Source organism: Protomyctophum bolini (genome assembly GCF_963924005.1).
Source record: "Protomyctophum bolini genome assembly, chromosome: 9".
NCBI lineage: Eukaryota > Metazoa > Chordata > Actinopteri > Myctophiformes > Myctophidae > Protomyctophum > Protomyctophum bolini.
This window is the reverse complement of record NC_137870.1, coordinates 30,609,786-30,898,143: the sequence shown is the minus strand read 5'-3', so window position 1 is coordinate 30,898,143 and position 288,358 is coordinate 30,609,786. Positions and strand designations below refer to the sequence as shown.

At 41.0% G+C, this 288,358-nt stretch overlaps 16 protein-coding genes across 21 annotated transcripts in view; 12 read left to right on the top strand and 4 right to left on the bottom strand.

Moving 5' to 3' along the window:
- Positions 1 to 30: 30 nt before the first annotated feature.
- LOC308321824 (olfactory receptor 52N4-like) lies at positions 31 to 966 on the bottom strand (the record flags this gene model as incomplete). The annotated part of the gene is made up of 1 exon (XM_080772915.1): positions 31 to 966. The coding sequence occupies one exon, from the start codon at positions 964 to 966 to the stop codon at positions 31 to 33; it is 936 nt and encodes a 311-aa protein (XP_080629041.1).
- A 3,481-nt stretch (positions 967 to 4,447) lies between these two features.
- LOC308321823 (olfactory receptor 52B2-like) lies at positions 4,448 to 5,383 on the top strand (the record flags this gene model as incomplete). Its single annotated transcript, XM_080772914.1, has 1 exon — positions 4,448 to 5,383. One exon carries the CDS (start codon positions 4,448 to 4,450, stop codon positions 5,381 to 5,383), a length of 936 nt encoding a protein of 311 aa, XP_080629040.1.
- A 3,786-nt stretch (positions 5,384 to 9,169) lies between these two features.
- Positions 9,170 to 10,126, top strand: LOC308321821 (olfactory receptor 52B2-like; the record flags this gene model as incomplete). Its single annotated transcript, XM_080772912.1, has 1 exon — positions 9,170 to 10,126. One exon carries the CDS (start codon positions 9,170 to 9,172, stop codon positions 10,124 to 10,126), a length of 957 nt encoding a protein of 318 aa, XP_080629038.1.
- A 3,820-nt stretch (positions 10,127 to 13,946) lies between these two features.
- Positions 13,947 to 14,888, top strand: LOC308321820 (olfactory receptor 52B2-like; the record flags this gene model as incomplete). Its single annotated transcript, XM_080772911.1, has 1 exon — positions 13,947 to 14,888. One exon carries the CDS (start codon positions 13,947 to 13,949, stop codon positions 14,886 to 14,888), a length of 942 nt encoding a protein of 313 aa, XP_080629037.1.
- A 7,311-nt stretch (positions 14,889 to 22,199) lies between these two features.
- On the bottom strand, positions 22,200 to 24,884 carry LOC308321819 (protocadherin Fat 4-like; the record flags this gene model as incomplete). The annotated part of the gene is made up of 2 exons (XM_080772910.1): positions 22,200 to 22,244; positions 23,895 to 24,884. 2 exons carry the CDS (start codon positions 24,882 to 24,884, stop codon positions 22,200 to 22,202), a joined length of 1,035 nt encoding a protein of 344 aa, XP_080629036.1.
- Positions 24,885 to 35,290: 10,406 nt separating this feature from the next.
- On the bottom strand, positions 35,291 to 38,046 carry hmgb1b (high mobility group box 1b). 2 transcript variants are annotated; one of them, XM_080771499.1, is made up of 5 exons: positions 37,925 to 38,046; positions 36,491 to 36,652; positions 36,261 to 36,406; positions 35,992 to 36,166; positions 35,291 to 35,841 (listed from the first exon to the last, which is right to left on the bottom strand). In XM_080771499.1, the coding sequence occupies exons 2-5, from the start codon at positions 36,641 to 36,643 to the stop codon at positions 35,713 to 35,715; spliced, it is 603 nt and encodes a 200-aa protein (XP_080627625.1). In that variant the 5' UTR covers positions 36,644 to 36,652; positions 37,925 to 38,046; the 3' UTR covers positions 35,291 to 35,712. The 2 variants fall into 2 exon arrangements, with proteins under 2 accessions (XP_080627625.1, XP_080627626.1); XM_080771500.1 differs by having other exon boundaries at positions 37,936 to 38,007.
- Positions 38,047 to 39,908: 1,862 nt separating this feature from the next.
- On the top strand, positions 39,909 to 42,472 carry tex26 (testis expressed 26; the record flags this gene model as incomplete). Its single annotated transcript, XM_080772909.1, has 6 exons — positions 39,909 to 39,921; positions 40,003 to 40,084; positions 40,336 to 40,498; positions 40,734 to 40,878; positions 41,338 to 41,491; positions 42,418 to 42,472. The coding sequence occupies 6 exons, from the start codon at positions 39,909 to 39,911 to the stop codon at positions 42,470 to 42,472; spliced, it is 612 nt and encodes a 203-aa protein (XP_080629035.1).
- A 1,266-nt stretch (positions 42,473 to 43,738) lies between these two features.
- On the top strand, positions 43,739 to 59,527 carry wdr95 (WD40 repeat domain 95; the record flags this gene model as incomplete). Its single annotated transcript, XM_080772908.1, has 31 exons — positions 43,739 to 43,806; positions 45,281 to 45,539; positions 46,919 to 46,942; positions 47,041 to 47,094; positions 47,189 to 47,272; positions 47,409 to 47,474; positions 47,893 to 48,123; positions 48,812 to 48,897; positions 49,014 to 49,106; positions 49,183 to 49,228; positions 49,341 to 49,387; positions 50,378 to 50,495; positions 50,632 to 50,701; positions 51,904 to 52,144; positions 52,231 to 52,336; positions 52,434 to 52,585; positions 52,844 to 52,946; positions 53,240 to 53,346; positions 53,433 to 53,512; positions 53,605 to 53,659; positions 53,744 to 53,789; positions 54,136 to 54,195; positions 55,640 to 55,802; positions 56,181 to 56,261; positions 56,346 to 56,404; positions 57,252 to 57,390; positions 57,520 to 57,556; positions 58,120 to 58,208; positions 58,730 to 58,884; positions 59,027 to 59,127; positions 59,338 to 59,527. The coding sequence occupies 31 exons, from the start codon at positions 43,739 to 43,741 to the stop codon at positions 59,525 to 59,527; spliced, it is 3,210 nt and encodes a 1,069-aa protein (XP_080629034.1).
- Positions 59,528 to 63,811: 4,284 nt separating this feature from the next.
- b3glcta (beta 3-glucosyltransferase a) lies at positions 63,812 to 131,543 on the top strand. 2 transcript variants are annotated; one of them, XM_080772196.1, is made up of 16 exons: positions 63,812 to 63,981; positions 69,704 to 69,747; positions 84,832 to 84,871; positions 96,051 to 96,160; positions 114,483 to 114,559; positions 116,855 to 116,966; positions 119,451 to 119,587; positions 119,744 to 119,807; positions 121,951 to 122,082; positions 122,755 to 122,824; positions 124,373 to 124,486; positions 128,185 to 128,284; positions 128,716 to 128,835; positions 130,067 to 130,211; positions 130,717 to 130,888; positions 131,242 to 131,543. In XM_080772196.1, the coding sequence occupies exons 1-15, from the start codon at positions 63,918 to 63,920 to the stop codon at positions 130,882 to 130,884; spliced, it is 1,497 nt and encodes a 498-aa protein (XP_080628322.1). In that variant the 5' UTR covers positions 63,812 to 63,917; the 3' UTR covers positions 130,885 to 130,888; positions 131,242 to 131,543. The 2 variants fall into 2 exon arrangements, with proteins under 2 accessions (XP_080628322.1, XP_080628321.1); XM_080772195.1 differs by having other exon boundaries at positions 130,717 to 131,543.
- A 15,957-nt stretch (positions 131,544 to 147,500) lies between these two features.
- Positions 147,501 to 216,081, top strand: frya (furry homolog a). Of its 4 annotated transcripts, none has more exons than XM_080772776.1 (61): positions 147,501 to 147,801; positions 159,594 to 159,793; positions 163,449 to 163,502; positions 164,582 to 164,721; positions 164,924 to 165,014; positions 165,429 to 165,508; positions 165,611 to 165,691; positions 167,607 to 167,775; positions 168,820 to 168,912; positions 169,035 to 169,133; positions 170,687 to 170,788; positions 171,818 to 171,921; positions 172,637 to 172,745; positions 172,906 to 172,992; positions 173,128 to 173,299; positions 173,628 to 173,760; positions 173,925 to 174,032; positions 176,790 to 177,045; positions 177,165 to 177,350; positions 177,483 to 177,569; positions 177,685 to 177,944; positions 178,457 to 178,646; positions 178,928 to 179,052; positions 179,924 to 179,981; positions 180,141 to 180,232; positions 180,541 to 180,713; positions 182,474 to 182,634; positions 183,100 to 183,210; positions 183,839 to 183,993; positions 184,400 to 184,499; positions 184,780 to 184,951; positions 185,489 to 185,754; positions 185,923 to 186,069; positions 186,194 to 186,365; positions 187,188 to 187,284; positions 187,372 to 187,454; positions 189,644 to 189,794; positions 190,424 to 190,527; positions 190,818 to 191,000; positions 192,012 to 192,213; positions 192,678 to 192,799; positions 192,985 to 193,172; positions 193,598 to 193,692; positions 194,038 to 194,630; positions 194,736 to 194,833; positions 194,933 to 195,103; positions 195,212 to 195,352; positions 196,132 to 196,311; positions 197,201 to 197,365; positions 197,652 to 197,726; positions 197,842 to 198,012; positions 200,333 to 200,533; positions 200,789 to 200,932; positions 201,734 to 201,912; positions 202,297 to 202,504; positions 210,252 to 210,401; positions 210,490 to 210,588; positions 210,749 to 210,832; positions 212,621 to 212,728; positions 213,138 to 213,343; positions 213,916 to 216,081. In XM_080772776.1, exons 1-61 carry the CDS (start codon positions 147,585 to 147,587, stop codon positions 214,172 to 214,174), a joined length of 9,207 nt encoding a protein of 3,068 aa, XP_080628902.1. In that variant the 5' UTR covers positions 147,501 to 147,584; the 3' UTR covers positions 214,175 to 216,081. The 4 variants fall into 4 exon arrangements, with proteins under 4 accessions (XP_080628902.1, XP_080628901.1, XP_080628903.1 ...); XM_080772775.1 differs by having other exon boundaries at positions 212,618 to 212,728; XM_080772777.1 differs by lacking the exon at positions 147,501 to 147,801 and adding an exon at positions 152,034 to 152,231 and having other exon boundaries at positions 212,618 to 212,728.
- A 2,470-nt stretch (positions 216,082 to 218,551) lies between these two features.
- On the top strand, positions 218,552 to 226,371 carry LOC308321816 (uncharacterized protein; the record flags this gene model as incomplete). Its single annotated transcript, XM_080772907.1, has 10 exons — positions 218,552 to 218,648; positions 218,864 to 218,918; positions 219,592 to 219,658; positions 219,795 to 219,906; positions 220,018 to 220,067; positions 220,669 to 220,750; positions 222,064 to 222,684; positions 222,847 to 224,052; positions 225,373 to 226,311; positions 226,361 to 226,371. 10 exons carry the CDS (start codon positions 218,552 to 218,554, stop codon positions 226,369 to 226,371), a joined length of 3,240 nt encoding a protein of 1,079 aa, XP_080629033.1.
- Positions 226,267 to 234,150, top strand: brca2 (BRCA2 DNA repair associated). Its single transcript, XM_080771827.1, has 17 exons — positions 226,267 to 227,613; positions 227,744 to 227,839; positions 228,184 to 228,250; positions 228,347 to 228,831; positions 228,938 to 229,128; positions 229,433 to 229,620; positions 229,759 to 229,929; positions 230,223 to 230,595; positions 230,686 to 230,841; positions 231,094 to 231,241; positions 231,319 to 231,437; positions 231,521 to 231,722; positions 231,990 to 232,156; positions 232,235 to 232,373; positions 232,464 to 232,720; positions 233,170 to 233,313; positions 233,720 to 234,150. Exons 1-17 carry the CDS (start codon positions 226,380 to 226,382, stop codon positions 234,077 to 234,079), a joined length of 4,497 nt encoding a protein of 1,498 aa, XP_080627953.1. The 5' UTR covers positions 226,267 to 226,379; the 3' UTR covers positions 234,080 to 234,150.
- A 949-nt stretch (positions 234,151 to 235,099) lies between these two features.
- On the top strand, positions 235,100 to 240,274 carry n4bp2l2 (NEDD4 binding protein 2-like 2). Its single transcript, XM_080771456.1, has 6 exons — positions 235,100 to 235,219; positions 235,397 to 236,464; positions 236,835 to 236,959; positions 238,267 to 238,355; positions 238,446 to 238,522; positions 238,641 to 240,274. Exons 2-6 carry the CDS (start codon positions 235,407 to 235,409, stop codon positions 238,813 to 238,815), a joined length of 1,524 nt encoding a protein of 507 aa, XP_080627582.1. The 5' UTR covers positions 235,100 to 235,219; positions 235,397 to 235,406; the 3' UTR covers positions 238,816 to 240,274.
- Positions 240,275 to 241,013: 739 nt separating this feature from the next.
- Positions 241,014 to 249,292, top strand: trmt9b (tRNA methyltransferase 9B). The gene is made up of 4 exons (XM_080772748.1): positions 241,014 to 241,272; positions 244,227 to 244,399; positions 245,820 to 245,993; positions 246,445 to 249,292. Exons 2-4 carry the CDS (start codon positions 244,237 to 244,239, stop codon positions 247,407 to 247,409), a joined length of 1,302 nt encoding a protein of 433 aa, XP_080628874.1. The 5' UTR covers positions 241,014 to 241,272; positions 244,227 to 244,236; the 3' UTR covers positions 247,410 to 249,292.
- A 2,115-nt stretch (positions 249,293 to 251,407) lies between these two features.
- On the bottom strand, positions 251,408 to 254,704 carry hdac12 (histone deacetylase 12). The gene is given in 9 exon segments (XM_080772021.1): positions 251,408 to 251,659; positions 251,791 to 251,933; positions 252,030 to 252,083; positions 252,086 to 252,133; positions 252,250 to 252,400; positions 252,801 to 252,997; positions 253,117 to 253,276; positions 253,334 to 253,477; positions 254,574 to 254,704. Coding segments are annotated over 9 exon segments (1,038 nt in total). The 5' UTR covers positions 254,691 to 254,704; the 3' UTR covers positions 251,408 to 251,635.
- Positions 254,705 to 270,303: 15,599 nt separating this feature from the next.
- stard13b (StAR related lipid transfer domain containing 13b) overlaps positions 270,304 to 288,358 on the top strand; it is a 61,509-nt gene continuing 43,454 nt past the window's right edge. Inside the window, exons 1-4 of the mRNA XM_080772610.1 lie at positions 270,304 to 270,654; positions 277,960 to 278,103; positions 279,400 to 279,552; positions 283,349 to 283,379. Of these exons, the coding sequence (XP_080628736.1) occupies positions 270,550 to 270,654; positions 277,960 to 278,103; positions 279,400 to 279,552; positions 283,349 to 283,379 (433 nt within the window). The 5' untranslated portion in view covers positions 270,304 to 270,549. The remainder of the gene's footprint in view (positions 270,655 to 277,959; positions 278,104 to 279,399; positions 279,553 to 283,348; positions 283,380 to 288,358) is intronic.

Genomic DNA, 288,358 nt, shown 5'->3' with positions numbered 1-288,358 from the left:
AATCACCTTACCTTCACACCTTGATTTAGATTAGTATTGAGTGACTTTTCTGTTTAGAATTTGCATGATTTTATCTCGTAATGTCTTTGTTTGCATTCCATAGATAACTGGATTTAAATTAGCAGGAACAACATGAAACAAAATATATGCAATTTTCCTTAGATCTGGATAATTTGGGAAGCGATGTAGAATGATTGTTAAAAACCCCGTCCACAACATAATAAGATAAAGGACAAGATGACTGGCACAAGTTTGCAATGCTTTGCTATTCAAGTCTTTGTTTTTCTTAGTCCAGCAGATGACAGCAATCCTAAAATAGGTGACAGCTATGCTTCCCATTGAAGAACCAAACAACATTACAGTAAAAATCAGACCATATACATTGTTGATAGACACGTCCTCACAAGACAGCTTGAACAACGATGCATTGTCACAGTATGCATTTTGTATAACAGACCTACAGCGGGACAACCTGACAGTGAGCCCTATCAGAATAGATACTAACATTACTGAAGCTGCCCATGCAGATGTTGACAGTGCAATCACAGCTCTATTAGTCATAATTGACCCGTACCTCAGTGGGTGAACTATTGCCACATATCTATCAACAGCCATAATGATCAGTATCATATGTGAGGCTGAGCCAAATGTGTGACTATAAAATGCTTGAGCGACGCATTGGTTGTACGTGATGAACCTCTCTGTTGATACGATGTCGGACATGAGTCGTGGCAATAAGACTGTGTTGCCTATTAGATCATTGATAGACAGGTTACAAAAAAGGAGGTACATTGGTTGGTGCAAACTCCTCTCAGTAATAATGAGAATGAGCACTGCAATGTTGGAGACAAGGAGACAAAAATAAACAAACATCAGTAAGAAAAACAATGGGTATGTGAACTCTGGAGAAATGTTAAAGCCCTGGATTTCCAAGATACCACTTGGAAATGTATTGTTGCCGTCCATTCTGTTTAATGCTGAATATAAACCTGTAAAACAAAGTTATTGTTATATGGTTGAGGCAGGTATTAGAAGATGATTAGATATTTTAAAAAAACGACAACAAAAATAAAATCTTTACCATTATAGTGCTATAAGTGCTGATGTATGCTTTAAACTTGAAATAAATTATTATTATTTTACCATGACAATTTGTTGTTGAATTATTGTTGTATTATCATGTATCATGCAACAAATACAATACTCTAAACCTAAAATGTAAATAATGAAAAATAGCCATGTGGATGCATTACCTTGTGTTTGAAGGCAAGAGTTCAGACTCAGGAGCAGATCAGATTTATTTTATCCTGGACTAATACTTTTCCATCATCAAACAATTATCAAAAATAAACCCTGAGGTCAGAACATGTGACATGAGCTCATGTCGCACGCACACACGCACACACGCACACACGCACGCAGACACATTTTGCCTGCCAGTATAAAGTAGAAAACCATACACATGGGAGGGGGGTCTATAGGCCAAATAAACCTCATGCACGCACTTGAGCACACATAAATGCACACACACATGAGGTGTGAAGGGTTTTTATTTCCCCATGTTTTTAGATTGTATCAAAGCTAGGGTTAAATTATGATATCTTGGTTAATATCTTGGCTCTGCGGCTGCGCATTTCTTAGAAATGTGGTGCATGAGAGATCCTTGACCAGGAGGTTAAAATAGAATCACTGTTGCAACGTCACAATGTTTGAGGGCATGCACAGGATAATTACTGTAAATGAAAGGGCTTATTGGTCTAAAAAGCCCTAAAATAACAAATAACAACAGTCAAGAGTCTATGTAAGGCTATAATGATAAAGTCTCTTTCCTGAATCTTTTTTCCTCAGATTCACATATGAAAATATTTACAGAATAAAATCAATGAACTCCGGGTCTATTGTGTCCATTTCTCTGTGGAGAGATGATTAGTCTGTCCTGACTGCCCTTTTTAGTTCACTTGGTTTGTTCAGAATGCCCTGATGTGACCATTTAAGTCACATGTTTAGTTTGGCCTTTCTGCTTTAGTTCTCTTGGGATACAATTATGAAAATTGATACATTTGGCTGTGTAGAGTATTTTTGTGATTGAAAAACATTCAAATGTTATTTATAATAACATGATGACGATGAAAATTATTATTATTATTATTAGGGGTGTCCCGATTCCGTTTTTTCCCTAACCCTCTATATTTTTATAGAACACTTATATGCCATATCACAATAGTACAATATCCAGTCTAATATCATGATATGGATATAATATTGATACTAGGGATGTCCCGATCAATTTTCTTTGCTCCAGATCCGATTCCGATCATTTAAAAATGACGTGATCGGCCCCGATTTCCGATCACGTGATCGGGACAACCCTAATTATTATTATTATTATTACCCTTATTATTATTATTATGTCACTGTTTATGGACCTGCAGTATATGGACAACATGCCAATTTTTTAATGCTTGTGCTCGTGTACGCTAAAATTAAAAACATTAATAGGCCATTCACACTGAGCACTATAACTATAAAAATATAGTTTTAAAAATCAATCAAGTGGATGGCAAAGTTCACACCAACTATAAAAATAATAGCCTACAATGGCAAATGATATAGTTATATTATAGTCCTTAAGACGGTTGTTTTGAACTGCAATACTATTTAATTGTAATGACCTCATATTGAATGGTAGTCTCCCATGAGTTATGAGATACAAAAGCACCCTCCATTAGCAAACAACAAGCAATGTCATCGTCAACAAGAGGCCACCAAATTATCAAGGGATTAATTACAAAGTGAGACAGTTAATAACACATCATTTAATCATATCTCAAAGGGGATCATTAATAAATGTGTGTATTTACAGAATAATGATACACTCTCTGCTAGCTGATGAAATCATGTTAATGACATAATCATATTCATCTCCACCAGACGAAAAGGCCCGGTGCATGGTGGAGTTTTGAAATACAGTCTCTAGCCATAGAAAAGTATGTCTTTTGTCTTACTTTATTATTTCTAGACTAGACCTGTACGTGCCCATCACAGTCGGCCACCGGCCTACTTGGGAACGATGCAACTTGGAAACCTAATGATAGACGTTGTCATAGCACCCGTTTTAACTGGCAGACGGTGTCCCACATGGAGATCTGTGTATGTGCCTGTGTGTGAAGACTGCAAACTCAAAAGTGTACTTGGCAATCAATTCGTCCCACTGGCAGAGCCTGATTGATTGAGCCTCAATTGGCTGAGGCAGAGGCTGGAAATTGCACAGGTGAAAGGAGTTGGCCTCATTAGGCCCACTGCCAGAGCCTGACCAGAGCCTTTTGTGGTGGTTCTGGAGAACCGTGGGTCCGACCGACTCAATACCTGGCACTGCACTCCCTGTGGGGGTGTGGACCCTGTGTGTCGAATGTGAAGTCGGTGGGGCAAACGGTTGTCGAGTTCCGTGCATTACAACCGTACACACACGTAGGCGCTAATTTATTTAAAAAGTTCTTATCACCTTACAGGGGTGGTTTCCCCGGTAGGACGTAGCGTGTGGAAGGAACATGTTATTCCAACCAGTTCCTTTCCCCTCCATCAGGCAGTTACTGAGGGTTACTGTATGTTTTTGGTGAGGGTACTTATCCCTAGGGGCTAGGGGACACAGAGAGAACATGCAAACTCCACACAGAAAGGCCCTTTTGCCAACCCCACCTGTGGATGTGGAAGCTCATGACGTGGAGGAGAGAACACGGCCCCCAGCCCAAGCCAGGCAGCACAGCGTCTCTGGTGGGAAACAAACCCCGGGACCTTCTAGCTGTGAGCCGACTGGCGACTGTGCCCCACTCCACCCGCTTATGACATGTGTCAGAGCACCATGCAGTTGAACCGTTTGTCTGTATGCATCCCAGGGCAGGAGTTCTTTATTCATTTGTTGTCAACAGAGGGTCTTTATCCTACGCACATACCAAACACTCAGACGTGCAAAAACATCACATTTTATTAACGCGCAATTGTTTTCGTGGCTTTTCAAGTGGGCTGATGCTATGTGCAGTACAGCATAGAAATTGTCAAAACACTTTCAAAACTACTAATCTTTTAAACATAACCTATTTCAATATCGATACTTACTACTTATTTGTAATTTATTTTTATCACTGATAATCTGAAAGCAGTGTCAGCTGTTATGTCTTTAAACTTTGCTGAAGGAAATTAGGGTGATCAAACTACGTATATGATCTCAAGGGATTCAGAGTAAGTAGTGAAGTAAACAAGCCTGGTGGTGATATTTAAGACAGCTAGGTGACCAGTTCTCAACATCAGAAGTTGCAGCACTTAATTTGCGACAAGTCATGTTTTAACTGGAAGATGCAGCTCAGCCTATACTTTGTAAATGCTTGGTTTAGTGTATTTCGATTTCACGACAATTTTTCCTTGTAAAGGTTTAAAGGAACACAGCTAAGATATGGAAAACAGATCCTTCTGGTTCAGTACTGAGCTAAGTCTGGACCCATTCTTTATTCCGCACAGAGGAAAGTATGCCATATTTTTTCTAGGCCTCACAATCTATTTCATTGGCATTTTCTGCAACCTCACCTTGTTGGCATTAATTATCTTGCAAAGGAACCTTCACAAACCCATGTATTTCATTCTCTTTAGCCTTCCACTCAATGATCTGATAGGCATCACTGCAATGCTTCCAAAGGTACTTTCTGACATAGTGATGGGGACAAACAAGGTTTCGTATCCTCTCTGCGTCTTACAGGCATTCTTGCTCCATATGTATGGAGGTGGAGTTCTGTTCATTCTGGCAGCAATGGCCTTTGACCGTTATGTTGCCATCTGCATGCCACTACGATACAGCTCTCTTATGACACCGAGAGTTGTCATTTTTATCATCTCTCTTGTTTGGGGTCTTGACTTTGTTTTGATCGTATCAATTTTCTCTTTACAGACAAGGCTTCCCAGGTGCAAATTTACAATTTTGAACGTATTCTGTGATAACCCGTCTCTTCTAAAGCTCACTTGCGGTGGCAACACCACAATCAACAATGTCATGGGTTTATTTAACACAGCTGCCATGCAACTTATCAGTGTAACTGTTCAGGTATATTCTTACGTGAAGATTCTTATTGCTTGTTTGGTTACAAGGAAATCTGAGGCAAAGACTAAAGCTATTTACACATGTGTAGCACAGTTGGTTATATTCTTCATATTTGAAATTGTGGGGACTTTCACTATTTTATCACACAGATTCAAAAATGTCTCAGCTGACTTGCAAAAGACAATGGGAATGCTCATATTTATTGTGCCTCCACTGCTGAATCCAATTGTATACGGGCTTAACTCAAGTGAAATACGAAACACACTTCTTAGAGTCTATAAAAATGTGTCAGCCTAAATCATTTGTATACAGTAGTTTCTAAATTAATAATTTAAAATCTTGGAGCATTGTTATAAATAATAACACCAAATGTTTACTTTACCATTGTTTATTTTGGTAATGCTCTTCTGAGCAAAGACACAACAATGTCTAAAGAAATATCTCAGTCTTTCAAAAGTAAACAGAATGAGAATTTCTTTTGGGCTAGGGTTAGGGTTAGGGTGAAATGCAATGTGTCATTGTGTTATTTGGCAATAAAGGTTTTATTTATATATTATTATTTTTACTTATTATTGTAATGGAAGTAATGAATAATCATTATCCTTCAAACAACCTCTGAAGTTTACTTTCCTGCTCTGTTGAATTCTGTTGATTCTAGTATACACAGCCTGTATCCAATACACAACACAAAAGTAAAAAATTAAGAAGCCCTGCTTACCATGGCTGCTGTACGGCTTGATAGTAGGCCTACTGTATATGAGCATTTGTGCATTTTTATGCTAAATAAGGATTTGTCTTGCATTTAGTAATTGACATATTACTTTAATTAATACCATTGAAATAATACATGTGTGTAGTGTTGTCTATGCTTTTTGTAAAATGGGAAAATGAGTATGGTCATGGTCACTTCATTAGCTGAGATTAAAACATTATTGTGATCAGAATAAGATGCTTCTATTTGCATGTCAATGCTCATCTTTGATGAAGATAGGCAAAACAGTTTCACTTGTTGCAGGCGTTTTTTTACTTGGGAAATTAAATGTTTTTATTGGTTGGAGGATTTTGTTCCTTCATTTGGACAGGAAACGGAGAGAGAGAGAGACTGGGAGTGATACAAAGCAAAACAGTCTAGCCTGGGAACAGGAATCAAACCCATGACTCACTGACAGGCTGTACTACATGTGGTAATATGTGCCTTAACCACAAGGCCAACAGCACCCCTTGTTTTGGTTGATTTTTATTTCTATTTCAAGTGTTGAGTTGAATGGCCTTGAGTACTCTGTAAGAATTTCCAGCTACTATTACTTTGTTTTTTTTAAAGGGTGGTGTGTGTTCCATCCTAACTATAATCTTTCTTAATATTTCATTGTGTTTATACATGTATTTTGTTATTGGTACAGGTGGGGAGACTTGGCACGTGTCTTCACACTGCCATGGTCATTTAAAGCTGCTTGCTCAGACAGTGAAAATTTGTATAATATCTGTATAATAATAATATAATAATAATAGCCAATTAAGGTGGTGTCACACTAATATATGTAGTGTACATGTACCAACTATACTGTACTACAAAACAGAGATATGGCTGCGACATGTTATTCTGACAAGGAACTGATGAAGGAATTTGCTTCATTACACTGTATTCTTGTAAACTGTAAAATAAAAACATTGCTTCACCAGCCAATTGGGTTTCCAAATTAATATGGTTTTTCATATCTCAGAATGGCATCGTATTGGAAATCCCATGCTACTGTATCTTGCCAGAAATAGAAAGAATGTGCACTTATTTGAACAACTAATAAATCTGAGGCAAAAAAAATATGATGCAGTATTCTAGATCAGGCCTTATTCAACACCAATAGGCCCATCAATGCTGTATCAGATGAGTCAGTAAGCACCATATTAGTGTAAAGTTAAGACAAGAGTGTGTATAGCCCATGGTTCTCAAATGGTCTCATGTCAAGCACCACCAAATTAAAATACCCCATACAAGATTTGTTAAAATATATTCAAGATATTTAGCATATACCCGATCTACAAGCTCCCAACGTCTGGGCAACAGCCGATGTACAGTATAGTGTTAACTGGACAAACTGATTTTGATGCTATATTAAGTTAACACACCTCAAATACCCTCAAGGACCCCCAGGGGTCCCCATATCCCACTGTGAGAACGACTGGTGTACACTACCTGGAACATGCATGTCATTTGGTGGGATGATCTGGAGGAAATTAACTCATGTGAAAAGACACCTCACAGGAAGGCCCCAATCGGCCCCCCCAGTGGGATTCAAACCGAGGGAGTGCTAAGTTGCTAACCACCAAACCACTTAATGTTTTGTGTAAACCACTTTGAATTGCCTTGTTGTTGAATGTTATACAAATTAATACAATGCAACATATTGTAAAAGGGAAAGCTTTAAAGACATGTTGGACCCGGGTTTGTGTTATTCCGTTGTATTGTTCCGCATGTTTTCACACTATACTGTCCATGACTAACAGAAACAAACTTTTCAGTATTACCCGTATTGCTTCCAAGATCAGTGGACTTCCTGCACCCACATACTCTCTGATATGCCATCACACAGTTAGCACTTTGGATATCAAATAACACTGATCACGCCATGCCATCTGGACAGAGATACAGAACCTTAGCGTGGAAAAAGGACAGCTTTAGTAAAGGTGGTGAGGTGACCACTGAACTACAACATGACGTCACAAGCCGCGGTGAAGAGCAAACCACCACCACCACTCCAGCCCTTCTCTCTGTATTTACTCACCACCGCTCAACGTTATTTCAGCTCCTGTGGTCAGCTCACCACCGAAAATCCTCTTCACCGCGGCTCGTGACGTCATGTTGTAGTTCGGTGGTCACCTAAACCACCGAAAATCCAGACTTTGAATAGGCCTTTAAGAGTTTTGTCCCCTCAGCCATCGCGGCATTAAACAAACTTTCCCACCGATAGGATGGTTCGGTGAGGGTGCACTGCAGACTTCATGTATTGTCTTGGTGAAAGGTTTTCCGTGCTATATAATCAACTGGTGTGCTAAAGTAGAACCCAAATGCAGTACTTTGCAAGAGTTTAATAACGACCAAACAAAAGGGAAAAGCTTACAACGTGAAGCAGGCAGAGGTCAAAACCAAGAAGGCAGTCCAAAATAAGGCAAACACGTCAAAAAGGAGCAAGCAGTAACAAAGACCAAAAACAAGCAAAAGGAATCATCAAGATACTCAAAGAGACTCCAGTTTTATAGTGGCTTGATTGGGGAAGTTGCCACAGGTGAGTAATGAGAAGGAAACTGTTGGGCTGATGAGGCAGTTGGAGACAGGTGTGTAATTACTGCGAGAGTTCCTCCAGGGTGGTGGAAAGCCTGGTGAGGCGAGGTTACTGTGAGAGTGAGGCCTAGCTGCCAACACCAAATTAACTTGCGATTCCTGGATCGCTGCCCTCGACAATTTCCTATCTAACATCAGGTTCTTGAGCTCTGTAGTGTTGTTACTGTAGCTAAGCTGTTACTGTAGCTAAGCTGTCGCGCCGCAGTACGTCTACGTAGGTGGTACGATTCTTTCCCCTCCTAGCTTTACCCTGGGTTGGCTCCCATATAGTTAATTTACTTGCCTCAAATTCTGGGTGCCTGACGCAGTGCCCCAGTGCCCTCATCCTCTCTCTGACTTCTGTGACCTGTGGTAGGTCCCCATAGAGGTCCACAGGTGTGTAAATTGGGCTGTAGTGTGGTGGAATTGAATGTGGGAGTGGCCAGCATGGAGACACAGTGGAGAGCCAGAACGTGACAGTAACTAAGTATATTGTATAGAATAATAAAGTATGAGACCTGCACTCTTGGGCAATCTAATGGGTTGTCCTTCTAAATCCCAATAAAATAGCATGTGCTACTCTAAAATCTCCACTGTGGTGGAGGAATAGGTAGGATAACGTATCGTGATCATTCATTATAAGATAATGGTCTGTATTTGTTAATGATAATATTGATTTAGTCAGAAGTTGTCTCTTCCTTGAAAGCAGGTGCTTAAATTCACTACTTTGTTTTTCTTTTCTTTTACATTAACAGCATGATATAATCATGGTGACTAACACCTCGCTTAATGGAACATTACTGACCATGATGCCATTAGACCTATCTCCTGCAATGGTTTATCCAGCATTCATTTTTGGGACTCTTACATATTTGTTCATTCTCTTTTGTAATTTGCTGTTATTAACAACTATTGCCATGAAAAGAACACTGCATAAGCCAATGTTTATCCTGCTCTTCAACTTGCCTATATGTGACATTATGGGTGCTACAGCTTTTTTCCCTCAACTTGTGCTCAGCATCATATTACAGAACAGATCTATTACTTATCCGGCATGCTTTACCCAGGCTTTGCTCCTTCATCTTTACGGTACAGGAAATGTACTGTTCTTGACTGCCATGGCATACGATCGCTATGTTGCTATATGCTGGCCCCTGAGATATAACTCTGTCATGACTCAAAACAACTTGGTAAGAATTATTGTAATTGTATGGCTCATAGATTTCACCTTGATATTATTGCTGCTTGGTCTGGCCACACGGTTAAAAGTCTGCAGGAGGAACATTGTGGATATGTACTGCAATAATCCATCTTTGGTGAAACTCCTCTGTGGAGACACTTCTGTGAATAACTACTATGGGTTGTTCATTACAGCTCTTATCCAAGGGGGATCATTGCTAGTGATCACTTTCACGTACATCCAGATTTTGATTACCTGCATAAAGAATAGCCAGTCAGATGCAAGGGTGAAAGCCATCCACACATGTGGTACACATCTGGTAGTGTTCTTATTGCTAGAATTAAACACTGCCTGTACTCTGATTGCTCATCGTTTTGAAGATTCGTCCCCTTATCTGAGAAGGGCTCTAGGTGTGTCCATTTTGGTTTTCCCCCCTATTGTGAATCCTCTTGTATATGGACTACGAACAAAAGAAATTAAGCAAAACATAATGACCATGTTAAAAGATAAATCAAAATGTATTTATAAAGGGAAATCCACCTGACAGTAATCAGAAACACAGACCTGGATGTTGGCTTTAATAATAATAATCATAATAATAATAATCTTTATTGTCCCGAAGGATATTCGTCTTCACAGTCTGTTCAACACCCACATCACAAACAACACAGAGCATATAACACCAAGGCAATACAAAAACATGAGGTCCCCCCAGTATACAGAACCAAATTGCATATTGTGTCACGCTGTATCTTCAAAATGAAGTGATCAAGCTCTTATATGCATGCATCTATAGTATCATGTTATTAGCTTAACCAGTACAAAATAAACTTACTGCAGCCACTAAATGGCGCTATTGGCTCAGGTTTTCAGCCTGCACGGCTCCTTTAAGAAGCGAGACCGACAAAATTGACGCACTTCCGGATCGATGTTTTGTATGATCAACTCAATCTGAGCTCAATTCCAATGCAACAAGGTTTTTCGATCGGTCGGGACCTGGATGGAATATAACCGGTGCGTTCACATACGCTGAAACTGTATAAAAGCCTACCGGTATCTCGTCCAATGTCGTCCATGGCGGTCTGTGATCATTAAAGTCGTCCAATGTTGTCCTTGGCAGAGAAGGAGAGAACGTTTTGTCAGTCACTTCTTTATGCCTGATAAGCGTAATCTTGAAACATATTTATTCTGCCTTGCTTATTACAATAATTAATTTGACAGATATTCTGTGGGCATTTTTCAGTTCTTTCTTAGTTTTCTGTTAATTTGATTTGTTTCGTTATGCTATCCTTTTTTATTTTGATGATCTTTCTTTTGTTGTGTAAAGCACTTTGAGTTGCATTCTATATATGAAAGGTGCTATATAAATAAAGATCATTAGATTATTATTATGTCCGTAGTCACCTCATTATAATGTGTTATGTAGACATAGGTAGCTTTATAGTTTTAACACCGATGGCAACCATAGATAAATGGCTGAAGGCCTGTGATCTAATTCAGCATTGTAGTCAAAAGCACTGTATAAGTAAGCTTGGTCTTAGTTCTCCTAACTGTAATAAATGTGACACAGAAGTTAGTTGGATACGTATATGCACATACTGTATGTTTTGGAATAAGGTGAAAAATTAGCTGGATACCTTAATTGCATATATAATTTGGACTTGTCACCTCTCCAGAGTCCAGTGTGTATTACTAGCTACACGAACGAACTAGCAGCTGCTAAGGTATCCAGTGCAAGGAACAGACACAACGCTAAGTTAATCTGAATACTATTGTACATACAAGACCATACTCAAGCTTTCCATTCATAGGGACACTCGTATCTCGAAACTGACTCATATCCTTCGTGATAACATGGAAGGGTTCACAAGGGTATGGCAGCCAGTCTTAGATGCAGTGGACCCATTTAGACTGAGCTAAATGTACCTTATTGAACATTATGTGGAAAAAAAGACTATGGTAACCTGAAATCATAGTCATATCAAAACAGATGGTGTACTTGTATGTCTTGCTTCCTTTTTCTTTAGTATTGTTTGTATATTGTGGGACCTGCTATTTTTCTGAGTTATGTTACAGTGGTTCTATACATACTGTATAGAATCAAATGTGAACATCAATAAAAAATACATTGGGGGAAAAAGCACTGTATATAAATGTGTTAATTAATTAAACTTTAGACCTTGGCATTATACGGCCTGGGGGGCTGACTCTGACTGACTCTTGAAAGGTTACTTGGAAATTTGACCTTGTGCATTGCTTTTATTTTGAAGTCTGTTTATTCCCATACACGCAATCTGTTTCTTGCCATGAATTGTCATTGACAACCTGTTACCTTCCTTGTCACCCCTCAAAAATGTCCACTCAAAAAAAGCTTTATGGAATACTAAGTATTTATTTACTGAAGTCAGAGGTAATAATAATAATATAGACTCTTACTAGCTTGTCAAAACAATGCCATTGACAGCTTTATGCCAACATGACCATTGGCTTTGTGAGGGTTAATGTTTTGGAAAGCAAAAACACAAAACTAAAAGTCAAGTCCATTTAAAAGCAAATGTTGACCAGAGAATGTCAACAATGAAAACAAATTCCACAGAGTGCACATCTCCACTAACCGGTTGAACTATACCCAGGACTGTGTAAGTTGTGTTGTATTGTTGTCTCCACCAGGCAGAAGGCATGGGGAGAGAGTATGTTTTGCACTCCGTCTTGCACTCTGCACTCCGGACGGTCGCACGCACACACACACGGACGGACGTCCCTGTGTGTGCGTGCGTCCATCCGTCCGTAGCTGTATGCAATCTGCATTCAGCTAATCTCCGGCACCGCTGGCCTGGTCAATGTCAAACTGTGCACTCCCTGGATGCCAACGACGAACCTCTGCCCCAATTTTTCCACAATGGCCTTTTATTGCGCCACCATGAGCCAATTTCAACAAAACACATTTCTTTATATTACTCATACAGATTTTATCCATACATCACGCATATTGCTATAGGCCTACACTATCTCTACAGTCATGTCCGCTTCCTCATATTCCATCCCCAATCGCTAAGAATGCCTTCCAAAGTTTGCAGGATTTGTCCATTTCCATCAAAATGCAAACCAAATCATTAACACAGCGTGGGAAGGGCACAGTTCAGTTCTGGGTCCTGGGTTCGATTCCCGCTCGGGACGCTGTGGGTGCTGGCGGCCTGTTTCCTCCTCCTCGTTATCAGTGCCCATACCCGAGGCGGGGTTGGCGAAAGGGCCTTTCTGTGTGGAGTTTTCATGTTCTCCCCGTGTCCCCTAGGGTAGGTACCCTCACAAAAACATGCAGTAATCCTGGTCTCTAAACGGCCTCTCCCTGGGAAAGGAACTGGTTGGAATAACGTGTTGTTCCTTCAACGTGCTACGTCCAACCAGGGAAACTCCCCCCTCTGTGTAAAGTTTAAACTTGGACACTCATAGGCATGAAGGAAGCATGAGTTCAAGTCCGTTGCTCTCCCCATGTCCCCCATATATGGGGACTATAGGTTGTATAAAAACCCACGCACATTACTGTAAGTGTCAGGGTAGAACCAAGCTTAACTTGAAGAGAGGAGAAGCAAGCACTCGGACTCAGTTGAGTAGTTCACAGTAAGAGAATATCGGGTGCACGGTTCTGGTAGAGATAGTCTATAGAAAGGAATGCCACTGCCAGCCCCACAGCAGCAGCAACAACATTGTTGCTGATCCTAAATCCTAAATGGATAAAAAGTGAGTGCTGGTATTCTTTTCTATAGAACTAAGGTTACTCATACTCATATGTCACTTAATATTGTTTTTTTTCTCCATATAAACAAATACTATATAAAGTGCAAGTGGACTATAGTTACTACCTTCTCATTTTCAAACCATGGTGACAAACTTGATTCATATTCTTTAGACAATAGTCTCTATAGATCCACCTCATTGTTCCCAGGAGAGCTTTATGTAGTATAAAGCCCTGAAGTACAGAACTGCTGGAGGAGACAGAATACAGACATTTACATGTTTGTCTTCAACACAGTTAACGTTGCTTTAACGTTTTGGTGTACTGTAACACTGTTATTTCCATAAATGATCGTTTAGGAACATACTGTCATGTCGAAGTAAATTGAAATGATAATGTTGTAAAGTGGAGACAGTGAGAGAAGTGAAGAAATCTCACTTACCTTATTCTGGAAATCATTTGGTGAGTTTTTTTTCTAACAAGAATATGCGCATGGACAATGTACTGTATGGGTTCTCAATGTAATCATCATGTTTTATATTTAACGGCATCAATCATTCCACATCTATTTCCTAAGATTGTGATAACATGTCGTGATAATATCCTATGTGTTTTATTTTAGGCTGGAATAATGGTGGACTACTATTACAACAACACATCATTTTCTTTGACACTGCAAGGCTTCGATCTCCCCCCTGAAAGTGTATTTCCTGCATTTCTTTTTGCAACTCTAAGTTACATGGTTATACTTTTCTGTAACCTTGTTCTGATCCTGACCATTGTCCTTAACAAGAGCCTTCACCAGCCCATGTATCTTCTATTGCTCAATCTTCCCATCAATGATCTCATAGGCTCAACAGCCCTCTTTCCTCAGGTCCTCAAAGAAATACTACTGGACACCAAGACCATGCATTTCTCTGCCTGTGTGGCCCAAGCTTTCTTCATTCACATATATGGGGTAGGTGCTGTGTTCATTTTGACTGCTATGGCCTATGATAGATATATTGCCATATGTTTGCCATTGAAATACACCACTATTATGACAAACTCCTACATGATGAAAATAATAACCATAGTGTGGCTTCTGAATTTGCTTTTGATGGGCGTACTCTTTATTCTTCTGTTACGATTACCTCGCTGTAGATCTGTGATGACACACGTCTACTGTGACAACCCATCCTTGTTGACTCTTGTATGTGCAAACACAACCATCAATAACATTTATGGTCTTTTTACAGTTGCTAGTACACAGGTGATAAGCCTTGGGACAATTCTGTATACATATCTCCAGATCCTTATTGCATGTTTTAGAAGCAAACGGTCTGATACAAGGGCCAAAGCGCTGCAGACCTGCGCGACACATTTAATTGTCTTCCTTCTCTTGGAGTGTTTGGGCCTTTTTACAATTATATCATACAGACTGAAGAATATTTCACCACATTTGAGGAGGTTCATAGGGGTCTCAACATTAATTTTCCCCCCAACATTGAATCCAATCATTTATGGTCTGAAAACAAAAGATATCAGAAATAAAGTAATCAATTTTTTTAGCAAATCCATATTTCCTCTCTAGTGTATAGAGTACATTCATATTTTTGAATTTTACACTGCCTGAAGGAACAGCTAGGCATTAGTGGCAGAAAGCTGAATGTGTATACTGTATGTAGGGATACCTTACTGTGTTCTTATTATTCCTTAATAGCCAATTCTGAGCTTACACTTGTTGACTTGAGATGTGTTACCGCAAATCAAATTCATATACAGCATGCATATTGTATTTGTCATTAGAAATAGTGAACAAGCTGACAGTTGTCACTAGTTTATTTTTCCCTCTCTTTTATTTTCTTGACTACCCAATTTTGTATTTGTTTGTGCTCTTCCATTGTATTCTGATATCATATTGATTACTTACCGGTACTAGTTTACAGCAATACACAATTTAATTACTTGAGCTTTCTATGAGGCTGTGATGAGTTAAAATGAATTGTTAAAAAATTTAAATCGCACCCGTGTGAGGGGCGCTCTTATCATCATACATCATCATGACATAACATAACATATGACGTAAATTCTCCATTCATTGTCAATGGGAATTGAATGTTTGTGTAAGACGAAAATCTACACTATGAATAAGTGAATATAGGATGGGGCTAGCGTCCCTCAAAAATACGGTACTTTATTGTTCATTGTCTGATGAACTACTTAGAAATAAATGCATTATGGAGTGCTGCACACAGAGTGGTGTTTCAAGCATAATGTTATACTTAAGATATTGAAAAATAGAAGATCTACAAGCTTGTAGGTCTGCTATTTTTTGATAAATCATGAAAATGTGGTGCATATCTTTGAATATATATATATATTCTTTCAGAGCGAACATTTTAATTTAACTCAAATATTTTCTTCCTGGTACAACATATTTTCAGATGGGGGGGTCGGCGGCCAATTACATATAATCTTGGGGGTCCTTGACATGAAAATGTTTGAGAACGACTGACATAGAAAATAGAGTTTTTCAGAAAACTACATTTTGTAGAATCGTTCCCAGGTCAAAATGGGTTAAGGTCTGTTGCCATATTTTATTTTAATTTAATTCCATTATTGTTATTATTGTTATTAATTTAGTTATTTGTTTGCTTGTTGTTTTGTTGTTTGTTTTAGGATGTCTTCTCCCACTGTAATGCTTAAAAGTGCCCAAAACAGATTGAGCTTGTTGTATGATCCTCTGAAAAGATGAGAATATAGTGACACTCAAAGAACAAGCAAAACAACACCCATGAAGCACATTTAGCTTTCATCTTATCATCTCAGAGGTCTTCTTTTCCTTCCATGATAAAATAAAACAAAAGTATTGGTGTCAAAATGTTCTGGTTTGGAAATAAAATAAATAACCATGTCATACAGTGTTGTTTATTGTCAGTCATTTTGAAAGGGAAATAAAGGGATGGCAGAGGATTCAACTTATTGAAGTCAGAAGATCAGTGCGAGGATATAGTTCACTGAATTTAATACAGTAACATGCCAGGGCAATGACATCCACCCTGCTATATCAGCCATTATACAACAGGTCGTTTCAAGGAAGCAATCTGATTGGTTGAAACAGCCATCTATAGCCGACATGCTTCGAGCATGATGGAACGCCTATCAGCTGCTAGCTGTTCTCCCAGGCCAGGAGGCTCCACTTCCTCTTTACATTTTACTCATGATAGCTTTTCCATTGCTCCAGACTGTATATGGAGCTGACCTGTTCTGACATTCCATATGTTGATCTGATTCTGACCTCATCAAACCCTGTACACTCAAGATACGCTCCATACGGCCAGTGCTTGCGACCTCGCCCTTTAAGGCAAGTCAATAGAAAAACTGCTACTTTGTGGACAATCCAGGATAAAGCATTGGAAATCATCATATAAATAAAGTAACAAAGGGAAAAAACATGTACAGTATATAGAAAGGGGTGGGGGAGCTCAGCCAGGGGCCAGATTCGAATTGCAGATATCCGTAGGTGGGTTGAGGTGTTTCGGGGAGTGAGGCCAAGTAGTAGCTTGACCAGTTTGATTTGGGAAGTCTGAAGCCTTGCCTTGTTTTAAGGGCCTTTGAGGTTCTGTGGTACCGAGGTGCATGCATATAGTCGAAGAAACCTTGTACAAGGGCTCCTTGTAGGGTTTTCAAGGTGTTTTTGTTGACCAGTGCAGAGATCCTGTACAGGAATCTTGTTCTTTGTTTGACTTTTCTGATTACGTTGGTGGCCATTTTATCACCGTAAAGATTTGCCTCCAGGATGGAACCTAGATCATTTAAGCCGTCTCCCTCCCTCTCTTTCTCCTCTCTCTTTCCCTCGACACAGTCCAGGCTGGCATATGGCTTATTGGCTGCCCAACCTTACTATAGAGCCTGGTAGCCTACTTCCTGATGTTTCTTCCAGTTAGGGGTAGTTTTTCATTGTCACTGTTGCAAAATTGCAAAAAAGCTGGACTCAGTGTGAGACAATGTCAGGTCTCTGCTCTATACTGTATGACCTACACACAGTGATTCTTGTCACCATGTGCACATATGGTGACATCTGGCATAGCACGCCACTTAAAATCCCTTTGTGACATCTGCTCATTATTAATTGATTCTAGTCTGTTCGTTGGCAAATGTTAGTGTTTTAGGCAAAACAATGGACAATGCAGTAAACAAGAGTGTGTGACAAAGATGTAAAAACTGACAAGTGAGAAGTGACAACACAGTGCACATAATTTGATGTGGTTTGGAAAGTCTCCCTGACATTTTTTAGATAATGTTATACTACCATCTGGTGGGTGAATCAAAACGAACAGGAAAAAGCGGGCTGTGCTCCGTGAGGGCGGTTTGATTGATTGATTGAAATATTTATTAACAGTTTGTAGAATTACAGTACATTTTAAGCACAAACTCAATACAGAGACTGTTAACTGTGAGTGGACGACCCAATTAAGCATTACACTTGTTTACAACAGGGTCCACATTGTTCAATTCATCAAAACATTTAGAGACATACAAATAGACACTTCTATGTAGTTAAAGAACAGAACAGGAATTCATCATGTAGGAAGCAAAAAGGGAAAGGATACGTGAGGGGAAAAGGGGGGGGGCGGTGGGGGGGATTCAGATTTTACAGAGGCCAGTTTCGAATTGCAGCCATCCGTAGGTGCCAGTTTTGAAGGAGTCAAGGGATGTATAGTCAAGGGGTGCTAGTGTGTGAGGGACCGGAAACTTAACTTTGGTCCATTATTTCTCCACTTTAATAATACCAATTGGTATTGTGTTTTATTGTGTTTTCAAATATGCACACTTACCAACTAATAAGCTTTCAATGAAACTATTACCTACAACAAACTACATCAAACTTTTCCTAACCGAGCACGTAATTATGATTAAGCACAGCTGGTACTATACACCCCTTGACTATACATCCCTTGACTCCTTCAAAACCGCTCTCAAAGGGCAGCTACGGATGGCTGCAATTCGAAACTGGCCCCCGTGAAATCTGAATCCCTCCCATCGCCCCCCCCCCCTTTCCCGCTCACTATTATGTTTCTTTTCCCTTTTTGCTTCCTTTATGATGAATTCCTGTTCTGTTCTTTAACTATATAGAAGTGTATTTGTACGTCTCTAAATGTTTTGATGAATTGAACATGGTGGACCCTGTTGTAAACAAGTGTAATGCTTAATTGGGTCGTCCACTCACAGTTAACAGTCTTTGTATTGAGTTTGTGCTTGAAATGTACTGTAATTCTGCAAACTGTTAATAAATATTTTTATAGTCCACTAGACGGAGCCAAATCATTACTGGAAATGTCAGGTAAGCCTATGAATGAATGCAAGACTACCCCCAATCAGTTCTGATCTGTGGGTAATAGGATTGCAATCTTCAACATCAGGGATGTATTCTTTATATAAGAAAACACAATCTCACATTTTTTCTTCTTTTTGAGGGCCTATACACAGGTTTAATGTTTGTCTTTAGTTCAATCTTTGTTTTGTAAACACATTGACAATGAAAGGACATTTTATGTCATAATGTGTCATTTACGTCATATTGTCTCTTTATTGTTAATGGCGTTTGTGTTTGCACCGTTTGTTTTATATCACCTAATCAACATGAGTTAAGACTTTAATATATTAGCGCTCCTCACTTCACATGGGTGTGATTCTAACACCAATTCACTGTATACTACAAGTTCATGTGAAAAGCAGGCTGTTTCATATAGCTGGGACATGTCTTATATATACAGTAGATGATCCAATGGAAGCCTATGGGTGCATGGAATATGATGAAGTAATAGTTGAGTCAAATATACAGATTTGATATCCCAGGAAAAGATAGTCCTACGTGGATGAACATAGTTTATTTATTTATTTATTTCCGTGTACAGTTGTTGTACAAGTACATCACTCCCCTATTGAACAAAAATACTAATGAATGAAGACAGAATGACTGATGAATACTTTTTCAGTCACTACAGTAATTCATCTTTAACCATAGAAGAAAGGTATGCAGCAAACAGGGATGTGAATATATCGGCTAGCTTATTGTATTTTTTGGAAAGAAAATCTTAATCTTAATATTGACATATAGTGTATTTATCATGTTGTGCCTCCTCAGATTGAATGGACAGAGATCACTTCTAAGCTATCGAGCAATCAAAACTCCTAAAATAATGGTGGCAAACACTGACACATTCAGCACATACCCACATCTGATCGTTATCCTTTGGAACTATAATTAAAATGTACAGCAATTTCCTTTTTCAAATTCCGTAGAAAAAGTCTCACCTACAGGGACAGGCGATCCTCCACACCTTTTCAAATTCCACCTGTCATTACAGAGATTAGTCATTAGTGCTATAAGTGGACTAATAATGATACAAGTCTAACCAAAAAATCTGATTCAACTTGAGATATTGTGATTGACATGATGTTCTAATGAGGCATATAAAGCAATGATAATTACAGCATAACTTTGCATAGGCCTTTCTCTCACATATTATAGACAAAGACAACTGTAACTAGCAAATTATTTCTTCTAAGTCACTCTGCACATCACATTTATGACTGGCTTCTATTGGCAGACAAGCAATATCCTCAAACACTTCTGCAAAGGTGCTAAATCTTAGCTGTAGATTCAGCATTTTTTCCCATCGCTCAATTGCCCCAGAAGACATGTACTGAGCTTCAGTGTACTGGCAGTTGTCTTTGAAAGCTGCAGGGACAGAGAAGATATTTCGTCCAAAGCTGAATGCAGACAGTGATGACTTGTTATGAGTAAATTCCTTGTCTCTGATAACAGACAATTGTCCACACTCATACTCTGAGCTGGTGAATCTGCTGTCTGTTTCACTATCAGAGGAGAGGTCGCTCATTGTGATGGAATTCACTGGCCAAGGCCTCGGTGTCGCTTGAGATGAGTGATACTTGCAGGAGTCAATTGGTTCTAGAGGAGAGTTTAACTGACGGATCTCATCAAAAGAGAGGCACTGTACAGGCTCCAGGAGCTCTGGGGTTGGAGACCTTCTCATAAAACGTTGTGACTCCTTAACCTGTCGCACTTCAGGTTCTAACTTCATTGACGCCTGCCTATTTGGAAGAGAAAGGGTGTTGAGATTCATAGGATGCCATTTCTTCGTATCTAGTCTTGAGGGGCCTTTCTGTGGATCTCCTAATAACATCTGACCATCTCCACACCCTTTAGGATCAGGTTCTGCACAATTTGTACTGTACTGTACATGCTCATGCCAACTGAGCCTCAGGGAGGTAAGGTCTGAATGAGTTGCACTACAGAAACTGCCAATTTCATAGTATTCCAGTTCACTGTTTTGGACAACGGGCTGAGCTCTGGACGCATTGGTTCCATAGTAAAATTCCATATTTGACAACTGTCTTTCGGGACAAATAATGTCAGGTGGCTTGTCTCCCTCTGCATATAAGGTCCCTGTCATTCTGTTTTCATCTAAGTGAAATGCTTCATTGTCTTGCCCATGTTGTGTTCTCTGTGCTGAGCGATGACACTCATCAGCATTAGTCTTTTCACTCCGTTTCTTCAGGGCAATAAGCAGCGTTATTAAAAACATGATAACAGGAACGGGAATGATCACAGCTATAAGCCACAGAGGTAAGCTGTCCTGTGACTGTGGATCAGTGCATCTACTGTGAGGTTCATTTATGGAATTGCAGATGTCACATGCCTGGTCAGTGAAATTATGTACACAGACGCAGGAGCCATTAAGCAAGTCAGGTCCACACCTCCATTCATTTTGACAATGTGACGAGAGGCAAGGCATCATGGTTGTGTTATCTTCAGAACAAGGTGATGGGATGCAGAAACCTGCAGAGCCACAACTTGACTCGATCAGAGCCAAGCTAGGCCATACCTCCACCTCTTCACTATATCCACTGACAGGCAGATTGTAACCTGTCATCTTGATATAAGCCACACATCCAGAGAGCCCTGTCATTTAGAGAGAGAAAACATGTTATGCATTAGTATTCATTGATGATGGAATAATGCAAAATGTTGGAACCAGTCAAATAATTCATCGACTGTGAAGCAAAACACAAAAAAACAACTGTAACAGACACAGGTTCAGGTTTATATCATACCTGAAAGTTGTAGCTTTGAAACCCCTGGTGGGCCTCCCCCAAGAACAATTTTATCCACATTGACAGGTGTAAAATCAAGAGTTCCATTTGTGGTGTTCATGACTTGTTGTCCATCTAGAAGCAGAAGAGTGTGCTGTCCATTATTGACCAGAGAGATAAGGTGCCAGAGACCGTCTGCTACTGGTGTGTTCACAGTCAATTGTGACATGTGTCTTGACGTGGTGTCTTTGGACACGTACATGGGTTTTCCATCCTTTATCTGGATGGTGGAGAGAAGATAAGGGCCCCGTGTTTCAGATCACAACCATAAATGATACTGAGATAAATACACTGCCACAATAAGTATATTTTTCAGTGTGCATGCCCACCCGAATGATGGAATATCCTTTGCTGCTGTCAATAAACAAAAGCACTCCATTATCACGAGTCTTGAACTTGACGTCAATATCTATTAAATATTTGGCATTTGAATCTTTACTAATTTGGCCTTTCATCAGGTAGTCTCTCTTGAATCTCTCCTTAATGACATACTGAATGTTACCATTCCCACTGAGTCGCAATGCAGACTCCTCTGGAATTTCTGTTTAAAAACAAACATAGATATTCATTTTGAATTATTAAAACATACTCATGGGGGGAATCTATATCAATCAACCTCAATGATGACTTTATCTTACCTGTGGCACAGTTGCTACCACTGTACCGACTCCTGCAATTGCAAACATAGTGAGACCAACGGTCATGGCACACACCACCGTTCTTACATGGATTGCTGTGACAGGGTGGAACTACTGCACGAGAGCACCTGGGAGAAAAACAGGGATACGGGGAAAACAACTAAATAGATCTCCTTATCATAGTGATTGATATCTTTGTATGTATAGTATACACAATGTTATATAACGTTACCTATCGTATTTGTACTGTACCTCTCAAAGATGTTGAATGTTGCCAAGGCCATGGAAGGCCTCAAGGTCACACCATTCACATTTAGATTTCTAACACACCCAACAAAGTCATGGGTTTTTATCTGAGCTGGATGCAGTAATATAGATTCAATTGACCTTATTCCTCCGAATGTCATATTGGTACTTCCAACATCTAATCTCCTAAATGAAATGACAGCCAGAAAAAGAGAAGCAATAATATTGTGAACAATGCAAAATCATATGTTGAATAATGCAACATTAATGACTCATTTCCACCTTTTTGAGTTAATTCCGTCACTTTGAGAGAAACAAAAATTGTTATTGTCCACATCTGCACAATTGTCCACAAGTAGAGAGCCAATCTGTTAAATTGAAAACAAACAAAAAGAAAAAAAGGAAAGAAACATGAAAATTCCATATTCAAAATATGTAAATTACATTAAAACACATTAAGAAGTGCTGTTAACCACTTAAAAACCATAACATCCTGAGATTTGGTGTAGAGGGAATGAACCAACTACAGAGCCAACTCAGTTCAAGTTTAGTAGATGGTTGTGTGTGTGTGTGTGTGTGTGTGTGTGTGTGTGTGTGTGTGTGTGTGTGTGTGTGTGTGTGTGTGTGTGTGTGTGTGTGTGTGTGTGTGTGTGTGTGTGCGCGCGCGTTTTTTTTAGAACTCACGTTGCCAATCCTTCTGGTAGTGATACTATGAAAATGGCCATCTGCCACTTGCTTTTCTGTGTCCAGCCTGACGGGTCCTGAGCCCAGGTCATATGAAACGACTGCTTTTCCCTCCAGTATTTCTATTGCAAAAAATTCCTGGCTAGATACTGCTCCTGGATTGTAGAGGAGCAGGCAATTTTGTTGCACTGTTGCAAGTTCCATAGAGATTATGTTGCTTCTAGGATGTAGTGGGGGGAACTCCATAAAAGACAACTCCTCAAACCCATAACTGTGCTCCTCACAGTGGATGCCGCTAAGTCCTAAAGATGAACCAAGCAGTATGATGTTTTAATGAGATAATTAATTAAAATCAATTAACTTGATCATTATAAATCAAAAAATATTATTCTTACCAAAAGGACAATGGCAAGAGAATCCTGTTAAAGAATTAATGCATCTTCCATGGACACAGGGGGATGATGTACAGTGGTCTATCAAATGCTCACACATTTTCCCTAAAAGTAGAAAGTTCAGAATGATGATACTTGTTATGTTTTAAATTATGCATAATAGGATTGTTGATCATGTCAAGGTCTACCTTTATATCCAGGACCACAATGACACTGAAAACCTTCTGGCATGTTTACACAAGTCCCTCCATTTTGGCATTTCACCTGCAGGCATTCAACTACATCAGCAGAGCAGAAAGGACCCGAGAAGCCTCCCTGGCACTGGCAAAAGAATCCTCCTGGATTATTGACACATCTGCCTTTATTTTCACATGGATTTCCTTCACATTCATTGATGTCTGCTTCACATAGTCTTCCGGTAAAACCAGCAGAACAGGAGCAATTGAAGATCTCCACCTGTGGTGACACAAAGATGACCGCAAAGCTTTCCAGAACAGCACCGTGCTGGCCTATGTGAATGTTTTTATTGCATGTTGCCCCATTTTGACAAGGACTGACAAAACATGGGTCGCTGGTTATACGAGATATTGTCACATTGCTTTGACTCTCAAGTGATTTCTTGTGGACTGCAGATATATCAGTAGCAACCTCTTTACTGAGATATTGCCCGTTGTATCTTTTGACAGCAGCCAGCAAAAGTATTTCAGTGCCAGTAACTTTCATTCCAAATACATGAGTTTTAGAGGCCTGCAAGTTAAAAAGACTATCCAGAGCTTTCGTGAATCGCAAATACTTGTGAGATAAGAAGTCTTCCACTGAGGAAGAAGACACATAGAAGAGTATACAGCTGTCCATAGAAGCATTGGTGAAGCCTTTGTAGTGTACATGGACACTGTTGTTGACTGGGAAGTGAAGCTGGTCTGTTGCTTCAATTGTAATGTTGTATTTAGCCTCTCCTTGAAAAGGAAATGACCATAACTCACATGTGCTGTAAGGAATCGTGAACATATTCAAATTCCCACTTATGATGCTGCAGTTAAATGTGTCAGATTCATCCTGATCTTCGGGACGGACGTTACCAAGCATGCCTCCTTGAAAAGAATTGCCATAATATTTCACCTCTATGTAGATGTTTCTCTGAACTGGAGGGTTATCGTTTTCATCCAGAACACTTATGTGGAACGTTGTTGTGGAAGATAATGCAGGGATCCCTGCATCCCTAACAGCAATGAGGACTTCATATAACGTTTTTTTTTCCCGATCAAGAGCCCTTGTTGTAAACAAAATGCCATCCGCCGTCAATGAAAAAGTATTCTCCAGTGTAGGCATCACAAGCCAGTAAGTAAAAGGACCCTGGTTTGAAGGCAAATCAGAATCGGATGCATTTAACTTGGCCACAATGGTACCTTGGGGCTGATTTTCCTTTACATTAGCCTCAGTCAGCATCAATCTGGGAGCATTGTCATTAATATCCCCAATTGTCACAACTACATTGGTGGTCCCAGTGGCAGGTGGAGAGCCATTATCAGTGGCTGTAATGGTCAGATTGTAAATAGGGCACAGCTCTCTGTCTAGTGGAGAGTTGACTGAAATTGTCCCAGTAAATGGATCAATAGCAAAAGAGGAGTTACTGTTTCCACTCGCTATACTAAAGGTGAACTGATTCCAGTCCATGATGGTGTCCTGGTCCAAAGCATTCACTGTTATTACAGATGCACCCACACTACTGTCTTCACTCAGATTAGTTAAATAGAGAGCAGAGGTGAACTTGGGGGCATCATTTGTCTCTATAACAATGATCTGAACAGAGGCTTCATCTACATTTTTACCTGTGATAACACCCCGGTTTTTCACCAGAATCTTTAAGACTGTATGACTATTGCCTTTATTTCTCAAACTGCTAGTCGTGTATATTTCTCCAGAATGTCCATCAATTTCATAGCCTATGTTTTTGTTTGGGCCAAATAGTAAATAAAACACTTGTCCGTCTTTGCCGTAGTCAAAATCTGTAGCTGTTACTTTTCCAATTCTAGTGTCAATAGGCACATTTGCGAATACTGAAAAATTGTATTCTTTTGACTTGAATGTAGGGATGAACTCATTGACACCTAAGATTTGGATAATTACATTTGCCAAAGAAAATAATGGGTGTCCCATGTTGGATGCTTTGATTGTTATATCAAAGTTCTTCTTCTCTTGTTCAAAATCAAAAATATCCGTAGTGGTGATTGTGCCATTTCTTGGGTCAATTGCAAACTTTGCAACATAACCTGCCACTAAAGAATAGGTTATATGTGCGTTTGCACCAGAATCTGCATCAGTGGCCTTCACTTGGAGGACAGTTGTTCCAATTCTGGAGTTTTCTGGCACTGAAGCGATGTACTTCAAAGCTGGAAACATTGGTGGATTGTCATTCACATCCATAACATTCACTGTAATATTTAATGTTGCTGTTTTAGATAGCCAACCTGCATCCATAGCACTGACTTGAAGATGATATTTGACTTCTTTTTCAAAGTCAAGTTCTCCTATTAGTGTGAGCAACCCAGAATCCTCCCCTATGGAGAACGCTAAGTTCTTATTTTCTGTTGTCATGGAATATGTTAGGACACCATTGGCACCATAATCTTCATCTTCTGCTTGAACTCTTCCAATAACTGAACCTACTGGCAAGTCCTCCAGTACAGAAAAAAATGCATCTGGCTCTCTAAAGTGTGGGGGAAATTGATTTGTCTCCGTAATCTCAAACGTAACGGTAGTCTGTGATGTCAGTGGGGGAAATCCCTGATCCTTTGCCATAACTGTTAATGTTAAAAATCCATTGATTCTTTCACTCAAGCTTTGATTCAACATTAGTTTTCCATTGTCGGCCTGGATCCAAAATAAATCGGAAGCATTTCCTCCATTCAAAACATACTCGACATCAGCAGTGCTTTGATTAAAATCCGAGTCGATTGCTGAAAACTGGACCACCTCACTTCCTAAATCCATGTCATAGGGGATGGCCAAAAGAGCCTGGAAGGGCAAAAACGTTGGTGGATAGTAATTAAATGGAACTAATTTCACAGTGACAGTCGTGTTGTCATACAAGGGATCCGTGCCACAGTCAAATGCAAAAACTGCAAAGCTAAAGGTTTCAGAGTTCGAATTATGCAAAGTCATCGGCTGCTTGGTGTAGATATCACCAGAGGATGTATTCACCCAAAATGCTTCATGTTGGGGTTCAATAAAATATAGAATGTGACTGTTTGGTCCCATATCTGCATCTGTAGCTAGAACTCGCATAACAAACACATTTTGCGCTTGGCTTTCAGGGAAGTCAGTAGTATAGAAGTGATTGAAGAATATTGGTCCGTTATCATTGATGTCAGTAATAACTATGGTGACATCTGTGCTAATGCTCCATGCTGAATCATTTGCATTTACTTTCACCACATAATGGTCCTGTGTCTCTCTGTCCAGAGGTCTTACAACAGTTATATAACCACTGTAACTATCAATATTGAATGGCAGATTCTCCGTTTGGTCAATTATTGAATAGGCAATCTCAGCATTGGCATCAGTGTCATCATCATTTGAAATTATTTGTATGACGGTGTGCCCAATAGCTACATCTTCTGGTATCTCTTTGAAAAAAATGTGCAGAAAATGAGGTGCGTGGTCATTTCTGTCTAAAACAACTATAATGACAGTAGCTCTGTCTATATGGAGAGGGTTATCTTGTTCTGCTGATTCAATTGTTAAATTGTATTCTGGTATATACTCTCTGTCTAAACTTATAGTTGTGCTCAATATGCCATTTTCAGAGTCAATGTTAAAAACACCATCAACATCTCCCTCTATAATGCTGTATTGCACCGTGCCATAACTTCCAAAATCTGCATCGATGGCAAGAACATCACAAAGCCACATTGGTGCAGAATTTTCAAACACTTCACACCTGTACTCTTTTTGAGTGAACTGAGGATAATTATCATTTATATCAGTGATGTTTATATGAACTTCAGCAAACGATGAGAAAGGTGGAGCACCAGCATCTCTGGCTTCTATCAATAAAAGAAAGTCCTTGTTGTTCTCATAATCCATAGGATTCTCAATTGTCAGCTCGCCACTCGATTGATCCATTTGAAAAATGCCATCAAAGTCTCGAGAGATCAGATAAAAAGAAACCGGTTCACTTCTGGTAGATTCTGCCGAAACCACTGCCACCAATGTTCCCACCGGCTCATCCTCGGAGAGTGAATAATTAAGAACATCCACATGTATCACCGGGAATTCTGAGGCATTTTGAAACCTGATGCTAATTGTTGTCATGTCAAATTTAGGATTTTCTCCACCATCTTCCACATGTACATTGATTGTAACATCTTCTGTCCCCCTGAGACCATGTGAAGTAAACAAAGTGCCACTGTGTGGATTTATGGAAAACATCTCTTCAATTTGTCCATATAATGAAAAATGTAGTTCTGCATTCATGTCAGTATCTCCATCCGTGGCTCTGACGGCACAAACAACCGAGTCTGCAAAAGATACCAGAGTAAACAAATTTGTAAAGTGTCACTAACCTACAAATCGACTACAACTGTTAAAAGTGAATACCCTCACCTGGAGCCACTTCTGTGGGCACATAGGCCACATACGGGCTGTTTAGAAACTGGGGCCAGTGGTCATTGACATCTCCAATGAGCACAGTAACAAGCACTGAGCTTGATAGAGGATGTGTAGGATGCTTATCACTGCCAAAGACTGTCAGTCTATAAAAGGCTATTGTCTCCCTGTCCAGAGTATCAGTTGTAAACAGCTCTCCAGATGATTCTTCAATGGAAAAGGGTGCATCAGTGTTCTCCATGTAATACCTTAAGTACAATCAAATACACTTTATTCACACACAATGAATAAGTAAGTATCCTTGAAAATGCATTGCTCAGTGGCAGTGTTTTTCGATTTCTCCTTATACTTTAACTAATGATCCATTCTAATGTGTACTAGTCAAGTTAACTATCCTCCTTTTCTTGTCCACTGGCATTTGTACTAGGCTATAACACACATTGCAGGCACTAGAGATTTGCATAAAATGCTCTGTTTAGTTACTTTAGGACATGACAGTACAGTACCTACCTAATTTCTCCACTTACGCCATCATCAATGTCAGATGCTGCTATCATAGCAAAAACTGTTCCTACAGGGCTGTCCTCTGATACTATAGTGTTATAGACATCCTCAGAAAAGTCTGGTGTGTTGTCATTCACATCATCCACAATGACATGTATCACTGCAGTTCCTGTTAGACGTGGCAATCCTTAAGATGACAAAATAAGATTGTGAAAAGGCGTTTATGTTACAATAAACTACTTGGGGTTTATTTTATCTGCAATGGTCCCTTAATAGTAAGAAATACTACATTATTATATAAATTATAATTACCTGAATCAACAGCATTAATATGTATGATGTACAATGATTCCTTCTCCCTGTCAAGATTGTGTACAATTTGAAATGTGCCATTTGGAGAGATGGAGAAAAAACCCATATCATTTCCTTTGTGTATGGAATAGGTTAGCTGAGCATTGACACCTAAATCTTCATCCACCGCTGAAATCTTATCAAAGAAGACAAACACAATCACAAAAAAGAAAGAAATGCAAATATACCTGCAATGTTGCCACTGCTATATACTGTAGTGCATATGACAAATAAATGAACATACATTAAAGGGATATTTCATTTAAAAATGCTTGCCAGGGCAAAATCCACAGTGAGAGAGTGCAAAAGTGCTGGGGGTCAGATGGCATATACGGTACCCCCATAAAGCTGCCTAAGCTGGAGACCTCTCAAAGCCAGACAACTACAGAGGCATCAGCCTCAGTATCACTGGCTGCAAAGGTTTACAATCGAATGATACTAAACAGGATATGCATGCCATCAAATGGCATTCGAGAGGGGGGAACTACCATAGCACAGAGAGGGGGGAACTACCGTAGCACAGACCTTGGCACTAAGGAGAATGAACGAGGAGGTCAAAAAGGATAACCTGACTGCTGTACTCTGCTTCATCGACTTCAAAATGGCATTTTTTCACCACCTTCCTCTTCATCATAGTCCTGGATTATGCGCTCATGAGGTATTGTGCTGAAGGAAGTCAAGGACTTCCAAGTAGCTGGTCTCATCACAGTCAACTCAACCGAGCAAGATCTGAAAGTGAGGAAGGCAATTGCATGGAGGGCCCTGAACAGTGAACAGTGAACCAGTGTATGGAACTCCAACATCCCCCGTCAAATCAAACTCATCTTCTTCTATGCAACGGTGGAGTCTGTTCTTCTATACGGCAGTGAATGCTGGACCCTGAAGCCAACCCTGCAGAAGTCTCTACACGGGTGCTACACCAGAATGTTGTGTGCCGTACTTAACATCAGCGAGAGCGTACATGTTGCATCATGTACGCTCTTTGGAAGGACACTGCCAAAGACAATTGGTGGTATTAAGCAAGTTGCTCTATTCAGTATTTAGATATTTGATATAATTTGTATCCGTTTACGGATGGATGAAGCCTGCACAACATAAAGACAATTACCATAAAGATTACTTTTTTAATTTATTTTCTTATTGTATTTAACTTTCTTCATTTACCCCAAAAAATATTAAACATAGCCTAAATGAAAAAAGTAATTGAAAAAGCACAGCCCCCTCATGTATTAGGAGGACAGTATGAGTCACCAGAACCAAGGGTGTGTGTTTTTGATTAATGCATCATTGTAAAGAATTTAGTTTGAAGTTAATAGAATGGGTTTGTATAGGAAGGGAGCATGTCTGATCAAATTAATATCAAATATCTAATTACTGAATTTACTTAAAAACTATCCAGGGTGCTCCCAAATGCCTGAGTAGACGATAAAAAGACCCCAATGTTTTTTTTAAGTGAAATATCCCTTTAAATATAATAAAATACATATGAATAATAAAATATAATTTGACCAAATTCAGTTAGACTGTAATACCTGATGTGTCTCCTGAGAGAGGTCCTCTTCATTCTCTCGCACATGCATTACCAGCATTGCCGGAGAAAAGAGAGGCGTGAAGTCATTCACATCCAAGACAGTGACACTGACAACAGCAGTGGCAGATCTGGGTATGCTTCCCTGGTCTACAGCCACTATAATGAATGTGTAGTTAGCATTCTTCTCCCTATCCAGTTTATCCATGACTCTGACCTCACCTCGGATAGCATCCACCACAAACGGAGTCATCAAAGACAACTCGTACCGCAGCTGTCCATTAGGTCCGATGTCTAAATCATGCGCTTCAGCCTGAAATAGACTAGCCCCTCTAGGAACATCCTCTCGTACTGTCAGGTTGAAGACACCCTGAGAAAATTCAGGGTCGTGATCATTTGCATCATCAACATACACTGTGAGATTCATAGAGGATGCCATCTGGGGTGATCCGTTATCCATGGCAGCTACGGTGATGGTCAGCATGTCAATCCTTTCCCTGTCTAATGGCTCCCGAAGATATAGATTTCCACTGGTGTTATCTATACTAAATCCACCAACTGATGTGTCCTTTAAATAATATAAAACTTTTCCATTGGAACCAAGGTCTGCATCCTCAGCATGTACAGTCATTATGACAGAATGAATAAACGTGTCCTCTGGTATAGTGATACTCCTGGCTGACACAAAGGATGGAACATTGTCGTTGACGTCAACAACCAAAATCATTACACGTGTTGTGCTTGTGAGCTGCATAGAATTTGGCTGGGCACAGTCATTAGCTGTAACAGTCAGATTGTATGATGATCTTCTCTCTCTGTCTAACTCTGTAATCAGGCATAAAACACCAATATGGTTCATGAAGAACATGTTCTCCTCATCTCCACTGATCACGCTCAGGTCCAAATCACCATTTTCACCTAACAGAAAGGAAGAGAAAATGCTATGATACATTGATACTGCAGGGGCAAAATCTCTTCTAGATCTGCTATTTTCGAGGGAAAGAAATGATAATGTGTGCAAATCTTTTAATATATATAACGTTTTTAACTGAAATATTTGCTTCTGGGGGGTCCCTGACTCCCTGGAACAACATATTTCAGATGGGGGTCTGGCGGCCAAATACATACTGACATAGAAACACATTAAACTGTTAGGATTTAGAAGACATTTGTAGAATCAGATCCTCAGCGCTTGTATTTCTTACCTCAATGTCCTTAATAGTGAACAGTGAAATAGCTTCTACAGTGCTTTTTATTTTTAACCCACTGAACAAAATGTGCAATAAAAACATTTGTTTTGATGCTATATTAACCCCTGGAACCCTCTCAAGGACCCCTGGGGATCTGCTTTGAGAACCACTGCCCTAGAAGTTGGTTATTGTTCAAAGTTAAAACAAATGTAGTTTTTCTATAGAAATTTCGATTGTTTTTTTCCTATCGAAACAGCATCGAAACGTACGTGATACGAATATATAAAACCGAACCATGAATTTTGTGAACCGTTGTACCCCTATTATATATATATACTGTATACATACTAATAGTATGTATTTTATTTGTTATTTTCTTTAAATATTTATCACATGACAGTTCCCGGTATTCTAATACAGTATGAAAAGTTGAATACTGTAGGTGTTTCACTTACCATCATCTTTATCTGACACATTAAGGGAGAGGAAACAAGTGTCAGTAACTGTGTCTTCCAGTAGTGACACAGAATAGGTGTCCTGACTGAAAACTGGTGGATTGTCATTAATGTCCAACACATTGAAGTAAACTCTGACACTTGATACCGCCAAATCCCCCAGTTGCACCACCACTGTGAGAATGTAGAATCTTTGTGTTTCAAAATCCAGAGTGCGGGATAATAGGAACTCCCCAGAGTGTGGACTGAGTAAGAACAGGTTTTCTCCATCATCCTCCTGCACCAAGTATGTGATAGGCGTGAGACCCTCGTACATGGCCTCCACCTTTCCCACGGCTGTTCCTGTTCCATATTCCAGAGAAAAATGCATTAATTCTGTTACGATTCATAGTAGCATAATTATGTTGTTTAAAAAGTTAAATGAAACAACACAAGGCAAAAGGATATTCTGAATAATGGGAGAGTGAAGAATATTTCCATGACTTGATGAACTTTGATTGATTGATTGATTGATTGATTGATTGAATAGTTTATTAGACAGAAAAAACAGAAACAGAGTACAGTCAATAGGCTACACTTGGTTTATATGCATTCAATTCATAAACATGACATGAAATATAACAACAAATTTCACTTATCATAAATAATCATAATCAATCATATAATATTGTTGTCTAAGAATCTTTAATTAATTATTCAAATTAATGGTTAGCATCTGCAATTGTGATTGAGATAGTAATCTAAGGCCTAAATTGCATTAAGGTCACATAGTTGACGTCACTGTGGCTTACCTGGAACTGTGTCTTCTTTCACTTCAAATGAATAGACAGATTCGGTGAAAGACAGCAGGTTGAGTTGTCTGTCATGAGGGTGCACACTGGCTGTGCCATACTCCACGGCATCACTAGATGTAGCATACCAAGTGGAAAGTGCATTCAGCCCCTGGATGGTATCAGGATACTGTTTGTTGTAGTTTGCATTTACAACATTTGTAGATCCAGTTCCCATAGAATATATAGTGTTTAGCACCTGTTGAAGTACACCACAATAAATTAATGTTATAGGAAGAAGAAAATAATCATAAACAAACAAACAAACAAACCTTAGCATAAAGATTGTGCAGTTAACTTAAGTTGTTCTCACTTGTCTCTGAGATTCTAAGCTTAAAATACATGCCAACATACTGCCATGCAATGATTGCAATCAATGAGATTACAATAGATGCAAGATAGGGAACGATTGGCAAACTCAAAGATAGATTTTGTTCCATAAAATCCCACATATAACCTAATTGCCGCTGAAAACACACTTGAATATACCCATCAACTTACCAGAAGATGAAATAACATTTCTCTGTATTTTTTCCATTGTCCAGAAATGTCCATCATCATGTTTATTTAGCAGATACACTTTCTACTTGGTCAAATCTAAACATTCATATTTATATATTCACATTTGAGAATGAAATCCTCTGCATAATATAGTAAAACAAGACAAAAATGAGAAGTCCGAGGGACACCAGTATCAGTATCCATGCAAGACCGGTGAAGGCAAAACTATAAAAGCTGTATCCATAGCAATTACTCAATGCCGTTGCCTGTAATCCTGAGTGGCACGCCCCTTTGACATCACCCGACACAGATCCTGTGTCACAAAACATCCCTTCGGTAGCCCAATGAAGCAGTTGACTTGAAGAACATTCATTTGTCACCATTCTAGACTCATTCATCTTGCTTACCATCAAACTGGCAAACACACATTTGCTGTTAAGAATATAAATCAGCACAAATCTATCTGCTTATCAAAATGAAAAGAATGATGTTGGTTGAAAACAATAAAGTGTTTCCCTCCCTGGATTTTGCAACTTCAGCAAATTGGTGTCCTAACATATGAATTAAACATTTTTAAAAGTGAGATAGCCATGGGTGATCTTTTCTTGCTGCATGTGAGGCAGGAGGTTCATTCATTCAGACAGAGCTTGCAAGGCATTCATTCAGTTGGTCAAAGGAGAGAGTAGACAAAGAAAACAACTGGCACACAGAAACATTGATTTCAGAAGGGAACAGACAGAAAAAACATATTGCTCTGAGCAATAATCAACACATGGTTTTAATAAGTAGTTATCTTCTTGTAGCACATAATTAAAAATGTATTAAAACATAATAAAATGAAAAACAGTATTTATAAGAACATGCAGCTGGCAACCATGATTAGTACACCCCTTTGTCTTAAATGTTTATGAAGTTTGAGTTCATGAAAATTATACACTCAAGCATATTTATCAGCTGAGAAGCTTTATTGTTCAGTCATATTTGCAAACACCTTTAGAAGTATACGGGATGTCTTTGTATAGCAAAGGGCAACGCTGCTGGGGGAAGATCTGATCAATGAATAGCCTATGTGAACACCCTTTATGTGATTGTGTGAGACTACTCTGTGAGAATATTCAGTTACAGGGAGAAGAAACTCTATCCCACCAGTAGCTAAATAAAAGCACTCTACTCAGCAGGCTTAGAGAAAAATGCTTCTCTCAACACTTTGGCAACATTAAATTGTTTGTTTGGTAAATGTCAGTAAGCGCCACCATGCCTTAATCACTTAACCTTTTTTTTATTAAGCATAAATGAAGTGTCTTCTAATAGTTATCTTCAATTATGGCGCCACCTTCTGGATTTCAATTTATCATGCACCAATAAACAAAGGGGCACGGTCAGTCTCCAACAGGCCTAAGAGGAGCCATCCACATTTTGGCAATGTAGTTATTTTTACAGTATGTAACAGCATAAGATAGACAGCAATGAGGAGATAATACTTTTAAAGTTGGGGTGAGAAAACCTGCAATTCCATTACATACAGGAACTCTTGCTCAGCACAAATGAAGTCGACTACTATAGTGGGTTCTTTGTAATTTGACCATTAACCCTGAACCGGTAAATACAATGCATTTGTGTTCAATATTTCTGATTAATACAATAAGGGTACCACCTGTAAAATAGTTCATGAGCCAGTGTGCGATTGCGCATCTATTGCATACATTTCTCAAAGAGATTATACACATAGCTAGAGAGCAAAGAGCTCTGATTGAAAATTAAGTGGAAAAATATCCACTGGTGCAGACCACACAGCATCTCATGGATTATATGCCAACAGCAGGGCTGGTTGGTATATATTTTTTTTCTATTCAATGATGAAACACTGGAGTCAGACAAATCAAACTTAAGTTTCTTAATAAAGAAAAAAAATCTTTATTGAAGCTGCATCCGATATTAGAGTGGTATTCAAAGAACAATAATACATAAACACATGAAAAAATATTCTTTAAAACAAAGAAAAATACACTACCAACTCTCATGTTCGAGTTGTACACCCTAAAGTCTAGTTACTTCCATACTGATATTATAATCCTCCCAAATTGTTTAAGAGTATGGCAGGAATACAGAACTACCACTAGAAAAAATTCTTAACTTAAGATATGTAGTGTTAACTTTACAAAAAAGGAGGGTAACACTGTACATCTTAAAAACATTAAATATACACATGTTCTTGTTCAATCTGACTTGTTTCAAGAAAACTGCTGAATTGGATATAATAGGGTTATATGGCATAAACAAGAAACCAGACCATGGCACCTCCGCAATCTACTCATCATCCTCTTCATCATCATCATCTTCATCGTCCTCTTCATCATCATCATCGTCCTCTGCAGCAGCAGCAGCAGCTGCTGGTGGTGGTGGAGCAGCACCCTTTGTACGGTAGGCAATGATATCCTGTTGAAGGTGAGAGAAATTTGTATTAATTTGTACAGGCCAATTGGGGTGTGAGATATGGCAACCCTAGGCATTCATCAAACTGGCCATAACAAGTACATTAGTATTAATCGCATCTACAAAAACTTTCAATATTACCCTGCATCCTACCTTATCATATTTCTCCTTCAACTTAGCAGCATTTTTCTCATATGGCTTCTTTTCTTCAGCAGCCGACCTGTTCCACATCTCCCCCAACTTCTTTGCTGTGTCTCCAATGGACAGCCCAGGAGTCTCACCCTTCACCTTGGAACGGAAGTCCGCACAGAACAAGAAGAAAGCTGACCTGTAAAACAAACGGTATACTTTGCTCATACTTTTGACAATAGTGGGCAGCAGTAAGAGGATAATTATGAGGATGGTTTGATTTTGTCACATACGGTGGTCTCTTGGGGGCATTAGGGTCCTTGAAACGCTTCTTCTTTTGGCCTTTGGGAGGAATATAATGTGTCATTTCCCTCTCATAGCGGACCTTGTCTAGTTTTGCCATGTCTTCAAACTTTCCTTTCTCTTTAGGTGACATTGTCTGGAAATAAGAAACAAATTTAGCTAAAAAAAAAAAAAAAAAAAAGCAAACACAACATCTCAGTAAACATGAATATGAACCTACCCTCCATCGCTCAGAGCATTTCTTGGAGAACGCTGCAAAGTTGACACTTTCTTCGGGATGTTTCTTCTTGTGCTCCTCCCGGCATGTTTGCACAAAGTAGGCATAGGAGGACATTTTTCCCCTCGGTTTCCTCGGATCTTTATCTTTCCCCATCTTGAATTACTACATGGAAGGGGGGGGGGAATATTTGAGTGAAACATTTCCAAGTCTATTACTCAACAGCAATGGCTATGTCTAAATATCCCTCTGCCCAATTGTCTTGATCTGCTTTGTCAGTTCCATCTATTGTCTAGGCCGGTGGGAAGGAGCAGTTGGGAGGAGGGGGAAGAGGAGGAGGAGGGAGGGGGTTGACTGATGAGCCATTGTATTAAGAGACCGTCATTGTGCGTAAATTCCCTAAAATAGTGTACTTTGCTCTCTAACAGGCTAGAATTTTTTCCAGGTGCAACATCTGTGCTGCACAGCGCTTAAATGCTGGTTAGAAAAGACATGCATTCACACCAGTTTTGCTGCATCCATTAACATGCACCGTAAAAGCATCCAGACAGCGTTGTGGATGCACAAGATTTCACGTTAGCATTAGCTACAACCTGCCATCTTTGCTGGCTAGCCATCGTTAGCCATTATGGCTTCTTGCTTTGTGTCTTCACTTACGCCGCTAGTCACGATTGCATTTAATAGGGCTCTAGCTAACTGGCTAATGTTAGCACGCCTGCACGGCACGTATTACGATGGGGCGGTGGGGGACTAGACAACACTGCGTGTGGCTGGCTACTGGGAACACTGACTGGTATAACATTATCGTCGTTATGGTTAAGACTGGGATAGCTAAAATCATACTGGTTAACGTTCCATTGGCCATTAAGGGTTACATTACGATTAGTTCATTTATACCAAAGTATGGGGCGGCCCCTTTGCAATGTGTCAACTAAAAAAATATAACATTTTCAGTTAAACACGTAAATGTTCTTGTCAGACACGGCCGTTCGTCTCTTGGTATAAAAATGAGCCGTGGGTGGAATTTTGGAAAGATGCTGCAGCCTGCATCATTTAATTCGTCGTTACCTTGCAGGCGGTAGGTAGCTGTTGTCTTTATTTATTTGCCATTAATGGCCAATTAAACGTACAATGACACTTTGATGCGCGTTACGCAAGGGCCACACGTTCTAAAGTGGTGTTTGGAAGTGATGTTCAGCAGCACTGCCGTCCCGTTACTATAGCCCAGTCGTAAGCTAACCAGCTAGCTGGCATCACAGGGACGCTGTTTAACCTTAACGTATAGCGCTTCACACAACGACCAAAAGCATCATTTTGCTCACACGTTCAAAAATGCACACTACCGAAAATCACACAATTATGCATTTCAACAGCGTATTTCATTCATACATTTTGCGCAATATTGATTTAATTCGCTGTCAAACATTTTATGCTCACCCCCAACGCACCAGGCCAGTTCAGTCTGAAACAATGGGATGAAAACCTAAACCTCCCTCTCAATGCGCGCTCTTTTGGCTGTGTGTGTGAAAAGCTCGTGCTGTGTATTTTGGGCTCCAGCTACCAAGGATTCATCAGTGACGTCACCTCAAAGCGTCACTTAGCGGAAGTAGTTCAGATTAATGGCTGGCTATGAATCGCCTGGTTTGCGTTAGTCATGCCGTCACTATATTATCCTTGATTACTGGTATCTTTAGATAACAGACGTTATAATTATGTTTGATACGTAACTCTGTCTCTGTCTCTCTGCGGCCAGCTCCTTGGAGTACGTGCACTTCATGCGCTCCAAGTTCAGGTTCAGCATGTTTTGATTGGATGTCGAATGAAAACACGATGGCGTGCGTTGATGATGGCGGCACAAAATGATATACTGTTTTACTTTTACGGACTCCTTTGAGGCTTTGACACCTAATTTTAAGAAATGTTTTGCTTTTGTATAGCAATAGCGTTGTTGTTGCACTTATTTGCACGAAAAGATGAAATTACCAACCTATAGGTTTCATCCTGTAGCCAGGGTAATCTTTCCGGTGATAAAATGGCCACCAACGTAATCAAAAAAGTCAACCAAAGAACAAGATTCCTTTACAGGATCTCACTGGTCAGTGGTCAACAAAAACACCTTGAAGACCCTAACAGGAGCAAGCTAGGTTTCTTTGACTATGCATGCACCTCAAAGGCCCTTAAAAAGGCCCTTAAAAGGCTCCAGACACAAACTGGTCACTCTCCCTTTGGCCTCACCCCCGCGAGCCCAACTCACCCCTGCCCACTTTGACAGGCTGGAATGGCTTAGGGTCGATGACAGAGTACAGCATCTTGCAATGGGTCTGGTCCACAAGATTCGATACACCACCAAGATACCCATGTTTCGACGAAGTCCACACCCACAACACCAGAGGGAGTGCAACAAACCATGTGCAACCCAGATTCGGCAAAACAAGGGACTAAATTATTTTCGCTCCTATGCCACCAAAATGTGGTTACCACTGCCAGTCATTAAGACATGTGAATCCCTTGACTCCTTCAAAACTGCTCTCAAAGGGCACCTACGGACGGCTGCAATTCGAAACTGGTCCCTTTTTTACCTCCTTTATGATGAATTCCTGTTCTGTTCTTTTTGGCTATATAGAAGTGTCTATTTGTACGTCTCTAAATGTTTTGATGATTTGAACAAGGTGGACCCTCTTGTAAACAAGTGTAATGCTTTATTGGGTCGTCCACTCAGTTAACAGTCTTTGTATTGAGTTGAGTTGTTCTTGAAATGTACTCTAATTCTGCAAACTGTTAATACATATTTCAATCAATGCAGCCGTCAGTGATTATTATTATAGGCCATTGTCCCATATGTGACTTCAGTCCCTATAGCTCATTCTGTAGTGTAGATCCTACCTACTGTAGATGATCATCTCAGAGATACAGAATGAGCATAGGCAGGGACCGAAGTCAAATCCATATGGGGCTATGGCAGACATTGCATCTATTCTTTCACACTAAAAGTTGCACAATTTATTTTTATTTTAGTGCATTAGAAACTGATTCGATTAGAAACATTGCATGTAACTTTCTAAGTGTGTAGCAGCCACGTACCGGTATGTGCTATCACTTAATTTTGCATGTAAACCCCCCTGCAGAGTGTTCACGTGATGTGGAACTGTTGTAAGTTTCCATAACAACGTGTGGCCTATTGCCCATATAATCTCACCATTCATTTCTGCTTCTGCATGTGGTGTATATGTTGTGCTTTATGCTCAGTAAAAGACAAATTCACTAGTCGTATGGACTGTCACAGCTGTCAATTTCAGTTCTTGTGTTTTATGCACTGTAGAGTGTAGACTTATTGTTAGGCAATCTCGTTGGGATCTTTTTTGTGAACAAAACACAAATTGGAATGGTTTCAGTTAAATCTGTTGCAAGTAATTGAAGCTCCATGGCAGCCAGAGGTAATGTTAAAACGCCATGCCACATAGCACTCAATTTTAACTCGTCCATTTGTAAGAAGAAAGTAATTGTTTCTTTTGTAGATGAGAAACCGTGGGACCCATATGAAACATCTCAGAAGAGGGACTTCATCTACCGGCCAAACTCAACAACAGAGGGTCTACGGTTTGTAAATACTACTGCAATAGAATATAGGGTGTTTCTGACTGAGTTTAGAACTCATCATCTAAAATCTGTGTGTGTGTGTGTGTGTGTGTGTGTGTGTGTGTGTGTGTGTGTGTGTGTGTGTGTGTGCGTGTGTGTGTGTGTGTGTGTGTGTGTACGCGCGTGCGTGTGTGGGTGGGTGGGTGTGTGGCTGCGTGCGTGGCTGTGTGCGTGCGCGCACGCATGTGTGTGTGTGTGTGTGTGTGTGTTAGACATGCAACATCACAGGCATATAGAAACTCTTATTCACTATCTGGACCTGTGGGTTCAACTGCATACAATGAGGATTTTTGCTGGAAGCTGACTTCTAAACCTGAATGCATTCGAACAGGATCAGCTTCAGGACAAAGGAGAAACAACCCACATCCAAGTGAGGTTGGTATTTATTTATTATTTGTATTATTGTCATTATTATTTTATATATATATTTGTGGTTTTCAAAGTGGGGTCCAGGGACCCTCAGGATTCTTTGGGGGAGTTCTCGATGGACCTTTACCTCTGGTTGGAGTTACATTGGGGTCATTGAAATTAAGAAGTTCAGGAACCTGTGTGATTTAACATTCACAGTATAGCAAATGACCAAGTCACGATTCAGCCTATTTTTCTTAAGTCTTTCATAGTGTGGAGATTGCCTAGGAGCTCCATAAGAAGCAATGCAGATAGAAGGGCTCTACCAATTGAGGAGGAGATCCAAAAGGCTCTGACAGCACAGTACTGCTCCACCTACAAGACAGACTTCCTGGGAATACCCCAAGGTAAGAAGAAATCTGTTGAATTATGTGCCAGACTCAAAGGAAATGTGTCAAATCTCTGGTATGGCACCTCTTTATAACCATGGCGGCTGGCTGACATCCTAATTTTTGGCAATTCTGAAATATTTTGTGGTTAAGTGGTAATGTCGTTAAGTAATGACATTCACAACTTTGTTTTGGAATATGTTTTACAGGGTTTTATCACATTCACAATACCGAAGGACGGCTTGCACCTTCACATAGCCGGCATCAAGGGCCTCAAATGTTCACAGACACAGAGATGAGACACAGTTACCGCCAACCGGAGAAAATACCTGAAATGCAAGGCAACAAGACCCGATATGGGTCTAATTGCAACCCATGTGGTACTGTAAAGTGAAAACTATAAAAGCATTGTATGTGAACCATAAAACTCATTACATTTCATGAATACTGAATTTATTTCCTCTATTTCCTCTACAGTACCCAGTGGTCTTCAAAGTAACATTTGCAATCAGCGTGTCAAAAGGTTGGACATGACTACTACCTATGACATGTTCTTTGGAAAGAAAACCTCAGATGTAAATCATGTCACATCTGTGCTTGAGTCTCTGCAGCCCCAGAGCCTGCAGCAATTGTGCAGAACTTTACCTGAAAAGGGTCAGTATCTAATACTTTGAACTGGTGAACACTGACCGCTTTATGATGTTTGTTTACTAACTGTTGATTCCTGTTGGACCTTTTTAATGGCGTGCTTATTGATGTGTTTGACTTTGCAGGCAAAGAGCTTGTACACGCACATTTGAGCAGAGCTGCTCATGTAAACGATGGGGAGAAATTAAAGACTCTTCCTCCTATACCCCATACCTACCATAGTAGATATCAAGTCCTCAATGAGCAGTCAATGTAGCATCGCATCAGAAACCCTTTTTGTGTGTCATTAGATGAGGGGAGCCATGTGAACTGAAGCTACTGATATGCTGTCTACCTAACCTGGCTGTGTATATCACACTGTTTGCATTTTTGCCCACCAGATGGTGCTAAATGTATCATGCAAAATTAGTTTAATTTCTGCTCCCACTTTATACAGTGAACACTATCCACCTCTATTTGAGTGGTGCAACCACTCCTATAGACAGTTATGTGTGTCCCTGTCTGGGTCCCTGGGTCCGGCTGTCCCTGAAAATAGCTTTTGGCTGGATTTCACAACCAAGTGACTGTTGCGCAGTCTAACACACACACACACACACACACACACACACACACACACACACACACACACACACACACACACACACACACACAGTATAGTATAGTAGAGGGACCCCCTGGGGACCCCCACACGGTAACTCTGTCATATCTCAACCATTTCAGACGCAGGGCGGCCCCCTGGGCGCGTTCCTAGGGGTCTGGATTTTCCGGGGACCCCCACACGGAGTTGCACCACTCACTTCACACAGGTGTGATTTTATTTCTGAATAGAGAAGTTACAGGAGTGATACTAGTAGTGCCTAGCCTCGCATAGCCAGTCTTCATCTGCCTTTGCAATGTATATTGCCCCAGGCGATTCATTGATATTAGTGCCGGTGTAGCCGAGTGGCTCACAGCCTCTGCCTGATGGCCTCAAAAGTCTAATATCTCCCCCAGTCCATAGGGATATCCCTTTGGTCTAGTCAAGTGGTTAAGATGTTGGACTTTCACGTGGGAGACCCGAGTTCGAATCCCGGGTGTTACATTGGTGCCGTGACCCGGATCGGGTTTCCCCGTGGGAGGAGGTCAAAAGGGGGGTAAGTGTAGCAGAGTGGCTCACAGCCTCTGCCTGATGGCCTCAAAAGTCTAATATCTCCCCCAGTCCATATCCCTTTGGTCTAGTGGTTAAGATGTTGGACTTTCACGCAGGAATTGATTGATTTTCCTGGGTGTTACACCGGCGTCCGCTACGCGAGGCTAAGTAGGGCTAGCTATCCCTCAAACCACCGGTGCTCATGAAAGGGAATAATATTCAAGAGAAAGGAAACATTTTGATTAAAAGGGCACAACACATTCAGATACTCAAGGTAGGTTTGATAAGTAAAAGACGTTTAATTTAATGTGCTTGAAACATTAAAATACACTGTGTGTCAGCCTGTCAGTCAGCTTGTGCCTTCTTCAGGTTGTAATGAAACAATAGAAAGAGTAACCTATAATTCATTGTTTCACTATAGCCTGAAGAAGGCAAGCCGTTAAAACTCAAAGTGTTAATCATAAAAAAAGAATGCAAAGCCAACCTGTGTTGGTATTTTATGTATTTTATATTTTATGTTTCATTTTTGTCTATCGTTGAAACATTTTGTCAACATTTGTGTAACATATTACATTATGCATAATCGCTTTACTCAAGTGTGAAACAAATGAAAATAAACAATGCATGACTATCCAGCATTATCTTTTAAAAATATGATACGGTTACTGTACAAACTATATAAAATCTAGTCTAGTCTATTACTAATAATTTTTTTTTTTTTGTATTTTCTTTTTTTTCTCCCTTTTTTGGTGGGTGGGGGAAGACTGTGTGTGTGTGTGTGTGTGTGTGTGTGTGTGTGTGTGTGTGTGTGTGGGTGTGTGTGTGTGTGTGTGTGTGTGCGCGCGCGCGTGCGTGCATACTTTTTTCTTTCTTTTTTTTCTTTCTTTTTTAATTTGAAATTCAAAAATCTCTCTTTGTTTTATAGATTGAGCTGTTGTACATGTGTCTCTTAGTTACCAGAGAGCCACCCTTCTTGCCCAGGTGTAACATTAGTATCAGTGTCAGGTAGCCTAATATCACTCCTGACAGGTCAAGGTCTGAGGAGTTGCTCTTAGCTTCATCTCATCTGTGTAGGTAGAAGCACACAGAAAATGAACAGAGATGTCATTGGGGGACAAAGTTCGCCCTTCCTCAGCCTCAGGGAAAATAGAAACTCTTCATGTTCCCAGGTACGCTGCTGCTTTACTTTACACCTATACCCAACAACTGTAGATTAAATTTTTTGCTTTTCAGAGTTGAAGTTGAATCTCCTTTTTAATATATATATTTATTTATTTAAGTGAATTTACAGACTAGTAACTTTAATCTTCTATACAGGGTGTGATGTCAAGCTGATTTAGTTTGAGATGTTTGTTTTTGTGTACAGTATCTGCCATAAGTCTATCCACAAGAGAACATCCTTATCACTCAGAGAATGTTTACTGTTGCCAAGGCAATGTTGAGTTGCCTTCAGTGGCAACACTGACTAGTTAGTTGCTATGCAACATTGGAAGTCTGGTTATATGTAACTCAATATAATCATGATAATCACATAGCAAAGTATTGTATTTTGATTGATTGATTGATTGATTGATTGATTGGGGGATTCAGATTTTACGGCGGCCAGTTTCAAATTGCAGCCGTCCGTAGGTGCCCTTTGAGAGCAGTTTTGAAGGAGTCAAGGGATTCGCATGTCTTAATGACTGTTGGTAGGGCGTTCCACATTTTGGTGGCATAGGAGCGAAATTAATTTAGTCCCTTGTTTGTGCCGAATCTGGGTTGAACATGGTTTGTTGCACTCCCTCTGGTGTTGTGGGTGTGGTACCAGGAGGTGTAAGCGTAGTCGAAGAAACCTTGTACGAGGGCTCCTGTTAGGGTCTTCAAGGTGTTTTTGTTGACCAGTGGGGAGATCCTGTATAGCAATCTTGCTCTTTGGTTGACCTTTTTGATTACGTTGGTGGCCATTTTATCACCGGAAAGATTTGCCTCCAGGATGGAACCTAGCTAGGTAGGTAATTTCATCTTTTCATGTGATAATATTGTCACCCACTCTAACCAAGAAGCCATCTGCCTTGCTGAGATTACTATTTGATCCAAATAGAATGGATTCAGTTTTTCCCAGGTGTAAAGATAGTTTCAGCGAGCCAGGTGCAGATTCTACAAAGTTCAGAGCTGAGGGCCTTTTCAACCTTTTTCCTGTCCAAGACCAGCAGTGCTGAGTCATCTGCGAACAGGAACAAATTGCAGTCACAAGATGATGTCATGTCGTTTACATACAGTATATTAGGAACAGTAAAGGTCCTAGACTCCTAGTATGCTTCCTTGTGGAATGCCACAGCTCACTGGGAGTGTCAGTGGGAGACAGTGTTCCATTCATCCACCATCTGTTCTCTCCCCTCCAGGTAGGATTGCATCCAGCTCACTGATGTGCTATCAAAACCAATTGCTTTTAGCTTGTTAACCAGTATGGAGTGGTTCACGGTGTCAAAAGGACACACTTTCTCGAATGAGATTACATAGATCCAAATGCTATTTGTCTATGTAAAAATAGGACTGTTTTATTATAGACCATAATCTAAATGCAACAATAATAACTATTTCATTTGAACCCAGTGTAGACAGCATGATTTGTCTAAATGAGTAAGACATTTTCTAATTCCATAGCATCCTGTCTGAGCTGCGGACTCGGAGCAAGGGTGAGAGGAGTGGAAGTGCTTCTGGTCCTGAGTGTTGGGGGGAGATAGTCAGCAATGAGTTCCTGGCAGCAAGCAACTCTGAAGCTGGCAAACATCCACCTGAATGGTTGGAGCGAGAATTGTTGAACCTGGACAGACAACGACATTCTGTCACTCTTGGTGATAAAGCTCATAATACAAGACGACACCACAGTGCTAATCCATCTCCCAACCTACGCAACCTTAAGGTACCGTTGGAAAGAAATCTGCCCCTGTAAGAAAGCATAATGTCAATTCAACCTGTTTCAATTTCAACTAACACATCTCCTTAGTGATTAGTATTCTGCATGCCATCTCTTTGTATTGTGTATGTAGTAGTAGCCTAATGTCATGTTTAATGTAATGTTTATTGTGAATGTATTGCCTTGTAACTTTTGTTTAACTGCTTGTTTTCACCTCAAGGTGTCACTAGAGTCACGTGTTACATGTAGTCTGACCTTGTTAGACAATAGGCATACCATTTTATTGACTCAGATCATCATTTACACTACAATTGACACTCATCTCAAGCAGAGCCATAGTGAAATCAAGCAAAAATATTCAATTTACTCTTTACCTGGCTGGTGCACTAAACATCCAGACAGGCCAGGCCATATGTTTCATTTAAAATGAAAACAATTACTGTGCCATCTCCTTACAGTTACAAATTACAGCTTTTAAATAGACAGGAATGACACAGGAGGGTAGTGCACATAATGTATGTTGAACTTTAGGCATTTGGTTGCAACTGTCAATGTTAATCATTACCTTGGTTAATCAATTTAGACATTTTCTGCAATGGATTAGGCACACAATAAAATCGTGGCAGCGGTGGCCAAACAGTTTGCGGAGCAGTCTTGATATCGGAAGGTTGCTAGTTCGTATCCCCGGACTGGCATGTTAAAATTACCACCGCTGAAGTGCCCTTGGACAAGGCATTGAACCTCTACCATGAAATGTCTATGAGCAGGGCCTGGCTGTAAACAAGTTATTGAGCTTAGTCCAGTTACCCTGGGTAAACATAGTACCTTTCCTTTCCTTTTTCGTCATTGTTAATCTGATTCTAAGCATAAAAAAGGACCTATAAATAAATGTAAATGGGTCCTTAATGGTAAAGTCTTAAACTCAGAGTAAAATGAACACTGAGGGTTTAAAGAGGATTTGGAAGCTTGGGGTTATATTACCACTTTCAGGTTATTAACACGTACACTGATTAAGCAATTATCTCAACAATGCATGAGATATCAAGGGAAAACCATGACTCCAGTTGCATCCTGGAAGGATTAGGCTGTTTATCCCTGCTATTTATTAGTGAGAGATCAAAGCGTCTTCATGGATGAAAAGGCTGTTGCTAGGAAACTATGTCAAGTTGAAGAGAGACCATTAACAGATAGAGCATGGCATGTTGTCTGCCCTTGTGTGCACTTCTCATGGACACTTCCATGGGGGTCCTTTCATCCTCACAGCTATTGGCTATCAAATCAGATTTTTTTTTCAATGGTTGGTTAGGTGGCATACAGCCATGTGGAGGGCATTGTTGGAGTCCATTCTTAATCACCTCTCTCTAACCTTGTGTTGTATTTCTTAGCATTCAGAATGTATTAACTGGCTGGTAAGTGAACTTGTAATGGACTGCAAAAATAGGAGCAATTTTGTCTATCAAGCTCGTCATTCTCACGCAGTGTGTATTCATCCTCTCCCCCCATTAAGATCGACCAGAGGGTATCCCTGGACAACCTACAGAAAATGAAATTGGCATTTGAGGTACATAATATACAGTTTCAAATATTTGACACAATATACTGTATGTATTTCATGGAGTATACGCTGCTAAGTTATTGTGTTTCCCTTCACGGAGGAATTTGAAAAGGGTGGCTTGAAAACCCTTGATGAGACACATTTTGGACTAATAGTGAAGAAGTGTTTGGGGTTGCAAAATTTGGTAAGAAGGAATTAATATATATGAACCCCTGCCTTGCTCTCTTTTTGTCTCTCTTTCACTCACTTGTGTATCTTTACAAAATTTCAGTTTGAATAATAATCATCTTATTTAAAGTGTTCATTTTTGGATTTCACAGAGCAATGCACATATTCAAGAGTTATTCATGAAGATTGATTATTCAAGCCAGGGAATGATTGCATGGGTGAGATGAAATTCATTAATATCTTCTGTATGACATATAGATTACTTTCATTTGGCAGTTTCCAAATTACTTGTAATTGCAGATTCTACAAGTGAAAATGAAGAATCCTAATAAAATGAAAGTGGATTACTTGAACTAATTCAGTTTTAAGGTTGTGCCCGGGCCCGGTACCGATCAAGGTCAAGTTAAACAAGCTAAATTACTTTTACTTTCAGTGCACAGGGAGTTTTGTGGAAGTGTCATCCTTTTCTATTTCTTTATTCTTTGCTCCCAACTTACTCTTTTTGTATTTATTTACCGTAGCTCATGACATAATTTGTGGATACATTTTATATCCTCAAAACAATGGCTGGATTGGCTGCATTATAATGCAGGGGTTTGGAGCTTGAATTTAAATTTCTTCTTCGTTATGATGTAGGATGAGTTCTGCACATACATGCAGCTGGAGTACACAGAAAAGGAAGAGTCTGTCATACGCAGTAAGCAGGTGGCATTATCTCTGCCAGCCACCATTAAGACCATGTGTCATGGAGATCCAATTGTAAGAATACACTCCACTCCGGATGGCACCATCATAACGGTACGAGAGGGTGGGACAGTCTGCTACTGGAACCCTGAACTTCAAGTAAAGAGGACCAAAAGCGTGTTTGTATGTTTCATCTTGTGTATATCTACGTACTTTGGTAGACATGCTGCATGCATGCCCAATGTTTTGTTCTATATTCATGATGCTCTTTATTTCTTCGTGCAATGATGCAAGGAAATTGTGAAAAATGGCAGGATAGATAAATGTGCATTATTTCTGCTATTCAGTCAAAACAACAGGTAATTATTTAAAATTGACCTGTTTAATCCTTAATCCTAATCTAATACATCTAATACAGCTTTTAGTTTGACTTGCACTAGTTTAGTATTCATTTTGTATACTTCTATAGTTGAAGGAGAAAATACATTTCAAATAAAGTAGATTTGACAAAATAAAGGTTGGTGGAAAATACATCGCCTGGATGCAACTGGGACGTATCCTCAGTGATGTATCCCAAGGTCATCGGGGTTTCGGGTCTCTCGAACATCATACCCCTCACTCGGGTGACCCAGCCGGGGTGATCAAGTCCCGACTTACGTCCCAGTACCTTTCGTTCAGACCCACTAGGGAAAGACAGGGCCGCACAATCCGTTGGAACCACTCCGGAACTACTGTGCCGGGACTGAGAGGTACAATTCTGGTATGTGGAGGGACTAGGCTCTGTGGGTTGCCTCCTGTCCGGGCCCCTCCTACGTCTCACCAGGTCCACTCCTGCTCTCACCCACTGTAACTTTTTATTATTTTATCACAGCATGAAAGACCTCTAAACCGGAAGCCAAAGTGGGCAACTGATTTTATTCCAATGATGCATTACAACAAGCTAATTATTGGAACAGGGTAATACATAAAGAAATTCTGACCAAATTTGATCATGCAAACCACATTATTGAATCAATACATTCACCATAATTATAGACAGCGGTTTGTTTATAGCTATGATCCTCTCTTTGCAGGGAGAGAGAAATTCAACTTTATGAGCTTTCCTCTCTGGAGGCTTACTGCCAGATTAGTGCCCTAGACACGGTGCCTCTGACATTAGACTACTGGTAAGTATTGCACCGACAGTGTACTGTAGGTTAATATCTGCCTCCATACAAATCTGATGCTATCCTGTTTCTACAGTTACACTGGCCCTGATGAATGTTGCATTCTCTATGGTGATGCCCAGGTACAATGTTCCTCTTGTTGACCACATTCATAATTCAGCAGACAGATCACAATTAATGATTACATCCATCTCATTGTGTTATGTGAGATAAATGTTTCTGTTTCTGATCCAGGGCTGCATAAATGTGATATTAATTTCCTGCGTTGGAGAAACATTGAGGTAATTTATTATTACTTGTCTCTTATTTGTGCAGTATGAGGCATCAAAAGTGTATTAAAAGGTAACAAGCATTCCATCGCTGTCAGGCAGAAACCAGCTAACTAAAATGTTCTGGTCATTGCCTCCCCGCATAAATCAATGCTATTGAACACCCTTTACGTATGTTGGTTAGAACATATTAAACCAATAAAAAGTATTAAAAGGTGATTCTGACAAAACCAGCTAACTCCATTGGACCCTCAAACTGTATGCTAAAGTCAAATAGTGATTATTACCGCACATTTCCCCAGAAAGTATCCAATCTCTAAATTGTTTCCCAAATTGTTTGTGTTTTTAGCATGCAGTTGAGTAGCCTATCGTATGATTATAAAATCATGTTCATCATAATGAAGAAGACTGGAAGCTCCCCCAGAGTTAGTGTTGAAGTGTCCTTGAGCAAGAAACTGAACCCCTAATTGCCCCCGATGTGCTGGTTGGTGCCTTGCATGGTTTCCGCTGCCATCGGTGTATGAATGTGTGTCATGGGAGAATGTAATGCACAATCTATGTAAAGCGCCTTGGATAAAGGCACTATATAAATGCACCATTTACCATGAGAGGAACTACAACAAAGGAAAAATATTAAAAAGGCAACTGGGCAATGGGTGTGGGTTTCAAGCATAACCGCCTTACTTGAGCAGCCTTTATGAATCCTAGTTTCCTTAGACTTTTCATGATGGACACCATCAGAATAATTAAGAAACAGGTGGTTAATTTTATGCAGCGCCCATAACCAAAGACATCGCTGCCAATTTCTGATCAGTCTGCAGTCAGTGTCACTGCATGCATTACCAAAGTTAAGCTTTTTGGGAGAGATATTGATGAATGCATCATGTCCTTGTCTCACTGTGAAGATATTTTTCATCCACAATGTACAATAGTGGTTGATACAAACTCTAGAACTGCATTCCTCTTGCATACATGATAATATTTCAACAATTTTTTTTTTAGAATATGGAAGAAATTACCAAAGATTGAAAATGTGCCCAACATAGCAATAGACAACGCAGTGCTTTCTCCAAATGTGAGTTATACCCGATGGAAGGTTCATGGAGACTGGGTGACTAAGGTGAGATTTTACATTTCCAAGCAATCCAAGTCCGACCACCGTTTCCTCAAGTTGTGCTGGCAGTAACCTTAAAATGAGCGTGAATATATAAAAAAATAAAAGGCAATGCAATATTTCTATTCTACTTTGATTTTAGGTGAAGTATTTCCAAAACATTCGTGCCATTGTTTCTACCTCAAATCATGAAGCGACTGCTCTCGTCATAGGTAATTATTGGTCCTGCTCATTCTTTTAGTCTTGGTTTGTGTTTTTATTATCAAAAATGTAAATATAGATCCAAATGCTCTTTAAAAAAAATCACATACATACACACTACATGTCCCATTTTCTGGAAGGTGCAGTAATGCTGCTGATCTGTGTTGATCTGAGGTGCATAGAAGGAGACTCAAACCTTATTTGTACATGTTTGTGTCTCTTAATGAAAATAGCAGATCTACAAGCTCTCAAAGCATCAAGCTGTGATGCGTTTTGATTTTATAGCTCGGCTATTGTCGTTGCGTGACAACAGTGTGCAACTACGTATAAATAAGCACCATTATGACTCATCCATCATGAGTCATCCATAATGTTATGATGAAGTTCTCCAGTGACTCTGGTGACGTTCAGGACTAGGCCAGCTGATCACAGCCCATATGGGGATGATCTTTATGTCATTTCCAGGACGTCTTCACCAGATTAAATAATATTGCTTATTTTGGGCCAGATCTGACTAGTTATGATATGACTTAAATTGATCTGGCCTCGATCGGACACTCTCTGATTCATCCAGGGACGTTCGTCTCATGGATACATTTTAAGTTGGTTGAAATCAGGTGATATTCTGGGTCAGATCTGACCAATCTTGGTTTCACTTGATCTGGCCACAATCGAGACGTCACTAATTCGTCAAGGTCCTGACCGTGCTTGTTGGGTAATCTAAAGTCTACCAATGTGTGTGTGTGTGTGTACAGACTCTTGTCTGTACTCAACTGCAGCAAACAGTGGGTTCTATTGAGAATACGTAGGTTCAATAGACCCCCTAGCCACCCTTCGCCCTCCATTCTGCCACACCATGCAATACAATATCACTGTATGTCTGTGGAACCACTTGCTAATGGATCTGACCTCCACATCCGGCCGAGGTACAGTAGGATATAATATGACGAGATGGATGGAAGTGGCACACACGCACATATACACACACACACACACACACACACACACACACACACACACACACACACACACACACACACACACACACACACACACACACAGCGTGCGTGCGTGCGTGTGTTGATATGCATTCAGGCATTTGCTTATGATTAATTAATATAACAAATGGAAATGCTGGCTTCAAAATGAAAAACATTTCCCTTGCCAGGTAGTGTCCTACCTTCAACTAACATTAAAACATTTCCCTTGCCAGGTAGTGTCCTACCTTCAACTAACATTGAGAAGGAAATGAAAGAGATCAAAGAAGTCTACCATGATGGCAAGTCCAAGAAGCTCCAATCGGACTGGACTCCACAACCGCGGGCATCATGTGACCAGACGGTCTTCTCCATCTACAAAGGTGTGAAGACGTTTGACCTTTGCAAGAAACACAACTTGTTGGTGACTGGAGGCATGGACAGACTCATACGCTTGTGGAACCCTTATGTTCCTGGGTGAGAAATTCTTAGATATAGTCTTCTTACAGTAGTTTAAATATTGGGCTGTCTGATTTCACATTGTTGTTGTTGGGTTTCCATAGGAAACCAACTGGCTTCTTGGAGGGCCACTCTGCCCCCATATTCTACCTCTGTATTTCCTCAGAGGACAATCAGATCTTTTCTATCTCCATGGACAACATTGTTAAAGTGGGTCAGGTGTCATTCATCACTCATTAATTGCATCCTGTATGAAATACATTCGTATTACTGTAATTTGTAGCCATTTTATTGAATCTTCTTTCAGATATGGCATATTCAAGATCAGTGTTGCTTGATTACAGCACACCCGGAAGCCAGCCTGATTCGAGGTGACATATCTGCATCCTTCTATGCTCACTCAATGAAAGCCCTTTACATTGCAGCAGACTCAATGGCTTTGCTCTCTCTTAAGACAAGGTTAGTTTTTAGTCTTATGGGCCATAGCATTAGTTAATAGTTAATTAACATTTCAGAGAATGTAAATACCTTTACATTTCAGATACTGTAAATACTTTTGAAATATGTAAGGCTATGTAATCTGACACAAACTCTTGAAAAGCAATTGAGTGCACTGTAATTAATCAAAAACAATTCCAGATTCATATAAATTAGTTAAAATTACAGTATGTTCAAGTGGATCCTGTTATTGACTTTATCTTATCTCTTCGATTTAAGGCCACGGGCCCATGGCCGTGTGATTGTTTCACACAATGAGCCCGTCATGTGTTGTGGCTTTAGCAAAGCCTTTCGTCAAGTCGTCAGTTGCTCTGAAGGATCTGTGAGTAAAACAAATGTATCATGCAATTTACTTTTATAACCAACAAGATCTTTAAAAAAAACATTTCTACCCTATTCTGTCTCTATTCTGGGAGGAACATTCTGTGAGCTTATGGCTACAGTATTTTCAGAGAAGAGCTTTGGTGTCAACGATATAGGCTTTAAGTTATTTTAAAAGAAAGAATGTAGTCTATGTTAAAAGAATACCTAAAATTGATAACTCAGCTACTACATTATGTCTGCAACAGTAATATCATTGTGCACTACTATATTCTAAACAGTGTTTGGCCTTAGGTGGTAAAGGTCTGGGATTTCAATACCGGGCATCAGGTTTTCGAGTTTGGTGGTGCACACGGCCGGTCTGCCATTACATGCATGACATTTGACTTCAAAGGAACGAGGTATTGTACATGGGATGTGTAGGTTATCAACTGTGTATGCATTCTATTTAGCCTCTACATTATGATGATGCTGTCTCCTTTTACAGACTTTTCACTGGAGGAAGAGATGGCTGTCTGAAGGTTTGGAACTTCAACAATGGACAGTGCCTAAAGATACTAAAGAAAGGTAGATATTTGAATGTCTTTATCTCAATACAGCAAGTAATGGAAATCCTGCATATCCCCCATTTCTATTATAACTTGCAATATTTCTTGTAGATGGTAAATGTCATGAGGTGTGTGACTGCGTCTATCTGACAGTCCACAGGAATGCGTAAGTAATGATGGGGTATCTGTCAGTTACTGACTCATTAGAAACTGTCACTCTTATTAATTGTGTTCCTGTCGTCTTTTGAAGCTATGTGATATCTGTTGGCTGGGATCAGATGATTGACATTTACACTGTAAGTACATAATAAAAGATTTGTGGACCATGCAGAACATATTTTACTGTACATAATGTGAGGACATCTTCAGTTCTATTCCATATATTTTTCAATTAGACCGCCTCCCACTCTCCATGCATTATCATTAGCACAATGTAGGCCTACCCTTTAGCAAAACGTTTTAGGTATGTAGTTAAGCAGTGGAAATCCTTGAATTCTATGAGTTATAGTTTGATTAAGATCTTCATCGTTTATTATCACGTTTGAAATCATATTGTCAAACAAGCAAATGAAAAGGTTTATACGAAAATAAACAATTGATGTCTATTGTTTGTTGACTTGGACTTTGCTCTAACTTTGTTAGGACACACCAGAGGTACCCCATCATGTCCAGAGGCCGCAGCCTGCATGGCAGGATAATCAGGTAGTCACTGAGTACCAATTACCATAATGTTTATGGAAGGAATTTCATGACTAACAATAGGAATTGATTTTGAAATATTATCTTCTCATCTTTTGAAGTGTGATGTATTCAGTCATTATCTCTGCTCTTTCTCACATACTGTATGGCTGCCTGTGGTGAGAATACATTATAGATCATTACAGCCATGGAAATCGTTTGTGAATTGACTGTGTGGTCAAATAACAAACACATACAGGTAATTTAGTAGGTGAGAATATCTATCTGGAGTTTCCAAATATTCTCTCTGAATAGGTACCGCTAGCTACCTCTGATGTGTATAGTATCTCAATTGTGGTACCTCCATCCCTGTCACTGTTATAAAACAGGTCTGGAACTATCCTCGACAAATACAGTTTCAATTAGAAAATTACTTATTTGGTTGTATGCTATTCAGCTTCAGTCGATCAATTCCCACTACAGACCATACAAATTAAAGCTCTCTCATGTTCTTGATCTACTATAGAAAGGGCCACGCTACCGCTTGCATTGATCCATCTCATAATGTTGACAGATAAGCCCACCTCTAAGTAGCCCTTCAAGAGAGCAGAAAATTACATTAGAGTGGACTAGATGGAAACGCGATCACTTCTGATTAGTAACAATAGCACTTCTTTAATTTGTTTCTCACTAATGGGTTTCAGCACGATTCTTGGCCTATGTGTACCGATAACCTTAGGAATTAGCTTTTGCTCATCTGTACAGCGCGCTTTGTTTAGCCGCAGAATACAGCATGAACTGTTTATTGATAGATTCCTGTAACCTTTGGCAAAATGTCACCAAATTTGCCTGCTCTGTTTACTGTGGAGAATGGGATCTTTCAGTGGAGGAACTTCATGCTACTACTACGCACAAGCAATTGTGTTTCATTCACAATCATTAACATTATGCAATAGTGGCACTAGAATTGTTTGTTTATTTATTTATTTTGCTTGCTCGCTTCACACTGAAGGTCTTTTCCTCCATCATCAGTTACAGTAGATATGAATTGTGTATATAATAAAACCAAAGATTTTGCCAATTAAGAGACCAATGTGTATTGCTTTCCTTTTCTTCTATTTGTGCAAAATATTAGTGTCAGATAAGGTTTTGTCTGATTTATGTATTTGATGACATTAAGATTAACACATTTCATTATGATTAATATGACTGAACACAGGTTGGCACCAGATGTACATACTGTACAAGTGTACATACTGTATACACTTGCCAGGGTAGAAATTACAATTTTAGGTCTAGCTAAAATCACACAAAAGGACTCTGACGCAAAGACTGACTACCAGAATATGATTATGATTATGATTGTGAGTCTTGGTGGGGCAGGTGCACTACCAAATGATTGTGTTAGATAACCTGTTAATAACCTTTTATTCTCCAGCTACTCAGTGCAATCAATTTTTGTTTCCAGAAAAAAGGCCATAAGGACGACATCCTGTGCATAGCCCAATGCCCTCCATCTCTTCTAGCCACCAGCAGCTATGATGGTGAGATCATCGTTTGGAACGTGGTATCTGGACATATACTGTGTCGATTTATGAGCCCCATTCCACCTGAATACCAACATGTTCAAGGTGAGTGCATATTTCAACAACACATTATACTGACCCACTGCATGAGCATTTTTCAGGCTATCAATGGCCGTCTAGAAATGGGTTATATAACTGGTCTAGAAAGTAACATTTTTGCGGTCTATAGGCTTAGGTTAGATGTTGAAACAACGTCGTTTCAACAGCTATAGACATTTTAAAAACGTTTTAGACCAGTTATAGCCCGGTTTTAGATGGACGTCTAATGTCCGACCATTGCTCAGTGGGGATATACATAAAATGACTGGTGAAACTATATGGTTTAATTCACAGCATATCTCCACAACTGGTAATAAGCTACTCTATCAAAATTCATACACATTTGCAACAACAGTTACTATGATGTTTGCCTCTGATATTCAGGACTCAATACAAGTGTTCCCAGCATCATCTTCCTGAAGAATCTTACATCACACACGGGCCTGCTGACTTCGGGAATCAACGGTAAGGGCTAGTAATAACCTATGCATCAATTACAGCATGCATGCTTCTGATAGAGGGATAATTATGACTTTTCTTTTGTTAAAGGTTACATCAATTTCTGGAATGTGCTCGGTGGAGGAAAATTTGTCAGCAGTTTTGAAGCAGTAAGATATCTCAGCTATTTAAATTAAGGGATTGAACACTTTTTTACATTCATCACAGCAGTCAAAAGATATTGCAGATTGCTCTCCTAATTTATTTACGGTGCTGGCTGGGTAACAATTAACTTTCTTGCAGACACACACGGAGATAACATATACTGTACATCAGTGTTTCCCAAACAGTGGGTCGGGACCCATTTGTGGTTCGCTTCGCCCCACGTTGTGAGCTTGTAGATCTGCTATTTTCACTAGTTTGGGTACTGGGCAAACATCTCATTTCTCTTTTGGCTCAAGAGCTAAAACGTTTGGAAACCACTATATCTTCATAGTGTACAGTATATCTTCATACTACACAGTATATCTTCATAGTTCAGTGGGTAATGAATGCAGCTTACTCTAAGGTTAGGTCTTTGATTCCTGCTGGCCGGGCTTTGAATGCTAATGAAGTAAAATGTTAGAGTAAAAAAGAACGTACAACTGTCTGCTCCTGCTACTTGAGGTTAAATAATTATAATAGTCCTGTTACATAACATTTCGTTTCTGGTGTATTCACATCAAGATAAAGGGTGGGGTGAGACGAAGCCTATGACCCAGAAATACCCAATTCATTCAGAGATGTTATAAAGTAGTCTTGTGTTGTATTTCCAAATGAATGTAACCTCAACTTTGTTTATTTGCAATCATTAAATAATAATTCCTTCTTCAGTTTTTATTTGAGATATATGTATCTTTAGGACATAGCATGCAAGGTTTATTTGCAGAGGATGTGCTAGGTTGCAGAGCTTCAGTAAGTATAACCGAAATGGATTAAAAAAGCAAGAAATAATTATTGTTTTTATTTATTTTCCAGTCTAGATTCCAACAACAGATAACAAAACTGGCAACAACAAAGGCCAACACATTACTATATGCAGCTGACCATGTTGGGTACATCTATATTTATGACATGGTGGCATTTGTTCTTGGTACAGAACTAAGGCCACAAAGAGGTAGGTTCCACAGTATCTTCCCATAACCAGTACTGTGATAAGATATGAACCAAAAGCAAGCTCTTCTTTGACATTGTTCACTGTTCCACATCAATGAAACACATCTTTCTTTTTTCAATTATTCTGCAGAAAACTATTGGCGAGCCCACACCAGCAGAATCACTGGGTATGTGTAGTAGTGGCCAAACTGGCCATGGTTCACAACTTCACATGACGCTCGTACAACAGTCATGTTTCAGGGCTAGTGAAGAAATTATTCTGCACTGTTTATTTACACTGTAAAATGTCATAGGCAAAACCAACGTCCATCATACATTTTGCCATTTGCTTTTGCTGTATTAATTTTTGGTTGACTGTGTTGCTAGTTGCTACATTATAGAATAATGCCTTATAAGCATACATTATATTCCACCATGCAGGGAGCAGTTGGCTCCAAACTCCTGATGGATACATATATACTGAGTGGAATCAAATCCGTCTGAGGCTGGTATAGTAGCAGGGCACAGTGTCACTTGCAGCTGCGAGGGCAGTAGCCAAATAAAACACACTATAGTACAGGATGTGTAGGATGATCTGAAATATAGAGGGGTCAAATCAGTACAGGTGAGATGCTGACTGAGGTGCATCTGCCAGTGAGTCAGGGAGCCCTACACCATGGGTGAGTTCGGATGACTTGACATACTGTAAATGGATTTTCCCATATGTCTTTTTATTTTTATTTTGGTGCAGTCTGCAGATTGTTGACAATGATGAAGTGGTGCTCACCTCATCCACTGACTGCACTGTACGCCTCTGGAGTGCCTCTGGAGAGTTCATAGGTGTGTAAATATTTTCTGGTCATTACTTCGGCTGTTAACATTATTAATAGGTCAACAAAACCATTATAGGTGATGGAGTCTCTGTAGCTGATGGGTGCAGATTCTTGAAGATGAATGGAAAAAGGGGAATATCCGCACTCTCTTAATAAAGTTTGAGTTTCTTTATTTCATGAAATCACATCCAACTTCATACACAAGGGATGGCAAACCATTCTCCTTCAGGGTGAATATGGGCACTGGCCAATGCATATAAAATTAATCTTAAGAATAGATTACCCGCCCCTGTTAAGTGTGGACTTGATGTCATATGTAGTCCATCTGAAGAAAGAGAGGATTATACAGAGACATTGGAGATGGAGCCACTTGGAGGGGGGATGAGGGGTGAAAAGAAAATCCTGGGAATTGCACTTGTGTCCTATGTATACATAGCTGTCTATACTGTGCTGTTTTTTCCACAAAACAAAAATAAATAAATAATAATAATAGATTACCCACACATGCTGTCCTGTCTCCATCCACAGGCACATTTGGCCAATCTGAGGACTGGAGCGTCCATGTCTGTTCTTCCTGGAAGCATCCTGCTGTTCCATATGAGATTTTGATTGATCCTCTCAGTATGCCGGTTCATGACGTTCTGAATGGAGAAACAAGTTACTCTGAGGCTGAACAAGAGGTGGTGTGACGTGTTGACGTTTTAAGTAGTTTTTTGTTGTTTCTTCACAAATCACAATAGATTGTCATTGTGCAGGGAATATTCCCCTTTCCCTGCTTTGCATGTTAAACTTGACTGGGTTGTTCCTCTCTTGGCATGATTGCAGTCAGATTCACATAGCAAGCTCAGATTTCATCCATCATCCATCACCGATACTGACATTGAGGAAGAGATCAAAAATGTTTTTCACCCAGAACATGGAAAACGGTGAGTCAACCACTCAAGATATACAAGCTCTCAACACGTTTGGGGGGGGGGTCAGGATTTAGAAAAATGTTTCTATCAATTAAATGCTCAAAATAGGTATTCCAGGTTGAAAGGTATTACTGTAAAATGTGATTCATCAGACTCAGCCATGAGAGCCTGAGGAGATTAATATCTGACTATAAAGAGACTATGGCCTCTGTTGCATTTCAGATTACGTCACGAAATATTCAAGCACAGCAACAAGACGCCAAATCATGGAGGTCCAAAGGCTTATCACAGTCTGAAGTATTTTGATATCGTTGATGCACCGACTACCTGTACAAGACCCGATCTCTCCCTGGCTGGGATCGATCCCTTCATATCTAGTGTTGTACAACTCGAATCTGATGAATACAATTAAGCACTGACATAATGGCATTGTATTGTACCTTATTGCATGTACCTTAGTTTTCAGCTTGTCCGAAGGCAACAGAGTTCTTCTGACTCAAGACAACATGATCTAAAATGCTTACAGGAGTGCAGCCAAAACCATGATTGCCAAAACCATAATTGATTTGGGCTGCTTCCTGTTGCAATTTGAAGTACTAGCCCTTACCCGTTGTGAAATACTTGCGGGTGGTACTGCGCCCTGGGTGCGTTTTCACACCTCCATATTATTATGGTCAATGCCTGTGTGAAAAGTGGGACTGATTGGTGCAGGCAGTGAGGAGCTACGGCAGTCACAGTGACACACAGACATTCAGACATTGTCAGAATTATAGTATAATTATAGTATAATATATATATATAGTATATAGTATGATTATAGTATGATTATAGTATGATGTATCTGTAGTGTACATGTTTGTCAGTTGGCAGAAAACATGACACAAAAAAGAGGTTGAATATTTGTTAAAATATTAGGGTTAGGGTTGTAAAATACAGGGACTAATTTTATACAAAAATATAATAATCATTTGTTAAATAATATCACCATTTAAAACAAGATAGCCTTTCCTGATACATTAGCAAGTATGCGCTGGATTCAGAAAATCTGCAAATAAGAACTTGTGTTGTAAACCATGAGGGGGTGATCATTAGTTTGTGCAAATCATTTATTTATGCATATATATTAGTGATGAGCAGGAGTGGGCATTGAACCCCAGTCTTCCACTCGCCAGACACACAACCTGTAGTGCCAATAGGGCTAGGTCTTGGCTCAGTTGGCTGGGTGCTACACATGTTAATATTTTGGTGACCTTTTATTTATGGTACACTGTAAAAAAGTGTAAATTTAACACGCACGCGCACACACGCACCACCATAATTGAAAACCGCAAAACAAATTGTAAACAAATATGGTATCATATATTTTGTCACATAAACAAATAAATAATGTTCTATGGTCATGATTCACCAGTATCCTGGGTGGCTTGATTGACTAGGCTTAAAATAATTGATATCCGTATTTTCGATCGAACCAGAAACGATCGAACCAGAAAAGATGCATTCCAACCATCCTCTGTACTATTAGGCAATATACCTGTGTGAATCTAGCCAGAGGGATGCTGTTAAATACTTATTTCTTGATAAATATCGACATAGGACTTGGCTATAGTCCATAGCTCAATTATCCACAATAACTCAACACAGTGCTGCATGCTCAAGGCACTGGCTATATAAATTATTAACCAAACTCTGGAGAATAAGCCTATACGTGCCCTTAGCAAAATCATGCTTCTTTGATTAAAACTATGCCAAATGTTTGCCTCAGAATATGGAAAACTGAGCTTGTGGACTATCTCTTGGTAAACGGATCATTATCTGGCATGCAGCAGGAACCACCGTTCTTCGTTCTCAATGAAATAATTAGCAATTTAATTAATCAATTAAAAGACTAACCAAATCCCTTTGTGACATTCTGTTCATGTGCATTCTGTGCACAAACCTGATAGTCCAGGTGGCACCTGAATAGCCAAGATAATGGATATTCTCAAAAATATGGAAAAGGTGTGTGTGTTTGTTTTTCATATACTTACAGACTACAGAGACAACATCAGTCACATCACATCACACTGATGGCCTGGGGCTGCTATCCAGAAATGTGCATGGCAACAAACTCTCATCTCCAGAGCTTTGACCTCAAAATACTTTACCCAGAAAACTTTATTATCTGACATCCTATTTGTGGCATGGAAATTACAGCCTGCCTATATGTCTCAACACTCAACACTGCAGTTACGCCCTGGGCTGGCTCTGGGCTTTGCGACCGTAGGTTGCATATTGCTATAAAAACCTGTCAGTCCGTCCGTCCATCGTCAGTCACACCACCATGGCCGTCCCCGTCAGTCCCTCATGCCTCATGAGTCATGACACATCACACCACCATATAAGGCCGTCAGTCCCTCACACCTTGTGACACGCTCCATATATTGCCGTCTCCATATGAAGATCTTGATGGTGACCTCACCAAACCCTGGATAGCCATACGTGGAGAAGACTGGATCATCACCTATAGATCTGCATTTATGGAGCTGCCCAGCAAATCTACATCTGGCCTCAAACCCTCTCTTAGATATATGGAGCTGACCTGTTCTGAGATTCCATATGTTGACCTTCCCCACCCGTCCTTCCTCTTCGATGTCTCCCTTTTGACTGATACCTTCATTCAAACTCTAGACGCCCCAAAGTTATTGCAGCCACGCCCGGGCAGCCGGTGAAAGCTAGAGTTCTCAACAGGCCCGAAAATGAAGGCCATCAAACCCTGTACACTCAAGACACTGCCCTTGCTGCCACCCTTAGAGCTGACCTGTTCTGACATTCCATATGTTGATCTGACCTCATCAAACCCTGTATACTCAAGACACACTCCATATATGGCCAGACCTCATCAAACCCTGTACACTCAAGACACTGCCCCCCTGGAACCCTTAGATCTCCATTTTCTTTTATATTTTTTATCCCACGATTTTGTAACATATTTTTCACGCCTGTGTCAATTATCTAATGTGATCCCGGGCTCTACACACCCTCCGCCAACCTTGTCCCCATATAGGGGACATGGGGAGAGCAACGGACTTGAACTCATGCTTCCTTCATGCATGAGTGTCCAAGTTGCTCCTTTACACCTGACAGGGGGGAGTTTCCCTGGTTGGACGTAGCGTGGAAGGAACACGTTATTCCAACCAGTTCCTTTCCCCTCCATCAGGCTCCCCGGCTGGCCAGGGGGAGGAAGTTTAGAAACCAGGATTACGGCACCTCACATTCCATCATGTTGATCTGACCTCATCAAACCCTGTACACTCAAGACACGCTCCATATGGCCAGTACAGAATTCACTCCATATGTTGATCTGACCCCCCATGCCAAAGCGCCAGCAATCTCCCAGCAGTCTGCCGTCACCCAGGTGGATGCGTGCACGCGACCTCGCCCTTAGGTCGTCTTACTGGTATATAGGCTGTTATTTATTTCGTTAGCACTTTATTTTATGATGTATTTTTACTTGACATATTTGCATTTCAATGTTTTGCCTTCCATTGTTTTGTGTTTGTTTCTTGCCCTTGTTTTAACATTGTTGACCACTGTACAGCACTTTGTAACATTGTTTCGAAAGGTGCTCTATAAATAATATGTACTTACTTACTTAGCCTACTTATTAATATATTATTAATTTATTTGGGATCTATAATATTACTGAACATGATTCACTTTCTAACACAACCACCGTTTAGTGTTTAACTAGCAATGTTAGTTTTTGTTGGGAAACTTTGGGGAGTTTGGGCTCAAGTCAACTTCAAGTGAGATATGCCTAGCTGTTATTTTAGAATAATATATCCAGTTGTGAAACATCCTCATTATGAAACCATTCTTATTTATATATTATTTTCCTTGGGAAAAAGTTGCAGCAACGTAAGTTGCAGCAAATATATGGATAAAAATTCAAAACGGTCCACTGCACTCCAGCTATTTGTAATTTGCACAATGATGGGTGCACACTTCCTTGGTTATTGTCTCCACCATGCCAAAGGCATGGGGAGAGAGTATGTTTTGCACTCTGTCCGTGTGTGTGTGTCCCCGTCCATCCGTCCGTCCGTTACCAGCTAATCTCCGGCACCGTTGGCCCGATCCATGCCAAACTTTGCACACACAGTCCCTGGATGCCAACGACAAACCTCTGCCCCAAATATTCCACAACGCCAACAACGGCCTGTTATAGTGCCACCATGAGGTGGAATTATACATGCACATTTTCACTAGGCCAGGACGACACTCTTTAACAGGGCAATTCCTGTTTGTTTTGGCATCCATCTGTGTACAACTTTGTTCCAAAGTTGGCCCATTTTGTAAAAATGTTGCAAATGTCCTGCTCATCCAGAATTCTATCCTCAGAGATGCTATGAGTGATCTGCCTCTGCATTTACTCAACAAAATGAAGAAAATGTATGCAAAAAAACAAACAAAAAAACTCCAAAATGTTTACTCCTAAACATTTTGCCAAACAACACACACACTCCTATCCTCCTGGTGGAGACCTGTGCCCAGAAGGGCACTTTTCTAGTTACTTTCTAAATTGACACTTTTTCCTCCGAGGTGGAAAGCCTGGTGAAGCGAGGTTACGCTGTACTGTATATTCAGCCAGCAGAGGGCGCGCCTACGCCTTGTACAAACCAGAACACACTCCCTAGTTGTCCGTGAAATTGTGAGACAGAAAAGCTTTTTCCAACACTGTCAAAAAGGCTGAACGCGCTGCAAGGCTGCAAGCAAGCCTCCTTCCTTTATATCCGTACAGGACCGGCCGGGACTCTTTAAGGATGCTGTGGAACAGTGTTGTCACCGGGCACAAATTGGCACGGTGTATGATTATCCTGTCATTTTGTGAGTATTCAATTACGTTACCCTCATATGTAAGCAGGTCTAGGACAGTCAACACTGAACACCTACAACAAAATTGGACTGTCTTTTAGATATATCATGGGACGAGTAGTGTTTAGAGATTGAACTGTGGGTGACAATGTTTGGGTTGGGCTTAAGAAGAGGCAGCGCTGCGCGGTTTCTTAACTGTTGAGAAGTGGAGCCATGATTCTTTTTAACTTCCTGATGAGTTGAAAGGCGAAGCCCAGTGGAACTGTGGAACAGCACGAATCTTATTCTTTACCCGTTTCATTTTACGGAAACGAAAGCTTGCAGGTTATTTTGACCGCCAACAAAAAGTGACTAATGAAATCGAAGTGTATGTCATTTGATAATAGTACACACATGTTTTGAGTTTTGACGTGTATTCTAATACCAAACACGCATTACACATTCTTCACGGACACACAGTGGACACATGCTATTTGCTACTTTGCAGTTTGCACCGTATTTCAGCTGTGATTTATTTTATTCGCACATTTTACTCGCTCGGAATAGCCCTGGAAAACGAGGTACACTCTGTTCAAAATATGTTTTTGAAATATGAATGACTAACTCTGCGAGTTCAAGAATCGTATTTCAGCTGTGATTTAATTGAATTATTTTGTTCACACATTTACTCGCTCGGAATAGCCCTGGAAAACGACGTACACACTGTTCAAAATACTGCGAGTTCAGGAATCGCGAATAATGAAACAACTGAGATTAGTGATTCAATGTGTTGCACAATATTGACACACGTGGCTGGCAATGCAAAACAACGGTATCAATAGACATGTTCAAGGCAGTTTCGTCACACATTTACAGTTTACGTGAAATTATTAATACAACGATGTTTCTACTGTACTAGTGTATAGCGGAACAGCCTGGGAAGTATAGTGACCAACCGCAGGAAACTAGTAGTGAATATAAAAAATATTCATTAATCAACGTCATTATGGAAAAAGGGGAATTGCACTCAATGCAGACATTAACGACGACGGCGATGCACATTGCACTTTTATAGTGCCGAAATTGAGGTACCCCCCGACCCCCCCCAACATCAAACCATTTCATCTCTATATGCATCGAAACTCACATAAATGTTATTTGCAGGCCATGTAGCATAATTTCCCATCACAGTCATCTCATTTCTTTTTTTACTTGCATGATCTGATTACAAATGTAATAGTTTGTAAGAATAAGCTTGCAGTATCCACATTAAGTCATTTTGGAGCCACAAGAAAGAAACCATGCAGGACATATGGTGCATGCACCTGCATGGTTTCTTCCAAATGGAAACAAAATATAAAATCCTGCCAATGGGGAATCCCCCCTGGCTACTCTGATTACATTCACCTCCCTGACATTCCACCACTGGGGAAACCTATCCAAGACATCCCCCCATAACCATCTGGATTCAAATCTGTGTTTTGTGTGTGGGATCAGTGGGAACCTACTCTATGGTGGGAACTCATTCAAAAGGAAAACCGCCTCGTCCAAGGGAGATATTGGGTTGAGCAGGCCTACTGCTATATTTGTGTGTCGGCTAAATGTCAAAAATGTAAATGTATAAAGCCACATTAAAATCCCCTTCTCATTAACAATATCCAAGAAAACACAAAGGTGAATTGAATTGAATTAGAGCCAAGCAGAGCCACATTATTTATTAGGAAATGAAAAATCTATCCAAAATGATAAAACACTACACATTTAGCTGTCTCTGCTGTCAATGGAGTGCTGTCAAGTGAATGAACAACATGGTAATGTGTAGTTTAACAGTAACAAACAAGGACAGTGAATAATTAAGTTACAGTATGTACCCCACATTTTTGATATAAGATGCTTGTCTGTACTACGACGCAATCTGGATAAAGAGCATGATTTTCCCTGGCTGGACAGGTACAAATTGGACAAACTGATAGCTGGAAATACAGGATTACACACACACACACACACACACGCACACACACACACACACACACGCACGCACGCACGCACGCACACACACACACTCAGACCTTTCGCAGATAACATTTCTGGATAATTTCAATAAGTACCGGTATTATTGTACACTGCTAATTAATCACAACACTACTGAATTTGTAGTGCATGCAATGCAAAATAGGTCAATATTGTTTGAGTTAATAAATTAGTCTAACACAAGATTTTGCACTCCTCTAGTCTATTAAATATATCAAATTAGTCTGCTATAATTAGATGAACTAACTAACTTCTGTGAACAAAATTATAATGGATAATTAGGGTAAATAATAATAATGCAAGAAAGTATGTAGAAGTTCTTTCCCACTGTGCCATTAGGTTTGCTACAACCGACTGTAACAGACACATCACAAGCAATCTGTACTCCTCTGTAAACTTGCCATCTATTTCTAATCATTGTAGACACAATCCTGCCATGTCTCACTCCTCCCTAAACAATTTTCATTTTCATCTACATACACAGTGAAATATGCAGTACCTCTGAGAGTTCTAATGTATCAGAGTGCAATACACCTCCCAGCCGATAGAGTTGTGTTGTTAATGTTACTTAGCATATGGATCAGTTAAAATGCTTTTTATTGAACATTACGGAAAATACGGGCCCATACAGAATTGTAACATCCGTGGCCATGGGGTAAGCAAGCACCTTGATGTAGATGTAGCCCAAACATTTAGATTTCGTTTTTTTTCGATTCTGACGAATCTCTCTACGAGAGTCTAAAGGATTTACCCCCAAATATGGTCGCGAAGAGCAACGTTTGAGCCTCAAAATCACTCTTACCTTGTACAAATGCAAAATCTAAGCTGCTTTTTCTTTTGCCCCACTTGTTTGTGGGGTGTTCGTCACCATATTAAACGCGTACGCGGCTTATTTTTCAATAAAAAAGGTATTTTAATCCACTCTGTTTCGGAATCCTCCATTGTAAATGCGCAACAGAACATTGCCTGCGCCCCTAGCGGCCAGGGTTCTCTTGCGCATTTACAATGGAGAGAAAACCAAGATGGCCGCCAGATTCCGAGACAGAGTGGATTAAAATACCTTTTTTATTGAAAAATAAGCTGCGTACGCGTTTAATATGGTGACGAACACCCCACAAACAAGTGGGGCAAAAGAAAAAGCAGCTTAGATTTAGCATTTGTACAAGGTAAGAGTGATTTTGAGGCTCAAACGTTGCTCTTCGCGACCATATTTGGGGGTAAATCTTTTAGACTCTCGTAGAGAGATTCGTCAGAATCTAAATGTTTGGGCTAATGTAGATGTAGCCTACTACGTAGGGGTGGGTTCAATTAATCGATATGGCGATACGGCAGGAAATGCTGTGTGTTACGCTTAAAAAAACATCAGTTTCTGATATATGTTACGATATATATGATTACATCTTTTGCATTCATCCATCAAAACATGCATTTCTTTTTTAAATGTTATGTTTCAAATTCATTTGGAAACAACATTTTCTGACTATATTCTGCAATCGGTGGTCTAGGACTCTGTAAAATTAATTTAGTTGACACATGGTCATTATTTAAAATCAACTTGTATGGTAATACATATCGAATCGTGGCCTGTGTATCGATTGTGAGGTTGTCGGATGTACGGGGCAAATATGAAGAACGTGCAAAAACCAGGTTGAAGTTCATCCATGAAGCTCGTGACAAACTTGTGTGATCCATGGCTAATATCTTTCCAGCCGAGTCCTCATTCCAGTATGCAGCTAGTTAGTGGAATGAGCTACAAAGGTTCTGCTGGTTAACTAACCTCATCCTCTATCAAGGACTCTTCCTCCTCCCAATATACAGTAGTACCACCTTAATTGCCTCAGTCTGTGCCAGTTATAATAAGTGTGTTTTCAACCATGTTTACAACACATTTATTTTCTTCTGTTTTCTGCCAAACCGGTGAACCCGAAATGGATGAGAAGCATACCAACAGAACCAACTGCCAACAAATGTGCTGGGACAGACTCTGTGCATCCCCAATGCCTCTTGTCAGGCCGTTATTGCAAATAAGAAATTGTTGTGTTAATTAGCAATTAGCAAATCCAAAAAGGGCCATTAGTACCCCCTTTCCACAAAGTGCTGCTCCTCGCACAAAATGACTAACACGTGAGTTCACACTAAGGCAAATCACTTGTTCCTGCGTTATTGTGAAAACATTTATTTTTTAAATTTTGTGCTAAAATCAAAGCAGCTGATTTGTCCTCAGGGTCTTTAATGAACAGAGTACAGACTAGAAGTTTGTGACACTGACAGATTGTGTTGTGACTTGTGAACGTGCTTGTATTCCTGCAGGAAGCTTTGTTTCAAGCTAAATGTTGCATTTTTAATCTTTCCTGACGGAAGCTGTGAGACTTCAAACCTGACGAGACCACACTACATGCTCTGAAAAGCAATTCAGCACATTTCAGCTTCTGATCTTAAGCCTCTATGGAAGATGATGAAACATTTTTTAAATCCTATTAATGTCATATTGTACTTCTCATTTGCCAATATGCACTATATTACTGAAATTATTCTGTGCTGTTGGAGCCATATACTGCTGTACTCTGAGACACTGAGTCCTGTTTTTAGTTTAAGATGGTTAATTAGAAACATGTATGGGACCGTCCGACCGTAAGAATTTCTCATATGCCTAAATGCTTTAATTGGATACTCTGAGTCTGCATACATCAAACCTATTCATTACAGTACTTTGGTCTGACAGCTATGGATTACATTAGCTTTGGAATGGAAGGGACAGTGGGAAAATAATGTCTACAACCTAGTTTCTCTGTTGTCTTGCTGGTATTTTACTTACAAACAGTCCCCAAAGTACTTTCATTATATTATTCAAATTAAGTTTACAGTGTTCTGCAGATTGAGTCATAATGGGAAAGGTTGATTATCAGGATTGTACTGTATGTAGAATGTAGATCTAAAATATACAATTATCTTAAATAAGATCATACCATTTGTGTCTTAGGTAATGGAGATTTTCAACCATAAGCAGAAAATATGACTTTGCACTGTGATATTGTAGTATAGTATAGTCTAGTACAATACAGTATGAGTAGTACAGTATGAGGAGTACAGTACAGTGCGAGTAGTACAGTACAGTACGAGTAGTACAGTATAGTACAGAGTACTGTACCCGTGCAGTACCAGTACAGTACAGATTACAGTTTTTTTGCGTGGTGCTAGCCACTCCAAGGAACAGCAATGTGGGTCCCTCCCTATGTATGTTTCCATGTCCGCTTGATTACAGAAATACTGCACAGTGACCTAAGGTGTCACTGTTGAGTCGCCTAACTCCCCCCCCCCCTTTAAACGCTGCCATTTTGATGTATTGATTTTAAACCCTGGGAGTCCTTGTGTGAAGATTTTCAATAGCAATATAATTGGATAGAGGCTCTCTAGGCTCCAATTACAAATATGCTAATATATGACTGATGGTGCCAAGTTTTCTCACAAACCTAACCTGGACACAGACAGAGGGAATGTGGCGCTTGAGGCATTTTGTACATCTTTTTCCTAAAATAAAAGACATTTGATACAATGAAAGGTAGTTTTCCCCCCCAACCTCTCCTTGCAATGGCCCTATTTAGGACAAGCATGACTGAACTAGCCTAAGGCTGTATGTATTTCACCTCTCTATAGAGCAATATAGCTATATTTGTATCATTGACTAAAATAACATGTTTTCTTCTGCCCCATTTTCTTTCTACAGTTCACATCAACATAGGCAATGTCAACACAGGACAAGGCTCACAGGTAAGATTAGCTTTAATTAAATTTCTAGGTTAATTTGGTGGAATTGTGGAATACAGTAAATGTGGAGGATTCTTTTTTATGAAAATGGAATAAATATGAAAGGAATAAATATGATCTCCCAAATTAAGATTAGAAATATATTAATTTGTATTAAATATGCACGCAATTAGGAAATTAACAAACTTACTGGGAGCAGGTCACATTCCAGTGTGTGGGCGTTTCTTCTTTTTACCTGCTATTTTACTATATTTCTAGTGAATGTGTAAGCTCATTTTTATGCTACAGTAGCTCACACTGCAGCCTTTGTAGATTAGCTGTGTTAGAGGTCCAACTTTGGGGGTCTGTGTAAACAAAAACATTGAAGACAAAAGTGTGTAAACACAAACATTGAAGACAAAAGTGAAGACGCAAATTGTGATTGGCCAGAATGAGATGATGTATGATAAGAGCGGCCCTCGGTTAACATGGGTGTGATTTTTGACATCAAGTTATCTCAAGACACTTTACAAACCAACAAAGATCCATCCAGAGCAAGCAATATTGCGACAATGGTAACGAAGAAAGAATAGCAGAGAGATAGACTGGGAAAGAGATACAGGCAAATGGTTTTTGTCCAGACAGATAGACTTTCTATCCCCTAACCCCAGAGGGTCTTTGGGGCACCACAAATGAACAGTTGACCAGCTCTCTCCATCCCCCTCTGTCCTCTGCAGCTCATTGCCTCGCTGCGTTTCAAATGAGTCCATTCACTGATGTTTTCCTGTCCTTGTGTGTGTGTTGGCTCACCCATTTGATTATGTTAATGAAATGCCGCCTGGTTTGGGTGGCATTCCTTCCCAACCCGCAAATATGACGTGAGAGCAAAATGGCCGCTGTGTGAATATAGTCAATACCATTCCAAAAGTTGTGGAAGAGTTGTGTCTGACTTGAGAGACTAATGATATGCCCAGAATAGGGATGCCACTTTGTCTTCCAGTTTCCATGGTTTTAGATTGGCAGAGGGACCTGAGGGAGGGAACATGGTTTTAGATTGGCAGAGGGACCTGAGGGAGGGAACTTTCAAAGGATATGCATCCTTTGAAAGTCAGGCAGGTTGTTAAAGGTAGGCTAGTACGTATTTCATGGTTCAAGATGAGAGACTATTGAAAATTGGCAAGAAAATGTGAGACATTGCCTTAAGCAGAATTTGGACTCAGACCTGGACTCTTGGGGCGGACTCACAGTCTCACACATGGGATGATAAGACAACGAAGGAACAACGACGGATCCATTTACTGTGTTGCCTTGCAGAGCACTGGTTTCCGGTGTGTGTGTTGTTTGTTTGACTTGTGTTAACGACTGTCTGCTCACTGAAAGAAAACTACTGCACGAGCCAAAATGACGGCAAAGGAAGTTGAACCATCACTTCATGTGCTGCTGTGCCTACAACAGCATGCTGCCATGGGATGGGATGCTCTGCCCCGTTTCCCCCATAGAAAGTAGTTGGATGAAATCCTACCTTGACGTAATAATAATAATAATACCTTGAGGTAGTGGACATCAGCCATGTCCTCATCCCTCCCAGTGCCCCAAGGAAGCATTCTTGGTCGGTTATGAATGAATGAATGAATAGTTTTCGATCTTTCAGAGAGACATTACACATATTTTTTTAAGGTGATCGAAAAGGCATAGGCAGAAGCTTATAGCTTATTAGTGCCTATCCTTATCCCAATGTATTCCAAAATACTAATGTCGATATGCATAACAAACAACATATAAACAAAACAAACAAATGACATTATTACTGTTTACGGTTACTGTTTCTGCATTACATTAACGACATGGATGCTGCCTGTAACTGCAAATTGTTCTCGATGCAAGTTGAGGAGGCTCTCAGTTCCGAACTTAAATCTGTACTTGGCTTACCGATAACAAACTTTCACTACACCTTGGTAAAACATAATCTATTCTTTTCGGATCCAAACATTCCCTCAGCAAGGTCGATGTAAATTATTTCAAGGTGAAAGTTGATGACATAGTAATCTCCAGCTTTAATTTATAGGTTAATTTGGTGGAATTGTGGAATACAGTAAATGTGGAGGATTCTTTTTTATGAAAAAGGAATAAATATGAAAGGAATAAATAATAAATATCTCCCAAATAAAGATTAGAAATAGATTAATTTGTATTAAATATGCACGCAATTAGGAAATTAACAAACTTACTGGGAGCAGGTCACATTCCAGTGTGTGGGCGTTTCTTCTTTTTACCTGCTATTTTACTATATTTCTAGTGAATGTGTAAGCTCATTTTTATGCTACAGTAGCTCACACTGCATGCAGCCTTTGTAACTTTGTAGATTAGCTGTGTTAGAGGTCCAACTTTGAGGGTCTGTGTAAACAAAAACATTGAAGACAAAAGTGAAGACGCAAATTGTGATTGGCCAGAATTAGATGATGTATCATAAGAGCGGCCCTCGGACAATGGTAACGAAGAAAGAATAGAAGAGAGATAGACAGGGAAAGAGATACAGGCAAATGGTTTTTGTCCAGACAGATAGACTTTCTATCCCCTAACCCCAGAGGGTCTTTGGGGCACCACAAATGAACAGTTGACCAGCTCTCTCCATCCCCCTCTGTCCTCTGCAGCTCATTGCCTCGCTGCGTTTCAAATGAGCCCATATTTGGGCTGTGTTCTTGACAACAAGCTGACAGGCGAAAGCATGGCAACAAAGGTGATCAAAAAAGTAAGTCAAAGAACAACATTCCTAGGCAGAAGCTCCAAACCTCCCAAAACAAACTAATTCGACTACTTCCCGGCCTGGGGCCCATGACCCATCCTTTTGCAACCTATTTTGATAGTATAGGTTGGCTCCGGGTAGAAGACACTAAGACAGAGTGAAGCAATTGAAATTGGGATTTCATTGGGAAATTGTAAATGCAGCTTTGCCCTCAATGCCCTCAGTACCCGCATACTTGACTAACTACCTCAATAAAGTGAGCGACGACCACAGCCACAATACTAGAGGGGGCAAGAACAACGATCTGGTACCACTCACTTTTAAAACCAACATAGATTCTCCTTCTACAGCACTGCCACCCAAGCGTGGAATGCCCTGACCCCGTCCCTCAAAAAATGCAAATCACTGGCGTCCTTTAAAACAGGCCACCTTTCAGCAGGCCAAAGGGAGAGGAAATGACCCCTCCTCCCATAGTCAAGTGACTACCACCCACCTCTTTATGAACCCCTTCCTTTTGTCCCCAACCTGTACATGCCTTTATTATTTTTTTAATGATTTGAATTTTGCTGATATTTTTCATGTCATGATTATGAATTGAATACCCAGGACCTGAATGGAAACAAGACCGCAAGGGCTTTTTTTCAGTGATATCATTTTAGACTAAGGGCTCCATTTTTCGTCACCGCTAAATCCCTTATCCCTAAACTTCTTTGCCTTTTTTACTATTTTGAAAAGCTTTTTTGAATAGTTTCAACTAGCCAATCTACATTGACACGTTGTGAGCTTGTAGACTGGCCATTTTAACTATTCAAAAATGTTTTTCAAAATAGTAAAAAAGGCAAAGAAGTTTAGGGATAAGGGGTTTAGTGGTGACGAAAATGGTAAATGGTAAATGGTGCATTTATATAGCGCCTTTATCCAAGGCGCTTTACATAGATTGTGCATTACATTCACCCATTCATACACCGATGGCAGCGGAAACCATGCAAGGCACCAACTAGCACATCAGGAGCAATTAGGGGTTCAGTGTCTTGCTCAAGGACACTGTAACTCTGGGGGAGCTCGGGTTCGAACTGGCAACCTTGCGGTTCCCATCCAGGCACTCTACCCCTGAGCCACCGCCGCCCCCTAAAATGGAGCCCTAATAAAGTATCAAAGGAAGTGGATAGGGATGCTGCACGCGGTCGCACTTGGGAGTCTGCCCCAGCGCATTTGGTTGCAGTTTGTATTGGCCTGGCTTCAGGGGCGGCCTTAAGGATCGGGAGGCCCCGTTCATGACGTCATAATTTTAATAATGATTTAATAATATTTGTGTTTATTATCGGACTTCAAAGCATGAACAGCATACACAGCCAATACACAAAAGCAGCTTGCTTGATTAAACAATGTTTTACTTTAAGGTATAACTTAGCCTGGGTAAACCCCTCCCCCCTCGCCAGATTTGCATTCTGCCTGAGGGGAGAGTCTGGCATAATCGCCTGTGTGGCTGTTTAACCGTGGGGCGGGAGAGTAGCGTTGACGGACAACCCCTTCAGCCAATCAGCGTATATCAAAAAAGTGGCAAACGTGTTCCGTTCCTACTTCCTCATTCCTCCTGTCCTCCTGTACATACTCTCTATGCACACAGCAGCATCAGCAGCGAAATCTTCTTGCCACACTAGCAGTCTCAGTTTATTTTGAAATTTGTTATGGCTGAATCGAATGTAAACGATTTTTGCCGTCTCTGCAAAGATAATTGTCGAAATGCCGGCCGTTTATCTAACGCCAGGAAGATAAATCGTTCCTGATTGGCCAACGTGCGCTGTCAATCACAGAGCCCTGAGCTCGGTCACGGATTGGCTCGTACCAAAGCTGATACAATCCTAAGGATTTTGTATTCTCATTTAGCCAGACTCACCCCTCCTGGCAGAATGAAATGTTGTCCAGCAGGGGGAGTGTGTTTACCCAGGCAATCGCAACTGTCAGCGCTGCTAGTGCAGTGAGTGCACACTGGGAAGTGGGAACAATTTCAACCAAACAACACACTATACTACTACTACTATTTATTTTTTCCCCAAAAAATAAATAATCACACTGCGTCTGGCCACTGCAAGGCTAAGTTTGTATGATTCTCATCCATTTTCTAGTTGCTATTAAGGCCTTTATTACCTGCACAAGCCAAGTGAAGCTCTGTCCTTTTTTAATAGATGGATTAACGTTTCAATGGGTTCCAGATCAAAAGGCTTGTTTGCTCTGCAATATAAATCCCTGGTGCTCAAGTAGCGGATGGTCCTTTAGCTGGTAACTGGTATTCCATCAATAATTAACGTTTGTGGTTGCTCTACTTATTGGTGTGAGAAAACTTTGACAGTAAAGCTTTTGACAGAGGTGCTTAGTGTTACTGTAATGAGAAATTACTTTCCCCTGTCAGCTGTTTCTGTCATCTCAATGGGGGGTTCACACCTTCTATTGACACTTTTTCATCTTCCACATATCAGAGAAAAATGCTGTTAGGCACGCACGCACGCACACACGCACGCTCTTCCAGTATTGAATCTAAAAGAGAGGCGAAACACCTGCACTCACTCTCACTTTGCACTGAAAAGGTTCAGAGGTTTCTAATGATATAGATGTGTTGTAGATGTATTTCTAAAGCAAAATCACTTTCTGATGTCCTTCAGAAATGTCTTTACTAGAAGGCATGTCTTTCCACATGGCAATGGACACAGTCTTAAGAGGTTCTTTTTTCACACAACTAAATAGTTCAGACAACATAGTTAATTATTTTTATGCCCCGGAATGTTTCAAAATAAAGGCCCAGCAGATGAAGCCGATTTTACTCTGAAAAGCCCCGCATTCCATTTCCCCCCCAAAACCGAGAGCCGGGAGGTATAATGGAATACCAGAGAACTCGCCAGTTTACCAAGTCGCCGCGGTAAAAAATATTCATCAATGTCTTCATGGTTATGCTAACATTCTGTCTTCATCAGTGTAGTACAGTATGTCAAACTCACAGATGTTGTAGTTATCCAGCACCTGGCCTACTTAGGGTTTGGATGTGCATATGAATATTCCATAAGCATTACTACATAGATCAGACATTTGAAACTTTTAATGAGGGAAACTGTCCTGACATGAAAAACTTGGAGCAGTTCAATGGCAAACGTTTTGCCATTGAACAAACTGAACAAATAAGACATTTTCCTTGCAGATTGTTTCAACGCTACCATAGCTGTTTAATAATTTGGGGCATATGATTTTAATATTTCTCAATGGTGGCCGTACATATTTTCATACTATATTTTACAAAAATAACCTGCAATTGAGCAGAATAATAAGAAAACCGTAAGACATGAGTTGGAGACGTACTGCTGACTTAAGCCAGAGACATACTATTAGCCCAATTTCAGAGCCGACTTGGCCCTCCTGACTCCTGAGTGTTGTATTTTGTTTAGATCAGGGCCGGGGCTGAGTGCATTGACGCAGCAGATTTCGGGGCAGAGTTAGCCCTAGCATTCATGGTCAGCATAATGTGAAAGTGTGACAGCTAGGGTTAAGGACTGCCTCTTGAATGGTGATCTACCTGCACCAATTAGGTCCTCCACAACTTTGGAATGAACTGCAGTAAGCTAAGCAGAGGTAGGGTGAAAGTTTGCCATGAGGCAGAGAGAGGCGAGGCGGGTATATGCCTGGAGACTGACAGACTAGCCTGTGTTTGTTTGTGAAGCAGTAGCCTGTCTGACCTTTAAAAAGTGTAAGTGGTACCTAGGTTCAGCATATACGATTAAAAACCATAATACGAATAAAAACCTAAATAAATGTATCCTATCCTATGTTTTTTCTGGGGAAGAACTGGGCCATTAGTGGTGCAGGAGGTAGAGCCGTCTGGGAGCATGAAGGTTCCATCCCTATAGCTCCTCTTGGCTGTGTGTCTTTATGCGTGCACAGTAACACAATGTGTTCTGCTCCTCTTGGCTGTGTGTCTTTATGCGTGCACAGTAACAAAATGTGTTCTGCTCCTCTTGGCTGTGTGTCTTTATGCGTGCACAGTAACACAATGTGTTCTGCTCCTCTTGGCTGTGTGTCTTTATGCGTGCACAGTAACATAATGTGTTCTGCTCCTCTTGGCTGTGTGTCTTTATGCGTGCACAGTAACACAATGTGTCCTGCTCCTCTTGGCTGTGTGTCTTTATGCGTGCACAGTAACACAATGTGTTCTGCTCCTCTTGGCTGTGTGTCTTTATGCGTGCACAGTAACACAATGTGTTCTGCTCCTCTTGGCTGTGTGTCTTTATGCGTGCACAGTAACATAATGTGTTCTGCTCCTCTTGGCTGTGTGTCTTTATGCGTGCACAGTAACACAATGTGTTCTGCTCCTCTTGGCTGTGTGTCTTTATGCGTGCACAGTAACAAAATGTGTTCTGCCCCTCTTGGCTGTGTGTCTTTATGCGTGCACAGTAACACAATGTGTTCTGCTCCTCTTGGCTGTGTGTCTTTATGCGTGCACAGTAACATAATGTGTTCTGCTCCTCTTGGCTGTGTGTCTTTATGCGTGCACAGTAACACAATGTGTCCTGCTCCTCTTGGCTGTGTGTCTTTATGCGTGCACAGTAACACAATGTGTTCTGCTCCTCTTGGCTGTGTGTCTTTATGCGTGCACAGTAACACAATGTGTTCTGCTCCTCTTGGCTGTGTGTCTTTATGCGTGCACAGTAACATAATGTGTTCTGCTCTTCTTGGCTGTGTGTCTTTATGCGTGCACAGTAACACAATGTGTTCTGCTCCTCTTGGCTGTGTGTCTTTATGCGTGCACAGTAACACAATGTGTTCTGCTCCTCTTGACTGTGTGTCTTTATGCGTGCACAGTAACACAATGTGTTCTGCTGTTGTGGCTTGGGTGAATGTGAAGGAGATTTTTTTGAGTGGTGCAACCACTCCTACAACCAGCAATGTCCGTGTTCACCCGCCTATGTGTATCTGAGCACCAGTATATGACTATTAGTACCAGTAGGGGCGCTGTGCCAGAAACAGAGAGAGAGATAGTGCTGCTCTGTTGCCTGCAAATGAGAGAGAGAGACGAGAGAGAGAGAGAGAGAGAGAGGGGGGAGTTGCACCACTCGGTTCACATGGGTGTGATTTTTATTGAGGATTCCACTTTTACAAATTGTATATTCCAACCTAAGCCTATTCTTGATTTTACATCTCCTACCTTACCTAATCAACACGAAATTAAATTGCAGCAAAAACTGTTTCAAACTAATTCTAACATGGAACATAAACCTAACCTGACTCACACAACAAGAGTGAATGTTATAATCCTACTATAATTCAGTCAATGTCTGTCTGTCTGTCTGTCTGTCTGTCAGAAACACCGCCGTATCTCCTCATTGCCTGCACCAATCACTCCCACTTTCACACAGGCATTGACCATATGAATATGGAGGTCTTAACGAAGCCCTTTTTTTGATTTGACACATTAATGATTAATAATGAATTTATTAGTGAATTAACCTCGCACCCTCACACACCTCCGCCCCTTAGCGACACCTGCATCACAGGCCACCGTTCTCACCGTTACCCCACTGGCATGCTTCCTCTAGCTACTGCCGCAACACAACAAAGAGTGCCCTATACAATTTGGCGCCGCGTGTGTGTGTGTTGCATCCTTTGGCCGTCTTCTCCTACTAAACCACACCGTTTGCACACATCTCACCATGCACAACACCAACAGCTAGCCTGTCCACACCTCAACCACTACTTTGCATTCATATTCATGTCATATTTACAGTACAATACCCATTTATATGAAATAATAATCCAACCGCACCCAGGGCGCAGTACCCCCCGCAGTACCCCCCGCGGTACTGAACAACTCATCTCCCCGCAAATCACGTGTCACCAGTGAAATGCATGTTGGGACGGACACAGATTAATACTGGGACACAGTTTCCGGCGCAACATTCCCCTTGCATTCTCCAACGCACTTCCCCTTTTTCACACCGCCCCCAGGCAGGCATCAGACCTATGCATCAGACCCACACGAGGAAAACAACTCGGACCCATAGTACAGCTACTCTTGTGTCAGTCGACATAACTTCTTCTTTGGGGAAGCATCGCGGCCGGGTTGCGTGGCACAGGCACCTGAAAGCTCCGACAGTTGGACGGAGGCATGTTAACGTGAACACACACACTGTTTCGAGACCACACTGTCCGCCCCCTCCTCAACCACCTCCTTCGCTGTGCCATACACATGGGCTACATGCACGCTGAAAGCCTGGACACTGACAACGACAGGTTACAGCCCTGCGCACACCCAGCGTGGCTGCGTGACACACTGAACAGCACGATCACAACGGAATTCGTAGGGTCGATTCATACTCCTATTTTAGAGCCGAATAAAAGTCGGTTCGGCGCTGTAGAGCCTACAATTTGACGTCATTTGAGGTTCGGGGGGGCGGGTACCGTCCTAAAGTCGGCTCTTCGGTGCTACTGAAATTTTCTGACGAGCCGAAATCATTTCGGCACTACAGCGCCGAAACAGGAGTATGAATCGGCCCTTATCTGTCGGGGTCTCGGGGTGGCCAAATGGAGACTTGGGGAAGACAGATCCCGTGCCGTCGGAACAACACAATGACAAAATACATACAGACAGATGCAATGACAACGACACGTTCCTAAATCACACAAAACATCAAATTCTTATCCTGATTATATAAAGAACAAACTACAACTTGCTTTGAAGCCCAAAAAGCCAACCTCCGCGTTCACCGTTTAATAGCTTATATCTCCATGGGCAGCAGACAGTGAGCGGTTAGGGACCGTCTACAAAGTGCAACACCGAACTTGAAAATATTCAATAACTTCCATTTATAGGCAGAATATCACCACCATATTTACATCACACATCAATGATTGTACTACAGCATTTAATTAGCCTATACTTTTGTGCCCAACCCAACTTCCCAAGACCAATTGTAAACAATTCCCCCCCTATCAGTAATGTGATCTATTACATCGCACACTGAACATGATTTGCTGTTCATATATTCAGAACGGGTAAGAACTAGTAGTGAATAACAGAACACGACGAGATTATGGGCAACCAGAAAAGTGCTGCTGGGTGCAGCTCTTAAGTAGATGCATCTTGACTCTGATTGGTCAATCGGCCCTGGAAGCAATAAACCAATCCACAACAGCACTCTGCACAGAGTCTGCAGCATATGAAAATGGGCAGCCAGAGAACAATAAAACAGAGTAACAGACCCATACAATAATAAAACGGAAAGCGCATTTGAGTGGTCTACGAAGACTAGACAAAGCAGAAGGCTATAAATGCAGTTAATTTACCATTTAACTGTCACATAGGTGCTGAAAGCCTTCGATGTAAGGACACCAGTTTAGGACAATGAAATAACCGCTAGGGAAGAACTTGCCCAGGCTGATACCACAGTCTGACCTCAGGCTGTAATAGCAGCTACAATGGGCCCTGTGAGAAATCATGCAGGAGCAGGCTATGGCCATGCAGGGCAATAGTGAGGAGATACTGCAAGTGCAAGTCTAATGCAATGTGTTTTCTTAGTTATATGAATAGGAATTATTGTTATACGTCAAACCAGTAAAATGTTTCACAAAATATTTCTTAAAATCTGTGTTAGGCCTAACCGGGCCTCACAGTGCATGTTAAGTTATCAGCATTAGTTATTGTATGAATATGCTTGGCTCCAAATTACTTCAGGGAATGGTGGGTTAAATGGTAGAGGCTTGGAGTTCTCTATTCACCTTAATATGCAGTAGGCAGGTGTTGAAAATTAACACTCGGAGTCGTAGCACAAACACACACACATACACACAGTTTTATTCGCCATGCACATTCTTAATGGAGTGAACTACTAACTACAGTAATTGGCAATTACAGTCAAAGTTTCAGAGATGTATAGAGATGCAAAAAGATTTGAAATTGAACCCGACTAGTAGCTGGTAGCATAATGTAGGTTAACTATGCCAGCGCCTAGCTGTGTCCACTTTAAGAGTCTCTGAGTCGGTTTCCTCCCCGCTGTAGCCCCATGCACACACTCACTGTGACCATTGGGCTAGCTATCATTAGCATTAGCGCACACGGTTTACCTGTCGCCAGAAACATTTACATGTCGGGAGCGATGCGAGACAGTCACAAATGTCATCCGAACTTTGGATGGCTGACGATCACCAAGGACAGCGCTCGTAGATTCTGAGTTATGGTGGTTTGACGTAAATGGTAAATGGAGAGGAGTTGTAACATCCCATAGCTGGTGGTGACATAGGCATTGAATAGCAACTGGATCAATGTTAAAAGCTGCTCTGGGGCCCCCATGACGATTATAAAAACATTTAGTCTCTGGCCTGAATGATGGAGTTGTATATTAACCCATTTTGGGCGGGAACACTTTTGGTGTTTTAAACATTATGTTATAATTTAGCTATTGAAAAATAGCAGATATACAAGCTCATAGCTTGTAGGTCTGCTATTTTTGAAAAAATCGTGAAAATGTGGCGCAATTTAGAAGACTTTTTATAAATTTCGATGGCAGGCTTGAATGGATTAAATGTACATAATACATTATGTAAGTGCATTCAAGGTGGAGAAATAAGCCTAGGTCAGAACCAGAGCACTGATCAATATTATGTGGCCAGTTTGGAGGCAAGTGGAGTGGTCATGTGCTGGGCAATCACTGACAAACAGTACAGCGTGGACATTCCAATTATAATAGTAGGATAATAAAAATTTCGGGAGTCTGACAATTTGAACGTATCATTCAACTAAACTCATCCCACACAGCCATCAGTTTTTACTGAACCTTACAGTGGACTGGACTACTGAATCAAACTACCGGTGATTACTTACTGAAACAAATCTCGGAATGCAGCGAAGCAGGCTGGAACCCTGCAGGCTAATAATGAATGCCCTTACTGAAAGGAAAGGTACCGTGGCATGATGATGTGGTCACAGATATCAATACTAGAGCATCAGGGGCTTCATGGAGCGAAAGATGTAGCATAGGGCAGCAAGCCATCTTTATAACTTACAAGTCAAAGGCAGGGGTCTAATTGTTGCCTCCACAGGTGTCCTCACTTGCATACCATCATTATAGACTCAGCATTGTTACTGATGAGTGTACTGTACACTGTAGAGTACACACAATCAAATAACTCACCATGGTGCAGACCATGTTGCGATGTTCCATGAGAGAGCTGTCAAACGTATTAAGACTGTCTGTCTCTCTGTCTGTATATCATTAGTGTCTGTCTGTCTGTATATCATTAGTGTCTGTCTCTCTGTCTGTATATCATTAGTGCGGTGTCTCTTTCCTGCTCAGATCTAAATCAGTCAATGAGGAGAGTAAGACTAAAGCTCAATATGGACAGAATAGAGGCTGCACTCAGTGTAATTTATTTTTTAACACCAGTGCGCTTGTACTAGACCTCACTGCAAATGGCTGACAGCTTGCTGTCAAATGGGATTAGGGAGAGTCCTGCATGGAAGCACTACATGGGTACAGAGGTGTATGTAGGGCAACGGGAACAATTCATCTCTCACTAATGGTGAAAATGATGCCCAACTTGTACTGTCTGCCATTGACCATGAAATAATTTACAGAGAAAAGATTTATAGACTAACGCCTTGTCAAGTGTGTGTGTGTGTGTGTGTGTGTGTGTGTGTGTGTGTGTGTGTGTGTGTGTGTGTGTGTGTGTGTCTGTGTGTCTGTGTGTCTGTGTGTCTGTGTGTGTGTGTGTGTGTGTGTGTGTGTGTGTGTGTGTGTGTGTGTGTGTGTGTGTGTGTGTGTGCGCGCGTGTGTGTGACTGTGTGTGTGCATACGTGTGAATTCTATGCTAGCAATACAGATGGCCAAAGTGAGTATGAGACTGAGCGCCCTGAAAATCAGTTTAATTGGCTACGGTTTCAAACCCATTCAATACATTACTGTAGCCAGCCACCTTGATTCATTCTGTTGGACAGCACATTTTGACAGTGTGAAGGACTGCTGTGATCTCCTCTGAAGACTGCTGATCCAATCCTGTTCCTGCCTCTCTTCCTGTCACAGTTGCTGTCTTTATCTGTAGATAAATGGCTAAACTTAGTATCTACCGATCACCTCAGTATACTGTAGTTTGGTAGTAAATTAATGCATTCTGTTGTCACTAAATATTCTGTTAAATTAACCCTATGCATTATAGTGTCCAAATAGCTGACATGCAATTTGCCTTTTGGTGCAATCATTTTTTTTCATGATAAAAAGTGTGGTTTCAAACTTTCAAAGGAATTGATTATGAAAAGGAATTAACAAATGTATGCTCTCTCATGCTCTGTCCAATTACAGTGGGTTTGATAGTAATTAGTTGCTGCGAGAGTGAGGTCTAGCCAACACCGACTTGGGATTCCTGGATCGCTGCCCTCCACAAATTCCTATCCAACATCAGGTTCTTGAGCTCTGCAGTGTTGTTAGCCAAGCTGTCGCGCCGCAGCACATCTACATAGGTGGTACGCTCCTTTCCCCTCCTGGCTTTGCCCTGGGTCATAGGGTCACTAACTATGAGACCTAGCAGATCATGTCTGTCTGTGTGTCTGTCTCTCTGTCCCGCTGTTACACCACCTGCCCGACACCAGAGGGCGCAGCTGTATCACACACAAAAAAAAAAAACACACACACACACACACACTTAACTTAAAAAAAAAGAACTTAAAAAAAAAATCTTAAAAAACCCCAAATATGTACGAGCTGCGTTCGCTTCCCGCGTTTGCGCGTCTTACTTGTAATACTACTCAGTGACCATGTTGACCCTGACAAAGGCAGCTTTATATCTGCTACAACCTTTTAAAAGACTACTTCACCACTTTTCAACCTACCTTCATATAATTGGTCCTCACCAGTAACATCATCGATGGGGAATCCAAGCTAATAGAAACTGCAGGCTTTCTATTCCTGAAAGGTTGAAATGCGATAATGGAAGCTGTGTTTCTCCCGATAATACAAATCTAAAAAAATTATAAAATTATAATAATCTTCCTAACGATGATGTCACTGGTGGACAGGTTTCTGAACTGCCCACAGCCCTCCTATGAGACACAGACTGAGTAGATTTTCTTTTGTATTTTATTATTTTAACATTAGTGAAGACCAATTATATGAAGATACGTTGAAAAGTGATCCTTTAAAATAAGGGCTTAAACTGTCTGAGTTGCTCCAGTGCCTCCCTTTCTCCTAATAGAAATTGGCAGAATTGATGTGGCTTTTTTTTTCATATTGGCTGACCTTAGTTAGATACTGTAGTGTTACTAGTGTACTGTAGATTGATCAATTTGATGACCACCGTCCACCACCAATGTCCTGTGATGCTGTTGCAAATACTCGTGTCCCAAACCTGACTCAGTTTGAATTTATGGCTTAGTTAACTTCTCTCTAAAGCTCTCTGAAGCTTTGGTGTGGAATGGTTGTTAGTCTAGAGAAAGTCATAAATCAAAACATGTTTCAGTTTGTCATTATCTATTAATACTCTGCAGTTGTGGAGTTCTGGAAACTGTAGGAACTGGCATGCTTTCCCTCTTTGCAAAGACTGAGAGACTTCCTCTGTAAGATTGAGGTGAAAAGACAATGCTTCAAAGTTGCTTGGGTTGTGATTGATTTACTCATCCCTCTATGGTCTGCTGCCTGCACTGACGGTGACAGCTGTGGAGGTGGAACTGTGCTCAATGCTTTAATTGAGCCGAGTGCTGCCTCAGAGCTTAAATGCTGCAGGCACAAAACCAAAACCCACACAATTAGGACCGGCTAATGAAATGGAGTATTAATTGTTCTTTTTCCAAATAAACCAGTGGGGTTTAGTCCCACAAAAGACTAAATGAGTGACAAAATGGGCCTAGATTTTCTATTTTATGATGTCTCATCCAAATCCATTTCAAACCATTTGCACGCCAGCTTTTAATACCAAGAGGTGGATGTAGCGACTATGAAGGCCAGGGGTGTCCACTCTTTTTTGACATGAGAGCTACTTTCAAAATGACCAGCTCAACAAGATCTACTCACTGAAAACATTATAATACCCATTGCTGAAAATGGCTTTGGAATAGCGCGGCACTGGCATTACATTTAAGACAAATGCACTTGGAATGGGAAAGGGGAGAAATGGAATAGGTAGAGTTTTTTTGCATTTCATTTGTAATATACCGACATTTGTGCGCAGCAACACTCTTGAAAACAAAGTATTGCATTATGGGTTTGAGCTGACAGGCACTTTTTTATGTCATCTACCTTTTGGTCACCCCTGATGTAGGCCATTCTGTGAGTGTGAACATGTCTGATACTTATTTTGTTACTTTAACTGATACAGAATTATTCTGTCTGGCTTTTCAGAATCAAGACGATATGCATGCCATCTATGACAGTCAACTGGGTAAGTCTATTTTTGTGTTAATTTGTTAATGTAGACTAGAGTAAGGTTTGACATAAACACATTGCTTATGATTGATTGACATTAAGCTCAGCCCTTAGATATAATTTATTTTAATGAAAACATTAAATTATGTGGGTGTCATTTTTGTTATCTATTACAGTACTATGTTTAATATTCATTCACATGCACGAGAGCAATGAGTCTGCTTGTGGATAGAAATAAAAGCTCTACATCATGGCATGACTTGTTATGAACAAGTTTGTAAACATCAAACATGCCTACCAGCATGTTCATTCATCAAGCATCATTATGGTATATATTTAGACAACTATATGGCTCAAACAATTGTTGCAGAATTTCAATTCTGTTAAGCCCAATACATACATATATGATTATGATGATCGTCATACATTAAGCTTACTGAGAAGAGCCTTTAGCATTGTAAAAGTAGTGTTATCCTAAATTTAGCTCTAGCCAATGCCAATCCATAGCCAATTCTGCCCTGCATTGGCTATGTTACTTTCGCTTTTAACTCTCGCATAGAACTCAGACCAGCCTCTCCTCTTTAGCGTTTTGCTACTAACCAAAACAAAGGCGGGTTGTGTCATTAGAAAGCCGACTTTCCTTAGTGGACGCACTCTGAGTCCCCCACCACACGTATAAACGGTACTTTTTGGCCAAAAAGGGATTTAGTTTTCCACCGGAAAAAAATACTTTTAGTTACTCCAATGCGCCCTCTACCGATATTACCCAGAGAACTGCCTCATAGAGAATATTTTTCCTCCAGTGAAAAAAAATCCCTTTCTGGCCAAAAAGTTCAGTTTATACGTGTGGTGGAGGGCTCAGAGTGTGTCCACTAAGGAAAGTAGTTATTTTTAAATACGCTAAAGAGGAGAGGCTAGCAGGTCTGAGTTCCATGTGATTTAAAAGCGTAGCCAAGTAGCATAGCCAATGCAGGGCAGAATCATAGAAGCAATGGCTATGGACCAGAGCTATCCTAAATTATGATAATTATTATTATTAGGGCCCGAGCACTGTGCACAGTTGTGCGAAGCCCTATTGAAAAGGCAAAGATTGTTCTTTGGACAAATTAAACGTTTATTTGAGGCGCTAAATGTACTCCAAAATTGGTAGACACCTGTATAATTTTCCCGACTTACAAAAAGGTCTCTTGGCGCCATGACCTAAAGTCCTAAACCAAAAAGGAAGTCAGCCATTTTGAATGTATTGTGGCATTTTGCCAAAATGCCATTTTCACGGGTCTCAAACACCATTGTTTCAGTCTGTCCATGTGGCGAGGGTATTAGAGCTGTACTGTACTGTACTGTACTGTACTGTACTGTACTGTACTGTACTGTACTGTACTGTACTGTACTGTACTGTACTGTACTGTACTGTACTGTACTTTGTTGTGCTGTACTGTACTGTTCTTCATAGTACTGTACTTCGTAGTACTGTACTGTACTTCATAGTACTGTGCTGTACTGTACTTCGTAGTACTGTACTGTACTGTACTGTACTGTACTGTACTGTACTGCTTGAATTTGGGAAAAGTGTAAAGTAAGTTGTAAATGTACAACTTCAGATCAATTGCTGACCCACAGAGGAGAGAAAGGGCTTTAGATAGGACAGTTTCTTGGTATATTGTACAGATGTCACCCTTCAGCAGCAGTTCTTTTGAATGAATATAAAGCTAAACACCCACTATTTTGTGTTTATCGGACATTTTTTAAATCAGATACAAAACAATGAAATGTGCTTTGAAAAAATCCCCAGGGCCCTTTCTCCAATAATTGGTATAAACCTCTCCCAAGGACTCTGCAAAGCATTTCACACAATGGGCTCCATCTTTCGCCAGCCCCTTATCCCTAAACTTATTTACCATTTTTTACTATTTTCAAAAACCTTTAAAAAATAGTTAATTCGATGTAAAACTAGCCGATCTACATCGACACTTGAACGACATTTGAACTATTTAAAAATATTTTTCAAAATAGTAAAAAATTAGTTTAGGGATAAGGGGTCATATTGCTCAATATGTGTTAAATATATTGTGCTATATATTTAACACATAATGCGTATGTCAAATTTGAAGTCGGTGGAGCAAACGGTTCTCAAGTTACCTGCATTACAACCGCACTGACAGACAGAGAGAGAGAGAGAGAGAGAGAGAAAGAGAGAGAGACATGGTGCATTTATAGTTAGATAGTTTCCCAGGAAATTAATTAGTGTTTTTTTAAGATAATTGCCTTCGTTGGAGCTACACACTGTGTAGGAGCAGAGCAGACGCATCAGGGCTTATCACGTCCAATTCTCTGATCAGGAAATACACTTAGGTTTGTGGATATAGAATTATCCCCATAGACTTTATCTGTACTGAGATCTAATTATATTTGAAACACTCTTGATATGAACACAACTGAAAAATAAAACCAATAGATAATGATGGCATTAAATGTAAATCAGAGGTTATTCATAATTGTTTATGGAAATGAGATTAATACTAAAACCTTGGAATATAAAAAGAACACTACTGTAGTTAGGTTAGATAGTCTTCTTCTTTACATACTGTAAAATATATAGGAAAACCCCCAAATCCTGGAAGCTGGGCTCCTTGCCAATCCCTGCTTTTCAAAGATAAGCATTTAGATGAGGCCGCCTTAATTAGGATCAAGCTGGCTATTCACCCAGGCGACAAAATCTGTAATGTAATGTAATTGCCACTGAAGAGCATGATTGTAAAATGAGATATCGTCACCTTCTCTAACAAAATGAAAGGCATTACATTACACTGACTTTATTACTGGCAAAATCAATAGAACTGTCACGGTGCGAATGTCATCAGACTCGGACAAGTTCTTGCTTTGCACTTAAAATCTTTTTTATTTCCTATTATGTTTAACAATACTAAAAATAGGGGAAAGGGAGGTGGAACAATAGGTTTGCATCAAGTTATGTTCAAACAAACCTGCCTAATTAGCACAGGTAGTGATGACGCTGACTAGTGTGACAATATTGTCCTATTGTCTTAAAGTGCAGTTTTTATCGTCAACAAGAACACTTGTGTAGTTACCTTGACATGATGACATGAATTAGTCCAATTGGCGAGACTTTGTTGTACAATAGATTAGAAAATGTATTGTTTTTAAGAATCAGCTTTGTTTGCGTTCTTTTATGTGCTAAAAGAGTGACTTTGAGTTTGAGAGTAGTTTCATCGTACAATGGAAGTCAATGATATGCTATTTTGTATTATTAATTTCTAATCAACTGCATCAATTTGACTACTACAAGGTAACTACTACACAACCCAAACCTCTACTAAAGTGTCTTATTGCTTTAAAGGCCTAGGATATATATATATATCAAAAAAGAGAGAAAAACCTTCCAAGGAAGGGACTGCACACTCCAGGGAACAGAGACGGACAACTTACTGCATCAAACTTGTCTATGCCTGCTAACTAGACTTGCACCTCCTATGGGTCTTTTTGGATGTGCAGGAGTCCCTTTATTGTCTCATATAATATATATATATATATATATATATATATATATATATATATCTCAAGCTCAGGCAGTGAGGAAATCTTGTCGGGGTCAGCTAACAAGGACATTATAATTTACAATTCAGGCATTTAGCAGATTTACATTAAGAACAAAAACATGGTAATACATACATCATGTCATCATGAATCATACATAAGCTAAGAACCTTACCTAACAGTGGAATATCTATATAATGGAACTATGCATATATATTATATAGTGCTATATATGTCTATACATAAAATGCTATGTAAGTTAGGTAAGTTGAGCATTTGCATACGCCTGTAAGGTCGTCGGGGCTAGGGCAAGTGCTATGGGCTAAGATGGAGTCTGAACAGGTGGGTTTTCAGGCTACGGCGGAAGATTGGGAGTGAGTCTGCAGTTCTGATTGCAGTGGGAAGTGCATTCCATAGTTTTGGAGCCAGAAGGGAGAAGAGTTTGGGACGTGTGGAGCCATGTCCCGGTGTTTTTAGTGAAGGTACAGTACTACCGGCTTCCCTGCTTTGGCTGATCTGAGCGAGCGGGAGGGTTTGTAGGGTTCGATCAGACTTACAAGATATAGGGGTGCCATTGACCAGGACACAGTGGTCTCGAGTGGTCCGTGTATCTGCGGCGTGGATGTACAGGTTGGCTGGGAAGGAAGGATGCCAGCGGTGGTGTTGTTGACTGTTGCCATTGTTGTTGTTGTGTCGACTCCATTGTTCTCCGTTACCTGTCCACACAGGAGTAGCCTTCCTTGCCTGAAGTCGTGTCATCACGGGGCCAGGGTTAAGCTGGATATCGCCAGCCAGTTGTAATATTATAAGACAGAAAGATCTCACGTTTTTTCTAAGCTGGAGTCTGTTTCTTCGGGCTAGCAATGAGTCAAATGCTCCAATGCCATGCCCAGGATGCTTTCTGTTGGTGAAGTTTTTGTTGTTGCCGCCACTGAGGTAGAAATCACTATGCGAATCCTGTTGTAATTCCTTTTTTACCAGTTCATTTCTCTCAATTTCAACTCGATGTAATCCCTTGTGTGCATTAAGGTAGGAATCCGTACACCATAGGAGGAAAAAGAGAAAATTCTGTGTCTTTGAGTCAGTTGACAGGCCAGAGCGAAGAAAAACAAATCTGGTCATGATGAAAGCGGAAGTTGCATGACCAAGCGACCAAGTGAGCTGTGGCATTTTGGATTAATTGGAGAGTTAATGTGCGCATGCCGGTAGCCCAGTAAGGAGGGAGTTACAATAGTCAAGTTTTAACATGACTGATGTCTGGATAAGGAGCTGGGCTGACTCCTGGGTGAGGAGTCTAATTTGTCGGATGTTATAGATGTATATATATTATAGTCTAAAACTACAGGATCGAGTGACGGCTGTAATGCATGCTTTGAACGAGAGGTGACTGTCCAGGACAACACCAAGGTTCCTGGCTGTTGGGACAGAGGTTACCAACGCGTTGTCTATGGAAATAATTAGCCCCCCCATGGGGCAGGACTTAGCTGGGAAGAAGAGAAGCTCAGTCTTGTCTGGGTTCAGCTTGAGGTGGTTAGAAGACATCCACTGTGAGATGTCAGCCAGGCATGCAGTGATGTGCTCTTCCACCTGAGTAGCAGAGGGGAGATGGATAGAAACGGTTGAGTGGCATCGGCAATGATAAAATAGATTGTGAGTAGAGATGACAGTGCCAAGAGATTTAGTTTAGTCCCAGACAGTTGGAGGGTTGGTGGGAGGATGATGGCAAACCTTTCCAAGAAAGGTTCGGTAGGAGGAGAACCACTTTAGTGCCATCCCTGCCACATTTGTGACAACACAACAAGCATGTAACCGTCCACAACAGAATGCATGTTCTCAGTCTCATATATTGTGGCACTATCTTTCCTCACCTGAAGCTGACTTGGAACTATTTAGTTTGAAGGTCATTTTTAGACAAACAACATTACATCAATAAGTCACTTTAAAAATGGTCTGAAAAGGTGTAGGCTGAAGCTAATAAAAGCTTTTTTGCCTAATTGTGCCTATCCCATTTAGATCCAAAATCAAATGTCAAAACGGATCAATGAACATAGTTTCATAATTTGATTTAAAAGCTGAAAAACAATTTATAAATATATTTGCTAATCAAAGTAAGGAATCACTGACATCTTTCAAAAACACATTTTGGAAATAAAGAGTGACAGGATATTATTATATAGTTCCATTAATGAATTGGTCATTGCAGATGTGTCAAGTTGGAAGGCAGTAGACAGTAGAGCATTGTTTTGGTGCTGGTGTCCTGCGAGCGCTGAGGATCATGCCAATGAGTCCACATGCTTTGCAGGGGCATGCATTTGTAGTCAAGCAATGGGAGTAAGCATTTGGAATCTGTTAAAACTTGATTACCTCTGGGCCCTGAATTATTGATGCAAAGCCGGGGTTTAAGGCTGCCTTCAACTCTCATTAGTCTTAACCAGAGTTGTCCACGGAGTCATGAACTCCAGCCTCTATAATGAGTGTCATTAAACTATTGCAGACATTCTTTCTGAACTTCAGGTAGTGTGTGTGTGTGTGTGTGTGTGTGTGTGTGTGTGTGTGTGTGTGTGTGTGTGTGTGCGTGTGCGTGTGCGTGTGCGTGTGCGTGTGCGTGTGCGTGTGCGTGTGCGTGTGCGTGCGTGTGTGTGTGTGTGTGTGTGTGTGTGTGTGTGTCCGCGCAGTTTGTGTGTGTGTGTGGGGGGGATCGAGGGCTTACTTGGAATAGAATTGTGATGAGGTAATTTTTACCATCTCTGATGGCCTTCACTACCTCGCCCATTCTCTGTCTTCCTTTGGCTCTCTTGTGCCCTCGCCCCTGAGTCTCTCTATACATTCTCCATTCTGAGTACATCTCTCTGACTCTCTCCTCTTAATTTACCTCCTCGCTACGCTCCCATATATCTGTTCTGTTCCTCTGCTAGTTCCTTTTGTCATGTTACTGAGATTAATTTATGATTCTGAACCTTTCCATCAATGACCTGCAAGTTAAACACACCATGCTTTTCTATTGATCCTCATGAGGGTAATTAAAATGCTGTACACTGTACAATCCTGAGTGTCAGTTTAACTCTTATGTGTACCCTTAAAGGTCCAATTCCTACTCTCAGAGCTAAATGAACACAAATTTTACAGTGTATTCTTATGAAAAGGAAGCTGATAGGAAATATTTCCACTTGCTGTACCACAGGAGATTGCCTACAGAGAATATACCTAATTTCCATTTCACTATATAAAAATCTGTACAGCCCTAAAAGTTGGTTACATTCAACTTGTGCTTTCAGATGGAATATCATCTTCATTTCTGCACATTCTGTTATTGAATTCTGCCGCTGTCTGGTGTGACGGTCATGGTTATTTTCTCAGGACACTGCATCCCAATTCTCTCCACCTCTCAGATACAATGTTTTGGACGTGGATGGGAGAGATGGAGTGGGTTTTTATGGAAAAGGGATGATTGTAGGCCAGCTTGTCTGCAGGGGCCCGTTGAAATTGAGTCATCGAAGCGTCACAGGTTTTACACCAACGCAATCAGCTGCGAGACAAGGATGCAGGTCCGTTGCCAATGGAAATGGGCCATTTACTGTAATGCTGCCGTCTCTTCCTGATGAAAAGCTCCGGATCTGTCATGACAGTTTCTTTGTTCCCCCCAACAATTTGTGGGTGCCTCTTGTGGAGTTGCACATTATTATAATTTTTTTATCAAACTAGAGCAGTGCCCGTGGGGGCCTCTACAGCGGTGCCTGTTGGGCATTGGCCTACTTGGAACGATGCAAGTTGGAAATGCATGCCCCACCCAGATATTATGCGTTGGAGCCTCTACAGCGATGCCCGTTGGGCACTGGCCTACTTGGAACGATGCAAGTTGGAAATGGATATGTTATGCAAAACTTGTCCAATCAGTTCAGCTTTGGGGTTAGCCAATCAGGGGCTTTTACTGGCATATGCTGCATTCACACTGGCAGATGCTAAGATGCTTTTAATGTTGTGTTTGTTTGTTTTATATCACCATTACATCACCTAATCAACATGAGTTAGACTGTAATATATTAGCGCCCCTCACTTCTATTTTTGTTTTGCTTTTGCAGCAGCTCCAAACGTTGGGTGTATCTTTGTATCTTCATGTCGCTGACTTCTATTGAAAATGAATGGTAGACTGTAGCTTTGCATCTGCCCATGTGAACGCAGCATTAGTGGCACAAACGTGTCATGACAGTCTGCCAATCCATGAAGTCAAACAAAAAAGTAAATGGCACAACAAAAATATAAACGTACATATTGAGGAGAAATGTTTTGAACAAAGCAAGAACGTGATGCTCATGCTACTATATAGGTTAGTAATGTTAAATAAGAAGTACAAATGAAAATGAATACATGACAATATTATGAATGCCTATCATCTAGTTACCCACTATTCAATTTAGAGCTGCAGATTTTTTGAACATCTGAATATGTTGCCTGTAATGTGCCTCAGAATTCTCCACCAGACTCAACCTGCCTCTCACCCAGGGAGCTGTGACCTTTTTTTATTTCAATTATTTTCAGCCCACTTGTGTTACTATATATACAGTATGTCTGTTTATCTAAATAGTGGTGGGATATAAATTCCCCAGGCTGAAATGAAAAATGCTGTGACCGTAGCGAATAGCGAATCCACACACCTGCTCTGGCGACACTAATGGAGATGACGGAGCTGCAGGTGTGCCCATAGGTCAGTGGGCCTTTCTGCCGTCTGCAACCCTTTAAGGAACTGTCATCATTGATTTGTGTCAGTTAGGTGACGGCACTGCAGGGTCAGGCCAACTCATTCACTCACAAAAATGGTACCACATCCATGTGGAATATCTATTCCACATGCATTACTGTACAGCATGCATTACTGCTTGCTTTTTAAATTGTATTTATCAAGGGTAGATTTGCTGAGCACGAATGCTCTTTTTTCAGCAACGCCCTGCTTCACAATCATATGGGAACTACCCCACAGTCTACTGAGTTGGATTCTGAGCATCTTCACTAGAGCAGTTGGGGGTTTAGTGCCAGAAATAGGGCACTTCAGCAAGATTTATTCTGCTGGTCTGGGGAATCGAACCGGGAACCTTTCAGCCACAAGCATGTTCCTCTAACCTTTCATATTGTTCCTTCCCGTCTCTCTAGAGTCAGAGACATGTATCCACATAGATTCAAACCCATGATTTCTACATGGGAGCCAAAACATCTGCCGCTTAGCTAAAGGGCTTCATGCGCTGAGAAAACATCAGAGAAAGACAAAAATTCTCCAGTGTCTCATTTTATCCAATATATTTCAAGGCTGATGCAGTCCTTTTTATCTATGGAGTGGCTCCGGTTGAATACAGAATGTGTGAGAGGAGATAAACGACCACTAGGCTCATGCTTTGTAGCTCCATGATCAGACAACAGGCCAGCAAAATAAATCATGTATTGCTGGGTTGACCAGAACCAGGCCCCTGGGATTATCTCTCCAAAGCCACCTTTCATTTCTTTCACTCTGCTTATAGGCGTCTCAGCCAAGAGACGTCATGGGGCTAATCTCCATTTGTCATTGAAAGGTGCTTTGCAGCATTTTTGGCACCAGAGGTGCTGTTTCAATTCTTTGCTCTATAATTCAATAGATGTATTGATTTCATTCTTTCGATGGGAGGGCCAGCACTGAGTGGTGATGCAATGTACAAAAGTGATTGTGACTGGGAAGGAGATAGGGCACAGGAATGATGGAGATGAGAGAACACAGACTGTAACAGGATTCCTCCGTTTCCTCTCTTTCCATCGTCTGATGATTAATCGAAACCCATTAATGGGATCCGAGGCCAGTGAATTCAGTCTTAATTAGTTTCTTTTTTTACCACTCGCTCTGGTTTGCTTTGACAGAGGTATGCATTATCTACACAATGAGGGATTGGCAAACCGCTTATCTGATTCTTCCGCTGGTCCGAAGCGCTTGTTATTATTATTGCTGCACTTTGCAGGATCAGGAGGCTTGAACCTCACCTGGGACTTGAAAACACACTGCTTTATGTCAGACAAAATGCACACTCACGTATACGTTCACTCCCAAGCACATTCAGCAGATTCAGCAGCAGGACATTTAGAGGTGATATAGGGGTGTGAGAGACATACCTTCTGGTTCTTCTCAAAGCTCTATTTTCAGTTGAGGTTAATCTGATGGGAGACGTATATATGTTGGGGTTTAGTGAGTAAATCCCAGGCATCAGGATCAGGGGAGCTTTATAATGTGGGGAGCAAGGCAGAGAAATATACCAACACTACATAAAAATGATATGACACTGATGCAGTGTTTACCCCTGACCTCAGTGCTAATAATTCAACTGGGGGGGAGATGAGGTCAAGTAGTGTAATGGAAGAGCGGGCGATGCATGATTCGTGCCATTGTCAGCATTCCCCTTTCGTCTCCTTGTACAGTATTGGTTTAGCACACCTATTCCAAAGGGAACATTATAGACCTGTCAGCAGGGGCCGGTTTATATTTATATTTTTTGAAATACTGAGAAAAAAATATCTTAGTCAGCACAATTTTAAAAGCTCCCAAAAAAAATAAAAAACCCCAAAAAACAGCACTGTCTATATTATGGTCATCATAATTTATGACAAGCATTATATTCTTTATGACTACATTCTGTGCAAATACTTAAGCAGGCTAATTAAAATGTCTGGAGCTTGTGAGAATGTGAGAATGGCTTGGCACCATGCCCTTGTGTTTGTTTGAGCCCAGATTAATGGGGGAGTATATACAAGACGAAGACGGCTTGCACAACTCATTAGAGGGAGTGTTTTAGTCACTTATCATAGCAGGGAAACTTTTAATTTGGCTTCACTCCACTTAATCCTCAACTTACTTCAAACATGACCACCTTCTTGCTTCAAAGTCTTGCCTAAAAACTTAATTTGCTGTCACAATCATCCCAGCTACAGTAACCTTAGCTACGGTAGACTTTATTTTAGTGTGTGGACTCAAAGCTTTTGAAGATGTTGTGATATCTCAAACTTCATTTGACCCTTAGGTATGCCAACATTGCTATTATGTACAGTATTTCCCAAGAACTGCATTATCGAAGCCTGTAATATGGTCTATAAAGATGATTTAAGAATTGTATGTAAACATGTTGGTGACACTTTGGCAGCTTCACGGTGAAATGGACACTTAAACTGACAGTGTTGAGCTAATGTACTTCACCACACGAGCAAGTGGCTTACTGGCTTCCTGTTAACCTTAGTCTCCATATGTAGTAAGGGTACTCAGTCATATTTACAACGCAATACTGTTGCTGAGCCAGAAGTGGACAGCTGGGCTATTTGCTACGTAAGCATTTCGATGGTGTTCGATTTCCACTGTATACCCGACTATAATCATTTAATTAAGTAACACAGTCTGGCATGTGACATTTACACACCCTGTCCCAATACCAATTAAGTTCTCTATGTGCTAGCAATTATCACCAAACCAGTGACTGAGATCAGAAGAATAATCTGTACAGATGTGACTTCATTCTTATACAGACTGTCCCTCTTATCTAGTCTTGTTCAGAGAAGGGCATCGATTGCCATGATCCTTTGTCACACTACTGTGTGTGTGTGAGTGTGGCCTCTGATCTCTGTCCTTTGTGTTCTGTCAGACCTGCGGGAGATAGTGTTTGTCATCCAGAGCCAAAGCAACTCCTTCCATACGACACAGGCAGAAAGGCGCAGAGCAGAACTACTCAAGCAGGCAGAGAGTCTTACAAAGGTACGTAGCTAATACACACACATGTGCATGGCTGCATGCGGGTAAACACACACACACACACACGCACGTGCACGTGCACGCACACACGCACGCACACACACACACACACACACACACACACACACACACACACACACACACACACACACCCCTTTATCAGGCATAGATAATTGACCTGTGTGTGCAGTAACAGTTTATAGTATGGAGCCCCTGAATGGCCATGCATTCAAAATATATTTGATCTCGTCCGTACAAGATAATATCAAAATATTATGAAACGAAACAAGTATCTGGGTATTGAAAACCTCAAGGGATGCGACCGTGACGTATAGGGGTTATATATTGAGGTGGCAGGTAGGCCTATGTGACATTAAAAAGGACAAATCAAACATATGGGACACTTTATTAGAACACAAAAAAATTGCTACAGCCTCAGTAATAAACCAGTGAAATGACAGTATTTTATGATAACTCTCATAGGGATTGCAATGACAGCTGCAGTACACCGTTTTAATCTAGCGGACCAGAAGTGGGGCCGCTGTCTCATTTGGGTGGCGTGAATTTGACAACAGAGTTGCACATTTGTCATTTGTGAATAGAATAGCATAGAATAGTCCCCACTCCTTGGGGTGTTTTTTGTCACATTATGTGATTTGATTTGTAAAGAAAAACACTTGTTTCTCTGCAATAAGGTACTTTTATTTGACTAATAACACATGAGAATGAGATATATAACAATATAAACTTTGGGTTTTATGCCCTAACATCATTCTCAGATGTTTCTTTAAAGGTATATTCAGTGATTTCACTTAATTCAAATATAACTTATTTTTTTGTTTTGTTGTGATAATCCTCTCTACTATAGAGTGTGCTGACCATATAAGGAGTTCCTCCCTGTCCCCAGTTAACCCCTGGGGGTCAAAAAACCTTAGGTTTCGTTTTTGGCTCTCTATCCTGATTGGATGAAAGGCTTAGGTCCCAGCCAAAAACGTAACCTAAGGTTTTTTGAGTGAAATCACTGAATATACCTTTAAGATGATGAGATGGCAACATTATTGTTAAGCTCTACTCTAAGTAACTAAATAAAATAAAAGTAAGTAAATAATTACTTTATTAGGGTGGAACATTAGAAAACAACTATTTAGCTTCAGAGGACATAACATCCATAACAGATTTACCAATACCAACATTTTGTAACTCCTACTTGGAGTCTTGGACTCGGGACTAACATTATAGCCCCACATGATGGAACCTCTCACTCCCATAGAGTTATAAAGGAGCTCACTCTTCTATAATGTAGCATCCTTCCATGGGGCTGGACTGCGTCAGCATGTCTCGCACCGAACACAGCTTTGTTCGCACTGCCTTGATATTATGCTCGTCTCGATGCGAGACACACTGAATCAGCCATAGCGTGTAAACCAGCGTAGACTCCAGGCAGCCCCATATGGAACCTGTCACTCCGCTATTGTACACAACTATATGCTTTTATCTACGCTTTTCTGTTTTTAAATCTAAATGTCCCATCCACGGGGCAAAAGCGATATAAACGGCTTCTTCATTGAGTAAATTTGTTGTTGTCTGCTCTCTGCTGACTGACTGCACGCAATGAGCTACAGCAGGCTGCTTGGTGCATCGTTGTATCCGGTCCGACTGGCTGAAACACGTCCCGTGAGAAACGTTCCAGGGTGAAAAAACTGACGGACGTGCGCATGTAATGAAATATCGTGAGTCGGCTCGTGATCTCGGATGTCAATTTCGATTTGATTTTGATACGTATCGAGAATCGTGACAGCATTAGTGTGTGTATATACTGTATATATATATACCGTACATATGTAGGTGAAATTCGTCCTTTGCATTTGCCCATCCTATAATAACTAGGAGCACTGAGCAGCCATTGGATTCCACGACATTCTGGGAACAATTCGTCTCTAAGAGTCTTCCTCAGGGACATCGACATTGCTGTCCTGGCCTGGAATGGTACCTGGGACAACCAGGGGCTCTGGCTCCCCATAGCCTGGGCACCATTTCATTTCAGGTATATGATCCGGTCGGGAGCTGATGATATCGTTACGTCATGTTGTAGTATTGTATTGTAGTCGACAGACAGGAACAATCAAACGGAACTTCCTTTTCCCTCAAACCGATTTTTCTCAATAAAAGCTGCAGGCTACGAGAGCTTTTATTGTTATTCTTCCGGTTTGAGGGAAAAGGCGATTCCGTTTGAATGTTCCTGCCTGTTGACTACAAAACAATACTACAACAAACATGACGTAACGATATCATCCACTTCAGACCGGTTCACACGGCACTTTTGGAACAGAGACCAGGCTTTCCTCTGAGGTGGAAAGCCTGGTGAGGCGAGGTTAGGCTCCCCACATTATACCAGCCACATTATACAAGAACATTGGTCTTCACCACTTTGACAAACTGGCTTCTTGTGGGCATGTCAACTAATATTGTGAAGGGGTCTCCTTTGGCCAAATAGAAATGTTAATCATTATAATTACTTCACAAAGTACAAACATGCATAGATTATCAATTACTTTCACCTACTATAGTATAGGTGTCATGTCATCTTGCACAATCAACTTTTGAGGGGGAAGGCATACTTATGGTATGAGAAATGTGTTTATTAATACATGACTGCATTATTTCCAGTGCAAAGCAATTATTTCAAGTGCAAGGCAATAATGAGATATATAACAGGGCAGTAGCAAGTAGCAGCAATAGCATATGGCTGTTCGGCCTCGTGGTATGAAATATCTTCAAAAGTAAATGACATCCCCATTACATAAACGACCCAGCCAACACAACCCAGATATATATAGCCTATTATAATTTCTGATTTAAGGGCTGAGCGACTCTTCAGATCAATGTGCAATCAAGTTGTCATCCAGATATAGCAGACTATCTTCGAGGTTGGGGTATTTGGCAAATATTTTTGCACATATTTCTCTTCCTGCTTGGAGGCCCAGTCCAATCTGCCCATGTTGCCCAAGTTTTCTTTTTTGTTCTCAGTGGTTCAGCAGAGGTCATCAATCATGTCAAAGCCTTCATCCTGTAAAACCCCAAATATGGAATGAAAAGTTTTAAGCAGGAAACAAAATTCTACGCTGGTGGGCAGTGTGATGTATCCAATAGCCAACAAGTACTGTGAGTTTCTTCATCTAAATTGGCATGTTGATCTGAATTGTACTCAAAAGACCTGGCATAATCAATATTCGGTTATTTTTGTTTTTGCTTCTATTTTCGGTTTATCTGAAAACCATTATTGGTCATTACATAAACTCTTGTATAAAGTCCCATTCAATGAAACAAATGATTAGGCTTACTATTGTCATCAACATTGTTCTTGTCATTAGGACCACACACCCCTCAGTTCCTCTGTCATCAACATTGTTCTTGTCATTAGGACCACACACCCCTCAGTTCCTCTGTCATCAACATTGTTCTTGTCATTAGGACCACTCACCCCTCAGTTCCTCTGTCATCAACATTGTTCTTGTCATTAGGACCACACACCCCTCAGTTCCTCTGTCATCAACATTGTTCTTGTCATTAGGACCACACACCCCTCAGTTCCTCTGTCATCAACATTGTTCTTGTCATTAGGACCACACACCCCTCAGTTCCTCTGCCTTCTTTAAGAGATGAAGTGCCGGGTGTGCTGGGTGCACTTGAAGCAGTCTGCTGGTATGTCATCCAGTATGTCGTACTGTAGCTTGGTGCATTTGGCCTATCAGATAAAACAGGATGCCAAGCCACTGTGGTGGGAAGAAGATATTTTGCAGTCTTTAATCTTGGCAGTTCTCTGTGACATGACAAGATTGTGCTTGCGCACGTGTGTGCATGCGTGCGAAGCCTCTCCTAAAAATCAAAGGACATCATGGCTATCATTTGCATCCTCATATTTTAAAAGTCAGAGTGGTGAGTGGTGCAACAGCGCCCCCTGTTTGTACCCTAAACGGACGGACATAGGGACAGACAGACGGACGGACAAAACTGGACCTTGAGAGTGGCTGCACCCTATGGTTGCACCACTCAAAAATGTATAATGTAGTGCAGCACATTCGTACATTTGGGGTAATATTGCTTGATTTTATATTGATGAGTGTCGCCTCGTCCTTCATTATCATTTATCATCCATTATTGTGTCTTTGACCGTTTTGGTTTGGTGCATCAACTGTCACCAACAAGGTGAGCATGTAAGTTATTGTAATTTGCTGATAAAAACAGCAAATAGTGGTTTAACTGGTGGGTGGAGTGATGTAAGCCAATAGCCATCAGCACTGTGAAGAGTTTCCTCTTAGTGCAGATGGCATCATGGCTGCCGAATGAAGATGGCCACAACTGACTTTGTTGTTGTTGCCAGAGTGCGACTGTCCTGGCACGGCTGCATTGTAAAATTGTCAACTGTTTGATTTATTTTATTTCTCTCTTTTGATGGTGCTGGACTGATTTGGACTAACTTGCCAAGTAGCCCCGATGCCACTGTTTAATAGCTTCTTTCCATTAGGCAATAGTGCACGAACAATAGTGTTGTTGTACAACAGAGACTCACTGCAGTATATTACAGCCTCTGGCTTTTGGCACTTCCTGTCATCCATGGGTAATTGGGTATCACTGGTAATTGCTCTCCTGGAAATGCTTTTCAAAACCTTTACCCCTTTATACGAAACAAGACTCTCCCATGCTCTGTAGCATTAATCTTATCATTCTTTAAAGGACAACTTGAGTTTTCAAGGTTCCAAGGTTTATGTTTTAGGTTTATTAGAGAAAGTAAAAGATGAGTGTTTTTACTATCTTCCTAATAAACCCCAGGAAATGACATACATCTGGCCACAGAAGATCGCAGGATCTACTGAATGTGAAGGAGGCCTACTGGGGGGCTGCCATACTGTGTCATTATGTCATAGGCTCAATATGTCAGTTTTACACATTCAGTAGATCTTGTGATCTTTTGTGGCCTGATGTATTTTCCTGGGATCTAGTAGGACTATATAGTAAATAATAAAACAAGAAATCAAATGAAAAATGAAATAACACTCATCCTTTACTTTCTCTAATAACAACCTAAAACAAGGAACCTTGGTTGAAAAAAACGAAAGTTGTCCTTTAGAGGTGAAATTAGAGGCACTCCGATCGATCGGCCACCAATCGGTGATCGACAATTTTCCCGATCTGGATAAAACCTGGATTAAAAGGTTAAACCGATCTTTTAATTTATATACCATTTAAGTCGTATAAAAGTCTCCCCTTCTTCTCCACACAAACAGCAACAGTTTTGACGAGGGTTTTGACATACAATAATATTTGACTACTAGAATATTTTTGGAAGTGGAAATAGCGTTTGCTCAGAAAAACAGTGGTTAAATTGTGATTGTGGTAAATCACCTTTTTAGGCTGTCAGTGGGTTCATATTTTGTAAGTTCATGTGACATCCTACGTTCTATGTAATTTACTGTTGCTATGTATATTTATTGGACTATTCATATTTATTCATGTCTTTTATTAAGTTATATTGTGATTACTTCTATTTATTTTACCCAAATCAAAGAAATTGGAGTTACTAGTAGTCCTGCGTAGCCATGCAGATAACTATTCTACAATCTCCGAATGCTGCAGTATGTATAGAGTCTGGAACTACACAGAAATCCCAGGCGGTCATCTATTCGTCATTTCTGTTCACGAAAATATATCTTAAAATATCTTTAGATTACATTTTAATTTCTGCTATAGCCTCTGGCTTTCTGGCACTTCCTGTCATCCATGGGTAATTGGGTATCTAGCTAAGTAGCTAGCTATACATGCCAAGCTGGAGGAACTGTGGTCGAGCAGAGCATGTGAGCGGCGTGGAGCGCGAGCGACGGGAGGAGTGGAGCAGGTGGATTTTGAATCGAGCGCTGAGCGGGTTTTAAAATGGGTCAGAGCGGCTTCAGGAGCGAGAATTGTCCTCCGCTCCGAGCCGCTCCGAGCTGCTCAGTGCACACGGCACACGTGTTTAGAACCTTACACGCATGGATTTAGTGTGTGCAGAGTGCATTTACGAAAGTGTGCTGAAAAATTGGAACATTCATCAACGTGTGATTCGTGTGGCGACCGACAGTGCCAGCAACATGATCAAGGCATTTAACCTCCTCCCTGACGTTGAAGAAGAGGAGAAAGATGATGATGCTGAAGTGGTGGTGGAGGAAGAGGGGGAAATTGCGGAGGAACCTGCGCTCTCGCAAAACCAAGTGGACGCGGTTACTAATATTGTAGACTAGAGACTAGAGTAGCCTGTACTTAACCATGTCAAGTTTACATCTGCGATGCCCAATTCATCTGCTGCAGTTAGCTATCAAAGTTAATGATCATGATATCAATCGCCTGTTAGTTAAAGTGGGAAAGCTAGTGAACGTGTCATTGTTTAGATTATAAACAGAAGAACATGTTTAACACTTTTTAAAAGCATAAATGTTTATGCTCCGAAGGCGTGTGTTTAATTAGCCAATTTCAGGAAAACAGCATTTTTTTTGTCGTTTTTTGCTGCTGAGCGGCCAGATCTGAGCGGATCGCGGCTCGCCCGATACGCAAATGAAGGTGAGCACTGAGCGAGCGGTGTGTGTGACTGTGAGCAGCTAATATCTCGCACCGTTGGACCGATCAGCCAAGGAAGAACCTCCATCCCAAATCTTTCAAATTTGCCTCATGGTGGCACTATAACAGCCCACTTTACATTTTGGTCTATAACTCTTGAATCGTAGGATGTGCAATCATAAATCTTTTTTTCCCATGGATTCCTTGTATCATGATGCAACTCCACACATAGGCCCCGGCCATTGTGCCAGACTCGATTTTGTCCAAAACTCACACAAATCGGTAAACATTATCTCTGGGGTAATTTGATCGCGTGGGACAACCATGACATTGATGCATAATGATGTAATGTAATGACAACTAATAACAGATTAATGAAAAAGAAAATCACTTTTGTCCACAACAAAGTAGCAAGTAGCAATATGTCTCCACTATGCTATGAGTGCTGCTGGGGTCATTTGGGGACACTGGGTGACAGGGGCAATTCTGAAAAAAATAAACCCCATTGCAAGTCATTTGGTATCAATATAAGTATTAAATGGAAGTATAAAACTGTCAAAACAACCCATAGGCTGCTAAGTCATCATCAATCATTTGTCAAGAGTGCCGTTAAGTACTTAAATGAGTGAACATGATTGGATATAAACACAACAGTGTAGCTCGATGATAGAAAGGGGGGAACGCAGAACAAGGAATATCTACAGTGCAAGTCAGACATGTATTTTGTTCTTTACTTTCTGTTGTTTCTGTCTCCCCTTAAGTCACCGTCACATCCCCTAGCAGCACTCGTTTATCTAAATAATAACTAATCAGAAACTATCTGAGCATCACAAGGGGACAGAATTTACAGAGTGGATTGACTTATGGTATCAATTGAAAAATGACTGGGTGAAGAAGTTGGTCATACGCCCGGTACATATGGGGCACGTACTCCATGCTTTGTGTATGACTTTGCAGAGCACAAGGCTCGCCAAATGCATTTCAAATAGTAGTGGTGAGTACTTGATGAACTGACAGGCCGCTGTGCCAATTTTTCTATTTATATTCCTAGGTATTGCTCATTAGTCAAAGGCAAGCGGGTTCCGAAATGACATTATCGCTGCAGTGTTGTTGAACTCTGCATGCTGTTTGTGCTGTGCAGGCAGGCATGCCCTCATTGCCCTGTTACTGTATGTTTCTCATGTTTCTGTTGTAACTAATCAATCATCAACAACATTAAGTAACTATTAAGCAAAGTTAATAAATCATTAGTTAAGGGCCAAATTTGGTGGTTTGTAGATCTGCTTTTTTGGTGGCCTTTATGCCCAGGGTGAGTGCTTATATGCGGGTACGAGACAGTAGCGAGGAGAGGTACAGTAGTTGTTCCAAAGGTTCCATGATGTGGTGCAGTTCTGTGTTGGGCTGACGGGCGTTCCCAAGTTGGACCACCAGGTGGGTCATGGCATGGGTTGGGTTTCATCATGAAATAATCATTACGGACGTCTGACCTCTTCACCACTTTTAACCTTATCTTCATATAATTGGTCCTCACTAATGTTCATGATAAAATAGCACCATTTTGTTCTACTCAGTCTGTGTCTTATAGGAGGGCTGTGGGCAGTTCAGAAACCCGTCTAAACTGCAGGCTTTCTATTCCTGAAAAGTTATACCATGATAGAATATAGAAACCATTGTTCTCGCGATAATACAAATCTAAAAAAAAAGCCTGACAAAGATGTCACTGGAAGACTCACCAGACCTAGATTCTGTTTAGCTTTTTTTACGCTTGCGTTGTTGCACCCCTCTTGAGCAGACCTGGAGGAGACCTGTGTTGATCCAGGCAACAACGCCTGCGTTCCTCGCTTCCTGTTTGCATGGCCCTTTAGTCTGGCTGTATAGCGTCAACAGCTCATTATGGGGCTTGTGAGTGCTACAACGATGCTGTTTGCATAATTATATGCAACTTGCAACCTTTGCATACTAGATCTTATTTATAACGTGACCACCGGTGAGCATAAATACTCACCAACCCCTTTTGCACCTTGAACAGTAGTATCTCATATCTACCATCAATGACACTGTCGACCTTGACAAATGGTGATCTTGAATTATGTCCAACCCGAGGAGCTTGCAGCGAGGACACACGAAGGAATCTATTTTCCATCTCTCTAGTATCTTTGACTTGTTTGTCTGTCGCTCTAATTTAGCTATGGGTCGACGGTGCTATTATTCGATGTTAAAAAAAAAGCCGGGTGGTCTGATCTCCGCCTCAATCCCCTCACGTCAAAACAGTTCTCAATGGTTACAACTTGACTTGATGAGAAGACATGCGGACATCCTTATGGAACCAGAGAGAGAGGTAAAATCACACCTGTGTGAACTGAGTGGTGCAACTATACATGTATATTGTTATAGTTACTGTACTCTACTGTATTGTAGTGTACTGTACCAGACCACCAGGAACCAGAGACGGACATATGGACATACATACATACGGATGGACATAGCTCCATAATGGAGCTCAAAAACACCACAAGAGTGAATTGACGATTGATCAGGCAAACGTTGACTGTTTAAATAATTAAATAAACGCTGTATGGCTTAGGTCTCAGCTGACAAAATAACATTCCCAAACACATGTAGGCTCTCTGCATGTGCTCAAACAAGCATGACTGCACAATCAAGCCCGTAGACCCCTAACCCCTTAATGTTTTAATACAGATTACGCCATTTTTTGCAGTTTTGGCAGTTCTGTATACGAAATTTCGTGGAAAACGCACCCCCTGGTGGTCACTACCCACCACAGTTTGGGAAAGCCTGTGGTTCCAAGAGTGGGAATCACTCAAGAACTGAAGCTCACTGTCATTCGTCAAAGGACCTCTGACATTTAGGATGGTCGATTGTATGATTTGCTCGATCCACTTTTAACAACCTCAAGAAAGCGACGTCAAAGAATTTCGTAGCCTGGTTAACCACTCCTCCTTGAAATCGCATTTACTTTAATTTGTGTGGAGTCTGGTCCCTGTTAAGTACAGCGTTGACGGACAACCTTCAGCCAATCAGTGTAAAAAAAGAATCTTCCCCAGTCTCCAATCAGTGAACAACACGTCACTAGCCCGGAACACAGAACCTGATTGGGTCCAAAATCTGGACCCTGCTAATGCATGGTTGATTCGAGGAGGTAACGAAAAAAGTGACGTCATCTCCAGTCTCCAACCTAATCGTTAATAGGGAAGAGTATATGAGAGTATAAGAGTATATCACTCCTCTCTATATAACATTACTTGTTAGACATATTGCAGTCACTGTAGTATTTTGCTACTAATTAGAAGACATACATTGCGTATTGTCTATTGCTTTATTACTTTAATGGCCTGATTCTGTCTTATTGCTGCTTACAGCTATATTTATTATTAGTATGTTTGAAGGAGAGTGATTATACACACATCACATTAAAGGACTATAAATAAAACTAGTTCAAAATATGTATTTGACCGCTTGTATTAACTGATGAAAATTGAGATGCATCATATAATCTAATCGTTAACAGTTGAATCGTAAATGGGTTAAATCGTGAGGCCAACGCTCTGCATGTTCTGAGCCTTTTCCAGCTGCAATGATAAATGACCTGTTCTGGCTGCTGGGGGAGCTGTTGAGGGAATTTTCAATGAAGGCACCTGTTGTGTTGTGGCAACTCCGGTCATTGGCTACGTTTACATGGACAGTTAAATCCCATTAAAAGTTGTCATGTAAACACCATAAAAACTTAAATCGGAATGAAAATGGCCAATCTGATTTAAACTTAAAACTGATTCCATTTATTTTCCATTATTGAAACAATTTTGTACTCGTGTAAACACTCATTCGGAATGACCATTTCCCATGTAAACACGCAGCAAAAAACATTACTTCTGAATTAATTAATTCTGAAGTTTTCATTCTGTATGAAAAAGCCCTCATGTAACCGCAGCCAGTGTCTGGAGTTCATACGTGGAATAGTGGATATACCGGTACGTTTTTCTTGATCTCGGCTTGTTCAAATTCCAGCCTTTAAATTCACTTGCTTCAATATTTTAGATGGCTTTGGACTATTCGCTATTGCACAAAATAATTGGTATGGCATCTGTAAAGAATACAAGGTAGCTCGGATACTCCTGGAAAACTAGAAATTATGGAGGTTTTACTAAAACAAACTTCTCCCACTGTACACTGGTAAACCTGCAGATTCTGACTTGCATCGTTTCAAAATTCCACTGCTAAACAAAATATTTATATAAAGAAATAGTCAGTGCCTAAGCAAGCACCACGGTCCGCAGGGATAATTCAAGGTAACAGTCAAGGACATAGTGACTAAGCACACATTTTAGCTAAGATAGTGTATGAATGGAATTATACTGCATGAGTAGTGGCACTGGCAAGTAAGGTGATGAGGCTAAGCTGTGGTAACAGTAGTTGGTAAAATAATTTATGACCAGGAATTTGTACCATTAGGCGTAATAGTACCAAGTCCAGCAGCAGGAAGTAAGGAATGGTAAGAGAAGAACCGTGTTCACATAAGCACATACTTTATATGGCCATCGTAAGCTGATCTTATAGGCTATTGATTAATGCAGCACATCCCTGCGTGTATATGCATATACTATGTATGCATGATATAAACAAACTGTACGTCTGGGGAAATAACAAGGCATCCAAATATGGTAAATACATAATTCAGTGTTAATCAATAGACATGTAGAAGAGTGTGTTAGACCAAGAGGGGGATGTTGACAATGAGCGTGGGGGAACGGGGGTCACATTGGTTATCAACCCCAATGTGAGCTTTTTTGTTTTGCTGCTGTGCGACTGGTCTGAGCGACCGGTGCACAAATCAAGGTGAGCGGGGGAGTGGTGGGGAGCGGGGCGGATCAATGTGAGCGGATAGCGAGCATGACAACAGCCCCCCTGGAGCAAGGAGCGGCATATACCCCCGCTCCACTCTGCACACACTAGTGTTATTACTAGGCATGTAACGATATATCGTATATCGATATTATATCCCGACGATATGTATCGATTTATTAAAAATGAAAATCGATTCAAAAAGAAAAACAAAATATATTTTTAGGGGGGCTAGTGTGTGATGTGTGTGAAATGTGAGCTGTAATCATATTCCATCATATTCACGTGCTTTTGGAGAGAAATGAGACATACTCCATGCAGTCACTTTCAGTAGTAGAGGCCTGCAGAGGGGAGCTGTATGTGTCTGTGACTGCCCAGGTGATGGTCGTTATTGATACATCAAGGAAGGCAATTATGTTTCTGCACTGTCAAGTTGAGTTGAGTGAGTTGAGTGTATCGTTACATGCTCTGTTATTACCGGTAACTGCGTTAACCCATTTTGGGGCGGAAAAACATTAAACATTGTTATAATTTAGCTATTGAAAAATAGCAGATCTGCAAGCTCATAGCGTGCCACCTAGTCGCGCTACGAGCTTGTAGATCTGCTATTTTTGAAAAATCGTTAAAATGTGCCTCAAATCTTTCCGAAAATTGTCATGATTTAGAAAACTTTTTTTTTTTAATTTCTACGTCATGCCTGAATGGGTTAAGGATGGATATGTCAGTCCTTCCACCACTATTCAAAAACATGATTACATGAAAACTACTGGCTGGATTGAACCACCCTACTGATTTTGGATGAACCACCCTACTGATTTTGATGACCCTATAATGGCCTTTCCTCAAGTGCCACCCTTGGACTAAAAGGTCCACTTATATCTCAGAATCTAACACTTTCATGCTCCCTGGAGAATGAACCATGTAATGAACTACTTAATATTCACCAAAACCAGACCAGGACTCCCACCATGGAACTCGGGCAATCAATTCATACTTTTGCAATGACTATAAATGGCAAGTATTTCCTATACAGCAAGTATTTCCTACAGCTTTAAGTCCAAAAATCTGAACTAACCCTTTAACTCAAGGTTATTTTCAAGCAAGTACTGTCTCTTTGAATGAAGCTTTCACTAATCACATAAAAGATAATGGCAGATCTGTGGAAACAACTGCTAATATATGATATGTCTGTTAGCATAGCTAGAATGAACATGAATGGACATGTTGGCTTCACTACAGTATGAATTGCACAACCCTTAAAAAGAGTGAGTATAAGGTTCCAACAGAGAGAGATACTGCTGCAAGCATCAATTGGGCCTGGCCTTGTATTGACTTTTCTTTTTCTCTCCGGCTCATTATTTGAGTGGTTTTGACAGTTTGTTGTTGGATCTACAGTACCAGTTTTGATGATGAAACACAATGTCTTTCCATTTTAATAGAGTCTCTGTGACCGCAGTCTTCTCTTGAGTCATTGTGCAATCAAGTGTCCCCATTTGTTGCTACTGTATCCACCGAAGAACAGCCTGTTTTTCTTTAGATCAGGAGTAGACAGTGAAAACCTCATGAATGTACCCAGTGCATATGACATTAATTATGTATGAACAATTGGTACTGATATATATTAGTTTTGGCTATATTGCTGCCTTTTTCCAACTAAACTACCAGGCGTCTCTCATTAACTGCTCTATTGTTAGCACATCAGAGACAGGTATAGAATGTTAAACGGGGGCGAAGTACCCGTTTAAAATGCCGTTTTATGCTGCAGCATCGCTGGCACCCAAGCTCTGGTGTTCGCCATCTTTCGTGGCTGGCTCTGAGGTTAAGATAATTCAGGGTTTTCTTAACTACGGTAGGTATAGCGGTCTCAAACAGTCCGGTGAGATCGACCGGCTGCCTTCAATACTCTTCCCAACCATGACGTTATAGTCAGGCAGGCAGCCCAGGTAGCCTGAAAAATGTTCCCCATGTGTTAGCGCCCTCGGTTTATGAATGAAATAGAACTTGAATGGTCTCAACGGGTGTTGTTTATTCTTCAGGTACAGTTGAAGGTTGTTGAACACCGTGAAAACTATAAAACAGAATAAATACTTTAAGAGTCATATAGAACATTTCATAGCTTTCAATAAAATCAGTGCATTTGGGTTAATCACTTTTGTACAAGTCAACAATAAAAATACTTAATTTATAGTTGATCCTAATCAGTGATTCAATAAACAACCAAGCAGAACATGACGCAAAGGCACCACAAACAAAATAAACCAAACAAACAAATCAAAAGGTAAGTCTGTACCTCACTCCGCTAACTGAGGGGCTAAGGGTTGAATCGAATGCCACCTTGAACTTCATAACAATCTTGGGATAATACTTGGCACAGGACACAGCAAAGGCAGGCACTGTAAACAATATAAACGGCTTTACATTAATACTGAATCTACAAAACTATATACTGAATCTACAAACCATGTCAACAATGTCAGATCAACTGGGTTAAACATGAGGTTGCAAACAAACAAGTCTCCTACCATGTGGCTCTGCTGCTTCCACATGCTGTGTCTCACTCTGACTGAGTGTCTCTGAGGTGAGTGAAGCCAGCATGCTTCAGATATATATATATACACCAACAAGAAGTTTCACAATAAAAGTACCTAGGGTCTACAGGAAGTGTCAAAATAAGACAACACAAGTAAACAAAGAAAAATAACAAACTTCAAAGTAAAGACATTACTGAAGTTAAATGAACCAACTGACACCGGCAGTTACACTCCCACCAATCAGGTTATACCAAAACAAACATAACATGATTTAAAAACCATAGTTCCCCAGAGTCAAAAGGTGAGGAAGGATCTTACATTAATAAACAATATTATAATCTTGTCAGTCTTTCAGGTGGGTGGTTTTCTTCTTGCCAAGGAGCCAAAGTTAATGCTGTAGTTAGCCGAAATATGTCTGTAATGGCAGGGACTGGACTTAAGGGTTTGTTGCTCATAGACAGTTGGGTTTTCCTGGGATTGGGGAGGACCGGGGCATGTGGCTTCAAACGGAACAGGAGGGATAATGGTGAGGCTCTTCATCTTAGCCGGTGGGAGAGCAGGATGGCTCCCCTCATCAATGGCTCCCGATCTCCAAGGCTCTCTGGCCGATTCAGTTTATTTTCTCACTGGTTTCTTCTTATGCTCTAGTTTATGTTTAACAATGAGGGCAGCTCTACCCACAAAACTACTGCTCATGGCCAACTCCTCAGGGGTGCCCAAGTCACTCTCCTGCTCTTTTGACTGCTGTGAGCTGTCCTTTAACTTCTCTACATTCAATGTCTGCCTGTCGCTGAGAAGCTGCACAGAGTTAACATCCTGCGATACATAGCAGTTTTCATGTCTCCCTTCACCAATGTCTGGTTCCAACACCATCACCACATTGGCAGATGGAGTTGGCATTTCTCTTACTGGGATTTGGTTTACCCACCTTCGGTTCTCCTGATCAGTAGGGTTATCTGTGGGAGTTGACTCTGCTGCCATTTCTCCCACTGTCACAATTTCTCCCACAATCTCCTGACCTTTTGGGTTTGAATTAGGGTGGGGGCGTAATGTGGTGTTAGTAGGAGCAGAGGGTGGGTTGTTGCAGTGCTCGGAAGCACCTTCGAAATGTTTGTAAACTCGAAGCCGTGCTGCTGCCATTTTGATGTCTTTTTGCGCTTTAAGTTGCTGTAGTTTTGTCTCTACCTCTTGGATCTCCTGTAGTGCCATGGCCGCTTCCTGTGTGGCGGCGAGATCCGCTTCTGCGTCTGCTCTTTTGGATGAAGTGTTGGATTGATGGCTGGAGATGGAGTTCGAGTTGTCGCTGCTTAATATGGAAGGGGTCTTGGGATGGGTTCCACGGGACTGCACACGGTATTTGTCTGCTGTGTCAGAGGCAACAGTTTCTGTGTTCGTGTGTCCGAAAATTGAGCCATGATCTTCTTTATTCAAGGTCATCCTGACTGTGAATTTAGCGACCGGTTCGTTGAAAGGTTGATCAATGGGTTTTAAATGTTTCTCCACAATTTCGGATATGTCTGAGGTAATAGTACCACAGACGTCCATTTTCGTCACAATATCAGGAGTGGGGGTGCCGTTGCGTTGAATTGATTTATAGCATTCATAAATTGCAGTGTGTTGGGTTTGAATAGTCTTTTTTATCTCCCCGAGATCCTCCCCTGAACAAAATGTTTTTAACTCTGTTCGAATGGTTTTGGCAGATTGCGCCCAGGTTTTATATGCTTTGGTAAATGCCTGTTCGTATTTCCTTATATTTTCATCATGCATTATTTTACCCTTTTCTGTAAATGTTTTTTGTCGAGTGCTTGATTTTGCCAGTGGTGCACTTTCCTCTCCAGGTTCATGCGTGGAAGTGGACTCCTCTGCCACCGTCTCAATTTCTCCCACTGGTCTCCTTCCAACCGTGGTTACCAGGCATTTGTCCACCAACTCACACCACTCTGTGGTCAGGATGATAGAGGCTTCCATTTTCTTAAAAATTATTTCAGGAGTAGCAGTGCAGTTACGTTGAATGGATTCATAAATCTCACTTGTTGCATTATGTTTGTTCAGAATATCATGTTTCATCTTATAAAGTTCCTCTTCTGAGCAAAGTGTCCTTAAGGCTCTTTTAACTTCTATTGCTGTTTGCGTCCAGGTTCTATAGGCCTTAGTGAATGCCTTTTCAAGTGTTTTTACTTCCTTCTGTATTTTAGCTGCGGTCTCTTCAGAACTCATCAGCTGCTGCATATTGGCTGCCATCTTATCTGGGCTTGACATTTGTTTGGTTATATGGCGTTTGCTCACTTATACTTTGGGTTTTAGTCTGGGTTTTTCAATAACTTTACGAAGCCCCACAGACTACCACTTAAACCCCCAAAGTAATTTTATCAAACGAAGAACTAACCGAACAAATAATTGTAAGTTATAGAAATGTCCACTTTAAGTTTCACTTAAATATCTAAATGCAGCATGAATAATTCTGAGTTTGACATTAAGTATGTTAGACCTGTGCAACACAGCCTTCAAATCGCTTCATATCAGAAAATGCTTCTTTTGTCCCTTTTTTTGTTTCCTTTATCCATTTTATAATTTTTTGTTTCCTTTTTTTAATTTTATAATTTTTGTTTCCTTTTTTAATTTTATAATTTTTTGTTTCCTTTGCCGGGTTTGCAACTTAATGTCCTTTCTTCAGTCCAAGAGGAGAAGGAGGCTACCTGTTAGAAGTCCTCTCTCACTGCATAGGTTACTGTGGTGTGACAATGACAAACTTGTGGCTGTAGGCTGGTGACTTGAAGAAGCACTGGGTGGCTGTAGGTGAGATGGGTCGACGTTGAGTTGCTTCAGGGTTGAGTTTTCACTGTTAGCGCCCTCGGTTTATGAATGAAATAGAACTTGAATGGTCTCAACGGGTGTTGTTTATTCTTCAGGTACAGTTGAAGGTTGTTGAACACCGTGAAAACTATAAAACAGAATAAATACTTTAAGAGTCATATAGAACATTTCATAGCTTTCAATAAAATCAGTGCATTTGGGTTAATCACTTTTGTACAAGTCAACAATAAAAATACTTAATTTATAGTTGATCCTAATCAGTGATTCAATAAACAACCAAGCAGAACATGACGCAAAGGCACCACAAACAAAATAAACCAAACAAACAAATCAAAAGGTAAGTCTGTACCTCACTCCGCTAACTGAGGGGCTAAGGGTTGAATCGAATGCCACCTTGAACTTCATAACAATCTTGGGATAATACTTGGCACAGGACACAGCAAAGGCAGGCACTGTAAACAATATAAACGGCTTTACATTAATACTGAATCTACAAACCATGTCAACAATGTCAGATCAACTGGGTTAAACATGAGGTTGCAAACAAACAAGTCTCCTACCATGTGGCTCTGCTGCTTCCACATGCTGTGTCTCACTCTGACTGAGTGTCTCTGAGGTGAGTGAAGCCAGCATGCTTCAGATATATATATATACACCAACAAGAAGTTTCACAATAAAAGTACCTAGGGTCTACAGGAAGTGTCAAAATAAGACAACACAAGTAAACAAAGAAAAATAACAAACTTCAAAGTAAAGACATTACTGAAGTTAAATGAACCAACTGACACCGGCAGTTACACCATGGCTTCCTGCATGATGAGTGAATCATGTAATAATGAACCACATGGTTTTGCACTCATGCTTTGTTTTCATCACAGTGTGAAACATCCGCATTTCACTGAAACCCCTCACATGCCTTCTGAAGGGGTGCAGACGTTGGTCCGACGTGCAACAGTCCGACACATGCGTGGCTGGTTAAGACTCACCCGTGGCTCCCGACATGCGTTGCTCGTTAAAAACTCACCCGTGGCTTCCCTGTTAGGTTAGGCCTCACTCACACCTTTCGATCTAGCATACAACATTGATGCATGCTAGATGTAAACAAAGGGTAAGTGTCATGGCCGCCCCAATGCATTTCCAATGGAAGTCACATGGTTTGACAACATTTTTATTGTACGGCTTTCGGCTGTGTTTCGACTGCCCCCCTCCCCCTCATACAACAAAAATGTTGTGTCAAACCATGTGACTCCCATTGGAAATGCATTGCGAGCTTGCATCAGTAAACAAGTCTCATGCATCAGCTATACATCAATCTGTTGTGAAGGTGTGAGTCAGGCCTTAGTGTGTCGGAAAACAAACGTATGCTGCACCCCCTTCTGCATTCTTCACTGCGTAAGGAAATTGGAATTAAGATATACGTTTTGACAGTTGTTAACTTCTGTGTACCGGATTAATTATTGGTCTCAAGAATCTCAACCTGGTTACAGAAGTTTGAAGAAGAATGTTGGAATGTTTTCTCTTGTCTCTTTCAGAATCCACCTCTGGTATTGCTTCTTCACAGTCTGTCAAATAATGAGGGAGACTGGAGTATTCTTCCTCTGCTACCATAGTAAGTGCTCCAAAATGTGTGAATGAGTTCATATTAGGGCCGATTCATTTTAGAACCGAATAAAAGTCGGTTCGGCTCTGTAGAGCCTACAATGTGACGTCATTTGAGGTTCGGGGGGGGGCGGGTACCGTCCTAAAGTCGTCTCTTCGGTGCTACTGAAAATTTCTGACGAGCCGAAATCATTTCGGCACTACAGCGCAGAAACAATTCCAACAATTCCAACAATGTAGGGTGTTGGGTTTCTTTTATCAGTGACGGGTCCATTGAACAATACTCAGTCACTAGAATAGATCATCATTACTAACAATGTAAATCCTTCTTCCCATGATGCATGACTGTCCTGTTGTGAGAGTGAGCCTATTGGTTAAGATGACCCACTTTGTCTCCCAGTAATCCAAGCATATACATTATGTTGATTATAGGCCTTATAAATAAACATGTCCATATCCAATTCATAATTTTGATCTTATTCCAAAGTGGCGTCTGGAACTGTTTTCCATCACACAAGTGATTAAAACACACACTCTGAGCCTATACTGTACATACATAGGCTTTGAACTACTGTAATGGATCATTTATTTATTGTTCATCTAATATTTGTTAACTGACTGTTGTTAGATTTATCGCAGAAAAGACTGCAGAACACAGTCACACACTTTGATGTACTGTACATTGGATATTGATTTTCATATTTGATACTTATATTTTATTTATTATTTATTTTGATCTTCACCAGACCAAAACCAAAGCGAAAACCAATCAATCATGTTTTTGCTCCTGTCTGTGTGTGTTTGTCTGACCGCAGCTAGTCTCGCAAACTACTATACTGGTCAGCACCACATGGTGCATGACGCCAGTAGTCTAAGGAACTTAAAGGGCCTTATAGGAATTCAAAGAAGTTCATAGTTTGATAGCAGGTGTATGTGTTATGGAGACAGTCAGTAAGTACCAAGGTCAACACACTACAGAAATTCGGAATCACAGCCTGCCTGTTTCAGATACCACACGTTAAAATATATTAATTCATTTTGTTTGTCTATTTATTAACAGCTAATGTAGTCTTACCGTGCAGTGCATGAAAAACCCTGTCCGGACTGGTGATAAATGATAATGATGTTAAAGTTAAATTAGTTAGATACTGTTTCTCCCTCTAACATTTCCCTATATTTTAGTTTATTGAAATAATGCCTATGCTTCCTAGCCTACTGCCTACTGAAATTTTTGCTCCTGAAACGATCGATTATTTGCATTGAGAAAACCCGTAATTGACATGCCTCTCAACAGGTGACAAGCACAGCTTGCCAGTCCTTGGTCTGGCAGCGTGGAGTGGGTGGGGCTTAGCGAAGGGTCCATTTCAAACTCAATTTTAACCATAACCATAAATAACCATTTTAACTCATTGAAAACACACATATTGTCCTTCTAATGTGTAATTGTTTTAATTTCTTTTGTTTTATTTGTTTATAGAGGGTATGCGTGTGACATCATCATACCCGGAAGTTATGCGGGAATGCCTACTGAGTGGAAAATAACTATTTTCTGGCCTTGACAGCCCATACATCCAAACAGAAAGGTCCTATTTTATTGCATTAGACGATATTAAGCGACATTAAACTCACTTTTCCACTCACTTTGCCACTCGATTTGCCACTCGATTTCCCGTTCACTTTATGCATGCTCATACCCTCTATTTAAAATGTTGAGGTCAAGGCTATTAACAAGTGCGGCAAGAGCTTTGGGGAGGCTGAAGTGACACTCGAGGTTCTGAAGTACGTGTCCATAGACAAGGATTGATTTTATCAATCAAGCATAGACGTCTGGAGAGATGCCAGAGCTGTGGCCTACAATGATCATCGTTCCAATACCAAAGACAGACCAAAACGGACAACTACCCTGGCATCAGCCTATACGTTTTCCAAATCAGTGTTGTCAGTACTGCTGTATAGGGCTGAAACATGGACACTCATAAAAGGGCCCTGGATGGTGTCTGTCTACACAAAAATGCTACGAATGTCACTTGGTGTCACTGTGGACCACATCAGAAACGTGGACCTCCAGGGTCATAGACCCTGTGAGAAGGATGAGTCTACGTACCTACACTGCACTCTCATAGTGTAACTTTTAAGGGCAGCTTTCACAAAATAATCTCACCCACTCCTTTATGGTGTAAACTTCTGATGTGACGATGAAATTGAAGTTTATCGTCTATAATAATACAACAGACTTCTGTTCGTTCATCTATGTTTTATTAGAGAGTAATTGATATTTGTTGTTACCTTTGTTTGTTCCACCCAGCTTTTCTAAATCATTCGGGCAAAACTCCTCCTGGATAATTTTTCTTGAGGAAGAAACCAATGTGAAGTTGTCCAAACTGGTTGAGGTCCTCACAAAGTTTGACTGGAGAAAAGTGAGTATGCTCTCCACTACCTTGCATCTCTCTCTCTCTCTCTCTCTCTCTCTCTCTCTCTCTCTCTCTCTCTCTCTCTCTCTCCAAAATGAAGTAGAAAGTAATTGGCCCTATTTGTAGTATAATTTTGGCTTCAAGTTTCAGAACCTCTTCTGACTTTCACAGCTCATTCAATTAATTGAGGAAAAAATCACCATTCTATCATCTCAGAAAATCTTGACATCTGAAAACAATTATAAATGTGAATTTAAGCACATGCAAATTTAGCTGATTTTACTTCAGACCTTCTTAATCAGAACTCCTCAAAGGGGGTGTGGGAGGCAGTGCTCTCAGCATGCTCCCAGTATTTCATTCAGCACTCATCTCAATTAAGGGATGTCCCCGTTGTCATGAGGACAATAAAAATTGCACCTGTGCAAACTGAGCGGTGGAACTATACTTGTATTGTTATACTGTAGTTACTGTGTGTTATACTAGTTACATAGTGACTGTGTGTTATAATTGTGTGTGTGTGTGTGTGTGTGTGTGTGTGTGTGTGTGTGTGTGTGTGTGTGTGTGTGTGTGTGTGTGTGTGTGTGTGTGTGTGTGTGTGTGTGTGTGTGTGTGTGTGTGTGTGTGTGTGTGTGTGTGTGTGTGTGTGTGTGTGTGTGGTGCCTTGGAATGCTTTGGAGCCAAGCACAATTGTTAACTTAACAGATTAGTTAGTTCAGATTTTTTTTACCGTAAGCTGTATGAAATACTTTCCATTAATATAGTGGTTGCAACTGTATTAATTGATTGCCCGAGTCTCATGATGGGAGTTCTTCTCGGGTTTTGGTCAATATTAAGTAGTTTCGGTCATTTTGTGGGGGGCACTGGGGCCAGGCAGTAAAAGTAGTCCATGTGATAGAGGTGATGTCAAAGTTGAACGAAAGTTGCGCTAATATTTTAGAAATAGGTCAACAATACAAATTACGTTAGTTTTGTGAATTAATTTACTTTTACTGCATGGCCCCCTGTGCCCCCCACAAAATGACCGGAACTACTTAATATTTCACCAAAACCAGAGCAGAACTCCCACCACGGAACTCGGGCAATCAATTAATACAATTGCAACCACTATATTAATGGCAAGTATTTCATACAGCTTAAGTTAAAAAATCTGAACTATCCCTTTAAGCAGCTGCAGGGTCAATAGGTCCTACTCAGACAGGGCACACACACACACACACACACACACACACACACAGGCACACACACACACACACACACACACACACACACACACACACAGTCACACAGTCACACACACAGCTGTTCATTGGAGACGGTGTGCCACTGCTCAAAAATAGCAACTGAGATACAAATATCTGGGACAATTCTGGGACAGTAGAAACTTATCAGAGATTAATTATATTAGGTTTATGAGTCATGAAATAAATGCAATTTTAAGAAAGAAATTAGATTACATTAGAAATATGTGAGGTGGCAAAGGCCCCTTGCTCTACTGTATGTCGCGTGAGTACTCCAAATGTGTGTATCCGACACACAAAGACAGAAATATGCAGACGCATTTTTCTTCTTAAAAAAACAAAAACAATGTTACTGACACCACCTGCACAGACCCAAAAACTGCATAGTTCGCCATGAATGGATATAAATAACCCATAAACATAATTACTGGAGTGTTGTGACTCAGCTCCAGTAATTAAACCTGTCAATGAGAAGTTTGAGAACAGTAACGAAGTGCAATATCATATTTCACTGATTGTGTTGCTCTGGATTCTTTGTCTGAACTTAATCTCTGAGTGAACAACACAGCCAACGTTTTCCTGCATATGGATGTTGCATGACTCCAGTCAACCCCAGTCAGTGCAGGGCCTCGGTTGGCGAAACATTCTCTGTGACATAATTGACTGGCCTTTGGTGGACAATTCAATAAGTCAATTTAAATAAGTGCTAATTGAATCAAATCAGACAAATTTGATCATCAGCTCATAATCAAGTCACCATCTGATTTGGTCTATACTTCGGTCTATACTTCCCTATTAAATAAAGCATACATACAGTCATACATACATAAATAATAAATAATCACAGTTGAGAAAATACAATATAAAAACATTCCACAAGTTATAATATAGTAATAACCGTGGTTCTCAAAGTATTGACCATTTAAAAATAGCTGATCTACAAGCACGTGTGTGTGTGTGTGTGTGTGTGTGTGTGTGTGTGTGTGTGTGTGTGTGTGTGTGTGTGTGTGTGTGTGTGTGTGTGTGTGTGTGTGTGTGTGTGTGTGTGTGTGTGTGTGTGTGTGTGTGTGTGTGTGTGTGTGTGTGTGTGTGTGTGTGTGTGTGTGTTTTTTTTAAAACATTTTAGCAACACAAATCTTGAACGAGGGGGTACAACTCATGTTGAGATGGAGGTTCCAGCCCAGGCCAAATACTGTACATAATCATTTGGGAGACTTTGATGTGAAAAAGTTGCACTATTTCCATTTATCAGGAGTTGTTTCTTGGTAAGCCCCTCCATGATGAGGAATCAACAATCATCCATCACTATGCCTTTGCAGAGAATCCCTCTGTCTTCAAATACCCTGATTTTGCTGCTGGTTGGGCCTTAAGTATCCGCCTTGTTCAACGGTGAGTACATATATAATGTCTCTGATTTCCATATTTTGTTTGGTGTTTAGTTTTGTTCATCTTCTAACGCTCATGGTTTTCTTTAGATTTGCAGTACATACTACATATGCACAATGTTATCAGGAATGGGTGCCAATCAGTGATTTGTTATTCCAGGCTTGCAACCAAAGTGCGTGATGAGCCACTTAAATCTGACTTTACCATTGACCTGAAACATGAGGTAAGATTGTGTGCGTGTGTGATGATTACATCTAGGCCCTGTCTTGTTTTTAACATCTTGATATAGCTTCAAGCTCTTCAATCAATTGCTCAAGCTATTTTCCCATTTGTCACATTTAAGCCAACACCAGTCTAATTTATTCGTTCATCAACAAGAGTATCATATTCATCCAACCTTGAAGTAAAATCTCATTACTTCCTGCAATGGTCGTGTTGCAGCGTACATCGTAATATGTTTTCATTTCTTAAAGGGGAACACCACTAATATGGGGTTTTACATAAAGTCAACAGACTTCAGATTCCCAGAGGAAGAGGATTACTGAAGAAAAGGCAGCGATCCGAGCACTCAAAAAGGTCAAAAAATTAGGAGAGGGTGGATAAAAATCAAGGTACTTAGTTTCAAAAGCCAACATGTTTCGACTCACAAAGGAGTCTTCATCAGGGCATGCCCTGATCATCAAGGACACTTATACCTGCCCTGATGAAGACAGCTCCTTTTAGTCGAAACATGTTGGCTTTTGAAACTTTTTCTAATAAAGTACCTTGGTTTTTATCCACCCTCACACCCTCACTTACGGAGCTATGTGTGTGGGTGGCTGGCTGGCTGGGTGGGTGGGTGGGTGCGTCTGAGCACGAAAACAGCATGGCTGTTTTTCACCACCCGTGCGCAACCTAACACACACAAACACACACGCACATATTAACTGTATATACTGTATGGTGATTTTGGGTGTGCCAGTACAGTACAGTACAGTATAGGGTACAGTAGAGCAGTGTTTCTCAACCTATGTACCGCAGCACTTTACTGTGCCGTTTGATATGTCCAGGTGTGCCGCTTGATTTTACAGAATGTAACACAAAGTTAGTGTTACTTTCTGTCAAATCAGGCGGCACATTAACCCTCCCCCGAAAGCAATATTATAGCTACTGGGCTGCAGGCTTCCTATTGTTGCGTCGTTGTTGTGTCACGTCTAACCATTAGACGTGCGATAAAAAACAACACGGAACAATAGACTCTAATGACCCTCGGCCATTGAAATGTTAATGCTAAAGAGATGCATCCAGAAGACGCTATACATTTCGCTGAGTTCGCTCCCTCAAGAAATACTGGAGCGCGCAGAGCGCATATGCACGTAGAGCAGACACATACAGTCCTACATGTCCTGACCCAAACACTATAGGAGGTAAAGTAAACGTGACGTTGTTGTGGTTAAACATAATGTGCCACGAAAACTAGCTGTCCAAAAATAGCTGCCCATAGTTGTCCAACCATATGATCGTCTCGTTCGGCCAACAACATACAGTATATATCCCTCCCTCCATGAAGCGCAGTGATGCCTGATTTACACGTGTTATGCTTGCATGCTGAAAATGGCTGATCTACAAGCTCACAACGCGTTGCGGACGCAATGCGTTGTGAGCTTGTCGATCAGCTATTTTCATGCAGGCTGTGAGAACTGAGACCCTTCACAATAAAAGCATGCAGCTTTTACAAGTTGGCAATAAAGACAAGCAAAAGGATTAAGAATTAGTTGGCATTTCACATTGCATATGAGCATTTTTTTCTCCCAAATGTATTTAAAAAAATATATAATAAGGAATTCATTTGGATAATGGTAATGGAGATATTTTAAAAGTTGTCACTTTATTAATCCCAACACTGTATGTACCGGTATGTATATAGATAGGCCTATACACACTGTATATCTAGGTGTGCCCCGAGATTTTTAGGCTATGAAAAGTGTTCCCTGGGACAAAAAAGGTTGGGAAACACTGCAGTAGAGGGACCCCCACACGCCACACGGTAACTCTGTCATTTCTCAACCGTTTCGGACGAGGGGCGGCTCGCCGGAATCGGGCCGGCACCCTGGGTGCGTTCCCCCACCCCCCTTCCCGGGTACCCCCGCACGGAGTTGCACCACTCACTTCACACGGGTGTGACTTTTTTGATTGCTCGAATCGCCGCCTTTTCTTCAGTATTCCTGTCCCACTGATCTTTGAAGCACCTGTTTTGTTGTGCACCTCCATCGAGCACCTGGTTGATTTTCTCTTTGGAAGAGGATTACTGTTATATTTACAATGACGACAAAGACGTGCATGTCCAGCTGAGCTTGTTATCATGGCAACAATTTCCATCCCTACAGGTTGCATTGTATATATGGGACAATGGGAAAGGGCCACATCTTACTGCTGTCCCTGAACTGTGCACTGACCAAGAGGACTCTTCTAAAGCCCAGCACTGTGCTACAACTCTCAGCAGCCTTCCTCCACTGTGTGTGGGTACCACAATGCTTTTTGAGCTGTCAATGGAAGAATAATAACATTTGAATAGTGGGCTTAATCGAATGTAAACACAGTGGTATTCAGTGGTATTTACAAGAACATATCATTTACATAAACAAGCAGAAAACATTATTAATGTAGTGTATATTAATGCTCTGCCTTATGCCCAGTGAAAGAGACACAGTCTTAACACTTACATGCGTATCTGCAAAATGTCCGGTAATATCTTTAGCTACAGAGACATACACAGCATAGCACAATGACTCAATGCACTCACGGCATCACGGTAGGCTATTTGAGAATATTTATCAGGAATAGCGCCCAGTGAACGATAGGGCCATAGGTCTAAAACATATTTCTCCCTCTATTTCTATACATACCTACCATATCATTTTACTCCTTTTCAATGTTTTTTCTATTTTTGGGATTGTCATAGGTGTAATTTTCCCAAAATGTCTAAAACAAGCTATTTATAAGCAATTTTAACAACTTGTTAAAATAGCTTATAGAATTGCTATTTTAGAAAATCATATAGTATTTAGAGCTTATAAGTGGAAAGGTTTCGACAGCACCTGTTTCATAACCTGTTTCTTCTCACATTTTGGGTGCAGTGTTTTCATCTTGTTTTTTATTATATTTTAATCTCCCTCTGCTTTTTCATGAAGGGAGCCCCTGTTAATAAAGAAGATATTTTTGTGGCTGTGAAAACATGCAAGAAATTTCACAGTGAGAGAGGTGAGTTATAGACAAAACTTTGACCAGTGAAAAAACATTTGATTCCCACATAGTGTTTGTTATTGTACAGATCCATTTGGGTAATTAATTAATTGTTAAAGTATAACACTGAGGATTCTATTGTACATTAAGCAAATATTGATATTGATTTAAACTAGCAGTTGTGAAATTAATCCAGATTGGGCAACTTCGTGGCCTATTTCTTGCCTAGCATTAATAAATCATACAAAGAAGCTGCCAGAGACGGGCAGTGTGTGAGCTCCCCAGTCACGCACATCTGCTCCCTTTGACCCCGGAGCTCTCGGCAGAGAACAATGCGCTTATTTACGAGGGTGTCACTCATAAGTCATAACCTCAGACACTTGTGAATTTGCTTGATACTGCTGGTGTGAATACAGCATTACAGCTGCATCGTGCTATATTTTTGATAATGAAGAGTCCTGAAAATAATATGTGATGGCGTTAAGGTTTCTGACTCCAACCACTACTGTTACTACTTTTATTCACTCTAAATGATACTGCTCATTCGTTCTTTTTGATTATTTTGCAAGGGGAAAAATGCTTTATTATTCTCTTTATTATAATATGACAAAATATTATATAAGAGAAGCAATATTTTCAGTAATTCACTATTGCGAGCAAAGCAGTCAAAAACATTTGAATTCCTGCTGTTTTATTTTACTCTTCCTTGTTACTAAAATGAAACACAGTCTCGTGAATTCACGTTATCATCTGCAGACCAGTCTGGCCCCAATCGATGGGTGGGCGTTTTGCAGTAACCAAAAAGTGGAAGAACCAGTCAGCATGCGAGAATCGCCCACGCATCACTTGGGGCCAGACCGGTCTACAGAAGACACATGATAATGTGAATTCACACGACCCAGAAGGTTCACCAGGCTATGAAAACATAGGGGTAGCTGTCATTTACATTCCTGCCCTCATTTACAGTATGTTCCAAGTCTGGCCCAGTACAAACATAATTGATACAGTACATTGCCGATGCATTCTTTATCATAGCCTTTCCCCACAACATTAAAACATTGACTCATCACATACACCACACAGACACAACGATGGAGGGAGAATTGTGCTCCATTGAGCACCTCTTTTGTGTTTTGTTTTTGTTAATCTGATCAATGACAAGTAAATGAGAGGAATCATTATGCAAATATAATTAACACTATTCTTCAAATATCAAAGCATTATTGCATTATTTATAATTTGGTATCTCTGGGTAATACATTTCCGCTAAATGAGAAAAGATATTGCAGGCTCAGAGGAATGTGAAAATGATCACCAAATGCAAATGTAATGTTGTTTATAACTAATGGCAATGATTATCTGGTATCTAGATTTGAATCTAGAACTGTCATCTTGAACATTCATTGGTGATTTGGTGGGGTGGCATTAATCAAGTAGTCAAGCATTCCAACTAATTTATGTGCATTAATGACCCTTTATGTACTCACTGATTAATATCTAGTTTGCGCTTACTCCTTGGTTTGTCTGTTGTGCAAGTTTTGCCTTTACTTTGTTGCTGTGCTGTAGTCCCAGTGGTGAAGAAGACCTGGGAGAATGAGGCCACTTTTTTGGAGTACTACAGTGACCACGCTGATTCCTCTATACCAACCATAGACTTGGGAATACCTAATACAGAAAGAGGTAATTGATCTCGTTGTTGTCTCACCTACCCATTAGTGTTGCACATGTCATGTTCCTGGTCATTATTAACCCCATTTTGGGCATAGGTTTCTTGGTTTACATTTGAAACTTAACCGTGCTTTTGAGTTCAATTTGGATTAAAAAAAAAATCCAATAGTCACTTACTATCATCAATTCTTTTTGAGACATAGGCCTACAAGCATGAATCATGAGGGTATTGCTGTCATGATATTCTCAGTCTACACACGAAAGAAATATGTATCTTAATCATATTTGGTAAAACAATTGTAATTTTTAGCTCATATATTCAACTATCAATTGTCCGGCAGTGGCTCAGTTGGGAGAGCAGCTGTCTGGGAATCAGATTGTCCCCCGTTTGTTGCTCGGCTCAAATAAAGGATAAAATGATTGCTTCAAGTGACTTGAAAAATGTTTTGGGCAGAAAAAGAGGAAGGTTCTGAAAGAGAAAATGGAGGCGCAGTAAAATGTTAATTTTAATTGTTTTCGACCCACAAGAGAAAGGGGTAAATTGTTCCATCTTTTAAGATCAATTTTCATCCTGTCAATTAGTTTACCATTGTTCTCAATGTATTGAGCTAGAAGCAACGCCTAGGTTTTTGAAACCGTTTTGAGAAAGGTGGAATGGGAGCACACCAGTGGGGATGGATTTAGTCAGGTTGTTGATAGGGTAACATACGCTCTTTGGAATATTCAGTTTATAACCCGAGAAAACCTTTGGAGAATTCTCTGGAGATATCTCAGGCATCTGAGGTAGAGTGAGACAGAACAACACACTGCATGGCATCTGTCAGCAGGGAGTGTTGGGCGGAAGGAGTAGGACAAAGGCTCCAACAGTTACCTTAAATAATTACATGCATTTGTTAGTAAGCTAGATTTAACAATAGCGCCGTAATTCATATCAGAGGCTTGGGTGGATGGATGAATATGGATAGAAGTTTAGTGGTGAGACGGGATAATAAAATGAATAAGCAAAACCTCACTAGAATAAACTAGACAGTTGAAAGGGTGATGCAAAAACTGGAAATGAGATGTCAGCAGGTGTTTTATAATGTACTGTTAAATTACGGTATACAGTATAGTATGAATACATAGACTTTTGGAACCTGGCCATAAAAGTGACCCTAACTGCCATTCTGGAGAAATTCAATGAGCTCTGTTGACTGAGTGGTGTAAATGTACAGTAATCTTATCAAGGCTTGTAATGTTTTGTTCTCTTAAATGAAAATATTTTCAGCAAGTCACTAATTCTGGCTCAAATATCTCATAAGATGCCCTTTGTATGTGATAAACTGTTAATACTTTTGCCTCGATTACCATGATCTACAAGCTCACAACGAATCACATCATGACAATAGATAGATTTATCTATTAGTTGCTTTTGAAAGACCTATTTGAATTTGTTCATATCGATTTGTTGATATATAAGACATAAATACGGTAAATTGGTTAACCTTCACCTTCAGCAAGATTACCGGTTATTGGTTGCAAAATATAGTTTTTAATAGGCCTATATTTTTGGTTAATTGCCCACCCCTAGAATAGAAATTTTGAATTTTATACATTACTTATCATGCATGAGTCACTTATATCTGTCATAATGTGGAAGGTCCCAAGACCCCTCATTTAGTCAAAAGTTTCCCCAGCCAAAAGCTTTCAGCTTTCAGAGGTTAAGAGATTCCGTTTTTGAGTTGTCTGGTCTCACTCGTCCCATCCTATTATCATTCCCCAGTAACCTACAATATTGCAATTCAAAATGAGTGTGCAGAACTAGTCTGATGTGCCTCTAAAAGTATGTTTATTTTTTTATTCCTGTCAGCATTTCAAGGTGTCCAATGCTAACTTATTTTGTATTCACATTCTGAGAAAAACACCTTGAGGTGCCTTATAAATAAAACAGTAAGCCTCAGCATTCTTTGTGATGGTTGCCACCAGGGATTTCCATGTCTTGGCTCCTAGCTGAGTGTCTAGATATTTGGATTCTGATGGGTACCTTTCTCTCTGTTCCTTGTACTTGTTGAGTAGTTTCCACCCTACTGCTGTTCATTTCAGGCTGGTGGCGGAACATTTTGTTCCGTCTGGCCCAGCATGCCACACATACTTTAATAGCTCTTTGCTCTTCCCGGGCCCAGCATGCCGTACATACCTTATTAGTTCTTCAAGATGTCATATCAAGGGTGGTGCCTAGTGGCTCAGCCAGTTAGTGCACTTACTATATAACATGGTCATAGTGACTACTGAGCAAGAGGACCCAGGTTCAAATCCGACCCCGATCTAGTCTCCAATGTATCTCCTCTCCGCCTGTTTCTCTGTACTCCCCTGACTGAAGTAAAGCATAAAAAATATGTCATACAGCAGCCATTCCACATGCCAACACAGATTTGTCTTTTCTCTCTTTACTTTACTTTCCTCTCTTGTCTTGATGTTGGTTTAAATGAAAACACATCACAGACACAACATGCATCTCAAAGGAAATAACTAACATTAACATGTCATTTCTAGCCTAGCGCCCCTCAAAATAACTAAGAACAAGCATTTTACACAAAATGTTTACAGCATAAATAAAATAAATTATACATTTACCATGTACCATGGTACTTTTTACAACATTTCTACACACATTCTAAAAGCCAGGAATTGACCAAATTTATAAAGATGTTTAGTATTACTCTTAATCATCAGGGGTAAAGTTTTCTAGTATGCTTCTCCTTCATATCCTCATCATTTTTTGGTAAAGGCCACTAGGCCTTTGTTTTGAGGTTACTTGAGGGTACAAAGACTAAATGCAAGGCCATAAAATATTTAATACATATTCCAGTTGAATAAACAAACAAATGGATAAATAAATAAATAATAGGCCTAGCTTATTTCACAAAATAGGGCTAATACATTACTATTTACAATTTACCAAAGAGTTAGTGTACTCGTTTGAAGATGGGGATGGGGAGTCTAGTCAGGGCCAGGGGTATTTAAGATTTCAGAATCTCAACAAATGACAATGTGGAGGGAAATGGGGCAATGCAGGGGGATCCACTGTGGCCTTATAGTGCATATTGTTTTGAGGGGGCACGTTGGCCATGACATTTGTCAGCCTGGCTAATACGCCAGACTAATATCGCACGGGCAGGCTTTTTTTTGTTTTGCCAACGGCTGATTTGTGTCTGGCTTATTAGCCAGGCTAGACATTTATGGCCTCCATGAAATTCCTGTCCTGACATATCTGTGGTAAAACACAGATACTCTGCTATTTAGCCATAATAGCTTCTCTAATTTTCTCAATGAAGCTATTACAGCAGCTCATATATCAGCAACGTCCTTGATTCATTTGAACTTGGTTCAGTGCAGGATTAAAATGTACAGTAATTGATTAGTAAATTGCTTGTTTCCCCGTTTCGAAACCGAAATGCGGACAGTACAGTTAAATTAGATTATTTAGATTATTTAGCCTTGTACTAGTTCTGGTGTTGACTCTGAGCCATTATAAATGCCTTTACGTTATTTGACTTATTGATATTAGTGTTACAGTTTTTGCTTGGGCAGAGTGTGTGAGATTTTATATATCAAGACTTTGTGCAAGGTCTGCTAGTATTTTACTTGCAGGATAATTTATCTTCTTGATTTGGTCAATATCTGTTTCATTCCAAAAAGGCATTCTGTTGCGATCATATCTCCTTTTGCAGGACACTGTGGGAAAACCTTTGCCATTCTAAAGCGATATGTTACCGATGCTGTCCCAAAGACCAGCTGGCTTCTTATTGTGGATGATGACACACTCATCAGGTATCTTACATGCCATAAAATATTATGGCAATTTTTAGTAACTATCCTTCATTTTCCATAATTGTTTTTGTTTTCCGGCTAAAAGAAATAAGTTTAAAGTCAAACAAAGAACAATTTAGACAAAAGATATTTTAGAAAAATGTCACCATTCTGTAAAATATGTGAAATCCTAGGGATATAGATTTATTGGATGTTTCACATATCTAACATTTCACTTTATCTCTAGCAGATTGCTTTTCTATGTGACAGTGGATTTGCAATACTGTCAGAGAGAGGTGTGTGTGTGTGTGTGTGTGTGTGTGTGTGTGTGTGTGTGTGTGTGTGTGTGTGTGTGTGTGTGTGTGTTTGCGCGCGTCCGTGTGTGCCTCTGTGTCTGTACAGGCATCACTGAATGATGAGTTTATGATGAGTTTGATCTGTGCTTCTTGCAGCCTTCCCAGACTACGGGTCCTGCTAAGCTGTTATGAACCCTCAGAGCCTGTGTGTCTAGGGGAAAAATACGGCTATGGGTTGAGCCAGGGGGGCTACAGTTACATCACAGGAGGTGGAGGGTGAGTTACATGGCTCAGACACTCTGGGATTATCTCAATGAAAGAGGCAGATCCTCAGCAGAGGGACTTGTAATGAAATGCCCCGTGAATGAAAGTTAATTAATAATTGCCAGTACTAGATTAAGATATGCACTCTGAAAGGTGTAATTTAAATGTAAATGTCAGAATGTAAATGTCAAAGCAATACTGGAGAAGGCTTCCAGACAGGAAGTATTGCTGAATGTCTGCTTTCCTTTTATGTGCGTCTGTAGGCTGCAGATTCTTTTTTTGAATACCTTTGAGAGTAACATCAATAACTCTTGACATTTTACACCACTCCAGGTTTCCATTTTTATTAAAGCATTCTATTGTGGAAAAAGGATATCCTTTCACTTTGAGTGACATACGTACAGTATTTTCTGCCATCCCAAAGATTGCCTCCTCTAGCGCAATTACCTCACTTCGAGATGCATCAACATTCATCCGGGTGCGAAACTGCACAGTATTATTAGACTGAAACGACGCTTACTTCTCAGCTTGACTTCTATCATTTCACTCCTTATTTTCTTTCCTCCGCAGGGGTTTCCTGAAAATCAATAGACAATAAAAAATATTAATATAGAAGAATATCTACAGCAAAATGCATGCAGTATGACAGTGGTTCTCTTTGTGCCAAAGGGTGCCACAGGTTGAAAGTGATTTAAAAAAAATGTTTTGAGTTTTAGAATTAGCCTCTGCTCTGTATTGGAAATGAGTGTGCACAATCAATGTAGTCAAATTGTAAAAAAACAAAACACGCAACACAGGGCAGCAGTAGCTCAGGAGGTACAGCAGCTGTCTGGGAGCTGGAAAGTTCCTGGTTCAATCCCTGCCTCCACCTGACCAAGTCTCCAAGTGCCCTTGATCAATACACCGATCTTGCCTTGCATTTTGTGATCCACCAAGAGTTTGTAAATGTGTACTGCATGAGTAATATCATTTATAATGATGCATCTCTCTGCCTTTGCAGCGTGTGAGAATGAATGTGTGAAGTGCCTTGAATGGTGGGAAAAGAAAGACAGCCACTATATAAATTCAGTCGGAGACAATAAAGTGCATTCCCCAAAAATCAATATAAAAAGAGCTGACTTAAAGAAGATATTGTTGGGGTCACTATGAAGCCTGCTCCCAAGATGACAATGAGAAGTAAATCCCCTGACCGTAACTTTTAATCTACTGTATATTTAAATATAATAACCCTGTATTCTTGCAGCATGGTGTTCAGCAGGGAGGCGGCGGTCCGACTACTAAATAGTGGCTGTAAGTGCTATAGCAATGATGCTCCTGATGACATGGTGTTGGGAATGTGCCTCAATGCCCTTGGACTTCCTGTCACACACAGCCCCCTCTTTCACCAGGTTATTACACTGTCTGTCTTCAGATCTACACTCCGTCAGTGTCTATCTCTGTGGCATGCATGTCTGTTTCATCCCTGTCAGTGTCTATCTCTGTGGCATGCATGTCTGTTTCATCCCTGTCAGTGTCTATCTCTGTGGCATGCATGTCTGTTTCATCCCTGTCCAATTGACAAGATTAGAGTTGGCAGTGTTCAGCTTAAAACAATTTGACCTGAGATCAGATTCTAAAAATGTCTTTTACATCCTGACAGTTTTCTGAAAAAGCTGTTTCTATGTCAGTGGTTCTTTGATTTTTCAATAATAGATCTGCTATTTTTCAATAGGTAAAGCATAACATAATGCTAACACCAAAAGGGGTTCCCGCCCAAAATAGGTTAAAACAATTTGTGTAAATATAGCATATATAATATGATATTCCTGTAGTGTATCTTCATGTAGCTCTGTCTCACTGTGCAACACACCTGTTTGTGATTGATTGACATTAAAAAGTGTTTTTACATTCCAGGCACGACCAGATGATTATGCCAGAGACTTCTTGGCTCACCAGGTGCCAATCTCCTTCCATAAGCACTGGAATATTGACCCTATTGCTGTTTTTAACAAATGGCTAAAGAACGACTTGGAAGCAACAGGTTCTGATGGACCTGATAAGAGCACCAAGACAGAGTTATAATCATGTAAGCACACAACTTGTGTGTGTGTGTGTGTGTGTGTGTGTGTGTGTGTGTGTGTGTGTGTGTGTGTGTGTGTGTGTGTGTGCGCGTGCGTGCGTAGTCATGGATGGACAATGTTGTAAGGATGTATTCTACATTGATGATTGTGTTTGTTTGTTTTGTGAATCTTCAAGAATGATAAAATAAGGACTGTGTGTGTCCATGACTTGATATTTGAGTACATTCATGACTGCGAGATTTCATTCAGTTGCATGTTGAGGTTATTGGTATGTTTGGAAATATGAATCTCATATATTATATGGGCATATTTATATCAAAATGTTTGTCTACAGTAATGCTTTTTGTGTTGAATTTAGGAGATCCTCTTCTGAAGGATGTAACAACAGTTACTAATGATGTATATTGTGCTATACTGTAAGTATTTTGACATAAAATGATCCATATTTGGGGATGTGTTGTCTCATGGAGTGTAATATATGAGTCCTATGTTAGATTTTGTTTTGTTCACTAGCCATAAAAAGCTAAGAACAAGTTGTCAGACACACTAAGGTTTACTTTGGTATTGTCCATTCTAATTCAAATGAATGTGTTGGTGAAAAAGTCTCATGTTATATATATTTCGCTCGGCAAGAATTTTGTATTTGCAACTGAAGAAAGTGTTTACATGAGTCATCAGATAAGGCTTTAACCATCGTTTTATTTTTGATAGTTGCTTACAAATTGCAATCTATTGTAGGATGATCAAAAACATCCTTTGAATTTGCCTCTGGGGGCACCGTGGGCTTCCACTTGTAGAGACCGGATGTCGCCCGTTCACTCTCTTTTAGCGCTCCATTTCTGGCCGCACGTGTCTCTGTTTACATTCTTAACTTCATGTTGTAACAGGTGTTAACGCTCTGAATCTGTCTTGAGAGATTACTACAATACTAATAATGTTAGAGATCCATGACCGATTTATATATTGGCACAGACGTAATTGTTGTCAATGATGCCAGTTCCCACCCATTCACCCGTTGTCAGAATACCAGTGCAGTGCCCACCACCATTATGACAATGGACCAATTATGGAGATTCAAGGACCTCTGACACTGAAAAACTGCTGATGTCGTGTTGATGACATACAAGGGCATAAATCGGAGACAGACCGACCTGAGTTTGAAAGTACACGTTACCACTTATATGCAACGGCACAAACATGATGCAAAGATCAACCAATCAAATCGATAATTAACGTGGGGAGAAGCTCTTTAAATCATTACATCATAGTATTTTTGAGTGGTGCTAGTCACTCTTATGTACAGTTGTGTCACGTGTCTGTCCCTGTCAAATCATCACATTTAGAATCTGAACAAGTAAAATGTTATGCAAGTTAAGAATCTAGATATCAGTAAACATACTGTATATGATAACAGGTGCAGACACAGAGTTCTATGGGGGCGCCAGCTGGCCTTCAGTGGCCTACTGGTCTATATGCTACATATAGGCTCTGGCCTGACAGTACGTCACGTGTTCGAGTCCCGTTCATGACGACCTTAGCTGCACCCCTTCTCTCTCTCTCCCTCTTTCCTTCACTATAAAGGTTCTATGGGATGAGGTGTGAAAAGATGAGTTTCCTGATCCAGGTGCGCCAGAAGGGCATTTTTTGTTAAAAAAGAGGGACACCACAGTTAGTGTAGTTGACTTTGAATTCAATTCTAAAATTGTGGTATAATCGAAGAAATATGAAACAATCAGACTTGGTGACTTTGGTTCATCAACAGACCATTTTTTTTTTATTGGATGTGAGCAGCAACGTGTAACGAGTGGAGTGAGCAGAGATATGTTAACATTTAGGGACGCTGAAGACCAGCCACGGCCACGCTGTGCCATTCTGGATCAGTTGTAGAGGTTTTAGAGAGTAGTAGTCCGATTGACGATTGAAACTTTAGGAGCTGTCGGAAAGGTCTGATCCCACTGATGTTATAAAATACAAACCTACAGGAGCAAGTGATCGCTGAAATGTGGGCCTTGAAGGACATCTGACTCCAGGATCACTCCCAGACAGGTTCAGGCAGTTTGAGGAAGAGGGTGTTGATGGAAGTGAAAGGATCCTACAGGGGGGCAAGAAGAGAGGCTCTGTTCTGTCTATTGAGCTTGAGGGGGTGGGAACTGGGAAGGCATTCACTGTGAGATGTCATTCTGACATGCAGTGATAAGAGTAGAGTTGACAGAACCAAGGGATCCAATGTGAAAAGGAGAGGATAATGCAGTGGTTGGTTACTAATTTATATCTTACTGCGAAAATGTATAGTAGAAGACAGTGCTGTCTGGGGCGCCCGCCGCCCGCTGGCCAAGTGGTCCAGATGCATGCCACATAATAGGCTTTGGCCTGACGGCACGCTGCATGTTGGAGTCCCGTTCATGACGACCTTTGCTGCGTCTCTCCCCTTCTCTCTCTGACTCCCTCTTTCCTGTCCATCTTCACTTGAGCCTTTAAAAAAAAAGAAAGAAGACAGTGCTGTCTCAGTCTCAATGGGGCTATTAAGGGCATATTTGACTAGGAACATTAGTAGTTTCCTACCTGACACACACACCCGTGTGAAGTGAGGGGCGCTCTTATCATCGTACAGCATCCAATAAAATAATGCCCCAATAAATAAATTTGCTCAGACACATACAGTATGATCTAAATTCTCCTTTCATTGTCAATGGCACGTTTGTCTTAGCACAAAAAGCTGATTTGCACATATGATGTAGATTCTGCCCTTCAACCCTTCAAAGCCCGGATATATTTCTACTTGCAAAAAAGAGATTTCAACCTTACTACTACTTTCTACTACTAGTACTTCGCAGAGGAAAATATGTGAATGTGTGTGTGTGTGTGTGTGTGTGTGTGTGTGTGTGTGTGTGTGTGTGTGTGTGTGTGTGTGTGTTTGCGTGCGTGTGCGTGTGCGTGTGTGTGTGTGTGTGTGTGTGAAAGTTTCATGGTAATCGAACACTGCATTCATGATTTGTTGCATTTTGTGCAAAAGTGGCCACACTTTAGATTAGCTGCTCACATAATCATGGCTGGATGGACACTGGACAGACAGCCTCACTGTCCTTCGGTCATCCGGCATAGTGGAGACTGTCCGTGACACACTGCATCTGTATTGAAAGTATACATTCATCATTTACTGTAAAGAACCATATTATGATTCACTTTGAGGATTTCCATATTGCACTTTAACATTCAAGATTGAATAATGTATTACCATTTCTATGAGTAATTGATTTAAATTTGTTTTACATGTGTGCTCAGTATAATGAGACTCGAAGGAGCCTACTGTAACTGAAAGGATATACTGTTATGGAATATTAATTCAAGATTGTGCTTATATTTTATTCATCAAGGCACAATTAGGACGTCCAAAACTTGTTATTGCTACATCTGTGTTTCAACAAGTGCAATAATTCATATTTATCTAACCATGATCCCAGATCAGCTCACATATTGTATAGTTTAATTATTTTATCCTTTCTCTACCTTTATATATTTGATAACTTTATCTGTATACATTTCTTTAATATTGTTGTAATTCATCGTAATGCACCAAGATTTTCTCATATTTCTCAATTTCCTCATATTAACCTAACCACTCTGGCAATACAAATATCTTTGTGGGTGGTTTTAAAAAAACCTGAAAATCAGCAGTAATTTAAGGTATATTCAGTGATTTAACTTAATTCAAATATCACTTATTTTTGTTTTGTCGTGATAATCCCCCCTACTATAGAGTGTGCTGAGCATATAAGGAGTTCCTCCCTGTCGTAAAAAATGTAGGTTTCGTTTTTTGGCTAGGTGGCCCAGCCGTCATCCAATCAGGACAGAGAGGGGCCTTCCGCCAATCATGATCGAGCGGGGGCGGGCCTTGGTGTGTGTCTGTGATGTTGGCCTGTGTGGCATCACACTGTAGTGTGTGCATGTGCACATCTTGTTACAGGGGCGGACCGTTTTTTTTCACCCAAATCACTGAATGCTCCAGGACCATGATCTGTAAATGAGCTTCATACACTGTACATACACATACTGTACGAATTGGCATATACAAACAAAGAACCTTCTACTTTCTTGTTACACTTTTCCCACCTATCGTGTGTCTTCTACCTGGAGAAAAGACTGTTTAAATCTTTCTTCCTGGCCCTGTCATAACTGTTATATTGCCTTTTACTGTATCAGGTCAGTGGAAATTGGTTTCAACCATCTCTCATGAACTCTTTGAAGTTGTAAATAGAAATTGTTTATTTATTAATCTTTTTGGCTTTTCGACTTTATTGATAGATGTATAGTAGATTGACAGGAAACGGGGAGAGTGGTGGGGGGGAACGGGGAAGACACACAGCACAAGTCGTCGGGGATCGATTGGGACTCGAACCAGTGTGGATTATCAGCCTAGGTGCCTGGACCGCTAGGCCGGCCTGGGCACTGCACTGGTCTACGTTGGGAGTTAAATGAATTGTCTGATTATGTTGGTTCAGTTCCGAGTGCGCACTGTTCACCAAATGTCTATTATTACCATGCTCTCCGTTTGGAGGCCAGACTGATGATTATTGCAGTGCTGAATCTTTCAACATGTCAGCACAAAATGTGGAAGGAGGTAATCAAGCATGATAGTTGAATAAAGCTTCATTGTTCTATCTTTGTACAGAGACTTTGATGGTAGTGAGATCCAGGCTGCCTCCACTTTTGATGTGGTTGGTTATGTCATATGGCTGAATAGAATATGCACTTGTAATGCTCAGCAATTTAACTGCATGAACTTACTGTTGAATTTGCTCATTTATTTCTACCAGCTGTTCAGACCAAGTACAATGAAAAAACGGTTTTCTTACATTACAGGAGTTTAATTTCATGATATCACATCTTCTATATTGCTTGTGTTAACCTTCCCACCTAAACATGATTGCTCTTGCAATGCTGTAATGAGTTTTCATTGTATTGCAGACAGTTATATCTAAAGAAATTGCTTGTTTAATGATGACTCATCAATGTCATCCCCAGTTAGTGTATCCAAGGTGCAAAGCAAGGGTCACATATTTAATTAGCAATTAATATTATACTGTTAATGGAACAGAACATGGGTTTGTTAATGTTTATGAGACAACAGATTTCACATTGGTGCGAGTGTTTTGCACACCTACAGTACAAAGACGAGAGGAGTAGACCAGACAAGGACCCCCACATACTAAAAGAAAAACCTTTAACAAATACGTTTAATGGGAATAACAACTTCCGTCATCATCAAATGATGAAGGTATAATACTAGACTTAAACTTTGTTATTAAAATTAAACTTTTTCTTGCATTTTGAAGACTGTGTGGGAGTTATTTATTTTGGTACATTGGTGCAGATAAAGTACTTTTCGTGCTGGATATACTCTAATGGAATTTTACACCATTTTGACAGTACTGGCTCAGAATATACTGTACTACCAATATTGCTTTTTGCAGAACCATATGGCGTAGCTCAATCTCTTCATTCATTTTGTTACAGCTTTTATTGAATTTCCTATCCATACGAGATTTAATGTAACTGATAACATCTTTGATTGAACTTGACAAATATAGAACTATGTGAGGAACATTTGTGTAGAAGACAAAGAGCCAATATCCCCATGGTAAGTGGTTTAATTTCAATGTCCTCCATCCTTGTTTCTTCAGATCACAGCATGTCAATCAAATTAAAAGGCTGCCAGAAGAGATTTTCCATTCCTTCCATATATTGAGAGAGCTGACCAGCTTTAGACCGCAGTTTACAATCACAAAGACTTACTGATGATTACTGAAAAAGTAAATTGTGTTAAAATGTCTCGTTTAAGTAATCTACTAGTCAGTGAAATCACTATACTTCTGTTGATGTCCTCATGATGCACAATTATATTGATTTCTTTTTTTCTCACTTCACATCATACAGGGAGGTGGTAATTTAAATTAAACCAAGCCCATTGGATCACCTACCCTACAGCTTCAATCTGAGTAGATCAGAAGTCTCCATTATAATTATAGTGCATGCCCAACCATAGCGCTCATGCACAGTACCTTTGATTGGCCCATCTGTCGCCGCTGTTTGCATTTGCAATTTTAAGAGGTATTCTTTACACAAGCCTTGTGACATGAATTATAGTGTTGTCCTGTGGTGGTGTGTTACTATTTCTGGGGGAAACAGATTGCTGATAAAGGCTATAAGGCAAACAAACAGCCATCTTGCACGCATCTGTGCCAAGTCCAGCTTTCTAGCCCTCTGAGGGGAGATTAGAAGGTAAGAGAGATTGAAACAAGACAGAGGGAATGATGAATTGGTGCATCAGCTCCAAGATAATGATACGCAGTGCTTAATGTTGGTTTCCCTATAGGGTCCTGGGACTGAGGCTACAGATATTGTGCAGATGTTCCAGACACATTCTGGCGGTCATATCCTTGTCCCCCCATTCGGTTCTCTGCACTTGTATACTTGTATACTCCATAGCCTACTGCATATTTTCTAATAATTGTTCCTCAAGGATAACAGCAGGTTACAATGTAACCCAGGTTCTCTGAGTGATCTCTCCACCATATGGTTTATGTAGGGTGAACTGGAGAGATAGTCTTGACATGATAGAGAACAATCGGATGTGGTGTAAATTGTAATTAAAAAAAAAAAGGGGGAATTAGTTCATCTACAAACTCACCACACGTCACAATGTGAGCTTGTAGATCGGCTATTTTCACCATGCAACACTGAAGTATAAATAGGGTTTAAAGTTGTTACGGTAAAAGCTATGCTGCAAAAAGAGATCAAGAACAAGACAAGAATCGTACTGTAAATAGTCTCTAGACTCTACTGAGATAGAGATGTCCTTATTGTATCATGGATTTTATTTTTGGCAACTTACTGTAACAGTTGCAGAAAGTGACATGCAAACAATAGCTCAATCTCCTTGAGGAGGGATTGCAAAGGCAGTCCAGCATACAGAATGCATTCCTGCTGAAAATGTGCACTGAGCCATAATACCCACCCTACTGACATTACTAGCAACTTTGACAAGCCTTCCCAGGCTTCTTGTTAAAGATTCCCAAATCCATCCACCAAAAACTTTCAAGTAACATATTAAATTATATTCATTGTATAACAGAGTCAGCAATTGATTTACACACGAGAGGAATTAATCATCATCTTTAGGACTAACCTTGCGTTACTCCCTTTTGCATATGGCATCAATGTTGGCAGAAAACAGATTATTATGAGTGACAGTAACTGATTCAACCTCCTCCTCTGAATGATTATCTTACCCGCTGATGAAATCATGCACCATATGCTCATGGTCTTCTCCAGTCCCCACTTTAATGCCAACAATAGCAGTGTCATCATAACAGCTACGTCAACATCCGCTGTTATGATATTCCAATTTGCATAATTTTAAAGATGGTTTGCTCGCAAGATATAGAGAAGAGCAGAAATATCATCTCTATACACCCAATGTGGCGTTGTATCCAAATTATAAAAGATGATCCATATACTTCCAGCAGTTGCATCAACCATTGTTTGCTTGAGATAAACCATCCAGAATAACTTCTGTTGCCACACAATTCTTTATAATGTCATTCCAACCGGCTTCTTATTTTTTTTACCAAAGTCAATATAACTGCTCATACATTAACTGACATAGATGCAGTATTTCTTATATTTTGTAATATTTCTTCCTTCATTTCTAGGTCCCCCTCACAGCAATAATAATACCATCACCTCCTAATCCTTTTACACTGCAGGGTTTTTACATTTTATGTGGATGCATCATTAGATTGTTGGTAGGATCTAGTTATACAATGTGCCGGAATATCATTCATATTTGACAGTTTCTTCCCTTAACTTAGATGGTCTTTTTTTTCCTTGAGTGATATGAAAGAAATGATGGATCCTAACACTAAAGGAGCCCAAATATATTATTCATATTAAGATTATACTCATAAAGCATAATGATTTGAGACTCCATCTCATTCTATAATTTTGTATCCAACGCAATGTCTGTTGTCGAACCAAAACATCAAAGATTTGACCTTGGTCGAATGCTAATTGGGCCCACAGCACAGTTTCTGTGTTCTACATCTGCGGTTCATCAATACTATATGGAGGACTCCTGAAACAAAACTAGATGTGTTTAGTCGAAGCAACCCTACAAGACATTGAGAACAACTATTGATGTGGTCTCTGACCCCGGCCCCTGCTTTGCATGCTGCTGCATCAGTGGGTGGCTGATGCTGTTGGTCAAGTTACCAGAACGGAGCTGTAAGCTCCTTCAGTGGGTATAGATTCTGGGTCCTATCTTGAATCATGTCTTGAACTACATGCGTTACACATTGAGGGAAACTGTGTTATAATTAGCCTGATTGATTGATTGATTGATTGATTGATTGATTGATTGATTGATTGATTGATTGATTGATTGATTGATTGATTGATTGATTGATTGATCGGTTTATTTGCTGTGGGGATCCATGTCTCTATTTTTGATATCCCATCTCCGGTCATTCATTTTGATCACAGGTGCAGATAATATTTTAATTCTACTTCTGGTCAGGCTGAATTCTTTGTGAATTAAGTACATTGCCATTTCTTTTTGGGAAAGAGACTGACTGTCTCTCTGAGTTTTTGATGGTATCACAATGTAGCAGTTTATATATATGTATTGTTTTTGTACAAAGAAGTAGCTAGGGCTTAAGTGAGAAGAAAATGTCACTTAATTTTTGCTGCTGTGCATGGCAGCCCCTGACCATACCTCCATACCTGTCTGTTTGGACCATGGCACTCAAAACCTGCTTTGAGAATCTCTTTAATAGATATATAATATTACATTTAATCCAAGCTGAAAACCACATATGCTATCTGAATCGAGCACTAAATTGACATGCATGAGTGGCATAGCCATTTTATATATAGAACTTCTATTCCATATCTATTCTATTCTGTATTCTGTGAACCAGATGGGTAAAGGAAATGTCCTTAAATCTCAAGCTGTTTCATCTGAACAGTAAAGATATTTCACCCACATGCCTGAATGTTTATTTTTAGGCATTTAAAATGTGTGATGTGTTGTTAATTCTGTTTTATAATTATCTCTTTACTGCACCTGGTAGTCTATAAATTGCCACTGCGGTACAGCTCTATACTGTCACTGTGAAGAGCCTTGGTGTGCAAGTGCAGTTGACAAAGCCATTTGCTAGAGCAAGCAAGCATCTTGAAAGAGTACTATGTCATCCTGAGTGGTAAATTTTTGTCTGATAGGTTGATGGCTGGCTATTGAACACTGTCAACCCGGGTCAAGATATCCATGCTCCTGCCAACATTAGCTGCGTCTCTGTACTGTCTAGGTGGGAAATGCAAGCCGTCTGTATTTTTAAGTGATATTTCCAACACTGTTTCCCCATAGGAGGCACATGATAGGTAGGTAGGCCTACAGTAGTATTGAATACTTTATGATTGAAATTATGTCTGCTTCAAGTTGAAGCCATATTTCACATAGTAATTATACTTTACTCCATGCTGTAAAAGTGTGAATGACAATAATTACAGGACTACAACATCCTGAAATTCCAATCCAATGAATAATTGAAAAGAATAGCCTTTCCCCCCTGCACCTCATTCATTGTGCTGTCTGCATGATTACCAGTCTTCACAGCTGTACACAAAATGTTACTTTCATCAGCCATTCCTTTCTAATAATAATTCTCTGATGCCCTCTGCTGGATCCCCATATTCTTGATCAAATTATTTTCTCTGGAAGTCTGAATTATGCCACTCTCAATATGGTCAAATGAGTGTTTGAATTTGTTTGTTTGTTTGTTTGTTTGTTTGTTTGTGTGTGTGTAGCCTACTCAATAATTTGAAGATACAAAATGAATGTATGCTGTAGGACATGGTGGCTTAGCAAACAGAAGCCAAGTGCAAGTGGTAGGTAGGCGTGAGGTGTAGCCTATATGGATCACACTTGTTTTGCATTTGCCTATACAATAAACAGTACCAATTTAAAAAAATATGTACGATTTTTATCTCTTCATCTCCCCCCTCCCACGCGCGCGCGCGCACGCACACACACACACACACACACACACACACACACACACACACACACGTGAATATGATTGGGACTTGTCTTGGCCTGGCTGGGACATACTGTATGGTTTGGTACGATGGGCCCGCCACCAGGCTGAAGAAATGCAATGCCTTCCATGCGTTTCATTATTCAACGGTGCAGGCTCGGTCTTGTTGCTAGGGGAGGAGTTTGTATCATGGCAGGAGAGTTGATGGAGAGACGATATTGAGCAGAAGTGTGTTCCTGACCTGAACAAGTGCAATTTCAGGGTCCACTCAGGCAAAACCTTCGACGCCACACTTCAGGAGATGGAATACAATAACTGAAGTTAGCGTCCTCAGCCGTCCTGAGGTATTTATCATTCTTTTGAATGTTTGTATGGCACATGCAGGCACCTTCACATTCTCTAATCTCTACAAATGTACGTTGTTATCGGTGCGAGCGCAACAGCAGCAGTAGGAACTCAACTGTTTTTAATTGGAATCATTCCAGAGCCAGGCGATTCCTGTTTCCTGGCCGTGACCTTAAGCCATTGACTGTATCATTAACTCTACCCTCAACATCAAAAGAGGTGAACATTCCTAACTTATAATACCCTTACATTTTGTGAACTGCATAATTACAACCCCATGCTTTTTCAAGGTTTATAGCAAGCCAGAAAGTTAACCTTCATATGCTTTATGGAGATATTGTGGCAAGACTTGAATACATTAAGTAGCCTGTTATATTGTTATTGTTGCAACACGATGTGGTGGCCAGGGAATTGAGGGAAAGACAGTAGCCTATTTTAATAATTATTACAATCCAAGCTAATTATTTATTTGAAACCACATATTTTTACTTGCATGCATTTTGTTCCTTGGCTATTTCTAAAGGAAATTATTTTCATATTAACTAATTACCAGATAACTTTCCATTTGTCTGAAATTTCCCTTATTTAACTAGTTATGTATAGGCTATACTGTTAATTTATAGGCATTACTAGGCCTATTATGCTATACTGTTCATCTGTCTTTCAACAAGTGCCCAATTTGTTCTGTTACATTTTGAGAAAAATGTGAAAAATATGCTTTATTGTTGAGAAAATATCATAGCAAACATTCTCATATGCAAATATGATATCTCAATATATCATGTCTTTTCAAACAAGCTGAACTTGATTTTAGTGGGTGTTCTTTTAAGGCAGATACCAAATGACATTGAAATTGCAAATAAGTACATTTATTTTGAAACAGGCACAACAAAATAAGGAAAAAGCTTTTTAAGTCACAGCTGTGTGGATACTGAAAGGTGGCCAGGTGTAACGGGTGTCAGGCATGGTTGACCTACAGTATCTGTAATAGTCCTATACTGTCTGAAATATAGACAAATGTGATGTGTCTTGCTTTGCATTTGAATGAATATGACCTTTGTTAAATGAGAAAAAGAGCAATGGCTTTCAGTGGAGTGACAAACCCAAATCAAGTATACATCAAAAAATAGGAATTAAAAATTCCAAAAAGGTAGCACATCCAAAAATTAAAAAAGCGGGGGACAAGGTACTCACATTTCCATTTATTTTATTGGCACACACCAAAAAGGAACGCTAACGCGTTTCGGCTATGCAGCCTTCTGCATGCTCTGATGAAGGCTGCATAGCCGAAACGCGTTGGCGTTCCTTTTTCATATATTTCATATATCAAATATATATATTCTGTTCTTATAATCTTGCAGATCTCCAAGCTCACAACACGTAGCGATGTGCATGTTCATGTTGTGAGCTTGTAGATCAACTATTTTCAGAAAATGTTTGAAAAGAAAGATTTTTTAAAGTAGTGCGCAAGTGGTTAATATATAGTTATTAATGATTTCTCAACATAGCTTGGCAAGAGTAGTTCAAAGGTTCTTTGCATAAAAAAGAAAACAAAAATGAGAGAACTTAATATAGACTTGGTTTTCAGTACGCCTACTACAGTACCATATCAGTTACTTACATTAACTCATGGGCTATCGGCCCAGTAAAATATATACCTAATGTCCTTCAACTTAATAGCTACCTCATAATGTGCTACACAGAAATCATCTTTTGACAGGAGATGGTTTTTCATAATGGATGGATGCAATGAAATGTTAATTTGATTGATGCGTAGTGAAAATGAACATAATCACCTTACTGTAACTCGATATATGCATGGTGTTCACCTCAGATTAGAAGACAATAACACATGGATGAGACATGCCAAGTCTCCCATTTTCCATACCCAAATAGGCACAAACTTCAGTTTGAAGCCCCTCCTCCAGGGAAATAATATGGCAGGTAGTGGAGGGAACAGGTGCAATTTGTGGACTTGTTCACAGGCAGTGAATGGTCCTATTGTGTGTGTGTTAACCCTGTGACAAACAATGGAGTGAATACATGACCCGTTGAATAATTTCTCACCATTAATTCCGCCTTTTGTACGGAACTTCACTTCATCTGATGCAGCTGGTGGTGGAGTCAGTAAGCATTTTAATGATTTATTAAAACATGGACATTGATCCTTGTCTTTTTAATCCCAAACGGCATATGGTTTGAGGAGTTTGTGGCATGCACCCTGTAAAGGAGGGGTGAGAAGACACCTTTGATCTTTTGTGGTATTAGGTTGTCATCATGGAATGCCATTCCACTCTGCATTCCAGGGATTCGTAAAGAGTTTATATGGCAGATTTATGTATTTGTTGTATGACCGTGACGCTCGGCAAAAATGACTGATTTTCAAATTCAAATCATGAGGTGATTTGCTACATATACTGTAGTATGGTGAGCTTTTAGTATGACTCTAATTTGTGTGCTAAATTAAATTCATGGGCCAAGGTTGAATAGAGTTCATGTTGTAGAAACAATGGTTCACAACTCTTAAAACTTTAACAAACAATTTAATGCCAATGTTGAATACTCTTCTTAGTCCTGACTGGGAGGATTACTGTGTGTCTGTGTGGAGTGTCACTTATCTGAATTCCACTGGTTACAGTTACAGTGTATCCATTGGCACAGCTGGAATAAACCCTAAGAGCATGTACTAACATTAGCCATTCATAGCTGTTAATTATTCATCAGGTTCTGCTCTGTGCGTTCAGATCCAAATGCTACTTCTTACCATGGTAACAGCATGTAGTAGTGTCTGCCGGAGGGTGTTGGTTTCTCTGGCCCTGTTGACCAGGCTGACCTGCTCCCAGTGGTGGAAGAAGTACTCAGATTTTTTTTTACTTAAGTAAAAGTACCAATTCTGTATTGTAGAAATACTCACTTAGTCCGGATTTTAAAATGTGTGTAAAAGTACAAAAGTATTGGTATCAAAATATACTTAAAGTACCAAAAGTAAATGTAGGCTACTTGTTGTCTCGTTTCAAACACACGTTCAAAATGCATAAAAAATAATTTGAAAATAGCTGATCTACAAATTTACATTTGAATATAGCAATCACAATATTTTCAAATGGCTGAAATATATATATACCTGTATATGCTGAAGTGGTTAGTGTGTTTTGTAAAAAATAAATAAACAAAATCTACAAAGCAACTATAGTAACTAAAGTTTTCAAATAATTGTAGTGGAGTAAAAGTACAAAATGTGCCTAGTGCAGGGGTGCATGGGTTGAGTGTGTGTGTGTGTGTGTGTGTGCGCCGGGGGCACTGGCAAGCAAGTCCAGGTGAGGTGAATCAGGTATTGGGGGGGTTTGTGTTTGTTATGGAGCCTAATGGCAGAGGGGATGAAACTGGCACTGCCCTTGACTTCTTGAATCTAGATGCAGTGTATCTCCTACCCGAGGGCAGGGCCTTGAAGCAGGTGCTGAGGTTATGAGTTGGGTCTCTCGCGATCTTTGCTGCTTTCTTCACTGTCCTCTGGTCGTAGAGATGCTGAAGGGCAGAGCACTGCATCCCCAGAGTTTAGACCCCGCGTGGGTTACCCTCCGCAGCTTAGCCTTGTTGGACTCTGAGAGCCCTCCATACCAAGCCAGGAAAGAAAAGGTTAGGATGCTCTCTATATGACAGATGTAAAAGCTGCTGCGGAGGATGGGGGGAGGGGGGGGCAACATCCATGTATCTCAGCCTCTGTAGGAGGTAGGTCCGCTGCTGGCAGTCTCCACCACCTGCCCACCCAGCTGCGGAATAGGGTCGAGCCCTCGAGGCCTCCGAGGGCTTATGAGGAGCTCCTTGGTATTCTTCACATTCAGCTGAAGGTAGTGCTCCTCACACCACTGGTGAAGCTTCTTTGCTTCCTCCTCATAGTGAGCAGGGCTGTTTGAGGTGTTGACCAGAGCAGTATCGCCATGCTCACACTGTCCGAGCCCCTCTGGTTGTTGGTATAGAGCGAGAACAGGGCTGGGGAAATCACTGTCCCCTGCCGGGGGGCAGTACTCTATACCTTTAATTTAAGTTATTTGAAAATTAAATGAGTGGTGCAGTCTACTTATCCGTAAGATAAAATACACGCCCCCTTCTTCTCTTGTTGTAGTATTAATAGAAGAAAAGAAATCATCTTGGCTGTTATTACTTTTCAGAACATTTGTATACCAGTAGAGGGTGCACTAGCACCACATCAGTATCAATGGGCTCATGTCATTTAATGGAATTATACTTCTATGCTTTTTTAATTCATAATTGTCTTTCTGTATAAGGTACAGGTTCTGTACGTTGCCTAGGTTCAGTTAGGATGTTTACAGTGTTGATTTTTATTTTGAACATACAATCATGGTCAGTGGCAGAAATAAAAACAATGTTGGAGAAAAAAAAGTTGAAAATTAAAGTTTTAAGTTTAAATGGTTACAAATGGTAGTTTTTTACAAGACATAAAACCATGGAGGCATTGATCAATTCTGAATTTGCAGGACTATGATAATTACTGTAACGTGCATTTATTTGTGTGCTCATGGAACACTGAGATTTTTCCTTTGATTTGTCTCATAGGATGAAATCAAACCTACGGAGCTGAAAGAGAGACATCGAGAGATCCTCCCTAAAGGGTGCTGTTGTAAAGGGTGCTTTGTCTGTCATCGCTCTCTTCATTCAGTGTGATCATAATGAGAATCCCTGTCCTTAAGGCAGACCTTAACTAGGTCAGAAGGAGCCTAAAAGGTTTTCGCTATTCCAACAGTTACACTATTGGTAGGAGCAAGAGGCAGAGACTAGTTGAACCTCTTGTCTTTAAGGTGTACTCTATTAGGAATTCCTGTAAAATATTTCTCTTGAGGCTACTGTTTTTTACTGTTTTTGACAGGTTCTTGACAAGTCAAATTACCACTGTACTGAATATAGTGCATGACAGGCTGTTGCCAGAGGCTTCCATAATAAATGTGTTGTGGCCTCTATAATGAAGTATTTTATGGCATATTTAGGCGACTTTAAAAGCAGTATAAGTTATCTGTGATTATTGATTGTCATTTTCCCATATTTTATAACTAATGCTGGGAAGACTTTATTGATAGAGAGGACAAGCGAGTATTGACTGGTTCTTGTTTCTTCCTAAAACACTATAATGCCTTCTAGTACATACACACTGGGGTGTTTGTATTGCTGATGTAGGTCAGCCTAGGAAAAACTGGTTCATGTAGTAGGTAGGTGTTTAGAACAAGAATGAATTGGTACGGGGTAGACTACTAGCATTGTGAATGTTTTGGCTCCCCCCAGTCTGCTGTTGATTCTTTATGGCTTTGTGGTCATTTCTTGGGTGACAACAACCATAATGGTCAGGAAACTTTAGCGGACTCCAACACAGAGGACTAGATGTGTTTGCTGTACAGGTTGTGCGCAGAAGATTCCATGCAAGCAAAAACAACTTCTTAAGTTCATGGAGCAGGCAATATTTTTGTCAAACAAAACACGACACATCATTTATGTACCGGTAACTTATTTTGTTTCGTTTTTAGTTTCTTCTTGCTTCCTGGAAATATATTTGCCTGAATTATGTTTAATACTGCTGGATATTCACTCATTATCATTAATGGATCTTATCAGGAAATAAGAGCTGCCTCTCAGGATGTCTATTAGTTTTAGACATATAGCCTATTAGAAAAACAGAGGATATGTCTTTTAGGAATGTCCTTATGGACATACAGCAAGCAAGTTATGTTATAGGAAACAGAAGCACAGCTCCAGTCGACCCTGCGGCCTCTGCCTCTCTCTCTCTCTCTCTCTCTCTCTCTCTCTCTCTCTCTCTCTCTCTCTCTCTCTCTCTTGCGCTTTGCCCCTCTCCTCTTTTTTGCAGAAATGAGGAGGGGCTGCCTTAGTAATCCTACACCTGCCCAATTCACCAATGTTACTGTAACTCGCTAAACTGCCCTGACAAGTGCAGGGTGTTAAAGCACACTGGAGACAGACTGAAGCTGGCAGTCCTGCATGCATCACACACGTACACACACACACACACACACACACACACACACACACACACACACAAACACACACATGCACGCACGCACACACACACACACACACACACACACACACACACACACACACACACACACACACACACACACACACACACCCTGACGGAGATAAAGACTTGGTTTTTGGGAGAAGGAAAAGGAAGAGAGAAATTAGATGACGGGCTGAAACACTCGACACCACTTTAAATGTGTCCCCATTGGAACGAATGGTTGAACTTGCCGTGGGCACCCTGCCATCCGACATGTCTTTGGAAGAGAGTACAGTGAGAGACGCAGTGGACAGTGAGACGGATTGCTCTGAGGGACTTGATGAGGTTGTCCTGGGGCACATTGCCAGCTTACCTCTGGATGTGTTCCCACCCCGGGATTTCAGAGGGAAGTTTAAAATGATGCGTGCTAAGAAGAGGCCAACCATTCTTGAAAGTAGGTAATAGCAACTGGCAACTTTGTAGAACTGCAGTGGTCACTTCAAAGATTATTTGTTTATTTATTTTGCGAGAAATGCGTCATGGTAAGATGTTTATTCTTGGAACCTGTGTAGAGCTATTACTAGCGGTTTATTATTGGACACATACTACTACTGACATCCCTTTGTGAAATACTTCACCTCCTGGTTGTATTTGACATTGTTAGTTACCCAGGAATCCTTTAGCTGGTCGATAAAGTACTCTCAATACGTTTGTGAAAGATCATGTTAAGCTGAAATTTGTAGGGTACATTTTATGTCCTACCTGAGATTCAAACCTTGGTCTCCCGCGTGGGAGAGCAAACATTTGAGGTTTTAGATTGTTCTTTTATTTATTTTTTCATAAATCAATGCTATTGAACACCCTTTACGTCTGTGTGTTGGTTAAAAAAATATTGAACCAATGAAAAGTATTTAAAAGCACTTTGGACAAAACCTCTCCAAAAACTCCATTGGACCCTCAAACTGTCTGCTAAAGTGGCTAACTCAACCACCTCTCCCCGTCACAATACCATCTTTGATGAGGCAGTAAGAGGCTTTATGTAATTTCATTGGCATGTTGGTCTGAGTCATTGGCTTGAGTTGTTGATTTCACACTTAACTCATTGTGAGCGAGGGGGGGGGGGGGTGTTTTATACTGTGAGATAAGCAGGAACTGTATAATAAGCATAAACAAGTGATTTGTTATGATTAAGCACAGAATGTGTGGGCCAGAATTGAGAGGCGCCAGGAGCAGGGAGACTAAGGGGGAGTTAAGGATTGAAGCTGATACCATGAGGATGGCTGAACTGACCAGACATGCCTCGCATTCCTCACCTTCATTTGAGCTTGAAAATGCTTTTAATAAGTGCTTAATGTGAACGGTCCCGCACCCACCTAAAGCCTGATCAGAGGTAAAGTTTACCTCATTCTTTTAGTTGGCAATGAATGCCTGATAACGTTGTAGCATGACTATTTCATTTTCAGTAAATGTTCCCATTTCCTACGGCATATCTTTGATTGATTTATTGATTAAATACTGTGTATTCGTCGGAAAAGTAAACAGCACGTGCTACAGCAAAACATTCAGTGATATCATGTGTTGACAACATGTCATCAGAGTTTGCCTAGCCCTAGGGTGACAGTGGAGCTGGTGTTACACTTTTGCAGCATATGCAGCACAGCCTCTCAGAACAGGAGATGCATTCTTGTAAACTTATGTTTGCTGATGAGAGCATTTTTGCAACTGTTTTTACACATCTGAAACAGCGAGCTACTGTATGATGATATCAGTGGTTTCAATGTAATGAAATGTAGTTTAGGGCGGCATGCATGGCTACTTTTATCCTCCCTACTTTTAACCTCCCTAATGTGAGTGATAAATGGATGCTACAAGGATGCTTGGATATTTATGGTATTTATGAATAGCATAAGCATGTGCTTGTGAATTTATCTCTGGATTTATTTCAGCCCTGCTAGTGATGGGGCTCTAAGCATGGCTATATCCGGCTGTCCGTCGGGCCACTTTGGTCCAAACATGAACATGCAGTATTACCATGGATTTTTGTGCACATTCATGATCCAATTCCCAATAAACTCAGATCCAAATTTCTATGAAACTTGCTGAGTACATTCATGCTCACTGGAAGATGAACACTAACTAAATTGAATGAACCTATGACCATCTAGTCACTAGATATTTATTCTAGATTTTAGTGCAACATTCAGGCTAAACTATTCACTAAAGATATCTCTTAATCTAAGGAACAGATTCCAGATGAACCCTACTGATTTTCGTGTCTCAATGGATTTTCCTGTAGTGCTACCCATCAGGCAATTTCTGTTTGTATGAGCAGCATGGACTATGGGCAATGAACTATGGGATTTTAGACTCATTCGTGTATTGGTTAGTATAGTATCATGGTTTATCTCATATCACATACAGTAATTGCAGAGCTATACAAGTATTAGTGTCTCCATCCGTCCTCCTCCCCACTTAAACGTTTTCCTGTTTAAACGTTTTCAGGCCTTGGCGAAAAAATTATTCAGCAAGGGAATTACATAACAGTTTTACCCCATTTCAAACCAACCATATTAGAACATGGAGAGAAATTAACTGTTCCCCTCCTAATGATGTTAAATGTTTTGTTTAGGGACAATATTGCTTTTAGGTTTTTTTTCTATAGCTCAAATACCGGTAGATACATTCACACAGCTCTGCAGGAATTTAAGGGAGTTTGCTTGAAATGAGTCAAAGAATTAATGGAATACCGTGTGCCCTTAATTCTTTTGAGCAGTTATAGACGGGAATAATACGGCAAGTTGGAATGCGTGTGTTGATTTTGAAGTCGGTGAGGTGAATGGTTCTCGAGTTACGTGGATTACAGACGTACAAACGTAGTTATTAGATGTTGTGTCTGACATTCGTGCATATTGATCTCCGTATATGTGCATTTCATTCCATATAGCATTTGACAGGGTTTGCGTTGATCCACCGACTCACCAACAGCACCACCCATTAGGCAATTTTAATATAGCCTAGGATACAGTATTATATAAAATACATGTATTGGTTGTTAATAATATGTATTATTGTCTTGGAAGACTAGCGGTCGTTTAGATGTCAGTTAATGGGGATCCTTTTTAATGAACAAATAAACAATAGAGACATCTCCTCAATATCATTCAAAGTGAAAGAAAAAAACTAAGATATTTTTCGGATGCACCACGGTGAATTTGAACCCACAACCTCCATGGTGGTGATTGGATTAGTTAGTATACTGAATATCAATTCATTGTTTATCGATACCAGTCAATTTTCCATCTTTCTTTTTTTCTTCTTTTTTCTATAGACATTGAAATCTATCTAAGCTGTCTCGTTGGCTTTGGGAGTAATTTTGAAAGTTGAATTCACAAAACTATTTCTTGCATGGTATTGCCATTATTTTGACATTTATACACAGCAGCATAACTTGGAGACTACAAGCAGTCACCCTGTTTAGCATGCACTTAAATATAAAAGCTGCTATATTTCTCCTGTGTACAAATCTGTTATGGCCTGATAAATGTGTGAGTGCATTATGCAATGAAGGTCAAGTCCGTTGATGGACAGACAGAGTTCTTATGGGATTAGGGTGATAGCAGCAGTGAGGACAGGTTGCAAAAAGGCTGTGGAAGATGTATTTCATATTCCACATGGTTGATGTTCATCTGCCACCATTTAATCAGCATAAATATTAAACAGTTGTAGAAAAGTTTGATCCTATTTGGAAATGGAATATAGCTAGGGGCCTTTGTAGTTGCTTAGCCAATATTACAGCAAACATTATTCAATATGGGAACATAATCTTTAATGCTATAGTTGCATACTTATAGACCAATATGTTCATTGGAACGTTATGACATCAGATTAGCAACACTTTCCTTCTCTCTGCCTCTTGTGACCCACTTCTTAATTGATTTATTGCGTTCTCTTAAGTGAACAGCGGGTGCTATAGAGCCACATTTGGCTACATCGTGTAATACCACAGCAGGGATTGCACTTTGAATAACATACGGAATTGCCATGCATCTGTGTCTATTTACAAGTGTCCAAAGAAGGAAAGGGGTTAAACATTCAGTCAGTCATGCCTCCCAGATCCCTCGTGTCTGTGTCATGGAAAGCTCTTTAATCCTGGTGGCGTGCTCATCCTTCCAGTTTCCTTGTCTATCCTTTGGTCTCCCAGCTGTGCCTGTGTCATGTACGGTCCGGACAGCTTCCTGTGTCTTCCCTCTCCAATCTCAGTGACGGCCACCGCTCAGATGCTTCCAGTCATGCTGAAAGATGCACGAGCCTCTGCACTTATTATCATTACTGTCAGCCCTGCGCACAAGACAAACAGTAGTTATTATTAACTGCGCTTTGCTAAGAGGATTGCTTCCTGCGCTCCCAGCCTCCATGCAGTTATTTAAAGGGAGCTTGCACTACCGCCCACTGCCTGCCAGAGAATTAGAGAGACACAGTGTGAGATAGATACAGAGAGAGATACAGAGAGAGGGAGGGAGGGAGAGAGAGAGAGAGAGAGAGAGAGAGAGTGTTGGGGTAGAGAGAGACGAAGAGATAGTGACAGCCAAGGACACACAAGGAGGAGGGGTAGAGCAGTGGTAGCATGCTCCCTCTCACTCTTGTCAGAGCCACAGCTCTGTGTGCATCATAGAGAGGTGACAGCAGGCTGTACCTGCTGCTTCCCCTTCTGACTGCTGTTGCTGCTCCTGGGAAACCACACACACACACACACACACACACACACACACACACACACACAAACAGAGGGGAAGTGCTCACTCTGAGCTGCGGCCATGGCCAGCCAACAGGACTCTGGCTTCTTTGAGATCAGCATCAAATCTCTGCTGAAGTCCTGGAGTGGCTGTGAGTAGTAGTCTACTTTGTTGATGTTTTTGTTGTTGTCTTTTGGGGCAGACGTGGCAGCAATAATAATTGCTGCCACGTTGTGGTTATCTGTTATTGTCTCGTGGGGGTTAAACAAGGTTGCTTTTCTGCTGTCTGTAGAACCGTACGTTTCGCTTGTGATCAGTCGGTAGAGGGATAACATGCTGAGATGCTCAGTGTGTTTTTATTGCTCAGTGCATGAAGTTCCGAAAGTTTGAAAGGTTTCACTTCCAGCTAAGACCACCAAAAGTAGCCTCGTCACTAATGGCAGAGGGCCCATAACTAAGGTTTTACCACCAAATTGTGTTTTGCTGCTAGCTATAAAATAAACAAACATAGGATCAGGAGGAGTATCAGTTCCCTGTGCATTGCCAAATTACTACTGATGGTGGTTCCATATCTCACTTCTGTTGCCTTGTCTCAGCCTCCAGCTTTCCTTTCCCTTAGATGGGTCTTCTACAGTGTCTAAATAGCTCCTATTATGTACTGGGCCACTCTAATAGGATTAGTGGAGGTTCAGCTTGGTCGCATGTCTTGAACGGAGCTCACAACTCCACTGTGGTCCATGACCACATGTAAGATGGGAATCATTATGATTAGATGCCAGATCTTTGTGTCCGATGTTGATCCTAATTTTAGAGAGTCCAAAAAATCTAAAATATACGATATACAAGCTCACAATGCATATCATCGTAATCCGTTGTGAGTTTGTAGATTACATTTTCACCTTTAATGACATGCCCACAATATTGGGACACCAGGATAAAAGAGGTTACAAATTGAGACACATATTTAGTGTGTTTGCTCGGTTATCACTGTGTTAAGTTTACACATGTGGGTGTCTCCACTGTCAACAAACTGCAAAATGCCACCTGGCACTCAGACCGAATGGTAATGATGCTTAAAAGATAGAAGCATCCGGACCTGCACCACCTGCATAGTATCTATTGAATGAATCTGAATGGAAACTAAAGGACATACCGTCCCACTCTACACTGAGAAATGTTGTGCCATCTCCTGATGATGTTGCATAATCCTTAGAGTAGGTAATTTTGCTGATAAATACATAGTCAGACATTGTATCACCCCAGAGGTCTGCTTCTGTGCTTTTAACGTTATCATTAATTATGTTATCTCTCAATCTCTCTCTCTCTCTGCAAAACATCCAATAAACACTGGCCATTATGCACTGAATCACAAGGTGCTAATGAAGACATTTCTTTTTTTACCAAGGCTCTGCTTCCAGTGCTCTTTTCTGTGGATTGGCAGAATGCCTATACAGAAGTTGCTGAATTAGTTGTCAAGGGTAGCACAGTGTCTCGTTCATGGTGGCAAGGATGCCATTGATGGATTGTGCATGGACAGGTGTATGGAATATTAAGTAGCACTTGTATCTGTTCTTTTTCAATTGTTGTTTTTGTTGTGACTGTAACGTAAGCAAAGTAAGAATAAGTAAATAGTAACCTTAAGGGGTCATTTCCTTTTTGCCAGTGTACCAGTTCTTAGGCAAGACTGCAGGCTAACAGCACAGAGCTAGCATTGTATGGCAGATGCATCAGGTCTTGTTTAGATTTTTTTTGTTTTTGTTTTGTTCTCTCCTCCTCTAACGCCTCTCTCCACAACTCTTGCTCTCTAAGCATGGTCCATTGTCAGCCAATCAGAGCAGGAGGGGAGGTGCGATGAAAAAGGCACAGTCGTGGTGATCTCTGATGATTGACTAAACAAAGCGTCTATGTGAGGAGACGAGCTGAAACAATCATGGTTTCATTGTGTTGTGCAGACTATGTCCTTGAAGAGTTGAACATAGGATTTAATTTCTACACTGCCTTGCATTGTGGAAGGTAGAGATGAATAATGTTCATCTTCCATCCACTGTGAGAGACACACTTGCATTTCAGCAGGTTCTTATATAACATAAATGGCCTCAAATGCACCCTTACAACATGCGGTAGTTTCCAGCATGATGTCAGCTTGCTAAAACATGGCCGATGGTCAGTTGTTGTAGTTACCGTTTTTGTCTAAACGTTTTGTATGCCTCTGAACAGGAGAATGTATTTGTTCATTGGCTCCAAATATTTGCTTCCTCCACTGACATGTCAGCAAGGTAATTGTGTCATATACCACATTTGGTGAATTGTAACTAAACATTTCTCCTTGCTGAAATGAGTTTTACTCATTTTGAGTAAATATATTTGTGAGTATTTTGCTGTGCAGTACTGTTGGAGTACAATTCTACTAATCAAATTTTCTGTTAATCTCCCCCTGATAAAATCACAAACCTTTTTTTATAAACTCTTAACTGCCATCAATACAGAACCTAAGCACAATATAATTTTATTCCCAGCTCAAGAGGAAGGTTAATTAAATGTTAATGTTATTCCTATGCCCTCATGACATGAAATCGGACAGATCCGTCTTGATCACATATAGAGATAATGTGTACCGATTTGTATTAGTATTATCAAAACATTTATTCAGCAAAAATCGACCTTTTGTTGGCGCTATAACAGGACAAATGCGCAAGTCTTCCTCGGCCTAGCGTGAATGTGCGTGCAAAGTGTCACGGCAATCGGACGCTCTGTTTATCATTTGAGGCATTTTGTTAAACATAACTCCTGCTAACTTGACATGCCAATCGTAGCCAATCCAAGGATGGATTATTATTATTCTACTAATCTAATTTTCTGTTAATCTCCACCTGATAAAATCACACAAAACCTTTTTATAAACAGCCAATAATTCAGAACCGAAGCACAATATAGATACAGTAGATAGAGTAGATACCTTTTATAGATGGATAATATCCTTTTATTCCCAGCTCAAGAGGAAGATTAATACAATCATTAAGCAATATACTTTTATTCCCAGCTCAAGAGGAAGGTTAACACAATAATTAAATGTTAATATTATTCCTATGCCCTCTACCCATTCATAGGAATGGGTTCTAACAGCAGCTGGCTAAAGTGCTCTCAAAAGTCTCTGTTGATACTGGAACGTTGGGTCCAGCTAGGAGGTCAACAATGGCATTTACATATACACCCACTCTTTTCACAAAATATTTCTAAATTGATCTCAATGGGATATGGAGAGTCTCCATATGAGTATATTTGCGCGCATGTGTGTGTGTGTGTGTGTGTGTGTGTGTGTGCGTGTGCACATGCATGCGCACAGTTGTATGTGTACCATGTAGTATTAGTATCATTGTGGGGTCCACAATTATCACAGGGATAGTAATACCACCAGTCAAAATGGACCTTATGGGGACATATTTTCTAGTCCCTTGAGGGAATGGTATTTTTAAGTGGTGCAACCACTTCCTTAAGTGACTACTGTATGTGTGTGGGTGTTTATACTGGTGGCTGGTCATGATTGTGTAGTAGCCCGCCACACAATAATGCAAAGGGGAAACACTGGGTTAGGAAGAAGCGTTTATGGGTTAGGGTGAGGGATTAAGGTTAGAGTTAGTTCTTATTTTTTAGGTTAATTGGTCAGCAAGTTAATTAGAATAGTTATGTTTAATGGAAATTTTTAAACATGGACCTAGGATTCCACAGGGGAACAGCATGGCTCCATGGCTGTATTGAATGTAGGGTGTCATTTCATCCTTGGCTTAAATGTGCGTGCAAAGTTTCATTGCACACTGTGTTCATGATTTGTTCCAAACGGACCACTCCTACAAACTTTGGCAGGCAATCTTAGCCAATCAGTATGGAATATGAAAAATCTGAAAGACCTGTTTGGTTTAATGACGATAATCCGTACCGATTTGTGTGATGTTTGTAGGAGTAATAAAGAGTAATAAAGTAAAAATATATAACTAGGCCTATAACAGTGAACGATTTCGGGCATGCTCTGGCATGCATGGAGTGTGCACAGTTTCAGTGTGATTGGGCCAACGGTGCCGGAGATAAGCTGCTCATAGATGGACATGGACGGACAGGGTTGTCTTGGCCATGCCTTCATCCTGGCAGAGACAATAATAGTGAGGTACTTCTGTGGCCTACTGCTAGTGCATACAAAGTTTGCCACTGATTGGTCCAACGACCATTTGTGAAATTAGCTCCAGACACACATGTGCGCGCGAACGCACGCACACACACACACACACACACACACACACACACACACACACGCACACACACACACACACACACACACACACACACACACACACACACACACATGCGTGGTAAAAAAGAGAGGTTTTGTATGTTTGTATTGTCCTCTAGGGAGCACCACCATGCTCAGGGAGTTTTCAGCATGGCGATGATGTAATAGCCACTGCCCAAGCTCCTTGTTTGCCGAGTCACATGTAGTGTTGCAGGCTTAATACAGCTCCCTATTCCCAGACTGGTGCCACACTGGTTGCTTTCTTTACCTCCCGTCTCCAACTGAAGTCATGCAACATGAGACTGCTTCATTCAAATGAGATAAATGTGAAGACAATGTCAACTTCCTTATGTTCCAGTTAATGTGATTTATTTCGTGTTTTAAAATAGGGCTCCGTTCGACTCTGAGCACTATTGATAATGAGTATCGGGTTGCAGGGCAGTTAACTTACTGTATATTATGTTATGTTGTTGTTGTTGTTGTTGTTAAGACATTTCCCTTAATACTGTTAATTCCTTTTGCTGTATGTGCAAAGATTCCTGCCAACAAAAATCCTCTGATTCAGATTCTATTGTCTATATTATTATTATTATTTAATTTTTTAAGTACTATTCTGCCTCACTTCACTGTAAGAGACCTACAGTGTTACAGAGAGTGGTGTTTATGCTGGTGGTCTGTGCAGCATGTGTTGCATGGTGGGGGAATAGGGAGGGCGGGCTGATCTGTCAGTATAGTGTGTACCCCAGGATAAATATAGTCACACAACTATGCCACCATAGCATGTTAGACCTCACCACTGTGCTGTGCCTCAGCTAAAAATTCCTGCCTGACCTTCACTCTTGGAAGACACTGCTTGGTCACAAGGCGAGAGTGAGCCATAGCAGAAGGCAGCATAGAGAGAGAGCGAGATTGAGAAATCGTGTTGTCTAAAGTAGCAACCCGTACTATCACTTTTAAAACCTAACCCATGTTCAACATGGAAGCTATGCCCAGCAGGGGAACAGAGCCATCGGACACGCAAGACATGGGCTTTGCTGGAGTACACTAGGGTGCATTTGCCTTGCCTCGGCACAACACTTGGATACTATATCTTCCTTACCCAACTATGGACGGGACGGCTGTATGCTGGTGTAAAGCCAGCGTCATCAACTTCATCAAGGGTCTGGGTAGGTGCTGAGCCGAGCTGGAAGCCATGCCAGACACACATACATGCTGGGCATTCATCACGTCACAGGACATATCAAAATGCTCCACGAGGACTGCCAAAGAACTCTCTACCCATGCCAGTGCCCCCCGCCCTCACCCCGCTGCAACTTAGAGAGGACTGAGTAATACTTTGAGGCCTTTGTTCACTAAATATCATGACCTTTATTAATTTATATATTTGATTGTTTTTTATTCTGATCATAGCTTAGTTAGGCCTGTAGTGACCTGTACTGCTGTATATCTACAGCTGGATTGTACAGTTTTTTGGCTGCTTGCATTTTCATGGAAAGCCTTCAACAGTTAAAAGTAAACAGCCTGAGAATAGAGCTGCTTAAGCAATTCACTAATGTAATAGTTTTATGTTTCTTTGACCTGAGGGCAATTGATTTAGCTGCTATTGGTCATTAAATTGAAATAGCACTCCTAATTATTCTGTTCAATACATGCAGTTCAATTCGTTGTTGTACTGTGACAGCACCGCTTGAGACTGCACTTCCTGATTACTGCAGTGTATGACAGCTGATTATCCCCTACATCAAGAAATAGACATTACCACTTTAATTCTGATACTTTCAGATACACTGCATACATATTAATCACTAGAGGCCTTATTCATTAAATATAACTATAATATAATTGTTTCTGTCTGCAAAAACATCCCTAAAAGATGAGTAACAAAGTAAATAACCAGCACTATATAACGGCATGAAGAATGTCATAGCTTGGATAAAGCTAGCCAGCCAGCATAGGCAGGGTCAGTGATAACATTTCATTGTTTTGTATTATATCAAATATATATAGGAACAGTATCTGTTCAGAATCAGATAGATTGTTGTCTTGGACTAGTGGTACTCTGCTTCAGTTATTCAACAGGTATTAGAGAGAGACAACTCTCTATAGTACAGTTCTACTGTACTGATCTGGACAGGTATGCAAATGTTTCATTACATGACATGGTATATTTTTGCATTATTATAATCTTATCATTAAGCCGTATATATAGAGTTCATTGTCTTCAGTATAACATTATGGTTTGGATTCTCCCTAAGTCCACAGTGAAGTTTTGTGGAAATAGCCCACCTCTGATGTTTTGCATTTGACTGTTTATTACAGTAAATGCATCTATCCAATGTACTGTACTAATGCTTTGTCTCTGATAACCACCTTGCTGTTCAGTCTCATACTACTATGCATACCCAGCACACAGAGAGTACTGTCAGCTGAATTAAATGAGTTTGTCATTTTGAGGTAATGACTGTCAGTACTTTATGCTACTGCTGTATTGTTGCTCATGACTGAGTTAGAAGTGCAGTTATGTAATGTGTTACAGTGATTTGGCTAAGTGCACATTTTAAACATCTAATTAGGGCTTTGTACACTACTCGCTGAGATTTCTTTGTGCTTTTAGTTTTGAGGCATAGGACTGTAACACTGGGTTATTTTATTTTAATGTTTTTTGGTGGCTTTCGCCTTATTTTATATATATTTTTATAGAGGAATGGGGAGAGAGATGGGGGGGGGTGACATGCAGTAAAGGCCGTCAGGATTGGGAGTCGAACCCCAGACTTGGACTACCGGCCAAGGTGCCTGGACCGCTGAGCCACGGCCCAGGCCACACTGGGTTACATTTTAACAGTAACTAGTTGCTTAGCTTGTGGACTCTGTGGCCTAAAGCTGTGTGTAATTAAACAACGAGCCACATCAGAGAATTACTGTAGCTGAAGGATGGCAAAGACATCTTCAGTGCAAAATGAAAACAGCAGCTGCCAGACACAGCTATGGTGTTTCAAGTTCTCGCATTAGAAATAAAGAACAGTCTTGGGGCAAGCTGTTGCCCTTTGGACAATCTCCTTCAGGGATGTTCAACATGTTGGGAAGTTTATAATGTCCATGTATGGAAACGTAGAAACATAGATATAAGCCTCGATCTGTGACTGAGTCCCTCTTGCCAGAATTGTGCTTAAGTGTCGACTTTAATGAAATGGATTTCCAAACCTTGACTATCTTCCATTGTTGTTTCCACAGCCTCGCCTGTGGGGAACGGATACAGCAAACCACCCATCCCTCCAGTCTGCTTTCCTCAGGGAGAGAGTGGCCCCCCAGCCATGATGCCCATAAGCATTGATCCAGAGAGCAAGCCGGGCGAATATGTCCTCAAGAGCATGTTCGCCAACTTCACCACACTGTCTGAGCGCAAGATCCGCATCATCATGGCCGAGCCACTGGTGAGTCAATTGAGTGTGTGAAGGTTAATAATGTAAGACCCCGAAAATAATTGATATTCAACTGACAATTTGGTGAGTGAGTTGACAGTCTATTATTTTTGGTGAGCTGCTAAATAGAAATTAGGCTCCAGTCCAGTGTCTCGGGATGATGGGCTCTTTATGTTGCCTGCTGGTCTTGTGTTGTCTGCATCGTACCACTGTTTGTCATACCAGTAAGAAGCCTGGGGGTGAGAAGCGACCAACGTGCAGTCGTGCGCTGGCCATATATGGAGCATATCTTGATTGTACATGCAGGGTGTCAGATCAAGATATGGAATGTCAGAACAGGTCAGCTCCATATATGGAGATCTAAGGGTGGCAGCGGGGACAGTGTATTGAATGTACAGGGTTTGATGAGGGCCCAGGTAGGGGCCGGGACTTAACTGGCGTTCCCTGGCCAGACGACAGCGCCGCTCGTCGGCAGTCTCCTCTGTGAGAGTGTGGAGGTTGTATCAGTGTGTGCACGCATCCGCCTGGGTGACGTCAGACTGCTGGGCGAGTGCGGTCAATTTGGCATGGGATGAATTTTGACCAAGAAATGCACAATGAAAAACAGGTATGGCCAAGGATTCATGGCCATGGCCAGGGTTCATGTCATATACTGTATAGCGTGTCTTAATTCAATTGGAGACGTGACTAGACGTGATGTCACAATCAGGGTTCATGGTCACATACTGTATAGTGTGTCTTTCTTGGAGACGTGATATCACAACGCGTGACCATATATGGGGACAATCCCGTAAATGGGGATTGGAGAGTGACCAGTGAGTTAGGTGTCGTGACAGAGTGATGTTGTGACAAAAACGCATGGTTTCATAGTTTGGAGAAGTATGGAGAAACACACTTTGTGTTTTTCCGTTTACGTCATCCGAACGCGTTACCTATCCCACTCCCTATATATGGAAAAGTCTTAAAACTTCAAAAAAAATGGCCTGGCCCGGCTTAGCAGTCCAGGCACCTTGGCTAGTAATCCAGCATGACAGTGTGTCATGGGTTGAAGTCCCGATCCCGACGAACTTTGCTGTGTGTCTTCCTCCATCTTTCTCCCTACTGTTCAACTATCAATAGGGCATAAAATACCCAAAAATATCAATGAAAACATAACTCGTGATTGGAAGGGAAGCTGTTCTTTATCAATTAACTGACATTAGGGTAGGTACCCTCACAAAAAACATGCAGTAATCCTGGTCTCTAGCCGAGGTGCCTGATGGAGGGGAAAGGAACTGGTCGGAATAACGTGTTCCTTCCACTCACTACTTCCGGACGGGGAAACTATCCCCTGTCAGGTGAAAAGGAGCAGCTTGGACTCCTCATGCATAGAAGGAAGCATGAGGTCAGTCCACTGCCCCCCAGGTTGACAGAGGAAGTGTAGTGCCCAGGATTACATTAGATAATTGACACTGGGAGAAAAAATAAGTTGCAAAATCGTGGGATAAAAAATATATATAAAATGATTAAATGTAAATAATCAAACTATATACCAGTAAGACGCCTGAGGGCGAGAAGCGACCTAAAGGGTGAGGTCACGTGCATGCATCCACCTGGGTGACAGCAGACTGCTGGGCGAGCGCTGGCGCCTTGGAATGGTGGGTCAGATCAACATAACTTCCTGGGTGACTGTAGACTTCCGGAGCGAGCACTGGCGCTTTGGCATGGGGGTAAGATCTTCATTTTCAGGCCTGTTAAGAACTCTAGTTTTCGCCGGCTGCCTGGCACGGCTGCACTAATAACTTTGGGGCAGGCCCGTCTAGAGGAAGGATGGATGGGAAAGGATCAACATTATGGAATGTCAGAACAGGTCAGCTCCTATATACAGTATGGAGATCTAAGGGTTTAAGGTTTGAGGTCAGATGTAAAGTTGCTGGCCAATATTGATTACATCAGGGATCTCTATATATGGGCTTAATATTGATGACAAGGGATCTTCATCCCTGATGATGTCACGTGATGTCACTTGCTCCATCCCTGATGATGTCATGTGATGTCACGTGCTCTCTCACCCCGACCAACCAACACACACACTGACGGGAAATGCACGATTCCATAGTTAAATGCGAACTTCGGTCGCAATAAGCAAATGTTAATATAGAAATGGTTAATGGTGCATTTATATAGCGCCTTTATCCAAGGCTCTTTACATAGGTTGTGCATTATATTCACCCATTCACACACACATGCATACACCGGTGGCAGCGGAAACCATGCAAGGCACCGACTAGCTCAAGGACACTTTGACACTAACTCTGGGGGAGCCCGGTTTTGAACTGGCAACCTTGCGGTTACCATACGGTCACTCTACCCCTGAGCCACCATTGTCAGAGAAGAAGAGGTGGAAGATAAGAGGATATCACGCTATGACAGACTACTCATTAGTTTGGATCCTGTGGCCAATGCCATGTGGTCCAATTCTAGGGAATGTGATTGTTAGGAAGCTGTTAGTTCTGGCTCTCGTTCCACAGGGAAGTGTTAATTACCACAGGCAGTGTGTCTGTCCCCTCACTGCAGCATGCCCCTCTACAGGTTTGGATGTTTGTTTTTGCTATCCAAGACTGGCGGTGTAATTTTGTTTGAGACCAATGTTGAACAAAACAATTAAATCAGAGGGGTCTGATTTAACTCTCTGACAGAGAGTTAAATCAGAGGGGTCTGATTTAACTCTCTGACAGAGAGTTAAATCAGAGGGGTCTGATTTAACTCTCTGACAGAGAGTTAAATCAGAGGGGTCTGATTTAACTCTCTGACAGAGAGTTAAATCAGAGGGGTCTGATTTAACTCTCTGACAGAGAGTATAGAGCTTTGGAGGACAACTACGTACGTACTGTAGTGGTTTAAGCCGCTATATGAGTGTCACAAAAGCTGTATTGTACTCTGCCTCGCAGGGTACATATTAAATACTCTACAAGGCACAAAGTAAATGGACTGCATTTATATAGCACTTTTATCCAAAGCGCTTTACAGTTCAATGTACTTCACTTTCACCCATCGATGGCGGGGGGAACCATGAAAGGCACCAACCAGTGCTCATCGGGAGCAGTTAGGGGTTCAGCATCTTGCTCAGGGACACTTCGACACTTAGCCAGGAGGAGCCGGGGCGAATCGAACCTGGAACATACAGATTCCAACAACGGTCGCTCTACCTCCTGAGTGTTTTACGCAGACTAGTTTTTATACAATTCTGTCTCGCTGTCCAGGTTAGCAGATCTCAAGACCTCTTCACAAACAGCTTTCATGTACTGTACTTGGAAATCGGATGCAATATAATATTGATCTCCATCCCTGATGATGTCACGTGCTCTCTCACCCCGACTATCCAACACACACACTGACGGGAGTCCAGCAGAGACCCTACTTTATATAGGCACTATCTCTGATGAGTGAAGACTACGGTAATGGAACTCATCACTCAAATTCCATCTCTAATGTGTGACATAGACATAGTAGCTCCAGCCTGGATTCAGATGGATGACAGTCACATTGATTAAAGAGAGACTATACCCTACTTTTCAGAAATCCTCATCAGACAGTCCCTATAGCAGATGGATATATAACTATAAGCTAAACTTAGAGTACCACCACCACTTGATCAATAATCATTTACCTTTTTTTATGTTTTCAGGAAAAACCATTAACAAAATCTCTTCAGAGGGGGGAAGATCCTCAGTTTGACCAAGTAAGTACTGTGACAGGAAATAGATAAAGGTTCTGAGCAAATTGTGACATATTGAGTTGATTATCACAGTGGTTCTCAAAGTGGGGTCTAGGGACCCCCAAGGGTCATTGAGGGGGTTCCAGGGGGTCCCCAGCAAAATGTGTTAATATAGCATCACAATCATTTTAACTGCTTTAACCTTATTTTATGCTGTACTAGAATTGTCGATGTACAAGCTCACAGTGAGCTTAAAATATTGTTATTTTAATTGAAAAATCTTCAAAAATGTTAATACATTGGATTATCCGCATTCACTGTTTATTTCATCATGAGATGCAGTAAATACATCAGGTACCATTTGATGGAGCTGCAGATGAAGTCTGCAACTCTGCATACATGTGCATTGCCTATACGTTTAAAAGTAAACAAATCAGTGTTACATTCGGCTCTAGTGCGAATCTACATCGACATGAAAAGGGTAGATGTCTGAAAGCCCCGCTAACATCTCAAAAGGTCTTTCAGAGCCAGTCAAGGGCAGGGAGTGTTTACCTAGAGTGCTGGCACTGGTTGTGCAATAGGTGTGTCCCATAGGTCGGTGTGGCTGTGCAGAGAGGGCCCTTTCACAGCCACAGGGGTGTGTTTGTGCTGCTGCTTGGGGCCATTCAGCCATCGCACAGAGCCAGGATTCTTCTCCCCCTCTGCGTTGAATGAAGGGCGCAGTGTTCCCCGGGCTGACCAGACTCTCCTCCCTTCCTGTGTGCTCGGAGTTGGACCCGACCTGTCCCGCCTTTCCTTCCTTCACTCTCCCCTCCCCGAGGGTGAGAGGCCACCTCGTGGGCACCTTGTCCCTTTGCACAGTCCCCACAGGCCTGTGGCTCTCAAAATGTTTCATTTAAATGACCCCTATAACTCTGTGAGTGTACAAATGGAACCAAATGGTCCAACTTGGTACCGTTTATTTAGTACCTGTTACATAGGCCTATACCTGTCAACCCTGGACTCAACTTTGACAACCACTGCCATAATAGATGAGTATGATATGGTGTGCTACTGTAGAGTAGCTGACAAGCATGAACACATTTGCTTCAATGTTCCTTCAGTTAATAAGCTCCATGAGTTCTTTGGCTGAGTACTGCCTCCCCTCCATCCTACGCACCCTGTTCGACTGGTACAAGAGACAGAACGGACTAGAGGAAGAGATCCACGAGTACAGACCAAGAGCAAATACCAAATCCAAAAGGTGAGTTACATTTACTACGAGTATACAGTATGATAGTGTGTCATGACTCATGATCTACCGTTGTATGTGTATACATGTATATTTTCACATTAAATTAACAAAGGATTTTACTGTGAAAGCCTTAACTTTTTTCAAATATCGTTATAACTGCTAATTATGAATGTTCAAATCCCCATATATCTATTGTCTCCACTCTCAACAGCGATGAGCAGCAGAGAGATTATCTACTTGAAAGGAGGGATTTGGCTATTGACTTTATCTTCTCGCTTGTCCTCATAGAAGTTTTAAAACAGGTGACTAGATTGCGCTCCATGTATGCCCCACACATTATTTATATTACACATTATTTATTCAGGGCAAGTTGCGGCTGTGAACAACACATTCTTGTAGAAATGCAGGAGGTTTACCATGTAACATATTATAAACCCATTTTGGGCGGGAACCCCTTTTGGTGTTATGTTATGCTTTAGCGATTGAAAAATAGCAGATCTACAAGCTCATAGCGCGCCACCGAGTGGCGCGCTACGAGCTTGTAGGTCTGCTATTTATGAAAAATCGAAGAACGACTGACATAGAAACATAGCTTTTTCAGAAAAGTGTCAGGATGTAGAAGACATTTTTAGAATCTGATGTCAGGTCAAAATGGGTTATAAACAGAACATAAGATGGAATAGATAACAGTTCTCTCTCTCTCTCTCCATAACCAGATGCCGCTCCACCCTGTCCTCGACAGTTTGGTCAATGATGTCATTAACTTAGCCTTCAAGCACTTTAGATATAAAGAGGGGTAAGCTTTTTGTTTCTTTACAACTATTTCATTTATTTTAGGTTTGGTTTTCTGCTCTTACTGTTGGGTTTTTTTCTTTAACTTATACAATGTATCTCACAGGTACCATGGTCCTAACACTGGCAACATGCACACTGTAGCAGATCTCTATGCCGAAGTAATAGGAGTATTAGCCCAGTCCAAGTAAGTGAGGGCCACCCTTATCATCATACATCATCATACATCACATTCCGTGCTCAATCAATCAAATCATCACATTCTGTGCTACAAACACGGCTCGTACACACAAACACAAAGTTAAAGGAGAATTCCATACTAAAAGGCTTTCTTACCTTTCTTTGTAGTTGTTACGTCCCGGAGTCCAGGTGGTCCAGGTGTTATTTTGTGCAAAAGCTCCTTATTGGCTATTTCCCCTACCATAAGCCCTAAATGAATTGCATTGAATTGAATGGGATGTATGGGGTGTTGTGCTAATTCGCTTATTTCCATCGCTCAAAATTAGATTTTTGTTGTATATATCCTCTCTTCATAATGTAAATAATAACCCAAGCGGCACACTTTACTACTTATTTCGATGGAAATAAGCGAATTAGCACAACACCCCATACATCCCATTCAATTCAATGGCATTCATTTAGGGCAAATTTAGGGCATTTAGGGGAAATAGCCAATAAGGAGCTTTTGCACAAAATAGCACCTGGACCTCTTTGATGGGGACGTAACAACTACAAAGAAAGGTAAGAAAGCATTTTAGTATGGAATTCTCCTTTAAGCCTGGGAGGGGCAACCTTGTTGACATTATTGTACAAAAAATACACATGTATTTTCAAATCATATTCTTTCCATTCATTTGACAACTTCAACCTTAACATCCCTATTCTGCCATAATAGGCGAACATTTTACGAAAATAGGCGAACGTTCAGTGATAATACCTGATCTACAAGCTCACAACATGTCGCAAAGCCATGTGCTATTTTTGACAAAGGTACCTGTATTTGGTGTAGACTAGAGGAGACAAAGCAGGGGGTAAATTATAGACAAATGCAGGATACTGTTTAACGAGTATATGGTTTAAGTGCTTAAATATCTAGTTCAGTGAGCTTTATGCACTTGTCTGTTGTGGTCTGGTGTCATGCCACTTGATGATAGCATGGCTGAATTCCACATGCCTCTGTGTAAGACATTGCCTGTTTCAAGAGACAAGCACATGACAGACTTTTGGACAAGTACCCCTCACACCAAACTAGGACTGGAAATTGGTGTCTGTTTATTTGAAGTTTTTAAACCACTGCAGTAAGAAGCAAACTCTCAAAATAGAGGTACTGTATGAGCTGGTGAGCAGATTGCATAAGACCTCTTCAAAGTTCTCTCTGTTTAATTTCATATGGGAAATGCTTTACTGAAAGGCTTTTCCAGAGGACTTCATGGGACATTGCTTAGATTTGGGAGGCCTCCATTTTCAACCTTAAAAAATTAAGCCAACAACGCAACGCATTGCTTTTTTGAAAATCAGTTATTTCAACAATCTATGCCATCCTGCAACAGAATATAAATTAGGCTTAAAAGTGGTACCTTAATCCAATTGGCTAAAAATGACTTGAGAAATGGTTGCTATTTCCTTTTAAGTCAAACAAATTCAAGGAAATAAGTTATCTCAACTAGTGTTTTCCACATGACTAAGAGCAACTCATCCAATATACAGTAGCAGCTGTGTTCAGTTTCTTACAGGTAGAGTATGAGCCACTATGGAAGAGATTAGTCGATGGCCACATGAGCTCCCGTGATGAATAACCCTCTAAATTTAGACTAACAGAAGAATCCCATCTCTGATTCAATTTGGCAAGAGGATCAGGTGCTAGACGAGGAGTTTATCTTTGGGCGCAGAGACTTGTGGTCTACAGACAGAGAGGGTCAGATGGGGATATTTTGGGGATCTGGTGCTGGTTTTTCCACCCCATATCACAGCCTTCACAGAGACTGAGAGACATCTGTACTTTACATTTGTAATGGATGAATGGAAGCAGTCTTGATGTGCAGTTTGACAAGGGTTGTGCAGGCACCTCGTTATTTAACGTTTCTTTAAACATTTTACGTAAGGTTTCCTGCTGTGAAAAAGAAGTTCATGACTGAGCTAAAGGAGCTCCGGCAGAAAGAGCAGAGTCCTAATGTAATCCAGAGTACCATCAGTCTCATCATGGGTGTGAAGTTCTTCCGTATTAAAATGTATCCAGTGGAAGAGTTTGAAGCCTCCTTTCAGTTCATGCAGGTACAAAGCACTTTCAATTTCAAATTGGCTTTTTTGGGCATGTCATTATAGGCAAACATTAAAGTTCAGAGTTCTAGATTTGTCCAAATACTTTTGGAAATAGCAGACATACAAGCTCACATTGGCTATGTTTGTACTGTTGCACCATTGTATGATGAAGTTTAAATCAGGCTTACATAGGGGGCACGGTGGCACAGTCGGTAGTGCTGTCGCCTCACAGCTAGAATGTCCTGCGTTCGATTCCCGCTCGGGATGCTGTGGGCGCTGGCGGCGTGTCCTCACCTCTGTGTTATCAGTGCCCATACCCGTGGCGGGTATGGGCACCCTTGGCGGGTACCTACCCGTGTCCCCTAGGGTAGGTACCCTCACAAAAAACATGCAGTAATCCTGGTCTCTAAACTGCATCTCCCTGGCCAGCCGGGGTGCCTGATGGAGGGGAAAGGAACTGGTTAGAATAACGTGTTCCTTCCACGCGCTACGTCCAACCAGGGAAACTCCCCCCTGTCAGGTGTAAAGGAGCAACTTGGACACTCAAGCATGAGTTCAAGTCCGTTGCTCTCCCCAGGTTGGCGGAGGGTGTGTAGAGCCCAGGATCACATTAGATCATTCACACAGGGGTGAAAAATGGGTTACAAAATCGTGGGATAAAAAATATTAAAAAAATATCAGGCTTACGTAACTGAATGACATTCCAATTGTGTGAATGTGTACCAAATAATTACTGAAGATAAATTCATACTTTTCTATAATTATCATATACACTATAGTATAGTATAGTATAGTATAGTATAGTGCCATGCAATTTGAGTGCATACAATTGCTGCAGTTCTTCATGCAATGCACAATTAAAGGTCGTCCTGTCTTATAGCCTTTGTTGGCTTTTAGACGGATTCTAAATTACCATTATGACCTACAGTATTTTCATTGTCAATCGAGATGAGATTTATTGTGAAATAATAAACCAACTGAGTCAATGAGGTCACCCTGCACATTTACAGTTTGGATGCAATTACCCTGTGTGAACCAAGGATCTCTCTTTTGCAGGAATGTGCCCAGTATTTCTTGGAAGTCAAGGACAAAGATATTAAGCATGCCTTGGCTGGACTTTTTGTAGAAATTTTAGTTCCTGTTGCTGCGGTAAGTCTCCCTCTGATACAGATAATCACAGTTGTTTTATTTGGGAAATGATTATCACTGTTGAGGATGAGGTGCAGTCTGTCTTGTCATTATAATAAATGTGATATTGTACTCCATTGTAGGCTGTGAAAAATGAGGTGAACGTGCCCTGCCTGAGGAACTTTGTAGAGAGCTTGTATGTCACAACCCTGGAGCTGTCGTCCAGAAAGAAGCACTCACTGGTTAGTCACCCTGCCGGAGGATGGAAATGACACGGAATGTTTGGGCTGTTTGTTTCCCTACACCGCTGCAGACACTGTGACAGTCTCCACTACAAAAATACTGTCCATTGCTGGCATGCCTTTGGTCCCTGTGAATCCTCAAGAATTTCAAGGTCACTCTATATGTAATATCAACATCCAACAGCACCAGCCGTTTACAAGAAAAGACAGACAAAGTCTGTAAGGCAGAGACACTACATAAAAAAATAACAAGTGTATAGTCATATTTTAGACATTGGTTAATGCGTTAAATGCGTAAATACTGTAACTAATATCACACATGGACATTTTGAGGCACACACCTCTAAAAGTGACCTTGGTTTCTTAGACAGTATAAAATATCACTCACTTGTATATGAAAGTAACATTATTCAGTAATGATACTGAATTAACTGTGGCGTTCCACAAGGTAGCTGCCTAGGACCTTTGTTATACTCTATTTTCACAAACGATTTACCATTGGCTATACATTTTTTTAATACAATTATGTATGCTGATGACACAACAATCAGTTAAAACTGTTGGCACAACACAAATTGAACAGGTGAACACTATAAAACTTCTGGGAGTAACTATAGATAGCTCTTTATCTTGGTCCAAACATATTTAATATTGTCATCAAAATGGGAAGAGGAATCAGTATGACTAGTAGGAAGTGTTCTGCTTTCATCACTCACTCTATAATGAAATCTGTTATTCATTCTTTGGTTTTTGTCTCATTTAGAATACTGCCCTGTTATCTGGCCATCAGCTACAAAATCTGATTTGAAAAAGTTGCAGATTGCTCAGAATAAAGCGGCTCGTCTGGCACTAGGCTGGTCATACCGTGTACAAGTATTAGTTATATGCACGAACATCTGGCATGGCTAATGGTTGAAAATAAATTAGCAGTGAGTCTTTTAATGCTACTGCAGAACATTATTTCCACTGGTAAGCCTGGCTCACCAGTTAAAGAAATGACTTCTGAACATGGTTACAACACCAGAGGAGCAGCTTCTGGTAACATAAGAATAAAAACAACACCAAAATCAAACTGTCTTAAACACACTGGTATAGGTCAATAACTCTCTGGAATGCACTGTCCAAAAACATCTTATCTACAATACATAACTAAATTACTTTAAAAAAGAATATCAAGATATACCTTGCCAATTTGCCAAGTACATAACTGTGATTTTTTATTTATTTATAATGTGAATTTGTTCTTTGTATTTGTTTTTATTTAGTTCTGTTTTTTATTTTAAATTGTATTTTTTGTTGTACATTTGAATAGTATTTGTTTTATTCAGGACCCCAGGAAGACTAGAGGCTCAGTCATGTGTCTCTAATGGGGATCCTTCAATAAACATAAACTGTTCAAAAGAAAACATTAAACATAAGTCAAAGTAATATGGCTGTACTTTGCACCTACCTATGGTGTAATAAGTGTACGATATTGTTCAGTTTACTCAGGTGACACAGTTGTGTGATGAAGCATAATTTATTGTCATTGACATTCATTGTCTTCTTCACAGGCTCTTTACCCACTGGTGACGTGTCTGCTGTGTGTTAGCCATAAGGACTTCTTTCTCAACAGATGGCATGTTTTCCTCAACAACTGCCTCTCTAACCTCAAGGTAAGTTAACTTGTAAATTAACCGCTGTATTAGTGATGTAACACTGTAAGTTGTGCATATAAAGAAACTTATTATGTAATTACAAGTAAGACGCGTGAACGCGGGAAGCGAACACAGCTGTTGTGGCAGTTTTCTACTGTGTGTGTATGTGTGTATGTGTGTGTGTGTGTGTGTGTGTGTGTGTGTGTGTGTGTGTGTGTGTGTGTGTGTGTGTGTGTGTGTGTGTGTGTGTGTGCGTGCGAGTGTGCGTGCGATACAGCTGCGCCCTCTGGTGGTGGGCGGGTGGTGTTACAGCGGGACAGACAGACAGACACACAGACAGACAGACATGATCTGCAGGGTCTCATAGTTAGTGCTCACTGCGTTCGCAATCACTGCGTTCGCAATTACATACATGCTTCTGTACAGTAATTTGCTGTGTTGTTTGCATGGCTACTTTAATGATTGTTATAACAAGAGTACTGTGAGGACTTTAAGACCTGTCCTGAACACACCAAGGTGTTGTCGGACAATCTGGCTGCCGGGAAGCATCTGTTGTATCTTGTGTGGCGTGTCCCGCACCATTGGTGGTACACAAGTATCAGATAATCTCATTGAGACCTGAGGTCTCATTCCCCAGAGAGACCTGGTTCGCCCATAACGATCTCGGTCAAATGTTATGCACCATAAACTAAAACTGAAATACATACTGTACTTGTCTGTGTTTTCCAAGGGTTATGTCCTCTCTCGCAGACACAGCACAGAGACAGCCGCTGACCATCAGCTGTAGTCTGTGCAGTGTTTGGTTCAACATTTACTTGTGAAATGTCACTCAATGTCAACCAATCTGATCTCCCGACATAGTCACAGTTATACAGGGAAAGGCATCTTGGTCTGTTCAGATATTTTGACCATTTATCATAGCTGCTCTTGTCAGACGCAGTATGGCTTTTTTCCTTCTTTTTTGCTTAAGCATTAATTGTACCTTTACTGCCAAGGGCCTTTTTGTTGACTGTTGATCATTGATTTGTATAACTGAATTCATTACAGAGTAAAGACCCCAAAATGGCCCGTGTTGCACTGGAGTCCCTGTATCGCCTGTTGTGGGTGTACATGATCCGAATCAAGTGTGAGAGCAACACCGCAACACAGGGGTAAATAGCCATACTCTTAACATCGCTTAGTTGCTATGTGCCCATTCCTAAAAGAATTTGAAGCCAAACCACAATAGAACCAAAACCCAGCAAGAAAGGCATAAGCAATGCCAAGTTAAAGAAAGTAATTTTGAGGTTGGGAGAGCTAAAACATTGTGCGTGTGAACGTTTTGTCCCCATTTGACTTAATTCCTAACTGGAATATTGGTTTGGTTCCCGTTTGTTGTTTACAGCATGCTGCAAACAAACAAACTACACAATCAGAGTAGATCAAAAGCTCTTCGTACATCATTGACCATAGACACATATGTATCATAGTAAGTAAGTCTAAAATGGAAATAGTTTGGCCCCTAATACGGATATCTTTTAATGAAGAGTAACGCGAACATTGTGTTGTTGTACAAACACTCAACAGGCATGGGCACACCAGATTAAGTGTGCTGGTGGCCTTGAGGTTTACCAGCAGGTCACATACATGATTACCAGCCCTGAGCCCACACAGGGAGATGCAAAGAGGTCAAGTCAGACTTTCACACGTGAATTAAGCCTGAAATAAACAATTCTTAAAATAAACCACATCACGGTTGTCTGCGTAAAACAGGCCAAATTCGTGTTCTGTGTCAGTTTGAAATCCAAACACAGTCTCAGATGTTTGCATGGGTCTTGGATGATACAAAGCATGCTTCTCAATTTGTAATTTTCTCTTTATCTGCAGGCGTCTCAATACCATTGTTACAAACTTGTTCCCCAAAGGATCACGCAGTGTGCTACCAAGAGATATGCCCCTCAATATCTTTGTCAAAATCATCCAATTTATTGCACAGGTAATCAGGAAGATGTGTTTTTTACTTTTTTTTGTCAATGAAGGTCATAATAAAAACATTTAAATCTCTATGTCAATGTACAAGAGATTATCATAAAACAACCATACTGCCACAATAAACATGCTGATCTAACCTCTGTCTCTCTCTTTGCTCCTAACAGGAAAGACTTGATTATGCCATGAAAGAAATCATCTTTGATCTACTTTGTGTTGGGAAACCAGCAAAAGCCTTTAGTCTTAATCCAGAGGTACAGTGTTTACATTCATCAGCCATCACATTTTCATTAAACTATTGTACAGACCACACACAGGCTGTAGTGGAATATTTTTCTTGTGCACTTCATAAATGTATAAAAATGACAAAAACCTTGTATGTACTTCAGAGAATGAACATCGGCCTGAGGGCATTCCTGGTCATAGCAGATAAACTGCAGCAGAAGGACGGTGAGCCCCCGATGCCTAACACTGGCTGCAACCCGCCCTCTGGGAACACACTCAGGGTGAAGAAGACCTACCTCAGCAAGACGCTGACGGATGATGATGCCAAAGTCATTGGTGAGACATTCATTGTATTGTCACAGTGGTTCCCAAACAGTGTTAATATTGTTAACTATTAAAAAAAAGTTATTATTATGTTTTTTTTATTTACTGTATCAATACTGTCCCTATTTTGGGCTTGGGTGAAAATAATAAAGTTTATTATTTTAAAAATTGTAACAGATATTCACAAATTTTCCCAAAACGACCTACAAGCTCACAATGAGTCGCAGTACTACATGCGTGCGTGTAGAAAGATCAGCTATTTTTTCAAATGAGTATTATAGATGTGGATCCATTGGATTAATCCGTTTGATGTTCTCATCTGTCATCACCTCCGGTCCAGGAATGTCCATGTATTACGTTCCAGTCCGCAAAGCTATTGACAACATGCTGAGACACCTGGATAAGGAGGTGGGGCGTTGTATGATGATGACTAATGTTCAGATGTTGAACAAGGAGCCTGAGGACATGATCACGTAAGTGTGGTACTCATCACAGCCATCTAGCTGCTGGCTCCTTATTGACTCACAGGACCATATACAGTAGTTTCTAATTTCACAACCTGTGCGATTTCAAACTAAATCAACTGAAACATTTGCAGTTGATGACATTATAATTTGACCATGGGTTTGACTTTCAGAGGTGAAAGGAAGCCAAAGATTGACTTGTTCAGGACCTGTGTTGCTGCCATCCCTCGTGTGCTTCCAGACGGCATGAACAAGCCAGAACTCATAGACCTGCTTTCACGGTGAGAATCCAAATCTATACCACTGCTCAGTTTGACACTATGTAAGAGCTGGTCACACAATCACTGACAGTTAAAGTGGCCTTTCACTAGCCGATAATCGGGCATTTATGATGCTCGGGGGGGTGCCTGACTCAATCGATCTGCTCGGGGCCGTTCAAAGCGCGATCGGGATCGGCCCGATCAACATCAAGAATGTTTGATATTTGCTCTTCCCCGCTCCGATTATCCTGTAGTGTGTGGTGCTATCAGATTTCAGATTGAAAAAAATCGGCTAGTGTAAGGCGGCACCTTTAGGGTGACCCAGTCAAAACAGTTCAATAGCAATCTGTGCTACAGTAAACCTGCAAACTCTGTTTGTGTTCACTTTGCAATAACTTTCCTCGTTGGGCGTGGTATAACTTGTAAGCAGCAAATACAGGGACAGATTGTTGACCCACAGCCCTGTGATGACAGCCTTCCCCTTCCTTCTGCACAGCCATTGGATGAGAGCCAGATTTGAGTAAATTGTTTGTCCTGCAGTGGTTTCAGTTTTGAAACTAAAGCCAATCAAAATGCGTAACATTGTGTCAATATGTGGGACGCAGGACAAAGGATAAAAATGCTCTGCATCCGGCAAAAAGTGTGACACCTGGTCACCCTACTGTCAGTAAGACGAGCTAGCCGAATGTTCTTTATTATGGATATGAACTAATCATATACGTTTTTGAGTGCTTAAATTAAAATCTTTGATTATGTTGTTTACACTAACCTGCTAACCCGGTCCCTGGGTCAGAATGGCTGCCACTTTTTATTATTATAACAACAATGTCCTGAATATGTTATTAGGGCCTGAGCACTGCACAGTAGTGCGAACTGCGAAGCCCTATTGAAATTGCAATGATTCTTATTCTTATTTTATCCACAATGAATCACTTTTTTGAGGCGCCAAACGTCCTCGAAAAGTTGCAAAACTTCGCACACACATCAAAAGTATTTTAATTGTCTCAAAAAGGGTCATGGCCTAATTGCTCAATAGCTCCCCCTACAAAACTTTGTACTTGAAGCGCCACAATACGGTTTCACCTACATGTATACAAATTGGTACACACCTGTATCATGTCCCGACTTGCAAAAAAGTCTCTTCATGGCGCCATGACCTAAACCTAACAGGAAGTCAGCCATTTGCAGTGTTTTCACGTTTCGCACTTTAACAAATTCCTCCTGGCAGGATGGTCAGTTCCAAATCAAACTCACTTAGCGTACACTACAGACCTTAACGATGAAAATCTTGAGTTTTCGTAAAATGGCTGGACCGTGGTGAAGCCTCAAACTTCAATGCCAAACAGGAAGTGAAAATAGCAAGTCTTTCTTTGTAAATATTAAACTGATTGTCGTACTTGGGTGTGGTGTCATGTGCACATTTGTCGCATCAATCTCTTCTGGGTTTTTAAACAGCTGGTGGATAGAAATGACACTCGCGTAACTTGTAGCGTCGGCAAAAACACGGAAACGCTTTGCCGAAACTACAAGGGACGCTTGGTCTTGGCGCGTTCTTGCCGTCTCTTGATGTGCCCACGCCCTATGTCATACAGACTTGTGGGTGGTGTCATTGAACTTGGTTCAGAGTCCTTGTCCATGATTGGAGTCAATTATGCCTTCCCCCTCTTCTTATTGGTCGATATGTCATAATTTCTATCATTTGCCATAACTTTTGGACAGTTTGTTGTAGAGAGTCATGAGTCGCCTCACTGGACTCGGTTAAAAATCCTTGTCCTTGTCCATATTTTCCCCTAAAGTGCACAGACGTGCGAGGGCCCAGTCATCGCTGCCCGGTCATCGCAACCCATTTAATACTATTCTATTCATAACCAGAAAATAGACATAATGTCATATTCAATATCCTCAATATTACTGTGCGTAAAAATCCAGTATGTTGCCTACAGGGTTGGCTAGGGAGTCCTCATTCACTTATCAAAGTGTCCCTTTAATAAGTGAACATAATTAGAGGGTCACATTTTGTGGATTTAGTCACCAAAAGTCACCACACCCGAAAGAGAGTTTCCACACATCCTTTATAGATGTGTGTTTGCATGAGTACAAGTTGTGTGGACGATTTCTATAGTCACCATTTACCAGAACTTTAGTAATGCGGGAAATGGATTGTTTGGTATTTTGGGCATTCTGAAAGAGTGTCTAGTGTTCTCTCTTATCTCTTTCAAATGTGCAAGTATTTTTCAGGAGGGTGAATTGCAGAGTGTGTTATACACAAGCCCCAAAGTCACTTTTATTGACATTCAGTCTGAATTATCAACATGCTACTTTGGGGTAGAGAATCACTCAAGCTCAAGGGGTGGATCTTCATGTGGTTCTCACATCTGTGCCACAGCTGTGAATAGTATTGTTTTTCAACTGTGGAAATGAAGTGAACTTAAGGTCAATTTATCTAACATGAAATCTATTTACATATGACTACTAGTACCGGTAGTTACATTTCCTATGCTTGTAGCAGAAATTATATTTCTCTGTTTCACACTCTGAAACTCCAAATATCCTCATTGCGTGGGGTTGTTTATCTTCCCTATTTTATACTTTCAAAAATAGAGATCATGTTGTTTATTGTGTGAACATTTTTAAATACTTTTGAGAAAGTTTGCCTATAATAATATGTCCAAAATAGGGACCCAGGGTTAAAGTGGTCGGTTAATATATATATTATTGTAGGCTTATCTTTATCATGAACTGCATCATCACTTTTCCTTTCGTCTGTGCTCTTTGCAGCTTGACGATACACATGGACGATGAGCTGCGACTTATAGCCCAGAACTCCCTGCAGAGCCTATTGGTGGACTTCCCTGACTGGCGTGACGATGTGCTGTTTGGCTACACTAACTTCCTGTTGCGTGAGGTTCAGGATACTCACCAAGGCATGCTGGATACCTCTCTCAAACTCCTGCTGCAGCTTCTCACCCAGTGGAAACTGGCCCTACTCAGTCCAGGGAAGAGCCACGACATGGCTAAGATACACATCGTAGAGGTACATCCTTAAATCAGTGTCAAGTCTAAATAAACTCTTGAACTATAGTAATCCCACTAAAATTATCTGTGTTTGATCAAAGTCAGCAATCATTTGACAATTGTATACCTATGTTACAGTTGCTGCAGACAAGTTCAAGTCCCAAGATCCCTGCAGCAGAGCGAGGCCCACACTCAGCTGTGTTGCATGCTGTAGAGGGACTGGCACTCGTATTGCTCTGTTCCTGCCAGCTTAGCACTCGCAAACTTGCTATTTCCATCCTTAAAGAGATACGCTGTCTATTCATGGTCATTGGACAGTCTGAGGTAAAAAATGACTGAAGGCAGAGACTCTGCAAGAACAATAAACGTTAGAAAGAGGAGAATTTGACATTTAATGTCCCTCACAGTACAGTTTATAGTGACCATGTTATGTATTTTATCATTTGCATTCTGCAGGACGATGATAAACCCATGATTGAGATTATGGACCAGCTCAGCCCTGCAGTCCTGGAAAGTTTTGTCAATGTGGCTGTATCTGACACAGTAAGATGTACATTCTCACACATACACATAATACTTTGCTAAGAATAAATTGCCGTAAGAATGCAGAAATGTCCCCTGGCCCATTATGTTCTTTTGTTCATTATGTTCTTCCCAGGCGACCATACCGCTAGGCCACAACATGGACCTTCAGTGGCTAGTGGAATGGAATGCACTATTGGTAAACAGTCACTATGACATTAGGAGCCCCTCTCATGTGTGGATCTTTGCCCAGTCTGTGAAGGACCCCTGGGTGCTGTGTCTTTACAGCCTCCTCCGGCAGGACAACCTGCCCAAGCACTGCCCTACAGCACTGAGCTACGCCTGGCCCTATGCCTTCACTCGAATGCAGCTCCTTATGCCCCTAGTAGACCCAAAGTAAGTTATTCACTCTGCACCAGAGCAAGTGAGCGGCGCGGAGCGGCCGAGAAATCCGCTCTTCGCTCTCGACGGCTTTTGTCCCACTTGTCATACTTTTGGTAAATGCGCTCTGCAGTCTGGACACACTAAATACAAGCATTTAGGTTCTAAACACTTATTTGTAACACTTTTTAAAACGTGTGCCGTGTGCACTGAGCGGCTCGGAGCGGAGGACAGTTCTCGCTCCGGAAGCCGTTCTGACCCATTTTAAAACGCGCTCAGCGCTCAATTCAAAATGCAGCCGCTCCGCGGCGCTCACATGCTCTGCTCTGCACCACACCAAATTCAAGACTAGACATGCTAATCTTACACTTGTTGAAGTAACGCTCTAGATGTTACTGAGCATTCCTTATTTAGGCTGCTTCCGATCATCACATTATTGCGGCGATATAGCTAGCTTCACATATAGCTTAATCAACCTTTGATTTTCTTCATTTCTTTTAATTAAAAACATTTTCCTCCCTAACCAGTAATCCAGTGTACGCTAAGAAGACCAGCACCTCTGGTAGTGGGGACAATTATGTAACCCTGTGGAGGAACTATCTGATCCTCTGTTTTGGGGTGGCTAAGCCCAGTATCATGAGCCCTGGCCATCTGAGAGTGTCGACACCTGAGATCATGGCCACCACACCTGACAGTGGTGTCACCTACGATAACAAGGTAGCTGCCTCCCTGCCCTCCGGTCTTATTAATTTCCCAGGTGCTTTGTCTCCCTAGGATCAGGTGTTCATACACAGCTTGTTGACATTTAAGCTCAAAGTGTCAAATTACAACAACAGCTTCATTATATGAAAGGAACGGAATATGAAACTTGTATATTCAAATGTATGGATATTAAGTGTTCACATTTCACACAACTATTGTCTTTGGTGTTTGTAAAGGATTTGATGCACTTTTGAAGAGCATTAGTAATGTTGTGTAATGTTTATATGTTTTTGCAGGTGATCGGGAGTCCATCTGTGGCGTGGCTCCTGAAGCAGTTAGTCCCACTAATGAGGGCGGAGAGCATTGAGCTCACAGAATCTCTCGTACTGGGCTTTGGTCGCACTAACTCCCTTGTATTCAGGTATGTCTGAAAGCACCCTCATAGATTTATCACCAAATAGAATTGCCAAAGACATTCAGCAAACTGCACTTTATCAGTGTAGGAGAACAGAACTTTCACTTTCTCACTGTTTACAGTATGTGATATACTATTACACCCCCCTTTTGTTTTTTAGCTTTTGTTCTCTGCACATGCTTGATGGGACAGGACAAGTGTCCCACCCATAGTGCATGGGTGCAAACTATTGAAATCACATATCCAACCCAATTTAAGCAATATTACAGTAAAACGTTTCCATTAATAGGACAATAATTATGACACATGTAAAAACAGCAGCAACAGTATAGTGTTAGTATGTGTATAATTGGCAAGTCAGTGAAAACAAAGTGTTAGATTGGTGAGTAGTGAAGGAGAGGGGTCGTGAGCCCTGGACTTTTTTTGGGGGGTACCAACAATAATAATAGCCACAGTGTGATGACAGCAACAGCAACACAAACAACTATAATAGTAAACTCTCAACCCGTAGCTGGGGCGTCCACAATACACCATCCACATTTAGTGTGAGGCACCCAAACAACCACTGAAGGTCCGTTTATGGAATGAAAGTTATTACCAAAAGCATTATTTTGGTGATTAAAGTCTATTTTGGTGTGGATTTGTGTGGATTTAAAGGAGAGATGAGTGCGGGATTAGATTTGCAGGCCATTTATAGTTTGAACACATCCCATCTCATTTTATCCTCAAAATTAGATTTGAACCCAAGTGTTTGGGCATGCTAGATTTATTGTGGATTTGCACAGCAACTGTGTTTCCTTCAGTAACCTCAAAAAGCAATTTTGGTTTACTTTGCACATCATGATTGCCAAGTCATATTTCCCCTGTACTTGCACAGGGAACTCGTGGAGGAGCTACATCCACTCATGAAAGAAGCTTTGGAAAGAAGACCTGAGGTCGGTTCTTTATCTTTACAACAGAATGCATTAAATACAGAAAGTGCACTACACGCAGATTGAGCTCTCTCTCTATCTCAGATACACACAATAGGGGTTATAATGCTGGGAGCTTGCAGTTGTGAGATGACTGCACTTTCCCTTTTTTGATTGTCACAGAACAAGAAGCGACGTGAGCGGAGAGATCTTCTGAGGCTGCAGCTGCTGCGAATCTTTGAGCTACTGGCTGATTCAGGTGTCATCAGTGACAGGTCAGTGAGGTGTCACACCTTACATTACACACTGTAACCGCAGACGGTGGAGTGCTAGTCTGTCATGCACACCCTTTGGGATTCACAATAACCCAAGAGATGAAACTGGAGTGACATCTTGTAACAGTGGCTCACTACATTATTGTTATATTTACATTTTACATATTATTGCTGTTTGGGTTGCTGTTTTGTGTTGAGTTACATATGAAGATTTTTGCTTTCCTGTTCCGTATTGTCTGTGTTCCTGTCATTGCATGCACTCTCATACATATGTCTCTGTGTTCCTGGACTCCTGTCATTTCCCACAGCACAAATGGAGCTCTGGAACGTGACACCCTGGCCCTGGGCGCTCTCTTCCTGGAGTATGTGGATCTTACCCGGATGCTTCTGGAAGCTGAGAATGACAAAGATGCAGAGATCCTCAAGGACATCCGAGCTCACTTCAGTGCCATGGTGGCGAACCTCATCCAGTGTGTTCCAGGTAACCCGGATCAGATTCAGATCCTCCTCATACCAGTAGACCCAAATTGTATGTATGTATGTATGTATGTATGTATGTATGTTAGTTAGTTAGTTCAGTCAGACAGTAATATATATATTTATTGAATATAAGATAATCAATGCAATATATTTATTATGGTTTGGTGATGTATTGGATCTGCTTTTTAGGTACTCAGGTCAAGCGCATCAGTCCCGAACATAGGGACTCCGAATCCCCCGTATACCTAAAACAGTAGATCCAAAACGACAGGTGGTAGCTGGGGTGGAGGTGGGTGAGCACTTTGTATACAGCAGCGCATAGTATACAATAAAGCAGCAGCAAGCAAGCAAGCAGGAGGATGAATGCAAAACCTTCGGTTAAAGTAGCCGGTATGAGATTGGGTGAGCGTGTGATTGGCTGGGTGAATCATGTGGATGAGAGCCTGATGCTGCGGTGGCCCAATTAACGGCCGGCGTGCTGACTGAGGTTCCCTGACTGAACTTGCTCTGCGCATGTCTACGACAGGCGCAAATGCTCATTTAGTTAGTTTCATTTATTGTCTACAATATGGAAATTTGTCTTCGGTCTCATAAACAACAGTGACAACAAACAACAACAGCAACAACACTTACACACAATTATCTTCATGGCAAAAATGCAGGACAACAGTGGCACATCTAGCAAGACATTTAGTGCCTAATGTTTTTAAAGATATTACGGTTAGCTTTTGGTACTTTGTACCGTCTACCTCCACCACAGTGATTGACCTGAATTAGGCTACGGCGCCCCATTTAATGGCAATCTCTGGGACCCCCAATTTATATTGTTTATTTAACTCTCAGAGTTACAGACCCACAAGGTTCCATTTGGTTCCTAACTATCATTTAGCTGGGGACCCCCTGGAACTTCTTCAAGTACCCCTAGGGGTCCCCGGACCCCACTTTGGGAACCACTGCAAGGGTTAAGTTATACATATGACTGTGACATAATTATGTCAAAGATGATGTATTTTTTACTTAAATATAGTCAACTGAAGATCACAGTCGTGCAAGGAATTATAAATGAAGACAAAACCTACTGTATAGGGACCATTACTTATTTATTTTTTGGTCCCCAGGGGAGGGGACATTTATTTGACTGATTCACCCAGCAGATGGCTGCTCAGGTGGCCCTGTGCGCTCATCTGAGTGCACGGGGGGAGCTGTTATGGGACATTTGACACTCAGATACAGCAACCCATAGTACATATAACAATCTTACAGGCCAGTCACTGAACAACAAAAGAAAACAAGCTAGGAATCTCCAAAAATATTGTGCCATGTATTACTTTTCTGTAATCCATCAGAATGTCCAATTGTATGCAGTTGGGAAATGTGATTTATAAATCAGGATTCCATTTAACCAGGGTTGGCAGAGCACAAGAAGCACGGTCCACTTGGAATTGATCTTGATTTGAACGCATCTCAAGGGAAGTTGCCAAAAATAGAGCAGCTTAGGTAGGGAAAAAGGACAGGTGATGACTCATGGGTTGCCAGGCGCCAGGGTTTCTGTAGTCCCTGATGAATGGCAGATGACCTGTCAAGGTGGAACAAGTCCTTATTAGCACTCTCTCTCTCTCTCTCTCTCTCTCTCTCTTTCTCTCTCTCTCTCTCTAAAGAAAAGTACTTTACTAATTTGCCTGGAATTGATTTTCCTGAGTGATTGTGCTGCCTCTTCCTCCACCTCCTCCCGATAAAGACATCTTTATGTCCCTTCCACAGTGCACCACAGACGCTTCCTGTTCCCTCAGCAGAGCCTACGTCATCACCTCTTCATCCTGTTCAGCCAATGGGCTGGCCCATTCAGCATTATGTTCACCCCTCTGGACCGCTATAGTGACAGAAATCACCAGATCACTAGATATCAATATTGGGCCCTCAAGGTACAGTAAGCATAGTTTGTTTTCATGTTCACCGTCAATTTACGTAGCTTTTAATACCAAATAGATGGTTACACACAAATGCAGAGAAAGTTAAACATTCTTGAAGTGAAAGTGAAAATGTAAATAACTATAATGTCTGCATTATAATGCATGATTCGTCATATTGGTATCATCCTGACTCAGTTAGCAACATCAAACATGGCTCCAACAACTCCATGTCCATCATGGAAACATAAATCACTTAAACCTTATTCTAAAAACTGAAAATAGCACATTATACGTATCTATCTTGAAGCTCACACCAGGTTGTAAGTGGTTAAATGAGTGTCTGAATATGACGTGTGTGTGTGTGTGTGTGTGTGTGTGTGTGTGTGTGTGTGTGTGTGTGTGTGTGTGTGTGTGTGTGTGTGTGTGTGTGCGCGTGCGTGCGTGCGTGTGTGTGCGTCATGCTGTTTGTTCTTCCAGGCTATGTCTGCGGTGCTGTGTTGTGGGCCTGTGTTTGATAATGTTGGCCTCTCTCCGGACGGATACCTCTATAAGTGGCTGGATAATATACTAGCTTGCCAGGATCAGCGGGTATGTGGATAACAATTCATTACACAGTTGTATATTTAAACAAAGACCTGACCTCAAAAGCCTGTCTGATACTTTGCTTTGACTTCTCTGTTAAAACAAAAAAGAAAAGAGAAGAAAAACATTCATTATGTTCCTGCCAAATGCCTGCTTTTGTCTTTCTGCCGGGTGTTGGCGAACAGGGAAGCGTGGCATTTGGTTCTGAATAAATTAGCTTGTTTTCAAATTACTGCTATAATATGTCAAGATGAATCACCTTGCCTTTGCACATGCATGTTTATTTTACTTATTCTTTTCCCAGTTGCCAAGTTGACTTTGCAGTTGCATTCATTCGTTTACATTATAATAGCTACAGAATGAGTAATATTGACTGGGAAGGCTGCCCATAAAATGTAATTCATCATCTTCTTGCTATGTCAAGGCTAAGACATCTGCAATCCATCCAAGCTATCCTTCCTCAAGCCTTTTAGAAAGCAGGACACAATTAAGTCCCAGAGACATTTATCTTTCTAAATGGATATAGCCTCAGAAAATCTTTAGCTTGAATTACTGGGTAATGGGGAGCGTTCTATCTGAAGCAGCCCCAGGAGAGACCTGTTCTGTCTGTGTGTTTTCTCTTCCCGTGGCTCAGGTCCACCAGCTTGGCTGTGAAGTTGTCATCCTCCTCCTTGAACTCAATGCTGACCAGGTCAACCTATTCAACTGGGCTGTAGACCGCTGCTACACAGGCTCCTACCAGCTCGCCTCTGGCTGTTTCAAGGCTATTGCTACTGTCTGTGGCAGCAGGTAGGCCTATAAACCCTTACAGTGTCTCTCCGTTAACTTGTCCTGTTTATGTTTCATCTGCCTTTGGCATTATGTCGAATCACATCCACGTGTTTCACAGTGAAATAATTGTTTTCTTTGTCACACTTTGTTTGTGGGTCGCCTATGTGAGATGCAGCAAAATAATGTTGTGGCTAATTAAATTAGGAAATGCTCCAAATCTTCATATTTTTCTCCTCCAAGCAATGAAAACACAGCCACCAGCTGATCCTATTAAAGATCTCACTACTCATCTGGGATTGTGCTTTGTTTCATGTTTTTACAATTAGTGCCCTCTAGAGCACTGTATAATAAGACATCTTTACAAGGATTTTAATAATGAACCGTTACTTCATGCTAATTTCTACTCTTTTTTTCATGAATGCAGAAACTACCCATGTGACATTGTAACACTCCTCAATCTGGTGCTCTTCAAGGCATCAGACACCAACAGAGAAATCTATGAGATTTCTATGCAGCTGATGCAGGTGAGCTATCATTCTTCTTTTAATCTTTTTTTCTTCTTAATTGACAATGCAAAATAATAATACATATTAATTCTTATACCTGTACCTATAACTTTAGAGATTCTGTCATCGGAATTTTCTGTCATTACTGCACATCTGAGCCTGAAGTAACTGCACCTAGGCATTGACCATTATGCACCCCACTTTTTGACTTTGTATTGGAGCTTATGAGTGTGCAGGTTCAATTATTTTTCTCTTAATTGTTAATGCAAATGACATGTTTGTTCTCTGGTTTGAACAGATTCTTGAAGCTAAGCTCTCTGTGTATTCTAAGAGGATTGCGGATCAGAAGCCAGGCAATATCCTCTATGGCACCCATGGTCCACTGCCACCACTTTATAGCAGCTCTCTTCCCCAGCTCTCCAGCCAGCTGGCTAGGATGTACCCTGAGCTCACTCTGCCTCTGTTCTCAGGTAGCTGTGTGTGCGTGTGTGTGTGTGTGTGTGTGTGTGTGTGTGTGTGTGTGTGTGTGTGTGTGTGTGTGTGTGTGTGTGTGTGTGTGTGTGTGTGTGTGTGTGTGTGTGTGTGTGTGTGTGTGTGTGTGTGTGTGTGTGTGTGTGTGTGTACACACGTGAGCGTGCGTGATTGTGCATGAGCGTGCGTGAGTGTGTGTGACTGTGTGTGCACCTACATCTGTGTGCACATGCATACAGTACATGTTACCGGTAGTGTTTGCGTTTATTTGTATTTATGTTTGTGTATAAGTGCATTTGTATGTGGGTGTGTATAAGAATGCGTTTACAAGTCCTGAGTAGAATTCTCTTCATCCCATCCCACTAGATCTTGTTTTATCACTTGTAGTTCCACTCTGAAATCACTAACTGTATCTCTCGCTAGCTGTCCAAAGCACTGCCCCATTTTCAGTTGAACTCATACAAAAGGACGTGTGGCGTAAACAGACTGCCGTACCCACTGATGAGTCATGACGCTCTAATCTCTGTCCCTTTCAGAGGTTAGCCAGAGATTCCCCACCACTCATCCCAATGGGAGGCAGATCATGCTCACCTACCTCCTCCCCTGGCTCAGTAACATAGAACTGGTGCATGATGTCAGCCTCCCGCCCCCTATCTTCAGTCTCAGCACCCCAGAATATGAGACCGGCACCGCTGGTCATACTGACAGCATGAGACAGTCCCACCCACTCAAGGGCACTGGCTGGGGCTCCCTCCAAGCCACATCTATGGTGCTCAACAACCTGATGTTCATGACTGTCAAGGTACAGTATGTCAATATGTCAAGTTGAGGGGAAACTAAATCAACCAATTGCAGAATCTTGTCTGGTACCTTTGATGCTTATGTGTTGGAGAGTGGGAGTGTGGAAATTCACCATTCAAGTCTTACAGATAATGTCATGATATCGGCTTATGCCCTTTGCCTTTGTCAGTATGGGGATGATGTACCTGGACCAGAAATGGAAAATGCCTGGAATGCATTGGTCAGCAATGAAAAGTGGACCAACAACCTGAGAATAACTCTTCAGTTTCTCATGAGCTTGTGTGGTGTCAGCAGTGACACGACACTGTTACCCTACGTAAGTTAAAATGCCCTAAGCGGGAGGAGGAGGAGGATGATTTATTTTGTCAGGGAGGCTGCTTCCAGCTAATTATCATGACAATGTTTCCCCTCCGGTGTTCCACGGATATTTGTTTTTGTAGATCAAGAGGGTGGTGATCTACTTGTGTCGGAACAACACCACCCAAACCATGGAGGAGCTGATATTTGAGCTGCAGCAGACCGACCCAGTCAATCCCGTGGTGCAGCACTGTGACAGCCCCCCATTCTATCGCCTGACCGCCACCAACCTCAAGGCCTCTGCAGCAGCTTCCGGTACTATACAGCTCTCTCTACATACATGGTTTACTTTAAGGTCCATCCATACCAAACACTATGGCTCATCATTATAGTTGCACTTGAGTTAGAATGTTTTTTGTTTTGTTTTGTTTTTGGCCATAGCCACTTGCCCAAATGTCCCCAAAATGTGCTGACCTCATCACATTTGTGATGACGGCTATGGCCGTTTCTAGCCCAAGGAGTGTTTTTTGTGCAAAACTAATGCTTGGAATGGATTCAGAATCATGAAAACCCCCGAGTTTGACACGTCAAAAGAATAATGAAAAAAAAATGCGGCACTATTGTAACTTTTTCTTAAATTAATAAATGTGATTGTGTCCAATCTGTATGGTAGAGTATGTTAATACAATATAACGTATACAATTGGGGTGCTTGTATTTTGTCTCCCTGCTCTTCTATTGAGACATTTTTATTAACGGTCATGTCTCACCTAGACACAGGATCTGACACACATTTTTCTGATTTAATTTATCTTCTGAGGAAGCAGGCAGGCTCTAGTAAAAATGTCAGCACTGTGTTGCGCAGGAAGCCGAGTTAAAATCTGGGGTATAAGAGGAAAGTTACAGAGGGACAGTTTTAAGTTACAGTATGAGTGATACAGTGCAAATGAGGGCGCAGGGGTGCGCATTGTAAGTAATGAACACTGTAAGTAAGTAATGAGCACTCTTTTTTACTGTGTAGAAGAAGCCATACATTATTTCCTTCGGCCAAGTTGGTCTTTGCCTGAGCAGTCAATGTTTGGTTTCCCATTCGGGAGACCCTGTTTCAAACCAGTACATTTTTCCTTGCTCTTTGTAGGTACCACATCCAGCAGCAATACTGTTGTTGCTGGGCACGGGCAGGAGAGTTTTCCTGATACGGATGACAGCAAAGCTATAAAGGACAATGAGGAGAGGTAGGCTATGAGGCCTCGACATTGACAAATCTCATTCCATTTCCTAAGAGGCAGCATTATGATGATCTCTTGTAATTTTAACCTCAGGCTCAGCCACATAATGCGAGCCCACAACCGCCTGGAGTCTCGCTACAGCAACAGCTCTGGAGGATCCTATGATGAGGAGAAGAGTGAGTATCTCTTAAATTCATACTTGTTAACTTATAAAAAGTCATAACTTATAAAAAGTTATTTTTGATATAATATTTGACTTGTATATTCCTCAAAAACCTTGCTGAAGACTACACATCTAAATATTGGTGTGTACTGTGTAGGGATGTGCTGATGAGACATTTTGGCCGATATCGATATCCGATATAATTCATTGCTGTTATGGCCGATAACCGATATTGCCAATGTCGATATGATCTCATTCTGTATCGAAAAAGTTTAATAGTTTTGTCCATTCTGAAAAATACATGTAACAGGGTGTCTGCACTGCAGGCTTAGGAAAGTCAGATTTAACTTAAATACCTTTATATTTATATTGATCTTGTAGATCTGTTCAAGCTGTTATTAATCGGACCGATTAATTAATCGGTCTGATTGATCAATCGAACTGATGCCGATTAATCTAAAAACAACTAAAATCGGCCGATACCGATGTGTTTGCCGATTAATCTCCCATCACTAGTGTGTACCCTTAAAATTGATATGCTACTTTTTTACATCGTGGCTACTGCATCACGGCTTGTTTCTTTTAAACTGTGTGGGCAAAATTAGACAGGAGAAGAAAACTAAATAAATATAGAATAATTTTAACATACAAAATTATATATATTACGAATTTTATTTCAAATTCACCTTTAGTTCACTTTAAACATGGTGTGCTTCATTTAGTCATGTCTGCATTTAAAAAAATAAAGTTCAATAATTACAAAGAATTGCTGAGCTCAAGAGGCTATGGCTATGCAACCAGAGGATATGGCTATTTGGGGGTCATGGAGAGGTTTTGGAACCTCTGTCTCAATAAAAGAATCACTCTAAATGTGTCTGTTATGGCCTCACTAATGTGGGATAACGCGTCAGTCTGAATCACATGGACCATGACATGAGGGTAAGGGTGGTGCCATTGATAATGCATGAGCTGCACCGAGGGGCCCCTGGAGGGGCCCCCGGAGCTCTCTGAGCATTCTGTGAGAACTGGCACTGTGAGAACAGTGCCACTCTGAAACTGAAACAGTGCCACTCTGAAACTGAAGCAGGCAAAGGCGAAGGCTCTCAGCTGCTGCCAGTGGCCTGAAAGCAGGTCTGTTTCACTCAATTGGGTTTGAATCAGTACCGCAGTCCAAGGTGAGCGACGAACTGAAAGTCTAAGTGTGCCTTGGTATTTTGTAACCACACATTATGATTGCAATATACAGAATGCAACTACAGTATATTGTTTTATTTACTATAGCAGTACTTTCCCCCCAATACGGAGGTGTATATACTATACTGGTATGAAAAACTCAGCTCCACTGGTTTATTGATTCAACGTTTCGATCATCATTCCTGAAGAAGATCCCGGTGATCGAAACGTTGAATCAATAAATCAGTGGAGCTGAGTTTTTCCTACCGGTGTTGCGGACTCTATTTCTTCCTCTTGTACTGCCATTTGTCCAGCACAGAGTGGAGGTGCATGCTCTATAGAGCGCCGCAGTCCCTCCCCCTTTCAGAAAAACGAGTGGCCCAGGAAATGAAAGCCCCATACATTCTCCCATCGGCACTTCTAATATAATTTATTTAAAGACGGTTACGCCGCGGACAAAGCCAACTCGGATCGTGACAAATCATGACAATGTTTTGGGCCGATCAAATCATTAGAAAGAAGAAAAGAAAGTCAGGAGACAACACTATTTGTTTTGTTTTTCGTCTTATAAATTATTTGATCGGCCCAAAACATTGTGTTCATTGTCATGATTTGTCTTTGCCTTTACTACACTAACACTTTTGTGTCTTTATAGGCAACAATACAATTTTTCAATTTCTATGTAAATTTCAGTTTTTCAAAATATTTGTTGTTTTTACAAATGTTCGAAAATAGCAATTGGCCAATCTACAACCTCAAAGTGTTGCATTGCAATGCTTGTAGATCTCCTATTTTTGCTATACATACGAGTGTGCCTTCAGATTTTGACTTTGTGCGTTGGGCACAACGTTTTAAAAACACTGCTTTAGGGTATTCCTAATGTGTGACACAACTTCAAAGCGAAGATGAGGTCTTTGAATTGTAAACAATGTATGGACATGGGATGGTTCTTAGCTACTGTATGTCACTGAAACGTTTGTATTGAATTGATGTGGAAGTTATCAACAGTATAATGTCTCTGGGCTTTAGGTGAACCTCTGCCACCGTATGCTGGCTGGCTGATCACTGTTGTGGAGACCAAACAGGCTCATCCTTTGCCCATGCCCTTGAATGGAGGATGTTGGGCTCCACTGGTAGACTTCTTGCCAGAGACCATCACCCCAAAGGGGCCACTTCATAGGTTAGTCTGTTGAACTCTAGTTAACAGCTCATCTCCAGCACAGCTGGACCGATCGGCATGAAACTGGCGGCCAGAGCAGAACCAGTTGCTAAAATATTTCACACCGATTTTAGCAAAATAATTTTTTGACTACCGGTATATTACTCCTAGTAGATTTTGTCCAAACATCACGCAAATCGGTACACATTATCTCTATAGTCATGTGATCAAGACGGATCTGTCCGATTCTTTATATTCCATCGTGATTGGCTAAGATTGCCTTCCAAAGTTTACAGGAGGGGCCCGTTTTCAATAAAATGCCTCAAATCATGAACGCGGCATTTAATTGGCGTGAAACTTTGCATGCACATTCCCACTAGGCAGAGGAAGAAATCATAAAATAATAGTAAACAATAAATAATATAATACTTTGTATAAAATATATACTGTATAGCAACAGCTCAGGCCGTCATTAATTACCACTTATATATTGCAGATTGACAGCAGCAAATAAGATTTTACAAAATTAACAATGCAGCAAGTTATAATTGTGAATATCCAACAAGCTTTTCAACTATGTTTGTTTCACCACATTACCTTTAAGATAAGATGCTTTCCATGCAGTAAGTAATTGGTTCTGTTTTTGTCAGATGTAACGTTGCAGTCATCTTCATGACAGAGTTGGTAGTGGACCACAGTGTAAGGGAGGACTGGGCTCTGCATCTACCTTTACTGCTACATGCCATGTTTTTGGGTGAGTCCAGATGCACGTCAAATCTCTTGACCTTCTAACTGGCTATAAGGCAACATAGCACATACCTGTAGTTAAGTATGTGTCTATTCTCAACAACATGCTGGCAGAATGTGCCAAATTGAATAACAAAACCTAGTTTTATATATTTCTTTACCTGCATGCGTGACTGACAAATAAACTCTCTTACAGTATCTCTCTTCCAAACTGATATAAATGTGCTTTATAAACAATAGTATAGGAAATATTTATATTTTTAAAAGACAGATTAAGTTTGTGTTTCTCTTCTGCAGGCATGGATCACTACCGCCCAGAGGTGTTTGAGCACAGTAAACGTCTTCTCCTCCATCTGCTCATCACGTTATCGTGTAACAACAACTTTCAGGTCATCGCCTCCGTTCTGCTGCAGACGCGCGACATAAGCTGCAGCAAGACACAGACCATCAAGCCAAGCTTTCAACCAGATACTACTGCAGGTACAAAACAAATCCTGAGACTGTGTTTTATTGTTGCCTTTGGGTAAGTTTATTTCTCACTTAAAAGCTTGTTTATGTTCACCTCTCATGCGGGGCTGTGTACACTGTAAATAATTGAGTGCCTGAAATGTTGAAGTGGATACTGCATCCAGGGCTGGGTTCACATGGCAGCTTGACATTCAGCACGTTGCTCCTCTCTGTTGCTAATCTAAACTAGTAGTAGCAGGAGGGAATGACTTCCATTCCTTCTACAGAAGAGGTAAGTCCCTTATCTGTGGAGAAAAGATTTGGACGTCACGCCAAAAACAACATTATATAGTATGTGCAGGGCACATCAAAGGTCTTGATTAATGCATTCCACTGCACTCATTTGAGGCTATTTATATCCTTTTGTGTTAAATGGGACCATAAGCTGGGATGCTGGGATAGACTAGGTTTGTTGTTGTCGTTTTTGGAACTGTCTAGCCATATTACATTTATTTGAATGTGTGCCAGAAATTGTAACTTTAATGATATTACTACAGTGATAATATTGTAATTTCTTCACATATTACATATTTCCTCACATTAGTTGTTGCACAAACAAATCCCTGCAAGTTGGTAAGGCAGGTCGCTTAGTTATTGAAAGTACCAACCTTCAAAGGGAACACTTAAAATATTACAATATCGTATCGACATGCAACTTTCTAGCTGTCCCAGCGAGAATGATGATGTGATGATGTGAATAAACAATGGGAATATTATGTGTCCCAGCAGGGCTAGACACAATTTAATCTGTCTTACATTACAGTCTTATCTTAAACATGTAGTGCCATGGGTAGACAAGACTAATTGCATTCAAATTCCAGAGATGCCAAAACATAGCTCATGCTGTTCATTATGTTCTCTCTCTGTATTGCTTCTGACATTGCTGCTGTGGAGTATTCACAACATGGTAGCAAGGATGGTGTACTCAAATATGAAACCCCTGTAATCTTTGAGGACACTCCCTTGTCCCCCTGTTATGTCTAGGAGGAGTATTCGACTTCCTGCGGGAGTACCAGGCGTCTCCTGTGCCAGATTCAGGTCTGAGTTCATCCTCCACGTCGTCCAGCCTCAGCCTAGGAGGGAGCAACAGCAACCTGCCCGAGATCACCCAGGAAGTGGAAGAGCTGGTCACCTCCAATGGATTGGACCAAAAGACACACAAACTGATAGAATTCTTGACCACCAGGTACTGAAGTTCATGTCAAGGATGCAAAGATGAATTATGCATTTGGCCTCCGACCTCATCTGAAAATCACTCAAACTGCTCCCCTCCTGTTGACTCAGCACTTAGTAGTCTTAGCTTCAGTATGCACATTATAATGATTTATTAGGGCCAGGTATTTGGTGCTAAAACACTTTTAACCACATTGTCCTCGTTTTTGCTTGATTTAAAGTGCCACCTAGTGGTTTGGAATGCATATTGTAACGGATTTCCAATCACTGTGCAACAGTTATTTTTATTTAAAATGTTATCTTTCTTCTTCTTCTTTTTCTATTTTCCCAAGAACTAAGCAGTCACATGTATATGTGCTTAGCGATTGGAAGAATGCATGCTTATGGTCAATGAATCAAAGGCTAGACAGGCTTTGATTGTGATCAATTAAATTCTTCATGTCAGTTGATAGTGGGTGCTGTGCGGTTGTTTTTCAGAGCATATGGACCCCTGTGGTGCCATGAAGACATCTCTCCAAAGAACCAGTATTCAAAAAGCACTGAGCAGTTAACCAACTTTCTGCGACATGTGGTTTCTGTGTTCAAAGAGTCTAAGTCAGGTATTATGTGTTAACACTGCACAAATTATTCTTTTGATTGACTCCCGGTCATTCATTTTTATTTATCCCTGCTTCTGATATGTTTTTTATATTTACTGTATTGTTTGATAATAATACAGTTAAATAATTTAATAAAATATATGTATGTAAACCACATGAACTCTTACATGTCTATCCATTATCAGATTTCCACCTGGAGCAGCAGCTCAGTGATGCGGCCCTACAGACAGCCTTGTGCAGCTCCTCGCGGCATTACGCTGGCCGCTCCTTCCAGGTCTTCCGAGCCTTGCGGCAGCCTCTCTCTGCCCACGCTGTGTCTGACCTGCTCTCTAGGCTGGTGGAAGTCGTGGGAGAGCATGGAGAAGAAGTGCAGGTTGGTATTCTGTGTCTGTGACACAGGGAACTATATGAGTACAATACAGCATTATACTGTATTCCTGTGCATTCAACCGACAACCAATCTTGGGATTGTCCCTATGTCCCTATGCAGTATGTAATTTCTAATAAACTGGTGATGCTGACTCTGAGCTTTGGCACCGAAATCACTATAATTGCTACAACCAGGCATCTATTGTAGCAACAGATTACATTACTGTAGGTAGGCTTTGTAAACAAATGGACCTTGAAAACTCCTGAATTTGAACAAATGAACATAATTAGATTGCTGGCTGTAGTTTATAGTTTATATAGTTTATTTTTGTCATTTTTGCATTTACTAACATTGCTGATTTCACAGAAATAATGAAAACACCATGCAGATGTCATCATTAATGGAAATTACCTTACTCTCTCTCTCAGGGCTATGTAATGGAGGTGTTGCTTACGCTAGAATCTGTGGCGGATAACTTGGCTGAATGTCTAAAGAACAATGATCTGATGGCTATCTTGACAAGGTCTGTACCTCCTCCATACTGTTTCTCCTTCATGAAAGCATGGGTGGGGGCATGTTGGCACAGTTGGTAGTGCTGTCGCCTCACAGCTAGAAGGTCCTGGGTTCGATTCCCGCTGGGGATGCGTGTTCTCTCCTCTGCGTCATCAGTGCCCATACCCGAGGCTTGTATGGGCCGCTGCCCCCCCATGTTGGCAGAGGAAGTGTAGCGCCCAGGATTACATTAGAATCAGATAATTGACACTGTTTAAAAAAATGGGTTGTAAATGTAAATGAAAGCATGGATGGTCAACTGGCCATGTCACCAAGAGAGGCAGTATGCCTCATGTGCTGTTTGTGTGCATTCCAGGGCATCGTCGCCAGATTTCCTCACCAATGGGAAGTTGATGTCTAACAGGAAGAGCACAGGGCAGCTCAACCTTAGCCACGGCATTAGGAGAGCTGACCGCAGCCGACACCAGAGGAGCTCCTCTGTACCAAAGAAGTTTGACCAGACCGACAGGTGCTCTGACCCCCCTCGCAGCGCAACAATGGACCGTATCCAGGCCTGCGTTCAGCAGGGCGTTTTGACAAGAGCCCACAGCCAGTCATCTTCAAAAGACAACGTCACGGACCCAAATAATGTCAATCACCCTAGTAACCTGCTGATCACCATCTTCTGGGTGGCCGTGTCTTTGATGGAGTCGGACTTTGAGTTTGAGTATCAGATGTCTCTGAAGCTGTTGAATAAGCTGCTGGCCCATGTGTCATTAGACAAGCAGGAGAACAGGGAGAAGCTGGAGAAGCTGCAAAGCCAGCTCAAATGGAGCAGCTTCTCCGGGCTCCAACAGCTGCTGCTAAAGGGCTTCACCTCTGTCTCCACCACTGACCTCACCCTTCAGCTCTTCAGTCAGCTCACACCTGTCTCACGAGTGCCTGTGGTAGACACTTCACAAGCCATAGGTATGTTGAAAATAACTGCAGTTTTCAATACATAAATTGCTGATGGATTTGAACATCAATATTTTCAAAGTGAAGGAAACGAGTCTGTCTATTTTCCCCTCCCAGGTTTCCCCTTGAATGTTCTCTGTCTGCTCCCTCATCTTGTACAGAACTTCGATTGCCCCACTCAGTTCTGTAAAGATGTTGCTGAGAGGATAGCTCTGGTCAGTCTCTACGTCCCACGCATTTTCATAATTACAAGTTACAACCATGTTCTCAGACTTTATTTTTATTTACAATGTTATTTCCTCCATTTCCTCCAGGTATGCCTTGAGGAGAAGAATGCCAAACTCTCCAACCTCGCTCATGTCATGACCCTGTATAAAACACACTCCTACACACGAGGCTGCTTCTCCTGGGTCAACGTTGTGTGTCGATATCTTCACGAAGCCTTCTCTGACATAACCATCAGCATGGTTACATACATGGCAGAGGTTTGCACAGCTGTTATACATTTTATTCTGAAAAGGGGTAATGTGAATTGTTGGCAATGGGTGATTGAACATATCAAATGAGTTGTTATTTACCTTCTGCCTCAACAGCTGCTAGAGAAAGGTCTCCCCAGCATGCAGCAGACCTTGTTACAGATCATCTACAGCCTCCTGAGTCACATGGAACTCAGTGGGATTCAGGCCAAACCCTTCAATGTGGAAGTACTCAAGACCATTGAGAAATTTGTTCAGGTGAGTTTGATTAAAGCATGTGAGAAATGAACACTTCATAAGATAATGTCCTTGAAAAAAAAGACTCCCATAAGCAACCTTAGGCACCAGTGCCAACATTGCCACAAGGGAGGGTGATCACTGGCACACTGGCATAAGTGTGAGAGAGGATTTGTGGTTTAAAATAAACAATTTAAAATAATGAAGTCCCTCACATTCATTAAAACTGACTGGGGTCAGTCTCAGAGATAGGTCCAATCATTAGGCAAAAGGTTATATTCGTAGACATTTGTTTTATGTGGTGTCATTAAAATGAATGTTGACATGGCAAAATAAAAACATGGCACTTCATTTCAAAACGGTTGCAGACCACTGGCATAAACTGTGCCATATAACTTTGAATACTTGTGCCAACATTTAGACATGTTAATGATGTGATTAGTATAACTGGGGCCTGTTGTATTTCCTGTTAGGTCTCTAGCTGTTTGGTGGGGTGTGTTTGCGTGCGTGCGTGCGTGTGGCGGTGCAGTACATTTGAAGGCACACCCTCTAAACAAACTGTTTCTATAAATAGTCTGCCCAGCTGCTAATGAAGTCTACTTACTTTCATGTCGCCATTTGTTTCCTTGATAGTTATTTTGCTTTATACACGACTGCAGTATACTAGATCTATACAGACTTGTAGTGTTTGTTGGTGTGCCTTTACTCTCTACTCTACTACTAATACTAATACTACTACTACTACTACTACTACTTCTACTAATAATAATACTAATAATGTATTTATAAATTGACCATAGACTGTCCATTGGAGGGAAGCCCATAATATTCTGAAGCTGGTGGTCTCTCGCTCTGCAAGTCTGGTCCAGCCGTCATCGCCACAAAGTGACGTCTGCTACGAGGATGTCAGTCGTGTCTGGGACAGGTCATCTAAGGCCTTGCCTGGGAAAACATTGGACTTCCACTTTGACATATCTGAGGTTAGAGACACCAGATGAGTCCTTTGTTTGACATAATTAACTTAACAGCAATGCACCCAAAACCATTTGGATCCCTTCCTACACTCTTTCAATACTAGTTTTTGTGTTCCTGTTGTGTTTTTCCTCCTGTAGTTTCCAGGGTGTGGTGCACAATGAGATTGGGTGGTCAATTCATCTTTTTTATTTTTATTGTTTTTGGGCAAGGAAGCAATTCTTCTTCTGTACAGCTGTACAGCATTTCATTTTTGACAAAACCCCATGAGATTAGCTTGAAAGCTTTAAAGGTAAACACAATTAACCAAGTTGTGCAGAGTGATGGCAAAGATATGGGGTGGCGTAGTGTATGTGTGGGAACTGAACAGGGAGCTATTTGTGTGGTGTAGTATGAATGGCAGGAAATGATGTCAGTTCTCGCTGCCGTCCTTTGTATGTGAATCAGTAAGACTCAAAACTGCTGGAGAGCTTACAAGCAGTGCATTGAAGCTTGAGATGCATCAACCAATGTTTGTTTTTGGTATTTTTAGAGTTAACTACAAATAGCTTTGCTTCTGAAAGTAAAACATATTTATTTTAATCATTCCTCCTTTGCGTTATTGTTTTGGAACGAAATAATTAGAAAGTTCAGGCTTTAGAAGAGCAAAGGATTACAAACCGTGCCCACAGTGATACAGTGAACTAGCTGTTGTATTAAATTGATAAGCTACTTACCAATCATACTGGAGCTACTGTATATAATGATGTGACCTCACGGAAGAGGCAGGAGCTACAGTGCCATGGAGCCTGAGCCACAGATCTGCTGCACAGAGATGACCCTATATGCTTCTTCAAACCTCGTCTGACTTACTGTGACTCCTCCTCTCCATCTGTGTCCGTGTGTCCTTGCTCATAGACACCTGTGATAGGTCGGCGGTATGATGAGCTGCAGGGCTCTCCGGGGACGGATGGGAAGAACGGCGCCATAGCGGTGACCCGCAGCACCTCCTCGACCTCCTCTGGATCCACCACCAACAACGTTCTGGTTCCGGTCAGCTGGAAGAGGCCTCAGTCGTCACAGGTGAGCAACCATTTACTGGTACAGGGTTTTGAAAATCAAAATGTCTGTTTATAAGACATTTTCATGGAGTTATAATGGAGCTTTCATGTTTCAGATAAGTAATACAATAGATATTTCCCATAGTAAACAGTAGAATGTTAAAGTTGAAGTAGCTATACTTCTGTTTAGCGTTTAACTGCGACGAGGTTCATGTAAGAGCACATTCTTCACATTTGGCTATGATCTCATTTTAGCCCACAGTGACATTTCCTTTTTTATGAGTCTAATTTCCTCTTCCCTTCTACAGAAAAGAACCAGGGAGAAGTTGGTGAATGTATTATCGTTGTGTGGACAAGAAGTTGGACTGACGAAGAATCCCTCTGTAAGACACATGCGTGACGTGCTTAGTACTAAACAAGAATAGAAATAATAAGAGGTTCTGTGATTTTGGTATTCTGTTATTGAAGTCTGAAATGTACTTTCTTCTCCCCCTGTAGGTGATTTTCTCCAGTTGTGGGGAGCTGGATCTAATGGAGCACCAGCCTAGCCTGGTTTCCTCTGATGACGGCACCCGTGACCTGGACAACATGGATGACACCACCTCGGAGCAGCAGTTCAGAGTCTTCAGGGACTTTGACTTCCTTGATGTGGAGCTGGAAGATGGAGAGGTGAGACCCCCGTGCACAAACCTGTAGGTTTCAAAAGGCATTGAAAATACAAATCATTAGTCCTCCTCATTGGTTCTTGTCTCACATTGGACAGAGATGTATTTTGGAGAATAAAATGGTCAGTATTCTAACACAAAAATTACGACAAGGATACAGGATAATACATATCTTAAGGTGGCGATAATTGGGCATTTTTGATCGGCCCCGATCAACATCAAGAATGTTTGATATTTGCTCTGCCCCGCTCCGATTATCCTGTAGTGTGTGGTGCGATCAGATTTCAGATTGAAAAAAATCGGCTAGTGTAAGGCCACCTTAAGCGTAATATTATTCACAGATCACAGATTGAGCTTGCCTGTTCAAGAATGCATTCCTCAGAAATGTAATTTGTGTAATGGGCTTTCTTTTTCTGCTTTTTTTCTTTGCCATCTAGGAGCTACAGGTAAGTTCAGTCCTGTTGTAGTGTTCTTAGATGAATGTGGGATTACCACTATTACACAGTGGATTGTCATTGTGATGTCGGAGTATGATGCTGTGCATGTCATGCGGTATACAGTAATAATGTGCATGTTTGGATGTATCATAAGATGGTAGAGATATTCACTCAATGTTATGTTTTAAATATGCTATTCATGGTATTCCAGCCACAGCCACAAGGTAGCATAATAACGAATTAAATAAGATTTCATTTTATGTAAGCATCATTTATTATTTATGTTGGTGGATTTTTATTTTTAAAGCATACAATACATTATCAGTTTATCACATAATGCACATTTCGTCCTTGAGTGGGGGATGCTTACTTATTGCCTTTAAAGGCAATTAAAAATTTATATTATCTACCGGTATTTCAATTTGGCTTAATTTTGTAATATACAAATATATTAAAAAGGAAACCTATTAAAAAACATATGCCATAAGTATGGCATATACCGTATTATGTAGTATGTAGTATTTTAATGTTTCAGAAAAGAACAAAAAAAGAATTGCTGTCACCAATCCAAAGAATGCGAATTGATCAATATGGAAATACTATATAGAGAATAACTGGAAACAGCTGTAGTTGTGGATTAAACATCTCAGATGTGCAATGAGCTCCACCCAGTGGCACAACAGAATCAGTTATTACAATGTCCATTACCAAATCTTTAACATACAGTATTTAATTTAATGTGTGTAAATAGCTTTAAATGTCATATTGTAGGGATGCCCGCTGGCCAAGTGGTCCAGGGCAGGCGCATGCCACATAATAGGCTTTGGCCTGACAGCGCGCCGCGTGTTTGAGTCCCGTTCATGACGACCTTCGCTGCATGTGTCTCCCCTTCTCTCTCCCTCTTTCCTGTCAATCTTCACTTGTTACTATCAATAAAGATAGAAAAGCCAAAAACATTACTACTCATCATTCAGTTATAATCAGTTAATCAGTTATCATTACTACTAAGATATACAGTTATAACAAATCTCACAGTGGTTACATGGTAATGACACTGTTTTTTAATACAAAAACAAATATACTCACACATGGCCATGGTATAATATTTATTTTATATATATAGGGATGTCAAAAGGGAAAAATAGCTTACCAGGCTATTTTCTTTATCTCAGTATATTGAAAAATGCTTACAGTGTATACTGCTACATAAACTGGGACAGGCTGATTGCTCTTCCCATCTTTCTAACACAAAGACAATCCTTGGATCCTGGAACATGATGTCAGCTCTTCTCTTAGAGCCAGCTAAAAATGTCAGATTATCTGGAAATTGCTAGAATCAGCAAGAATACTATACTTTACATTCATCTTTAGACTTTTGTCACACCAAGTTTTAATGGTATGATCGGAACTGTTTTCTAAACTTTTGGCCTCAAATATAGTATGCTTTGCTTTTCCTTAAATGTAACTTGAGGAAAATAAAGTACGGTAGTTAACCCTGTTGTATGCAGTACTTTAACTAAACTTTTGGCCACAAATCTAGTATGGTTTTCCTTAGATTTAGCTTAAAGGAAGTATTTAAAAATGCAATCCCCCTTCACAATTTCAGCTGGTCACCAGCACCACCACAGGAAGTATCTATTGTTGTATTTGTCGCATTAAAGCTTTGTGGAATGTGGAACTTAGCTAACATCTCCAGAATCGTGTCCTGATGAAAAGTCAAGGTCCACAAAACCCTCCATGCTTGGTTGGAGTGGGCAATAATAACTCACCCAAGGATTGTCCCCTCCCTTGACATGTACAGCATGACTGTGTGTGCAGTTGTATGTGCGCATGTGTGTTTGAGATTATTACTTGCACATGGTCACTCAAGGCTATGCTTTGTTGTAGGGAGAGACTATGGACAACTTCAACTGGGGTGTGCGGAGACGCTCCATGGACAGTCTGGACCAGAGTGACCCGTTGCCCCTGGATGAAAGCCAGCTGTCCATCAGCATGCCCAGCCTCAACAAGATCACCCTCGAAGACTCTGATGAGTCATCTGAGGAGGATTCTCTCATCGCTAGCCAGATCCTCTCACACTCACAGCTCGTAAGTTCACAGCTGGGGAAATATCATTAATGGTATTTAATATACTTCACAACTTAATATTGATTTTAAAACATGGTGAAATTCATTTTTCTTTAGTGAGGCTCTTAAGTTTGATTTTGTCTTTGTATCATTCCAGGACATTAATGTATGGTGGTGTAAATGTAATAACATAACAAATAACATTTCATTGTTCGCCCTCTGTTGCTTTCTTTGCTTTCAGTCGATGACAACATGTTTGACTTTGTATCTTTTCAGACTCTCAGCATTTCTCCAACGGCAGATATCAATGTCATGGACTCTCTGTCTGCCTCCTTTGATACATCTTCAGCTGACCCATCTGCTCTGAACACCACAAATCCTAGTTTCGAGGTCCAAGTGCCAGAGGACTCGAAGCACCGGGTGAATAAGGGATTCAGAGTGTCTGAGATATTGGGGCCTACTCACTCCTATTCCTATCGCAGTTCTATACTAGAGTTCTTTACTAATGCTGCCAAATAGAACTATTCTGTCGTAACCTTTCTGGAAATTATGTAGATGTTGCATGTGATACATGTTGTGGTCTCTCTTGGTTATACATCTTATTTTGTGGCTCTTTGACTTTTGTCTGTTTCACCTCAGAAACGTGCATGGCCCAGTCTTTGCTAGATCTTTTACTAGTTGCATGTCATAAGAAAACGGAACTAAAACCTGGAAATGGGCATTGCATAATGCTTAGGGGTCTGGGGTGGTTTCTGCAATACTTTAATGGTGGCACGTGTTTTCTATTGGCATCTGTGGGGTTCTTCTTGACAGCAATAGTCTCACTCTCTGTCTATTTAAGGCAATGTGTATACCTATTGCTTATGTGTTGGAGGAGGCTGAAAGCAACAACTAAAATAACTTGGCATGTGGGAGGCTGAGAAAGGTTTACACATTGCCCGTCCCAAAACATGAGTGTGCGGAGACCATGGTACTGGTCCTCTGCAACAAACTCATTCAGCATTCAATTGACACGGTTTCTGCTCAATAATTTACCAAATTAAACGAAGTACCTCAAGGAGTGTCCATAGTGTCCCGTGGAAAGGTTAGTGTATACATTTTACCCCCAATCATGTACTGTAATACATAAGAAGGTACATATTTTGCATGATGCCTGTGCATTGTTTTGTTTTCTTTCCTGCACACTGACAAAGCATATCTGTCCTTGTTCCTCCATCACAGGCTCACATCTCAGTGTCAACAGAGGATGAGGACACCAATGGCAATGAGGATGACCTCTCTATGACCTCTCTCTCAATTAGTGAACTTCCGCCTGAATTTCATTGCCATGACAGTTTCACTCTGGACATGTCTCATGGTGATGACAGAGGAGAACTAGACTTTGATGGCTGTTTACCCAGGTGTGTGCAGTTATAATCGTATTAGTTGAGCTGTGCCTCATTGCAATTTGCAGACAGTCACAGTGACATGCTATTACACACATACTACAGGTATGTATGTATGTATTCTAATTTAGATTAAATCGATTATTCTGATTAAATACTTAAGCCATATTTTATACATTGTTGTACTGCGTTGTTGCGCAATAGCTGATGTAGTCGAACAATATTGTGTGTGTGTGTGTGTGTAACACGCTACCAGAAACCCAAAAAGAAAGGCGACGAGCCACATGGCTCAGCTATGCACAGCCATACTTACATGAAGTGAATTGGAAAGCACAGTGCCATGGATGTCAATGCATTAGCTGTTTTCCCTAATGTCATGTCTCTCTATGTTGCTCTCAGCCTGGCCGAGGAGGAGAGAGATGACATGATGGAGTGCTGTTCTACCCCTCCACCGTCACCGTTCTTCTCTGCCATCCTCGCAGCTTTCCAGCCAGCCGTGTGTGACGACGCAGAGGAAGCGTGGCGGAGTCACATCAACCAGCTAGTGTCAGACTCAGATGGATCCTGTGCAGTCTACACGTTCCATGTGTTCTCCTCACTGTTCCAGGTACACAGCAAAAGCCTTAGTGCTCATTTAAATCAGAGAGTGTAGTACAAATGACATATATTTTTAATCCTGCATATACTATAGCCATTTATTTGACAGTGGGCCTTGTAAAAATAAATGTAATTGTCCATGAAAAAGGGTAAGTGATATTTTATGGTTAAAACTAAATGGTTTTTTGAAAAGGTCCAAGCTATATATATTTTAAATAGTTAACATTGCTATACGGTGTTTGTTTAGTGACAGGGCTCTCCCTGTCTCTTCCGCTCATTAAAGAAAATGCATTTTTGGGTGGGTTCAGGTTGCAAATTTCATTCATCAGGAGAGTACCAATTAATTGGGTTCAATTTCAGTGTTTCAGTTAAAATGTTGTTTGCTCATTTCATTGTGTCATCAGTTCCAATTTCACTTATTTATTCTGTATTCTGTATGAGTTCTCTTTCATGATTGGATAAAATTGGTTGTTACTGAACACTCTGTAGCAATGACTACCATCAGAATATCAGCTTTAAAACTTATTTTAACAACAAAATATTACTTACCCTACACCTTTAAGAACATTAGTTGATACTATTTTTCTTAATCTTTTAATGGTATTAGCCTTTCAGAAGAGGTCAAAAGTAGGAAAATGGTGTTCTTTAGTTAAGTTGTACTTACTCAGACATTCATTAACTACATTATTCACTTCACTGACCAAAGCTGACAGGGGAATGCTTCACAATAAACCTGAAATAATTATTAAGACTGATTCGCGCCGTTTGTATTACTTTTGCTAGCGCTTTTTGCTTCTCACAGTGAGAAAGAAATCCACTAAACGTAGTGAATTAGTCTGGATCCCAGGCTAATAGAACATAGCTAGCCTATGTGGCCCCTAGGAATTACATTAACTCTGAAACACTACCACAGACATTCAATCCCACTGTTTTGTGCTAAACAACAGTAACAGTAAGAGGACAGCAGAGGGCGCTTTGAGGCTTTGTTACATGTGGTCTCTGGCACACGTTAAACAGGAAGTAGTATTCAGATCAGATCAGCGCAGTACAGACTGAGTGACACTGAATGTAAACTGATGTGTGATCTAAATCTGTTTCACAGGTAAGAGTTGATATAAGGAGCAAAGAGTACATCCCCAAGTGTTTTGCATGTGTATGAATAGGGATCAGATGGGGCTAAGATGAGTGTGTTATGATGAGTGTGTTATGATGAATTCCTGAAAACTAAAATAAATGTGTTGCACCTGAGTGAGGATCCTTCTTCATTACATATGTGTAACATATTTGGCGAACCAGCCCAAGACGAGACACCAGAGGTCTCAATAAATAACCGAGCCTTCATCAACCTTCTGTAAGATGGATAACAGCCAGCTCCTGCGTGATCAAGTGAGTGCAGCCCTATGGCAGCTGAAGGAGGAGTTTCTCCTGGATGTCTGCAGGTACATGAAGTGTGATGGCCTGGACAGTGGAGACCACCACAGCAGGACCAGACGGGCACTCATCAAGAAGGCAGAGAGCGTGATGGACCAGATTGAGAAAGATGAAGAGGATGCAGAGGTTTGTCAGTATTTGACTATAGTACTAAATCAAATTGAGGAAAAAAAAGAAGGCCTTAATCCAGAAAAAGGGCAAAGCTCAGAGGAGCCCGCTCCAATGAAAGGGTTAGAGGATAAAGACTTATTGCTAAACAAACCTTTCCAGAAGATCACAGCCTCCCCACTTAGGAGCCGACCAGAGCCAACATATACGCTGCCTGAAGTAACATTGAGGAGGGAGTTTAAAATATGTGGGCAAATTGGAGAAAGTGGGCAGAAGGAGAAATTATCCTATCTCAGCTTAGTCCGTCAGATTGAGATGGGGACCGAAAAAGGACACACAGAGACTGAGATTGTGGAAGCCGTGATCAGGGCTGTCAGTCCAGGGCTTCCCTTGAGAGACATGTTGGAGATAAAGCGTGGGCTGACCCTCACATCACTACTCACCATCCTGAAGGGTCACTACAAGGTTGACAGCTCCACTGACCTCTACCACCAGCTTATAAACATCTCCCAGGATCCTAGAGAGACCCCCCTGAACTTTGTATTCCGGGCAATTGAGCTGAAAGAGAAGCTGTTGTGGAAAACAGAAAATGAGGAAAATGATGAGCAGTACAGCAGAATCACCGTTCAGCGCAAGTTCCTCCGCTCAATTGAAACTGGGCTGTTGAATGACTCTGTGAAATTCCATATTCTTCCCCAACTCAGAGATGTGAGCACCACGGATGAAGAACTAATTCAGAGAGTAAATGAAGCAGCCAAGGTTGAAAATGAGAGGCAGGAGAAACGGAAACGGGTCAATGCTTTTAAGAATCCTAAAGTGCAGGAAGTACAGTCCGAAATCCAGACGAACTCCACACCAGCCCAAAACCCCCCTACACCAAAGGAGTCCAGTATAGCAGTGGCGGTCAAAACAGTGAAAGGAAAAGAGACTAAAACTGACAGCATTAATGCACAGCAGATCATGGAAGAACTTCGCGCAGAAATGAAGCAGATGTTTCTCACAGTAATGGAGACAAGCCGCCGCCCTCCTGGACCGAGGCAGCGAGAGAAAGGCTGCCAAAAGTGTAGAGAAGAGGGGGTGGGTGAAGATTGTTCACACTGCTTCAAATGTGGGCAAGTGGGCCACCTATCCCGTGGCTGCAGAGTACAGAGAGCATCGTCGGGAAACGACCAAGGACTACTGAGGCGGGACTACCGGTAGGCCAGAATGAAATGTCTCAAAGCAAGCAGTTTCCAGCCAGCCCGACAACTGTGACTATGACAGTACCCAGAGCAGCAGCAGGGGGCTATTCAGATGTAAATGCAGTTCAATATCTACCCCCCAAGCATCGGTCACGATTAGTGGGTCTTGTAGGAAAGAGATGTATGGTGAACTGCTTCATGGATAACCATCCAGTTAACGTATTGTGGGACACAGGGGCACAGTCCAGCATAGTAAATGAGCCCTGGCGACAGATACACCTACCCCACACAGTAACCCGCCCGATTTCAGAGCTCTTGGAGGAGGAGACCCTGACAGTCCTCGCTGCCAATGACACGCCCATCCCCTATACTGGCTGGATTGAGGTCAGCTTCCGGTTGGACAGCAACACTCACATGACAAGCAACCTACAAGTGCCAATACTTGTGTCAAGCGATCCTGCAGTTGCCAGTGACCCCATTATAGGCTATAATGTCATCGAAGCCATCATCAACAGAAATGAGGGGAAGACTAAAGATGGAAGAAAGCAGCTGACACACAAAGTGAGTAAAGCATTTGCCATTTCCGTGAAAACCGCTCACAATGTGGTGAAGCTCATGCAAGACAGTGTTCCAGATCCAGAGACTGGTGTTGTGCGCACAGGTGGAAAAGTTGTGTTCTTGCCAGCCAATGAAGTTACTACTGTCTACATCCGAGCACATGTGAGTTCACAAGCTAGAGGCCAAGACATGTATTTTTCACCTGACATACTTAATCCCACAACAGAGGGCGTGGTCCTCAACGAAGTGCTGGTGCAGGTACCAGAAAGGAAAATACCATATGTACCGATACCCATGACCAACACCACAAACCACATAATTTGTCTGGACCGTCACCAAGTTGTTGGACACCTAGAATCTGTCAAAACTGTGTATTCAGCAGCCATTCAGACTAAAGATCAGCAGCCGTTACCTGACCAGACAGATAGGACAGAGTCCAAGTACAACAGGGAAGAAGACATGTCACACCCTGCACCACAGTCCGATAACAGTCAAGAGGAGAGGCCCGTGACATGGGACCCCCCGGTGGGACTCAACCACCTTTCAGAAGGTCAGCAAAGAGCAGCAAAGACAATGTTGAGAGAGGAGTGTCAGGCCTTTGCATTCGACAGCGATGATGTAGGCTACATACCTTCTCTTCAGATGCACATCACCCTCAATGACACTAGTCCAGTACAAAAAACCTACATGTCTGTCCCAAAGCCGCTCCACAAGGAAGTAAAAGAATATCTGCAGGACCTGTTGAACAAGGGGTGGGTTACACCATCACGGTCACCATACTCATCGCCGGTGGTCTGCGTCCGGAAGAAAGATGGCAGTCTGCGCCTCTGTTGCGACTACAGAGAACTGAACCGCAAGTCAGTGGCAGACCGGCATCCCATACCAAGAATCCAGGATATGCTGGATGCACTCGGGGGAAGCTCTTGGTTTTCTGTGTTAGACCAGGGAAAGGCTTACCACCAGGGCTCCCTGGATGAAGTGAGTCGTCCACTGACAGCCTTCATCACGCCCTGGGGGCTCTATGAATGGGTCCGCATACCATTTGGCCTGAGCTCCGCCCCTGCTGAATTCCAGAGGAGCATGGAACATTGTCTGGCTGGCCTGAGAGACACCGTCTCTTTACCATACCTAGATGACAACCTAGTACATAGCAGCAGCTTTGAAGAACACCTGGAGCATGTCCGTTTAGTCCTCCAGCGCTACAAGGAGCATGGTGTTAAGTTAACTCCGAAGAAGTGTGAGCTGTTTAAGTCCAGTGTGCGATTTCTTGGCAGGATGGTGACTGGAGAAGGTTACACCATGGACCCCGCAGAGATGGCGCCTGTGATGAATCTGAAGGGAAGAACAATTGCCACCGTCGGTGATCTGCGCCAGGTGCTAGGGTTCCTATCTTATTATAGGCCTTATATCCCCAATTTCTCCCGTGTGGCCCTTCCACTGTACAGCCTACTAACTGTCCCAAACCTTGAAGAGCACACATCTGACCCACCAGCAGGAAGACACAAGAAAACAGTAAAGAAAAAGAAAGGTCACTTATCATCACGCACACCCATACCGTGGACCAGCTCTCACCAGGAAGTGTTGAACCAGCTGATTGACGCCCTCACAAAGCCCCCTATACTTGGATATCCTGACTTCACCCAGCCCTTTGTGTTACATTGTGACGCATCCCAGGTTGGTTTGGGTGCTGTACTGTATCAGCGTCAGCAAGGGAAGATGAGAGTGATAGCGTATGGCTCCCGCACCCTGAGTCCGTCAGAGAAGAGGTACCATCTGCATTCTGGGAAGCTGGAGTTTTTAGCGTTGAAGTGGGCCATCTGTGAACGCTTCCGTGATTACTTGTTCCATGCTTCATCATTTGTTGTTTACACGGACAACAATCCCTTGACATATGTGCTCACTACGGCAAAGCTTAATGCTACAGGACACAGATGGGTGGCAGAATTGGCAGACTACAACTTCATCATACGCTATCGCCCTGGAAAAAACAACTCGGATGCTGACGGGTTGTCTCGGATGCCGTTGGACATAGAGGGCTACATGAGAAGCTGTACAGCTGAGTCCAGTCAAGAGGCAATAAGTGCATCCATGGAAAGCGTGATGGTGGAACAGAGAACACCGTGCCAAGGCATTGGGGTGGTCCACATCAACGCCTTGAGCCTTGTGAAAGACTGTGAGACTGGCCATCCTCTCACTTCAGCACAAATACGCAAAGCGCAGGAAGAGGATGAAACCATATCCAGATTTCTTTGGTATAAGTCACAGAATAGGAGGCCAAGCAGAACGGAGATGAGAACAGAACACCCAGCTGTAGTCACACTACTGAAACAATGGCTAAAGATCCAGGTAGATGAAGATGGTGTCCTACGCCGCAGAACCTCTCACCGAGAACAGCTGGTGATTCCCAAAGTCTACTGGCCACTGGTTTTCAAAGAGCTGCACCAGGACATGGGCCACCTAGGGGTGGAGAGAACGCTTGACCTCATCCGAGAAAGGTTCTACTGGCCACAAATGCACAAAGAGGTAGAACATTTTGTTACTAGTGTGTGTGATTGTCTTAAGAAGAAGAGACCGAGTAAGCAGACCCGTGCACCTTTGACACCTATCCATACCACTTATCCATTTGAACTAGTCTCAATAGACTTCCTTCATTTGGACAAATGCAAGCATGGTTATGAGTACATATTGGTGGTCATGGACCATTTTACGAAGTTTGCACAAGCCTACGCCACAAGAAACAAGACAGCGAAAACGGTGGCAGAGAAACTCTTCAATGACTTTGCACTCAAGTTTGGATTTGCCAATCGTTTACACCATGACCTCGGAAAAGAGTTTGAGAACAACCTGATGGCCAGGCTGAAGGACCTCTCAGGTGTCCAGGGCTCCCATACAACACCATACCACCCACAGGGAAACGGGCAGGTTGAGCGATTCAACCGTACCCTGCTGTCAATGTTGCGGACCCTAGAGGAAAAAGAGAAAGAAGATTGGAAAGAGTCATTGAATAAAGTTGTTCATGCGTACAATTGTACAAAGAATGAGGCAACAGGCTATACACCCTACTACCTCCTTTTTGGAAGATCTCCTCGCCTGCCAATCGATCTTCTGTTCAATCTCAAAATTGATGAGACTCATGACACTTATGAGAACTATGTGAGTCGATGGCAGAAGAGAATGCAAGAAGCATACCAGATAGCTGCCAGTACAGCAGACAAGGGGGCAGCTCGAGGAAAAGCTTACTACGACAAAAAGGTACAAGGGAGAGACCTTGAGCCGGGGGATCGAGTCCTCATCCGCAACCTGACCCCAAGAGGCGGGCCTGGGAAACTTCGGTCGTATTGGGAAAGCCAGGTATATAGAGTTAAAGAAAGAAAAGGTGACAACAGCAGCCCAGTTTACCATGTCATCCCAGAAAATGGCATAGGGAGGGACAGAGTGGTCCACAGAAACCTCTTGCTGCCATGCGACCACCTACCTCTAGAGCGGACACCAAGCCAGACTTCTCAGTCACGGCGAGACCCACAGAGCACCACAAAGAAGAAGAGGAGACCACAACACAGAGAACTACAGCATCCAGAGCCCGACGGTGACTGTGAGGATGACTCAGACGAGGACTACAGTGCGACCTACAAGTGGCGTCTTAGATCCAGCAGCAGAAACCAGCATAGTCAACAGTTGCTGAATCCTCAGACGGAGCCGTTCCAGCCACACCAGAGTCCCCAGCACCTACACTTTGAAGAGGATGAGCCACTACAAAGTGAAGAGGATTTGCCACTACAGTCTCAGAGACCTGAACCAGGCCTGGACAGTCCTGTGGGTGGTGAGTTAGAAGCAGATCAGTCACTACCGGTAAGACAACACCCGCAAAGGCAGAGGCATAGGCCAGTGGTATTGAGTTATGACACATTGGGTCAGCCTTCTTTAATCACCAGACATTGTGATATTAGAGACACTCAGAGTAGTGAATGGAAACCTGTAGGCCTATGGCGACCATGGACGGTTGAGGGTTTATGTTGAATTGAACATTCCGGGAAATGTCAGAGACATTTAATTTTGCGGGGGAGAGTGTGGCCCCTAGGAATTACATTAACTCTGAAACACTACCACAGACATTCAATCCCACTGTTTTGTGCTAAACAACAGTAACAGTAAGAGGACAGCAGAGGGCGCTTTGAGGCTTTGTTACATGTGGTCTCTGGCACACGTTAAACAGGAAGTAGTATTCAGATCAGATCAGCGCAGTACAGACTGAGTGACACTGAATGTAAACTGATGTGTGATCTAAATCTGTTTCACAGGTAAGAGTTGATATAAGGAGCAAAGAGTACATCCCCAAGTGTTTTGCATGTGTATGAATAGGGATCAGATGGGGCTAAGATGAGTGTGTTATGATGAGTGTGTTATGATGAATTCCTGAAAACTATCTGGGATGGTTTGTGATTAACCAAGACAAACATAGAATGTAATTTTGCTTTGCAGAGTATTCAGAACAAATTTTGCACATTGACCTGTGATGCTGTGAGTTACCTTGGAGATGGACTCAGAGGAATAGGATCAAAGTTTTTGAGGTCATCTCAGATGTTGACATCATGCTCAGAGTGTCCCACTCTCTTCATTGACGCAGACACTGTAAGTAATTTCTGGCCCCCTCTACTGTGTCAGTGAAAGTACAGTTGTGAGTAGCAATTATAAAAGGAAAACCTCTTGCTTTTCACAGATCATGTCCTATGGGCTTCTGGAAAAAATGAAATTCAGCGTATTGGAACTTCAGGAGTACCTTGATACTTACAACAACAGAAAGGAGGCCGCTATCTCTGTAAGGAATAACAATACTTTGCTATTGAGTCAAAATGTCACCATTATACAATTTGCTTGAACTATGTGACTATAATAATAGTACCCTTTACGGGTCCAAACTCAGGATTGTCCGCTGCATTTGCTTTTGTAATGAACGTGATGCCACCTCTCTTACATAGTGGTTGAACAACTGCAAGGCAACCTTTCCCAGAAGCACAGAGGGTACGGTGATAACATGCCAACCAGCAGAGCATGAGGACCAGGTAAAGCTTTGTCTATGCTATAACACTCATTATAATATTTAATTCTTGTTATATCAAGGGAATATTTATTTAAAATGCAGCCTTAAAATGTATGGCTTAACTGACAGACACAATTAATGACTCTGCTAACATACACAAAGCTGTATAAAGCTATGTGATTCTTAGAAAACAGTTGCATACTCAATATTCCATTTCAACTGACCTTTCATACTGTACTTTCTGCCTTTCGAAAACTCTGGTACTGTAGTTCTGTGAGTGATACTTTCTTTCAATATTTGAAACTCAAGTTTCTGGGCAACCATTGGTTGCAACACCTCCCATTGATTCTCTCATTCCAGCGAGCATTGTTGTCATTCTGCTGGGCATGGGACATGGGTTGTCTTAAGTTGCGTTAATTCCAGCAGTAAACATTTACACTCACTTGCTATTAGGAAAAAAACCTAAAACCTATACCGGTGTATATATATGTGTGTAAACATATATGTATGTGTAAACAATGTAAGCATTATAATAAACTAAAACCTGGCCCTCATAAAGCTGATATCAAACAACATTGCAGGTCAAGAGACTCAAACCAAAGTGAGTGCATTTGTGCTGATAAAAAGGCAAAGTTTATTTGGCTTGGCTTTTTAATGACTCATTGGGACACGCAGCCTTCCTTTCAGTTATTTACACCTATTTGAGCAGTCTTTTCTCTCTCTTTGCATGTGTTATATGCCCTATACACATATTGCTCACCACAATCGGATACAGGAACACAGGGGGCACCGAAACATTGTTTTCACCTCAATGTTAAATTGTTTTTTTAATATAATTTGAGTTTTAAGCAATGTAAAGTATTCAGGATTTGAACATGCATCCATATAATGGATAAACTGTAAAAATGAGGCACGCGTCACAAACATGCATCATTTTCAGACCTAACATTACCATTCAAATCTTACATTTTTAGAAATTGTATAAATATTAAATTAAATGTTCAAGCAAGTTCAAATCATGAATACTTTACAGTACTTCAGACCATAGTCCGTGGTTGTAAAGTGTCTTGAGACAACTTGTTGTGATTTGACACTATAATAAAATTGAATTGAATTGAATTGGAAGTCCAAATTCTTCTTTTTGAGGACCTATTATTGAGGTGCCCACAATGTTTGGTTGCCCACTCTTCCAAGCTCTAACTGCTAAGGGATGCATTGTTGCAATGCTGCTAAGGCATATATGTCAAACTCAAGGCCCGGGGGCCAAATCAGGCCCGTGAATTAATTATCTTTGGCCCGCGGGATGATATTTAATTAGTATTAGAACTGGCCCTCTGGTATATTGCACGGACCACCATAATACTACAACAGGAAACTATTTTCAGTTTGAAATGCATTTACTTTTTTTGCTATTTGCCTGGGACGTCCGTGTGTTGAAACACAGTCTGGCCCTTGACTTCTACCAATTTCTTTATTTTGGCCCACCGTGTATTTGAGTTTGACATCCCTGTGCTAAGGGATGCACTGCATGCCAAATCTTTGATTCCCTGTTTCCCTCTCACCCGTTTTCTATCTTATAACATGCTTGCTTTGTAGCAAATGGAATCTTTGGCAGTAAGTTAAAAATGGCTTATTCCTCTTCAGTCTATTTGGTCATATATTTTATTTATAATATTGTGTCTTGTGCAGAGTTGCTGCAGGATGTCAGTCCCAGCCCCCTGTGTTTTCTTGTACTGTATTTACGTGAGTAGTTGAGTGAGTAGTGTGTTAATGGTGAAATCTAACCCCTTTTGCTCTGCATTTTCAGCAGCTGGAGCTCTGTCAACGACTCTACAAACTCCACTTTCAGCTATTGCTGCTTTTTCAATCCTATTGTAAGCTGATTGGACAAGTCCATGCTATAAGCTCTATTCCTGAGGTAGGTGAATTTTCCATGTTACAACCTGCTTAAACCACTTAATCCTGATTTATAAATTATTGTATGGCATGTAGTAAAAAATGAAATCACAGAGCAACACCGCTCAAACATAGACTTTTTTGTTATTTCTAGATTTCACGCATGTATTCATTTTCTCCATATTAGTCCATAGTCATTTAACCATTACCGAACTTTCCTGAATATTTGAGTCATTCCAATGAAACCAAAGTATGTGATCTCATGGATGTTTGACATTTTGTGCATAAATTGTATTTTCTCTTGGGACAGACATATTTTTAATAATAATAATAATAATAATAATAATATTTTAAGTATACCATTATACCAGTATACACTGCCAGTATGGTCCTTTAAGGATTATGTGGATGTCTCTCTCTTCTACTATTAGCTGATGAATATGTCCAGAGAGCTCAATGACCTAAAGGAAGGTCTACGGGTTGCTGCCACCTCTGTAAATAGTGACGACCTTGCTGCCCAGGAAAGTTCCTACTCTGATCCCACCTTCAGCAATTCCGAGGTTGCTGTGCAGGCCATCTTGGATGATCTGAAAAACAATGAGTTCTTCGCGGCCATCCGCTACATTCGTGAATGCAGGTAAACTCTTCATTGTCTATGCCATGTTGTCTGTTTCACTCTCAGCGGTTCCCAAGCTTTTATGGATCAGGGGCAGGGCCTACTTGAAAATCTTAAAATAGTGTGCGACCCACCAATCGGACCACTTCAAAAATATAAATAATATATATACGGTATTAAAAAATGTTCATACATCTTTTAATTACTTGCGCAAGCAAAGTGCTTAAGTACTGTAATCGGCTGGGTATGTCGGTGTTGTCCACCGGCCAATAGGGGACCACCATTCTTGATGTAGAATGGTGGTCCCTTATTGGCTGTTGATGGTGACGTAACTAAGGTTGGTATATAAGGTAAATAATGGGTCTAAAGGATTTAGAACAGCAGTTGTATTAGACATCAGTTAGTAGCAGCTCGACAGACTGCATTTCTAGTTCTAAATGTTACATCATTCATAATTTAAATTTGAGTGTTTTGCCAATTATTTGGGGGCCCACTTGCAATATTTTCACTGCTCACCAGTGCCGGCCCACAGATTGAGAACCACTGCTCTAGTCTACATGAATGAATAAGTTACTTGACCTTTTTCTGTGCAGAACAATATGGCCCAATGACATCTTCGGCACTCCTTCTGAGGATGAGATCCAGACATTACTAAACATCTACTTCAGACATCAAACCTTGGGTCAGACGGGAACCTTTGCTCTGGTGGGCTCACAGCAGGATCTTACAGAGATCTGTATCAAATTAATGGAACTCAATGGAGAGATTCGGGATATGATCAGACGGGCCCAGGGCTACCGGGCCATCACAACGTTCCTCCCAGACTCCAGCGTGTCCGGAATAAGTCTTTGACGGAAGGCTTGCAGGTTGCAACTCCACTCCCTCCATAGCCATGCTTCCTGTTTTGGGGACCTGCTGTCATCATAGTGTTTACCAAGCACTCTGCTCTCTCCTCTGGGACCAGGGAAACAAACTCCTCTTTCTGTTTTTACTCAGAGTAAATATGTTTAACAATGTCATATATTCAGATCTTCAGATGTGCAGGAATACGGTTGGAGTGAACAACAGAATTTGAGAAATGGGGGCTGTTATTGCACTAATAATAGATGTCACAAGCGGCCACTGCCTACTGAGGTCAATATCTTTCACCTTTAACAAATGACAGACCTAAGTTAAGTTATTTTGCTTTTGCTTTGATAAAGTGTGTGTGTGTGTGTGTGTGTGTGTGTGTGTGTGTGTGTGTGTGTGTGTGTGTGTGTGTGTGTGTGTGTGTGTGTGTGGGGCGGGGGTGAATTAATCGAAGAGCCAAGACTTGTGAAAGATCCTTCTTGTTTGGTCTAATTCCCATCAGGGCTTAATTGCCACAATGGATCATCTGTTTCCATCTGTTGGAACATACGAGAGATACCAGGTTAAAATGAGTATCATCGGTGAAGCTCGTCAATGGCAGGAACCCCCTTTTTTTCTTTGAAGTGCGCTTTCATCCTGTTCCTTGTGTCCAAAATGTTGGCTATTTGGAGTATTTTGAAGATGCACTGTTACATTTTGTCACAGGTTCAAAAGAAATTTGCAAGGTGTTGTGTTTACAAGTGACATCGATCCCATAACCAGGAGGGACGAGTACATAGTAATTGGCTATTTGGTTGTTAAACAACTGCTAGGCCTAATTGAATATACATTTAGGATAATTTATGTTTCTACTACTTTAAGGTGGCAAGTCCTGCTCAGTATACATGTACGCTAAAATGCAAAAGAATATGCAATTGTTGCATTTTAAACAATAATGCTTAACAGTAAGACAAAATAGCAATATTATTAAAAACACTCATACTCTGCATTTGCAAGTACTCAAACAATAAGCACTCTTTCTCTGCCATGAAAAAGTGATATCAGTGCAACCCTATTTTTTTATGTGTCTAATATTAATAATATGGGGCCCAGGTGTCAGGTGGCCCAGGATCTTTTGCCGTGCGCCTGACTGTTGATGATTTGATTGTTTTGATTGTTAAGGGAAAATGTGCAATGCTTTTTACTCCATCACAGAAGAATGTCATGTGTTTTTGGCTACAAGTGGAAATTCTTAGTACAGGAAAAGGGAGGCTTCTTTGCTAATGTGTGTGTGTGTGTGTGTGTGTGTGTGTGTGTGTGCGTGCGTGCGTGCGTGCGTGCGTGCGTGCGTGTGTGTGTGTGTGCGCGCGCGTGCGTGAATGTGAATCTGACAACCATAATGGAGAAATTAATTTATGGATAGTGATCCTCACACATTCATCTACTTTGACATGCTGCAAATCTACTGTAATATCTCATCAACTTCAATGCCGCTGTGTGGGTTATCTGTTACTGAAAATAATCTTACTGTACCTCTACTGTGTAGCAATTAGAAAATAGAATTATTTATATTATTTGCATAAGATTACCATGCTTTACATTTTTTTTCCATCTGTCAAAAATGCCAAGCATGAATATTTTATGTATTATAAAGTGTATAAGTCATATTTATGAATATATATATATATAATAAATTATTATAATGGAAGATTGTATATAGAGCAGTGGGGGCTTTGCTTGTTTATTGTTATGATTTGTATGATGTGTACAACTTTATCTGCTTGTAGAATGAAGGAAATACATGTGTAAAGCTTCCATAGAAACAGTTGATATAGCCTTTCACCTTGTAAATACTATTGCCTTTTCAATGTGCTGTACTTTAGTGTTATGTACACTTCTGTAACAATAAAGAAATATACTACATTTGTTAACTGCAGTTTCCACATGGCATTCCTGAGCATGACAATTCTAATAGGGACGGCGGTGGCTCATGGGTAGAGTTGCTGGATTGCCAGTTTGAACCCGGGCTCCCCCAGGGTGTCGAAGTGTCCTTGAGCAAGACTTGAACCCCTAATTGCTCCTGATGTGCTGATTGGTGCCTTGCATGGTTTGCGCCGACATCAGTGTATGAATGTGTGTGTGAATGGGTGAATGTAATGCATGTAAAGCGCCTTGGATAAAGGCGCTATATAAATGCACCATTTACCATTTAATATAAAATGTTTATGTGCATTTATAAGTATAGAGAGAGTTTTCCACGTTCCGTGTTTGTTCAGTAACGTGCCTCCCGGTCTCTCCAGCTCTTTTGTAAACAGAAAATGCATTTTCAGGTCAGGATAAATTGGTACTGATTAGATTCAATTGGTAAAAAAAAAAAACCCTAAAACTGTATTGTTGTAGCTTTGGCAATGTAAACCTATGTTTTCTCATGCCAATAAAGCCATTTGAATTTAATTGAATATAGGTGTTGGAAAAGGTTAATCATCAAGATTTTACATTGTCAGGTCTTCTAGGAAAAGCAGCAGGCAAAGTCTACCGTAATATTATTATTATTAGTACATAAGAACTACCCACTTAGTGAATAGAATATAGGAGTTTTGGTTTCATTTTATTGGTTTGCTGTGCAAATCCCTAGTACTACACAGTCCAGTTGGTGGCGGTAATGCACCGTGAAAGGTATGCCAACCGCCAAAAAACCTGAAAGAAGAAGAAGAAGAAAGCGCGAGGATTTGTTTTGGTTGTAATAATGTATTTTAGTAGCGCAGCCGCTATGCTAATAGAGGTTGTTGCAACCGGGTAAACAGAAAAATACATCATATTTTACTCTGTTGATCCTTTCTGTAATCCAATGCAGGCACGACAGGAGACAATTATTCCACCACGGTATGTGAAAGCAATTTCACAGCGATCTATAGTTTTGACTGTCACTCTTAATAATGTCCAGTGACTCCATATAATCATCATGGCAGTCATGTTTTCAGGGCTAGTCAAGTGTATTGTAGCAGAGCAATGTTGCATGCTCCGTTTGGAAGTTAACTTGGAACCTCAATATCTACGCTTTAGTTAGTTTAGTATATCTCATCTCGGAGCTGAAGCGCGTGTTGAACTTGTGACTGAAGAACCAGTCCAGAACTATTTGTATTTGTCATGTTAAGCATACATCGCGAAAACACACATTACAGTTAGGAGGAGTCGAGGAGAAGTGATTGATTGATTGATTGAAATATTTATTAACAGTTAGCCTAAGATTTATAGACTCGTAGTAGATGTATTTGTCGATTCTCACATTTTAAATCTCAATGTCGGAATCGATAAATACGAGAATCTAAAAATTTGGGCTAGATAAATATAAACGAGACTTACGAGAGTCTAAATCTTAGGCTAGAATCGCTAGATCAAGACAGAAGACTATCGATTTGAAAATGTCTTTCTTGATCAAGTTTCAGTCCACGAAGCGAACCCCTTATATTTTATAACATGCAGTCACACACACACACACACACACACACACACACACACACACACTGTTTGATATTTTTGAACAATTTGTTTTGTCTCCACCGGCCAAAGGCATGGGTATTGGGTAGCCCCTCTCGGAACCCCCTGGGTCAGCCCAATCCGAACCGAACCGGGCTGACCCGTAAAGTCTTAAAAGTGTCAGAAACTTTACTACATTCGGGTTCTGCTTGCGGGGCTAGGGTATTGGGTAGCCCCTCTCGGAACCCCCTGGGTCAGCCCAATCGATTCGTGCCGAACCGTCTCCAAAATGTCAAACTTCAGTACCATTGGGTTCTGACTTGTAGGGCTAGGGTATTGGGTAGAGAAGAGAGAGAGTGTGTGTGTGTGTGTGTGTGTGTGTGTGTGTGTGTGTGTGTGTGAGTGAGAGAGATTGAGAACAGCTAATCTCTACCATCGTTGGCTTGTTTTACATTGTCATTTTGTATTCATTGATGGGTAGGTAGTATCCTATACATTGTTGCATGTGCATTTATGTTAACTTTGTCATTGCAGGTTGCATCTCTAGCTACATTTTAGACCAAAATGGAGTAGAGTTCATTCATTATGTGGCATGGAGTCACCTTCAAAAATGATGTTTGACACATTCAAACATAGAATATGGGAAGGTAGGTCAATTCTTTAACCATATTGATATAGGCTGCATTACACCGCAAGCCATATATTGCATTGCAACACATCATAAAGGTGACAAGTCTGGTTATGTTTACATATATATGATGGTATTAATTCTTTTTCAATGCAGAATTAGGACCACTGGATCCAAATTGGTTTGAGGAACTGTCACTTCAAGCTTGCACCAACGATGGAAATATTTGTGAGAAAGCACCATTATGGGCTGCTAATCATGCTGGAACGTTCAAAACACCGGTTGAGAAAAGTACAATGGACAGTCAGCTGTTTTCTACCCCCAAGATTTTCAGGCATTGTAGACCACTCTGGCCTGAAAGAGAGGATGATAAACGTATTTATTCTGAGCAAGGTAACGTTGATAAAGGTTAATTTAGAAACAATTCATGCTCTAATGTCTGAAGTCACTTTAGAGCTAAATTACTTCCTTTTTAATTGGCTCTCTATTGCTTAATCACATTGTAGGCTATAGTTGTGTCCTTTGAAGAACTGTAAAGTTAATTGTACCTCAGAAGAATCTGTCCTGTAATATGATATAATTTAATCTGTGGCTGTGATGTTTCTTAGAGAAAGAAACTCTGCCATGGACCAGCCCATGTTTGTTCAGAACCTCAAAAGACGGGTAAGTACAGGTCCCAGAGTTACATGGAGACTGGAGAGTGAACCTAGAATAGCATTCTAGAACCGTTTCCCACATTACAAAAAAAACAATAGTTTGTGTTTTCACTTTCAGCTTCTGTTTCACTATTAGTTGTATTATGCTCTAACAATTGCTATGTCAGTCCTTCCATCCATCCAACACTTGGCTCCTAAACAGCATAGCATATCTCAAGAACTATTGGCTCGATTGCCACGGAGAGGATGGCCTTTCCTCTAGTGCACAGGCTAGAAATTCCACAAAACTAGTTTGATGTGGCCTAGTGCCACATAAAGGCTCTGGTCTGACAGCACGTCGCATGTATGAGTGCCGTTCATGACGACCTTTGCTGCATGTCTCTCGGTCCCCTTCTCTCTCTCACTCTTTCCTGTCTGTCTTCACTGTAACTATCAATCAATAAAGGCACAAAAAACTAAAACAAATCTTTAAAAAAAAATAGTTTGATAAGATTGCATTGGAATCTTCTGTGCTCTTTCTTGCTTGCTCCCCAGATGATGGTCTTTCCTCTAGTTCCTCAGAAATCTCCCAGTTTTGCACATGCTATCTTAAAACCTAATGGAAACATAATTCACTCAGTAACGAATAACGATAAACCCTATTGATTTTGGGGACCTCTCACTATGCCTTTTGTTCTCAGTTTGTCAGTCACCACCAAGTCAGATGAAGACCTGCAAGAATTCATTGATACACCCAACAAGTCTGCAGTAAGTGTATTTTAGTTTTTCTTCTGATGTTGATTATATTTATTTAAGCATAATATGTAGTGCTTGAATGTGTATGCTATGCAGTGACAATACTTTTGTTTTGCTAATACTGATTTATTTTGTTGGAATTTTGAAGGTTGCCTATGCCCAACACATATCTGAAAGTCTTGGTGCACAACTTAATCCGGACATGTCATGGACAAGTTCATTGAATACACCAACAGTCATGCCATCCACCCTTATTTTATGTAAGTACATGCTGTGTATAAGATTACCATATCAGACATTATTGTCAGTCATTTGTATGTTATGTTTACAGTATGTATTCTATTAAAGTATAATTGTTTTCATTTCCACAGCTAAACCAGAAGATAATCCAGTGAGTCTGACTGCAGAAAAGAATGTTGTTGTAAGTTACTCTTTTCTTCAATGAACACACTATTTATTCCTACGGTTTTCAGAATGCTACTTGTGACAGGTTCAGTTGTGGACCAGCCAGCTTTCAAGATCACAAAGTTCTTTATTTTCACCAGTCATACAGGATCACATACGCTGCTTGCCATGATATGGTACTATATCTCACAATCCTGTAGCTACAAAACTAATTCACAGGGGAGAGATCGTATTCTTCTGTCTGGATAGTGGCTCTACCTGAATCTTTATGGAAATGACCGATTTAAATAGTTGTGACTCGATTTCCTCGATGCACAACAGTTGCACAGCTACACTCAGCTCTGAGTCCAGTTATATTTTGACTCAGGCCAGGTGTGACTGCTTAAATAACTCAATCTCCATCTCACACTGCTAAATGTGTTGTAGAAATGTATGTATAATAATAATGCATTCTAATTGACCCGTCTGTCAATTTTGTTTTGAATGCTTCAATATTCCAGTACTCCCTGTTTCAAACTACTACAGATTTTTTTTTAAATACTGTTTATTCCAAAAGCTTCAACTTTGATAAGTGTGATAAGAAGTGATACTTATTTTGTTTTCTTTTCCTTCCTTAGTTGGTGCGGAATCTTTTCCCCTCTCTCTCAAATGTGTCCAGCGATCTAATGCAGTCACCTACAAATCCCACTGTTACACAAGGTAAGGGGTGTTTTTTTCCTAGATTATAACAATTAAATCTAGGCATTTAGCAGATGCTCTTAATCCAGAGCGATTTACAGTAAACCAGAACAATTGATTGATTGATTGATTGAAATATTTATTAACAGTTTGCAGAATTACAGTACATTTCAAGCACAAACTCAATACAAAGACTGTTAACTGTGAGTGGACGACCCAATTAAGTATTACACTTGTTTACAAGAGGGTCCACCGTGTTCAATTCATCAAAACATTTAGAGACGTACAAATAGACACTTCAATATAGTCAAAGTACAGAACAGGAATTGGAAATGGAGGTAAAAAGGGAAAAAAACATATACAGTGAGGGGAAAAAGGGGGGGGGGGGATTCAGATTTTACAACACAAGGTAATACATAAATGCATAGAATTAGTAATCTAGGATCATGGGTAAACCAAGAACCTATCAGTAAAGTAGAATATAAAAAAACAATAATCTGTACATTGAAACTATGCACACAATAGGATGCCAGGTCTAAAAATAACCTGGCATCTGTCTACACTCTACATAACATGCTATCTAAATTACATTTTAGCCTTTGCATAAGGTTTCAAGGCCGTCGAGGCCAGGGCAAGTCTAATGGCAACTGCTACGGGCTAAAGTGGAGTGTGAAGTGGTGAGTCTTCAGATTACATCGGAAGATTGGGAGTGTGTCTGCAGTTATAATTGCAATGGGGAGTTTGTTCCACAGTTTGGAAGTAAGAAGGGAGAAGAGTCTGGGATGTGGAGCGTTTTAGAGAAGGTTCTGACAGCTTCTCTGTGTTAGCTGATCTGAGTGAGTGTGCTGTAGGGTTGGATGTATGAGAATGGTACAAGTTCAACAGCACTAGATATAAAGTGATACAGAATTGCTTGCAATTAAAATAATGCAGTTTATAGTTAAGGGACACAATAAAACAACGACCTCTGCATCCACGGGATGCACTACTGTACTACTGTACTGTTTTTAATTTTTAGTTTATTTAGCTAGCTTTAGTTATAATAATCATTTATTCTGTTTTCTACATGAATATAACCACATTATAACCATATAAAATGAAATGGGAGTTAAGTGCTGCAATTTGTAGAAATGGCAAAATATGACTCCTAACGTCATTGAAGTGGGTCCCTAGGACTCATCTAAAAGACCATCCCTGCATCCCGGGACTCATTACATTGAAAACCTATTTACATCATTATCGTTGCTAGTCACCGTTACTTTAAATACATAGTGTGAAACTTTATGTTGTCTCTTAGCAGCTGTTAACTTTAGCTTTATTTGTCTTGTTATCAGCATCTGATTGTCATGAAGAAGATCAGGTCAGAAAGTCAACTGATTCTCTGCCTGAGTCTTCACTAGACGAGAGTGGCAGTGACTGGAAGATGACAGTACCAGATGCTATTGAAGATGGAGAAATTCGCCGCACTGTGGAGAGTGTAATTGACGGAGCTGAAAATGTACTCTCCATGTTCTTCTCAAACAGTAGTTCAGCTTTGCGAAGAGTCAAAACTAAGGACAGAATAAAACGGAAACAAAACATCTCAACAAATGAAAATGGCTGCACCTCAACAACTACGTTGACAACAAAACATGTGGCGACTAGTGAAGACATTGCTGAGCAAAGAACAAATGAAAAACCTGATGTGAAAACTGCAAATATTCAGTGGACTCCAATTAGCTTGTCTGATATTTCAGAGTGTGCAATGAATACACCTTGCTGTGTTAACGATTCTTCTAAACAGCTGGAATCCAGAATTGTAACAGAACAACCTGGAAGTGAATCAGGTACTGGCCAACTAGTCACACCATCGTTTATAAAGTCCCTCTCCAATAAGAAGAGAAGATTTGTTTATACTCTTCCAAGGTCTAGTCCCAGAGAAGAAGGGAATGAGAGGGCTGCACAGCGATCAACTGGTATGTTTGCATGTTCCTATTATCTACTACACAGCTAAATCATACAGATTGTGTAATGCATGCCTGGAAAGATATTTTTTCGTATATGCTATGCTTTGATATAATCACTTGCTATCAACAGATGTGATTCCTTTCTTACATAACCTGTGCCCTTCATTTTAGGACAAGAGTTCAAAGAGAAGGAATTAGAAAACGTCCCTGATGAAGCACAATATTGTGACAACAACAAAATCTATGATGGAAAGAATCCAGGACAAAACCTGACAAATAAGACTGAAGATAGTCTCGTTTCCCAATTACCAGTGAAAGGACAGGATATTGATATGTCACAGCTTTGCAGAGCTTTTGCACAAGACTTCAGTCAAATGTCAGATTCTGATAAAGTGGGCAGCATAGAAGAAGACAAAAATGGCTTCTCTGCATCAGCTTGTTTGTCAGCACTGAAACACAAGAAAAAAAGCCTGTTGACTAGACAAGAGTCTGGTCTAAGGGGAATTTCCCATTGTCTTGAATCTAATCACATCAGTAATGAATGGGATATGGCTAGTGACAGTGGGATTCAATCTGCTGTTGCCGTTGTCACTCAAGTTACTGGATCATCATATGTTCTTCCGAGCTCAACGAAAAATGCTGAAAGTCAACAAGTGGGTGCTGGCACCGAAAAAAAACAGCACACAAAGAATACATCCATACAGCTAACCTATACTGGAAATGCAGTAATTGATCAAAGCAACTTTTCTGAACAGAATGGTAAAGTTCACACAAGTATCCCACGGCAATTAACAGTTTGTCCTTCTGTAAATATACCAGGATTTAAAACGGCTTCAAATAGAGGAATAAACATTTCTACAGTCAATCTTGACACAGCCAAGAGCCTATTTAAAGACATTGTGGATAATGGCACAACCAAATGTAACTTTAATACTGGAAACAACATAAGCAACTCAAATCACCCACCCTCTTCAAATGCAAAGTTTGGGGATTTCCAATGTTCTTTGACAGCTTCACAGAAAGCTGATGTCACAGATCTATGCAGTTTTTTGGAAGAGGCCGATAGCCAATTTGAATTTACCCAGTTTAGACCTGTTAAGATAAGCCTACATTCTGAAAACAAAGCCCCTCCTCCCCAGCAAGTGGACAAAGAATTGGATCCTGATTTTCTCATCGGCATAGATTTTGATGTGAGTTTAAACTCTGATGTTGAAAAGAACTTGATAACCCCTGATAAAATGCCTTCTAATCCTGTTGACAAGAACAAATGTAAAGCATCCCGCACCACAAGCAAATTCAACCATGCAGTGAAACGGGAAAATGTCTTGACTGGAGATGAAGTTTCTATTTCTAAACATGCATCAGAAGGCAAAGCTGGTATTGTCTCAGCTAATATCACAACAGATGATTTTGATATGGGTGGAAATAGTTTATCCTTTAAAACTGCTGATGGAAATGCTCAGCGAGTTTCAAAGAATTCTCTGCAGAAAGCAAAAGAGAATCCTGTGATTGTATTGTATTGTATTGGTATCAAAACCAAACATCACATTGAAGAAGATATTGTCTCAACATCAGATTTTTCTACTGGAGAAAGTTCTTCAAGTTCTCGACAAATGCCAAGTATTCAACTTAATAAACGTACTGAAAGAAATAAACTTGTCAAAATCAGCACAGCTCCATTCGATGGACAGAAAAGTGGATTCCAGATGGCCAGTGGAAAGGATGTTACAATATCAGCCAAAGCAATCCAAGATGCAAATGATTTCTTCAAAGACTGCAATGTCATGGAAAGTGAAGATTGTGGCTCAGCAAAACGCATGAAGAAACTAACAAAATCTGTGACTGGAAGTGGTATCGATAAGGATTGCAACAGTAGTTTTAAATCGGCTCAAGTGATAAGAGACATTTTAGAAAAGCCAATCGATGGATGCTTTAGAATTCAAACTGTGGATATTGGTCCAGTGGCAAATTATACAATACCATCTTTGATAGCAAAGCCACTCTCTTCCCTCACGTTTACCACATCAAAGAAAGCTGATAATGTAATGGGTGAATTGACTATTGATAGTGGATTTACTACAGCCAGTGGGAAGAACGTACCCCCACCAATAAATCAGGGCTTTCAGACAGCCAGTGGTAAAGGAGTAACAATTTCAACTAGGGCCCTTCAGAAAGCAAAAACGCTGTTTAATGAATGTGATGAAGATCAAGATAAAAAGACAGTAAAACCAAACAACATTCCAGCTGATGAGCCACCACTGAGAAATTGTGGCTTTCACACAGCCAGTGGCAAAGTTTTAGCAATTTCAACTACTGCCCTTCACAAAGCAAAAGCCATGTTTAGTGAATGTGAGGAATTTGAGACCATTAAGAAAAATATAGAAGATAGCTGTGAATTGACCAATAATGGTGACAGAAGTACAGCCAATGGAAGGTCCAACAGTCTTGTGGGAAAGGCAAAGCCTATTTTACAGGAAGCTAATTCATTTGAAGACCAAACCCTAAAATCAGATGCTATTAGAACTAGTAATTTTACCAGGACAATGCAGGCACCACCACCAAGAAATTGTGGCTTTCAGACAGCCAGTGGAAAGGGAGTTACATTTTCAACTAGGGCCCTTCAGAAAGCAAAAACCTTGTTGAATGAATGTGATGAAGATCAAGATAAAAAGTCAATAAAACCAAACAACATTCCAGCTGATGAGCCACCACTGAGAAATTGTGGCTTTCACACAGCCAGTGGCAAAGGATTAACAATTTCAACTAGGGCCCTTCAGAAAGCAAAAACGCTGTTTAATGAATGTGATGAAGATCAAGATAAAAAGACAATAAAACCAAACAACATTCCAGCTGATGAGCCACTACTGAGAAATTGTGGCTTTCACACAGCCAGTGGCAAAGGTTTAGCAATTTCAACTACTGCCATGTTTAGTGAATGTGAGGAATTTGAGACCATTAAGAAAAATACAGAAGATAGCTGTGAATTGACCAATAATGGTGACAGAAGGGCAATGGAAACAGCCAATGGAAGGGCCAACAGTCCTGTGGCAAAGGCAAAGCCGATTTTACAGGAAGCTAATTCATTTGAAGACCAAACCCTAAAATCAGATGCTATTAGAACTAGTAATTTTACCAGGACAATGCAGGCACCACCACCAAGAAATTGTGGCTTTCAGACAGCCAGTGGAAAGGGAGTTACAGTTTCAACTACGGCCCTTCAGAAAGCAAAAGCCATGTTGAGTGCGTACGACCAGCTGGAAGAGGAAAAAAAGGAAAATACAAAGGTGAAGACTAGCATCGACCATGTACCTGTAAACATTGCAGTTAATCCATTGCCAAAGAATGGTGGCTTTCAAACCGCTAGTGGCAAGGGCGTAATAATTTCAACTTCAGCTCTTCAGAAAGCAAAACCCCTGCTGAGTGAGTGTGGTGAAAATCAAGATATGAAATTAAGGCCATCTAACATTCCAACTGATGAGCCACCAAGGAATTGTGGCTTTCACACAGCCAGTGGAAAAGGCGTAGTGATTTCAGTTGCTGCCCTTCACAAAGCAAAAGCCCTGCTGAGTGAATGTGCAGAAGATGAGAATATTAAGAACAATACAGAAGATAAGAATATCATCAGTGTATTGGCCAGTAACGGTGATGTAAGTACAGCCAGTGGAAAAAAAGGATATGTGTCCAGTAATGCACTGACAAAACAAATGTCCTGTTTACATGAATGTGATCAATTTGAGGACCAAAACCAAAAATCAGATGCTCTGAGAACCAGGCCAATTCAGGCACCACCACTAAGAAATGTTGGCTTTCAAACGGCTAGTGGCAAAGGAGTTGCAATTTCAACTAAGGCCCTTCAGAAAGCAAAAGCCCTGTTGAGTGAGAATGACAAGTTGGAGGATTGGAAGGACAATACAGAAACTGGGATCAATACTGTACAACCTGTTTCAATGGATCACCCAACACCAAATAGTACTGATGGCTTTCAGACAGCCAGTGGCAAAGGAGTAGTGATTTTACCCATAGCCCTTCAGAGAGCAAAAAACCTGTTCAATGAATTTGAGGAAATTCAGCATGAAAAAGACATTATAACGATCAATCCTGAGATTCAAACACACAATCTGACATCTTTTATAGCTAGTGGTAAGCAACTAAATTCAGCTGAGGCTCTAGAAAACTCTAATGGTCTTTTCAAGATCCCAGCCATTTCACAAACAAAGAAGACTGGCGTGAACCTTGATGTGCAAAACAAGAGAGAGGAAATCAACTGTGGTTTCACAACTGCAAGGGGTATAAAAGTGCATGTCTCAGAACAAAATCTGTTCAAGGCAAGGAACCTTCTAAATGATTCCGCAAACATGGATGTATTGGAAGAAGTCTCCACCTCAGCTCTTTCCACTACCGGTGAGAAAAATAAATATTTTCAACATACTACTTTAGAAGAAGTTAAATCTTGTGTCACTCAAAACCATAAGACTGACCATGTGAAAAGAGCTTGCAGAGATCCAGGAATGAGTAGTAGCAAAGGCTCTGTGGCATTCAAAGAACCATCCACGTGTAACAAGGTCCCAGTCACCCCATTAGAGGACTATCTTCATGATAGTAGTCATGATGGCCTGGAACAGGCCTCTCTTACACATGAACGACACATGCAAGTGAAACAAGGAACAGTGGAAGTCTGTGAAAAGGTTACACATCCGTCCCAGAGTGCAAGGGGGTCTCCAGTGCTTAACTTCGGTTCACTTGGCGGCTGCACTATAACCCAGCAGAGATATTTTGTGCAAGAAGCCATAGATTGCGCTAAGGCCTTATTAGAAGACGAAGAAGTAGCTGACCAGGATCTCTTCAAAATTCCAAAGAAGATTCCAGTGCAAGAATGCAGTAAAGGACCTGCACTAGAGAGAAGTGACAGAGCGAAAAGATCAGCAGAAGATATAAATGGTAAGTGGGGAATACTTCAATTAGGTCATGTTGAATAAAACTGAATGATCGGAAATGTAATTATTTTACAGGTGTACAGTATGTAGCATGGCCACTAACAAATTAATGTTATTGTTCCACTGTATTCTAGGAGGTGATCCTCCATTGAAAAGACGGCTGTTGGCAGAATTCGACAGAACAGTAGATGGCCCAAAAGCACTCTATCCAGCAAAAAGTGGCCCTAATGGTAAATCACTGTAAAACATGAATGCGGCAATACTTCTTTTCTGCAATGGTCAAGAGGTGCATGCACATCCACAAATTGCAGTTGCAGGATCCAAAAGAATAACTAGGAAAGGAAAGAGGAGATCCGCACACCGTTTTAAAAGCTCCCAAAACAATTTATTGACAACAGAGCGGAAAACAATAAGTTTCGGCCTCAGGGGCCTTTGTGAGGTATGATACCTGATGAAGGCCCCTGAGGCCGAAACATTGTATTGTTTTCCGCTCTGTTGTCAATAAATTGTTTTTGGAGCTTTTAATACTTCTTTTCTGATCATTGATTGATTTTTTTCTTTCTTTTTCTTTTAGAAACAAAGGACAGACGGGTTTTCAAATATACTACCTCTCTTCATCCAAGTATCACTATGCCATACAGGTAAGCCCTCTGAGATAGGGAACAAGTTCTGTTGGAAAAATGCACAAAAAACTAAAAGGAAACTTTTTGCATATACTGTATATCTTTATCTCATAGAGATGGCAAGAGCAGTGCAGATTCCAGGTTGCATAAGGCAGAACCTCAGCCAACAAAACCATCTTCAATCCCTGGAGACATAAAACCTACAAATTTAAAAATGGCCTTGTTTGTTACCCCGTTCCAGAAGAATGTGAGGACAGGGTCACAAGTGCCACAGGGCGAGAAAAGAACATCTGCAGTGTTTGTCCCTCCATTCAAAAAACAAAGGACTAGTGTCCAGGACAGCTCACCTAAGCTAAACAATGAGGAAAGCAAACATAACCTTTGTGGAACACCTAAGACTAATATGTTTGTTCCACCTGTAAAAAAATCACAAATTCCCACGAAAGTGACTAAGAATGAGAACGGAGAAGCCATTCCGACAGTGGTCTCAGAGGAGGTTGAAACTGCGGATGGTCTTAAGAGCCTTCCTTCTAACCATGAGATAGAAGAGAATGCTGCAGAGGAGTCCGTTTCCAAGGACATCGTATCTGGAAACCAGGGTAACCTTTTAAATATCAATATAATACATTACCATGCAATGTCATAATTATAATTATAATATATTAAAAACATATTTAACATTGTTGTTTTGCACTGTATTAACAGACATAGCCCAGAGTCTCCAGAGCTTAGAGCTTGCACGGGATATGCAGGATATGAGAATCAGGAAGAAAAAGCGTCAGAACATTCGACCAATACCAGGGAGTTTATTCTTGGCTAAGACCTCAGGAGTGGACAGGATTCATTTGAGAGATGCAGTAAATGGGTGGGCTCCTGCCAAACACACACAACAACAGGTATGGTATGGGCAAACTTTCAACACACATGGGCTTTGTCGTACTAGCTATACTTAACCCATTCTGACCTGAGATCAGATTCTAAAAATGTCTTCTATGTCAGTCGCTCTTCGATTTTTCAAAAATAGCAGACCTACAAGCTCGCTTGTAGATCTGCTATTTTTCAATAGCTAAAGCACGACATGATGCTAACACCAAAATGGGTTAAAGTTTGATATTGACACATTGTTTTATTCTACTGCTTTTTGTAAAAACTGGGATTCCATTTTCCCAACAATTTACGAAAGTGTGTTGTTTTTTTCAGCTGTATGTCTGTGGAGTGCATCGGCATGTTTCTGAGATTACCAGTGAGAACGCAGAGTCTTTTCGCTTTCGTTGCCGGCAGTTCTTTCAACAGCAGGTTTTCATAGATGGATATGGTGTCCAAATTGCGGATGGGGGATGGCTGATCCCCAGGAGTGATGGAACTACAGGGAAAGAAGAGTTCTACAAGTATTGAATCTATTGATCACGTTTTCGTTTTTAAAATTAATAAAACTTCTATATACCGGTAGTCTGATGAATGTGGATGCCAACTATTAAAAGTTGCAGTTTCCACCTAACTTTTGTTCTGTGTCTTACATTTTCCAGAGCATTGTGTGACACCCCAGGTGTGGATCCCAAGCTGATCAGTGAGGAGTGGGTGTACAATCACTACCGGTGGATAGTGTGGAAGCAGGCCTCGATGGAGAGGTCTTTTCCAACAACAATGGGTAGCCTCTGTCTCACCCCAGAGCAGGTTCTCCTCCAACTCAAATACAGGTATATAACTGTAAGATTGAATTGTCCAGTTGAATTTGATAATCTGATTAGATTAATCTTTTGCACTAAAATATGTGTAAAAAGCAACAAAGGTGTTTTTTCTTGTATTGCACAAGCACAGAATCACTATGAAGGACATACAGGAATTGGTCCTGGTTAATGGTGCCACACTGCCACATGAAACCCACATTAGGAAAATACCAAAGTACAGGACATAGAACGGTGACAATTTACAAGACAAGCAATGTGTAAACCCTGGTTGTTCTTGGATATACTTGTCTGCGTTGTCTCAGGTATGATGTGGAAGTGGACCATAGCCGAAGGCCAGCTCTGAGGAAAATTATGGAAAGAGATGACACATCAGCCAAAACCTTGGTTCTCTGTGTCTGTGGTGTAGTCTCCAGGGGTCAGGACCCGACCAGACAGAGTCGGAATGACGGTGATGTCCCACAAGGGGCTGAATCCAAGGTCGAACCCCCAGTTGCAATAGTTTGGCTCACAGATGGCTGGTATGCTATTAAAGCGCAGGTGGATGTTCCGCTGACTCTCATGCTCCACAAGGGTCAGCTGGTGATTGGTGGAAAGCTGATCATCCATGGAGCCGAGTTGGTAGGATCCCAAGATGCCTGCTCGCCTCTAGAGGCACCTGAATCTCTCATGATGAAGGTAATGTAAACTGTCAGAAGCAAACCACAAGTTGAATGTATCGACACGTTCTCCCACAAGGAATCATTTGTTATTCATTCTTGTTTTCAGATTTGTGCCAATAGTTGCAGACCAGCACGATGGGATACCAAGCTGGGATTCCACCGTGATCCTCGGCCATTCCTGCTTCCTATTTCCTCTTTGTACAGCAACGGAGGACCTGTTGGATGTGTGGACATTGTCGTGTTAAGAAGCTACCCCACCCTGGTGTGTAGATTACTTGAATCTGATCTTTTCAGGAAAAATCACACCTGTGTGAAGTGAGGGGCGCTCTTATCGTACATCATCATCATCTCATACTGGCCAATCAGAATGCCTGTTTAAATTTACGTCATATTTGGCGGACATGTGACCTAATTTCTCCATTCATTGTCAATGGCAAATATTGTCAGGTCAAAAGCTGCGCCCCTCAAAAATATATACCATATATATTATATATTGTCCTTTTTGTTTTTGCAGTGGATGGAAAAGAAGCCTGATGGAGGGTTTGTCTTCCGCTCAGACCGTGCTGAGGAGAAAGAGGCCAGACGCTTTAACAGCAGCCAGCAGAAAGCCATGGAGATCCTCTTTGCCAAGATTCAGGCTGAATTTGAATCATCAGAGAATGGTATGACTTGTCTTTTAATTGAATAAGTAAAATACAGGTCAAAATGAAATGGCTGTTTAGATGTTGTGGTCTTCCAGGTAATGGCAGATCTTGTGGCAGAAGACTGAGGAAGACACTCAGCCGCCAGGATATTAAGAGTCTGCAGGATGGAGAGGAACTGCATGAAGCAGTGGAGAATGACCCTGTCTACTTGGAGGTGATATGACACTTTCCTTTCTCCCTCTCGTGTAGATGCATTCAGTTACTGAGGTTCTTATGTTGTGTTCTTGTCTTTACCAGGGCCATCTGAGTGAACAACAGCTAGAGTCTCTACATTCCTACAGGTGTGCTCTGGCAGAGAAGAAGCAGGCTGAACTGCAGGAGCGGCACCGCCGTGCCCTAGAAGATGCACAAGAGGGTCAAGGCGGCTGTCCCAAACGAGACGTTACCCCTGTATGGAAGCTATGCATCGCGGACTCCAGGGACAAATTAGGCAGCAATGGTGCTTGTCTTAATATATCTGTGCATCTATAATATATAATTATTTCTATGTTTGTCTGTGTGGCCCTTGGTTATGGGTGGCTCCTGAGCGGAGCTGCTGCTTGGAAATATAATGTCCATTGTAAAGTGCTTTGGATAAAGGTGTTGCCTACAGTTTTAAAATTGCAGAGTTTCTTTAGTTTATGTTTCAGATTGATGCTACCTAAAATATTTAATATCTTGGATACTGGTGAACCCAATTTGAAATGTAGTTTTCTCCTATTTTTAGTTTACCTATTGAACATTTGGCGGCCTTCATTGGATCTTCAGTCTTTGCTGAAGGAGGGTGGCCGATACAGGGTTTATAATCTCACCACTTCTGGTGGCAGGAAACGACCTGGCTGTGCATCTGTGCAGCTCACTGTAACCAAGAAAACTCAAATCCAAGACCTGCAGGTACTGTACACATTAAGCCTAGAAGTATAGATTTTATTTTATTTTTTATTTTCGTAGGTAACATTATTTATTTATTAGGTCTCCCAGGAATGGTTGTCTGCACATTTCCAACCAAGGACATCAGCCAACATCCTTGACCTACAAAAGAAAGATTTCTATCCACTCTGTGGTGAAGTGGATCTCATAGGATATGTCATCTGTATCACAGATGGACAGAGTAGGTGTTTTGTTTTATTTTCCCCCCAAGAATCTGTTGTCACTATTATTTATAAAAAGACTGTGATTAACTAGCCTCTTTTCAATCCAGGTTTCTCTCCTGTGATATATATGGTTGATGGGCAGCTGAACATTATGAAAGTTCGCTGCTCCAGCACTTTGGTTCAGTCTGGCTTGGAAGACCTGGTGAAGCCACTTGCCCTTTTGGCTCTGATCAATCTACAACTGAAACCTCAGCCTTCTGCTCCCATTCCGGTTCTGCATGCTGGAGATCAGGCCCTGTTTTCTACAAATCCCAAGGAATCACATCTACAGGAGGCTATCACCCAGCTCCGAAACCTGGTCCAGGTGCGCTGTAGTGCAACACTTTTAGAACACTGTAATCACTTATATCAGTGCAGTTTCTATCACCTGACCATATCAGAATTCATTAATTGGCACGCCTGAATGATTCCACTTACTATTTAACTTCTTTGTAATACGGTAAGTTTGTCGCAGAGCCAAAACAATGTCTGTGTGAAAGGCACAGACAGCATGGCGGGACGGGTGTGATGAAAAGGTCTTTCTGCAATTGAGTCGCTCTTTTGATGGAATACTTTATTAGTCCGAAATGTAAACGGCACAGTAAAGGTACAGTCAGACATTTAGGCTAAAAGGATAACATACCAATATATTTCAGATCGCACAAACAGATGAGCATGAATCCACGTGTTCAGTCTGCAAGGACCTTAAGGTTTTTTGTTTTTTATTCTTAAACAGTACGATTAGATTATGAAAACTGGCAATTTATTTTCCAGGGTCAGGAGGACTTCTTTAAGAATGCAGAGGAGAAACTTTCACACTTCATCCAGTTTGATGGTCTGAGCTCCATCTCATCTCCAGCTTTGCAGCCAAGAACTCCTGGTTATAAAATGGATGCAAGACCAGAGACGAGGACCTGTGTGAGTTTTTAACTTATTCACTCATGTTTCTTTGGTGTTCTGAAGTGTTACATCACAATGGAACTAAGATGTTAAGCTTGCATGTGTTTTTAACCTTTATTTGGTTTTTACTGCATGAGCGTTGTCAATCTGTGTGAGCACACGGGACGCGTCAGAAGAAGCCCGACGGACGCGACGGACAGCTTCACGGACGCGCTCTCCTCCGCGTCCGTCGGGCACGGAGGTGGAGCTTCTTTTACATCCACCAGCTGTCTAAAAACCCCACGAAGAAGAAGGGCTTCAGCTTCTTCTGACGCTCCTGACGCGTCCAGTGTGCCCACGGGGACAGAAGGTGTCTAATGAAAAGAATAAAATTGTATATTGCCAGTTCATTTTGCTGAAACCGTTATTGTCTGCATACATGCAGGTGAGATCTCAGCAGCCAAGCAGAAGCTTTGGATCCTTCACGCCTTTGGGAAGGACCCCCTCTTTGGATAAATCTTCAGCAGACAAAGACCCACAAAGTTTGAAGAGAAAGAGGGCTCTGGATTACCTGTCTCATATACCCTCCCCACCACTTCTCTGCCCTGTGGGCACAATGTCTTCTCCTTGTGTCAATAAGACATTCAACCCCCCTCGGAGGTCTGAGACACCCAGCACTTTAAAAAATCAGACACCAGCACGAAAATCTGTCGTCTCACCAGCTGTGGATGAGTGGGTGAATGATGAAGAGCTGGCTATGATTGATACTCAGGCATTGCACAGTGAACCTAGTTTAAGTACCTGATGAAGGCAATACACAGTATATATTATGTCTCTAGGTATGTGTTGTGCACAAACAAAAGATCTGTGGTTGTTTTTTCTGGACCAATTAAAGAGATGAGGTCCAGTTGGACTGTTATGCTGAATCATTGTCTTGTCATCTCTACTGTAAATTGGAGTGGAATTGTCAGTCTCACTGGACACAGAATACCTAATTGTTCAGAACTATCCTAGAGTGTTTTGACGATTTTATTTTTCAGAATATAATGTGGGAAAAGGTCTGTGTTTCAAATCAACGATATAGAACATTAACAAATGAAGAAATATGAATAAATACAAAATATTAAACTCAGCATGTACCCAACATGTCCTCAGACAAGTCCTCCATCATCGCTTCCAGTCATCCTGGTTCTCCATACTTCTCTAATCTAGCTCAGCTGCTGCTGCACCTCATAATACATAGTAGGCTACTGTCGTTTTAATAGTAGTAGCCTGTTTGAGTTTTGGCTGAGCGAATTTGTGTAATCATAAGAGCTGTGACATTAGCACTGAATTTACTTTTCATATTAAAGGCTTTAACGTTTTGTAATTTTAAAATTGGTTAGATGAAACTATTACTATGCTACATATTAGTATTTAATTGAATGGCAATATGTGGAAGTGGAACCAATTAATTTATGTTGGGAGTAAAATTGCCTTGCTATGTTTCTATACTTGTATTTGGTCAGTAGGTGGCGACTGCGACTTTAACCACAGTCTAAGGTTCAGTCCCATTATCTACTACAGAGTGGATCTTACAGGGTTGCCAAGTCCGCTTGTTTCCCGCCAAAGTTCTCTTTTCTTGCAGAGTTGCAATGATAAATGCATCAAATATTGAGTTATTATTATATGGCGATATTATTGGGGGTGGGGGGGGGGGTTGGCTTGTTTTTCGAGGAAAGATTTGGCTTATTTCTCTCGCCAAGAGTTGGCTTGTTTTGGGCTTGTTTTTGGAGGTGGGTTGGCTTATTTCTCTCACAAGAGTTGGCAACACTTATCATCTACTACTACTAACGTCATTTCCGCTATTTCACTACCAGAAGTAAATAACAGCGCGGGTTTTGTTTGGTTTACTTGTCTAATTTTATACCATTATCGCAATTCAAATCTGAAATCAAGTTATACGGTAAGACTACATAATAGCGCAATATAAGTATTATATTTTATTTTGAATTAGCTGTCAGGAATTGTACTTTACCGTCTTCAGCAGCATAACCTTACAGCTATGCTGAAGCTCAATGGTGGTGATAACGTGCTTTGTAAATGCAGTCTGGGTTTAACTCTGGAATTCTATTTCTTATAGATCATGTCTGATGGCTCATTACAGGGCTAACGCTAATCGTGAAGAATGGAGGTACCTTAAACGTAGTGAGGACACGGATAATAGACATGTGAGAGACACGGATAATAAACATGTGAGAGCTCGTGTATTACAGAAAATAGGATGCACCAGCACCACCTTCATTGGTCCTGCATTCCGTCCAAAGTCCAAACCAGAGACACCCAACACAGGTCGTCCAAAGACCAAACCAGAGATACCCAATGTAAGTCGTGGACGTGGACGTGGTCGTCCAAAGACGGAACCAGAGACACCCAAAATAGGTCGTCTAAAGAAAGTACCAGAGACACCCAAAATAGGCCGTCTAAAGAAAGAACCAGAGACACCCAAAATAGGTCGTCCAAAGACCAAACCAGAGACAACCAACATTGAAGCAACTCTGAGTGAGTTCTACAAGGAACTTGAGCAAATTGATTCCACTGATAATGCTGATGTAACCAACCAGAAGGTTGCAGATTCTGCAGAAAAAGATCAAGTTTCTGTCATGACCAAGGCTTTGGACACAGACTTTTGTCAGAACAGCATGAGACGTCCTGCACGTCCTCACTGGTACCAAAATGAGCCTTACCATCATAGAGATCAGAGGTCAAGCGTTGATCAGATGTCAGGTGGACCTGCTCACTCTTATGCTCAGAACCACTGGCCTAGATTTAACAAACCTCCCTTCGGTGGTCCACCACCACCTCATTTTTCGCCACCATTCCCTGGTCCGCCACCGCCAGGCATGGCACCAGGCATGTGTTGGTTGCCGCCACATGATCAATATAATCGCCTTCCTCAGGACTTCAATGAAGATTTTCCACAACACTTTGACAGGAATGAATGGGGTCACTATGAGGATGGTGATGTTAATGATTCATTGTCTCGGGTGTCACACCTTCATGAAGATTTTGATAGGCATCGGAAGTTTGGGGCAGATAAAGACCTTCGTGAGCAAGAAGACCCACGCCAACCATCTGATCAAACATGTGGCTCTTTGATTCTGATTCTGCTGAGGGGTCTACCAGGGTCTGGGAAATCTACACTGGCAACGTAAGATTCATTACTGTCTTACTTAATTAATTAATTGTCTTAATTACTGTCATGCACTGTTGCCATTATTTTGTTTGTGGTTCTCTCTCATTCGCCTGGGTTCCAGCCTGATCGCTGCCTTCCGTGGATTTGTTTTGTCACTTGCTACAAAACGAATTCACGGAATGCAGTGAATGAGGCTGCAACCCAGGCTACTCTCTCATAACCTCCACCCCATTGTGTCATCATGTGAAGGTGATTCCTGAAATTATCATGTCACATCATTTCCTTTTCCTCGGCTGGTCAGCTATTAGTGTTTCTCTCATGGGGGTACGCAGAGGTACTACAGGGGGTACTTGAGAGAAATTTAAACGTTGTTTTTTTCTTCTAGGGAATTACTGTCCACTGGACCCAGTGGGCTTGCACTGAGCACAGATGACTACTTCTTTAGTGAAGATGGCTATAACTATGATCCAAGCAAACTTGGAGTAGCTCATGAATGGAACCAGAGCAGAGGTATTAGTTTCTATATTTCATTTAATTTGTTACAATATTTGCAGCTGAAAGAAAATTCCATGATTACATTGTTACTCGTTTACTCTATATCACTTCTAGATTTAAATGTATCTAGGTCATTGTTCCACAGCAAGGCTTTGTTCAAAATGTCAATAGTGTTTACTTGTATATTATCTGAATTTGATTCGTTACCCTATGACTGTGTTGGAAATCCACAAAGTTTTCTTTAACCAATATCAGTTGATAGTTGAGTAAAATCAAAACATATTGCTCAGCAGTCATCTTGGATAAATTATAGAACAAAAACTGTTCATTGCATATGCTTCCCCAAAAGTATTTTGACACATATCCAAATATTAATGTAGTCAAATTTGTATCCTAAGCATCACTCTACTGCTGAAAGGTATGTCAGTCTCTCCTGGTGTGGTAAGTGGTTATACAATACCTGGCCATTTGTCCTTGAGCAAGACTGCTCAGTGGAACTGCTGTGGCCCTTAGAAGACTGAGGATGTGTGTGTGTATGATTGTCAAGCAGAGTAAGCAAAAAAAGGCCATGCTCAGCAAAATATATTACTACATGAACCCTAGTGTCCTTATTTGGGCATGTCATAATAGGCAAACGTTTCGAAAATACAGATCTACAAGCCCACAGGGTGTCGCTGTGCTTTGTGAGGTTGTAGGGCACTATTCATCTATTCGATGAAACAAAGTATCGTCTTAGCTAAACTAATCATTTTAGGTTATCTGCTTCTGTATACTGGAATCTGTAATTAGAATTTTTAATCTTTGAAGATTGTGGTGGTGTGTACACAGCAATGTCATGTTTACTTAGGCCTGACTCACACCTTTCGGTCTAGCATACAACATTGATGCATGCTAGATGTATGAGACTTGTTTACTGATGCAAGCTCCCAATGGAAGTCACATGGTTTGACACAACATTTTTGTTGTACGGCTTTCGGCTGTGTTTCGATTGCCCCCCACCCCCTCATACAACACAAATGTTGTTTCAAACTATGTGACTCCCATTGGAAATGCATTGCGAGCTTGCATCAGTAAATAAGTCTCGTGCATCAGCTTCTGTTGTGAAGGTGTGAGTCAGGCCTTACTGTTCTCTGTAGATCAGTATAGCCCAGTGGAGCATTGCACAAATATCCACTATCCTGTATGAAAACTGCTTTAAGCCCAATTTATACTTACTTAATTAGCCATATGACCACGTTGCTTTCCCAGTTATGAATTGGGCTTCAGTGTCCTTCCAGAATGTTAGTATTACATTAACCATACTTTTTCTTTTACCATTTTAGCTAAAGAAGCTATGCTTGAAGGACGCTCCCCTATAATTATTGATAATACAAATGTCGAAGCCTGGGAGATGAAGCCATATGTCAAAATGGTGGGTGTTGCTATTTGGCCACAGTATTACCCCAAATAAAGATTACACTACTTGCATAGAACATAAAGCTTATTATTCTTATTCTTACAGGCCTTGGAGAACAGATACAGAATTGATTTTGTTGAACCTGACACCTGCTGGAAATGTGATCCCTTTGAGTTGGAGAAGTACGTTTTACTGACAATTACATGCATGCTTTATAGAATGTGATGATACAGTTCTTTGAATATCATTCTTTATATAAGAACAATGCATTCTAACACTAACCCAATGTGTGTTTACCAGGAGGAACAAGCATGGTGTACCTCAGCAGAAGATTGCTCAGATGTTGGATCATTTTTCATTTCCCATATCGGTAGACATTGTTATGAATTCACAAGAGCCCCCTCATGTAAGCATTAGACACCAACCAGAGCCACAGAAACAGGAGAGATTCCAACAGATCCACCCAAACAAATAACAGCATTTTTGCAATCAAGGAAAATAAGTCATCAGCAGTTTCTACCTGACTTTTAAAATACCTTTTCTAATTATTTTTTATAAAGTGTAAAAAGCATTTTTTAAATATTTTGAATAATATATTCATTAAGAGGATTTTGTCATCTATTATGCTTTTTCTAATGAATATTGGTCTTAATGTAAAAATTCTGGCAAATGTTGTGAGCAACTAACATCATTGTTTGCTTTTTTGTAAGCGTGATCGCTCAACTCGGCAGACTACACTATTATTACTGGTAAGATAGCAGTTGTTCCGGTTGCAACATTAGGCTACATATTCCTGCTTATTCTCCACACAATAGAGTTTTTCTGAGCGACTGGAAAACTGCATTTAGCTGGTATTCCCTTAGTGAGTGACAACTAACTCATTTGCCATCTTCAATTTTGTTTGAACCCATTAAGACCCGAGTATAATTCTCAATCAGTAGTTCACACACTTTCAAGATTTGTCATAAATAACATGTAGAAGCTCGCAGCGGGGCACGAAGTGACGAGATATGCTATTTCTGAATAGCGAACGCTCTAGCACTCTGTCTTCAAATACAAATAGAACGGTTTAGTGGGAAACAACGTTTCAGTCTGTTAAACCTTCATCGTGGTATCTTTAGATATTAGACATGAAGGTGAGCCAGATGAAATGTTTCCCATTAAACCTTTTTCCATTTGCATTTGAAGTGGGAGTTTCTTCTTTTTCAGTCCATTGGGCCCTCATTTGGTCTTTCCTACGCATCTGTCTCCTTTGTAGGTGTGCAAGAGACTTGATTTTTATTGAATAGCGAACTCTAAAAACATAAATGACACAAATACTTTCCTGTTGCTAAAATTTGTTTTGGTTAATTCCCCCTACCCCATGCAGTTATGCATCATAAACATATCCCCAAAGGGTCTATGGTGTAATAAAAGCTGCAGAAACTAAACTACAATATGGACATAAATCATGTCTAGTAAATGGAATATAAAATAGATATATTGCTGAGGTTAAACAGGGTTTGTCTTGAAGCCCTGCAAAGAGAGACTTGAAGAAGTTATAGATTTCTAAGTACAAAACTACGAAATTGTGAGTGCTCAGTGGGGCCTTGCCTGAGCACATTCATTATTGTCCCACAGGAAAATGCATTATGTGCCAGCATATCCCATAGTAGTGCTGTAGTGCTCATTAAACCGTGGTGAAAGGGGTTGTTTATCAACTGCACTACATACTGACTTTATCAAAGATAGATTCATGTATTTGTTTGGTGTCAGAAGGCTTCCTGTTGATTTGTATTTTTATTTTTTGACCTGAGGATGTATCCATTTGTTGCGGAGGAAATAAACGATTAAGGGATAGTATAGGCTACAAGACACACATTGTGATGGTTGTATCATTTGTTTTATCATCTTGATAAGATCGTATATAAAGAAAAACTAATCTGAATTCCCACTCCTGCTCTCTTTTCTCATTTGTCCATATGCCAAACCTTCCTAATTAGACGATGACTACAAAAGAGGATGTTCCTAAATCTTTCAAAATGGTGCCCAGCGCCATAGCCAAAAATAACCTTTTGATCCAGATGGACATATGATAGAATGTATGAAGACACTTTTTCATAGTCAACCATGAGGATTCCAAATATGACACCATTTAACCATAAGACCTCGTTTTGGCCCCGAAGTTCAAGATGGCCACATAACGGTAACATTTTTAATAGGAAAGTAATTTATTTGAGGTTTGTAATTTTTACAGACACAAAACACATCAATGGAATCCTCATGGTTACTTGTATGAAAAAGTGTCTTCATACATGATTCTAGCCTAGGTCATCTGGATCAAAAGTTCATTTTTGACTACTATCTGTATCTCAATTCTCAAGGACAACATGAAGACATGTCTGTCACAGACTCAGTCTGTGTCATAGGCTATAATGTAGACCTGCTTGGTATAAACCTAAACCTATAGTAGCCTATAAAATAATGATATGCAGGAACTATATGTAATTGATAATTTATTGTAAATAAAAACACAACACAACACACAGACTATAATTTGATGCTTCATGATCTGGATTCTGGCTCTTGCATCGCGTGCTTATAATATTGTCATGGTCTTGTGACATGTTCAGCCAATCAAAGCCGTGGACGGGCGATGCACAGCGTGTCTCACTCACCAACGGCCAACGCTGATCATGTTCACGTTACAGATTGAATTCCATACTGGGGATTGGGAAATAATTGGTTACTTATAGTTGTTATTGATACTCTTGGCTGTGCCCGCTGTGGTATCAATCGCTATAATGTTTCTGATAACACGGTCTGTTAAAAATGGGTCGACTACGCGAAATCAGAAGAACGAATGGCTCAATTGTTCTATAGAATAGAATGTAGAGTGGGAACTTTCCCAAACGACCCGAGAGGAGACGGATGGCGTTTCACACAAGATATGGTAAGGCTAAAGGGGAGTTTACATGAATGCATATATTTTTAAATTTGTTATAAGGTAGACCGGCCGGTCGGTGTATCCCGATAAAACGCTTGCCAATCTGTATCTGTTACCAATTGCCCAATACACTTAAAGGGGCGTCGTATATCAACTTATAATTTATTGTTTATCTAGCCAGGATAAGAATGAGCCTTTTTTGTGTAATTTTGAATGTTTCGTTCCTGAGACCCCGGAAGAGCGAATCTGTTAATCTCTTTCCATCTTTACTCGGCTCACCTAGCCTTTGTTTCACGTTCAACACAAGTTGATCGTTTGAGGGTCATCCTGTGGGTTTGTTCATCTTGATGGAGCAGAGCTCCCATGTGGACACTGACAGGTGGCAGAGGATCACCTTAAACAACATGTTGTTGTTGACTCATAAATTGGCAAGTGTGATAGATAAACCTGTTCTTCTCAGTGGCTGCCTTGATACTTATAAATAATGGTGTAGCTGTAGGCTACTTTAGTGCAGTTCCCACTTCCAAATGTAAAAGAAAACCATGTTAAATTGATAGATTAGGGCGACGATTTTTGATGAGGTAGAACTTTGGAGTATATCGCAAGTAGATTTCTTCATAGGCCGTGACTCAATATATAGTAGCCTATTCTCTCAGCCAAATGACATGCACACTACACATTTTGTTGTAGCATCCAGGTTACTGACATTTAGACAATGTATCAAAAATATAGATATATTCTAGCCACATTTGTCTTTCTCTGAGATGGACCTTTATTTGACAGAAATCTCAGTAGGCTATGTCAGTCTCAACATAAAATGTAGTCCCCATTCTCAGCCAGGAGCTGTGCCCTAACCGTGACAGCTGGTTACATAATTTAGTTTAGTCAGTGAATGGAGTGGAAACTGGAAATTGACCACAGACAATAGCCCCACTGCATCAAGCTAAATATAGGTGTTGTTACATAAGCAATGTTTTCCTCTTTACCTGGGTCGGGGAGGTGTTAAAAAATAAATCAGTATTCAGTTATATTATACACATGAGACAACATGGGCCTGTGATGTTACATTATATAGAATTGATGGATACATTGGATAGATAGATAGATAGATAGATAGATAGATAGAATCATCTTAGCTTGGTGTTAATCACCCTTAAACAAGGGTAACCTATGACACCCCCCCCCCCCCCCCCCCAGGTGTAATGTTCCCCTGTTCACTATGGATACTGGTGCAGCCAGCTGACATCACTGCAGTTCTACTCAAGGACAATGAAGGCTAGAGACTAGAGAGAATGGCAGTATGTATCTTTTCTGCCTTCTGGTTAGCCTCATTAGTTAATGGAATTTTGTTACTTTTACATTCCTTCCAAATCCATAAACGGTTATTTATTTTTATACAGTGTGGAGACAGTCACTGGGTAATATGGGTAATATAATTAGTAAGTGTTTACTTTATACATACATCAAACATATCACACAACCTAACCATCCATAACTGTATATGGACACATTTTTGAAACATGCTCACAATACAGCTTTCATAATAAAAGGTTGTCCTTGAGGGCAACGTGTCTTGCAAAGACATTTGTCAGATTCAGTCAAATGCATTAGTCCTTAATGTGCCTGTCATGAAAGATGACAGCTTAAAGGACGTCCTCACTAATGGTCATTATAAAATGGTAGCATTTTATCATGAGCATAATAAAATGGTACCATTTCTATCATGAGCATTATAAAATGGTACCATTTTTATTATGAGCATTATAAAATGGTACCATTTTATCATGAGCATTATAAAATGGTACCATTTTTATCATGAGCATTATAAAAAGTCATCCTTACCTCTAATGGCTCTGCATATTGATATATAATTTTGCCTAATGTATGATATTAAGCTAGCCTATTATGTCACTGGGTAGATCAGAACGTTTACTGTGCCCCAATGGGGCTGATGGGAAGGCTGCTGCACTACACTGTGAAAGGTAGTGGCATACATTGTAATAATCGGTGCCTCTGACTGCAGTAGGGGATGATGGAGGGTGTAGGCAGAGGGGCACAGAATGTGAAAACCAATATGTCACCGCCCAATCTGAGATTGATTTCAGTCGAGTTTTTTGTGAGATTACCGGTAGTTCACGACGGACATAAACATGGCCCCTCTCAAAGATGGCTAGCCTCTCTTGAGACATCATAAAAACAGTAATTGTATTTGTACAGTACCTCTATGTCATGTGCTAGTACTTTTCCATATTATGTTAAACTAACAATTGGTGTTGTGCTTTACTTACTTTTTCTTTGGTCAACCTTATCAGTATCACATTTTATTCTTATTTGCAACTCAACATGGATATCAATCTGTCCACTAAGAGAGCTAGCATTTAATTATCTACATCACATGATTTTATTTTTATTTTGCAAACAAACGGTTGGCCAATTGGACTGAAGTTTCAATTAAATAATTGTTTTATGCCGCACAGATGTCAGATAACATAAAGCATAATTAAACATGCACAACTTGTGTGCGTGATAGTAATACCTGACTTCCTTGTGAAAGGACTGTAGACTAAATGAGACTGGAACAGGTGAGGCTGAAGCCTAATTTGTAGCATGGCAGACGGTGTTGCATCGCAAATCAGTTCTTGTCAGCAAGAGACATGTCATGATGTGGAGTATAAATTAAGCTTTATTTATGATGATTAGATTCTGTAGGCACCAAATACTAGGTGTTGAATCACCATCTGTTTGAGAGAGCAATCAGTGTGTTAGTTGATTATGAGAGGATTTTCCATTGACCTTTTTGACATTCAGTGGCATGTTGACAGTGATGCCTCTTTTCTGTACTTCTCAGTTTCAAGACCTTATTGATAGTTTCCCCGGGTGTTAATGATGTCAGTGATGGACTACCTTGTTTATGTGTTTATCTCTGCGGGCCTGATGTGTGGACCTGCTTTATGAGGCAGCCTTCCCTGGATGACCATGATGGAGGAGGCTGCCTGCCAGCTGGAGAGAGACCATGTACACAATGTCTATGAGAAGATTGCTCCATATTTCAATGATAGCCGCTACAAAGCCTGGCCCAATGTACGGCAGTTTCTACTGGAACAACAGCCAGGAAGCATCATTGCTGACATTGGTAGGATTTATTATTTTTCCTTATTACCTACCTACCATGTTTGATAATAACAAAATCATTCTAGGTGCAAGACTCGAAGATACAAGTTGAATTGAAGAAAATGCCAGCACTCATAATGTCCTTTTAACATGATTTTATTTACCTCAGCCGAAACGTACGCGTTTCGGCCTGGTTGGCCTTCCTCAGTGTTCATGAACGCGTACGTTGTCCACTCTCGTCAGACCAGGTAAATAAAATCATGTGAAAAGGACATTATGAGTGCTGGCATTTTCTTTAATTCAACTAATAACTCTTCTAACCTATATAAAACAGTGAATAATCAACCAATGTCATACTGTTTATTAAAAAATCACACCCGTGTGAAGTGAGGGACGCTCTTATCATTATACATCACCATACATCATCTCATGAACAACTGAATTTATGTGATTGGTTAGCCGATTTGCTCGTCTACATATGACGTCAATTTTCCCTTCGTTGCCAATGGCATTTAATGTTTGTGTTGGCACAGATTTACATTACATTATATTTGGCGGACATTTGACTTAATTTCTCCTTTAATTGTCAATGGAAAATATTGAGATGTGTGGACAAGCTGTATATAGGAGGGGCTAGCGCCCCTCAAAAAAGACAATCTGTGATGTGTTGTTTATTGTAGGTTTGGACTAATATGGACCCCCTCAAACAAGAATAGACTGCTAAGATATTATCATATAGTCCGGCAGCCGACAGGCTTCTTTTGTTTAAAGTGGGACATTTGGTATATAGTATTTTTTTATTGGCCTAAAATATTGTCTATATACATACAATCATGAATCCACTTGCTGACCGGCTGTTAGTATTGGGCAATCGTTTTTATAGGGGCTTCTTGTGACCATACCATTAACATCCTATGGCTGGCAAAAATGTCAAATTTTCCTTTTGCTTTAAGTACCATGTGACATGTCATGATTCTGAATGACTGAATCCATTCCAAGCATTAGTTTTGCACAAAATACACTCTTTGGGCTAAAAGCAGCCATAGCCACTTTCCCAAATGTGCCCAAAATGTGCTGACCTCATCACATTTGTCATGATGTCTATTGCCGTTTTTAGCCCAAGGAGTGTATTTTGTGCAAAACTAATGCTTGGAATGGATTCAGAATCATGAAAACCCCCTTGTTTGACACATCACATGCTACTTAAAGCAAAAGGAAAGTTTGACATTTTTGCCTACCATAGGATGTTAATGGTAGGGTCACAAGAAACCCCTATAAAAAACATTGTCCAATACTTTCAGCCGGTCAGCAAGTGGATTCATGAATGTATGTATATAGACAATATCTTTAGGCCAATAAAAAAGACTATATATCAAATGTCCCACCCATCCACCTTGGCTGGACTCATTTGTTGCTGATGCTGACTATCACCTCTGTTGCAGGCTGTGGTAATGGCAAGTACCTCCACATCAACAAGGAGGTATTCAAGCTGGGGTGTGATGTTTGTCGCCCCCTGGTGGACTTTGCCTGGAGCCAAGGACATGAGGTCCAGGTGTGTGATGGGCTGCAACTGCCTTACAGAGATGGCTGCTTTGATGCCGTGCTCTCTATTGCAGGTAACAGACACATGCATCTCTCTCACTGTCACATTTGTACTAATTCCCTCTGTGTATATACATCAATCTCAATTCCATGTCTAACTTAATTTCAAATTAGCAAACCGTTGGAGAAAGCGAGACATTATTGTTGATTAATGATGAAAGGTGATGATAAAGTTCAGTTAACCAAGTAATAATAGATGTGGTGGGGTGTAATTTGTGGTTCTATGCAAACATTGTTTAATTTTGTGCCCAAGGCAATCACCCAGTACAGTAACAGTAGTTACTGTACTTATACTTGTGTGCCATTTGTAATCTTGAATGTTGTGGATCTGTAGTGACCCACCATTCCTGTTGTGATTTTGCGTTTTAGCTTTTATTTTCCTGATTTTCGTTTTCTTGTGAAGCAACTTCAATATAATAAGTTAATATCTGTATATCTTTGTAACCAATGTATGTTTTCTCGTAGTCATCCATCATTTGTCCACCAAAGAGAGGCGTATTCGAGCAATAAAGGAGATGGCACGCACTCTGCGTATTGGGGGACGCATCATGATCTGCGTGTGGGCCATGGAGCAGAAGCGTCGCAAATTTGAGAAGCAGGACATCTTCGTCCCCTGGAACCCCAACCCTCACTCACCTTCCAGCTTTAACGAGGATCATGTCAGGCCTAGGAGAAGGGCCGCAGCACAAAGTGTGAGCGACGCCACGGATAACACCGACAAGCACAGGAAGGTGAAAAGCACATCCTCCATAGACGACGAAGAAGACATCGCCTGCACCACACCACAGCAGCAGAGAACCCAGAGGCTGTGGTTCTTCTCCAGGTCCATGGACTCTGTATTCGACTTTGGAAGCCTAGCTGTCTCCAGATCATCCTCCCGAGACCTGAGCACTTTATCCTCACCCACAGGGCAAGATGAGGGGAACAAGGAGTGCCACCGTGGGAGAGGACGGTGCCTGATGAAGCAGGTCTCCAGCTTCTTTTCCCCTTCGTCCACGGTCAGTTCAGAGGAGGACATATTTGAACCAGTCATGGACTTGCACAAGGGACAGAAGGGCTCCTTGGACAACACAGCCGCCAACCCTGGGGAAAATCTGAGCACTTCTGCAGCCTTTGTCCAGGGATGTGGTTCTCTAGCCCTGCCAGATCTCGTCCCATACGAGAGGGAAGTTCTCGAACAATCTGGAGACCAGAAGGATCACAGAACCTCCCTGGGAAAATGGCAAGAGCAACAGAAAAGCACAAAGATTCCTCAGGAGAATGAGGAACAGGTGGCAGGTTCCTGCCTGAGGTATTATCATGTCTTTAGGGAAGGAGAACTGGCAGAGCTAATAGAGAATTATGTTGAGGAGCTTCATGTCACACACACTTACTTTGACCATGCCAACTGGTGTGTGGTGGCCGAGAGAATTCAGGTTTGGAAAATATGATCTATTTTAACACATTTTGGTTTTACCGTTTCCTCCATCAATTTTAGTGAAATAAATAATAAATTGGAGTCAGCACAGTCACAAGATACAAAGAATGACTTCATGACCAGTAATGGGAGAAACATAAAATATGCCCATCAATCTCTACTCGATATTGTTTTAGAAAGAACCATCATAGTTTAGTTAGTTTATTCATCTCAGTCATTTTTAAACATTACAGTTGAACATTCAGAACTGCATTAGCACAGTATGAGGATGAGTGACTGACATGCCTAGTAATTATTTTCTGTGAGAGAGCATTTAGTTAGGGGGAGGGGATGCAGAGAATATTGAGATGTAGCGACAAGCGGGCACAAATCCCAAATTGTCGCGTTCATGCACACGCCTGCAGCCCTGCACATGTGATTAACATTTTTCAATGCAACGCATAAAAATGCATCTATTCACAAGGGAGTGCGACCCTGTGGATCCAAACGGGTAGTGGGTACGTGTGAAAATCCCGTAATTACTGTATGTCTCCCAACTGTATGCTGTTATGTTTTTATTGATACTATTTAAAGCAATTAACAAGCAGTATCCATACTGTGACTGTTCCCTTAGGTTACATGTGGAGTGGACTTACACTGCTGCTACTAATGACTTTTAACTATTTATAAACAATGAAAGCCAAGGAGAGATTCATTTTAATGTTATTAGAAATGTTAATGTTTTCACAGAAACTTATCAGAAGATAAACAGGACAATTCTATGTAATGTTCATTGTTGAACCTTTGATCGTGGTGGATAATTCTGTCTTATTGATGTCTATTTTAAAACCTGATTTATATAGTTGTGCTGTTGTATGCACAACACTAGCATATGTACAAATTCTCAACCTATAGTGCATTGTGATCTTGTAGATGAGCTATTTTGTGTGTGTGACATACACAATTAAGTATAACTCGATTGCACATATTCCACAACACTAGGCATAATGATCCAACATCGCAGCAAGTACAAGTCATGTAATTCTTGGTACGACTTGCTATGAACTACCTGTGCTGAATTTGTGGGAAAAGGGAGGTAGACAGAGTTCCCTTTTCACCCTGCAATACATTTGTTCAATTTAGTTGCTTCTACCCAGGTGTTTCAAAGAAGGTGTTGCCAATATTCTGCTTGATGTTGACATTTGTGATTGTTGTGCTTCGTTTTAGTGCTAAAAATATACGGCTGAACCAGTATGTTTCAGTTAATCGACTGCCTAAAACTGTGAATAAATGTTGCACTGTACAGCAACTATGTTGCCGCTTGCTACAATGTCAGTGAATGACATTAAATACATAAAACTTGAAATACACCATTTATCTCATCTCATTGTGCCAAGGAAGGTGTGCCTACTACAGTATCAGTACAGCATGTCTGGACCAATTGTATTTGTTCTGTGAAAGTTGTACCTCAAAGACTAATTTATGCTTTGACAAGTGACAGTCTTAATGCAAAGTGTAAATTAGGCTTAATGTTTCATTTGAATCTATGTAACTATTTGGAGTTTGTTGCATTTGGTTTTCCTTATTAAATATTTTTACTAAAGTTGGTTGTTTGTTTAATTTATAGATATGAACTTTGACAAACAGTTAGATATTTACATAATGTATTGGTCATAATTGTAGTACATCGTTAGTAGCTTATAAATGTGGATGCAGTATTTATTGATTGATGTACCTGTTATAACTAGGGATAGAGTTTGTTAATCTGGGCACGGTGGCACAGTTGGTAGTGCTGACGCCTCACAGCTAGAAGGTCCTGGGTTCGATTCCCGCTCGGGACGCTGTGGGTGCTGGTGGCGTGTTTCCTCCTCCGCGTCATCAGTGCCCATACCCGAAGGCGGGGTTGGCGAAAGGGCCTTTCTGTGTGGAGTTTGCATGTTCTCCCCGTGTCCCCTAGGGCAGTGATACTCAACCTCAGGCCCGCGGGCCACATCAGGCCCGCGGGACCATTATGACTGGCCCACCAATGAAAATCTAAAAAAAAGAAGAAAAGAAAATCTGGAAAATGAAATAAAAATAAATAAATCTGAATGAAGTTATCTTTAATTACATTATTATAAGTAATACTATTAGAGTTGTACTATTACTCGAACGAAAATAAAAGCTTGGGGGGGGGGGGGGGGGGAGATGCAATGCAAATGAAAGACATATACTGTGTATCCCTATTCCCTGACATAATTTTATAGCTAAACGGACAGAATTCTATTTCATTTGAATGATGAAACCCAGCTGCCATTAATAGTTGGAAATAGAAATGGAAATTGCGGAAATTGTAATTGCGGAAATTGCGAAATGGTGCAAATGGAAATTGCGGAAATTGCGGAAATGGAAATTGCGGAAATGGTGGAAATGGAAATTGAGGAAATTGCGGAAATGGAAATTGCGGAAATGGAAATTGCAGAAATGGTAATTGCGGAAATTGCGGAAATTGGTCTTCACTTATAGCTATCTATTTTCAGGTAGATTGTTTTATTTTACTCAGTCAGCCATATCACTACTCATTTTTTTTCATGAAAAAGGTCATAGCTGGGTAATCTATTTTCAGGCAAATTGTGTTTATTGTATTTTATTTTACTCAGCCATAACAATTTATTTTCTGTTAACCAACTTGCTGGCTGGCAGGCAGGCAGACAGCTACTCATAGACAGACAGACAGACAGCTACTCATGGAGAATTGGACAGGCAGGCAGTCAGACAGCTACTCATAGACAGGCAGACAGACAGCTACTCATGGAGAATTGGACAGGCAGGCAGACAGCTACTCATGGACAATTGGACAGGCAGGAAGGCAGACAGCTACTCATGGACAATTGGACAGGCAGGAAGGCAGACAGCTACTCATAGACAGACAGACAGCTACTCATAGACAATTGGGCAGGCAGGCAGACAGCTACTCATGGACAATTGGACAGGCAGGAAGGCAGACAGCTACTCATAGACAGGCAGACAGACAGCTACTCATGGACAATTAGGCAGGCAGACAGCTACTCATAGACAGGCAGACAGACAGCTACTCATGGACAATTAGGCAGGCAGGCAGACAGCTACTCAGACAGGCAGACAGACAGCTACTCATGGACAATTGGACAGGCAGGCAGGCAGACAGACAGCTACTCATAGACAGGCAGGCAGACAGCTACTCATAGACAGGCAGACAGTAAGACAGCTACTCATTGACAGACAGACAAATAACTACTCATGGACAGACAGACAGGCAGGCAGGCAGGCAGGCAGGCAGGCAAAGAGCTACTCATGTTATGTTATTATGTTATTATAACAGCTACTCATGTTATGTGCAATAATTTGTGCAGTTATGGAAACAGCTCTTTGTGTTTATGCAAGAAAATGTAACACATTAATTTATTTACATATTGTGTGCATGCACATTGTACTTTGATACATTTTGCGAAAATAAAGCAATTGAAAGAGAGAAGTTATCAAGTATCATTAATGTCGTAATTTTATCTACTGGCCCCTGGCCCCTTGCCATTTTTGTAATGTGGCCCACAGGTAAATCTATTTGAGTATCCCTGCCCTAGGGTAGGTACCCTCACAAAAAATGCAGTAATCCTGGTCACTAAACTGCCTCCCCCTGGCCAGCCGGGGCGCCTGATGGAGGGGAAAGGAACTGGTTGGAATAACGTGTTGAAATATTGATTGTTTAAACATGTCATGGGCCGCTATGATCAATAACAGGCTTGATAAGCCCAAAGCTTATTGATAACGGGTACTCAATAAGCTTGTTATCGGATTCTTTCAGGTATGTTATCGAGCAAGCTCCATCCCTAGTTATAACATCTTACTCTAAGACAGGGGTCGGAAATGCTGAAGGTCCACTAATAATTTTTGAAAAAGACTAAGGTCCGGTCCCATGAGTGTGGCGCGGGCCACGCAGCGGCCAGCGGAGAGCGGGGCTCTATTTTTTAGTACAGTCACACCAAGGCAAGTTTATACAAATCGGATCCCCTCCCAACCAACCAATACTGGGGGTGCAGAGTATGGAAATAAAATGTTTCACAAATATTCCCCTCCAAAAAATCACAGCAAATGAGAGGTATTGTGTTGAGGCACAAAGAACACTTTTATTTTGCCAAGTTTCAACCTCGGTCCGCCTAAGACAAACACATGTGTTTCTCCCAAGTAATAAAAAGTACATATTCCTCTGGATTGTCTTGAGCCAGGACCCAGGAGATGGGAGAGCTACATTCTGCATTCATTCCATACCTGGAACATATAAGATGATTATTGTAACTTACAAGATCTAGCTGCTAGCATAAAATGTTGCCTTGAACAAAAAAAAACAAATCAATATCTTATTGACAATTTTCACAGAGGTATTAAATCAATCCATGTACCTGTGTTGCTGCTCTGTGAACAATAGAATGCCTGAAGGCTAGCTTATCGATGTCTCTGGAATATCCTCCTCCTATTACTGAGGCTACAGGAATACCTCTGGCCACGACGGTCTTCATCACATACAAATCTCTCTGATACAGCCCTGGGGAACATTTCAAGAGTCATTCTCGCGTCCAGTTCAAAAATCACTAATTACAACTACACATTCCGATTGTTGAGCTCACATCTTGTTACTCACCCCGGTCAGTGAGACAGAGACTCCCCAATTCATCCTCCCAGTGAGGGTCTACAGCACCAGATCTGGTTGAAAGGTATCCAACAGCCAAGGAAGGTGGGTTTCAACTGTTCCAACATCATTAAAACCAGTCACCTTTTTACGTACATGTTATTTTTACCATTTCATTGGATGCATTTCAGGTTTTTACACCTTGAGTTTCGTTGTGGAATTGAGGACTTGCCTGTAGAAAGATATTCTTTATCTTCCATTCCAACCTCAACACTGACATCTAAGTCACTCTGTTGTTTACGGAGGGGGAAGTTTTTCCCGCAATGCAAGGAGAACGTGAAGACATTCGGTTCCTCTTTAAAAATGAAAGCAGTGCCATCCCCCTGTTAGACCCACAAAAGTAAGGTAAGGTCATTTTATTTATAAAGCGCCTTTCAAAACAATCGTTACAAGGTGCTGTACACGGTAAAATGAGTACAAATTTAGGCCACAATACAATATTGTGTATATTATTACATATTACAACTCTATTACCATTAATCAGCCATTGATCGTGTTATTCGTGTACATATTGTATGCTGCTTATACTACTGCAGCTCTCTGACATGCCTAATGCCTATATGACAGACAACACATTATGTTGTCCACTTGTGTTTCCTCGCACCTACTGAAAAGTATTCTGATTGTGTGTGACCCTGCAAGATTTAGGATTATTTGCATCAATGCAATGTTCCATACATAAGACAAAAGCTTACAGCAAAACAAAAGACAGTGTAAACATACCTGATGCACATCTAGATCCACAATGAGAACCTTTCTCCTGGACACAGAGCTATTCATCAGGTATTTGGCTGCAACTGCTAGGTCATTGAGAAGACAATACCCTGAACCGTAGCTTGGAAAAGCATGATGGGTTCCCCCAGCAGTACTACAAGCAAGCCCCCTTTGCATGGCAATTTCTGCAGCCAGGACTGTCCCACCTGTGCACAACAAGGCAATGATCAGTTTGTGTGGAGCTATCTCTCTCTCTCAGACCATCCAAATGTAAATACATGTTGTAGGTAGGCTACATAATGCAGTCGGCAGAAGTTGTTTTCACCTGTTTCATATCGACATCGTCTCACTATGCCTTCACTCCAATGGAAACCTGTTCTCCTTTGTTCTTTTTCATTGACTTTTCCATTTATGAAGTTGTTCAAGTATTCATGAGTGTGCACACAGCTCAGTAATGTTTGAGAGGCAATTTCAGGGACCCACACCTAAATAATAATGATAATAATAATAATAATAGTTTTTTATAGTTGTGAATAACACACCTGTCTATCTGTAATAACTTCATCCTTGAGTAGAACATCTACCACACTGGGAATCTTGCCCATAGGAAACCGGTGGTTGGCTGGAAGGTCACACACATACTTGCTATGGTGAACTATTGGAACTGCTGTGGATTCTTGACATATCTGTGAAACATGTAGACAAGTCATTTCAAAGATACCCAGGTTGATATTATGCATTATAAGCCACAGACCCGCATTTGATTGTTATCTCTGGGACTGCAGTGCAAACTACTCAGTGTCCATGACCAGTAAGACACCCGAGGGCGAGAAGCGTGCACTGGCCAAAGTGGCCATATATGTGTCTTGAGTGTACAGGGTTTGTGGTTTGATGAGGTCAGATCAACATATGGAATGTCAGAACAGGTCAGCTCCAGATATGGAGATCTAAGGGTAGCAGCGGTGGCAGTGTCTTGAGTGTACAGGGTTTGACGAGGGCCCAGGTAGGGCCGGGCCTTAATTTTCGGGGCTGTTAAGAACTCTAGTTTTCGCCGGCTGGTGGGCGCGGCTGCACTAATAACTTTGGGGCAGGCTTGTCTAGAGTTTAAATGGACAGGTATCAGTCAAAAGGGAGACATCGAAGAGGAAGGATGGATGGGGAAGGATCAACATATGGAATGTCAGAACGCATTCTGACATATATCCATATACAAATATTGATGACATCAGGGATCTCCATATATGGGCTTAATTGCGACAGCAGGTCGCATTTACTATGATATGATCCCTGATTTACTATCATCCCTGATGATGTCATAGTGATGTCACAAGACCTGGGCACAATATATGGGGGCTTTGAGTGACAAAAATGTATGGGGATTTTGAGTGACAAAACGCAAGGTTTAAGATAAAGCAAAAAAAAGAATAGATGAAAGAATGTAAGAATAGTGAAAATAGCAGATCTACAAGCTCAAATAGACAGGTTCAATATTAAATTGTGCTTTAAGACAGTGGTTCCTGCAGCACAGCACTAGCCCTGAAACATGACATATGTAATAATCAAGTGTCACACTGTCGTGTGGCAATTTTCTTTTTTTATCATGAATACCACCACCAATGTGTCTGATTGGCTCCCGCAAAAACGAGAACTGTCAATTACAGCGTCTAAATGGCCCTAGCTGGGGCTACTGCAGCAAATCTGACAAAGTCTCATGCCTTCTACTACAAACGATATTCTGCTGAAAGACAGTAACAACTAACAAGACATTTCCACTGGTCTTACTTTTTCTGCGCGGAAACATCTGTAGAATGTTAGAAGTGGACCAGCCAAGATTCCAAAATTCACTAGGGGTCGTCGAGACAACAATTTATGGTTAATTATATTATGGGCCATTGGCATTTTTAAGATAGGCTGACTAGTCAAAACGAATTGTCGATAACATGAGAGGAGAGTGGCTGTCATGTTCATCATAAGATTATTATTGTGAGTTGGAGATGGAGAGTAGGGCCTACGCAAAAACACACGCCTGCCAACGAATCTGCTGCCTGGCGCCTGCATGGTGTAACTTTGTTTACTACCGGTATTTATCTTCTATTCTATGTTATTTTTTCTCTGAAGAACTCTACTGCCATCACCTGTCATGGAGTACGAATAACCACACACAATTCAATTCAATAAGCTTTGAGCACAGCACACACATCTTCCATTCTAACCTTAGCCCCTCTCGGAACCCTCCATAAAGCTTTTATGAAATTTGGACTTTAAGCTAAAGTCTTAAAAATGTCAGAAACTTTACTACCATTGGGTTCTGCTTGTGGGGCTAATTCTAACCTTAGACCTAGCTCTGGTAGAGCTATGGACCAGAGCTAATTCTAAGTAACCTAGCCTAAGATTTAGACTCTCGTTGACATTTATCGATTCTGACATCATACGTCTATACGAGAGTCTAAATCTTAGGCTAATTCTAATACAATAGGCTATACACACAACTCTGTCGTAATTCAACGGCTCGAGTCTGGACATAAACACGATGGAAGGGTAACGTACATTATTGTTCTCTCTGTCACTGTGGTTGCAATGTAGCCTTGGCTATTTACCTTGTTTATTGAGTCGAGCAAGCCCATGCTTACTCTGCTTATTTTCAGATTTCACACTTTTCACATTTCACACTTGCAATTTGTGGATCCTTTCAAGCCATGACTGTTTATCCCAGGACAATTAGGGTTATGTTTATCCCAGGACAATAAGGGTTATCAGGGCCGTGCAGAGAGCACTGATGGGGCAGGGGCTCAAACAAAGATTTTTGAGGGTGGAGTCCATCCCTTGTGCCATTTCATGTCATTGGACAGTAAAATAAGCAATTATTAGTCTGAAACTAAAACTGACTGATGGCAGATTAAAAGATAATTTTAATTCATTATGATAGTGAAATTAGCCCTTATTTGACCCCCCCCCCCCCACACAAGCCCTTATTTGCCCCCCCCCCCCACACAAGCCCTTATTGGCCCCCCACACACACTCTTTTTGGCCCCCACATAAACCCTTATTGCCCCCCCCCCCCCCCCCCCCCCCACACAAGCCCTTATTTCCCCCCCACACAAGCCCTTATTGGCCCCCCATATAAACCCTTATTTGCCCCCCCAAATAAGCCCTTGTTTTCCCCACACACAAGCCCTTATTGGCCCCTACATAAGCCCTTATTGCCCCCCCCACAAGACCGTATTGGCCCCCACATAAGCCTGTACTGGCCCCCCACATCACACCCCCCCCCCCCCCCCCCCCACACACACACACACACACACACACACACACGCACACACACACACACACACACACACACACACACACACACACACACACACATGCCCTTATGTGGCCAAAAATAAAGAAAAAATTAATACATATTTTTTTTGCCCTTTCCCTTGAAAAATAAAAGTTTTTTGTTTTTGTTTTGAAGGAAAGGGCAGGGGAAAGGGCAGGGGCTCAAGCTTGTCACGTTTTCATGAGTAAATCTAGCCTATATCTTTCAAATAATTAACTACATTTGTACTTATCAACACAAAAGTGTTTTACTGTGTGTGTACTTCCTGAGGACTCTCAGTTCTGAACAACAGGTGGCCAGGCCACTCGGTAATCTGCTCATATAGCTCAATGAAGCAGTGTACAGCCAGCACTGGAATCTCTGCTGGAAATTTGTCACAGAGCTACAGGTTTTGTCATTTCTTGCGACAGGCATGTGTTTATGCATGGTCACTCATTACAGAGGTGTTTGTTTGTCCCTCCTGGAGGTTGCCTCATATCGCTGCTTTCACTGCTGCCAGAATGAAGCCTTGGGCAGAAACTAATGATATCACGGCCACCTTGAATGTCTGACCGACATCTGACCATTCACACAGTCTGAACTTCTGCACTCAGAGGTGCAGAGGTTGCAGACCTTTTTCTATTACCTACCCTGTCCGAACAAACTTTTGAACTTTGGTTTGAAATATATGTAGCTGTTTTTTGTGTATCCCAGAGCCTTAGATATAGACATGGCTCTGGTTTATCCAGCGATTTTATTTAATACAACTTACAAGCAATTGCTGCATAGATAGATGCAGCGAAATCTACCAGGCACATACAGTATGGTGCTATCTGATTAATGAGCACGCTAATGCTCGTCGTCACTGTTGCACATATCCAAGCTCCTTCCAAACCAAACTTATGGTGCAGCAGCAGAATAGACGCTCCCATCTTGGCTCTCATTTGCTGTGTAGTTTTAGATGAACATTTAAGGTGTGGGAAAACTGCAAACAAACATGCAACAGGAGGAAATGGGTTCATAAAATCCTTAGTCTCTCGAAGTCGAGACAGACTGTTGACTCAAATTCAAAGGAAAAGAGGGTCTGTTTTCCGTTTGTTTTGCAGATGTTTTCCCGGATTGTAAAATCCTTGATCGATAAAATCCTTCATCACGGCCACACCTAAACAGTCCTCCCATTTCATCCCCCCACTTAATACTTATCTGTACTAAAGCTCTCAACCACCTGGAGTCAATTTTCTTTTCATTGGTTATCCTCATGACGTTACTCAGGTATTAGTAGCCAAACTGATTTGATCTGACATGTCAATTTATCCAGACAAAGGGAACTAGAAGTTGACCATGACATTATTTATTTTATCATTTACTCTAATCAGCAGTGAGATCGGATCTGATCGTCACATGTACTATAATGTCCGAATATTGGAAAAGACACCCCAGTGTATGTCTTCTGTTTACGTGTTCCTCATACATGAATTAATTTGCATGTATGAATTTTTGCTGAGGGATAATTTTGAATATTCATTGTGCCTGCTGGCTGCTTAATTAGTTGTGTTGCTTGCTCACATTCTGCTGATTTAGTGACCTGATGATCCAGATATGTTTGTCCACAAACATGCCAGATTAGATTTTCAGGTAATATTGTCCAATAACAATATAATAATACAATGTAGCCTAGCAGCGGCTAGCAACTATATTGTGGAAAAGCTTTCTTAATTAGTTTGACCAGTACAAATACAGTTGGTGGGGAAAACACAGAGGTAGTTATTTACCATTTCAGTGGACTTTACCTACATGCTTCTTCCGAAAGATAAGTTCATGCTGCCTTTAATACCAACCTATTGTACAACACAGGAACGGTGCTGCACTGAAGACAGAAGTTGACATTGAGACCCTCCCTGTCACTGCCCCTGAGGATACTGTGCATGGTGCTCCACCAGAGATCTTTGAACCGGATGGTAGAGATGAGCTGTCCTTCCCTGAACACCTCCGGGTCCGGTGTGAAGATCATATTAGTCCGGCAGCCGAGGTGGACTGGTGGGAAATTTGTTATATAGTATTTTTTATTGGCCTAAATTATTGTCCACACACATACATTCGTGAATCCACTTGCTGACCGGCTGAAAGTATTGGGCAATTTGTTTTATAGGGGTTTTTGTAACCCTACCATTAACATCCTATGGCAGTAGGATGTGACACATGTCAAACTAGGGGGTTTTCATGATTCTGAAATCTGAATCCATCTATTAGTTTTGCACAAAAAACACTCCTTGGGCTAAAATCGGCCATAGACATCATGACAAATGTGATGAGGTCAGCACATTTGTTGCTATGGCTGCTTTTAGCCCAAGGAGTGTATTTTGTGCAAAACTAATGCTTGGAATGGTTTCAGAATCATGAAAACCCCCTAGTTTGACATGTCACATGCTAATTAAAGCAAAGGGAAAATTGCCCAATACTAACAGCCGGTTAGCAAGTGGATTCATGAATACATGTATATAGACAATATTTTAGGCCAATTAAAAAGACTACTGTAGCAAATTTCCCACTTTATACAAAAGAAGCCTGTCGGCTGCCAGACTATATTGTTGGTCAGAGTGCACTCATCTTGTTTGAAGCATGCTTGATGCAGCTTGTAAGGACCATGGAACTATGTTGTGTTTGCAATGTGATGGTCTACCACTAGAGGTCAACAGGATGAGTACTGTGTTGGCACAGTAAAATCTTTCTGGCATGAGGAGAGGAGAAAAGTCACTGAAAGCATTGCTGTTCCACGATGGGAAGATGGATTCACCAGGTAGGGAATGGGAGACTCATGTTATTATTCATTCATTTGTAATTGTCTCCACCAGGCCGGAGGCATGGGGAGCAGGTATGTTTTGCTTCCTGTCTGTCTGTCTGTCCGTCTGTCCGTCCGTCCGTGTGTGTCCATCTGTCGTGTACAACAATTCTTTTCCGCAAATAAAAAGAAAAAAGTATATTACTCCTACATATTTTGTCCAAACATCACAAACGTTCCTGGCCTGGTGGAGAATGAGACATGTATACATGTACACCACAATAGAAATAAGTCCTGGACCTACCTTATTATGTTATATCCTCAAATAGTTTTAACTTGTGTTATGACTTTTCATCTAAACTAAACTGTAGCCTACAATTTGTAGGCCATGATGACTTTGTTGGCTGCCCTCAACAATATTTACCACAACAACAGACCTCTCAGGCTCAACAAGAAGGGGAAAAGGTTGTAAGTAACCCTTTTTTATCCCACAATTTTGTAACCCGTTTTTCACCCCTGTGTCAATTATCTAATGTGATCCTGGGCTCTACACACCAACGGACTTGAACTCATGCTTCCTTCATGCATGAGTGTCCATGCATGAGTTTCCCTGGTTGGACGTAGCCTGTGGAAGGAACACGTTGTGGGGGTCCCCGGGGGGTCCCTGTACTGTACTGTACTTTCACACCTGAAATCATCATATATACAGTTAATGTGTGTGTGTGTGTGTGTGTGTGTGTGTGTGTGTGTGTGTGTGTGTGTGTGTGTGTGTGTGTGTGTGTGTGTGTGTGTGTGTGTGTGTGTGTGTGTGTGTGTGTGTGTGTGTGTGTGTGTGTGTGTTAGGCTGCGCAACAGTCACACTTGGTGGTGAAAACCAACCAAACGCTATTTTCAGGCTCAGACGGACGGACCCAGGCAGCCAGCCAGGGACACAAATAGCTGTCTATAGTAGTGGTTGCACCACTCAAAAAATCTTATTCTGAACTAACACCCCCCCCCCCCCTCCAATTATTTCCCCCCGTGATTTAAATTGAATCTGATATATGTTGTAATTCAAACAACTGCATAGACGGTTGCTGTGCAACGCATGCATAGCAGTAGGAGTGACCTTTCCAGTATACGTTAACATTGGATATTGTTTGAAAAGCAAATAGACTACTTCCTTATCTCAGTCGTCTTTGGAAGGTTTCCAGTGCCATTTGTCTACTCTCTCACCATCTCCATTTACTCCTCCCCAGTCCTCCTCTCCAGCCGTCCCAGTCAACAGCCTGTCTATTAAGCAGACGGGTTTGGTTGCTGATTGAAAGAGGTGGTGCCGGTTCACAGTTGATGGGACAGTGGCAGCGCAGAGCTTCCTTCTGATGTCACATCAGCTTCCTTCTGATGTCATCACATCTAACTAAAAGGCTGAAAGATTTACTACCACCACAGACTTCAATGTTGTTGATCAAAGGGTAAGGTGTGTGTGTGTGTGTGTGTGTGTGTGTGTGTGTGTGTGTGTGTGTGTGTGTGTGTGTGTGTGTGTGTGTGTGTGTGTGTGTGTGTGTGTGTGACAGAGAGAGAAAGAGAGAGACTCTTGTAATTCTAGAAATATTGGAGCACGTGTGCACCCCAGCGTGGTACTGTAGTTGTTAATTGTATCAGTATTTTTTCTGCCTTCATAACAGCATGAGAATACCATTAATTGAACCTATGTGGTCATTGTTTACCTACGGTATCTTTCTATTTGTGATATTGCCTTCTCATCTGCCTCCTTCTTTGCATTGCTGGCAGGCAGTTCAAGGTCACACGCGTGTCGGGAGGGGCAGATAAGAGAACGGGCAAAAGCATGGTCCCAGGTGCAGCGGAGCAATTGTTTAATATCAGAGTGAAGATTAGAGGAGGAAAATCAATTACTGAATTAATTGATCCTAATGAGAATTTCACAGTGGGAGGAGGGTCTCTCATTTCTAAATGGAAAAAGAGCTAAATGTAATTTTAATTGTTTCAGAGTGTATTTAAGAAAAGAAAATGTATAGAGAAAATACTGATTTCTAAGTATTTTGCTTATCTATCTCATAATCCTTTTTATAGCCGCCCTAGTACATCAATAGAGGGTATGCACATGCTTAAAGTGAATGGCACATCGAGTGGCAAAGCAACATGCAAAGTGAGTTTAACATTGTTTAACGTTGTTTAATGGAATCAGATAGGACTTTTCTGTTTGGATGCATGGGTTGTCAAGGCCAGAAAGTAGTTTTTTGCCAGTCAGTAGGTATTCCTGCATAACTTCCGGGTTTGATGATGATGTCACACGCATACCCTCTATAAAATAAACAAACCAGACAGTGTCATGTAAATAAGCATCATAAATATAATGTAATATATTAAATATAATATATCAGAAATAACTTTTTAGTTTGATAGTGAGTCTGGATATACAGTGGTAGGTGTGCTGAAATAACAGCTCAGTTTGATCTGAAGCAGCTTGAGGCTGCTGATTTTAGGTCTAGGAGTAATACACATAAAATACCCCCAAAACCCCAATCTACACATGTTTTATTATTATTATTATTATTATTGCAAGACTTCGTTATTCGGGGAATATGAAAATAGCTGATCTAATGGCGTTGCGATGGGACACGTTTTTAGCTTGTAGATCTGCTATTTTTGCTATTTAAAAAAAGATTTTAGGTTTTGTCAATAATGATCCCCAAAATGTCAAGGCCAGGGGTAAGTGGTTAATTAATGTGGTTAAATCTTTCACATTGCCCTGTTATAGCGCCACCAGCAGGTTTACTCCTACAGGTTTTGTCCAAACATTATGCAAATATGTACACATTATCTCTATAGTCATGTGATCAAGACAGATTTGTCCGATTTATTTTTTCTCTGATTGGATAAGATGGGCATCTAAAGTTTGTACTGAACAAAATGCTTCAAATCATGAATGTAGCGTCCGATTGGCGTGAAACTTGCACGAATGCACGCACATTACCCCTTGTTACTATGCCAAGGATGAAATGACACCCTACATTTTTCAAATGCGCCTCATGGTGTAACAGGACAATTCACATTTTGGCCTATATCTGGATTCTGAACATTACTGGCCTGTGCTCCAAGGATCACTTTTTCTATGTTTCAGATTTATGTAGTCAAAAACATATTAGTGTAGATGACATAGTGCAATCATAGCAAAAGATAGGTGCTTTCAAGTTTCAAACAATAATGTCTCAGTGCATGAGTATTTTAAAATAGTTCAACTAGCCGATCTACATTGAAATGTTGTGTGCTTGTAGATCGGCTATTTTAACTATTTTAAAAGGTATAGATATTTTATTTTACAGTAGGTAATTGGGTATAACTATTTTAAAAGATATAGCCTGAAGCCTGAAGAAATAAGTCTTTCCTGATGTCATGGCTTCAATCAAACATTTGTGACTGGGGACAGAGCTGTAGTCAGTCACAAATAACAAATAAGTCACAAATAAGTAAGAGGAAAAAAAGGCCACAATAGCATTTGGAGCTTCGGTGCATGTTGGGCCACTTCTGGTTAAAAAAAATCAATGGAATCAATTTTATGTTTAACAGCAACACACTGTGTACAGATTTGCCAAATTAATATATAGTCTGTCATCTCTGAGTCATCTTGGCATGTTTTGCTCCACATTCCTGGATGTGAACATGTTTGTTGTCCGATCTGTACAAGAGGACTGTGGGGTTATGTTTGACATCACATTCAAACATACCTGTCAATTACACCACAATCACAACACCCAGAAGCACCCAACGACTGACTCCCTCTCACCCTCCACCTCAAAACTAAAGAGCGGAAGGAATTTTCTGTTTTATTCCAAGTGCTGGCAGAGCGTGTCACAGCAGGTGAGGATAGGGCTTGTTGTTGGGGTGAATTAATTTGCAGTTGCACTGGGTGTAATGTCCCATGGCTCACTAGTGAAGGCGTGCTGTCTTTATCCCTTTGAGGCAGTCTCTGGGTTGCATGAAAAGCCCAGCTGTTCAGCCACACGCCTGTTACCATCTGACTGTAATCACAGACAAGCAGGGGAGAGGGGCCCTTGGATGACAGGCCAGTAGTATAATTTACTATCATTTTAGTCAATGTTTACATCTCTCCTCCTGTGTTCAGTGGAATAGACACATTTCCTCTTAGGTGTCACACATTTTTGGGAAGCTATGCCTCGGAAGCTATTACCTAATGTGCTGTGAATCACGTGAGACTGCTGATGTGTGACAAACACAAGCATCAGGTTTTAGCATTTGCTTTAGTTTTTGAGTGGTGCCTGGGTCCGTCCGAGTACGAAAATAGCGTTTGGTTGGTTTTCACAACCAAGTGTCGATGTTGTGCAGCCTAACACACACACACACACACACACACACACACACACACATATCAACTGTATATATGATGATTGCGGGTGTGACTGTACAGTACAGTGACAGTACTGTACAGTACAGTAGAGGGACCCCTGGGGACCCCCACACGGTAACTCTGTCATTTTTCAACCGTTTCGGACGCGGGCGTTTTGGTCGGTTGTTTGGTTGGTTTCAAGAAAATTCTCATCATGGTGAAAGTGTCACAAGCCACTGATATACAATCGCCTTGATGAATATGAATGAGGAAAAACAATTCCCTCTCAAATATTACTGAACCCTCAAGACATTTTCACATGAGTTTACATTTCTATTTCGACAACCTTTTTGTTTGTAACTCAGTTTTAGTAACAGAGATCCAATCATTTGTAATATGTTGGATTTTTGTAACCAATATAAGATAGAGAACAGGACCAAGTAATCGTGATAATTGAAGATACTTACTGTATTTATTGCATAACATCAGATGTATTGGTAAGATTTTGGATAATTGTAGAGGTCAATATAGTGACGTATCACGGCGACAAAGCACAGGCGTAAACGGCACTTCCGCATAGCCACATACGTCACGGTCTATGACTTGCCCAGCTAAACTGTGGCCGAGTGTGAACAACTTGTTACCGTCCCAATTGTAACCCTCAGGGCACAGGTGTCCAGGTCAGGTGAGGTTATTGTGGCCTCCTGGTGACGCTATAATAGGTGTGAAAAGGGTGCCATTTCTTCTTACGCCTGATGGCAAGTGGAGGAATTGAGGCATTTTGTTCCAAAAATGTGTTTTGCAAAAATGTGTGTGAAAAGGATGAGATTTATTCCTCAGCCTAGTAGGAAAGTGTGTGGAAAAGAAAATCGTAAATTACACGCTGCGTTCATGATTTGAGGGTTTTTGTTTAAAACGGGCCAATCCTGCAAACCAGACAGATCCATCTTGAGCACATGACTATAGAGATACGGTGTAACCATTTGCGGGGTTTTTGGACAGAATCTGGAGGAGTAATAACAGTCGGCCTCCTGATGTGAAAAATGGAGGTCAAAGTTTTTTCCTTGGCCTCTAGGAGTGTGCATGCAACGTTTCACACAGATCGGTGCAGTTATAGGTATACATGTGTAAATCTGTCTCCTGGTGGCGCTATAACAGGCCGTTCTGGAGAAATTGGGGCAGAGGTTTGTCGTTGGAGTGTGTGTGCAAAGTTTGGCATTGATGGACACACGGACGGAGTGCAAAACATACTCTCTCCCCATGCCTTCGGCCTGGTGGAGAGTGGAGACAATAATAGATGTAGTAAATGGATATAACGGAATTCTGCACTATATTACTACTAGTAGTAGTATATGGGTATTTTACTATGTATCCCTATCCTATGATATTTCTACAGTGAGCGATTGGTCAGGTTACAGGGTACAGACAGAAAAAGACCAGATAGAAGAGATAATGCAGAACATCTGCCCATGGTCTGTGGAATGTTGGGAATCTGCAGGAGAGTTGAAGAGCATTGGGGATATTGAGACAGACGGAGGTATTGCTGGAATGTTTACTAACGATCTTTAGGTTTTGTATTGTACTTATCTGTGTTTGCTGGTTGGGTAAACACTATTGTTACGTGTTACATAAGTGTAACTGACTATCATTTGCAGAATGTTGTTTTCACACTATGGCTGTACAGAGTACATATTATAGAAAGTATAGCACTATGTCACAGGAACAGATGAGATTTGAGCATTGTCAATACTATATATAGATGTGAGATGAAATCTCTTTATCTGTTCACCAGTGCTCAGATATACATTGTCACTCTTGCCTCGCTCAACAGACTCAACGCTGTGTGGAGCAATAACATGTTTTGCTGCTGACAGGCAAGCCCTCAACCATACAGCCACATGTTTCAGCAACACAGCTGGCTTATTTCTCTTCCCCTCACTTTAATCTCACTGTGCCATAGACCACAGGCACTTATAACTTCTCTCCTGTCCTGACAGCTATGCAGATACCACTGATAAGACAAGAAAAATTAGGGAAGGAAGGTCGGGCATAAATCTCTATTTCAGTTGGGATTTTTACATATTTTATCCTCTTGCATGTACACAACAGATTTACGTTGTATGTTTTGAGCTTGTAGATCTGGTATGTGTGAGGAATTATGAAACACATTTTTCACCTATAGTGACATGCCCAGAATAGGGCATAAAGCAGTTAAGTCTTTTATATAATATGTAAACCAGTAAGACGCACAAAGAAAATGTTTGCTGTACTGTAACATGATCAACTTTAAATAACTCAGCATGCTGAGGCGTTTCATACAGGTTGGTATGCTTGCCATCTCTGGCAGTTTGCTTTGGCATTTGCTCCAAGTACCCCCAGCCCTGTCTTGACATAGCTGTCATAGCAGACAGTTGCTCCACATTACTCAGAAATCACCAGCAGTCCCAGTCTAACTCAAAACAGCTCTATCTGTTACTAATAAACAGAAGTTCACTGCCAATCATGATAGGACGTGTTAGTGGTTTTGGCCACTTTTATGAAGACAATGACATGTTGTGATTGCCATAACATTTATAGAACATATTTATAGATCCGATGGCCATGGATCTTTGGTGGTAGTGAGAGGGCTGTCCTTATTTGTAGCCCATGTGCCCTCGGCTTAGTCGGCTATATTACTTTATGAGTTATCTGGTTGTTTTCAATAAATAAGCAAGTAGTCATGCTTACCTCTTTGAGAGCTGACATTTGAAAACGTCTGTTTTGTGTAAATCCTATCCAGGGCAGCACAAACACAGATATCAAGATCGTCAGGAAGGTCATTCGTTTTGAACAAAAGGTTGAGGAAACGTATAAAACCATGCAACCTAATGTACACATTCACCTTATCTATTTCAAACTGTGGCATTCTTACTGTTTATTATAGCTACTGTGTCTAGCCTAGGATTAGTCTCAAGTTCATATGCTTGGCATTTTATTTGATAAAGTATTGACATTGATTTATAGAGGGAGATGCTCCAGCTGTTTTTTTAACAATCTGGTTGCTTTTTGGTTTGTTGGTTTGGTTTGTTCCCACCATATGACAACATATTCTGACATTTGAATACTGGTATAGATTTAAACTGGAAGGGTGGTAGATTAAGAAATGTTGTAAAAATAAGTGTCCTTTATCCACTGTTGACGGATAGATGGCCATGGGCAGATTTCAAAGTACTTTGTGAATGAGGGTAACCTGTTCATTTCCACCCCTGTCTAAAGGTCAAACAAAGTCCAAGTGTTTGATTTGTAGCAATGGCTTCCATAGCAGTGAGGAGGGGTGTGAGGCTTATTGAATGGATGGATGAACAAATGAATGAATATATCCTTTTCTGCGGTGTGCACTCAAGGACAGTTTACAGAGTGTGAACTTAAAGTGTTCCTAATGCAACAATCCTATCAGAGAACCTGCTACCAAAAGTAAACAACAAGACCTCGGCCAATGAGCACGGAACAACTCTGACATTCCCCTCTCATGCATGAGTGTGTTTACTGTTCATGCTCAGCATTCACTTTCACTCCCATCTACTGCTGCAAGACCCTTAATGACCCTGCACACGTTTTATGTCATGCAGAGCAATGAGAGATCTGCTGTCAACCTGGTTTCTTATTTAAAGGAGTCTGTATTTTCACATTATAGTGTACACAGTAATAATGTCACAATATTTGGAGGACAAGACAGATTTAATTCCATTAATTACACAAATAAAAAGTGTGCTAAACAATGAATATTTCCCATACTTGAGGCTTGTGCTTTGTCATAACAACTGCTTTAGAATTTCAGGAATGTAATTTCATTTACCTAACCTAACCCTGCGCTGCATATCAGCAGGATACATTTGACACAATGCCTAACCTGGAAATGAGAACTTTCAACAAATTAGAACTTATTGTCAGTTAGCATTAGTTACTCTCATATCTCCAAAATATATGACATTCCTCTCCAATCCTGGCAGTGCACAGCATTCATCATTCTACCCATGATGTATTGCGTTAGTAGTAAATCATGCAACTGCAGTGTGAAATCAGTTGGTTTTCACACCCAGCTTTTATAAGATCTGGAGATCTACACTACCACGTCCTTCTGCTGTGCCAACGTTTCTCTGCCACCAACCAACCCCTCTCTCTCCCCCCTTTTAGCTTTTCTCCTATCTCGATCTTCTCTCCTCCCCTTTTCCATCTCCCCACAAGTACACATTCTCTGCTCTTACGCATAAACTGAATGGTTTAGTCACTGCTAGTTGAAGCCTCTAGACGTCCCTGGGGTTACTGTGGGATAGTCGTGATGACAAGATTGCCTTGCTGTGGAATAGCTGATTAACATGCCTATGGGGAGATAAGTGTGGCTCTGCCAGGATCCGTCCAACCCTGTGTCTCTCCTACAGAAACCATGCAGTGTCCCAACCTCACTACCACGATTTTGCCTTGAACACCAACTGGTTTCCACAAGGCAGGTGAGTCTTTTTCTTTTTCAGTATGTGTCTCATAGGGTTGACTTAAAAATGTTAAACATAACTTCACTTACATTAGCTGGTTAAATATGACGCATCTTGACTTAAGATTTCCTTAGAAGAGGTTTTTAAATTATATTCAATATTACCATAAGAACACAGAGGAGGTCTTGTGCAACTGACGACAGGTAATTACTAATTAAGTTAATAAAAACCCATAAAACGAAAGTTGATAGATCTAATTTTTATGTATTAGCAATACATGGATATTACCTAATTAGTTAAGTGAGATATACTGTAGCTCTCGTCTGCATATCCTTCCTGCCTTAATTGAAATCCACTCTGCATTCATTTGAGAATAATGGCACCTTCTTTTCAAAGAGAGGCTTCTTGGCACCCTAATTTCGTGTACACTAAATTCACCTTCATCAGGGCTCTCTTGGGTCATGATGGTGTATGGGAGGCATGTCATGTTTAGAAGGGGTGAAGGGTTAGTAGGGGCCCTCTCACAGCATTTTATATACTTAAAGACGTAATGCCATCCTGTGTAACTGCTATTGCATATTTATGATTTTTTAAAAGGCCATCCTGTGTAACTGCTAATGCATATTTATGATTTTTTTATCTGTGTGAAAGTTTCACATGTAGCTTTAGATTTGGTCCTTCTCTTAGAGATAGTTTTTTACTGTCATGTCTTAACAGCAAGAGAGAGAGAGAGAGTGTGTGTGTGTGTGTGTGTGTGTGTGTGTGTGTGTGTGTGTGTGTGTGTGTGTGTGTGCGCGTGTGTGGCTCAGGCTGTAGTATGGGCTGCACTAAATAAACTACTTTCTCATTGAAATTGCATTTTCAAAGTTCCACAAACTAGTTTTGTATATTTCACAAACAGCCTAACATACTGTTGATTAATGATAAAGGCTAAATCCACTTTGGCAGGGCCCTTGGCTTGTAATTGAGTTTTCCTGGTTTAAATTATTTTTTTAACCATGAATAGGTGCAAATGTGCATCCAAAATTTATGGGCAGGTGCAGGACACTTTTTTTTTTAACCGGAAAAGCTAAATATAGTTTGCACACTGCAAAACAGCTTCCAAAGCATTTGCACATTTCAGCGTACATGCATTCTTCTGAATCATTCTGAGCACCGGAACTTAATAAAGACGACTACGTTGTGGGCAGAATATCCCCCTCCCCTTTTTAATTGAATTTGTTAGTCAACTATTTAAAAAGTCTTTGTAGCTGGAGAAAATGCCGACTGTGTAGCAGCAGAGAAACACAGTACTCCTCGTTTTGTGTGTACATCTGTCTCAGATGCCTGAGACAGTCCAAGGTGTGTTTTAAAAGAAGTACTTAATTAAGGGGTGAGAGGGATGTTAACCAGTGTAGGACAGGGACATCTTCTGCTCTGATGAATGGTAGAGTGGATAGTAAATCACCCACTGGGGAAGAGCAGTCAGATTCCTCTGTGTGGTGATGTCACCACAATCGTGCGTGAAACAGATCCAGACTTGAACGGCCCAGCCTGAGCCAGATGTTTCTATTTCACAGCAAACTCCACGCCAGATAGCACATACTCAGATATGCTCTGCGCTGGCGGAGGAGCTTAGTGGCTTAGATCAAACTGTTCTTATATTGACAGGAGTAACTAAGATAGTTAGAAAACAGTATGTAGCCTTATTTAATATTCGCTTAAACTATAAAGTACGGTATATGTATAGGTCATCTGGTATTATTTTTAATGTTTGTAAGCTGTATTTCACGTCTCTCACACATGGATCTCTCTTTTTTTCAGGTATACTGCTTGATTTGACCATCAGCAAACAGGATTACAATGGCTAACCAATACATCAAGCCTAAGTGCCTTTGGATCTACGTTCTAAACTATGACAAGGTGTAAAACGGAAAGAAATGGAGACTGTTCGAATGGTGAATTTGGAGGAACATCAGTCGCTGACAATGTCAGGATCTTCCACTGTGGTCTTCTCAACACCAGATTCTTCCTCAGAATGTTCTGCTCCGACAGAGGACTCGACCGCTACCAGCTCACCAGAGCACAGAGAGAATAAAGGATCAGCTGAACCTCATATCTCTGAGCCATCGGGATCAAATAAGGGTATTCCCAAGCAAGAGGAACATTTTTGCGGTGTCACTGAATTTATGGCTCCCAGGTTTTCTAAGGAGCCTCATGGGCATGGGCCACTTATCCCTGCGCGAGCCCCTTGGGAGCCTGCCCAGAACCATAATCTGCTGGTCTCATCTCACGAGCAGTGCATTTCACCTCCATCACCAAAGCCAGTAGACGACTCTTATGGTGAAATTCCAGATCCTGTCCCTTTCATAGAAGATCATCCAAATGTAGAGTATCAGAAGGATTTTTCTGCTGGCATTTCTGTAGAGGTTGTCAAGAATGCTGACTCTTCTAACCTGGCAGAAGACTCCCACCCTAAGGTGAATGGTCACATCATTACAACTTTGTCTCACAAGGATGAAGATTGCTCCGTCCTCCCTCTTATACCTACTGTGGATGGTGCACATACACTGTCTCTCCCTGTAACCGCCAGCGAGGCCTCTAATTCGGGCCCACGGTCATGGGATCTACCACGCATCGTAAAGCACAAACCTAGCTCCATCACCTTCTCGGATTATACCTGTCCCATCAGCACAAACCAGGGTATTGTCATCAATGAGAGCTCTGATGGTGAAGAAGAATCTTCACTAGAGGATGATGATGGTGATGGCGGTGACTGCGATGACGATGATGGCGACGACGATGACGACGTTTTCCCCGAGCTGCCTCAAAGCAGGGAATTCCTTGTCAGTCGCAAACGTAGAAGCAATGGCAGAGACAAAATGAGGAGAAGTGCCATGAGTTATCAAGAAGAGTCCATGGACATTTTGCACACCAACAGTAATGGTGGTTATGAAGCAGAACAAGAGGCCAGCAGCAGTAGAGAGGTATGCTGACTTTCATTTTAAAATGATCAACAGTTAATTTTACATATCAATGAAACATTTATCTATATATTTCTGTAAAGGAATAATTTGACCTCACTTGAGCTTTTGCTTTTTAGTACAAAAATACACTTATCATTGTTTGCCAGATGATATTATTAAAATAACGTGTAGGAGTAAGATTGACTCCACATTTTTCAAATGGCCTTTATTAGTAAAACACAGGGCCTGAAGGAATAGCCCTTCTGCTTTCTCTCCACTCCTTCAGCTAGCAGCACTGTTCTGACAGAATGCGTTTTGGTCACACAGAATGTATCCCCCCATTATAGTTCCCCTTTGTTTTAACATGTCAAAGTTGATCTGTGTCCTTTTCTCTCAACCTTTACCCTGACCGTAATAATATCCATCTCATCCTCCCCTTTTTATTGGTCTTTTAAAGTTCCAACTTTAAAAACATTCATAAACACGTTCACAAACGTCCAATATATTTTGTGCATTATGGCCAGAGGGAGCATATCAAATGACACATAACTGTCATGCTTCTCTAAACTTCAGATAATGACTTACAGTAAAATAGAGTAGGGGCAGGTGGGGACATCCAGTGTTGGCTTGACAGGCAGTGTTGAATGGGTTGTTTGGGAAAAGCTTAGAAGGACTCATTTTATGGAGACATGCTGCTGGTGTGCTGTCAGATACGATGTTGTGACGAACACACAATATTATTGCAATATATTCAACTATATAAAAAAATGTTATGAATTATTTAATTTGCTATATCAGTACTTTGTGTGCACTCATTCACACGCAAATTCCATACCCCAATTGTATTTATTTTTTAACTACTTTCAAGTCAACTCGCCGTCCCTATTTCGTGCGTAGTCAAAAATATATTATTTACGGTATATATTTTAAATTGTGAAAATAGCATATCTATGACTACAATCAACTGTCCTGTAGTGTAAACTGCTGTGCAATGCGTTGTGAGGTTAATGAGGAATGTTACAAGTGCAAGGTGTAGTAGAAAGAATGGCTGATTTTGTGCTGGCAAAAGAATGCAGTTCTCCAAAATAGCCATATGAGGGCATCATCTACACAGTGATCTGATCTCTGACTATTCATACTTGAATAATTTGTTTTAGCAATGATATACTGTATATGCCTTTGCCTTTTCTAATTTCCCTGCGGTTTTGTGCCCGAGTTCAGCTCATGTTTTGTAGCATAGGCTGTCAGGAGTGTAATTTATGCATTGTAGTAGCCAGGTAGTCTTTGCCCTTTCGCATGACCGACTGCTACATTCTGATACCTCCATGGTGATCTGTGGCACTTGGTGGGTGGCGTAGCCAAGGCTCAGACACTTAACTCCTAATTTCCATGTCAAAGACACTGTGTTTGTGGTTCACAATGTAGCCAATTTGCGCTGATAAAGTTATAGTCTGTTCACATTTTGTTGCCCACAGAAGATAACATTAATGCATCTATCTAGACTAGAGGATTGACTCATACCAGCCCGGTTGCCATGGCATGAGGGGGTTCACACAATTGTTGGAACTGGAAAGAGGAAAGCAATGAAGAGATGAATCAAGGGTACTGTCTGGTTTTAGCTTCAAGCCTTCTCTGGAATTTGCCTCATTCTGTGCAGAAGTGCCTTCATTCCAAACCAGCACCTTGTGCGGATGGCACTGAAAAGAGACGGTGTGAATGTGTTACAGATTTGTATTGAATGTGTGCCAGAATAGGGCATCAGTTCCATGCCTCTGTGTTGGCCTGGATTTAGGGCTTAACTAGAAAACGGCGCCACCCGCCAGGCTGGGTTGCCTATCCCGGCAAGGCCTGTACATTTTGGAAGTCAGTCATAGAAAATGGAATAGATAATGCATGTGGACTGATCTGTGTAGGTTTTGGATAAAATCTGTAGTAACAAATCTTTTAGAATATCCAGTCTGGCACAATGGCTGGGGCATATACGGCGAGTTGCGTCATCGTCCAAGGAATCCTGGTAATTAAAAAATACGTTTGTGTTTATTATTAATGATGTATGTAAACGTGAAGTGGTGTGCTTTGAGGTGGCAGTTAACTTCCTTGGCCTACTGGGAGTGTGTGTGTGCAAAGTTCCATGGCAATCAGATGCATTCAGGATTTGTGGCATTTTGTGCAAAACTGGCCCCTCCCACAAATGAATATGAAAGCCAATCATAGACAATCAAAATGGGATCTGACAAATAGGAAAGATTCATCTTGATCATGTGACTACAGAGGTAATGTGTACCAATTTGTGTGAGTTAGACAAAAGCTGAATGGGTAGAATGGTCTGTACTGACGATTTCCTATATTGATAGGCAGCTGTCAAGGGCTGGTAGGTTTGTGGGACGGAAGACTGCAGGGCGAGCGCTGGCGCTTTGGCATGGGGGGTCAGATCAACATATGAAATGAATTCTGTACTGGCCATATATGGAGTGTGTCTTGAGTGTACAGGGTTTGATGAGGTCAGATCAACATGGAATGTCAGAACAGGTCAGCTCCATATATGGAGATCTAAGGGTTTGAGGTCAGATGTAGAGCTGCTGGCCGGCTCCATATATGCAGATCTAGGTGATGATCCAGTCTTCTCCATGTATGGTTATCCAGGGTTAAATGAGTCAGTGTCATGATCTTCATATATGGCCACATATGGTGTGATGTCATGAGGTGTGACCATATATGGAGGCATGATGGCATCATGCCTAATGGACAGACGGGAGATGCCATGGTTTTCATAGTAAATGTGACATACTGTCGCAATAAAGAGTCTAAAACATAGCTTGGTGTGTGGGTTCTATCCTTAAACTAGAGTTGTACATGTTAATAGATTCTGCCAGGCTCTTCTCTTAGGAGGCCATAAGAATAGCACATGCAAAATGTCATACTGAGTGCTTTTGGTTGCTGGTGAGTGCTAACTCTCTAAACACATTGATCCGGTGTCTACCATGCTATGCACACACTGGTCAAGCACACGCCTGGGAGGCGTGACAGCAAAAGGCAGCTCTGTCTCTCTCTCTCTCTCTCTCTCTCTCTCTCTCTCTCTCTCTCTCTCTCTCTCTCTCTCTCTCTCTCTCTCTCACTTTGTGACCCCAGGCCACCTCCCAGGCCCTTAGACGCCCTGAGAGGTCAGGAGGAGGGGTTTGCTGAGATTTAAAGTCATTCCTTGGAGATTAAGCAGGGAACATCACTTGTCCTCTTGTGCTGAGGTCCATCAGCTGACCCTGGGTGGTCGATGAAGTCAATGGACTGACTGGTGTCTCTTCCATTAATTCCATGTAACTTTGAGGGCTGAAACAGACTCAGCTTAGAAATACATATATTTTATTCTGAAGGACTGATGCTTATTTCATACTCCGTTGGTGTCGCACATCAAAATATAATATTTTTGGCGGGTGACACCATCCTATGACAAAGTATAAATCTGTCTTTAAGCCTCAGTGAACATTTACGAATACAAAGAACACATGTACACATGCAGGGGGATAAGACAACAGCCTACACACGGCCTCCCCTGCAAGTAGCTAGAAATGGTGCAGACCAACTTGTGAAACAAATGTCGACACCCAATCATTGTGCTGGAAGACCAGGGTGTAAGCACACTGGGCACAATATGTGCTGTAGAGTGCATTGCTGGAATTTGGCGGAAATTGGCGGAAGTATGGAATTTGGGTGGAAGTATGGAATTTGGACGGATTAAGTACCGCTCAAGGAAATGACGTTGACGCTTTAACAAATCTGTTTACATTCTCCGTGTATGAAATAAGTGTTGTGATTGGTCGACAAATATTGTATCCGGGGGAAATAAATCTGACAGATGTTCCGGACTGACATTTCCAGCTATGCACTCTATGCCTTATATTGTGACCAGGCTTTTGTCTTCGCAGTCGCACATGAGTAAGCCTGGGACCGAGGCTAGGGCGTAAGAGGCCAGGTAGCTTCGGTCCCAGCCTTACTCATCTGCAAAGATAACAACTTAAGGCAACAATGAGTGATGAACGTCTATAAGCCGCCGCCATCTACAGTACGTTGACCACGTTGACGGCTCTCCCGTTAGCACCCGCCTTCTATGCAGTATGCAGGGGATTTTAACTGTCAGCACATACAGTACACACAGTGGGGATACATACAACCACACAACTGTAGATGGAGAGGTGCTGAGTGAACACAGATGCTCTTCTCCTGTCAATGTTATACCATACCAGAGGTATGGTATAAAATTGCTATTATATAATACGCTCTGAATGGGAGCTTCAGTATTTAATTTCTAATTGACATAATGTCCACATACGTAGGCACACAGCGCATGTGCCCATCCATATTGTACACACACACACACACACACACGCACGCACGCAGACACATTCTCATTCTCATTATCTCAATAATGATGGACCAGCAAGAACAAACTTCATATCTGAATTAATTCTAATTCATATTTCTAAGCAGGCTCTGTAAAGATGGCATTTCAAGTGACAGACCATAAAGCGTTACATAAAGATGAAAATGATGATAGAAATGGCTCCCTGTCTGACACGTGACGTGACTACAAGACATGCATCTCGCAGCATTGAGGAGTGAACTGCTTGCACCTGTCTGTCTGTCTGTCTGTCTGTCTGTCTGTCTGTCTGTCTGTCTGTCTGTCTGTCTGTCTGTCTGTCTGTCTGTCTGTCTGTCTGTCTGTCTGTGTCTTGCGGGTGCAGACCGGTGAAGACAGCAGACGGGTCTGTGTGTCTGTCTGTCTGTCTGTGTCTTGCGGGTGCAGACCGGTGAAGACAGCAGACGGGTCTGTCTGTCTGTCTGTCTGTGTCTTGCGGGTGCAGACCGGTGAAGACAGCTGACGGGTCTGTCTGTCTGTCTGTCTGTCTGTGTCTTGCGGGTGCAGACCGCTGAAGACAGCAGACGGGTCTGTGTGTCTGTCTGTCTGTGTGTCTGTCTGTCTGTCTGTCTGTCTCTGTCTGTCTGTGTCTTGCGGGTGCAGACCGGTGAAGACAGCAGACGGGTCTGTGTGTCTGTGCTGTTGGTTCTGCTGGTCCGGAGGGTTTAAATATTATTTTCAGACCAGCCGGACGTTTATAATGTCAATCCCTGTAGTGTAGACTATGTCATACCGATATTGCAGTATTCAAAACACCAGGCGATATGATATCACAATATTGGTATAATATCAATATATTGTTCAGCCATAAGGCACAGTGTTATTGGTTTGTGAATCCATAGTGGGATTGTAATTATTGGTCCTTAGTGCTGCAGTAAAATATAAATAGATTGTAATTAAATACGTAATTACGTATTACACATTACACAGTACACGCACGCACGCACACAAACACACGCGCACACACACACACACACACACACACACACACACACACACACACACACACACACACACACACACACACACACAGACACAGGCATGCACACACAAGCAGCACAATGCTTTTCTTTCTCTGCCAGGCCCTGTTCAGATGGCAAATCAACAATGTTAATTTATGCCACGGTGACTGAGGTGCATCCTGCTGATTTATGAGCTTGAACCTCTGGGTCTTCAGACACAGTCCGTGTCTGTTTGTGGACGGTCTATTTATATGTTCTGGGTGTCTGGGGAGTAGTGAAACCCAGTGGCAGGGAATTCCATCATACTCCGTTTGGCACACATGCCTGGACGCCTCTTCATTTGCTCTTTCACCCTGGGCATTGGCTGAATGCATTTGAATAGCATTTCCTTCTGCGCCAGTGGGGCATGGTGGCTGTTGGCTCTTCTGCACTTTACAAGATAGTGTTTTGGGGTTTCCATGTCATTTGTGTTTGAATTTAGGGCAGCCTAGTAAACCGACAGATGTCTTTCTCTAATTTAAAAAAGTTTGTGGGACTTGAGCAGTTTGACTGCAGGGCCCTGTGGGAGTCGTTAGTGCAATGAGTGACAGCTATAGATCTACTTCCTCTGCCAGTTTCTCACCTGTGGCCGGAGGCACCATGGAGGAATAGAACCCCAGGCAGGAATGTTGCGTTACTCCTGCACTCTGATGTCCATGTGTAGCAGAGTGGCTCACAGCCTCAGCCTGATGCCTAAAAAATCAAATATCATAGGGATATCCCTTTGGATTAGTGGTTATGATGTTGGCATTCCACGCGGGAGACCTGAGTTCGATTCCTGGGTGTTACACATGTACATGAATTTTGGCTCAGAAGTGGCAGAGACCATTGTAGTGCGTGCGTGTGTGTCAAAATATTATTGGCTAATCTAAACCAGTACGACGCGCAAACGTGGGAAGCGAACGCAGCTGAGACCCTGCAGATCATGTCTGTCTGTCTGTCTGTCTGTCTGTCTGTGTGTCTGTCCCGCTGTTACTGTATATGTGGACCTGGCCCCTTTTGTGCCCATATATGGAGCTGAGTGATTGCTGATGCAACACACTCCATATTTGGACGTATAGCGGGACAGACACACACACAGACAGACACACAGACAGACAGACATGATCTGCTAGGTCTCATAGTAAGTGCTCAGTGCGTTCGCAATAAAGGCCGGGGGGAGGGGGTATGTTGCTGTGGACCAGACAGAATCCTTCTATTCTGTAGTACATTACACAGACCTGTTAGCATGACCATTCCAGCAGCTGCAACTTTAAGCCAAATGTATACTTCATCGCACTGCTGTGTTGCTCGCCAAAAATACCACACTTTCAAGCTAACATTGACGCAACACATTGTAATGACGCTTTCCTTTAGAGGAGATATATAAAATGTCCTCTCCCTCGGCTCTCTTCTCAAGGATAGGACAGCCAGTAATAGTAAAAACTCACACTCATGTGAAGTGAGGGGCGTTCTTATCATCATACATCATCACATTCCAGCCAATCACTTTTGGCGTCCTTACTTTTCTTATCCTCACATTCCGTTTGCCCAGCCAATCAAATCATCACTATGGGGTACACACAACGCTGGAAATGCAATGAATGTTTCACAGCTTCATTAGATCAAGTATCTTATTTCAACAGCGTGATGGTTGAAGACCATCATACATTTGAGGTCAACATTTGAGTACATTTGATGTAAACAAAAGTACATTTGAGGTAAACAAAAATAAATTATGTTAGAAAGCAAATCATTTTGGTGAGGTCCGTCCCTGTCCGTCCCTCTCGCAAAGACAAAATGACCCTGATATCAGATGTCCCTCCTGCTGTGAGCTATTAGCTCGCTCTTCAACAAAAGTGAAACATAATTAACGTTATTCTCTGATTCCAGAGAGATCACAGTGTCTTTATCGTGCTTCTTGTTTCTCCACAGAGATCTCCCCATGTCAAGTCCCCATGGTCTGAGTCTATGAACCAGCTGATGAGGAAACTGGACCAGCTCAACCTGGATATAGAGGAGGCCCTGAGTGCCAGCTCCTCCCCCTGCAATACTCCCAGCACCGTCCGCAAGAAACAGGTGAGAAGGCATTTTCAAAATGTTTTATCATGGCCATCAGGTGACTCAAGTTTGTCTGGGTGCTCCAACAAAGAAAATGCACAGCGTGTGCGCGTGGGAAGACGGCAGGAGATTGTGTCCTGTCACTGCACTATTGACTCCTACTGATCGGCCTGAATGCCCATTCAAGGGAACTGGAGAAGACAGCGTGAACCTTTGTTTGTTGCATTCTCCCAGAGAACACTGTGCCTCCATCTCAAATACGGAACAGGAAGTAATCAGTTCATGTGAGCTGCCCCGTGGTGTGGTTGATATGAAGTTGCGCTAACTAGCAATAAGTTTCATTGGTTGCTCCAGCAAAGTCTGTGACTGTGAACATGGAAGTTAGACACTTAGGACTTATTTATATATATTGTATGTACTGTAATACCAAATGGTGCACACATGAAAAGTACTACAAGATCTTGTAAAATGTGACACTTTTCATCTATAGGCCTACATGACATGATCAAAATTGGGATGCCAGGTTTAAAGTGGTTAAACCATGGTTCGGAGTTGGACATGTTTGATCTTTCATGAGTCATAAGCTTGACTGTATGACTTAAAGCTGTTGGATAGGGTTATCTGTCTATGACACTATGGGCTTTGTCTGTCTGCCTTTTACTATGTTACTGACTGGCGTCCATTTTATGATGCAAGTCTCTTAGATGTGATACTAGAGTCTCCAGTACTCCACCCGAATCAGTCAGAATGGCATGGCAGAGACAAACAGCCATTGTGCTTTGAGGTTCCAACTGGGACCATGTAATGCTGTCCCTAAAAAAGGCTCCTCTCATGGTGGCATGTATCATGAAATATCCTGCTAGAGTTAGCATTTGGGAACAAAAGTGCTCTTTTGGAGTCCTTATGTATGTACCACACAGAGAGGCTGTTGTGTTGAAGGAAGATGTTTGTATGATTTAGTCCATTAGGAATGGTTGAGAGACTGGTACATGCCTCGCAGGCATCTGCATAACCATCCCAGGCATTCACTATTACTCGCTTTAACTAATGACTAAGGAACCGGGCAAGACAAGACATCTTTACTGGGGTATTTGACAAGGTCATAATCTCTGTCCTCTCAAAGGACAATCCACACATACAGGCTCCTTTGTCTCGTCTCTGTCAGGCTGAAGTGAGAGTGGAGATTTTGTCTTCCCCAGCCGCTGACCTCAGCCTCTTGTTTTCTTTTCCCTTGGCCACCAAAGAGCCCATCCTGTCCTGGTCTCTTCTGGCAGAGAGACGGGTCCAGTGTTGATTATTGTCCTGTTGTTGCAGAGCGATGCTGATTCAAGGACCGCATTAAACCCATCCGTCAACAGCCAAGCCCTCCGAAGATCAGAAAAGGAAGAATGCCGGAGCCACAATAGGTCCCCCACAGCTCGACGTAGCACATCCGTTGGAATAAGAACAAAAAACAGAAAGACAACGGTAAGCTCTAAGGCTCAAAGCCCTTTTCAGTCCTTCCAATTATTTGCTTGACTTATATGTGTTGGAGAACATATTTTGTAGCAAAGTTCTGTCTGTGAGCTCCAGAGTTCCTTGCAATATACAATACTGAAAACATCCTTTCTTTAAATGGGATCTGATTTGGGATTTTTTTGGGTGACTGCCATGACCTGCTCAAAGCGTTTCCTGTACTGCAAAAAGTAATTTAAAGACTGTAAACCCCCCCCCCCCCCCCCTAATTCAAAGTTCCTGCCTGTTGGTGGCTGGGAAACTTTTCGTTTTTTCACAAGTTTCACAAATGAACAATATACCTCAAATGATTGTTCCTGAAAGTATGCTGAGATAGATAGATGGTAGATACAAGCAGACCAGGTGATTACAACCATTCACAGGGAATCAATGCATCTGAGTTGTCAAAATGTTATTGTTTTAAACACGAGTATGGTTAATTAAGTAGTATCACCCTAGGAAAACACAATTTAACTACTGACTTCACTATCATGTCTAAGATATCCTACTTGGTGAGGGTGAGGTGGACACGCACGCATGCATGCATGCATGCATGCACGCACGCACGCACGCACGCACGCACGCACACACACACACACACACACACACACATGCACGCTATGGCGCTCGCGTGTACACACACACACACACACACACACACACACACAATATGCGTCTGTCTAGCAATTCACAATCTCCTGTCTTAAGAAATATTTGAGCTTTGCAATAGGAATATGTTCAGCTTAGGCTTTCCAACACAAAGATGGTGGACAAATCATATACCATAAATCTTACTATATGCAGTACAGTCCTAAAGGACATGGATGGCAGAGTGTTTACAGAATGTAGACAAACAAATTCATTTGTAACAACTCGGCTTCTCTATATCCTGTCCTCTATATAGATGTCTTTATTTTAAGGGCTATAAATTAATTTGCACTTAAGCAACCGATTTCATAGTCCACCTGTCCATTTTGTGGAACCCATACAAACTCTCAAGAATGGCAACGACATAAATGAAAATCAGACAGAGGGAGACAGGTGGGAATGATCACATAAGTCAGAGACAATTCCTTTGGCTGTAGTTTAACCTTAGGTATGGTGCAGTTTACATGTGATAAAAATGTCATGTGCGTTTAGTCACAGGCTATGCAGTGCAGGTCATGGTTGAGGTGTCTAGGCAGTCATTGATTGGCTGTGCATTGCTAGCGTGTTTTCATCCAGTTTAGTGAGTACCAGGTTATTTTACATTGACCCAGCTAATGATAAGCTCGGTCCCAATGCTCTACAATCCTCAGCTACATCAACACCATCCCCAACACCTTTTAAATGTGGAAATTCTAATGTCATACCAGTCACACTGAGGGGCAGGGCATTTTGAAATGTTACGAAAGCAGTTTCTAGTACACAAATCGGACAAACATCACCCGCCTTCATTTTAAGGCGAAGTCTCAAAACCAGACTGTACACTGTAAAATTCTCAGCATTAAGGATTTTACAGTGTAGTCGGTTTGTTGTGTTGGGTGAATTTAGTTTTTGTCCCCCTTATCCCTGCATCTGCCAACTGCAGTAAAAGTGAAAAGAATTTGCAGCTCTGATGGATGAACCTATTCTGTAACAGGACCAATGTGGCTCATTAAACTGGGATTCGCTCTGCCTCGGAAAAGGGTGTGCTGATCGGGCCTTGTACCATGGTTTAAGCATGACCTTGTAGAGCTTCAGAATATAGATGGGTGGAGAGGTCAACCACACTGCACATTAATTTTGGCTAGTATCATGTAAACGTATGTTTTCTCATGCTAATAAAGCTCCTTTGAATTGAAATTGATTCTCCCTCTTCTTCTGTCATGGTTCCCTCACACAGACCCCTCTGTATATCTTTGATAATGACTCTTAGTCTTGAGTCAGTATGAAACTGGGTGTGAGAATGCAATGCAGATTAAATCACAGTTGCAGACTTAAGAATACAACTGACCAAATGTGTGAGATAATGCTGGTTGTCCTATACTTGGACGTGTAGTTTATGTGGATGTGCATGGATATATAGCATTATATAACCCTCCAGCTATCGTTCTACTTACATATAGTCACAGGCTGTGGTAATGGTAGACCCTTGGCCTCAAGGCCCACATGCAGTCTCTCTGGGGCTATATCTTTCTAGCTCAACCACAGAAGATGAATAAGTATGGTGGTTCACATTCTGAAAGGAAACCCTGGACTGCTAAGCAAGGCTTCGCTGTGTAAAACGTATTGTATATTTCTCCTCTCGTCCTCCCTTGTCTAACAAATATATGTCAGATGGGCAAACCTGCCAAGTAATACATACATAAATAAATACATAATATACATAGGCCTAATAATATTTGAATGAATAGCTCAAGAACTGTGTTTTGGGAAATCTAGGGACCAAAATAATTGCATAAGCAATTCACTTTATACATGTGCCTATAGAATCATGCCAAAATCATGTAACTCCTCAAAAGTAATCCAACAAGATTTGTTGAATTTACAGTTTAAATTATAGGCCTATGCAGTTTTATTTCTGCTATTCAATGCAGGTTCAGATGATACAAAAATATCTGGTGTGTCTCCCCTTTGCTTTGTTACATTGTCATTGAATAGAGACATTGAGTTGAGGATTCCTGACTGATGGAACTGAGGAATGAGGATGCAGTTCTCTGTCACCTGGTATGACTGTGCTGTTGACTCTCAGGGAGAGTGTCTGGGAGAGCAGCTATCATTCACCAACACAGACCTGTCATTCCATATAAACATCCTTGTTGATGTTAGCGAGGGTAATGCTCCCACTGACAACAGTCCTGAAAGGGACTCTGCTCTTCCTGCATGGAGCCTGTCATTTGTCGTGACCCGCAACCTTTGACGTGTTCACCATCTGACTGGAATTGTTTGAACTGATGCACTGTCGCTGTATGTAATAAAATGGGGGCAGGATTTAAAGATATGCTTGGGCCTTTCCTCTGATGTTGTGGGAGAAAGTGATGTTTTCAACCCTTGTGAAACCTTTTCACCTATTTTGTTCTTGGGGGGACACATCTTCATGACTTTCCTTTTGAAAGTAAGTCAGGTGCTGTCTGTTGAAACTAGCATAGCAGGTCATATTTACTGAAGTAACAGTTCCTTCTCAAGAAGCCATCACTGTGGGATTGTGAATTCAAGAGCCAATCTTGACACAGGTCAACATGGCTTGACCTGTGTTTTGCCTTATGTATAACATACCTTTCATGCAATTATTGGTCAGTCAAGTGGCAGTCGTGTATACAGTAGGTCACACAATATCCCTGAATTGTTGTGGCCATAAATAGCTGATGTTCAAGCTTGTTGAGTCTACAGTGAGTTGTGAGTTTGTAGAACTGCTATATTCGCTTCACAACGCCGGCACAAAACAGAGTATGTATGTATAATGTAATGCATCCATTTGAAATGGGGGACAGCTAGGAGCCAATAACAAACAAACTGTAAATGCTGCTACCTTTACACAAGGCATGAAATTATAAGACCTTACGATCACAAACTGCTACTGTACAGTACTGCGTTAACATTGCCCACAGCTAAATAATATATTACTTTGCTATGATGATGATCTCATTATATACGGATGAAGAGAGAAATCATTCCCTTTGTTATTCAGGATAAGTGCTTTCAGCCAAACTGTCTACAGGTACAAATGGCTTCCTCAGTTTTACATTGTAGTGCTGCACATCATTGTATGGATTCCAAATAGCCAATGTGTCTTTTTTTTGTCTTTCAGATGTTCAGCAAGACGACCAATGCAGGGGCAGGTAAGACATTTTATGTGTAAATAAATAGTGTCCATGTTAAAAAAACAGTTTAAGTCTGAATGGCTGAAGGTCTAGTTTAACTAAATTATTTAGTTCCAATCACCAGGTAATTGAATGAACACTGGTAGTGTAAAGATATCCATGTTTATGCTGAAATCCCACCCAAATGAAACATTTTTTTACAGTGCTATGGCTGCTTTGTGAAAGTTGCTATCAGACTTACTTTGTGAATATAAGAAATTCCGGCAAAGTAAAACAACAATACGTCTTTTGGGTTTTGAAAGACAGCATCAGTATCATTCAGATTCATATAATTCTTTTCAGAGACTCATCTGAGCTTTTGCCGTATAATTACATGATCATGAATATTACAAATATACCAGACTGTACTGGGTTCACACTGGTGTCTGGGGCAGTGTTGCAGTTTCCCAATACTCAACCTCCAAAGCCCCAGAGTGTTCTAGCCAGCAGGGTGGCATTGCTCAAGCCTTAAACAATGTGAACCAGAATGACGGCCACAGGTGTCCACGGCCTCCCTCCCAACCGATGTCTAGAGAATGTCCAACCACACCGTCTCTTATTTTAAAGGCCCTGTTATATATTGGTCACTTGACGGGGCACAGTTAAAATTAGGAAGCATGCCAAATCATTGTTTCTGTTTTTGCTGGGGGGAAATATTTGGCCCGCTGTGATGTGGCCCTTGGGGGCAGCTGCAGGATTTGGGTACATGCCATTTTAGGCTCAGGTTGCACTCTCACATGACCTCTGTTGTACAAGATGGTACCACATAAGTGTACAATGTGGTCTGGAAAAATTCCACTGCACTTTCGTGGTTTAGCGCGACTAATGTGCTGCCTCTCAACAACGTGTATGTGATATGAATCGTGATTGATTGCTGGGCATACCTAATAGTGGGCGGCTGTGGCTCAGGAGGTAGACCAGGTCGTCCAATGATCCCTGGGTCGGCGGTTTGAATCCCGGCTCCTCCTGACCACATGTCGAAGGGTCCTTGGGCAAGACACTGAACCCTACACTGCCTAATGAGTTGGTCGGTGGGAGCTTGCCACCATTGGTGTGTGAATGTGGCAAGTGAGGACGCTGGCGTTGACTGTTCGCCGCTTCACCTCCCAATGTACGAATGAATGAACCATTGTAAAGCGCTTTGAGCACTTGGAAAAGCGCTATCGAAATGAAATTCATTATTATTCATTAATAGTAATGTTTTGGAAATCCTAAGTGGGGGTGCATGTGGCCATGGTTGATAACTAATTTGTCAACACGTCTTTCACTTCCTTAGTATTAAGCAATGCAGGCATTAGTCATTCATTGCCCTGCATTTTCCTATGTGTACCGCCCCCTTTTTAATAGCACACTGTATAGCCACATGGCTGGTGACATACCATTTCCTTTTTAGTTGGGTATCTTGGCTGAAATATACGGGACCAAAAGTGACTGTCAATGTCAAATTAATTTAGACTTCTCACAATCACAATATACTTTGCATGATATAACGAAAATATAACCATGAGGTTATATTTTAGAAAATAGTGAAGCTCTGAGACATTCAAGCTAATCTTTCTGTGTTCATTCATCCATTTGTAACCCAGAGAGAATACAAATGTATGTGTACGAGTAGAGTTAGATGAACACTCAGGATTTTACAATATTATGCAACATTTTCCAGCTTGTATTTTCCAGCTGAGCTAAGCAGAGCTCATTTATGACCCCACTATGAGGGGAGCAGATGGTCTGCCGTATGGACTATAACAACAGTGTTCACTTCATTATGATGACATTGTCCAGTGGGTGCAAGCGTGCTCTTTGTATCCAGATCCTAAACACCACAGTGTGAGTGAATGAAAGCCATGCTTCTCTGTGCTATAAAAGTGTAAACCCTGATCATTACCTTGACACGCACGCGCACGCGCGCGCACACACACACACACACACACACACACACACACACACACACACACACACACACACACACACACACACACCTTTTTTTAATTAACAGGCAGAATGTTCGAAAGTGTCAGTGTCACTGATTGAGTACAAATGGAAACCTTGTTTTTTGAAGGGGCTTTTATGAGGAAATCTCATACAATATTATTTGTATGAAAGTGGATACTCCACAGTCTTGTGTGTTGTTGTGGAAAGTAGCAATGCTTTTCTCTGGTAGATAATATAATGAGAGGAGGCAGGAGTTTTCATCTTTATAACCCATGCAGCTTTAAGTGACAATCAAAGAAATAGCAGATGGTGATATTTCACTATTCATTTCTCCATGGATAAGTAGCTAGGTCCCTGTCAGAGTTATTGTACAGTCCAGATACAATGAAGCTCCATTCATCTGTCTGTTTTGTTAATGCACTCTGTAGATGTGTTGCTGTAATAATTGTCAGGTCATTTGGGTAGCAGGCAAAATGTTGTGTTCCAAGAAATCTGCCATTATACAGTGTCCTCAAAGACTAACTATTAACTGGCTGTGTGCAATACAGTACATTCCATTGTACTGGTCACCTTTCTAAACACCTGTCTAGTGGAGAATGATATTACTGAGCTTTGTGTCTAATTCATTATTCCTGCAGCCGTTTCACTTGCTGAAAATAATTGATTTTCAATGTGATTCATGGCGATAATTCAGTTGATAATTAGTTATTTTCAGTGAGCGACATAGTCTTATGACAAGGTATTGAATTAGGCTTCAACCAGAACCCTGTCCTAGAAGTGTCAGTTTGCCCGCTCTGGCCCTCGGGATTCAAACAGACAGACGGTGGCCATTTAGAGTGTCTGTGTGAATAAATACGCTAATCTACTTTGACTGTGGAAATCTCCTGTCACTGACTGGAAGAAAACAAAGAGGTAGTTCTCTGAATCTCTGGAGGAGCTTATTTTCTCTTATTAAGACCCTCTGTCCCTCACACCTCCATGTGAATGACTCTTGGGGAAGCACTCCAGAAACTTGGCTTACTTCCCTGACCAGAAATAAGGGAAGATCTTTTTGCGTCGTCTTTGAAATGTTTTGGTTGGTGTTGCCAGCATTTTTCCATTCCCTTAGTAGTGTAAGAAATGTCACATTGTGATTGATTACTAAAGGCAGCTTGCTGGTCCTATACTGACTTTAATTTCAGAACGCTCATTCGAGTCTCCGGCTTCTATAATGGCATGTCATTTGCACGCACTATATTGAATGATTAAATAGCTAGTGGAATGCATTAAACCTTTACACTAATATCCTAAATGTTGCTAAATTGATAGATTAACGCTGAAGATTTTACTGTGAATTAGATTTTTATTTTATTGACTTTCAGTGAACACAGTGAAACATACTGTATATGTTATAGTATAATAAGTATATGTTTTGGAATTATTGTGTGACAGAGGTAAAAGCATTTGCCAAGTATTTTCCCATGACTCCCATAAGATTGGTCAATGTGAGCATTCATCTTTGTGCATGTGAAACGACCCTTTTGTAGGCCCCATGTGTGTATACAGTACTATAAAACACCCGTGCAGTTACGGTGGATATTATATAATGTCTGAGGTTTCTAATGTATTTCAACAATGCTGCCGTGTCTTCCTTCAACCGTCGTGTGTTCCTCCAGTGCTGTTCAGCTGTTCTCCCAGGCCCAGGCCCCATGTCTCACCCAGGGTCACTGCGTCCCAGTGGTTTACTTATGGCAAGTGACCCCAGACAGCTGCAGTCTATCTCTGCTCTGTCTGTGTCTCTGGAGGCCTGTCTCGGGCCTGCTGCAGGGATATGCACACCACAAGGGCCTCGTTGCATTGAATGTTGGAACAGCCTGTCACCTGCACGATCATAATCAGAACACGTACAACAAAGGAAGTGGGTGGATAGGTTGGGGGGTGGGGCAAATTGGTATCAGATGTTGCTGAATGTCTAGAGTTATGAGAAAGGATATTAAGTCTACCATATTCTCTCTTGGATTCTATCCTCGCTGCTGTTTTCTTCATGAAATAAGTTAGCGTACAACTTAAGGTACAACTCCATCGGGAGTGCATGTAGCCCTCAGACCAGGGCTATTAGAAAATCTAAAGTTGAATTAAAATAGGCCTACACAGTGTACTGAGTGCATTGAATGACGACTGCAGTCGGTCAGTTTTCTTTTCTTTTGCCTTTCAGACAGAACCTTGGCTCAAAGAAAATGCCTTAGCTTAGGCAATGGCCTTAGAGGACTGAGCTTTTCCCTGGCCATGATGACCTAACATTTTTTTTCTACTCTGTGACTATTCAAATGCCGGGCACTGAAATATCTCTATTTGATGTTGGTTTTACGTTGTAGTGCGGAAAAGCAACTTTTCATGTGATTATGCTGTTATTTTTACTCCCACTCACTTCCATTGGTGAACAGGTGCCAAATCAATGACATCACGAGTTAAATGTATAAGTCAGTCGTCATGTGTAGATCCAGCGTAGACTATAAAGGGTGCTGCTGGCATGGCTAGTGCATGAAGAATTCCACACGTGGAAAAGATGGAAAATGACTTGTGGTTTCCTGAGTGCAGAGGCTAGCTTGGCTGTTTGACAGAAAGAGAAAAAAGGGAGCCTGCCTCGTAGTATTTCGAGACTTTCCTCTGTAAGTCTGTATATACAGTAATTTGTCAAGGTTGTGAAAACATTCGAGAAAATGATTTGTTTAACTTCTGTACAAAAAAACGTTCATTGTTTTCAGTGTGATTTCAACACATAATTGTAGTTAATAATGCCTCGCAGGCCCCGGCCCACACTGAATGACATCATCATGATGTTTAACAACCCCTGCCAGGTTTTCATTTAATTTATTGCCGTGGTAGAATTCTTCTGGGTTGGTTGTGCAACTTAGTGTCTACTATTGATGCAGCATTTGGTGCAAAATCTATGTCCTGTTTTTCAATAGGGAAACAGCTTTATTATCTTGAGTACCAATTACAACCAAGCTGCCTATTAAAAGAGAACCAGCCAGTAAATATAATAA

Excerpts from the sequence above, each read along its gene's own strand:
- hmgb1b (XM_080771499.1), bottom strand. The coding sequence starts at position 36,643 with ATGGGGAAAGATAAAGATCCGAGGAAACCGAGGGGAAAAATGTCCTCC. Across the intron at positions 36,167-36,260 it reads AATGCCCCCAAGAGACCACC|GTCAGCTTTCTTCTTGTTCT; the intron begins GTATGTGACAAA and ends TTTGTTTTACAG. Across the intron at positions 35,842-35,991 it reads TGAAGGAGAAATATGATAAG|GATATCATTGCCTACCGTAC; the intron begins GTAGGATGCAGG and ends CACCTTCAACAG.
- b3glcta (XM_080772196.1), top strand. The coding sequence starts at position 63,918 with ATGCTGTGGAACAGTGTTGTCACCGGGCACAAATTGGCACGGTGTATG. Across the intron at positions 63,982-69,703 it reads TATGATTATCCTGTCATTTT|TTCACATCAACATAGGCAAT; the intron begins GTGAGTATTCAA and ends TTCTTTCTACAG. Across the intron at positions 130,212-130,716 it reads ACAGCCCCCTCTTTCACCAG|GCACGACCAGATGATTATGC; the intron begins GTTATTACACTG and ends TTTACATTCCAG.
- frya (XM_080772775.1), top strand. The coding sequence starts at position 147,585 with ATGGTTGAACTTGCCGTGGGCACCCTGCCATCCGACATGTCTTTGGAA. Across the intron at positions 180,714-182,473 it reads CCTCATCCAGTGTGTTCCAG|TGCACCACAGACGCTTCCTG; the intron begins GTAACCCGGATC and ends TCCCTTCCACAG. Across the intron at positions 186,366-187,187 it reads GGCCTCTGCAGCAGCTTCCG|GTACCACATCCAGCAGCAAT; the intron begins GTACTATACAGC and ends TGCTCTTTGTAG.
- brca2 (XM_080771827.1), top strand. The coding sequence starts at position 226,380 with ATGTCCTGTTTACATGAATGTGATCAATTTGAGGACCAAAACCAAAAA. Across the intron at positions 232,374-232,463 it reads CTGTATCACAGATGGACAGA|GTTTCTCTCCTGTGATATAT; the intron begins GTAGGTGTTTTG and ends TTTTCAATCCAG. Across the intron at positions 233,314-233,719 it reads GACCAGAGACGAGGACCTGT|GTGAGATCTCAGCAGCCAAG; the intron begins GTGAGTTTTTAA and ends GCATACATGCAG.
- n4bp2l2 (XM_080771456.1), top strand. The coding sequence starts at position 235,407 with ATGGCTCATTACAGGGCTAACGCTAATCGTGAAGAATGGAGGTACCTT. Across the intron at positions 236,465-236,834 it reads GGGAAATCTACACTGGCAAC|GGAATTACTGTCCACTGGAC; the intron begins GTAAGATTCATT and ends TTTTTCTTCTAG. Across the intron at positions 236,960-238,266 it reads TGAATGGAACCAGAGCAGAG|CTAAAGAAGCTATGCTTGAA; the intron begins GTATTAGTTTCT and ends TTACCATTTTAG.
- trmt9b (XM_080772748.1), top strand. The coding sequence starts at position 244,237 with ATGACCATGATGGAGGAGGCTGCCTGCCAGCTGGAGAGAGACCATGTA. Across the intron at positions 244,400-245,819 it reads AAGCATCATTGCTGACATTG|GCTGTGGTAATGGCAAGTAC; the intron begins GTAGGATTTATT and ends CCTCTGTTGCAG. Across the intron at positions 245,994-246,444 it reads TGCCGTGCTCTCTATTGCAG|TCATCCATCATTTGTCCACC; the intron begins GTAACAGACACA and ends GTTTTCTCGTAG.